Consider the following 242695-nt stretch of genomic DNA (forward strand, 5'->3'; position numbering starts at 1 on the left):
TCTCTCTCTCTCTCTCTCTCTCTCTCTCTCTCTCTTTCTCTCTCACTCTCTCTCTCTCTCTCTCTCTCTCTCTCTCACACACACACAGACACACGTGCAGTAGTTCAGTTTTTTGGTTGTGTCATCTGCATGCATTATTAACTATAAAACTCTTACACTGCGCTGCAGTGAGAGCACATATTTACAGCACATATTTGCTTGCAGAACTTGTTCATGGCTTTTGAAGAAATTAGTAAATACTAATTTGCCATTCCCATGCTTCTTTATAATTCATTTCTCTACAGTCAGACTAGTTGCATCATCTTTGTATTTTCTTTCATTTCCCCCTATAAAATTAATAGTAAAAAAAGGTAGTCAGGTGATGTTTTAGCAAAGGAGTGCAGTTTAAATATGTAATGCCAGATGTGTGACTAACCACTATGACTATTTGACTATGACAAAATCTCTGGATGTGTAGCTTCAACTCACAGCTTATTATAAAATACGTTTGTGATGCTTTAATTGCCCTGCGCCCTGTGAAGGGCTTTAATATAATATATCCCGTGGCTTCATTATAGTAAGTTGTGGCCTGGCCTCAATATATTATCTCATGGCCTCATTTTATTACCTTGTGGCCACAATATATTATCTCATTGTCTCGTTATTTTATCTTGTGGCCTCAATTTTGTATCTTATGGCTTCCTTATATTACCTTGTGGCCTCAATTTATCATTTTGTGGCCTTATTATATCATCTAGAGGTCTCAAAATATTATCTTGTGGCCTCAATTTATCATTTTATGGCCTCATTATATCATCTAGAGGTCTCAAAATATTATCTTGTGGCCTCATTATATCATCTTGTTATGTTTTATCTCATGGCTTAATTGTGTAATGTTTTATCTTGTGGCCTCAATATATTACTTTGTGACCTTATTCTAGTTCCCTTGTGACCTTAATTTATTAGTTCATGCCCTCAAAATAATTGTATTGTTTTAAATATATTTCCCTGTGGCCACGCCTCAATAACACTAATTACCATGCCACCTTCATACATACAGCCTGTACAGCCAGTTAATGTGGCAGACAGTTTATTTAATGCTACCGCAAAATCCTTAAAATATATCTTTGGATGTGCATATTTACTACTTTTTACTGTGTAAAAGGCTATTTCATATATATTTTGTATTCATATTGTAGTTTCACTATAAATTCACTCGAAGTATCGAAGTAGAAAAATAATATACAGAGATTTAAATCGTTCCCGATTTTTAAAAGCTGTTCTCTCAATTTAATAGATCGATTTGAACTAATCTGATTGTTAAATAATAACAATAACTAAAAATAACAAAACACTTATGGCCCATCCCTGCTGACCTGCGCGCTGGAGCACAGGCACGCTACTGCGCATGTGCACGTTTTTAATCAGCGCACGCGGGCAGCGCCGGGGACGAGGAGGTTACCAACGGCTTGCAGAGACGGAGAGCATCAGGACATGTGTTCAGCAACGCCTCCCTGCGCTTACTGACAGCTCTCTTTATTCTCCAGCTGAACACACACACACACACACACACACACACACACACTGTCTCTCACTCATTCACACATGCTCGAGCGAGAGCTCGTCTGCTACGAAACTCCACTTGTTCGCTGGAGGGGGTTAGAAATCTCTCTCTCTCTCTCTCTCTCTCTCTCTCTCTCTCTCTCTCTCTCTCTCTCTCTCGCGCTTTCTGGGAAAACAATGAGCACAGCAGACATCCAGGAGAAGTGATCTCCCCGCACTGCTGCTAGCCTACCTGCCGTCCCCTGTCTTGACCGGGCTGAGCGATGATAACGGAGTTGGTGTGCAGTGCGGTGGCTCTGGTCCTCTACGTGAACACGCTGGACGCGGATTTCTGCTACGATGACAGGTAGGTTAACACGATAGCTAGCTGACCTACATCCTCCATCACTTCACTTGTCGGCGTGGTAAATACTTCAGAGTCTGTGTCTCTGAAACAGTGGGGGCAGCGTGGACCCGGCGGGTGTAGCTGTGAAAGTACCGCTGGCTTGTTTACTTGGCTTTGTGGCCACTGGCGGCTGTAACGGTCGCTCCGGTTAGCTCCGCAGCTAAGAGTGTTTTGGGGTACGGGGCAGCTTGTTAACCAACAAGTGTGTGTGTGTGTGTGTGTGTGTGTGTGTGTGTGTGTGCGTGCTTAGATTTGTTTTAGATAGAAGTTTACAAAAACACTCAGAAAAACTATATAGTGACAACATTTCTAGCAGCACACGGCAGAAACCCTCCCTCCGCCTCAGTGAGACGGTGTCGGTGTTGGTGTCGGTGTCGGTGTCGGTGTCGGTGTTGGTGTCGGTGTCGGTGTTGGTGTCGGTGTCGGTGTTGGTGTCGGTGTCGGTGTCGGTGTTGGTGTCGGTGTCGGTGTCGGTGTTGTTGTTGGTGTTGTTGTCGGTGTTGTTGTCGGTGTTGTTGTCGGTGTTGTTGTCGGTGTTGTTGTTGTTGGTGTTGTTGTCTGTGTTGTTGTTGGTGTTGTTGTTGGTGTTGTTGTCGGTGTTGTTGTCGGTGTTGTTGTTGGTGTTGTTGTCTGTGTTGTTGTTGGTGTTGTTGTCTGTGTTGTTGTTGGTGTTGTTGTTGGTGTTGTTGTTGGTGTTGTTGTTGTTGGTGTTGTTGTCTGTGTTGTTGTTGGTGTTGTTGTTGTTGGTGTTGTTGTCTGTGTTGTTGTTGGTGTTGTTGTCTGTGTTGTTGTTGGTGTTGTTGTCTGTGTTGTTGTTGGTGTTGTTGTCTGTGTTGTTGTTGGTGTTGTTGTTGGTGTTGTTGTTGGTGTTGGTGTTGTTGTTGGTGTTGTTGTCGGTGGTGTCGGTGTTGTTGTTGTCGGTGGTGTCGGTGTTGTTGTTGTCGGTGGTGTCGGTGTTGTTGTCGGTGTTGTTGTCTGTGTTGTTGTTGGTGTTGTTGTTGGTGTTGTTGTTGGTGTTGTTGTTGGTGTTGTTGTCGGTGGTGTTGGTGTTGTTGTCGGTGTTGGTGTTGTTGTCGGTGTCGGTGTTGTCGGTGTCGGTGGTGTCGGTGTTGTTGTCGGTGTTGGTGTTGTTGTCGGTGTTGTTGTCGGTGTTGTTGTTGTTGTTGTCGGTGTTGGTGTTGTTGTCGGTGTTGTTGTCGGTGTTGTTGTTGGTGTTGTTGTTGGTGTTGTTGTCTGTGTTGTTGTTGGTGTTGTTGTCGGTGTTGTTGTTGTTGGTGTTGTTGTCTGTGTTGTTGTTGGTGTTGTTGTTGGTGTTGTTGTTGGTGTTGTTGTTGTTGGTGTTGTTGTCTGTGTTGTTGTTGGTGTTGTTGTTGTTGGTGTTGTTGTCTGTGTTGTTGTTGGTGTTGTTGTCTGTGTTGTTGTTGGTGTTGTTGTCTGTGTTGTTGTTGGTGTTGTTGTTGGTGTTGGTGTTGGTGTTGTTGTTGGTGTTGTTGTCGGTGGTGTCGGTGTTGTTGTTGTCGGTGGTGTCGGTGTTGTTGTTGTCGGTGTTGTTGTCGGTGTTGTTGTCGGTGTTGTTGTTGTCGGTGGTGTTGGTGTTGTTGTCGGTGTTGGTGTTGTTGTCGGTGTCGGTGTTGTCGGTGTCGGTGGTGTCGGTGTTGTTGTCGGTGTTGGTGTTGTTGTCGGTGTTGTTGTCGGTGTTGTTGTTGTTGTTGTCGGTGTTGGTGTTGTTGTCGGTGTTGTTGTCGGTGTTGGTGTTGGGGTCGGTGTTGATGTCGGTGTTGGTGTTGGTGTTGGGGTTGATGTTGGTGTTGGTGTTGGGGTCGGTGTTGGTGTCGGTGTTGGTGTTGGTGTTGTTGTTATGGTCGGTTTCAGTTGTCAGAGGAACCGGTCAGCTCCTCTTCGACTCACCGACTCGTTTCTCACGGTTTGGCAGTTTCGTGTATATGAGCTACTTCGTGTCTGTGGTATTTCTTATGGAAGTCATTAAAAATAATGTGTGTTTGGAGGAGGTGGCCTGGCTCTACTACACCCCCCGGGGTGTCTGTTTTGAGGTTCGTTGGGAAGAAACGAACCGCGAAACGGCGAGGCTCGCCTACTCACCGGTCAGGAAACTGACCAGTCTTGGGGAAGACCTGGTCCAGCTGTTGTAAATTCCGTTTGAAGATTTATCTGCAGGCTCTGAGCTGAAGCCCAGTGCATCAGTGATGCTGAATAGAAAAGGCATTAAGTTTGCTAGTAACTATTAAACCCAGTTTGCTTCACTATCAGTGTTTAACTAGAAGGTAGTGTAGAAGATGTGCCTCTTTCTTTAATTATTTCTTTATTTGTTTAGATGTGGTAGTGCTATACTTTAGGAAAATGCTCTCTAGAGCCATAAGGTCAGTTATCTTTATTTAATGTTTCACACACTGGACTAATCAAGCTCTCTTACTTTTCATGATAACATCAGAATATCATCATACCGCCTGCGCACAGGCCAGCTTTAGACAGCCCTTCTAGCTATAGAGTAGAGCTGGGCAATGTGGCCATATATTATTATAGTATTTTTCAAGTCCTGGCGGTTTCACAATATCTCACAGTATTTTTACAGTGTACTGGCACTTACACACAGTATCTGTATCAGCAATGGAGAGCACCAATACCCCATATATTTAAATATATATATTTGTTTCACTTAAAAGTTATGGTTAAAAGTTAAGTCACATAAAGTTATGGCCATTATACAGATATGGTATATTTACAGCACTTTTTACTTCTATGTAGTGTTTTTTTTTTGCTTGTTTAAAGGCCAGACCTTCAAGTTTATGTTTTTACACATAGATGGGTACCTGAATGTGAATTTTAAGCAAAAATGCAAATTTAATTTGGGATAAAATATAAAAAAGTGTAATGGTATGAATATCAGGATTTATAGCCATCTATCGAGTATTTAAGTCAGAGTTGGTATTGGTATCAGTACTTGATATCAGCAGAAAATCTGCTATTGGTATCTGAAAGGAAAAAAGTGGTATTGGTGCATCCCTAATGTATACAATATAGGCTTTGAGTACTAACGGGTTTGCTTGGCAGAATTCTATTCTATCAAATCTATGAAGGAATCAGTTTGTATGACACATGAACATATGTAACATCTGAACATATATAAGTATGAACTTCTATTTTTCAAGGGTAAAAGTAACTTTTTACTACAAATACACATGTTTAGCTGTAAAAGTTCTATCAAAAAGTTTAGTCTTTACAAAATGTCTTTTGGTGAATGAAAACTGAACTATACAAATAATGTGTTTAAGTGCAGTTCTACCCCAGAAAGATCTTTATCATCAGCATGGTAAAACATACAGGTGTGTGCCTTCTCGTGAGTGTATGTGGAGAGAGGGAGAGAGTTGTTAGAATAGCTCTGTTTTTGTTCAGTGTGGCTGGATACAGCTCTCTTCACTGTCCCTGAGAGCCGCTGGTTAGTGACCTCTCCTCTGCCAGTAGCAGTGGGCTTTATTTTAAATCAGCCAGTCCAGTGGCTGTTTTAGGGTTAATTCTGATTTGTATTAGCCCACAATATGGTGTTGTTATGCTATTTACATCTCTAACCAAGATATGGATGCCAGTTAATTAGGTAAGGCATCTTGGTGGCCACCAAGTGCCTATTTTTTTTACGACTTTAAATGATGTTAAACTTCAACTTAAATTTTCTGTGAATTTATTCTCTAAACTGTCTATATTTAGTGCATGAACATCAACATACCCTCTTAAATATAAAGGTGCATCAAATGGATTTTTGATCTTTAAACATTTGTGTGAGTGCGAACCTTTATATTTACTCTTCTATTGCAAACATGGTTCTTTTTGGAGAAAAAAAAGCTGTTCTTCTGTGGCATCCCTCAAAGGACCTTTGGAAACCCCTCTGTTTTTTTTAAGTGTAATGTTTTCAAGGTGGTTAGAGTGTCCCGTATTCTCTGTCCTCTGGTGTTAAATTAGAGCGAATGACCTTTGAATCAGAGTGCTGATTTGTCTATGAGGCTGTGTGTGTGTGTGTGTGTGCGCACTGATGTGCAGCAAGTGCACTTGCCTGACCACAGCACACCCTATCAGCCTATCAGCACCTCAGAGTCATTTATCAAATCAGTCTTTTTTTCAAAGGTCAGCGGTCGCCTGCCCTCTGCCTTGTCCCCAGGGTAGTGTGTGTACGACTGTGTAGCACGGGTTGCAGGCACGATGATGAGAGAGCATATTGAATAGTATCCAGTGGTTAAAAGCCGTCCTCTTGGGTCTGTTTTTTTGCCCATGCTTGTGGTCGTGCACCGGCCGTCTCTGGAGCGCGTGGTTCAGTTAAAAGCTGTTGAAGTCCATGGGCTCCATTTCGTTGGGATCCAACAGCATGTCTGTTTTCATAATCACGTCAAGTGTTTTTCCTGGGAATGGTATGAGAGTTCATGTGTACACCATTAGCCAATCGTAATATCAATAAAAAGTAGAAAGGCATTAATGCTGCATGCCATGAGTGTGCATAATCGCTGCTTTAATGAGTCCAGCTCTTAGCCGCTAAAGGAGTGCACAATGGCCATGTCTTGCTCAGGCTTTTAACTTGACTTGCAGTTGACTCGCAGTTTTTTTGTGATAAAGACTAGTTGTCAGAACAGACATATGGCCTCAAATCAGTAGGCCACACCAGATGCAGACACCCACCATTTGCGGTCGGTTTTTATGGGGAAACAGTTCAGTCACTGGACTGGTGGAGCTATGATGGCTCATGCTTGGTGTCTCTGACGGATTAACCGCTGTGGTGTAGTTCTGGACGCTGTGTGACGCCACCCGGGACAGTTTGGTTCATAAGCCTGAGCAGAAACAGACACCACGAGGTGAACTTTCATAAGACAGCAATACTATAAGGACACGCTCTCCCTCTTTGGTACATTGGTGTCAGATGTCACAGAGCATGTGTCACCCATCATGACATGCCCTCAAAACATGTGACCCCAGCATTATGGAGCTCGGGGGGCAGGGAGATTCCTCTTTTTTGTGGAAAAATATGACAGACACAAGGCACCGCTTGGCTCAGATGCAAATAGCAGAGGTTTGTGTTTCTAACAGAATGGCTCCCATTTTTCCTGCACGGTCTGTTGTAGTTTGATGTAGCTTCAGTCTCTTTTCTTGGCTCTCAGTCATTTTTGTTGTATGGTTTCATAATATTATGCACGTTGTGGATTTCGCACTATCAAAAAAAAAAAGGCCAATGTTCATTTTGCTTTAATTACTTAATTAAATTTCTTGGTAAGAGTTCAATTACTAAAACAGGACTGGACTGCCTGGTATAACGCTGCTGTGCAAAAAATTGGATTTGCTGCGATTTTGTTAACATTTCATGATGAATGGACCAGTAGAAGAACTCCAAATTACCCATGAATGGAAAACTTACCTTGCCTTAGGTACATAAAGAAAATTTGGTACATGGAAGTGACTTCGCAAAATTCCAAAATCCCAAAACTGTTACATAACAGTCTTGACTCATTTTATTTACTGCACCCAGCTCACTGGAGAAAGAGTTTTGAAAAGTAAAGCTGGGATGCAGTAAAATGGAACGACCACCTGGGGAGAATTTGGTTAGTTTTCTAAGACAAGCCTGAACATTACTGCCAGACTCTGCTAGTTAAAAGAAAATTAGTTACGACTGTGGCTTCTCACATGTCATTGTTTTCAGAAGGGTCATTCAAGCTAAAGATGGGAAGAGAGTGAATACCTGTGCTTGGTTAAAAGCTAACACTAGCCGACAGACTATAATCTTTTCAGCTAGCTAACCACAAAACGTGCTGAAAGGACACAACACTATCCGCTAAGACGTGTGGCTCCTGTGAGCTGTTGCAGTGCCTTAAGCCAACCAGTAAGCCCACCATAAAAGGAACATTAGTGTGTTTCATTCTGAGACAAAATAACAGGGTTGTAATTAGGCCTGTAACATCTATAGGACCTCTCCTTAACTTCTCCTTTAAGTTATAATTTTAGCGATATATGTCCCACAATGTCACATGACAATGTCCCATAATGTCCCACAATGCCTGTATTAAAAATAATGTATACATATAAAAAGACCCTCTTTAAAACACATGACTTGTCCATGGTAAGAACTGTGTGTGTATGTGTGTATGTGTGTATGTGTGTGTGTGTGTGTGTGTGTGTGTGTGTGTGTGTGTGTGTATGTGTTGGTTAGTGGGTGTGGAACTTATTGCTTGATTGATGGGCAGTGTCAGGGAGCACGCTCCTGTGGGCTGCACATGCTGTTACCTCTCTGCGCCGCGGCTGTCTAACTGTGTGACTGTGACTGGTAACACAGATTAACATGCTGATTGATTTGGAGAAAAATGTATCCAGGAAAAATGAATAGGGTGATAAATTGTCTTGTGGTATCTTATATCATATGTAGAGTAAACAAACCAAGTGTAATACATTTTAATTGGATATTTAAAAGAAAATGCTGACCGGATAATACGCTTTAAACAAACACAGAGACAGACACTAATGGGAAGGGCACTATTTGCTCTTTGCTTTTGTGTAGAACTGTGTAAGATCATGTTATTGATCAGTAGGAAGCTACTTGCACTTGTTTTTACCCACTCCTTACCAAAGAGAACCTTCAGAGTTACTATAAAGTAACTATACTGGCAGAGCTGACTAGCTTAAAGATGGGTTTCAAATCAGGCAAAATGTTGAAAAGCATGTTCCAGTAAGTATTTGGACGCAGACAGCCATGTGCTCTAGTAGCTGTTTGCCCTGATAAACACTTCCTTTCTGAGCTCCAAATAAAACTATATTTTTATACAGACTGACCTAAATACACAAACTAATATGATGTTCATTTCATTCATATATTTACTGGCTGAAATATGATTTCAGATTAACATTTACTTTGAACATTTACATTTACATCAGCATGGGATGGCATATCTTTGCATATCGTTCTCCAATCAGTCAGTCAATCAATCAAGCAATTATTAATATGTAATAACTTAAATATGCCTCCTTTTTGGTCGTTCTTCATTGATTTTAAACCATATAAGCTTATTAAAATGCCCCCTAATGAGTGTATTAAATGTGTCCATTGTGAACAGCTTTCAGTTAGTTGAATTCATATTTTAATATTTAATATTTTATATCAACCTGCTTAAGTAGTGTAAGTCATGTAATCCATGTCGTTTTGGATTATTTATATTAGTCGATTCATTGTGAAATGTGAAGCACAGGCAAAAATGAGCATACAAGGTAATGCAGAGGGGCAGTGAAGGCTACATACTACACTGTTAACATGTCCTCAAAACAAATGCATCAGAGAGAGAGAGAGAAGAGAGAGAGCGAGAACAGGAAAGCAAGTAATATAACCAGGATCAGGTGAATGACTTTTTTTAACCAATGCAAATGTTCAATACCTTACACGCATCTTCAGTGATGCCTGCCACTTTAGTTTGTGGGCGTTTGGTTAATTATCACACAGCAGAGAGGACAAAAGACTGAAATGGCCACTCTCCTGATGTCTTGCTTACTTGCAGATTTGCTTTAATGAGCTTTCTATTGCAGTCTTTTCTGAAACGCTGTTAGCACCTCAGCAGACATTTTAAAGACTAAGACTTGTGAGGCTGGAGAATTCATGTTCGCTTTCACTTTTGCTTTTGCACTAGTCCCTCAGTAAAAACCCCAGGAGCATAAGGAGGGACGGTAATCAAGGTATGAAAGAGGAGGTCATGCTCTCCTTAAGCTGAGGTGGAATTGCTGTATAAGATATGATGGAGCGTAGAGGTATGCTTCTTGTCAAAGTTCACCTGACTGAATGAATCTGCTGTATGCATGGACACATGGAGGAAAAGGTCTTGGAAAAGGGCACAGGCTTCTGTGAAATATAACGGGAGCTGACAGAACCACATTTCATGTCTGTGACATCTGGGGTTATTCTGGTTTGCCAGGAGCTTTAGCTTCAGTGTTCACTTCGTTGTCTCTATATATTCGGATCTTGCCTTTGATGTGTCCTTATATGTAGTACTATACAGAAATACAGGCAGCTGTGCTGCAGTTGACCTGTGAATCAACACTGACCCTTCGAAATAATAGCCATCACCAGTAATGGCAGACGTATGATGTGCTTCAATATTATTTCTTTTTTACTGATGGCTTATTGATACAGTCAATACCAAGTTTGTGTGGATAAGCAGAGAAAATTGTGCTGAGATGCAATTTCTTGTTTGATCCTGTTTCATCCTTAATGCCTTTCATCTTCATGATTTAATATTTCTTTAATTTGAACTATTATTATTATTATTATTATTATTATTTATAGAAGAAATTATTTTTATAGTCAATTTTTATTTCTAGTTTTATTAAAATAGTGTTTCCTTTCTTGTTAAGTCTATAATAGTTTGATACTAATAACAATTATTAATCTAATAATAATATTTTATACACTACTAACGTTTGGAATCAGTTTTCACAATAGTCCACACTATAACTAAGTCATGTTTAAAATTATTCTAATAAATAATCCCAGAATGTGCTGTGGGTGGTTTTAAAATGACTGAGAAAGCTATAGAATCTTAAAAAATAAGTTATAATAACCTGACAAAACCTGACAAAAATAAAGTAAACAAATTATGATACTATTTAACTTCATGTAAAAAATAAACAATGTTTGAAGTATCAAATAAAAAACACACTTTAGAAAATCATTCCAAGGTTATTATTGTAAACTGACTGATGGCACTTTTCTCTTCTAATACTGATACTTCTGAAAGATTTACCCCCACATGTATTACATCATAGACAGTATTTTTCACTGCACATATATTATTTATTATTATTATTATTATTATTATTATTATTATTACCAATAAATAATTATAAGAATAATAATAAGAAAATAATAACAAGCATAATAATCATAATAATAATAATAAAGCACTTCACACTTAACAACTCATCTCTGCATTGCACATCACTTCATTTGTATATTGTGTAACGTTAGTGTATATACTGCAGATATATATTAAAATATAATCCTATGTAATATTATAGAATATATAATATAATAAAAAAATACGTTATTGACATTTGACTTTATCCACAATTTTTTTTTCTCACGTGAGCTGGCCGTTGTATGTATGTATGTATACTTTCTGTTTGCCTCTCTGCCTTTTGCCTTTTGAGCTGCAAAGTATTTTATTATTATCATTATAACTCCTTTACGTTTATGGAAAGGAGCTGGATGTTTATGCTTATAATTGTCCACACAAAATGTATGTCAGAAGTATATGCAATCCACTGCATAACTCACTGTCTAATTACATATGTAACTACAGAAATTTGCAAAATAGCTGGGAGTAGCTGGATTAGGCTTTGACCTGGCTCCTCTACAGCACCATTTTAATCAGCAGAGCCCATCTCTCAGTATCCAAACACAGATGGGTGAGTAAGTGTGGGCAGTTTATTTTTAGGGCTTCCTATTTCACCCATAATAACCCACTGGTGTGTGTGTGTGTGCTGGGTGGAGAGGGGGCTGGGTGTTAGATCTAAGTAAGGCCAGGATAACCTTTGGCTGGCCTTCACTTTGCCAATCTTTAGTGGCATAAGCACAGTCGAACAGCTCTGTCACACCGGCTGTGAGCTAACTATTGGCAAGTAGAAACTCCCTTTGACAAAGCGACCTGGAATCATATTCTCCCCTACGTCAGTCATTCTGTCAAAGGCCTGGGTCAGGAGATACTGTTGAAAGGTGGTGGAGTTTCAGATTTAGTCTCAAGCTGAAAACCTGTAGCTTGACGTCAGTCAGAGTTGATAAAATCTCAGTCTTAAATGACGAGTAAAATGGATCATTGGAAACACTTGCTGATGTTGGCGAGCTGTGCTTTTCAAAGTCACTCCTCCACTCCTCCATGTGTCAGCACGACTTGGCTACTGCAGTCTGGTGTTATTGTAAGAGTACAGCAATACCCCCCTGATCGACACTGCCGGTGCCGTTTGCTGCTGTAGTTCTGCAGTGTTGCCTTTGCAGATTGTATTTCCACTACACTGCATTTAAACATGAGCATAATGATCTGCTCATAAGATCCGCCGTCCACTTGCTCTTGCTAGCATAGAGAGGGTTTAAAACATGCCCCAGAAGGGGGAAACCTGAACCTTGCAGGCCTGAGATTACATACACTTACACAGCCGTTTTCCTCCCTTAGGAGTCAATGCGTATTGTGTATCATCTTTCAGAACTTTTCTTTGTTCTTTCTCTTGCTCTCTCTCTCACTCTCACTGTCTCTCCCCTCTTTTTCTCACTGTCTGGGGTGCAGGGGCCCAAAAAGTCAGACCTGTACTTTTCTCTTCAGTCTTTCTGGCAGAAAAAATACCTCTGATTACCGAGTGCTGTGTGCAGGGCAGAGAGTTGCCTGTGTGCTCCCGGTGAATGACAGTGATGAAAAGCCCCTTCTGAGTCAGGCTGAGTCACAATGTGGCCCTGTCTTAGTGGCATTCATGCTGCACTCAATGCACGTTTGAGGCTGACTGAGTAATAATGTGTAATCAGGGACCCCGGTGGTCTTGTGCTCCTGATCATCTGTTAGATGCAAAATAGATGTTTGCCAGATAGGGATGAACTGTGGTAGACGGTGGCATGCTCTGTCTCATTATGTTGTTTCCCCATACTTGTTTTAAAGCGTTGATATGTTGTGGGTTCAATATTAGCACTTTCTCACTTTCTTACAAGTAGAGGAACTTTGCACATTTGTGCTCATAAGTAGATGTTTCAGTGGCAATGTGGCAAGTAGCCACAAGTATTTTTCCCTGGCCCAGGAAAAATTATGAAGGAGGCCTGTAACCACAAATCAGAACCCCTATTTTACTGCAAAACACTGCAAGGGACCTTCAGGTGATGCACTGTTCTACCATGTAGCCAGACATCTGCACAGATATGATCTTCATGGAAGAGTCATCAGAATAAAACCTTTCCTGCATCCTCATCACAAAACGCAGCATTTACCATGTGCGGACCACGCCTTGGAAGGCTGACACAGGACAGCATTTTGGGCTAGTGTTCGGGGCAGCTTGTTGTTGGAGCGTAAAGCTGAAAGCCCAGTGTTACATGAAATTGGAGCCATGGAAGAAGAAGGGAGGAGACAGAAGTGGAGTTATCACAGTGGAAATGAATATTACTGGTAGAGGGAAGCATGGATTCTATGAAATACTAGCAAATTCTGGAGCCAGCCATTACACTGTCTGAATTAGAGAGGATGGTTTCTACAGCAGGATAATGATCCTAAACACACCTTCAAATCCACTATGGACTACTTCAAGAGACACAGTCTTGATCAGTCGTTGTCAGCAAATGTTTACTGTGTATGAAGAAAGGATTTTATCAGTCAGCTTCCACTGACAACTGTATTCTTAGGACAGCTGTATCTGACATGTGCACTGTATAATGCAGTATTGCATATTAGAGTCCAGTTTAGGATCAGTTATGCTACTCTTGGCTTGAACTCATATTTAGTGCATGGATATTTCCAGTGGTGCCCACAGTGTAATGAAAGCTCTTATTTTTGCCTTTATGGTAAGATTTAAAAAAATGCCTTTAAATGTCAGAAGTTGAAGCCCAGTTGCTTTATGATTCCTGTGGAGATTCATTAAGCTTCTGCCCATTCATCGAACCAGAACAGAGTATGGCTTTGGCAATGTCCAATGCAGTTATCTGCGCAGCCAAAGTCTCTAAACTCTCAAAATACCCAGATGTAAATGTAGTAATTTCTGGTTGAGTGAAGAAGGTACTGCCTGGTATGTGTGTGGGGGTCACTTTGCATCCTTCCTTATAACTTTACAGAAAGCTGGGAATATTGCACTCAAAAAGTGTGAGGGAATGTTGAGGTTGCTCTGCAGAAACACTCACTCAATCCTGAAGGCATTAGGTCTGTATTTCTTGGTGTATATGCCAACTTTCTATGTGACCGCAGGGATGTGTGATATGATGACCAATTAACAGTGAGGTACATATGGACATGAACACTCAGACATTTTAAGGTGCATATACACCACACCTACTTACTCTGCAAGTCACAGTAAATGGGTCTACGATATACACCGCCGTAACTGTCAAGAGGTGGGTATATTAGTCAGCAAGTGAACAGTTAGGTCTTGAAGGTGATGTGTTGGAAGCAGGAAAAATGGTCAAGCATAAGGATCTGAGCCTTTTTGACAAGGGCCAAATTGTGATGGTTAGACAACAGAGTCAAAGCATCTCCAAAATATCAGGCAGGTCCTGTTGGGTTTTTCTGGCATGTAGTGGTCAATACCTACCAAAAGTGGTTTAAGAAAGAGCCACTGGTGAACCAATGACCAGGTCATGGGCACCTAGTTGATTGCGGTTGATGAGATCCATGGAAGTCTCACCTCACAACTTATAGGACTTGCTGCTTATGTCTTGGCGCCAGATTCCAGAGAATGCCTTTAGATGTCTTGTGGAGTCCATGCTTTAAATGGTCAGATCTGTTGTGGTGACACAAGGGGGGCCTACTCAATATTATGCTAATGTTATGGTTAATCGGTGTACAGCAGAATGACACTGCAGACTCTATAAATGCTCCCTCCCCCTTTTTGATATTGAATCAGGCATGAGTCTAGGCTCTCAAATAGGGCTGGGGCGACACGTTGACATATTCAACGTATTCAATTAGGAAATTACATTGATTTGCATAACGTGCGTTGATGTGTCGGAAAGATGGCCGCGCCTACTGAAAGTATGAATTTATATGGAGCATAAGCTGCAGCTCACACAGAAAGTCGTATTGCTCAGGTTTCTTCATTGTCCAGTGTAGATACCTAAGACTTTTCTCGATACCGTGGAAGCTTTAAAACACACATAGATGGTTCTCAAATGGCTCTCTACATCTACTCTCGCCAACATATAAAGTCCACAAAAGTTAGATTTCTTGTTCGTGAGGTGTGTCATTTGTGCCTCTAAAACTTTAGTCAGAGCGATTATAGTTGTAGTTTATAGTGTGTGTATGTGTGTGTGTGTATATATATATATATATATATATATATATATATATATATTGTTAGATAAATCTATATAAGAATTGTTAGATAAATCTATTTAAAAAATAATCAATAGGTTCAGCCCTACTCTCAACTGAGTCTAGGCTCCAATCTATGACTCATATGGAAACACCTTTCACATACGTGCTTCTAAGACCTTTGGCTACAGCAAGTCATTATTTTAGCCTCATGTGTTTAGGAGAACTATGGATGCTTTGTATTTCTGGCCTGTTCTGTCAATAGGGATTTACAATCATTAGAGCTTTTATCTGGGTCATATTTCTTTTCTGAAATATGAAAGAAACTGTGCTGGAGCAAGGTAAAAAGATATGATACGTGATACACAAACCTTTAGGCTAACATATTTCTATAGACTTCTAAAATCCTGGCATGTGTTGTACTCCGCTGAGCTTAAATTAAGTCATTTACTCTGCACAGTCTGCAAAATAGTTCATTATGGGCCAGCTATAAAGGATGTATGCAGAAGGTGGGATGGATTGATTTGATTCATTTAAGAGGGGGAGTTGAAACATCTTCGAGATAATGTGGAGGAAGTGTTTTGTCTACACAGCAGTCGTTTGTTACGGAGAATGAAGCAGAGAAAATGGGCTGCGTTGTTCAGTGGGACTGTTGACACATGATCGTGATGATAATCTTTTCAAACATTCATTCTCTTCAGGTTTGCGAAAACCTTTAGCTGAGCTATCTTCAGGTATAATGTGATGTTTCTAATGGAGCTACAGTGCAATCTATAAGTATTTAAACAGTAACACATTTTTATTTCAATAGGTACTATAATATTTTATCAACCATTTAGAAATTACAGCCGTCTTTTACATAGTGTCTCTGTTTTCATAGGCTCAAAAATAATGGGACAGACTAAAATAATTAATTCATAAAAATATAATAAGTACTAATACTTTGATGCAAATCTAGTCCTGAAGTCTGGCCTGAAGTTTCTTCCTTTAAAGTGTCATGCCAACCCTTTCCTGCAGTCTTCAAGTTGCTGTTTGTTTGAGTTTTGTCTTCAGTAAGTAAAAAGCATGCTCAGTTGATGTAAGGCAATTTAAGATCATTCCATTTGTTTGCCTCTTGAGTTGCTTTTATGGTATGTTTTGGGTGTTTGACCAGCATTTGACTGAATCTGAGTAGAACGTATAGGTTTTTACATTCAGAATTCATCCTGCTACCTCTATAAGCAGCCATTTCATCACTAAACACCAGTAACCTAGTTTTCAGTTTGGTAGCCATACATGCCCATACCATAACAGAGCCTTCACCGTGTTTGACAGATAATATGTTATGCTTCAGCTCACAAACCCTTCTTTTCCTTCTTCATACTCAATATAATATTGGTTTCTTCTGCCTACCAGATCCTGTATCTTTATTATTTATTTAGTTTGTCATGAAATAATATGGGAACAAGCCAAATCTGGCCGTGACCCTGCTTATTAGTCAACTGTCTATTACTTTTGAGCCTATGAACATGGAGGAATTGTGTAAGAAATGGCTGTAATTCTTAAACTTATTTTGAAAACAAGGCAAAAATGACAAACATTATGTCCAAAATACTTATGGACTTGTATCCCTCAGTCAATTGATGTTTGCTATAGAAATTTGTATTCCCTGCTGAGTGCTACTGACCCTACTAAAAGTCCTTGTTTTAAATAAAAAATATCTTTTCAGGGCAGTGTGTGCAACCCACATTCCTGATAGCACAATAGTACATATGTCACAATGTCACAAGAAAAATTATTCTTTTCTAAAACTGATCTTGAAATCCTGATACCGATCCTGATACCAATACAACTTAAGCTAAATGAGCCTAGTCAAACACTACAACCCCTCTAGAGGCAACAACAGAGTCCTAGACATATTAGCAGGTATTAGCATTCTAACAGGTACTTGTTCAAGGTTTATCTTTACTGTCTAGAAAAGTATTGCTCATAAATTGCGCCACGGATACACAAATGAAGCTACTGTTCAGTGTTATTAAAAAGGATTACTGAAAGGATTAGATTAATTGTATGTGGTTTTCATATTCAGAGAGCCTGAAGAAAAGAAACACTCATGTCCCCATTCACTATATTAATTGGCTCACTCTAAAAACACAGCCTAAAAGCGTAATATTTGATCGAATGGAAATTTCCACTCTTCTCCATGCAGTGCTAATACAAAGAGGCCGATGACTTGAAGCACTCCTGTGCATATCACATTTTAGAGCCTGTCGACCACGAATTAATGGATTGACTTAATCATTTTCAGTCATTTATTCAGGCGCAGGCTTTGAGCTTCTACTGATATATGTGTGCCTGATAGAAAGGCTGTAGATTACTTTTCTGCACTGGTAAATGAAACCTTGAACCTGCTCTGACTGCATCAGTCCTCCATCTCCCTCGCGCCTGTTCTTTCTTTTACTTTAGTTTTCTCTCCCAATATATCTCTCACCCTTTCTCTGATTTCATCCGCCCTCCAAATCCACCCATCGCGCTCTAAATGCAGCTCCCTGTTCAATCTCCGACGGACCACGACATTTCATTTGGATGTTTCAATCTACCGTCTACAATCTCCTACAGCCCTGTTTTTTTTCAGAGCTCCTTTTTTTGCCTTGGCAAGCACTTATCGACTGTGGTATCAGTGTGCAGAAAGGCAGCTGTGACTGACATCTCTATTGAGAGAGTGGAGGAGCTTTGTGATTGGGTTGTAGTAAAATTACCTGTCTCTCTTTCTTTCTCTCTCTCTCTTCCCCTTTCTCTCTCCCTTTCTCTTTGTCTCTTCGCCCCCTTTGTTCAGAGGCTTCACTGCTCTCCAAGTCGATATCTCAGAGCAGAAAGCGGATTGGGACCATGTTGTTAGCAAAGAAGTGCAGAGCACTGGTTTCGAAATCCTGATATAAAGAGGAAGCCATTGACAGGCAATCTGTGTAATAACCTCATGCAGTGTTTTACATAATATCCTGGACACTTACTCTCACCCTAATTTTTTTTTGGCCGTAAAATTAAGTGGACCTGATGTGGACCATTTGTAGCTTTATTACAGTGTCAAATTTCTCCTCCAGTCCATTTATCACCTGTCACATGAAGCTCAGGATGGTCATAGACTAGAAAAGGCAGGAGAGACAAGGGATAGTGCCGTAAAGTACTGTTAGGAATCTTACACGCTGGTGCGGACCTTTTAGGCCGGTTCATTTACTGAACGATTCTGTGACCCCAAGTGCGATCAGGTAATTGTGCTGAGAAAACCGCTCTCAGCCTATTTTGTAATTGTTCCATTAGATTTAGATTTGGCATGTTAGATTTACACATTCTTCAGTAGGACTATAATTGAAGGACTATAATTGAATGCAAGGGAACTTCTGTAATACTGCCAGCTGTGGTTGATCATATACCGGTAAATAAGCACAAACACACAAAGAAATAGAGAGAGAAAGAGACCATTATCCATAACAGTAATAATTACTTGTTTTCACTTTTTTGACAGACAAATTTATGCTTGCTTAGCTGTATCCAGACATGGAACACATTCTGTTGACACTTGTGTAAAATGTGGTTGCGATGCATTTCTGAGTGATCCAATCCTGATCTGATCACAATAAGTCCTGTGTGTGACCTTTTTTATGTGGTCAAGTGAATCTGAATGTGATCCAGTCACTAAAATGCATGTTTTGTGTGTGAAGGGTAAACAGCCTCAACGGGATAAAGAGAGGTCAGAAAATAACATATATGTATATGTTATTATAGTCTGTGGGCCTTTTTTTGTCGTATTTCGACCTTAAAGCTGACTGTGTCTTCTCTCCTTTGCCACACTGTATAAGGATCCTTCGTCATACACTTGATGTGGTGTGACTGGATGTGATATTTCATACTGGAACAAATGGCAGATGAGTGCTACATTACATGACTGCTAATTCAGACCGTTTCGGATCTGGACCTCTGACAAGCCTTAGGAGTGCTGGCCTTTGTGTGTATGCTCGTTTATGCATGTGGTGAGGGTGGAGATACTGTTTTGAGAAAGAAAGAGCTTGGCAGGGGACAGTGGACACAGCTGGCCATGTGCAATAACTGCCAAATGGTGATTCTGCTAAAAGCATTCACTGAAAGAAGGCTTGGGAGGATGAAGGATGAAAAAAGAGAAAAAAGCAGACCTGTCATGAAGGATTTCTAAAATATGATGAATAGGCGGTCTCCCTTTTTCTCCCGTCGCTTTTTCTTTACCTCTAGATTTCCCTCTTTGCTCTCACTGATTTTCTTTCACTCTCTGATACTTTTTCCCATCTTTGAGGTTTTTATTCTGCTCTTTTCTGAGGCTGGTTTTTAGTGTCGATGCCGGGCTGGACAGGTCAGACAGTGAGGGAGTAACAGTTCGAATGTGCTGTTCCTCATTAGGAGATTTGCACAGAGCTAAGGGCAGGTCAGTCTTTGTATTCTGAGCCAAAGAGCTGTATTTCTTCTCAGGCCAAGCCTGCCACAGTCTACCTCTCTCATCTTCTACAGCAGGTGGACATTTTTGTAGGTCTCTGAGCCACCAGCTGCCCCCATCCAGCTGTGAAGAGCCAGGTGAAGAATCTGTGGGAGAGCGATAGGTAGAAATGTGGACTGAAAAACAAGATGCAAAGCAACAGAAAAGCATAATGGAAAAAAATGTGGCACTATAGGGTTAATAAACTATGCTTGAGACTAAATAATTCGAATAAAGCAGAAATTAAATTAAATAGTGATGTAATCTTCTTCTTTCTATTATTATTATTATTAGTGATGTTATTTTCTTGACACATTTTGTCATTGTTGATGTAAATCCTTAGATCCTCAAAAGCCATTCTGGGTTTATTCAGCTTGCTTCGTACTTAAGCTTAAGGTGACCACAATTCTTACTTCAGTAAGTGTTGGGCAGCATTCCCATCTTTTCATACTATCAGACCATCTCAAAATATTACCGTGATAGATGGTATTAACAGGGACAGAGAGTAGCCTAAGTAGTGCTGGTAGCGCAGAAGGTTTATGTTTAGGTGGCTTCCATAGTATCCTTTATTTCCTGTATTCTGTAATTATTCTGTAATAATTCAATAAATGTTAAACCGTCTGTCTGACAAAAACTGCAAATGTTAAACTGCTCTGAACCAGGAGAGAGAAGCTGATTATCATTTGCTTAATAAGCAGGATAACAATCTGCTCCCCACAGGACAAATTTAAGTCTGACTGACTGAACGCCCTCTTCTAAATGTTTAGATGATAATGACACAAATCAAGCGACTGCTATTGAAAGGACAGATATTTGCATATAGTTTTTTGAGTCTCTTGATTTCGTACCTGTAGCCCACTCACTAAGCTAGTCTTTGCTTAGCCAGCTCAGCTACAGATCTGCAGAGCCATTCCAGTCCAAATCCATTTTACACAGTTTGCAATATCTGTTTTTATATTTATCAGTTTTTGCACCATCTGAAATTAATGTCTTTTATGTTGTGTAAGCAAGTCATGATGAAGGGATTTTACTTGAAGATACAGGGTTTTGCTATAACAGCAACAATATACAGTATAATAAGTAGGGATGCACTGATACCACTTTTTCCCTTCCAATTAGAAACCAGGTTATTATCTGCTGAGACAGAGTACCGAAACTGATCCCAACTCTGAATTAAATACTTGACTTATACTTGGCTATATATCTATAGCGATATCGATATTTATTTATAGTGTTTATACTTATACTTATAATATCTTATCCTGAATAAGGTATAATAAGCTTAAAAGAACCATATTTGTTGGTTAGAGCAATTTCTCATACAGGTACACTTTTTTGTGTAAAAGGTTGCTTAAACTGAAAAAAAAAAAATGATGACTGGCTTTTACGGCTTATTTAAACGTTTGGTTTAAATACTATGTGTAAGTGCCAGTATCAATGCCGATTGATAGTGTATGACGAGGGATGCCGTCACAACACTAAGAATAAGATATATGAGCTATTTTCTTATGGAGACGCTAACTATGCTCATCTGCACAGAAAAAAAGTGCTGTGTCAGATATAAAGAAAGTCAACCTCAATTTATCACTAATGAGTCAAAGAGAGAGGACCTGTGTGTTAATTAACTGTGCTCTCCAGGAATAGTAATTACCCAGCCAGACAATAGAATACCTCAGAATACCTAAATGGATCAATACTATTGAATGTGTCTGCAGTGATTCTTCAGTATAATGTACAGTTTTAGCTTTAATTTGGCCGAGGATCCAGCAGCGAAGTCCAGGCACAGATGCCAGGTGCCCCATTGGGTGGCCATATAAATCCTATTTAACAAGCTTTTTATAGAAGCCTAATATTTCATAAAAACTAGCAATGCTAAATACCAGACCCAGGGATTGCCTGCTAAGTATATTTCTGCTCAGTGCTGCGCGTGTTTAAAAGGTTAGCCCTACTGTAAAGCATATCTGCATACATTTCATATTAAGAACACCTCTGGGGAGAGCAGAGAAACACTTATGGCTTTTGCTTTTCCAGATGTTGCAGGCGCTAGAGTCCGGCTGGCTAGCTCCGTCAAGCTTTTTTTGGAGGGGGGGGGGGGGGTGTGTGAATGTGAGTTGTCTGTTTTTTTAAAATCCTTCACTACACTTCACTGCTTAATCTGAGAAAGGATTTTCATGGTCCCTGTCAGGTATGGAATATTGCTATGCTAAATTGCTGCTTAAAATATTCTTATCTCCTTCACTGCTCTTCATAGGTAAGCGCACAGCTGTGTCCCCAGTCAACGCCTGCAAAATGATGTATGTGTTGCTCAGGCCTGCAAACTACATATTACACTTACTGTATGTGATGATGAATGACCATGAAGCAGCTACTTATTACAGTGGTGTGTGCAATGCGATTTTGTCCTGGTCTTTTATACTCCTTTAATTAATCTTGCAATATTTTATAGTGGGCTTGATGATCAGTGTATCATTTGTTCTTTTCATATTCAATCAATGCTCCAATCAAAAATAGGATTTTTTTTTTAAAAGGAAATATTTTTAATTTAGAAGATTGTGTTGAAAACGACCTTAAGGTAAAAAGGCATGTATCAGACACAGAATTGGAGTGTGCCGTGCTTGGATCAATATATGAGATAAGGTTTAAGGCTTTCTCATTTTATTTTCTTTATCTTTCAAAGTTAGTAAATGGTTCAATTTTTTTTCCACCTGAAATTGGAATTCATGGTATGGCTGATGAATATCTCTTAGGATTTGTCCAACTCGACATTCTCCTGCACGCACTCCCATTGATGACAGATAGCCGGTCATGAACTTGTGGACATAAGATGGGCCTGTCTGTTAAGTAAAAAATAACCATTCACTGGAGTTTGAAAGATGGTCAGGACATAAAAAGTCTTAAAGAAACCTTACCTTATATATTGACCCAAGTACGACCTGCTCCAATTCTGTGATACATGCCTTTTTACCCTAAGGTCGTTTGAACACATAAAGTTAAAAATCTAAATCAAGTAAATCATGTTTGTTTTTTTCATGTCATATTTTTGATTGCACAAAACCTAATGCTGTTATATCCATAAACAAAAAACAAAATAATGCTTTTGCTAAACTGCAAAATGCAAAATTCTGCTTTTGTTGACTGGTTTATGGCACCACAGCGGATCACCATCGCCATGTAGCATAGCATAGCCTAGTACAGATTATAAGAACAAATGATTTTTTTGTAATTTTCCCAGAGCTTTACGGAGTAGTGCTGCTGTCCTCTTGATGTCTTCAGTGTCTTTCTGGCATGGTGTGTGCTGAGCTTGCTGAAGAAAGTGAGGCCGGTTGGCTAGGTTAGCTTTTAACCTAGCACCCGCTGGCTTCACTGGCTTCCCTGCAGCTCACAGTTGGCCTGGTGTTAGCTTTTTGGCCTTTTAGACTTTTTATCTGCTCCCCCCGGCTTACTGGCGATTCCCAGTGATATCAGATTACCCACGGACATACCTGCAGTCAACCAGTCTCTGGTTGCTTCCATTTTCTCCTGAATTAGCCGTTGCATGTAACCTTTTGGCTTCTGCTTGTTGACTGGTTGTGTGTAAATATGTTATGTAACTGTTTGGGCTGTTAATGAAGGGATATTTGAGGTTTACGGAATGTCACTTCTATGTACTGAACTCTCATTATTCAACCATGTCAAGGAAAATGCCATTTTTCATTCTAGGGTAGCTTTAAGTCCTAATGCCAGCAATGCTATGACCAGCCTTCCAGTCTAAATACAACCAAACTGATCCTGAGTGTAATCCCCATTCTTGGTTCCCTTATTAATTCAATTTGTCTTAAATATTTTAACCAATAGTCACCAGGCTTACTGCTTTTTTATTCTACTGTGGTGATTTCTTTGACTGATGGAAGCCCATTCATTTGATAAGCCATTGATTTCCTTTACCTCCTGTTTTTTCTGTGGCCAACCTTGCCACTGGCCCTGTTATTGATGTCATCCATCATGGGTCGATGGTCCTGCTTTGTGCTGAGGCTGTACCTATTCCCGTAGTGTCCCATCTCTTGGGCCTTGGTGCAGATGGCTGTAACTCATGATCGATTATAGATGAGCGAGTTCTCTGATCCATCGTCATCAATGAGGAGGAATACTCCATCAGAGATCATTAGTATCTCTCGATCCCTTCGAGTCGATTTAAATTAAAGGCCTTTTCTGTGTGTATTTTTATGGCAGTGTTTGTCTATATATTCCCAGTGGGCTTTTGGCTCATAATAAAGCTGATATTAATTCAAAATACAGCTCAAAATGCAACATAAATAAAAAAAGAGAGAGAAAAATAGCATATGAATATATTTCCATATTTTTAAGAATGCAGACTCTGAGCTGGAAGGTTTGATTAAATACTAACTAGAAGTGACCTTTCAGAATTCATAGTTTGTCTCTAAATAATGTGTGTGTTCATCCTGCATTTATGAGTGTGTGTGTGTGTGTGTGTGTGTCTCACGCCTGTGTTGCTTGAGCTAATCAGGAAGTGTGCTTTATAAGTAGATAAAAGACCTCCTGCCTGACAATGGGAGACAGCCATTTCCCCGCACAGGGCCAGACTGCCAGCTCCTTTGAAGAAAAAATAAAACACACACACACACACACACACACATGAAAAAAGCCACCGGAAGAAATCTGTCTGCTCTGATTGGCTGTTAAGGTAGAGAGGGGAAGAGGCCAGTCTCCGCACTCATGAATGAACTAGAGTGAGTCATGCAGTGTAAATCAGGAACCCGCTGTAGTTCCACTCTAGTGCCAGCAGTAGCTCCAGCATCTGGACAGCTGTGCTTGGTGGCTTTGATCATTGGGGCCTCGTGAGTTCGGGTTGGCCTTTATTAAATGCACGACCCTTGCAGATGCAGTGAATATGCTCAGTACAGCTAAACATTGCTATTAGGCCATTTCAGAGTTTCTGATCTGTATTACGTGCTAAGGTCATTCAAACACACATGATGTAGATCAGTAAAATGCCTTAGGCCATAGTTTGCTAATATCCAGACAATTCTTGGAGAATCAACATCAAAGTGAGGGGCTGCAGGTTTTTCATTGTTGTAGCAAGACATAATGAGCCGTTTGTAATCTGTGTGCCATGTGACAGTGGTTGCCAAGCGCTTTGCACTCCCCCTTAACTTTCTGCTGCATACCCACTCTCACACAAACACGTATTGCCAGGATGCATGAATGTATATAAGAACCTCCCAGTCCCTCTAGATACATCAACCTATGAAGTGATAGCAAGACATGTTTGTTAATGTTTGTTGCTTAAAATAAATAAATACTGCGGCGCCCCGGGAGCAGAGAGGGCGAAGGGCCCTGCTCAAGGACCCAACAGTGGCAGCTTGCCGAGCCCGGTGTTGAACCCGTATCCCTGTCATCAACAGCCCGGAGCTGTATCCGCTGAGCCATGCTTCAATATTACTGAGCAAGATAATTGACTGCTTCCCACCATTCATGTCATTCCAAAAACATTTCTTGATGTTAATGTCTGGAGAGGTGAGTCTGTTGTTTTGAGAGCAGCAGCAGCTTTAGCAGTTTTACAAGTGAAATAGTGTCATTTTATTACAGGAAGTCTGTAAAACCTGATGGATTTGCATTGGATTATAAATCTCTGCATAAATGACTGAGGTGCAGTGGTGGCTCAGTGGTAAGAGCGCCGGGCTATCGATAACAAGGTTGTGGCCCACCACTCTGGGGGTGTGTGTGCTCACTACCCCTAGTTCACTAGTGTGTGTGTGTGTGTGTGTGTTCACTACCACAGATGGGTTAAATGCGGAGGACACATTTCGCTGTACAGTGACAAATACGTGCACCTTTTCCTTTAAGGTGGGAGTGGCTACTTGATTTAGGCACAGCACCCTGTGACCACTGATAAAGTATTACAGGATGGTAGCCAATCTTATAACCCACCTATAGTAATCATGAAAATTTAGTTTTTTAAATAAGTGTATTCACAACACGTATGTAGGCTATAGGCTATGCTACAGAATGACTAAAGCTGCCAGAAGTGTCTCACCTTTGAGGAGTCTTTTGGCTCGTCTTCTAGATTTGAGTGTTGTAATTAATTTTTGCCACAGACTTGAAGGACCAATCGGTGCCAATGCCTCCCCAGGGAACTTAATAATTGAAACAATGCGAAAACATGTTGATTTGCATGGAATTAATATATCCTGAGGTTATTTTTATGGCTCGGGTTGCAGAAGGTTAAAGACCCTGGCATCTTTACTGATGCGGGAGTGTTCAGTCCGTAAAAATGACTGACATGGCTCATTCATACGGAACTGTGGGTGACGTGAAATATTACATGATACGTGATACGTGAAATAACTGGCAAAACTCTGGTAATAATTACACCTCCCCAAGTAAACAAATCCTGTTTCCTTTACACAGTCAGAACTTTGTGATCAGCTCCCACAGTGTTTAGATGTCTTTTCATGGCTGGACAGAAAAACCTTTGATGTTTTTAAAAATCTAAAGCAAGAGTGGGTCTCAGTATTCTTAGTCTCAAAAATATGAAAGCTTTAAGTGCTGTCTGTTAGTTAGAGCTGTTTTGGTGCTCTGCCGGGCCTTGAATGGTTGTTATGCCATTTTTCAATCATTTCTTAATTTTACACTTATTGTCCTTTGAATCTCCCTTCCTTGTACACATGGATTATATCACGTCTGATCTCCTGAGCTTTATATTATTGCTGTTCCCACTTCTCCTTGTGAAGTGCACAGGAACTTTACAGTTTTGTGTTTTCAGGGTTGAGTCAATATAGAAAAAAACCCAAACCAGTGTTTCTCAATCATGGATTCCTCTTGAACTTATTAAAACTAAGTATCAACTAGTGAAGTACCCACTCATGGGCTGAGTTGGATGTAGACTACACAGTGTGCTGAAACAGAAACTGTAGTGCAGGGAATGCTTAGTGACATGACCTACCTGAGCTTTAGTCACGTTTGCAACCAACCTCTGAAGAGCCAGAGACACAATCAGAGACATTTGGCTCCAGTTTGACCCTGCTGATCTTTCTGTTTATGTCAAGTGTGTAATTTCTAGCTTGATGGGAAATCCACCTCCATAAACACTTACAGACATTGTGTGTAAATATTTCAGCTGTGGAGAGAGGCTCTCAGATGCCTGATTGCCTAATGTGCTCTCACAGAGGGAGAGAGTCTCCAAATTAAATGGCGCTTTGAAAAAGGCACTGATTCATTTTTTACAAACTAACTAGTTGAAACAGAATAAAAGCATCCTTCAGTTCAGTTCAGATTTATTTGTATAGTGCTTTATGCAGTGGGTGTTGTCAGGGAAGTGCCAGTAATGTTTAAGTTTGATTAAAGCGCATAAGCTAAAAAGCATGCCTGGGCTAATCTAATTAATGTAGTATGGAAATGTTGTATTTATCACAGCAGAGTCAGTGTTTGACATTGGCAGTGAAAATGCAGTACAATGGGAGTGTGCTTGTGAGTGAGAAAGAGAGAAACCGTATGAGAGAGCTGCGATCCAATAAACATACAAGTAATTGCCTTTCATAGGCCAGTGTTATAGTTCTTTTAGATTCTTACTTTGCAGTCAGTGTTCATCATGAAGAACCATGAAGAGCTGGACCTAACAATCACCCACAGTGGCAGAGGTGGTGCTCTGAAAGAAGTAAGGCTGCCTTTCAGGATTTCCCCAGTCACTGCGTTCTTTGGCTGGGCATGTACTGTGTTAAACATGCCCATTAATCTTTTGTTTGATGGCGAAATTATCTTTTTATCACTCCACACGCATACACTGGGTAAACAAACCCAAATGCTGCAGCCAAGAGAAAGAATGAGCCCGCAATCTGACATCATACTTTACATAAACTAGGAAGTATGACTGAGAAAAATCAAACATAAATCTCTCCCAGCAGCCCTGGTTTCGTGAGCCTGGTGAGTGGTAGTAGTATTTATGATTGTGGTATTAAATAAGAGTGCCAGCCCCAAGATATTGGATTGCCAGCACTGTCTCAACAGCGTTTCCTACTGCGTGTGTGTGTGTGTGTGTGCAACATAGTGTTGACTTATGAAACAGGATTGCTGCAAATGAAATGGAAAATTGCGCTTGGCATAAGTGGGTCTGTGTGTTTTTGTGGTGAATGTGAAAGTTGGTTTGTTTAAATTTCATCATAGCGAAAGATCTGTCCAACATGATGAATGACCATGCAGTTCAAATGAATCTTCAGTTTGAATACTGCACATATAAAACACGTCTAGAAACACAGACTGGTATGCACCTAGTTTATAACACTGATACTTTTTAGTCTGTAATTTGTAATTTTGCCACTGTTTCATTAAAGATCGTGTCTCTTGAATTTGTTGATTTTTTTACTGAGGTTGGGTGGTTTTATGTTCTCGGATTGGCTGCCTGTATTGTTCCTCATTCAAAAAGCAGCTTTTCACAAATTCCTATGAAGCACTCCTTCTAAAATTCAGAGTGAATAAGCAGGATTAAACTGCTGTTGAATAGACTGATAAATGTAAATTCACGACATCACAAAAACAAGGAACAGACTGTCTTGTACCTTAGTTTCCAAATATAAACTGTATGGACTAAGCAGTGAATGGTACAGTTGGACACTTTCGAGGTATACTGAATTCTTTCGTTGTAAGACAAAGAGTTAAAGTAATTGGTTAACCACAGAGGAAGGAAAAACAGCCAAAAAAGCCACCCACAATTAATGTGGGACTCTGTTGAGTTCTGTAGGTTCCTCAATGGAAGAGATTGGAGGAGCTAACACTACTAATCGGTGCAATGTTGGAAGCTGATGAGAACGTCTTCTGGGTATTTTCTCAACGGTGGACAATATTCCATCATGGTAGTTAACTGATCATATCTGTTTTCAGTGTTTCTAAACTGGGCTAACATTAGCTAAAGTAGAGAATAGCTAATAAATCTCAGCTAGAGTAGTTAAAGCGTGCGTGGTCCTGTACGCAACAGTGTGTCCTTGGCAATGTGTCTAATGCTAAGGCACTCAGGTTTTGGAGTAAAGTGTGAAATAATGTACATATAATTACAAATACAAGCAAAACCATCACATTTTACATTTCTGTTTAAACATGAAAACAACATTTCCCTGTAAACAAACAGTGAACACTCAAATAGTGATTTTAGTATTGGAAAAGTGGAACAAATTCAAACATGTACTTGCTGTCACACAAAAACCTTGTATCTCAAAAATGGCTTCACAGGAAAGGGAAAATACCTCCGCAACTTTCAGTGGATGTCAATGTAAAAATATTTTATTCCAAGTAATTTTTGAACATTTCATCATTCATTATTAATTGATTCAAATGATGAAAAAAATGGAAAATCAAGGTTTTTGTGTAACAGTGACAATCTGTGCAAAAATTGATATATATGTAATAATTATTAAGATAATTTGTGTTATTAAACATTCTCATGTTCGCCCAATGCACTAATATCATTTGCGGTTCACTCTCACTCCTTTCACTCGTCAGTGTATTCAGGTGGATTTAAAGAGATTGAACCTTTGTCCTCCAGCGGTGCCCCTAAAACACAGCGGCTCAGTGATCTCCCTCTAATCCTGTTAGCATTGGATTAACACTTCAGTTATGCTCCCGTGTGCACAATAAATCTCTCCACCTAGAACGTGCATGACATGAACTGCATTCATTCAACCTGGAGTCTATCATTTCAAGCCTCACCACTAACAGAGTAAAGTGTGATAATTGTACAGCCACTGGACATATAATAGGACAGGACTCTCCTGTATATAAATGTTTAAAGATTCCCTACCACCAGCTCAGTAAAGCACTGCAGTGAATTCCAGCTGCAAATATTACACCCTATATTAGTTTACACTAAGTGGAGAGCCTTATGTACACTTCTCCTTATGAGGGATAATGGCCTGGCTGACCAGCATGGGTCAGACTGACCTGGCAGCTCCTCCTGTGTTAACTTTCTGAACCCATTCCAAATGCAAAACAGAGATCATCTCACAGCTTCTCTAAGAATGGAAGGTCCTTGCGTTAAGCTGAAATTTGCACTGTTATGAAAATATTGTATATAGTATAAAGTGAAAGTGAAGAGGACTGATCTTACTGTAAAGTTATTCTGTGTAGCAAAAGTAAGATATTATTTGTTGGTTCAAAATAATCCCACCCTGTTGTTTACATAAAGGGAGACAGTATAAAGGCTGAAAAGTCAGGGATGTAATGACAAACAAGATATACACTAATGGTTTATAGGCCATGAAGTATTTCGCCCTTGATGCCACTTTAAACCACAGCAGTAACTCAGTCTGCTTATTCTAGGAGATGACATTCGTTTACTCTGACAGAGTTTATCCCTGTGTACGGGATGAAATGGTAAGCAGAGGCGCACACGCTTGCGATGAAGCTGAAATGTTTTGAAAAGACTCAAGTGTTGGGTGTCACAACAGGATATTGACTAATACCTCAGCTTTCAAAACTCTTCTAATGGGTTACTTGATAAGGCTATACAGCTTCTAATCCTATACACAATATATATACAGAGGAGAACATGCAGCATTGAGGGGGTGTTGACTGGGTGTTGTCAAACAAGCCACCTTATAGATGTGTTTTGAACAAGCAGCTTTTTTTTTCTAAAGATTTCTTAAGAGCTGCTCAACTTGCATTAGGGCTGAGCGATATGGTGAACATATTAGATCTCGACTAGAGTCTGACTGGTCCAGTGGACTAAGGCGCTGCCACTATGATCTGAGGGTAACTGGTTTGAATCCTAGGTCGGAGTCAGAGGGAGCACAAATGGCCTTGCTCTCTAAGGGTTGGGTTGATGGCACTTGCTCCACATGGCACTCCTAGTGTCGTATTGGAGCTGGGGAGCTGTGCACTGGCTGTCTAGCAAAAAAAGCGGAGGCTGTCTTCACATGTGTCGGAGGAGACATGTTCTAGTCTACCCTCCTAGTGTTAAGGGCATTGCTAGTAAGTGGCCTTCCAAATTAGGCAGAAAATGGGTTAAAAATAAAATATTTAAAATGAGAGGAAATAAAATGCATAATTAGAATACTATCCCATTCTTAGTACAGTGATTTTTAGTAAAAAATCTGCAGCACTAAATCCATTTAAAGAGGATTAATTACATTTTATGAATTGGAAAATACAGTTTCTCAGTGTTCTTTAAGCACTGATGAAATCCATGTTATGCTCAGAAAAGTATATTATGTATCTATATTGTGTATCACAATCATAAAATATATCAAAATATGCTAATATTTTGTCACGTCGTCCAGCCCTAACTTACATGAAACTAAACTTCACTTCAGTACTGTAAAACGTTGTCTAACTCTTAACTTGAGTGTGGGAGTATTTAGTGGTACATAATATCACAAAGATATTCTATAACAATATCTCAGATATTTTTATGATACATGATATGTACTACATTCATTTGACATTTGACAAAAAACAAAATACTGCAGCAGTACTGCCAGAATTTTAAACCTGCTGTCCAATAATCACTTTTGAAGATCTCGGACGGACTATAAATGGATGGATTTTAAAACTGAAAAAATGATGAAACACCATCGGCACTTGCTCATGTCGGCCGTGCTCCCTTATGCAGACGGACTAGCATTAGGCTTTAGCCTTTTCAATCTCCCTTCCATACCCTTTTGAGTTTGAAGCTATTGTATTTAGCCTCAAGACTTTCACTAGTGGGTGTGTGTCAGTTTTGGGGGTATAAAATGAGAGAAGTTATGTATGTAACAGTTTGGGGGTTTTGGAAATGGCTCGTTTACAGCTTTTCTTTTTAAAAACATTATGTCACTTACAAGTACTGAACTGCCATTATTCAACTATGCCAAGATACATACAGCTTCTTCCACCAGGTTATGTTTAACATTGATGGAAAAGAGAGTCTGCTGAACCCAACATTGGTTACTAACACACAAATGTAGTGTCTGTCAGTCAGAGTGAAACGGCAGCTGCCACAACACAGGATTTTTTTTTTCTAGGTCTTTCTAAAACTCCCAGTCACATCTTTGCTGTGAATGTAATTGTTGTAGGTTAGTGCTGCTGTGATCATCACTAATGCCGGAGATTAACTCTGTAGAACAATGCTGATTTTCTCATGGTTCCATCTAAACCTCTGCACAGTAACCTAATCTGTAAGCTAATTAGCAGTAAGATTACTTCATGAAGAAACATAAACCCAACCACAAACTGCAACTGCCCCAGGCATCAGGCATTTACACAGTAACCAGTGCTCTGCTATTGTTTTGTTTGTGTGTTTATGTTGAGATCACATTGCAAATATTGAAAAATGTATAAGATCAAGTGTGGTGCTTCAGGTCCTGTGAGGAGCCGTGAAACTATGTGTGAACCCTGTGAACTGTGTGTGTGTGTGTCTGTGTGTAAGTGAATGATTATTTCTGCGCTCCGTAGCTGGCGGTGACCGGTCAGTGCCCTGGACAGTGTCCTCAGGGCTGGGGCCATAGCGTGAGGGTAGACACAGGCTTCTAGCTTTCCCAGTATTGTGTTTCCTGCCTGTTGAAAACAAAGCGCTGAGTTCTCAGGCACAGTCTGCCTTGCTGAGTGGTGTGTGTGCGTCAGGGGAAACTCTGCTTCTGTGACATTCCTCTAAAGCTGGACTATTGACCGCATTGCATAATTACATACACAGTGGTTGGGCATTTATATAGGTAGCATTATATTACTTGCACTGTTGTTTTATATTCATAGTAGTGATGGACGGTATGACGGTATTTACTGTATGTCACTGTATGTTTATTTATTTATTTCTATTTTACACAACTGGGACTTTATGCTGCTTTGTGTCTTATTCCATTGCCAAGAGTACAATCATCTCTGGACAAAAAAAGTTTAAAGTGTTTAAATGGCTGTTGATTCCCTTGGTTCCTATAGTAGTGGGTGGTATAGGCAAAAATGTAAATCACAGTATTAATAAAATTGACTTTGCCTAACTAATAACTGGTGAACAGATTGTTATCCTACTATCTAAGTTAATGCATGACTCCCCTCCCCCGATAATACCATATACTCCAGTAATATTTAGAGACGGTATAACAAAAGTGGATAATTCAGTCATTCCTGTGTCCCACACTGCTGCCGTTCTGAGCCGTTCTGATAGATTTTGCTCTGTTCTGAGCTTATCTCCCTGTACAGTATGTTGGGATATTTGCCTGCAGTCCTATGAGCCCTTAACTTTCACAGCATTTATCTTTCTTGATACTGAGTTATTAAGAGAAAATGCCAGTGTTCATACCCCTTTGTGGTCAGGAGGTGGGTCTCTTTCCTCCTCCTTCCCGCACGGGGAAAGTCATTTCAATTTAAATATGCAAATCAGCCGCCCTGCCACACCATCGCCGATCAAGAAATGAAAAGAATACATTAAACTGATGAATACATTAACGGAGCGCATGCATTATTCTGTTGTCTGCGCTGTGACAGTAGCTCATTGATGAGTTTACTTAACTCTCAGTGGGGTGGAGAGAGAAGGACGGCAACGTCAGAGTGCAGCGAGACAGGACTGCTACATTAGTGCGCCTGCAGCAGAACGCAGCAGAGCGAGGCTACACTTACAGCCCAGGCAATTAAAGGAGTAGTTCAGAGAAGAATGAAATCTACAGTTTTTTCCTCACTTCGAATGTCGCCAGCTCACACAAAAGTATGCCTAGCTTGAAACAGTCATTTTTTTTCTGTTCATACCACCTCCTTGTTTCTACACTTATAGTGCATTATATCATCTCCACTTACCACATAAGAGCACTTTTGTAGTTTCATAATTACAGACTGTAGTTTATCTGCTTCTCTACATATTTTATAATGACTAAAAATGTGTTGCACTGCACTGTAGGCTTCTGGTCCAGTCTCAATCACGCCCGTATCAGTGTTACCTGGCTTAACAACTCATTGTAAAGCTTGCAAATGGTTCTTTAAACAGCTCTTCTCTATAATTGTCAGTGTCGAACAAAACAATTATCTATATATAAGTATATCCAAAATGACATTAACTTTCAATGAAAGTCTGAATATTTTATCCCATGTCATGTTGGAGCAGTTTTATTGGTCCAATCATCATGACATTGTAACAAAACAACAGCTGGATTCAGATTATATCCAGAAAAACCCCCAAAACTACAAAAATAGAGATCCAAATGTTTTGTCCAACAGTGACAATATGGCTTTTTAAAGAACCCTAAATTCCCAAACCCATGTAATTCTATACACACGTTACGCACACACAATTACTAGGTCCATAATTGTGTCTGTTTGTGGGTGTTTTCATGGCTGAACATGTCCTTTAAGCAGTAATAGCCTGTCTAGACTGTCAAGGACACTTTTTTAATGGATTCTTCAGCTGTGATGAGCTTTGACATTATCCATTATCATTCTTGATAGAGTCCTCAAAAGACCCCTGGCATAAGCTGTAGGCCACATGCCTATCCTCCTTCTCATCCTGTTTCAGCTCCTGCTGCTTAAGCATGGAGAGATAAAAAGTAATTTATTCAGGTAAATAATTCCTCCCACAGAATTACAGTAGAGTACAGTATCGTATCTGTATTTTACTAGCAATGTAATCATCTCTCTGACGTTACCTGCTCAGAGTGCAGTGTATATATATAGATGCCAGACATTTTACAGACTAAAGATGTTGAACAGGGGAGTGTTTAGCATCTATGTGAGGTAGATGTGTTTCCCAACCAGATGGATGGAGTGATGTGTGTTTATTGAGGTTTGGGTTATAAAGTTGTTGGCGGTGTGCTGCTCTCAGCTGGAGCGGATCATGCAGACCTTGGAGTGCTGTCCCAGTCTTAAGTGCATATTGGGTCTTTTCTGTACAGTATGCGACTATGTGTTAATGATGTGACATGGGAACTCTTATCCATTTGGTGTATGCTCTGTGTGAGTGTGTGTGTGTTTGGAGAGAGTCAGAGAATATAAGTAGAAAAACAGACCTGAGCCCTGTTCGAATTGGATTAGTTTGTCAGAGAAATGTCTGTAATAAAAACTGTACACGGTTCCTCAGTGATGAAGCTCTCGCATCCAGACGGCAATAAAATCACCACAGGACGTGTGAGTTTCTAGCCCAAATATTTGCATCACGTTGTCACATGATCACATGATCACAACAGTTCCATCTCAATGGTCGAAGAGACACTGGCTCTCTTTTCAGTTCGTGGTGAGGCAAAGTTCCAACCATTTTCATTTGGAAAGTGTTTAATATTTACCAGAGGATTTTGCATATGTGCGCTGGGAGAAAACATACAGCGTGTAACAGCAGCCAAAACATTTTTTCCAGTTCGAGGCGACATCTGCCTGTAAATTCATGGACATGTGTATTCGGATGGGACTAAAATCAGATGATTCAGCCTGTATTTTTCTCAGAGGATGAGGGAGGACAACACAGACATGGCTGATCTGGATGGAAAGAAAGTCCCAGATAAGCTCCTGTTAAAGAGAATTACCCCAGGACTGTATGTACATTTAATCCCATCCAAACATGACTAAAGTCTCTGTGAGTCTGTGTTGTTTTTTTCTGCCTCTAAAAGTCTTTTGATGCTCAGCTCTGTTACCATGTGCCAGAGGCAGGGAAATTTTATATTGACCAGTTTTGGGATTGGTTTTCTGCATGCGAATTAAACCTAATCTGGGACATTTTTTTATTTCAATGGAGAGTCATCAATTAGAATGCTATGTAGTTCAAGGACTAGATTTAATCCAGTCCAGAAATCCAACCATCATCTATTATTGCGCAAAAATACCAGCAGAGCAAGAAAGACAACCCAGCATTGCTTTCAGTTAAAAAAACATCTTAAGGACTGCCACTCAAAAAAAGACGTTTCTCAGTAACTAAATACAGAGCATTTACTTAACTTAGTTTATTAAAACATTTTAGTCTTGTATCTTGGTTTGATAAATAAATATAGATCAAAAATCTTAAATGTGTCCCTCCCCTCTCAATTTGTTCGCTAATAAAATTACCATTTGTAGTACAGATGTACGTAGCTCTAGTAGGCAATACGACAATATTTTATTATATACCATTATAAATGTTCCTATTGTGATCGACAGTGTGCTTTTCTAAGCATATGAAGGATAATGTTAGTGCTTAATAAACACTGATCAACTGCAGCTTTCGTTACAAACGGTGTGATTAGACTGGTTTAATTAGATGAAGTTCAGCAGATGTAGAAAACAACTGTATTCAGTATGAGAGAGTCTGAGAGTGTTTAAATAGTAGTTTATAAGAATCTATTGCTCTTGATGTAATAAGTCTGTGATTACATGTATTGTGATAAATATTGTGTATTGTGAAAATTTATGTGATATAGTATTTTAGTACTATATCGCCCAGCCTTAGTAGTATCACCCAGCCCTAATTTGTAGGTTATGATTCTCCCTATTGCATGGGGTGTTGATGGGATATGAACTTATGACCTCCTCATATTTGATGAGCAGGCAGTTAGACTGTTGTGCCTCCTTATAGCTAAAGTTACACTATATAAAAAGAGTAAATTTAGCCTTGCATTCATTCTTAGCCATATATAAAATTATTTTTTTCGCAGCTCTAGAAAGCTACAAATTAAGGGGGAGGACACAGACTAAAAATCTGGCAAGCTGTTTATTCAATTACAGTTGCAGCACATTTACATTACAGAGATGTTATAATCCACACCTTGTGGTTATTATTGGATAAAGTAAATGTGCAACACATCCCTAATAACCTTTCTGTTTTCTCTCTTTTAGCCGAGCAATTAAAACCAACCCGGACCTCCTGCCCGAGACACCTTGGACCAACATCCTGTACGATGATTTCTGGGGCACCCTTCTGACCCACAGTGGCAGTCATAAGTCCTTCCGGCCCCTTTGCACGCTTTCTTTCCGCCTCAACTACGCTCTGGGTGGCCTGGAACCTTGGGGCTATCACCTGGTCAACGTGGCGCTGCACTGCTGTGTCACAGCACTATTCACGATGTTCTGTTGCCCCTTGCTGGGTGGAGGCCGCTGGAGCTTGTTGGCGGGACTGCTGTTCGCCTCACACCCCATACACACGGAGGCAGTGGCGGGGCTGGTGGGCCGTGCAGACGTAGGGGCGGCCCTATGCTTTCTGCTCTCTTTGCTTTGCTATGCCCGCCACTGCAAGCTCCGGCCAGGGCGTTCCCAGGTGGTCAGGTGGAGGGCTTGGGTGTGGCTGGCCGCAAGCTTAGTGACTGCAGCGGCAGCCATGTTGTGGAAGGAGCAGGGAGTGACTGTTCTGGCCGTGTCTGCTGTCTACGATGTTTGCGTGGTTCATCGCATGCGTGTGCGCCAGGTGCTGCTGCTGTTCCTTAAGGTGAGTAAAGTGGAGCATACAGTCCGGTGCAAAGTTTTGGGCACCCCTGGTGAAGTTTAAATAAGTGTTTTTATTATAAAATATTAAATTAATTAAATACAGTTTAATTAAAAACAGTTTGTGTGTGCAATAGATTAGGACTCTCCAGAGCAGATAAACATGAACCTGTTGGCGCCATTCCTAATACCAGGTGTGGACTAGAGGGGTATAAAGCTATTTTATAATTAGGGGTATCAATATATTTTAATATATTAGGCTGTGGAGCAGTGGAACTGTGTACTGTGAGTGATTGTGCTCCATGTGATGGTCCAACGTCCTGACCTCACTAACACTCTTATTGCTGAATGCAATCAAATCCTGACTGTAGTGCTCCAAAATCTAGTATCTCAGATCTTCTGCTATATTACATTGGCCTGTTTATTACATCAATTTAAGAACCCTCATTCAGTTTATCAGGGCTTCTGGAGCATCTTCCATGAAAAAATCAGATGGATCTGATTAGAGCTGCAGTAAAACAGCAGATCTAATAAAGAATCAGTAGCTGAACACTTTTGCTTCAGCTGTGTAATAACATCTGTTCATTCTATGTTGATAAAGAAAAAAAACTCGGTCCTGCAGATTCCTCCTGTACAACATCCGGAGAATTCGACCCTTCCTCTCTAGAGAGGCCACCCAGGTCCTTGTTCAGTCTCTCGTCACTTCCAGACTTGACTACTGCAACTCTCTTCTGGCTGGTCTCCCTCTGCGCACCATCAGGCCCCTGCAACTCATCCAGAATGCAGCGGCACGGGTCGTCTTCAATGTCCCAAAATTTACCCATGTCACTCCACTGCTGCGTTCTCTCCACTGGCTTCCTGTAGCTGCCCGCATCAGATTTAAAACCCTGACGCTGGCCTACAAAGCCAAGAACGGACCAGCCCCTCCGTATCTGATGGCAATGGTCAAAAGCCGATCCGCACCAAGAGCCCTTCGAGCTTCAAGTACGGCTCGGCTTGACCCGCCATCCCTCAAAATCCGCGGAAGACAAGTGTCCAGGCTTTTTTCTGTCCTGGCACCAAAGTGGTGGAACGAGCTGCCCCTGGGTGTCTGAACGGCTGAGTCGCTCGCTGTCTTCAAACGCAGACTGAAGACCCACCTCTTCAGAGAGTACTTGGACGAATAGTTCTATGGTCGCCTTATTGTATTGTGTTTAGTAATGTCTAAGCTTGGAGGTATCTTTTGAATTATTAGCCTATTCTAACTAGCGAAGGTTTTCTTGGGTAAATAGCAAAGCACTTTGTAAGTCGCTCTGGATAAGAGCGTCTGCTAAATGCCGTAAATGTAAATGTAAATGTAAATGTAAAGATATTACTGTTACTTAACGTAGAATGTTCTGGTTTATCTTTAGAAAGATAGTGTTGCTTCCAATCTCTGTACTGTTTGTAATGTATGGCTTTTCAAATGGGAACAGGAATATCCCATCATGTACATTTAGTGTCAGAAGTGTAAGAAAAGCTGCCTGAGATCTAGAATATAAGGTTACCATGTTCTGCTTTATAAACAGGATTAGCAATGACCTGCAGGACCTCTATAGTTGTGTTTGAAGTACAGAGGCCGTGGTATGTGTGTTGCATTAGGTTCAGCTTGTGGCGCAAATGTTTTTGCCAGTTACATCTACTGGGACTTTAAACCAACAAGCAGCAGGAAGGTCTTCCGCTCAACTGAAGTAAACCAGTTTGCCATGCGCTCTCTCTCCAAACCAGTGTATGTGACCCCCCCCCCCCCCCCCCCCCCCTCATATTTTTGTGTTTCATTTCCTCTTCCCTTCCCCTGAGCATCACTTGGCCAACACTGACTAGATGCACTTCCTTTAATATCTGCTTTGGTTTGTGTTGAAGGAAGTATGTGTGTGTGTGTGTGAGTGTTTGTTTGTTTTTCATTAAGGGTGCAATTTGAATAACGTTTAGTGTGTATTCACAACTGGGTAATCAGAAAATGAGCTGTGGTTTTTCCTAATTTCCAAAACGGTAAGCAAACACACAGATGTGGCATGCAGACAAGTGTACACAGTGCCATAGTGTTTGCATGAGACATTGACCTTCATACCATAAACAGGTACCCATTGCATTTTATCTGATTACTGACTGATTACGACATCATCCAGAGAAAAGGCTTTTAAAAGGTTTGACTTAACTTTAACTTCTCTCTCTCTCGTCTGTTTGTGAATGGCAGCTCTGTGTCTCTATGCTAATTAGTGATCTCTGATTATAAGAAATTTATGCTTTCACAGATATTGTAACGGCACGGTAGAGCTTTCTTCATGATAAAAGTCTTTGAGCTTATACTCGTCATTGAGTAGAGTGTATAATGCTGATTATGTCCATTGAGAGGATATCATTGTGTGGAAGCAGAGGGCAAAAATGTACAAAAATGTACTAAGTTAGCATAAACACTGCACAAAATCATATGGTCAGTTTAATTGTGAATTGTATGTGTTTTTCCTTCAGATAGGGAACTCCATTTCCTCTTTAAATAATAAAATATGAGCTAGTACCCATTATTTTTGCCATAGACATGATAGTTGAGTCTCTTTGAAGGCATAATATATAATTGAAGGGATGGGATATATTTATCCATATTTTGTTGTGCACACTACATCTAATTATATTCTAGTTCTTTTGCATTACAGTAAATGTTGCTAAGGGAAGATCCAGGAACATTTATTTAGTGATTTCACCAACAGATTTTTTAGTGTGACTGTTGAAAGAATTAAGCAGGGTTGTTAAAAGGGTCACAGTCCAGCAGCATTTGGGGATTTCCCGGCATTAAGGTTTTCCACAAGCTTTAGTAATTAACTGTTTATTGGTTTATTGTTGGTTTATTGAGAGCAACTAGATGCATTTGATGCAACTCTGTGTTTTCTATAAACATGGAAACATGCTTACATACAGCACAGAATGTTGCATGACTTTCATCACTTACATTGGACTAAACTTATCTAATCCAAATAGCTTATTTGTTGATTTGTTGGTTCTTTACATTTACCTGTTTAAACATGTATGGATTAGCCTCCCCTTCTTAGTTTTGAACACACTGCTCAGTACTGGTTTAAAACCTGAGAAAGACGTGGTAAAAGCATCTCCACGATAGTTTAGTTTCTAACCAGCCATAAGTCAAGTGTAAAGACATGCCAGTAGTGCATTTCCCCACTGGTCTTGGGCAGCATTGCCAAGAAAGTAAATAGACAAATGTCTGGAGGATAAGCAGCTCACATGCAGTTGAAAGCACTAGAACCACATATATTACATTATTTTTTCATGTTCCCCTGATAAATAGTTCCAAACTGCAGTCTTTAAACTGCTCTGTTGTCTTCTGAGCGCTGATTCAACTACTGCAGGCTGTAAAGGATGTCTATTAAAGGTGCCTGGAGGATGCCAGAGGCTGACTGAGAGGTAGAAAGTTGTGAGACTGAGAAAAGGTTTTCTTTTTGTAATTTTGTATACTAGTTGGCTGAAACACCTGAGCTATTATCAAGAGTCTATATACTTTTGGTCATTTAGTATGCATTCAGTTTACCCAAAGCAAAGTCATATTCACTTTTGATATAACCCAGTAACGTAGTAGTGAGAGAGTAGAGCCCACGATGGGAAGACCGGGTACTCCTGGATATGTCTTTAACCCTCACACTGCTCCAGGCAGTGTTGCTCTGCTGGTGACTATTAGACTAGACATAGCTAAACAGCAAATATGTGTAAGTGAATTAATAAAGTATAACTTATTGTCGTCTGATATTCTTTGCTTCTACTTGTCGGATAGCTGAAGGAGTTTTGCATGCTCTCCCAGGGTTTATCTATTGCATTTAAAGCTGATATTTTAGTAGTGGCTCCCACCCTTTTTCACACAATGGACATGGGGCAATCTCACCAGGCCAGGCTCCACACACACATGCCAACTCTGCCACTTCGGCTTACACTTCTAGACTCTTTATCGTGCCCGTTGCACGTATCTCTCTGATTTCGCGTGCATGTAAACTTAAGGTTTGCGCTGTGACTGATTATCCAGGCTCTCACGTCTGAGATTATAGCTCTCCACACAGTCAGGAGAGTATGGGAACGCAAACAGAAGGAGACAGACAGCGGCAGCACTGAGGAAACTAGCGGGGGAGGAAAATATGCCCTAACTTCCTCTCTTATCTCTTTTGGTTCTGTGTCCATCATTCACTGCTTGCCCAGTTGCTCAGATTCTCATTTGAAGTTTTCTAAAAAAAACAAAAAAACAATCAAAGCTATGAAGTCCCGTAGGATTATCGGTAATGGCTTTCTCAGCACTGAGTAGCACTGTGTTTGAATTTTGCATGCCGTATTTCTCTATCATCACATTCACATGCATGCTGATTGGAGAAATGAAAGAAGAAAAAAAGATTGAGGAAAAGATTGAATTGCCTCATTGATATTCCCCACGCTTGTGAAAGCTCTCAGTATTAGGCCAGCTTTCAGTCGACCACACTGCAGTCAGAATCTAAAGCAATGCACAAATGTAGATTAGTCTGATTGTTAGAGCATATGGTGCGGATAGAGGACCATTTTTCATCCCATTAGCTGTCTGATAGGACTGCAGTGAGCTAAAGTCTGGGCTGATTGGACGAATTGCATTCTGATCTTTTCTGATCTGTCAGCAATATGCGGTGCAGTCAGGTAAATTTTCATTTCTGCAGCCATACCTGTCACTCACTCCAAAAGTAGCTAATGAGCTGATAAATGGGAAGGAGTGTAAGATGTGGGAGAAGATTTGAAGGTCAGCAGCACATACAAAGACATGTATGCTCTGTTCTTTCTATATAAAAAAATTATTTTTTCCAGGGATGATTAATCTCTCTAAAGCATAACCATTCTTACAGAGAGGACACTCTTCTCACTCTCACTCTGTTTTATTAAAAGGTGACAGAAATATGATGCTATCTCATTTGTCTCAGTGAGGTTTTGATGAGGAGATTAGAGGTAGTAGACAGCTTGATTAATAATGTGCCTGTTATCCCACAATGGGCCGCTCAGCTGTAAAATTATGCTGAGGTTTCTTTACACCACTCAAATGATGAAGTTGGGCGTAACAGATAATACTGCAAGTTTAATTTAAAAAGTTTAATTATGGAAAGCAGAAATTTCTTTCTGCTTGTTTTACTTCTTTTCTTCTCCTGATTTTGAATCTTAACTTAAAATACTACAGACATTAAAACTTGGACGAAACATAATTCCTTCCTAAAGACTAGATCTGATAACGTCTTGGTGATACATACCACAGGACACCTTCAGAGATCTTGTAGAGTCCATGCCTCGATGAGTCAGAGCTGTGTTGGCAGCACAAGGGGGGCCTACACAATTTTAGGCAGATGATTTTAATGTTATGGCTGATTGGTGCAGAAGTAAGTTGTGTATGGGTGCGTTTGTGTATGCATCTATATGCAGTGGTCAGATTCTGTATAAGTACTGTGTAATTACTGTCTGCTTGTGTGTAATGTGTACTGATGTGTGTTTGTGTATGCACTGAGGCGTCTTGATTAGCTCATATTCCCAAATCAAGTCAAGGCAAGAGGCTTTTATTACCATTTCAGCTCAGTACACAGTGAAATGAAATTAATATTTTTTTTTCCAGAAGGGTGCAACATGAAACAAAACGAAAAAAACGAACAAAAACAAAAAAAAAACTTCACAAATATTTTTGTAAAAAGCCACTGTTCAATATTCATAATTTATTGAGGTTAATAATTAATAATTTATTGAAGATTGATTTTTATTTTTTATTAAGGCCTCTTTATGACAATCATGTTAATGTTCAACTCAAGACAACTAAATGACTTTGCTCATTCAGAAGTTATATTTCATTTGTCACATATTTTGGTCATCTTTGTTATAACTATTGCATATTATACAAACTTCAAAAGGTCAGTGTTTATGAGTTTTAGTTTGTATGGTGACATTTGCTAAACAAGTATGTCGAATTGAGGCCTTTATTCACTCATTTAATCACTCATTTAAAAAAGAACTACATTAATCTTAAAGCTGTGGAGAGACACTGCTGAAGAAAGAAGGTGCTGATCGTCATGACCTCAGCAGATTCCCAAGATTAATCAAATTAAATGTTTAAATACTTTTTCTCATCTAAATGAATGAGGAATGTGTAGTATGAATAGGATATAGTTTTTTTTATCTTCAAGTTAACTTCCTGGATTGGGAAAACTTTTCATGTAGTGTTAAACACAAAGCACTGATCAATTAAAGAGCTCTTCACCTGGGTTGGGAACGAGTATTCTCTTTAATGGATTTTAGTCTTTTTAGCAAGAAACTGAAGAAGCACTATCAGATACAATCGATCTGTTTAATGCCCTGACTTATTTGTCAATGTCGGCAGGATAACCGCACAGACAGTTGGATGGAAGTAGTAAGTCGGAGCGTATTGTGTATTCTTGGAAAAGATCAATGCCTATGGCATTTCGTTTCTGCAATGTTTTAGATTGCTTCACCAATCTTCACTATTACCAATTTTCACTCCAGAAGCTTCATAGCTTAGTCACAGAGGAAGAGAACAGAAACTTATTGCTTGTAATTGAACGTCCAAACATTTTACTCATAAAGAACACACACGTCCTCTGTAGCCATTCTAAAACATACTGGGAACATACTGATCATTGAGGAGTTTCTCAAAAATGATCAATCAGAACAATTGATTTCCACTCCCCCATTTCTCTGTATTTATGTCTATAGAAGAAGTGGCTCCCCTGACCCACTCCATCTGGTTTTGTGGCCTCTGGCTATGGGCAGAATTGCAGTCAAAGCCCACCTCAAGAACTACTTCATTTATAATTCATAGGTTGGGTCACTCGTTAATGTTTGTAAAGAGTTGACATTAGGACTGCACAATATATTGATTCAGCATCATCAGCACAATGTGCACATGTGCAAATGACATTTTGTAAAAACATTTTTGCTACTTGATACAAGAAGAAAATTTGCATTGTTCTCATTTTCCATCACATGTGTACCAGAGGCACATTATATCTACCAAATGTCATTTATTTTACTCTAATCTTGAATACGCTATTACATTATTATTAATCATGCTAGATCACTGACATCTGGAGAAATCTGTAAATAACTGTATTTCTTTATATCACAATATATAAATCTATGCAAAAAAATATTGCAATGTCATTTCTTTCCAATATTGTGCGGTCCTAGTTGACATAGTACTTTAAGCAAAACACGGAGGAATTAGTAACCATTCTTAATGAAGTACCCAACATTACAAAGCTTTTAGGAAACTCCCCACAGATTGAGAATGGTACCTCAGAACGGCTGCAGCAGTGTAGTCACTTACGCCAGTAGTCATTGAACTTGGGAACTTGATTGAGCACTGTGTAATAAGTGTAAATAGGAAAGGAGTTGAGGGAGCTGATTGCAGCAGGAGATGAGATGCACATCCTATCCACACACTCCCTCATTGCTGAATTGGTGAAGAGCTTAACTGCTTCATGTCTTATTATATGTCTTCTCTCTTTAAATGGAAGCGCAACATAACCCCAGCTTTTCAGTGCAGTCCCCTGCAAAAATTTACGATTAAACTGCACTGGACATGTTTATACATGTTGTGGATGATATGTGAACTTTAGCTTAGTGTATTTAGTCCAGTGGATAGGTTGTGGATAAGTAATGTGTTTTACAAGTTTTGAATGAAAACAGAGAAGCGCTTGCTGGTAGTGTAAGCTTCAGGAAACAGAGAGTACTTGTCAAAAACACAGAATGACCCTACTAAGACCTAAAGCACTATTTTAAGGGTAAATAATATAGACTAAGAACCCTTTTAAATTAGATTCCAATATTATAAAAATGCTCTGTGTGATGGCTGAGAAAGTGGAAATATGACACTGAGAAACTTGTTCTAAGAGGAACTGTAATCCATGGTGCTGTTACAGAATTGCTAGACAAGTCTGACACGTTTACTTTTACCATGTTTTCCAGAGGAGGAACATAAGCTTGCTAGTAAGCCTGGCTTGGCTGGCCGGATGGGGAATAGGACTGTTGGCAGCTCGGCTGTACTGGATGGGAAACAAGCCTCCAAACTTCTCCAACTCTGACAACCCAGCAGCTGATTCACCTCATCTCCTCACCAGAACACTCACCTTCTTCTACCTTCCAGCTGCAAATGCCTGGCTCCTTCTCTGTCCTAATACCCTCAGCTTTGATTGGTCCATGGACGCCATACCCCTACTCAGGACAATAACCGATTGGAGGAATTTCTGCTCAGTTGCATTTTACTCAGGCTTTATCTTCCTTGCTTGGTCTGGCTTGAAAAACAAGGATTCCTCCACCTCCCACCAATGGAAGCCCAATGGAAAATCCCATGTCACTAATGGAAAGTCCATGACCAACGGCCACATAGACAGCGATCACCACCATAACAACAATTACCATCACAATGGCTTTACCACATTAGATCGTCCTGAAAACGCCCAGAATGGATGTGCCAAACCCACTCATTCGTCCACTCATACCTCCCTGCCATCCAGAGAGAACATGGTGGTTTTCTCCCTTAGTCTGCTGGCTTTGCCTTTCCTCCCTGCCACCAACTTGTTCTTCTACGTGGGCTTTGTCATGGCTGAGAGGGTGCTGTACATCCCCAGCATGGGCTTCTGTCTTCTTGTGACGCTGGGGCTGAGGTCCTTGTATGTGTCTGTGAGACATAAGAGCTTGAGAGTGGTGCTGTTTAGCTGTGCTGCCAGCTTACTTATATTCTACAGCCTCAGAACAGTGAACAGGAACCGGGACTGGCAGAGTGAGGAGACACTCTACAAGTCTGGCATCACTGTCAATCCTGCTAAAGGTATCATAGCTTTCATTTGTCTTGCTTTAATATCAACATGTCATGTCAATGAAGAACCAGTTCTGTCTGCCAATTTGAGCTAAAAATGAGGTAATAGACACCTGTATTTCTGTCTCTCAGCTTGGGGTAACCTTGGCAATGTCTTGAAGAACCAGGGAAAGATGTCAGAGGCAGAGGAAGCGTACAGAAATGCCCTATTCTACCGTGGTAACATGGCTGACATGCTTTACAACCTGTGAGTCCTCAAACACCGAACAACATTGACATTGTTATATGATCATTGGAGATATATCTATACAAAATTCCATCACTCTAGGTATGCTCTCCCCTTGTCCTAAACTCGCCAATTGTCTCTTGTCCTCTCTATCAGAGGTCTACTGCTGCAGGAGGGTGAGCGCTTCTCTGAGGCCTTGCAGTACTACAAACTGGCCATTGGGAGCAGGCCTACCTTGGCCTGTAAGCTCTTCAAATAACCCCTTAATCTCACAAATAGAGTCAGTCATTAAACTCTCATCGCTATAGGGCTGAAGTACTTCTTATTTAAGCTCATTACATCGAGCTCATTACTCTTCTGCCCCATGTGTCTGTTTGCACCAAGCTCAGCACTGTTCTTTGTATGTCGCCTGTCTCTTTAACAGCTGCATATTTGAACACTGGCATTATCCTGGTGTCTCAAGGAAATGTGGATGAGGCCAAGCGCACATTTCAGACCTGTGCAAGCATTCCAGATGAAAACCTGAAGGACCCTCATGCTCACAAAAGCTCAGTCACTAGCTGCCTGTACAATCAGGGCAAGCTGCTGCATGAGCAGGGACAGCAGGAGGTACTGTACTACTTGGCAATCAGAGCACACCTCTAATAAAATGAATTATATTCTATGAATTATTTTGCTTTCAGAACTTGGTGGTAGTAATTGTTTAATTTAGTGTCTACTACAACTCAGGGCTTGTAAGTCATTCCATTTGTAAGTTCTGCCTGACAGAGAGAACAAAGTTTGCAAAGTGAGCTGGGACATTATATAGTTCTAGTGAAAAACTAGAAACTAGCCATAGGTATCAGTGCTTAGATTTTCTTCTTGAGACCCTGCCTTGTTATAAATGAAATAAAACATTTGTATTGTTTTCTCATTTGCTTTAAATTGCACAGGAGGCACTGTCCGTGTATAAAGAAGCTGTGAAGGTGATGCCTCGCCAATTTGCCCCTCAGAGCCTTTACAACATGATTGGTGAGTTGCGAATCCTTCTGCTTTTTTCTCTACTTTATGCTTGCCTGCTACTCTACCAGTAGAAGGTGTGAAAGAGTAGTGTTCTCCGCTGTCCTTCAAAAACCATGACTGGACAAGCATTCCACTGTATACCATGTTTAGAAAAATCTGTGGGTTGCTGATAATTTAAACATCATTTAACAACTCTTTCCAATTTGAAATGCTTATTGTAAGCCTTGCTTTTGAGTCTAACCACAGCATTTCTAACATGGATCTTAAAGAATTTAGTGTTAAATTAATTATTCTTAGTATTACAGCCAGACTGCTGTTGGAGACTTTTTTAATTAAATTTGTATTAAGATATCAGAGACCAGAATAAAAGAACATTTGCATATTCTTTATATCAGTTAGGAGCTCTACAGTTAACCTGGACTTTTGGTGTATCATCTCTTCAGGTGAGGCCTATATGAGGCTGAATAAAGTCGAGGAGGCAGGGCATTGGTACAGAGAATCACTAAAGGCTAAACCAGATCACGTCCCTGCCCACTTGACCTACGGAAAGCTACTGTCAATTATGGTGAGTATAATAGTATAAAGTATTAGTCTTCTTTTACTGCTTCTTATCTCTAAGCTATTTGCGAGTGAACCCCTGTTTTGAATGAACCAGACTAAAGATGAGTTGACTAGACGTGAGGCCTCATGGAAAAATATGATCATATCCTGTTATTAATCTGTTGTGTCTGCGGCTAATCACCACTGATCAAGAGCACAAGCACCGCCACATACACTTACACCATTGCTACTTTGAGCCCCTGCCAGCCCAGCAATTACCTGGTTTAACAAAGGATAGAAATCTGCAACCGCTTGCAATTCCTTACTTCTTTAACTGAATTTTGCTAATCCGACATTTTGGATATTTGGTGAGCAAGTCAAGCATCAGCAATCAAAATGTTTTGTGTTTGAGAGACTAAGATAAAGTTATGTGTTTCATTATCATTGCATCACCTCACCTGCTGTGTAAGACCAGATTTAGTGGTATTCTCTACTGCAGGGATAGTAAATATGTAATTATATGAATGTTGCTGTTTGCTACTCAGCACACATTCACAATGCTGTAGATAGCAAACATAGCCACACATGAATTTGGGGAGGATTCATTAGTAATGGTTGAAGTAATGGTATGGTTGAAGAAATTGATAAACATGTGCTCTTCCCTCCATACTGAACATCTTATATGAATATAGTGAAAACTTGTCAGAGGTGAGCCTGGATGAAGCTCCTATGATGCTGTATGATCCCCACCTCATGATTAGACAATCTGTAGTTATGGGTGGGATTTATTAAAAAGATGTGGGCTTTCATATTATTTTAGAAAATGAAGATTTCTCCAACTCCAGAGTAATGTGTAAAAACATTCAACATTGATGCATAAATGAGAGAAATTAAAAAGTATTTTATTTTTGTTGGACATATTTTGTTGACTACAAAGTCTTAAATAATAGAAGTAGTATAGGTACAGATACTTGAAAAACATATTTTTACTTTACCCTGTGCACCACTGTGTTGGAAGGCTGAGTCCTCAGTTCACAAGAGCAGATCATTGTACTGAACCAAACGTATAGCTCATATTACACTATAGGGACAAAAATATTAGGACACCTGCTTTTATGGTTTCTTCTTAAATCAAGGGTATTATAAAAGAGTTCATCCTGCATTTGTTGACATAACTGTCTTTACTGGCCAGGCAAGGATTTCTGCTGGATTTCGGAGCATTGTCATGAGGATTTTATTGCATTCAGCGACAACATTAGTGAGGTCAGGATGCTGTATGATCTCCACTCCACCCCATAAGTATAGGATGGAGCACTATCATTCCAGAGAACACAGTTCCACTGCTCCACAGCTCAATGCTGGAGGCATTTAACCCCCTCTAGCTCACACTTAGCATTAGGCATGGTGCCATGTTCATGTTTATCTGTTACAGAGAGTCCTATTCTATGGGAAATGCTTCTCTGCATGGACTAGACAAGCTCTATGTGTGCATTTGCACATCTGTGACAGCAATGGGTGCAACTTAAAGTAGCTACATGCATTTATTAGAAGGGCTGTCCACAAACATTTGGACATGTAGTGATGCTTTAAGTGTTTCAAGTGCATATTGTCACTATCTCTCAAAAACCTCAGAAATGTGAACTATACAGGAGAAGGAAAAACGTTCTTAATTTTTGGAAATTAAGTGAAAAAAGGCAAAAATGGAAATATAAAGTCTTTGTGTCACATTGACAATATATATGAATATTAACATCATTGGCATTTTATTAAGTTTACAGTTTTAAAACGTTTTCTCCCCAATTTTAGTAGAAATGTCCTTAATGAAGCAAACTTATTAAAGCAATCAATGCGCAACTATAAAAAAGAAAGGTGCACACCAAGGCATAGACACACACCCGTACACACATTTCTCTTTCACACTCATTTAGCATTATAGCTGCCATCGGCTTTATTGGGTATTTTTGAGGGTCAGATTTCCTGCTAAATAAAGGCTCTTGGCTACCAAGCATCAACCAAAGCGTGAGATCTCCTAACACTAATGAAAAGCAGGTGGTGAATAAACTCTACATCTCTACATGGGCACCCCTCCGTAGTCAGCCAGCTAGAGTGAAAAGGCTGACCCATCTGTGCTAATGATATTTACTGGCCCTTTCACAAGTCATATATCTTACCCGAAAGGAGATTTAGTAGGTGTTCCTGGCTGGGGTTCATTCCTTTTGAATGCAGGACTGAGCTGAAGGATGATAAAGTGGATCTGATATGGAGAACCGTGAGCCTGGCTTGGTGTTGAGGTTTTCAGCTGTTAATGCAGGTTCTGATGTGAGGTGGTCTCTTCAACAGGGTCAGACAGCAGAGGCAGAGCATTATTTACTGAAGGCCATAGAGCTGGAACCCACCAAGGGAAACTGTTACATGCACTACGGTAGGAGAGCATAAACATGCTTATCTCTGCTGGTCAAAAGTTTTAGAACACTCTCCATTTTTCCATTTTTTGTGAATTAAGCAGTTCAAGCTCAGTAAATAACCTGAAATGGTACAAAGTCCAGTGACCTCAAATGGTACAGTGGTAAGCAGTGAACTGCCAGGGCTTTTGAGTAGAAAAATGAAATAAAAACTGAAAATTAATGTGAATGTTTAGGGAACAAGTCTTTGGTTAACAACTTACAGCTGGTAGTTTTTTTTTTGTTTAAAAAAATTGATGCAAACAATTTACAAATTCCTTGTCTTTATAAAATCAGTGTTGGAACAGGCCGTGTTGTTGCACTCTACTGCAGTATTTAGACAGCACTGCTCATATGGATTGCTGTCACAATGACTAGAATGAGACAATTAAGAAAGGAAGACTGATACTGAAGACTGAAAAAATCTTAAAAGTGGAGCTTTTTGCTTTAGAAACATTACAAATAAAGCCAGAGTGTGGGGAGTACAGTTTAACTCACCATCAAAAGTTTCTGAGAGTTAGCAGCTGTCTGATGGGTGACGCACATGACCAAGTGTTTACTTCAGCTGAAGAGAAGACTTGGAGCTGCAGGTTTGACAGGTGGAATAGCAGTAAGAAAGCCATTGCTCTGATGGCTAAATAAATAAAAAATAGGCTTGCCTGAGCCAGTGCTCTGCTGAAAAATAAAGGATGTTCTAAAACTTTTGACCAGTAGTGTACACTCCTCTTTTATTTAGCAGTCTTAACATTTTCTGTCTGCAAAGGCACGTGCTTACAAACTATGCAATGTTGAAAGTAGTCTACCACTACTGTTTAGTTAAAAATAAGGTGGGAAATACACCGTACTCGCACAGTGCTTCCTCTGACTACGTTCAGCTAAAGTTACGGTTTCCTTTGGCTTGTTTTTCTGTCTCAGGTCAGTTTCTACTGGAACAGTCTCGTTTAACAGAAGCTGCTGTGATGGCGGAGAAAGCTGCTGAACTGGACAGCACGGAGTTTGACGTAGTTTTCAGCGCCGCCCATATGCTCAGGTATGTGTGTGTATGTGAGATATATGGTCTTTTGTGGAACTGCAACCTGAGTGATACAAAAGCGCAGAGATTTCTCAGATGGATGCTCATCAGCAGGGAGTCCCAGATGAAAAGATCTTGCTTCCTCTTGTGTCTGACTGATCTTCAGGAAACCCAAGCAAAACAATGATCACAGGTCTTAAATGCACAGGTCAAGGAGACAGACCACTGTGTACTGTTATCTCTGATTGGTCTTGGTTTTCTGAATTCTCTCTTCCCTGTAACAGCGCAGCGAATCCACAAATACAGCCATAGTCATTTTAGTAGATTCATCAGCTGTAAACTGCTGAAAGTTATTTGCTCTTTATTCATGTTTGATTGTATATTTAACTGCTGTCTTCTGTATCTGGTCTCTAGGCAGGCCAGTCTGAATGAGGCAGCTGAAAGATATTATAGGAAGGCAGCAGACCTAAGGCCTGATGTAAGTATCCTTGTAAAGAAATCCTGTATCCGTTTTATGTTGTAAAAGTCATTAATTGTAGTACTTGGGTTGAACTGCATAAATTCCATTCAAATTCTTTGAAATACAAATTAAAGTATATATACTATGAGGATGTATATATATATATATATATATATATATATATATATATATATATAAATAATTTTATTTTAAAATTATATATATAAACATATTTGTAGTATTTAGAATAAAAAATGTAAACAATTTTTAATAATCACAAATTGATGCAATTTAAATAATCATGCTTAGATCATGCATCGGTTCTTACAGAAGGAGATATTACAGTAACATAAGCAACAGAAGAGCAGAATTCTCTTCTTAAGTGTAAGACTCCATGCAGGGGTCAGTGTGAGCATTAGTGTAAGGAGGTTCATTTTAAACTGAAGAATATTAAACAAGAAGACATCAATATTATACAAGATTACAAAGATTATGAAGACAACAGTACTATACAGGATGGTGAAAAGTTTAAGAAATCAAGATATAATTTTTTAAATACCTAAAAAAAAAATACATTGAAATATAAATAAAAACTAAATATGAATAACATATAGAATTAATTCTGTGTTGTATGTGGTTCAATGTTTTCACATAATCTCCATCATTTCCAAACTTCCACAATTATACATTATGCATGTTTTATATCTACCTGTCTGTCTGTCTATCTATCTATCTATCTATCTATCTGTCTGTTTGTCTGTATATGTATATATATATATATATATATATATATATATATATATATATATTTGTTATATTTGCCATATTCCTCATAGATACACTGTATGTCCAAATGTTTGTGGACAGTCTGTCTAATGAACACATTCAGCTACTCTAAGTTGCACTCATAGCTGACACAGATGTGCAAATGCTCACACACAGCCTGTCTAGTACCTGTGGTTACCTCAACAAAAGCTAGATAATTTAATACCCTTGATTTTAGAAGAAACCTTGAATAAGGTGTCCCAATAATTTTGTCTGTGTAGTACATATTTATATTTCTTTTCACATTTATTGCATATTTTGCCATGCTGTCTGTTTTTTTTTTGTTTTTTGTTTGTTTTTCACAATGCTGCTAGATGCAGTTGTGTGTGTGTAAAGCCCAGGACAGGCGCTACAACCAGCATGCAGAGACAAATATCATGCCAGGTTTATAGTCTGTGATGCCCTATTTAACTGTAGTTCATTCTTGTTATGATGTTAATGAACTGGCAACTTGGTATAAAATGGGAAAGAATCATTCTTAAAAAATATCATATCATAATGCTGCAGTGCATCTGCACTGTGGCCTAGCATTCAGTCCTCAGGCGTAAGGCCCCAGAACAAAAAAATGAATAGCATTTATAAAAAATAAAGCATTTATATAGGTGAGTAAGTGGATATTTGTGATGGATTAAATGAGTGTCTAATTGGGAATAACAGACCAAATCCAGGGAATTAACAGGACATTTTATTGACTTTGATTCCAATTAACAGGCAGATGTTTAGAATTAAATAATATTAATAATTATAACAATAGCACAATAATATACTTAAAAATAGTAGACAATTATAAAATAATGCTAAAATATTATACACAGTTGTGGTCTTACTTTTACATGCACTCATTATTGATAAAAAGTACATGGCTTTGCAAACTGTGAGTGTCAGTATTCAGGGGTCTCTTATTTTTTTTCTCTCTCTCTTTCTCTCTCAGTATGCTGCTGCTCTGATGAACCTGGGGGCCATCCTCCACCTCAACGGGAAGCTAAAAGAGGCAGAGGCCAACTACCTCCGTGCCCTGCAACTCAAACCAGACGATCTGATCACGCAGTCCAACCTGCGCAAGCTCTGGAACGTCATGCACAAACAGGACTTAAGAAGCACAGGATCCTGACCCTGCTTTAGATGACGACCCCTACAGACGCAGGCAGTTTGTGGTGCGAATGCAAGGCTTGTGCTCCTCTGGTGTGGACAGGACTGGTGATGATGTGGGAGCATAATCTGCAGCACAGGCTTTAGAGCAGAAGCAGCTGCAGGAGCGTGTGAGTGTGACAGATAGAGGACTGTGGTTGAGAATACTGGGTGTAAACTGATCCTCTGTGATTGAAGGACATCCACATTACACCCTTCTGACCGACAGAGGAGCAGTAGAAGTGTTAGTACTTTAAAGGCGGTACTTCACTTTACAAGGAAAATCCACTGTGGATGACAGTGGGAAACGTGGTTTTTGAGGCCATAAATGTGATCATTCAAACTGGTCAGTAGTCTCAAAGAAGGCTCCAGAGACCATTAATCACATGAACATTGGTCACCTTAAAACCGTATGTAATATAATGTGATGTAAACTGAAATGTGTGTTTTTGAACATGATCTTCAGTGAAAGGACTGCAGTGAACCCATTTCAGAAAAGGTTTATGATTGTATGTTTATCACGGTGTTGTCATACATGAACTGCTTATTTATTTTTATTTTGGAATTTTGAAATGTATACACACTCATCTTGAACATGAATGTCATGGCAATATTGGGCCTATTGGGTGTTTTATTTGAACTGTTCATTTTTTATTGGGAGTTTTCTGAAACAACATCATGTAGTATACCAGGTCCACCAGCAGCAAAACAGTCCAGAGTATGATGCTACCCCCACCATGCTTAACAGTTGGTATGCCTCACCCTTACTCTTCCAAACATATGTCTGGCCACTGTTGTTAATCCACTTAATCTCATCTGGCCATAAAACCTTACTCTGGAAGGTGTTTTCTTTGTCCAGGTGGTTCAGTTGCAAGGTTTAATCAAGCCTCAAGGTGTCAGTTTGGGAGCTGGGGCTTCTATCTTGGACGGCAGCCTCTTAGCATCCACAATCATCCTTCAAAATATGGACCTTGGACTTTTTTATTGTATTGAGTGTTTGTCAGTCCAGTGAGAGCTGTCATACAAACCCTTTGAATATGAGCACAGATGAGCTAGCAGCTGTAGTTAATTATGTTCACTAACAGGAAGTTAAGAGGCCTTGGTAAGTTAAAAGACATTTTGGCAGTTTTCAGTAACACCAAATTAATAATCTAAGTGGGTGTATGTGTAATTTTGACACTGTATGTATCATTTGTTTCAATTTTGCCCCCCCTCCCTCTCCTCCCTCTCCTCCCTCTCCTCTCTCTCCTCCCTCTCAACTAAGACTTGTGGACCAAATTCTTATACATTGTAACTCATTCTGCCCCAGAAATTTTCTGTTATTATTTTAAGTCATTATTATTAATGAGTCCTAAACATTGGCCTCATTAAATGTAAATAGGAATCGAAGTAAATAAAATGTTGTCATGTTGATTCCATATCATTTGGTATGTTATTCCCAATTAGACACTTATATTTAGTCCATCACAAATATCCACCTACTGACATTTATAGATGCCTTATTTTAATAGTGCTGGGGCCTTACATCTGAGCAGTGAATCCTAGGCCACAATGCAGACGCACTGCATCATTATGATGATGGCATAAAATATTAAATGCTGTCAGTAGTACCAAGTATCCAGTTTATTAACACCATAACAAGCACAAACTAGTGCTCTACTGAGTTAGAAAGGGCATCAGTGACTATAAACCTGGCGGGATATTTGTCTCTGTATGCTGGTTCTACCATCACCAGAACCTCTGTCCTGGGCTTTACACACACAGCTACATCAAGCTGTCATTAAGAATAGAGTGAAAAGTGAAAAAACTACCAGTAACTGGCAACCTGGTGGACAGAAACAGCATGTAGATCAGAAAGGTCAAAGGTCAAAGTTGTGCAAACAGACACAGATCACATCCAGACACATCACATCTGAGCTCAACACTGCAGTGCAGACAGACACAAGCAGCAGGTTCATAGCACTGACTGTATCTATATGATTACATGTGGTCAGCGGTGCTTAGAGCCACCTGCAGTCATTCCCACACTACTGATCCAACATCATGTAGAATCCATTCTAAGACCAATTCATTATGTCCTGAAAGCCACAGGAAGAGGAATGTGCTCCAATACAGCTCTGTATATCTGAGAGATCACAGGAGAGATGTTGGAAGACCATCAGTAACCTCAGCAGGTCAGTAAAGAGACAGAGGGGCTTCACAGGCCTGAATATAGACATTAGAAATGCTCTGCTGCCATCTAGTGGAGAATAAAGAGAACTGCAGCAACTGATGCATAATGCTTCTGTACAGCAGAAATAAAGACTGAGAAAATATTACAGTGTTACAGAATATTATCATTAAAACAAGATTATTATTATTATTATTATGCTTATTTAATTAAATTATTAGTGTTATTTGTTGTATTCCTTTATTAATCATGGGTTTCTTACACAGAGCTCTGCATAACAATCTAATGAAGAAAATCTCACCTGCCTCGATTCAGCAGAATCAAACTAACTATATTAGACTCAGTTTAATTTGCTGTGAAGTTTAAAGAGTGATAAACAGTATTTCTGTTCACATCCATCCTAACAGTGTGTGTGTGTGTGTGTGTGTGTGTGTGTGAGTGAGAGAGAGAGAGTGCTGGGAGGGGCTTTATCAGTGTATGGATCAGCTCTTTGCAGGTGCAGCATTAAAGCTGGAGTGTTTCCTCTCTCTGAAGTCAGTCTCCTGTATGTTGGTGGGTTTCCTCTCCTCACACACACACACACACTCCTCTAGAGAGGGAGGTGGAGTTGTGTTGATCAGCGCTGACGCTCTTTTGATAAATATGGAAAGAAAAAAATGCCTCCTCTGATTTGTCACTGAAAATGTTTGATGGTTTCCTCTCCTCTTTCTAATAAGGTCATAGTGAGTGTGATTGGCGGCTGTGGGGTCTCTCTCTCTCTCTCTCTCTCTCTCTCTCTCTCTCTCTCTCTCTCTTTCTCCCTCCCTCTCTCTCTCTCTCAGTGTCTTCAGTCTCTCTGGGGGAGTGGAGGTGAAGCTTGTTCTGCTGCTGAGTTGAACGGAGTGTGTGCAGGTCAGAGGAAGATGGACAGCTGTGTGCTTCTCATTCTTCTGTCCTCCACGATCACACTCTCCACAGCTGGTAAGTGAACTCTCACCATTAAATAATCAAAAAGATCTGCTGCCAAATATTTCTCTCTCCTATTTCTATTTAATTTAGTTGCATTCAGGTTCAGGTTTTTGTAGTTTTTAATAAATACATTAAAACATGTGCTATAAAAATAAGCTAATAGAAGATGAGAAATTGCAGTACTTGGGATGATAATGTGATGTGAGATCTATGAACACAAAGAAAAGAAGTCCTTTCCCTCTCTTTCTCTTGGAGTTTATTGGTGTACATTTCTATGTGCCACAAAATGTCACACATTGCAGCGTATCAGCAGCTCCTCCTTTCTCTACAGCTCAGACATTTGTTGACATTAAAGATTAAAGTCAATATTATTCAGTTATATTACAGTTTTTATCAAGAGATACATTTTCTGAGACATGGTTAAAATGTTCATCTTAACAAGGTCAGAGTTCACTCAACATGTTTCATTTCTGCTTTAAATTAAAATAAATGCATCAGTGAAAACAGTGAACATCATCAACATGAAATTCATCTTAAATAAAGACTCTATTATTATTATACCCAAGAATGTAGTCTGTCTCACAGTGTCCTGAAAGTGTTCCTTTACCTCATTTATCATTTAGTTTTTACATAGTCTGATTTTCCCTTTACCCAACCTCTTACAGTCGAGTCTCTGTCCAATTTCATCTAATCAGATTTACATTTAAATGTTTACATCATTTTTACATTAATAAAACATTAAAGATGCATCGCTACAAGAACTGTGGGACGATGCTTATATTTGTTCCTAAACATCACACACACACACACACACACACACACACACACACACACACACACACACACACACACACACACACACTCCTCTAGAGAGGGAGGTGGGGTTGTGTTGATCAGCGCTGACGCTCTTTTGATAAATATGGAGAAAGAAAAAAATGCCTCCTCTGATTTGTCACTGAAAACGTTTGATGGTTTCCTCTCCTCTTTCTAATAAGGTCATAGTGAGTGTGATTGGCGGCTGTGGGGTCTCTCTCTCTCTCTCTCTCTCTCTCTCTCTCTCTCTATCTATCTATCTATCTATCTCTCTCTCTCTCAGTGTCTTCAGTCTCTCTGGGGGAGTGGAAGTGAAGCTTGTTCTGCTGCTGATTGTAACTTTACTCCGTAGATCAGTGACCTTAAAAAGACAATAAGCTCAATATTATATTATTTAAAATTTGAGTTTTATTATTTTAAATTCAAGTTTGTACAGTGAAAGCTGATGTTGCTCTAAACTACTTATAAACTACTCCATTATTTAGTGTCACTTCTGTCCAGTCTCTGATATTCCCAGGACCAGGATGTGTGACTGCATGTGTGACTGGCTGATCTACAAAAGTCTGAGAGAAAATGAACCTGCTGGTGTTTCATTTGTTGATCAAATAATTTGTTGGTGAATCAAACACATTTTTCCACACTGTACTGAATGTAATCTCTCTCGCTCTCTTTCTCTCTCACACAGACAGTGTGAGGTTGGAGAATGGTGTCAGTCGCTGTGCTGGAAGAGTGGAAGTGTTTCATGATAATCAGTGGGGAACAGTGTGTGATGATGAGTGGGATAAGAGTGATGCTGCAGTGGTGTGTAGAGAGCTGGGCTGTGGAGAGGCTGTAAATTCACTGGGTAATGCTCACTTTGGACCAGGATCAGGACCAATCTGGATGGATAATGTGGACTGTAGAGGATCAGAGTCTACACTAAAGAACTGTAGATCACGAGGATGGGGAGTATCAAACTGTAATCATGGTGAAGATGCTGGAGTCATCTGTTCAGGTAAAATGCACACAGTCGTCACATCCTGAAAAACAGTTTGTCTAAATATCACCAGGAGATTCACACTAGATTCATTTTAATGAACAGGTTCGAGTGTAAATTAGAACTGAATAACTTGAATCTGTTACACCAGCGGATCTGAAACACAAGTTCATGACAGAATGTCTGTACAGTATTACAGTGAAGCTAATAATAATCCTCCCCTGAGAAAAGCTTATAGAGCTTATTAAGAAAAGGTGTTGATCAGCTACTTCACCTGCATGCATCCATTTTCTTTGTTGCAATTGTTCTGCTAATATATGAATCCCCACAAGACTTCTAAGCTTTTTACCTGTGAGGTTGCACACCTGTGCACATGTATCCACTACAGCCTTGAGGAAATACAGTAAATAGTGATAAAACAAGAGAATAAAAGTCTTTTACCTTTAGAAATACATCTCTTTTATCTCCAAATGAAATCTTTCTAAAACAGGTTTACCAGATAAATTCTATGGAGTCGTTAAATGATACTTTGTTCTCCTTTTTATTATTTTCCAGTTTTCCCATTGAATGTTCTTAGATATAGAGGACCAAAAAGCTTGCAGCACAAAATGTCACCAAGAACATTCCTAATACATGTATTACACGATTAATTAATATAATATAATCAATATAAACACGATTAATGATTCATTTTCCAATATTAATATTCCCAACAAAGACTTTACCACAAATATCAAACAAGCATTACTAAAAAACATGAACACACATTTGGGAATGTATTTGAAGGATCCTGCAAACAGAACAGCCTGTAGTGTCTGAAACTGCAGAGACTGAGAATTTCAGTCTTCCCCGGCTGCAGGCTAGACTGTGGCTGCAGCTGTTGTTCAGAGCTTGTGGTATGAAGTAAAAGAGTAAATATGCCAAAAAAATAAATATACCAAAGCTAACTCTGCCAGAGTTACAGACTTGGTGTCTGAGAGCATCTCGAGAATCTGTGTAAATATGGAATCACTCTTTACTTTTAACTCTGTGAAGGAAATCACCTCACTCAGAGAAGTGTGGTCACTGTGTGAGGAAATGTCTTTAACATGCTGCTGCTGTTTAGGTCTGCATTCATTAATAATAATAATAATAATAATAATAATAATAATAATAATAATGCTGTTATTGTATATTAGATTATTATTAAAAAAATAATTATAGTGTGAAGTGTTATGTTCATGTTTTCTTGTAGAAAAAATATTTTGTTTCTGCAACAAAAAAAGAGAATGTAATTCAAATACACACACAGGTCACAGGAAGTCCAGACTTACTGGTGGTCCTCATCTGTGCTCTGGGAGAGTAGAGGTGCTTACTGTGAAGACCTGGGTCACAGTGTGTGATGCTGACTTTGACCAGCAGGATGCAGAGGTTGTGTGTCGAGAGCTGGGCTGTGGGCTTCCTGTGGAGGTGCTGGGAGCAGCTGCTTTTGGCAAAGGGGAGGGTGAGGTGTGGTCAGAGGAGCTTCAGTGTAGAGGGGAGGAATCTGACATTACTCTCTGTCCAATATCATCTTCACACAAAAACTCATATTGCTCCCAAAACAGCAGTGTGGCGCTCATTTGTTCCGGTCAGTGTGAATATGTGATTTTCATTAAAATAAATATTGTACTGTGTTTGGTCTGTACTATAGTGTCTATAATTTACAGGTGAATGAGAAGTTAGTTGTTTTTGACCTTTATTTTACATGTGATCTGTTCTGTGCTTTTTCACTAAGCTTTTGAGCAATTTGTTGACACACAGGCGCACAACTGGTGAACGGCTCAGACTCCTGTTCTGGTCGAGTGGAGCTCCAGTACGTCAGTGATTGGGGCACAGTGTGTGATGTAAGTTGGGATATGAGAGCTGCCAGTGTCCTCTGTGGTCAGCTTAAGTGTGGGAGTGCAGTGGCTGTGTTGGGGTCAGACTGGTTTGGGGAGGGGAGTGGCCGGATCTGGGCTGATGTGTTTGATTGTCAGGGGAACGAAACACACCTCTCAAAATGTCCCATTTCATCATGGAGTCGAACTGCATGCTCTCATAAACAGGATGTTGGAGTCATCTGCAATGGTGAGATCTGAAATTGCAGTAATATGAGTAACTAAAAGTTAATGATCCCTCAATTTTAACCAACTGATGGTTTTCTTTTCAGGTTCTTTTCTGGCTTCTCATGAGGGGCAAGTGCGGTTGTCTGGAGGGATGGAGTGTGAGGGGGAGGTGGAGGTGTACTTCAGGCAGGACTGGGGGAGAGTTCTGCTTGACTCCTGGAGTGAGTCTGAGGCCTCTGTGGTCTGCAGACAGCTGGGCTGTGGTTTTCTACACAGCATCTCCAGCTCCTCTTCATCCAGTTCTGAACACAGCTACATGTGTGTGAAGGGTTTTAACTGCTCTGGGAGTGAAGCTCATCTGGGGAACTGCAGCAGTGCACCAGCAGTCACTTGCAGCTCCAGAGAACAGCTGTACATCACCTGCTCTGGTGAGTGTTAACACACATAAAGGCTGAAAACTAATGTGACATCTGATCTAATTAAATATAATCTAAAAATAATTAATTAATGTAATTCTTATAATCAGAAGAGAATCTAAGACAATCATGTTTCAGAATTATATTTTGTGCTAAAACTACCTCTGCTTGTGTGTATGTATAAATGCATGTATTTGTGGGTGTCGGCCTAAATGCAGCCATCAGGCTGGTTGGTTCTGGGGGAGACTGTGCAGGAAGGCTGGAGGTTTTCTACAGCGGCTCATGGGGGACAGTGAGTGATGACTTGTGGGATATTAAGGATGCGCAGGTGGTCTGCAGACAGCTGCAGTGTGGAGTGGCCCTCAGTGCTGTGGTACCAGCCCGGTTTGGAACTGGAACTGGACCCATATGGCTAAATGAGGTGGAGTGTAAGGGGAATGAGACGTCTCTGTGGAACTGCAGATATCATCTGTGTGGAGAGGGTGAATGTGGACACAAGGACGACATAGGAGTCTTGTGCTCAGGTAAAAATTGACAGTCAGTGCTAATGTAGCATATTTCAGTTATTTGTACAAAAATGTACAGTATACATTAAATGAAAAATGAGGACACTAAGATGGTTACAAATCATTTGTATTTGAATTACTATTCTACAGTCCAGTGGATATGATGAAAGATAATATCTAATTAATATTTTATGGAAAAAGGACCACATTCATGTCATATAAGTTTAAAATCTCAAGACATGTCCAAAGTAAAGTCTTCCTTCTCCCACCAGAGTTTAAAGAGATCAGACTCACTGAGGGCTGTAAGGGGAATCTGGAGGTGTTCTACAATGGAACCTGGGGGAATGTGTGTGTAAATGGGATGGATGAAGAAACAGTAAGTTTGATCTGTCAGGAGCTGAACTGTGGAAAAACTGTCAGTGAGTCCTCAACCAAAGCAAGAGTGGAATCAGCTCCTAACTGGCTGGATGATGTGAGATGTAGGAAACATGACTCCACTCTCTGGCAGTGTCCATCCTCGCCCTGGGGACAGAACACATGTAATAATAACAATGAAGTGGCTCAGATTACCTGCTCAGGTAGATTATTCCGTTCCACAGTTTTTGATCTTTTTTGCCATTGCAGGAAATATTCTATAACATGTGCATTTAATTTACTGACATAGATCTGTAGGTCAATTTGTTCTGTGACTACTGTATTTTCTTTCTACAGAAGATGGAAATCCACAACATTCTCATCGAGCATGCTTTCTATCCCCAGAACAGAAAAAGTGCTCAAGTAAACCAATCATTTTTACACTTCTAAAGGAATGACATAAAATGCAGTGTCACAGTGAAAAGCATCCCTTTATAATTCTAAACTTTTAAGCCAAACACAATTATCAAAATTACACATGTACTGGAAAATGAATGTATGTGGCTATATATGTATGAAAAAGAACATGAAAATGGCAGCTTCACTTTAGTCATGGTCAAATGGTCAAGAACAGTCAAGGGTGCTTTTGTTCACTATGGCAGGATGTAAAAGTGTGTAATGTCAATGATAAGCAGTAAAGATAAATGCACTGCTATTGCAGACCCTTTGTTGTGCATCTCACCCTGAGCCCACCAACAAACATAGAAAATTGTCTATGTAGAATTTAATTGCTGTAGATTGCTGTGGGTTTAGTATCCAGACTGGTTAGTCAGTGTTTGTGTCTTTTCATGTGTGGTGTTCATGATGTAGATCACCAGCACCTCAGACTGAGCGGAGGAAAGGGAAGCTGCTCTGGGATGCTAGAGGTGTTTCATAATGCTGAATGGGGGTCTATCTGTGCTGATTGGTGGGACATGGAGGATGCTCAGGTGGTCTGCAGGCAGCTGGGCTGTGGTCCTGCGCTGAGTGCAGATCAGCAGACTGGTGGAGGGACTATCTGGATGAACAAAGTGAAGTGTAAAGGGAATGAGATTCACCTGTGGGACTGTGGGACACCTCATTCCCTGAAGAACCACACTGACTGCTCCTACAGGGCTGGAGTCACCTGTGCAGGTCAGAGGGCCGTCTGACTCCAATATAAACACTTTTACTAAATCATATTAAAATCAACAGATTATAATTATTCTGTTTTTACAGACAGATCTGTGCCTACGACTACAACAACCACCACCTCCACCACCACCGGTACCCTTTTCACCTCTTAGGTCATTTTTCTAAATGTTTGTGGATAGATTGTTCAGATCTACACAGTTTCAGTTCTGTGTTTTTATTTCCAATTTGTCTCACAGTAAGGAGAACAAACCCTACTCCACAAACTCTTCTACCAGCAGTTCCCTACATCTATCCAGTGTCTCTCCTGGTTCTGGGAACGGTGCTCTTCCTGGCCTTAGTGCTTCTGGTTGTGCTGTTTAACCAGAACAGAGTGTTCAGGAGAGGTAGGGAGATTCAGAGATCATCTACAATCCACTTTCTGTACATTCTCTAAACATCATCAGTCCTTCAGTCTGTCATCAGTCTTCTCTTCTACTGAACTGACTCCATGTCCTCTCTGTCTCTCTCACAGTGCTCTCTAAGAGGAGGCAGAAGACTCTGCCTGAGGACATCTATGAGGAGATCGACCCCAGATACATCACCAACAGAAATTACTCGACTCAGCGGAGTGAGTGTTCTGTGTGCACACATCACATTTGTACAGCTATTACCAGTTTAACCTGAATACCAAATTCTAACCGCAGGTGTGTGTGTGTTTGTTCATGCTTGCTTGTGTATATGATGGGATGTATCAAAGGGAAACTGGTGTAAGCAGGGGGTGGGATGTTTGTGAGGAAATGAATGTGTGATGGTTAGAATTAGAAAGAGTGAGTGTGTGTGTGTTCATAAACTTAACAAGCTAGTCCAAGCTAGAACCACTACTGCTAGTCAGTGAGTGAGTGAGTGAGTAACTAGTGAGTCAGTAAGTGAGTCAGTTACTGAGTCATTTAGTGAGTGAGTGAGTCAGTTAGTGAGTCAGTTAGTGAGTCAGTTAGTGAGTGAGTGAATAACCTCAGAGGAATCGAGAAGTGACTGGCAGTCAGTGAGGGTTAAAGCTTGTGTCTGTTGAGTTCATCTACTGACTGAAGTCCAGTATTCAGCTCAGTTCACACTGATCTCAGCACTCAGAGGCTTGTGGGAGGATCTGCTTCCTGATCAGGTTTCATGACTGTTCTGATCTCCTCCAACAGGACGGATCCTCTCTGAAGAACAACATTCAGGATATGAGGACGTGGATGAGGAGTTTATATCAGGTAAGGGGATCTATCTGTGTGTGTGTGTGTGTGTGTGTGTGTGTGTGTGTTTGTGTGTGTGTGTGTGTGTGTGTGTTTGTGTTTGTGTTTGTTTGTGTTATGTTGAACAATAAGAAATTAGATTATTAAATAATTACTACAATTAATATTATTGATTAAATCTACAGTTAAACACAATCAAATTGGACAATTAAGGGAAAATTGTGATGAATTGTTCATTATTATTTATTTTTATTAAAATTGGACAGTGTAATTACAATGCACAATGTCAAGAACAGCTGACAGATCGTGTTAAAAATGAGGAAATTGAGATACACGGTTTGGAACTGAGGCGCGAGGCTGATTTACACAGAAACCAACCTGCCTCGCGCTAAAAGTCTCATCATCCATTGCAGCACTTCTTTAACATTACAGTCTCATCACACTAAAGAGCGCACGTGTCAGTAAGGAAGGGGAAACGCTCCTGCGTTACGTTCACGGGGACAGAGAGCACACTGTTCCTCCTATTGTTTTACGCAGTTTTTATGTGTCTGAGTTTACCTGTAAAATACATAAATGCACGAGTTTCACTGTGATGAATTGAAATGTGTCGATTTTTGGAACATTTTTATTTATTATATTAATGTTTAATTCATAATCAAAATCAAGTTGCCTTACATGTACATTCATCTAAATGTAGTTTAAGAATGCAGAAACGTACTGAATAAATAATATAGTCTCTTAATATCATTTGTAATTATTGGCATAATACTTAAATAAACAGAACAGGGACAGGCATGACAATACAGTTCTGTTTACAATAAAATAAGAACAATTATTTTCTTCTTTTCCATAAAATTAAGATATTTTATAGTGTGACACAATTTATAGTTTTTCCACTGAAATTAAAACAGAATATTTCATTTTATGTTTTTGTCCGTTTTTGTTTGGCAGCGTTTCCTTACAGACATTTTAAATTACAAATAATATAAATATTAGTATGGACATAAACCTTCATATAATTAGCTGCATGTTTAATTACAGGTGATTATTGTTATTTTAAAATTTAAATTGAATTAAAGTAAACGTATATAAATAAGTTTTGAGAAAGCAGAAAAGTTTTGAAAGTAAAAGAATAAATATAATTTTTAATTATTGCCATGATTCTTTAAATATCAGTTGTTTGTTAATTTACAGATAATGTACATTTACCCGGTTCTGTTAACAATAACACAATTCTACTGCTTTATTATTTTTCTACAAAATAAGAATTTCTTCTTGTTAAAAGCGAAGAAATTAAGATACAAGGTTTTGAATTGAAGCGCGGAGCAGATCTACACAGAAACCAGAGCAGCTCTAACCGACCTGCCGCTGAAAGTCTCATCACTCATTTGTAGCTTTTTAACATTACAGTCTCAACACACTCTCTAAACACTCACACACACCAAACACTCACACACACCAAACACTCACACACACTAAACACTCACACACACTAAACACTCACACACACACCAAACACTCACACACACTAAACACTCACACACACACTAAACACTCACACACACACAAAACACTCACACACACTGAACACTCACACACACTGAACACTCACACACACTAAACACTCACACACACTAAACACTCACACACACACTGAACACTCACACACACACTAAACACTCACACGCACTGAACACTCACACAAACTAAACACTCACACACACTAAACACTCACACACACTAAACACACACACTAAACACTCACACACACTAAACACTCACACACACACTAAACACTCACACACACCAAACACTCACACACACTAAACACTCACACACACACTAAACACACACACACACCAAACACTCACACACACTAAACACTCACACACACACTAAACACACACACACACTAAACACTCACACACACACTAAACACTCACACACACTAAACACTCACAGGCACTAAAAACTCATACACACTAAACACTCACACACACTAATCACTCACACACACACTAAACACTCACACACACCAAACACTCACACACACTAAACACTCACACACACACTAAACACACACACACACTAAACACTCACACACACACTAAACACTCACACACTAAACACTCACACACACTAATCACTCACACACACACTATACACTCACACACTAAACACTCACACACACTAAGGAGCGCACTGTCAGTAAGGTAGGGGATCTTGTGTGATCTACAGGAGTGTGTTTTTATTTAGTTTAAAATGTAGATGAAGATCCTAAATAAAACTAACAGCGGTGTTACTGCACTCTTCTCATGTGCACCAAAAGACTCCCGCTACGCTGAACTGTGCAAGAGGACAGGGACCCCACTGCCCACCCTTGTGTTTTACGCAGTTTGTGCGCTTTTACGCATCCCTGTGTTTTAACCACTCTGTGTGTTTATGTATCCATGTTTACCAGTAAAATCCATAAATAGATGAGGTTTGCGGTGGTGAAGGGAACTGTGCCGATTTTTGGAACATTTTTATTGATTATATTAATGTTGAATTCAAACACCTACATCTTACATCTACATTAATCTAAAAGTAATTTACTAAAGCAGAAACGTCCTGAATAAATAATATAGTCTCCCTCCTTTAATAATAATCATCATAAAAATAATAAATGAATATAATGTGTAATTATTGTGATAATACTTTCAAACAGCAGTTGGGTTGTTCATTTAAAGATAGTGTCTGTACATGTACCCGGTTCTGTTTACAATATAATAAGAAAATTACTTTTCCCATAAAATGAGGATTTTTTACAGTGTGACCCAGTGTAAAGAAAAACTGCCAGATCATGTGAAAGTGAAAACATTGAGATACAAGATTTTGAATTGAAGCGCGGAGCAGATCTACACAGAAACCGACCTGCCTCGCGCTAAAAGTCTCATCACCAGGGTCTAGATTTATTAATCAGATCTAAATATTGTACTTAATCAGATCTGAGTTGTGGAGCCGTGGTTGCTTTTCTCTACAGCTGTTGTATTTCAGTCTGTGCGCTCTCTGGTGCATTTACACACAGGGTGGGGGTTTAGGTTTGTGCTGCGGGTTTATGAGTTTTGGGAGGTTTTTACGCACCGGGAGCAAAACAAGGAAAAAGGTGAAGTTCACTCAACGATAAATGTCCTTTTTACATGTTGATACATTTGTAGACACATGCTGCACCACCTGCAGCGCTTCACCACCTGCAGCGCTACTAATCTGGCCAGTACTACCTTTACCCAAGGTTCCCCATCATATTTAAATTACTCGAGATTTCTATATTATGTTTATTTAAACTTATCTGTCAAAATTGAGCACATCTGTTTAGATCTATCCAGCTTTAGCTATACTTTAGGAACAGAGGACAATTAGTCTTGAACAAAGTGGCAGCTCCCATCTATTTTCTATTGGTCGACAAAGGAACAATACCTGCCTCATATTGTGACAGATAGAATATGTATCATAAACATTATGATCTCTCTCTAATATCTCATGATATTGTTTATGCTAGTTGAAGTACCAACTGCTTTAAGATGTGCTGGTTGATGTAACGTGTGCCAGCTGTCTGAGGATATGTCGGTTGATGTGCCAGTGGCTTTATCATGTGTCTTTTGATCTGCTGGCTACTTTACTTAGAATGCTGCTCAAGATCTTCAGGATAAGATGATAAGATACGCCCATGTTTCACAGAGACACAGTGCATTAGAGCAGCTAGCAGTGATGATTTCATTGACAGTTGCTGCTTTAGATCCATGAGGTCGTATGTTTAACAGCCCTAGTTTTATACAGGAGCTGCTGATGCTCTGAAAACCTGATGATTCAGTGCTGATCTTAATGAGGAAATACATGACTGCTCTGATCTCCTCTAACAGGAAGTATCCACTCTGAAGAACAGCGTTCAGGATATGATGATGTGGATGAGGAGCATCTCTCAGGTCAGAGGTCTTATGATCCAGGTTGAGTTTCTGTGCTTTTCTAGTAACATGTGCTGCTCTTTGTCTTTAACAGTGAGTCTAGTTTGTTTCACTGTTTAAAGATTTGACTGATCTTTAGATCTGAAGATGTTTGAAGTGTCTTAATCTCTTAAACTTGGTTCCAGGCTCCCATTCTTCATTCCTCTAATTCAATAATAACTCAGTTTCCACTGTTTTCTGCGATTTAATGAGTTTTGTTTTTTGTTTATTTTAAATATTTTATATTAATTTCTAAATGTAATTAAAACTTATAAACTTTCTTCTTTTTTTCAGAAAAGTCTCAGACTGGAGTAAAGACAGAATATTATGATGATGTCATCACCAGTGGTCTGATAAGTGAGTTCCTTTATTAATGAATCTCCTGATTTGATTTTACATTAAACTACAGTGTAAAAATCTGATGCCCTGGTTATAAAGACAGTCTGCTTTTCTTTGATTTAGGTGATGCAGAAAAAGAGGACCTAGGAGAGAGCTATGATGATGTCATCACTGCTGGACAGATCCCTGATACTGAAGCAGGTGTGTTTCAGCAGTTTGGGGTTTAAGTTCAGACAGAAGCAGAAATTAAGCAGAGATTAAAATCTGATAAAATGATAAGAATTAAATACATTTCTAAATGTAATAGATCATTTGACGTGACTTCATCAGTTAGTGCTCAAGTAAAGACTTTTAATGGTGGGACAGATTCAGGACAGCTTCCCAATCAAGCCGAGGTTCAGATTGCTTCAGCATTTGCAAAATGTTCAGTTAAGAAGCTTAACAGCCTGACCGGCTCTTCACCACTCACTAAGCCCCACTACTAGACAACTGTTTCAATTGAAGAAGCTTCTGAGCACAATGCGTCAAATATGAGGTTTTAATGGAAAAGGTGCAGAAATACCCAGTTCAATTCTAATGGTTTTCTAGTGTGCAGTTGAAGACGTATTTGAAGGCACATCATGCTCTCTCAGTCTCTCAGCAGTCTAAACAGCTCTAAAAGACGTTAGGTTTATTTTCAGAGACCCCTGATCATTTACACTATGGAGATTTTTCAGGGGGTCCTAATGGTTAATTAGTGGGTTATACGTTGCCTTGTTCAGCGGTTATATCTGAAACACTTGGGAAACACAGTGTCCTAAAAACCTGGTTTAGATGTTTTAAATATCTCTGTTTTATTTTAGAGAACATTAATGAGAGTTATGATGATGTCATCAGTGGTGATCAGAGGTCAGCTGATGTAACAGGTATGACTAATGTAACAGTACTGTAATCTCCAGCATGAACACAGTCACTGATGATACTGATGCTGATTTAATGAGCTTTCTCTCTACATTCTGACAGAAGACGTGTCAGATAACTATGATGATGCTGTTCCCACTGAACCAAACTCCACCATTAAGACCAGTAAGATTTTATTCATGTAGAGAAACCATTACAAACTTCTACAATCTGAATCTTTCTTATTCTTATAACTGATCTTCTCATGTTGCTGCAGTGGACACAGCAGTGGACACACTAGAGGACACACTAGAGGACACACCAGTGGACAAACCAGCGGACACACTAGAGGACACACTAGAGGACACACCAGTGGACTATGATGATGTCATCATTGCTGAACAGGATGTAGGAGTGAAAGGTGAGCGACTGATCATGTGTTCGCTGCTACATTACAGATGTGTGGAGGGTGGATTAAGTGATAGGAATAAAAGGTGGATTAAGGGATTTAAATGAAGAGCAGCACAGTGTGGAGAAGAAGAGCAAAATGTTTGAACAATCAAACCTTGGGTTGAACTGGGTTTTCTAAATCCTCTCCCACATCATTCTATTATAGTGATGTTTTGATGAACAGTGAGAAAAACCTCTGATCATAAAGTGTTGTTGTGAGACGCTGCTCTCCACTCATTAAAAATGACTCTTTCCTTTTACAGATTATGAGGATGTGAAGGAGGAGCCTCAGACTGAGCTGAATCATGTGACTGAGAGACCACAGCCGCTGTCCTTCTTCAGAAAATTACACACAAACCTCTTCAGACGCAACAAATAATTTAATTATAGATTCAATTATAGATCATTTCATTATAGATTCAATTATAGATCATTTTATTATAGATTAAATTATAGATCATTTCATTATAGATTCAATTATAGATCATTTCATTATAGATCACAGTTCATTCATTCAAACTGTTTTACACTTTAGTTTACTTTACTTTTTATCTTTATGAAAACATTTCATATCTTATGTGAGTTAATTAGTTTAAGTGTAATTAGTTAATTATTCATTATTTAAAGTCTCATTAGAAGAGTTTAGATAATTATTCATTTGCTACCATAAAAGCTGCAGATTAGTCTAGATGAGGACTGTGACTGTTTTCCAGTAAAGGGCTGTTCGTCATTTCTGAGGGTAAAGTAGTGAAATATGTTCTGGTGAGAAATAATTGGTTAAAGCTGCTCCTCAGTTCAACCCCTGATGATCAGAGAGACAGCTTTCTATTTTCAGTGCTGCAGTGCTGAAATCAGGCAGCTTTTTATTCTTATTAATAAAACATTTATAGAAGAGAAATGAATGATCTGTTATTGTGTTAAACTGATGAAAAGAGCACTTCTACAATGATCTGGTGATGATATTCTTATAATTATTACATCATATCCAAACAATCACAATAAGTTAATTAAATAATAAATAAATATAAGGCTCGCGGTCGCAATGCATCTTTAAAAAACAGCAACTGTAAAAGAATATAGTAAAGTTTTGTAAATGTACTGGTGTACATTTTTACAGAGTAAATTATTTTTACAATGTTTTTTCTGACTATTTTAACCATCATTAAACTATTCTTATAAAACTGAAGAATTTGTCCTTGAATAAATTTGACTCTTTATTACAAAATTATGTTTGCATTTGTTTGATTTCCAGCCTTTTTCCTCGCGCTACACGCAGGGTTTGTGTTTTCCACTCGTTTTTAAACCCACCCCTTTAAGCCCCCTTCTGTCGGTCGTGTTCATGAAGCTGCAGATCCTCCGAGTCGCGACGCGGCGGCCTGGGTTCAATTCCCGCGAGACTTTCTTCAGTCTTCAGCTTCACTCTGAGATCAGCTGATCTGCACTGGGGCCGATGGTCACGTGGTTGTGGAAGCTCGAACCCCGCTCTAGGTGATCACCCCATTTATTATTATTATTATTATTATTATTATTATTAATATTATTATTATTATTTTAGTATTTACATGTTTTATTACAGATAAATATTACAGATTTACTTCATTTAGGAAAGTCATGCTGGCTAGGCGAGACAAGGGAACACTCGCAGGGACAGAGCAATGCAAGAATATAGTCTTTAATAATAAAACCAAACAAACAACAAAACGAGGCAGCAAAGTACAGGGTCCAATAAACAGAAACAGAAACAAACAGGTGAAAACAGAACTGGGGCTAAACCTGGAAGACCACCTGAGTCTGGAGCGCAGCCCGGGAGCAAAGCGAGAATGGACAAATCAAACAGAGGGAGGAAGACTAGAACTCAAAGAAACCAATGAAACTATCTAGCAAACAAAACCTCAGCCCAAAACCGCGCTCGTCAGGCGCTGAGAAACTTACTGGACTAGAGTGCCCAGAGAACCGGACACCAAAACCCAGTGGAGACCAGCCGGTGACCCGGACAGCGACCTCCTTCTGACCGTGAAACCGCTCCGATAGAGCATCCACGACCGAAACCTGTAGACTCTCCTAGAAGCCTCCTGACCGTGAAGACAACCTCACAGCTGGGCATCGCAAGAGTAATTCTGGGCGCCGAGGCCTCTGCGTTTGCTCCTTCTGTGCTCCCTGTGCTCTCAGGTGAAACGAATCAGAGCTAAACAGAAAACATGGCGTCTTACTGCGACCGCTGTCAACATAAAAGTCCTTAGTGAGAAAAACAACGGAGGAACAGAAAGTACATGAACACTGAAACCAACCCAACATCGACTGAAAAGTCCCAAGGAGCCTGTGGACCTTGAATTGGTGAATTGGTCTTAGATGGGCTGACAGAAAGCTGAAAAATACTGGCGTAAAACTTAAAATAACAGCTGGTTTCTTCATTTAAAGAGAAAAATTGTGTATAGAATTATTTTAAAAAAAAATACTAATTTTTTAAATTTTTTATAAAACTAGGGAAGGAGGGTAGATTAGTCCACTGAAAAACCTCATGCAGCTGCTTGAACAGTGCGGGACAGCCCATGTAGCAACAGTCACAGCTTTGCTAAATGACATTTTCACCCTGATCTCAGAAATAGATGGAAACGATGCTCACACTGAGGAAGCTGAGCTCAGATATCAGTATCAATACTGAACAGATCCTGAGATGAGTTTAAAAACTTACAGTACAAATAAATAAACAAACAATTAAATTACAGTACAAATAAATAAACAAACTAATAAATTACAGTACAAATAAATAAACAAACAAATAAATGACAGTACAAATAAATAAACAAACAAATAAATTACAGTACAAATAAATAAACAAACAAATAAATTACAGTACAAATAACTAAATAAACAAATAAATTACAGTACAAATAAACAAATACATTACAGTACAAATAAACAAATAAATTACAGTACAAATAAGCAAATACATTACAGTACAAATAAACAAATAAATTACAGTACAAATAATCAAATAAATTACAGTACAAATAAATAAACAAACAAATAAATTACAGTATAAATAAATAAACAAACAAATAAATTACAGTACAAATAACTAAATAAACAAATAAATTACAGTACAAATAAACAAATACATTACAGTACAAATAAACAAATAAATTACAGTACAAATAAGCAAATACATTACAGTACAAATAAACAAATACATTACAGTACAAATAAACAAATAAATTACAGTACAAATAATCAAATAAATTACAGTACAAATAAATACACAAACAAATAAATTACAGTACAAATAAATAAACAAACATAGCTCATATTATGAATTAAAAATATTCTGCTTTGTGGATTAATAATGAACATGAGTTCTTTCAGTAATGAGGATTAGAAAAGTTGAAGGAAAATAACTGAACTAATGTAGTGATGAGATATAGTTAATAATAACCAGATATCATTCAGAGTTTTTAGACACAGAGTGAACACAGCGTCAGAGACTGAGACTAGGGCTGTGTCCCAAACCACACAGCACCATAGTAAACAGGGTAAACAGTATATAAAAATACACCACCATTACAGTGGGGCAAAAAAGTATTTAGTCAAGTGTGTCCAAGTTCTCTTACTTAGAAAGATGAGAGAGGTCTGTAATTTTTATCATAGGTACACTTCAACTATGAGAGACAAAATGAGTAAAAAATACAGGCAATCACAAGCTGAGTTGCATCCCAAGAACACCATACCTACTGTGAAGCATGTAAGAAGCATTTCAAGGTCCCGGAGTGGCCTAGCCAGTCTCCAGACCTCAACCCCATAGAAAATGTGTGGAGGGAGTTGAAAGTCTGTTTTGCTCGCCGACAGCCCCAAAACATCACTGCTCTAGAGGAGATCTGCATGCAGGAATGGGCCAAAATACCAACTACAGTGTATTTCAGTCAATAACTGTGTATGTAAAATAAAGGGCGCTAAAATGATTCCTACATATGTCGCCCAACTCAGAGTGTGTGTGTTGCTTTTGACGTCGCTGTAAGAAAAGAACATAGGAAATCATTTTTACTAATAAGAGAAACAAATGATCAGTGAAATAATTGTGTTAAAAGCAGTGTTTTATATAAATGACACTGTGTGTACTTCTTAAACACACTCTGAGCCACACTGATCTACAGTACAACAGAAATAGTCCTGAAATATGTCACTTCACATGTAATAAATATCAAATAAATTATAAATAAATGATTATTAAATAATTAAATATTATATATTTATGAAGCACAATTATTTACAAATAAAAGGCAATTTATTTATTTATTCTAATTATAAATGAAAATAATTTTTTCACAAAACTGTTTGAGATGCACTCAGGTCCACATAAATGAGTTTGAACAATTTTATTATGAGCTCCCCCTACAGTCAGGAAGTGTAACTACAAATGAATTCACCCCCCAAAAAGGCTGAAGGCCCAGTGTTGCCATGACACTTGTGTCCATGATGAGTGTGTGTGAACTTCAAACCACAACTGTGTATAGATGTTTTACATTTCATAACTGTCCCGTTATTATTATTACAATTATTATTGTTATTATTATTATTACTATAATAATCATTATTATTATTAGTAGTAGTAGTAGTATTTGTCTCATCAAATTGAGACCTTCGAGTTTGGTCCACTATTTCCAATATGACTCATATTTAATTAATAAATGTACAATTTTAATGTGTCCATCACAAATTTCCACTTACTCACATTTATAGATGCTTTATAAGTCCTGAGGCCTTTCACCTGAGGAGTGACTTCTAGGCCACAGTGCAGAAGCACTGCTGCATTATAATGACTACATGAGTTATTAAATGTTTTGAGTAATTTCAAACCAAGCATCCAGTTTATTGACAGTTTATTAATACCATAACAAGCACAAGTTCATTCTCAGTTGAGTTAGAATGGACAAAAATGTGTCAGATCAGTGACTATAAACCTGGTGTGATATTTGTCTCTGCATGCTGGTTCTAGCATCTCCAGAACCTCTGTCCTGGGCTTTACACACACAGCTACATCAAGCTGTCATTAAGAATAGAGTGAAAAGTGAAAAAACTGCCAGTAACTGGCAACCTGGTGGACAGAAACAGCATGTAGATCAGAAAGGTCAAAGGTCAAAGTTGTGCAAACGGACACAGATCACATCCAGACACATCACATCTGAGCTCAACACTGCAGTGCAGAAAGACACAAGCAGCAGGTTCATAGCACTGACTGTATCTATATGATTACATGTGGTCAGCGGTGCTTAGAGCCACCTGCAGTCATTCCCACACTACAGATCCAACATCATGTAGAATCCATTCTAAGACCAATTCATTATGTCCTGAAAGCCACAGGAGGAGGAATGTGCTACAGTACAGCTCTGTATATCTGAGAGATCACAGGAGAGATGTTGGAAGACCATCAGTAACCTCAGCAGGTCAGTAAAGAGACAGAGGGGCTTCACAGGCCTGAATATAGACATTAGAAATGCTCTGCTGCCATCTAGTGGAGAATAAAGAGAACTGCAGCAACTGATGCATAATGCTTCTGCACAGCAGAAATAAAGACTAAAAAATATTACAGTGTTACAGAATATTATCATTAAAACAAGATTATTATTATTATTATTATTATTTATAATAATATTATACTTATTTAATTAAATGATTGTGTTATTTGTCCTAACATTGTGCGTGTGTGAGAGAGAGAGAAAGTGTGCTGGGAGGGGCTTTATCAGTGTATGGATCAGCTCTCTGCAGGTGCAGCATTAAAGCTGTAATACACTGGAGTGTTTCCTCTCTCTGAAGTCAGTCTCCTGTATGTTGGTGGGTTTCCTCTCCTCACACACACACACACACACTCCTCTAGAGAGGGAGGTGGGGTTGTGTTGATCAGCGCTGACGCTCTTTTGATAAATATGGAGAAAGAAAAAAATGCCTCCTCTGATTTGTCACTGAAAATGTTTGATGGTTTCCTCTCCTCTTTCTAATAAGGTCATAGTGAGTGTGATTGGCGGCTGTGGGGTCTCTCTCTCTCTCTCTCTCTCTCTCTCTCTCTCTCTCTCAGTGTCTTCAGTCTCTCTGGGGGAGTGGAGGTGAAGCTTGTTCTGCTGCTGAGTTGAACGGAGTGTGTGCAGGTCAGAGAGAGATGGACAGCTGTGTGCTTCTCATTCTTCTGTCCTCCACGATCACACTCTCCACAGCTGGTAAGTGAACTCCCACCATCAAAAAATCAAAAAGATGAAAAAAGTACTTTTTTTGTGTGTTTTATTGTAATTTTTAGTAAATATAATATTAAAATATATCTCTAAAAATAAAATACAAAAAGATGAAATATAGATAATTTGATAATTTCTCACTCTGGTGCTTACTGTTTTACTGTGTCAATAAATGTCAGTCGCACATTGCGCTGTATCAGAAGCTCTCCCTTTCTTTACAGCTCAGTAAAGTTAGTTTACATCAGTTTTTTCTCAAGCGACGATTAAATTCCATTTTTAATATTTAAAGTTAAAGTCCGGTTTATACTGACCAGAACAGCTGAATATTTCATCTTCACAAGATCAGACCTAACCTAAGATGTTTTTTTTTGTTTTTTTTTATCAAATTGAAATAAGTCCATTAGTAAACACAGTGAACTTCATCAGCATGAAATTCTTATTAAATTAAGACTCGAAATTCTGTAGAATAACTTCAGTCTGACAGACCCTCCTGAAAATGTTCCTCATTTATCTTTACAGTAAAGAAGACTACAGTCGTGTCTCTCTCTAGTACTTACTCATACCTCCCTATTAAATGTATACACACATCATCCTGCTAAAAGACATGAACTGAAAGACAGAGATTGTGTTAAAGTAAACGAAGCTCTGCTTAGTGTCGTAACTTTCCAGTGACCTAAAAAAGACAATAAGCTCAATACTACAATATTAAAATTAGTAACTAATGTGGGGAAAAAGATCTTCCAACTGCTCACTGCTCTGATCTCTCCTGTCTGATCAGATACTAATACTGATACAATGTCTTGTTCTAAAAGTGGGAGAATATATTTGAACACCCCCCCCACCCCCCTTCATGTTTCTGATGTGATGTCATCCAGTAAAGCATCCAGTGAAGACACACTATCCAGTAATCTTCTCCTTTTCTAATCTATCAGCTGACCAAGGAACAGGTCATACAGTGAAATCTGACATTCCTCTAAACTACTCCATCATTTTGGTGTCATTTCTGTCCAGTCTCCACACAATCCAGACAATCTCAGGACCCAGAATCACTCACTGGAGGTTTGGCTGTGTGTGACTGGTTGCTGTAACACTTGAGAGGATGAAAGTTGTTGGTGTTTTATCTGTTGATCAAATGCTGTTTCTACACTATACTGAATTTACTGCATCCTCACCTCTCTGTTGTTTAGGCAGTGTGAGGTTGGAGAATGGTGGCAGTCGCTGTGCTGGGAGAGTGGAGGTGTTTCATGATGATCAGTGGGGAACAGTGTGTAGAGATAGATGGGATAAGAGTGATGCTGGAGTGGTGTGTAGAGAGCTGGGCTGTGGGAAGGCTGTAGAGGCAGTTACAAATGTTCAGTTTGGACCAGGATCAGGACCAATCTGGATGGATGATGTGCGCTGTAGTGGATCAGAATCTACACTGAAGAACTGTAGATCAAATGGATGGGGTGAACATAACTGTGGTCATGGTGAAGATGCTGGAGTCATCTGTTCAGGTAAAGTGCACTCAGTCATCACATCCTGAATAACTGTTTACATTTTTCCAGGATCTTCACACCAGATTCATTTAAATTAATGGTTTGAGTGTAAATTAGTGCTGAATATGTTTCTACTTTGAGCCAATAATATATAAACACCACTAGTTTTCAATTAAGCAGCAGACTGACTAACACTCCTCACAACACAGTGCAGTTCCCTCACTGCTCAACACAGGATCCTCTCCTGAATCTGAGGATGAACATTAGTCAGAAAGAGTGAAAGAAGAGGTAGTTCAGTTACTTCCCCTGCATGTGTCCATGTTCCATATTTAAAAACATAATTTATTGTAAAAATATTAATCCTCACAATACTTCCAACTTTTAACCAGTAAAAAAAGTTACACATGTATCCATAACACTGTTCAGAAAAATCAAATACAGTAGAAACAATAGATACTGTAAAAACAGTAAATCCAGCAATAAAACATTAATAATGATCTCAAACCAAAAACAAACTTAAGTCTTAAAGTCTAATATTGATAAACCCTCCAATACATGCTTTAGCAGAGGAGTTCTATGTAGTATTGTCCTGCGGGTTAGGCCAGACACAGAGGGATGAACACGGGCAGAGATGGGTCCAATGCAGGTCATTTATTAACACTCAAACACACAAAGAGCCAAAACAAAGCAAATGAAGCCGCAGCTACCGGCACAACCCTGAACACAACACAAACGAGACAAACCAAAGGGCGAAATCAAACAGACCTGAGACCGGGGGGTTACTTGGGGGACCAGCTACTTGGCAAGAGTCTAGAGGGGGTCTATCTTGGTAGAGAGCGCGAGCGCTCGGTCAGGTGGTCTGCTCGCGAACGTGGACGAAGAGCCGAAGCTGTCCTAAACGCACCGCGAGCCGAATCAGGAGCCGAATCAGGAACCTCTCGCTACCTCAAGATCCCAAACTTGCAATTCTCGGCAAGAAGCTCAGCGTCGAAGCTCCTTAAGTACCCCAGCCTCAGGTGAACCGCATGAACACGAAACGAGTCACTGAAGCAAAACAACGAACCAAACAGGAACCAAGCGAGGAGGAAGTCCTTATATGGGCCTGTGGGCGGGGGCTCGGAATCGCCCCGGGAGAGGGCGCTATACAGAGGAGCTGACAAGTATCTATGCAGAATTATACTTCTTTTTATATTATTATATACAATGTTATAGTATTATATAATTTTATATTATTAATATATTTTTTGTTTAGTTTTTACATTGAATATTCTCCAATATATAAACCAAAAAGTTTGCAGATAGAAATGCCCCACTGCAAGGAACGTTCCTAATTAATTAATTACCCTTAATTATTTACCATATTAATATTTACAATATAGATCTTGCTATAATTATCAAACACGTTTAGACAAACATTCCTAAAAAGCTGCAAAACACATTAAGGAATCTATTGAAAGGATCTAGCAAGTCTTTAGTGGCATAACAGCTCAGAATTTCACCCTTTCTCATCCACTGTGGGCTAGACTGTGGGGCGTTGTTTAAACCTTATGGTATAAAATAAAAGTCTAAATTTGTCATTAAACCAAAGCTAATTCTAGTCTGTAAGAGTGAAAGCACTGGGATCTGAGTTTCACTGCAAAGCAAATCACTTCAGTCATAGAGGTGTGGTCACTGTAAGGTCGAGTCGTTAACATTCTGCTGCTGTTCAGGTCACTTCAGTCACTTCAGGAGTAGATCAGCTGCTTATCTCGATCAGTTTTCTCCAAGCCTGACTGTCATACATACACAGGGTTCAGCTCTGTGATCAGTTCAACAGCTCAGGACTGCTTTCTGAATAAAACAGCAGCAGCAGCAGCAGCTCCAAACATGCAGAGCTGAAGGAGATTCTGAGTCTCTGTGAAACACAGTTTCTTACGCTCTGATGGAATCGTGTGAGCAACCATGTGGGATATCAAAGTAAAGACATAGTAGAAGCCTAGCAGCCATGTGTGACACCACAGCAATCCCTTGGCAACCAATGTAAATGGCATATCAACCACCTAGCAACTGCCTAGCAATTGTTAGACATGGCATACCAACTAGTCAGCAGTACCATACCAACCAAATAACAACCATCTAGAAACATCCAAGCAACCATCTGAGACAGCAATCACAACTGCATTGCACTCATCTGGGACACCACAATACTTGCTTAACAACAACATTGTAATCACTTAGCATGACATAGAAACCACATAGACCATAGACACTGCTCAGCAAAAGCAGAGTAATTACTTGGAACAGCATGGTAACTACATAGCGACCACCCAGGCAGCATATCAACCTCCTAGCAACAGAAGAGCAACCATCTTGCACACAGTGGCAGCTGCTTAGTAACAGCATAACAACCGCCTGGGATACCATAGCAACTGCTTAGTAATGGCATAGCAACCGCCTGGGATACCATAGCAACCACTCAGAACAGCATAGGAACTAAAACGCCACACCATCGTCCTCGTGCCGAAGAAGTCCACGGTGTCCTGCCTCAATGAATACCGTTCCATTGCTCTCACGTCATTATGAAGGGCTTCGAGAGGCTAGTCATGAGGAAGACCCCACTGCCCTCTTCATTGGACCCCCTGCCATTTGCATATCGTCCAAACCGCTCCACGGACAGTGCCATCACCACCACCCTTCATCTCTCCCTTACCCACCTGGAGAAGAAGGACACCTATGTCAGAATGCTGTTCATAGACTTCAGTTCAGCATTCAACACCATCATCCCACAGAATCTCACCAGGAAGTTAAGCTTGCTGGGCCTCAACACCCCCCTCTGCAACTGGATCCTGGACTTCCTGACGGGGAGGTCCCAGTTAGTCCAGTTCGGGGACAGCACCTCCAGCACCATCACAATGAACACTGGGGCACCCCAGGGCAGTGTACTGAGTCCTCTGCTGTTCACCCTGCTGACTCATGACTGGGTTGTGAAACACAGTTCTAACAGCATCATAAAGTTTGCAGATGACACAACTGTGCTGGGTCTCATCATACAGTCAGCATACAGAGCGGAGGTGCAGCAGCTGACAGACTGGTGTACAGTTAACAACCTTCACTGGAATGTGGACAAGACCAAGGAAATGGTTGTTGACTTCAGGAAAACAAGACACGGCCACTCTCCGCTCAACATCACCGGCTCCTCTGAGGAGATCGTTAAGAGCATCAAGTTCCTTGGTGTCCACTTAGCGGAGAACCTCACCTGGTCCCTGAACACCAGCTCTACAGGCAAGAAAGCCCAGCAGCGTCTCTACTTCCTCCGGAAGCTGAGAAAGGCCCGTTTCCCTCCACCCATCCCTCACCCTCTTCTATAGCGGGACCATAGAGAGCATCCTGAGCAGCTGCATCACTGCCTGGTTTGGGACCTGCACAGCCTCTGACCGCAAGACCCTCCAACATATTGTGAGGACAGCTGAGAGGATCATCGGAGTCTCTCTCCCCTCTGTCATGGACATTTACACTGCCCGCTGCATCCGCAAAGCAACCAGCATTGTGGATGATTCCACCCACCCTTCACACAGGCTGTTCTCCCTCCTGCCATCAGGAAGAAGGTCCTGCAGCATCCGGTCCAACACGACCAGACTCTGCAATAGCTTTTTCCCCCAAGCCATCAGACTTCTCAACTCAACTCAACTTCTGAACTGATGTCTTTTCTGTTACATGCTCTCTCTCTCTCTCTCTCTCTCTCTCTCTCTCTCTCTCTCTCTCTCTCTCTCTCTCTCTAACTTTTTACCCCAGATAAAATGGGAAGCTTTTTTTGCACAAAGCATTTGCACTAATAACTTTACTACCTCAGTGGACTCAATATATATTACACACTGCATATTATGGACACTGCTGCCAATTATTTATTATTCTCTGTCTGTACTGTGTTGTGTTGTCTGTCCACACTTGTTTGTGTTGCACTTGTGTTTTGTATGCACTGTCTATGTTGCACCATGGTCCTGGAGGAACATTGTTTCGTTTCACTGTGTACTCTGTATGTAGTTGAAATGACAATAAAACCCACTTGACTTGACTTGACTTGACTTGAGATCATATAGACCTCTTTTACATCAGCGGTTCTGAAACAGGAATTCATGACAGAATCTCTGTACAGTATTACAGTAAAAAGAAGTGAGCTGATAATAATCTTCCCCTGAGAAAAGCTTATTAAGCTTATTAAGAAAAGGTGTTGATCAGCTACTTCACCTGCATGCATCCACATTCTTTGTTGTAATTGTTCTGATAAAATATGAATTCCCACAATACTTCTAAGCTTTTTTACCTGTGAAGTTGCACATCTGTGCACATGTATCCACTACAGTCTTGAGGAAATACAGTAAATACAGTAAATAGTGATAAAACAAGAAAATAATAGTCTTTTACCTTTAGAAATACATCTCTTTTATCTCCAAATGAAATCCTTCTAAAATAGGTTTACCAGATAAATTCTATGGAGTCGTTAAATGATACTTTGTTTTCCTTTTTATTATTTTCCAGTTTTCCCATTGAATGTTAGATCTTAGATATAGAGGACCAAAAAGCTTGCAGCACAAAATGTCACCAAGAACATTCCTAATACATGTATTACACGATTAATTAATATAATATAATCAATGTAAACGCGATTAATGATTCATTTTCCAATATTAATATTCCCAACAAAGACTTTACCACAAATATCAAACAAGCATTACTAAAAAACATGAACACACATTTGTGTTGTGTTTGAAGTGAATGTATTTGAAGGATCCTGCAAACAGAACTGTGTCAAAAACTGCAGAGACTGAGAATTTCAGTCTTCCCCGGCTGCCGGCTAGACTGTGGCTGCAGCTGTTGTTCAGAGCTTGTGGTATGAAGTAAAAGAGTAAATATGCCAAATAAATAAATATACCAAAGCTAACTCTGCCAGAGTTAAAGACTTGGTGTCTGAGAGCATCTCGAGAATCTGTGTAAATATGGATTCACTATTCACTTTTAACTCTGTGAAGGAAATCACCTCACTCAGAGAACTGTGGTCACTGTGTGAGGAAATGTCTTTAACATGCTGCTGCTGTTTAGGTCTGCATTCATTAATAATAATCATTAATAATTAATAATAATAATGCTGTTATTGTATATTAGATTATTATTAAAAAAATAATTATAGTGTGAAGTGTTATGTTCATGTTTTCTTGTAGAAAAAATATTTTGTTTCTGCAACAAAAAAAGAGAATGTAATTCAAATACACACACAGGTCACAGGAAGTCCAGACTTACTGGTGGTCCTCATCTGTGCTCTGGGAGAGTAGAGATGCTTACTGTGAAGACCTGGGTCACAGTGTGTGATGCTGACTTTGACCATCAGGACGCAGAGGTTGTGTGTCGAGAGCTGGGCTGTGGGCTTCCTGTGGAGGTGCTGGGAGCAGCTGCTTTTGGCAGAGGGGAGAGTGAGGTGTGGTCAGAGGAGCTTCAGTGTAGAGGGGAGGAATCTGACATTACTCTCTGTCCAATATCATCTTCACACAAAAACTCAAATTGCTCCCAAAACAGCAGTGTGGCACTCATTTGTTCCGGTCAGTGTGAATATGTGATTTTCAATAAAATAAATATTGTACTGTGTTTGGTCTGTACTATAGTGTCTATAATTTACAGGTGAATGAGAAGTTAGTTGTTTTTGACCTTTATTTTACATGTGATCTGTTCTGTGCTTTTTCACTAAGCTTTTGAGCAATTTGTTGACACACAGGCGCACAACTGGTGAACGGCTTGGACTCCTGTTCTGGTCGAGTGGAGCTCCAGTACCTCAGTGAGTGGGGCACAGTGTGTGATGTAAGTTGGGATATGAGAGCTGCCAGTGTCCTCTGTGGTCAGCTGAAGTGTGGGAGTGCTGTGGCTGTGTTGGGGTCAGACTGGTTTGGGGAGGGGAGTGGCCGGATCTGGGCTGATGTGTTTGATTGTCAGGGGAACGAAACACACCTCTCAAAATGTCCCATTTCATCATGGAGTCGAACTGCATGCTCTCATAAACAGGATGTTGGAGTCATCTGCAATGGTGAGATCTAAAATTGCAGTAATATGAGTAACTAAAAGTTAATGATCCCTCAATTTTAACCAACTGATGTTTTTCTTTTCAGGTTCTTTTCTGGCGTTTCATGAGGGGCGAGTGCGGTTGTCTGGAGGGAAGGAGTGTGAGGGGGAGGTGGAGGTGTACTTCAGGCAGGACTGGGGGAGAGTTCTGCTTGACTCCTGGAGTGAGTCTGAGGCCTCTGTGGTCTGCAGACAGCTGGGCTGTGGTTTTCTACACAGCATCTCCAGCTCCTCTTCATCCAGTTCTGAACACAGCTACATGTGTGTGAAGGGTTTTAACTGCTCTGGGAGTGAAGCTCATCTGGGGAACTGCAGCAGTGCACCAGCAGTCACTTGCAGCTCCAGAGAACAGCTGTACATCACCTGCTCTGGTGAGTGTTAACACACATAAAGGCTGAAAACTAATGTGACATCTGATCTAATTAAATATAATCTAAAAATAATTAATTAATGTAATTCTTATAATCAGAAGAGAATCTAAGACAATCATGTTTCAGAATTATATTTTGTGCTAAAACTACCTCTGCTTGTGTGTATGTATAAATGCATGTATTTGTGGGTGTCGGCCTAAATGCAGCCATCAGGCTGGTTGGTTCTGGGGGAGACTGTGCAGGAAGGCTGGAGGTTTTCTACAGCGGCTCATGGGGGACAGTGAGTGATGACTTGTGGGATATTAAGGATGCGCAGGTGGTCTGCAGACAGCTACAGTGTGGAGTGGCCCTCAGTGCTGTGGTACCAGCCCGGTTTAGAACTGGAACTGGACCCATATGGCTAAATGAGGTGGAGTGTAAGGGGAATGAGACGTCTCTGTGGAACTGCAGATATCATCTGTGTGGAGAGGGTGAATGTGGACACAAGGACGACATAGGAGTCTTGTGCTCAGGTAAAAATTGACAGTCAGTGCTAATGTAGCATATTTCAGTTATTTGTACAAAAATGTACAGTATACATTAAATGAAAAATGAGGACACTAAGATGGTTACAAATCATTTGTATTTGAATTGCTATTCTACAGTCCAGTGGATATGATGAAAGATAATATATAATTAATATTTTATGGAAAAAGGAGCACATTCATGTCATATAAGTTTAAAATCTCAAGACATGTCCAAAGTAAAGTCTTCTTTCTCCCACCAGAGTTTAAAGAGATCAGACTCACTGAGGGCTGTAAGGGGAATCTGGAGGTGTTCTACAATGGAACCTGGGGGAATGTGTGTGTAAATGGGATGGATGAAGAAACAGTAAGTTTGATCTGTCAGTAGCTGAACTGTGGAAGAACTGGCAGTGACTCCTCGACCAAAGCAAGAGTGGAATCAGCTCCTAACTGGCTGGATGATGTGAAATGTAGGAAACATGACTCCACTCTCTGGCAGTGTCCATCCTCGCCCTGGGGACAGAACACATGTAATAATAACAATGAAGTGGCTCAGATTACCTGCTCAGGTAGATTATTCCGTTCCACAGTTTTTGATCTTTTTTGCCATTGCAGGAAATATTCTATAACATGTGCATTTAATTTACTGACATAGATCTGTAGGTCAATTTGTTCTGTGACTACTGTATTTTCTTTCTACAGAAGATGGAAATCCACAACATTCTCATCGAGCATGCTTTCTATCCCCAGAACAGAAAAAGTGCTCAAGTAAACCAATCATTTTTACACTTCTAAAGGAATGACATAAAATGCAGTGTCACAGTGAAAAGCATCCCTTTATAATTCTAAACTTTTAAGCCAAACACAATTATCAAAATTCCACATGTACTGGAAAATGAATGTATGTGGCTATATATGTATGAAAAAGAACATGAAAATGGCAGCTTCACTTTAGTCATGGTCAAATGGTCAAGAACAGTCAAGGGTGCTTTTGTTCACTATGGCAGGATGTAAAAGTGTGTAATGTCGATGATAAGCAGTAAAGATAAATGCACTGCTGTTGCAGACCCTTTGTTGTGCATCTCACCCTGAGCCCACCAACAAACATAGAAAATTGTCTATGTAGAATTTAATTGCTGTAGATTGCTGTGGGTTTAGTATCCAGACTGGTTAGTCAGTGTTTGTGTCTTTTCATGTGTGGTGTTCATGATGTAGATCACCAGCACCTCAGACTGAGCGGAGGAAAGGGAAGCTGCTCTGGGATGCTAGAGGTGTTTCATAATGCTGAATGGGGGTCTATCTGTGCTGATTGGTGGGACATGGAGGATGCTCAGGTGGTCTGCAGGCAGCTGGGCTGTGGTCCTGCGCTGAGTGCAGATCAGCAGACTGGTGGAGGGACTATCTGGATGAACAAAGTGAAGTGTAAAGGGAATGAGATTCACCTGTGGGACTGTGGGACACCTCATTCCCTGAAGAACCACACTGACTGCTCCTACAGGGCTGGAGTCACCTGTGCAGGTCAGAGGAGCCGTCTGACTCCAATATAAACACTTTTACTAAATCATATTAAAATCAACAGATTATAATTATTCTGTTTTTACAGACAGATCTGTGCCTACGACTATAACAACCACCATCTCCACCACCACCGGTACCCTTTTCACCTCTTAAGTCATTTTTCTAAATGTTTGTGAATAGATTGTTCAGATCTACACAGTTCTGTGTTTTTATTTCCAATTTGTCTCACAGTAAGGAGAACAACCCCTCCTCCACAAACTCTTCTACCAGCAGTTCCCTACATCTATCCAGTGTCTCTCCTGGTGCTGGGAACGGTGCTCTTCCTGGCCTTAGTGCTTCTGGTTGTGCTGTTTAACCAGAACAGAGTGTTCAGGAGAGGTAGGGAGATTCAGAGATCATCTACAATCCACTTTCTGTACATTCTCTAAACACCATCAGTCCTTCAGTCTGTCATCAGTCTTCTCTTCTACTGAACTGACTCCATGTTTCTCTCTGTCTCTCTCACAGTGCTCTCTAAGAGGAGGCAGAAGACTCTGCCTGAGGACATCTATGAGGAGATCGACCCCAGATACATCACCAACAGAAATTACTCGACTCAGCGGAGTGAGTGTTCTGTGTGCACACATCACATTTGTACAGCTATTACCAGTTTAACCTGAATACCAAATTCTAACCGCAGGTGTGTGTGTGTTTGTTCATGCTTGCTTGTGTATATGATGGGATGTATCAAAGGGAAACTGGTGTAAGCAGGGGGAGGGATGTTTGTGAGGGAATGAATGTGTGATGGTTAGAATTAGAAAGAGTGAGTGTGTGTGTGTTCATAAACTTAACAAGCTAGTCCAAGCTAGAACCACTACTGCTAGTCAGTGAGTGAGTGAGTGAGTAACTAGTGAGTCAGTAAGTGAGTCAGTTACTGAGTCATTTAGTGAGTGAGTGAGTCAGTTAGTGAGTCAGTTAGTGAGTCAGTTAGTGAGTGAGTGAATAACCTCAGAGGAATCGAGAAGTGACTGGCAGTCAGTGAGGGTTAAAGCTTGTGTCTGTTGAGTTCATCTACTGACTGAAGTCCAGTATTCAGCTCAGTTCACACTGATCTCAGCACTCAGAGGCTTGTGGGAGGATCTGCTTTCTGATCAGGTTTCATGACTGTTCTGATCTCCTCCAACAGGACGGATCCTCTCTGAAGAACAACATTCAGGATATGAGGACGTGGATGAGGAGTTTATATCAGGTAAGGGGATCTATCTGTGTGTGTGTGTGTGTGTGTTTGTGTGTGTGTGTGTGTGTGTGTGTGTGTGTGTTTGTGTTTGTGTTTGTTTGTGTTATGTTGAACAATAAGAAATTAGATTATTAAATAATTACTACAATTAATATAATTGATTAAATCTACAGTTAAACACAGTCAAATTGGGCAATTAAGGGAAAAATTGTGATGAATTGTTCATTATTATTTATTTTTATTATAATTGGACAGTGTAATTACAATGTACAATGTAAAGAACAGCTGACAGATCGTGTTAAAAGTGAGGAAATTGAGATACACGGTTTGGAACTGAGGCGCGGGGCTGATTTACACAGAAACCAACCTGCCTCGCGCTAAAAGTCTCATCATCCATTGCAGCACTTCTTTAACATTACAGTCTCATCACACTAAAGAGCGCACGTGTCAGTAAGGAAGGGGAAACGCTCCTGCGTTACGTTCACGGGGACAGAGAGCACACTGTTCCTCCTATTGTTTTACGCAGTTTTTATGTGTCTGAGTTTACCTGTAAAATACATAAATGCACGAGTTTCACTGTGATGAATTGAAATGTGTCGATTTTTGGAACATTTTTATTTATTATATTAATGTTTAATTCATAATCAAAATCAAGTTGCCTTACATGTACATTCATCTAAATGTAGTTTAAGAATGCAGAAATGTACTGAATAAATAATATAGTCTCTTTTAAAAAGAACAAATTAATATCATTTGTAATTATTGGCATAATACTTAAATAAACAGAACAGGGGCAGGCATGACAATACAGTTCTGTTTACAATAAAATAAGAACAATTATTTTCTTCTTTTCCATAAAATTAAGATATTTTACAGTGTGACACAATTTATAGTTTTTCCACTGAAATTAAAACAGAATATTTCATTTTATGTTTTTGTCCGTTTTTGTTTGGCAGCGTTTCCTTACAGACATTTTAAATTACAAATAATATAAATATTAGTATGGACATAAACCTTTATATAATTAGCTGCATGTTTAATTACAGGTGATTATTTTAATTGTGAAATTTAAATTGTGAATGAAAGTATTGTATCTGTTCTTTAAAATAATAAATAAATGTAATTTGTAATTATTGTCATAATTCTCTAAATATCAGTTGTTTGTTAATTTACAGATAATGTACATTTACCTGGTTCTGTTAACAATAACACAATTCTACTGCTTTATTAATTTTTCTACAAAATAAGAATTTCTTCTTGTTAAAAGTGAAGAAATTAAGATACAAGGTTTTGAATTGAAGCGCGGAGCAGATCTACACAGAAACCAGAGCAGCTCTAACCGACCTGCCTCGCGCTGAAAGTCTCATCACTCATTTGTAGCTTTTTAACATTACAGTCTCAACACACCAAACACTCACACACACACACACACTAAACACTCACACACACTGAACACTCACACACACACTAAACACTCACACACACTAAACACTCACACACACTGAACACTCACACACACTAAACACTCACACACACTGAACACTCACACACACACTAAACACTCACACACACTAAACACTCACACACACTAAACACACACACTAAACACTCACACACACTGAACACTCACACATACACTAAACACTCACACACACTAAACACTCACACACACTGAACACTCACACACACTAAACACTCACACACACTGAACACTCACACACACACTAAACACTCACACACACTAAACACTCACACACACTAAACACACACACACACTAAACACTCACAGACACTAAAAACGCATACACACTAAACACTCACAGACACTAAAAACTCATACACACTAAACACTCACACACACTAAACACTCACACACACACTAAACACACACACACACTAAACACTCACAGACACTAAAAACGCATACACACTAAACACTCACAGACACTAAAAACTCATACACACTAAACACTCACACACACTAAACACTCACACACACACTAAACACACACACACACTAAACACTCACACACACTAAACACTCACACACACTAAACACTCACAGACACTAAAAACTCATACACACTAAACACTCACACACACTAAACACTCACACACACTAAACACACACACACACACTAAACACTCACACACACTAAACACTCACAGACACTAAAAACTCATATACACTAAACACTCACACACACTAAACACTCACACACACACTAAACACTCACACACTAAACACTCACACTAAACACTCACACACACTAAACACTCACACACACACTGAACACTCACACTCACTAAAGAGCGCACTGTCAGTAAGGTAGGGGATCTTGTGTGATCTACAGGAGTGTGTTTTTATTTAGTTTAAAATGTAGATGAAGATCCTAAATAAAACTAACAGCGGTGTTACTGCACTCTTCTCATGTGCACCAAAAGACTCCCGCTACGCTGAACTGTGTAAGAGGACAGGGACCCCACTGCCCACCCTTGTGTTTTACGCAGTTTGTGCGCTTTTACGCATCCCTGTGTTTTAACCACTCTGTGTGTTTATGTATCCGTGTTTACCAGTAAAATCCATAAATAGATGAGGTTTGCGGTGGTGAAGGGAACTGTGCCGATTTTTGGAACATTTTTATTGATTATATTAATGTTGAATTCAAACACCTACATCTTACATCTACATTAATCTAAAAGTAATTTACTAAAGCAGAAACGTCCTGAATAAATAATATAGTCTCCCTCCTTTAATAATAATCATCATAAAAATAATAAATGAATATAATGTGTAATTATTGTGATAATACTTTCAAATAGCAGTTGGGTTGTTAATTTAAAGATAGTGTCTGTACATGTACCCAGTTCTGTTTACAATATAATAAGAAAATTACTTTTCCCCATAAAATGAGGATTTTTTACAGTGTGACCCAGTGTAAAGAAAAACTGCCAGATCATGTGAAAGTGAAAACATTGAGATACAATTAATCAGATCTGAGTTGTGGAGCCGTGGTTGCTTTTCTCTACAGCTGTTGTATTTCAGTCTGTGCGCTCTCTGGTGCATTTACACACAGGGTGGGGGTTTAGGTTTGTGCTGCGGGTTTATGAGTTTTGGGAGGTTTTTACGCACCGGGAGCAAAACAAGGAAAAAGGTGAAGTTCACTCAACGATAAATGTCCTTTTTACATGTTGATACATTTGTAGACACATGCTGCACCACCTGCAGCGCTTCACCACCTGCAGCGCTTCACCACCTGCAGCGCTACTAATCTGGCCAGTACTACCTTTACCCAAGGTTCCCCATCATATTTAAATTACTCGAGATTTCTATATTATGTTTATTTAAACTTATCTGTCAAAATTGAGCACATCTGTTTAGGTCTATTCAGCTTTAGCTATCCTTTAGGAACAGAGGACAATTAGTCTAGAACAAAGTGGCAGCTCCCATCTATTTTCTATTGGTCGACAAAGGAACAATACCTGCCTCATATTGTGACAGATAGAATATGTATCATAAACATTATGATCTCTCTCTAATATCTCATGATATTGTTTATGCTAGTTGAAGTACCAACTGCTTTAAGATGTGCTGGTTGATGTAACGTGTGCCAGCTGTCTGAGGATATGTCGGTTGATGTTCCAGTGGCTTTATCATGTGTCTTTTGATCTGCTGGCTACTTTACTTAGAATGCTGCTCAAGATCTTCAGGATAAGATGATAAGATACGCCCATGTTTCACAGAGACACAGCGCATTAGAGCAGCTAGCAGTGATGATTTCATTGACAGTTGCTGCTTTAGATCCATGAGGTCGTATGTTTAACAGCCCTAGTTTTATACAGGAGCTGCTGATGCTCTGAAAACCTGATGATTCAGTGCTGATCTTAATGAGGAAATACATGACTGCTCTGATCTCCTCTAACAGGAAGTATCCTCTCTGAAGAACAGCGTTCAGGATATGATGATGTGGATGAGGAGCATCTCTCAGGTCAGAGGTCTTATGATCCAGGTTGAGTTTCTGTGCTTTTCTAGTAACATGTGCTGCTCTTTGTCTTTAACAGTGAGTCTAGTTTGTTTCACTGTTTAAAGATTTGACTGATCTTTAGATCTGAAGATGTTTGAAGTGTCTTAATCTCTTAAACTTGGTTCCAGGCTTCCATTCTTCATTCCTCTAATTCAATAATAACTCAGTTTCCACTGTTTTCTGCGATCTAATGAGTTTTGTTTTTTGTTTATTTTAAATATTTTATAATAATTTCTAAATGTAATTAAAACTTATAAACTTTCTTCTTTTTTTCAGAAAAGTCTCAGACTGGAGTAAAGACTGAATATTATGATGATGTCATCACCAGTGATCTGATAAGTGAGTTCCTTTATTAATGAATCTCCTGATTTGATTTTACATTAAACTACAGTGTAAAAATCTGATGCCCTGGTTATAAAGACAGTCTGCTTTTCTTTGATTTAGGTGATGCAGAAAAAGAGGACCTAGGAGAGAACTATGATGATGTCATCACTGCTGGACAGATCACTGATACTGAAGCAGGTGTGTTTCTGTTTTGGGGTTTAAGTTCAGACAGAAGCAGAAATTAAGCAGAGATTAAAATATGATAAAATTATAAGAATTAAATACATTTCTAAATGTAATAGATCGTTTGACGTGACTTCTTCAGTTAGTGCTCAAGTAAAGACTTTTAATGGTGGGACAGATTTAGGACAGCTTCCCAATCAAGCCGAGGTTCAGATTGCTTCAGCATTTGCGAAATGTTCAGTTAAGAAGCTTAACAGCCTGACCGGCTCTTCACCACTCACTAAGCCCCACTACTAGACAACTGTTTCAATTGAAGAAGCTTCTGAGCACAATGCGTCAAATATGAGGTTTTAATGGAAAAGGTGCAGAAATACCCAGTTCAATTCTAATGGTTTTCTAGTGTGCAGTTGAAGACGTATTTGAAGGCACATCATGCTCTCTCAGTCTCTCAGCAGTCTAAACAGCTCTAAAAGACGTTAGGTTTATTTTCAGAGACCCCTGATCATTTACACTATGGAGATTTTTCAGGGGGTCCTAATGGTTAATTAGTGGGTTATACGTTGCCTTGTTCAGCGGTTATATCTGAAACACCTGGGAAACACAGTGTCCTAAAAACCTGGTTTAGATGTTTTAAATATCTCTGTTTTATTTTAGAGAACATTGATGAGAGTTATGATGATGTCATCAGTGGTGATCAGAGGTCAGCTGATGTAACAGGTATGACTGTAATGTAACAGTACTGTAATCTCCAGCATGAACACAGTCACTGATGATACTGATGCTGATTTAATGAGCTTTCTCTCTACATTCTGACAGAAGACGTGTCAGATAACTATGATGATGCAGTTCCCACTGAACCAAACTCCACCATTAAAACCAGTAAGATTTTATTAATGTAGAGAAACCATTACAAACTTCTACAATCTGAATCTTTCTTATTCTTATATCTGATCTTCTCATGTTGCTGCAGTGGACACACCAGTGGACACACTAGAGGACACACCAGAGGACACACTAGAGGACACACCAGCGGACACACCAGTGGACTATGATGATGTCATCATTGCTGAACAGGATGTAGGAGTGAAAGGTGAGAGACTGATCATGTGTTCGCTGCTACATTACAGATGTGTGGAGGGTGGATTAAGTGATAGGAATAAAAGGTGGATTAAGGGATTTAAATGAAGAGCAGCACAGTGTGGAGAAGAAGAGCAAAATGTTTGAACAAGCAAACCTTGGGTTGAACTGGGTTTTCTAAATCCTCTCCCACATCATTCTATTCTAGTGATGTTTTGATGAACAGTGAGAAAAACCTCTGATAATAAAGTGTTGTTGTGAGACGCTGCTCTCCACTCATTAAAAATGACTCTTTCCTTTTACAGATTATGAGGATGTGAAGGAGGAGCCTCAGACTGAGCTGAATCATGTGACTGAGAGACCACAGCCGCTGTCCTTCTTCAGAAAATTACATACAAACCTCTTCAGACGCAACAAATAATTTCATTATAGATTAAATTATAATCATTTCATTATAGATTAAATTATAGATCATTTCATTATAGATTAAATTATAGATCATTTCATTATAGATCACAGTTCATTCATTCAAACTGTTTTACACTTTAGTTTACTTTACTTTTTATCTTTATGAAAACATTTCATATCTTATGTGAGTTAATTAGTTTAAGTGTAATTAGTTAATTATTCTTTATTTAAAGTCTCATTAGAAGAGTTTAGATAATTATCCATTTGCTACCATAAAAGCTGCAGATTAGTCTAGATGAGGGCTGTGACTGTTTTCCAGTAAAGGGCTGTTCGTCATTTCTGAGGGTAAAGTAGTGAAATATGTTCTGGTGAGAAATAATTGGTTAAAGCTGCTCCTCAGTTCAACCCCTGATGATCAGAGAGACAGCTTTCTATTTTCAGTGCTGCAGTGCTGAAATCAGGCAGCTTTTTATTCTTATTAATAAAACATTTATAGAAGAGAAGTGAATGATCTGTTATTGTGTTAAACTGATGAAAAGAGCACTTCTACAATGATCTGGTGATGATATTCTTATAATTATTAGATCATATCCAAATAATCACAATAATAAGTTAATTAAATAATAAATAAATATAAGGCTCGCGGTCGCAATGCATCTTTAAAAAACAGCAACTGTAAAAGAATATAGTAAAGTTTTGTAAATGTACTGGTGTACATTTTTACAGAGTAAATTATTTTTACAATGTTTTTTCTGACTATTTTAACCATCATTAAACTATTCTTATAAAACTGAAGAATTTGTCCTTGAATAAATTTGACTCTTTATTACAAAATTATGTTTGCATTTGTTTGATTTCCAGCCTTTTTCCTCGCGCTACACGCAGGGTTTGTGTTTTCCACTCGTTTTTAAACCCACCCCTTTAAGCCCCCTTCTGTCGGTCGTGTTCATGAAGCTGCAGATCCTCCGAGTCGCGACGCGGCGGCCTGGGTTCAATTCCCGCGAGACTTTCTTCAGTCTTCAGCTTCACTCTGAGATCAGCTGATCTGCACTGGGGCCGATGGTCACGTGGTTGTGGAAGCTCGAACCCCGCTCTAGGTGATCACCCCATATATTATTATTATTATTATTAATAATATTATTTTAGTATTTACATGTTTTATTACAGATAAATATTGCAGATTTACTTCATTTAGGAAAGTCATGCTGGCTAGGCGAGACAAGGGAACACTCGCAGGGACAGAGCAATGCAAGAATATAGTCTTTAATAATAAAACCAAACAAACAACAAAACGAGCAGCAAAGTACAGGGTCCAATAAACAGAAACAGAAACAAACAGGTGAAAACTGAACTGGGGCTAAACCTGGAAGACCACCTGAGTCTGGAGCGCAGCCCGGGAGCAAAGCGAGAATGGACAAATCAAACAGAGGGAGGAAGACTAGAACTCAAAGAAACCAATGAAACTATCTAGCAAACAAAACCTCAGCCCAAAACCGCGCTCGTCAGGCGCTGAGAAACTTACTGGACTAGAGTGCCCAGAGAACCGGACACCAAAACTCAGTGGAGACCAGCCGGTGACCCGGACAGCGACCTCCTTCTGACCGTGAAACCGCTCCGATAGAGCATCCACGACCGAAACCTGTAGACTCTCCTAGAAGCCTCCTGACCGTGAAGACAACCTCACAGCTGGGCATCGCAAGAGTAATTCTGGGCGCCGAGGCCTCTGCGTTTGCTCCTTCTGTGCTCCCTGTGCTCTCAGGTGAAACGAATCAGAGCTAAACAGAAAACATGGCGTCTTACTGCGACCGCTGTCAACATAAAAGTCCTTAGTGAGAAAAACAACGGAGGAACAGAAAGTACATGAACACTGAAACCAACCCAACATCGACTGAAAAGTCCCAAGGAGCCTGTGGACCTTGAATTGGTGAATTGGTCTTAGATGGGCTGACAGAAAGCTGAAAAATACTGGCGTAAAACTTAAAATAACAGCTGGTTTCTTCATTTAAAGAGAAAAATTGTGTATAGAATTATTTAAAAAAGAAAACTACTAATTTTAAATTCTAAAAAAGGAGGGGTAGATTAGTCCACTGAAAAACCTCATGCAGCTGCTTGAACAGTGCGGGACAGCCCATGTAGCAACAGTCACAGCTTTGCTAAATGACATTTTCACCCTGATCTCAGAAATAGATGGAAACGATGCTCACACTGAGGGAGCTGAGCTCAGATATCAGTATCAATACTGAACAGATCCTGAGATGAGTTTGAAAACTTACAGTACAAATAAATAAACAAACAAATAAATTACAGTACAAATAAATAAACAAATAAATTACAGTATAAATAAACAAACAAACAAATAAATTACAGTACAAATAAATAAATAAACAAATAAATTACAGTACAAATAAATAAACAAATAAATTACAGTACAAATAAATAAACAAACTAATAAATTACAGTACAAATAAATAAATAAACAAATAAATTACAGTACAAATAAATAAACAAATAAATTACAGTATAAATAAATAAACAAACTAATAAATTACAGTACAAATAAATAAATAAACAAATAAATTACAGTACAAATAAATAAACAAATAAATTACAGTACAAATAAATAAATAAACAAATTAATTACAGTTCAAATAAATAAACAAACAAATTACAGTACAAATAAATAAACAAACAAATAAATTACAGTACAAATAAATAAACAAATAAATTACAGTACAAATAAATAAACAAACTAATAAATTACAGTACAAATAAATAAATAAACAAATAAATTACAGTACAAATAAATAAACAAATAAATTACAGTATAAATAAATAAACAAACAAATAAATTACAGTACAAATAACTAAATAAACAAATAAATTACAGTCCAAATAAACAAATACATTACAGTCCAAATAATCAAATAAATTACAGTACAAATAAATAAACAAACAAATAAATTACAGTACAAATAAACAAATAAATTACAGTACAAATAAATATATAAACAAATAAATTACAGTACAAATAAATAAACAAACAAATAAATTACAGTACAAATAAACAAATAAATTACAGTACAAATAAATAAATATAGCTCATATTATGAATTAAAAATATTCTGCTTTGTCGTTTAATAATGAACATGAGTTCTTTCAGTAATGAGGATTAGAAAAGTTGAAGGAAAATAACTGAACTAATGTAGTGATGAGATATAGTTAATAATAACCAGATATCATTCAAAGTTTTTAGACACAGAGTGAACACTGCGTCAGAGACTGAGACTAGGGCTGTGTCCCAAACCACACAGCACCATAGTAAACAGGGTAAACAGTATATAAAAATACACCACCATTACAGTGGGGCAAAAAAGTATTTAGTCAAGTGTGTCCAAGTTCTCCTACTTAGAAAGATGAGAGAGGTCTGTAATTTTATCATAGGTACACTTCAACTATGAGAGACAAAATGAGTAAAAAATACAGGCAATCACAAGCTGAGTTGCATCCCAAGAACACCATACCTACTGTGAAGCATGTAAGAAGCATTTCAAGGTCCCGGAGTGGCCTAGCCAGTCTCCAGACCTCAACCCCATAGAAAATGTGTGGAGGGAGTTGAAAGTCTGTTTTGCTCGCCGCCAGCCCCAAAACATCACTGCTCTAGAGGAGATCTGCATGCAGGAATGGGCCAAAATACCAACTACAGTGTATTTCAGTCAATAACTGTGTATGAAAAATAAAGGGCACTAAAATGATCCCTACATATGTCGCCCAACTCAGAGTGTGTGTGTTGCTTTTGACGTCGCTGTAAGAAAAGAACATAGGAAATCATTTTTACTAATAAGAGAAACAAATGATCAGTGAAATAATTGTGTTAAAAGCAGTGTTTTATATAAATGACACTGTGTGTACTTCTTAAATACACTCTGAGCCACACTGATCTACAGTACAACAGAAATAGTCCTGAAATATGTCACTTTACATGTAATAAATATCAAATACATTATAAATAAATGATTATTAAATAATTAAATATTATGTATTTATAAAATACAATTATTTACAAATAAAAGGCAATTTATTTATTTATTCTAATTATAAATGAAAATTTTTTTTTCACAAAACTGTTTGAGATGCACTCAGGTCCACATAAATGAGTTTGAACAATTTTATTCTGAGCTCCCCCTACAGTCAGGAAGTGTAACTACAAATGAATTCACCCCCCAAAAAGGCTGAAGGCCCAGTGTTGCCATGACACTTGTGTCCATGATGAGTGTGTGTGAACTTCAAACCACAACTGTGTGTAGATGTTTTACATTTCATAACTGTCCTGTTATTATTATTACAATTATTATTATTATTATTATTATTATTACTATATGATGATGATGATGATGATGATGAATATTATTATTATTAGTAGTAGTAGTAGTAGCAGTAGTAGTTTGGTACACTATTTCCAATATGACTCATATTTAATTAATAAATGTACAATTCTAATGTATCCATCACAAATATCCACTTACTCACATTTATAGATGCTTTAATAGTCCTGGGGCCTTTCACCTGAGGAGTGACTTCTAGGCCACAGTGCAGAAGCACTGCTGCATTATAATGATGACATGAGTTATTAAATGTTTTGAGTAATTTCAAACCAAGCATCCAGTTTATTGACAGCTTATTAACACCATAACAAGCACAAGTTCATTCTCAGTTGAGTTAGAATGGACAAAAATGTGTCAGATCAGTGACTATAAACCTGGTGTGATATTTGTCTCTGCATGCTGGTTCTAGATCTCCAGAACCTCTGTCCTGGGCTTTACACACACAGCCACATCAAGCTGTCATTAAGAATAGAGTGAAAAGTGAAAAAACTACCAGTAACTGGCAACCTGGTGGACAGAAACAGCGTGTAGATCAGAAAGGTCAAAGGTCAAAGTTGTGCAAACAGACACAGATCACCTCCAGACACATCACATCTGAGCTCAACACTGCAGTGCAGAAAGACACAAGCAGCAGGTTCATAGCACTGACTGTATCTATATGATTACATGTGGTCAGCGGTGCTTAGAGCCACCTGCAGTCATTCCCACACTACAGATCCAACATCATGTAGAATCCATTCTAAGACCAATTCATTATGTCCTGAAAGCCACAGGAGGAGGAATGTGCTCCAATACAGCTCTGTATATTTGAGAGATCACAGGAGAGATGTTGGAAGACCATCAGTAACCTCAGCAGGTCAGTAAAGAGACAGAGGGGCTTCACAGGCCTGAATATAGACATTAGAAATGTTCTGCTTCCATCTAGTGGAGAATAAAGAGAACTGCAGCAACTGATGCATAATGCTTCTGTACAGCAGAAATAAAGACTAAAAAATATTACAGTGTTACAGAATATTATCATTAAAATATGATTATTATTATTATACTTATTTAATTAAATTATTAATGTGTTATTTGTTGTATTCCTTTATTAATCATGGGTTTCTTACACAGAGCTCTGCATAACAATCTAATGAAGAAAATCTCACCTGCCTCGATTCAGCCGAATCAAACTAACTATATTAGACTCAGTTTAATTTGCTGTGAAGTTTAAAGAGTGATAAACAAGTATTTCTGTTCACATCTATCCTAACAGTGTGTGTGTGTGTGTGTGTGAGAGAGAGAGAGAGAGTGCTGGGAGGGGCTTTATCAGTGTATGGATCAGCTCTCTGCAGGTGCAGCATTAAAGTTGTATTACACTGGAGTGTTTCCTCTCTCTGAAGTCAGTCTCCTGTATGTCGGTGGGTTTCCTTTTCTCTCTCTCTCTCTCTCTCACACACACACACACACCTCTAGAGAGGGAGGTGGAGTTGTGTTGATCAGCGCTGACGCTCTTTTGATAAATATGGAGAAAGAAAAAAATGCCTCCTCTGATTTGTCACTGAAAATGTTTGATGGTTTCCTCTCCTCTTTCTAATAAGGTCATAGTGAGTGTGATTGGCGGCTGTGGGGTCTCCCTCTCTCTCTCTCTCTCCCTCCCGCTCTCTCTCTCTCAGTGTCTTCAGTCTCTCTGGGGGAGTGGAGGTGAAGCTTGTTCTGCTGCTGAGTTGAACGGAGTGTGTGCAGGTCAGAGGGAGATGGACAGCTGTGTGCTCCTCATTCTTTTGTCCTCCACGATCACACTCTCCACAGCTGGTAAGTGAACTCCCACCATCAAATAATCAAAAAGATTTAAAAAGTATAGATTTCTTTTAGTGTTTTATTGTAGTTTTTAGTAAATATAATACAATATATCTCTAAAAATAAGATACAAAAAGATGGTGTTTACTGGTGTGTGTTTCACTGTGTCAGTGAATGTCAGTCACACATTGCGCTGTATCAGCAGCTCTCCCTTTCTTTACAGCTCAGTAAAGTTAGTAAAGTTTACATCAGTTTTTTCTCAAGCGATGATTAAATTCCATTTTTAATGTTTAAAGTCCGGTTTATACTGACCAGAACAGCTGAATATTTCATCTCCACAAGATCAGACCTAACCTAAGATGTTTCTTTTTTTTTTTTTAAATCAAATTGAAATAAATCCATTAGTAAACACAGTGAAATTCATCAGCATGAAATTCTTATTAAATTAAGATTTGAAATTCTATAGAATAACTTCAGTCTGACAGACCCTCCTGAAAATGTTCCTCATTTATCTTTGCAGTAAAGTCAGACTACAGTCGTGTCTCTCTCCAGTACTTACTCATACCTCCCTATTAAATGTATATATATATATATATATATATATATATATATATATTACATCAACACTATATACACACACACACACACATCATCCTGCTAAATGAACTGAAAGACAGAGATTGTGTTAAATAAAGTAAACAAAGCTCTGCTTAGTGTTGTAACTTTTCAGTGACCTAAAAAAGACAATAAGCTCAACACTATACTACAACATTTAAATTACAATACTGCAACATTTAAATTAGTAACTAATGTGGGGAAAAAGATCTTCCAACTGCTCACTGCTCTGATCCCTCCTGTCTGTCTGATCAGATACTAATACTGATACACTGTCTTGTTCTAAAAGTGGGAGAACATAATTGAACACAACCCCCCTTCATGTTTCTGCTGTGATGTCATCCAGTAAAGCATCCAGTGAAGACACACTATCCAGTAATCTTCTCCTTTTCTAATCTATCGGCTGACCGAGGAACAGGTCAGACAGTGAAATCTGACATTACTCTAATCTACTCCATCATTTTGGTGTCATTTCTGTCCAGTCTCCACACAATCCAGACAATCTCAGGACCCAGAATCACTCACTGGAGGTTTGGCTGTGTGTGACTGGTTGCTGTAACACTTGAGAGGATGAAAGTTGTTGGTGTTTTATCTGTTGATCAAATGCTGTTTCTACACTATACTGAATTTACTGCATCCTCATCTCTCTGTTGTTTAGGCAGTGTGAGGTTGGAGAATGGTGGCAGTCGCTGTGCTGGAAGAGTGGAGGTGTTTCATGATGATCAGTGGGGAACAGTGTGTATAGTTAGCTGGGATATGAGTGATGCTGGAGTGGTGTGTAGAGAGCTGGGCTGTGGGGAGGCTGTAGAGGCAGTGACAAATGTTCAGTTTGGACCAGGATCAGGACCAATCTGGATGAATAATGTGGACTGTAGTGGATCAGAGTCTACACTGAAGAACTGTGGATCAGATGGATGGGGTAAACATTACTGTAATCATGATTACGATGCTGGAGTCATCTGTTCAGGTAAAGTGCACTCAGTCATCATATCCTGAATAACTGTTTACATTTTTCCAGGATCTTCACACCAGATTCATTTTAATTAATCGTTTGAGTGTAAATTAGTGCTGAATATGTTTCTACTTTGAGCCAATAATATATAAACACCACTAGTTTTCAATTAAGCAGCAGACTGACTAACACTCCTCACAACACAGTGCAGTTCCCTCACTGCTCAACACAGGATCCTCTCCTGAATCTGAGGATGAACATTAGTCAGAAAGAGTGAAAGAAGAGGTAGTTCAGTTACTTCCCCTGCATGTGTCCATGTTCCATATTTAAAAACAGAATTTATTGTAAAAATATTAATCCTCACAATACTTCCAACTTTTAACCAGTAAAAAGTTACACATGTATCCATAACACTGTTCAGAAAATAAATCAAATACAGTAGAAACAATAGATACTGTAAAAACAGTAAATCCAGCAATAAAACATTAATAATGATCTCAAACCAAAACAAACCCAAGTCTTAAAGTCTAATATTGATAAACCCTCCAACACATGCTTTAGCAGAGGAGTTCTATGTAGTATTGTCCTGCGGGTTAGGCCAGACACAGAGGGATGAACACGGGCAGAGATGGGTCCAATGCAGGTCATTTATTAACACTCAAACACACAAAGAGCCAAAACAAAGCAAATGAAGCCGCAGCTACCGGCACAACCCTGAACACAACACAAACGAGACAAACCAAAGGGCGAAATCAAACAGACCTGAGACCGGGGGGTTACTTGGGGGACCAGCTACTTGGCAAGAGTCTAGAGGGGGTCTATCTTGGTAGAGAGCGCGAGCGCTCGGCCAGGTGGTCTGCTCGCGAACGTGGACGAAGAGCCGAAGCTGTCCTAAACGCACCGCGAGCCGAATCAGGAGCCGAATCAGGAGCCTCTCGCTACCTCAAGATCCCAAACTTGCAATTCTCGGCAAGGAGCTCAGCGTCGAAGCTCCTTAAGTACCCCAGCCTCAGGTGAACCGCATGAACACGAAACGAGTCACTGAAGCAATACAACGAACCAAACAGGAACCAAGCGAGGAGGAAGTCCTAATATGGGCCTGTGGGCGGGGGCTCGGAATCGCCCCGGGAGAGGGCGCTATACAGAGGAGCTGACAAGTATCTATGTAGAATTATACTTATTTTTATATTATTATATACAATGTTATAGTATTATATCATTTTACATTATTAATATATTTTTTGTTTAGTTTTTATATTGAATATTCTCCAATATATAAACCAAAAAGTTTGCAGATAGAAATGCCAAACTGCAAGGAACGTTCCTAATGAATTAATTACCCTTAATTATTTACCATATTAATATTTACAATATAGATCTTGCTATAATTACCAAACACGTTTAGACAAACATTCCTAAAAAGCTGAAAAACACATTAAGGAATGTATTGAAAGGATCTAGCAAGTCTTTAGTGGCATAACAGCTCAGAATTTCACCCTTTCTCTTCCACTGTGGGCTAGACTGTGGGGCGCTGTTTAAACACATGGTATAAAATAAAAGTCTAAATTTGTCATTAAACCAAAGCTAATTCTAGTCTGTAAGAGTGAAAGCACTGGCATCTGAGTTTCACTGCAAAGCAAATCACTTCAGTCATAGAGGTGTGGTCACTGTAAGGTCGAGTCGTTAACATTCTGCTGCTGTTCAGGTCACTTCAGTCACTTCAGGAGTAGATCAGCTGCTTATCTCGATCAGTTTTCTCCATGCCTGACTGTCATACATACACAGGGTTCAGCTCTGTGATCAGTTCTACAGCTCAGGACTGCTTTCTGAATAAAAACAACTGGGGCTTTTTGTGACCCTTTTCTAACGGTGCACCCCAACTGCTTCCTAATCACTGATACTAAATAGTTTTTAAGAGTAAAGTATGTTTTATTAAATTGTCAATAATATCAAGTATACTAAAAATCCAAGATATATACTCGGTTGGGTGTGTGGTTACGATGGACACTATTATGCTACAGTAAATAGAGGAGCTACTCACGTCTGGACCAATTATTTTAAAAAACAGCAGAAAGCGACGTAAGCATCACTTCATTAGGAAATGTGTTAGTATGGTAATATTTAAAAAAAAAAATGTGTATCAACTTGTCAAACCTGCTCTATTAGGGCTCATGTATATAGTGTATACCTTATAGTATGTGAGTGTAGTACACAATTGGGGCACAGCCTAATAGTTTATTATGGTCAGTGTTGGCGATAACGTGGTACAAAGTAATGCATTATAACGTTACAGTGAAATGATTACTTTTCTAAAAAGAAATAATATAATACATCACAGTTAAATAGTTTGTAATCACAATACAGTTACCAGCTTAATGTTACATGTGTTATTACGTTTTTTAAAATAATAAAAATTGCATAAAATATTTCCTCATTTGTTTTCTGCGTAATTTCTGCACACACTAACACCTTGCCTCCCTTCAACTGCTACACACTTAACAAGCAGTTTGTCCAAGCACTTAATCAGGGTGCCTGCTAAAATAAAACACTCCTGTACTAAATGACATGTTCTCGCCTACTGCCCTCATTCTGTGGCAGAACTAAAATTAATGTTGCATGTTCATCACCACAGCCTTCCACTCTGTCAAAGAACAGGTGAATGTTCTGAAACATGGCACCTGAGGAGCGTGCTGGAGTAATTCACTGAGTAGCAAACGATGTGGATGAGAATGGCGATGAACGACGGGGGTCAAGCTAAACGCGCTCTGACGATTCATGGTCATCTGCGCTTCAAGTCAGAGACTCTGAGATAAAGAGGGAGTGTGTTAATAAAGCACCACTCTGGTGTCTGTGTGCTTAAAAAACGATATAAAAACGATATAAAAATCATGTGGACTAGACAGCGCGGATTGATACAGTACAGAGATTACAGAACTGAGGCACATATTTCAGATGAAACAGCTTTGTACTGGAAACCAGTGGAATACAAGGTAAAACCCCTGGAGGTTGAACCGAGATGTGTGCGTTTTCGAGTGTGTGTGTGTGTGTGTGTTACACGCTTTTTTTAAAAAAAACTGGGTTTAATAATGTAATAAAAGAGAATAAATTTAATAATAAAAAAAGAAATTATGAGCGCAGTTTTGGGATGCTGTCATTAGTTTCACAAAAGTTTATGGTCTATCGTGTGCATTTCCCTCCCACTTAAAATTAGCTTTGTTTTTTAATCAGATACTCCTCAAATAATTTTTCACGCAGGTTTCACAAAGGATTTTAATTAGCTCAGTTAAAAAAATAAATAAAATAACAGAAATAATAATAATGGATAACAGAATATTACTTCTCTATTTATTTCTACTTCTCTAATTATAAAAAACAAAGCGATGACCCAAAAACAAGTGAATAATACATTCAAAAAAACTAATACCTCATTTAATTGACAAAAAAATCGTCAATTCACGTGTTTCTGTAAAGCTACTATGTATTCTATGCTGTGCAAAGTGTAAATGTCATTCAAATACACACAGGTCGCCCGTCCAGACTTACTGATGGTCCTCATCTGTGCTCTGGGAGAGTAGAAGTGCTTCATGGAGAGACCTGGGGCACAGTGTGTGATGCTGGCTTTGACCAGCAGGATGCAGAGGTTGTTTGTCGAGAGCTGGGCTGTGGGCTTCCTGTGGAGGTGCTGGGAGCAGCTGCTTTTGGCAGAGGGGAGGGTCAGGTGTGGTCAGAGGAGCTTCAGTGTAGAGGCAACGAATCTGAGATTTACTTCTGCCCAAAACACCCAACCTCACTCACACACAAGTGCTCTCATGACAATGATGTGGGACTGGTGTGTGCTGGTACAGTATGAATATTTAAACTCTCCTTTAAAAGTGATTTAAAACTTTGGCAAACTGAAAATGTTCTCTCAATCCGTGTTAAATTCTGTAATATGATGTTCATTTAGGTCACACTCAGGCTCGGTTGATGAACGGCTTAGACTCCTGTTCTGGTCGAGTGGAGCTCCAGTACCTCAGTGAGTGGGGCACAGTGTGTGATGTAAGCTGGGATATGAGAGCTGCCAGTGTCCTCTGTGGTCAGCTGAAGTGTGGGAGTGCTGTGGCAGTGTTGGGGTCAGACTGGTTTGGGGAGGGGAGTGACCGGATCTGGGCTGATGTGTTTGATTGTCAGGGGAACGAAACACACATGTCAAAATGTCCCATTTCATCTTGGAGTCTGAAAACTGCATGCTCTCATAAACAGGATGTTGGAGTCATCTGCAATGGTGCGTCATCATGTTAGTAAATGACTGTGTACACACATGGACAAAATTGTTGGTACCCCTTGGTTAATGAAAGAAAAACCTGCAATGGTCACAGAAATAACTTGAATCTGACAAAAGTAATAATAAATACAAATGTTATGAAAATGAACAAATGAAAATCCGACATTGATTTTCAACCATGCTTCAACAGAATTATTAAAAAAAAGAAACTTATGAAACAGGCCTGGACAGAAATTATGGTACCTTTAACTTAATATTTTGTTGCACAACCTTTCGAGGCAATCACTGCAATCAAATGAGTCCTGTAACTATCAATGAGATTTCTGCACCTCTCAGCAAGTATTTTGGCCCACTTTTCATGAGCAAACTGCTCCAGTTGTTTCAGGGTTGATGGGTGTCTTTTCCAGACGGCATGTTTCAGCTCCTTCAAAAGATGCTCAATAAGATTTAGGTCAGGGCTCATAGAAGGCCACTTCAGAATACTCTATCCTACTTTATCCTCTTAGCCATTCTTGGGTATTTTTAGCTGTGTGTTATGGGTCATTATCCTGTTGCAAGACCCATGACCTGCGACTGAGACCAAGCTTTCTGACACTGGGCAGCACATTTCTCTCTAGAATTCCTTGATAGTCTTGATATTTTGTTGTACCCTGCACAGATTCAAGACACCCTGTTTCAGATGCAGCAAAGCAGCCCCAGAACATAACAGAGCCTCCTCCATGTTTCACAGTAGGGACATTGTGCTTTTCTTGATATGCTTCATTTTTCCCTCTGTGAACATAGAGCTCATATACCTTGGCAAAAAGTTATATTTGGCTCATCTGTCCATAGGACATTCTCCCAGAAGCTTTGGGGCTTGTCAACATGTAGTTTGGCAAATTTCAGTCTGGCTTTTTTATGATTTGTTTTCAACAATGGTGTCCTCCTTGGTCATCCCCCATGAAGTCCACTTTGGACTGAGATGGTCTTATAACCTTTACATTTAACATGCTTGTCTATAATTTTCTTTCTAATCTCCTGAGACAACTCTTTCCTTCGCTTCCTCTGGTCCATGTTGAGTGTGGTACACACCATGTCACCAAACAGCACAGTTACTACCTGTAGCCCTATATATAGGCCCACTCACTGATTACAAGATTGTAGACACCTGTGATGCTAATTAGTAGACTCACCTTGATTTAACATGTCCCTTTGGTCACATTATTTTCAGGGATTGTTGTTAATTTTCATAGAATTTTTTATTTATTAATACTTTTGTCAGATTCAAGTTATTTCTGTGACCATTGTGGGTTTTCCTTTCATTAACCAAGGGGTACCAACAATTTTGTCCACATGTGTTGTTCTGTGCCACAACAAAACAAAAAATTGTTAGGTTATTTTCCATTTTAGGTTCCTCTCTAGAGTTTTATGATGGGCAAGTGCGGTTCTCTGGAGGGATGGAGTGTGAGGGGGAGGTGGAGGTGTACTTCAGGCAGGACTGGAGGAGAGTTCTGCTGGACTCCTGGAGTGAGTCTGTGGCCTCTGTGGTCTGCAGACAGCTGAGCTGTGGCACTGTACTCAACATCTCCAGCTCCTCTCCATCCAGTTCTAAAAACAGCTACATGTGTGTGACGGGTTTTAACTGCTCTGGGAGTGAAGCTCATCTGGGGAACTGCAGCAGTGCACAAGAAGTCAACTGCAGCTCCAAAGAACAGCTGTACATCTCCTGCTTGGGTAAGATTTACATATTCAAGTATTAAAAGTATTATTCTGAATTAAAACATACTGGTACTGTTATTGTCAATCTCTCAGTCAGAGGATTAAAGATATTTGGACAATTCTTTGCTGTGTAAAGAATTTAGGGTGTCTGAACTAATTTATGTGTGTAGGTAAGTTTAACCGAGTGCACAGCTCCATCAGGCTGGTTGGCTCTGGAGGAGACTGTGCAGGAAGGCTGGAGGTTTTCCACAGCGGCTCATGGGGGACCGTAAGTGATGACTTGTGGGATATTGAGGATGCAAAGGTGGTCTGCAGACAGCTACAGTGTGGAGTGGCCCTCAGTGCTCCAGTACCAGCCCGGTTTAGAACTGGAACTGGATCCATATGGTTGAATGAGGTGGAGTGTGAGGGGAACGAGACGTCTCTGTGGAACTGTAGATATCAGCTGTGTGGAGAAAATGAATGTGAACACAAGGATGATGTAGGAGTCGTGTGCTCAGGTGAAACATGCGGACTGCTGTTATTCTTTAAATATTGCGTTACAGTTTATGCTGATGATTGAGAATTAAGTGTTTTAAAATTAAAAACACAATATTTTTAACTTGTTTACCATGAGTGTTTATTCTGTGGTCATTCTGAGCTTTTACAGTAACATATTTTAACAATATACTAAAAAAATCCTATGTAGCACTTTATTAATTCAATAAAATGTAATCTTTCTCCCATCAGAGTTTAAAGAGATCAGACTCACTGAGGGCTGTGAGGGGAATCTGGAGGTGTTCTACAATGGAACCTGGGGGAATGTGTGCAACAATGGGATGACTGATGAAACAGTAAGTTTAATTTGTCGAGAGCTGAACTGTGGAAGAACTGGCAGTGAGTCCTGGGCCAAAGCAAGAATGGAATCAGCTCCTAACTGGCTGGATGGTGTGAAATGTAGGAAACATGACTCCACTCTGTGGAACTGTCCTTCTTCTCTCTGGGGACAGAACATATGTGACAAAAACAGTGAAGTGGCAAAGATTACCTGCTCAGGTAGGCAGAAACTCTCTATAGATTATAGACAGTGGTTTACTGCATGAGTGAATCATTTTTCCAAATAGTCAGCCTGCCTTTAGAAGGAGGGATTAAAGAGTTTATACATTTTTATGGTCACAGCAACCCAAAGCCAGTCACAGACCAAAAGGATATGCTCCTCATCTCGCTACCAGAAGTGGTGCTCAAGTAAGACTCCTCATTTCATTCATCTACTAAAGAGAAAATTTCTGAAATGCTTGTAGTTGAATCAGTATTAATATAAAATGAGGGGTATAATTAATTATCATATCTAAAGAAATGTCATGGTTTGAACCATGAATCAAATTTGTAAAAAAAAAAAAAAAAAAAAAAACCCAGCCAACCCAGTCCACAACATTCATGGGATGATGTCCCACTCCTCCGTCCTTACAGATTTAGCCTCTTCATGAAACTTGAAGAGTCAACACTAAATGAGTTACTTAGTCATTTATTTCCATTTCAATTGTATTCAAAATATTGAGAGTGTATTGATCAGTGCACCCAGTATCATGAATCAAACTGAATCAGGGGCAGCTGGTCTGGCTCTATTATCACAAGATAACTGATTTGATCTCTGATAATGTGTCATTGTAACTTGACGGAAGCACATGTTGGCCTTCATCCTCCCAGCAGCATGGTGTTATCCTAGCAACAGGGTGGAAACTAGAAATGTGGGGGAAAATCCAAAGAAGAAATGAATCTGTTGTAACATTCCTCTTTAACACTGTCACACTGTTCAGTATTTGAAAGCAGGCAGCGTGTACCATCAGCCACCAGCAGTTGGTTTGGCCAGTAGGAAAAGTAGTTCGAGCCCCACCACGGCCAGAGTCTCTCACCAAGCAGCAATCTTGTCTTGACTTAAAATAGTCACCCTCTGTTATGCTCATATAATATAATACCCCCAAAAAGTAATTTCATTATATAAACTAATTTATGAATAAATGAACTGCACTTGAGTCCAAACCCAACACCACACTGTAACAGTAACAGTATTAGTATTAGTTATGTTACAAATATCAGTCTGACATCGTAAATTATGTATATTGCTTATATATGTTAAAGGTTATTAGAGTTATGACAGACTGTACTAGAAATATAATCTAATATGTTTCAGTTTAATGTGCAATTGCAATTGTTCATGTGTGATGTAGAGCACCTGCCTCTCAGGCTGAGAAGAGGAGAGGGAAGCTGCTCTGGGACACTAGAGGTGTTTCATAATGCTCAATGGGGGTCTGTCTGTGGTGATTGGTGGGACATGAAGGACGCTCGGGTGGTCTGCAGGCAGCTGGGCTGTGGGCTGGCACTGAGTGCTAATGGGAGTGTTGCCATTGGTGCTGATAAAGGGCCTATCTGGCTAAACAGAGTGAAGTGTAAAGGGAATGAGATTCACCTGTGGGACTGTCCTCATTCCCTGAAGACACAAACTGACTGCTCCTACAAGGCTGGAATCACCTGTGCAGGTCAGAGAAGCTGCCTGACTCCAGTATAAACTAAAAGTGTTCAGAATCTGCAAGAATTGAATAGTAAATAGATCATAATTATTCTGTATTTACAGACATATCCATGCCTATGACTACAACAACCATTGCAACAACCACCATCTCCACCACCACCGGTACTCTTTTCATCTCTTAGGTCATTTTTCTAAATGTTTGTGAATAGATTGTTCAGATCTACACAGTTTCAGTTCTGTGTTTTTATTTCCAATTTGCCTGACAGTAAGAAGAGCAAACTCTTCTCCGTCAACTGTTCCGTACATCTATCCAGTGTTTCTCCTGGTGCTGGGAACGATGCTCTTCCTGGCCTTAGTGTTTCTGGTTGTTCTGTTTAACCAGAACAGAGTGTTCAGGAGAGGTAGGGAGATTCAGAGATCATCTACAATCCACTTTCTGTACTTTCTTTAAACATCATCAGTCCTTCAGTCTGTCATCAGTCTTCTCTTCTACTGAACTGACTCCATGTTTCTCTCTGTCTCTCTCACAGTGCTCTCTAAGAGGAGGCAGAAGACTCTGCCTGAGGACATCTATGAGGAGATCGACCCCAGATACATCACCAAAAGAAATTACTCAACTCAGCGGAGTGAGTGATCTATGTGCAGTGTTTTACATGAGGCTCATTGTGGTAAATTAGGATATTCTTATTTATAATTTAATTTGCCTAGCATTTAAGCAATTTGTTCTCAGTTAATACTAAATTAGGAATACTATTTAATTTCTTCATTGTATTACTCAGTGCATTTTCTCATTATTGTAAATAATAAGAGGGAATCAGTTAAATGAGTGGTTAATGTGTATTAGATAAGTGTGCAGTTAGAGGAGCTCTACTTGTACTATAGTTAATGAGCATTTATTAGCAGCTGCAGCGAAACTGTATTGTTACTATACAACCTCCGGTTTTGGACACAATGAGAAAACCACATACCTGTAGGTGTATGGGTGTTAGTGTGTGTGTGTTCATGCTTGCTTGTAAGAGTGAGAAAGTGCAGCAAATGGAACATTGAAAGAGCAAGGGGGGTTGGATGTGTACAAGTATATGAATGTGACAGTTAGGTGGAGGAAAAAGAGAGAGAGAGAGAGAGAGAGAGAGAGAGAGTGTGTGTGTGTGTGTGTGTGTGTGTGTGTGTGTGTGTGTGTATGTGTGCGTGCTTATGTGCCTGTATGTGTGTGCAGATGTGTGGGCGTGTGTGTGTGTGTGACATTGAAGGAGTCATTAAGTGAGTGCACCCCGAGTGAGTGACTGAGTCACAGTGTAAGTGAATTAGTGAGTAACTGAATGAGTGAATGGGAAGTGACCAGGTTATCAAGTGAGTTTCTGAGTGAGTGAGTAAATAAGTGGATAGTTTAGTGTAGTGATTAACAAAAACCAAAGCGAGTCAGAGGAAAATTAAGTCACATGGCGGCTCTGGAAAAAAACAAAAAAAAAAAACCTTTTCATCAATAGACAGCTTACATGCTTATTCTTCCGACAGGCAGTTCTAAACCAGTATGTCTCATATTTTCCATGGCGATTATTAAAACCAGTAAAAAAGTTTTTTTCTAAAAAAACAATTTTATTTTTAAAGAACATTTATTTAGATTATTTATCATTTAAAATCAACAAAAAAATACCGAATGAATTGTCATTGTACTTGAGTTGTAAGCTGTTTTGACATATGATGCACCGGACCTTGGCTTGCGAAATGTTTCTCTAACTGGACCTTACTGAACTTTGCTGTAAAACCCCTGCTGCTGTGTGTGAAGCAGCCCTACATATTAAATTCACCACCTCCACCCTCATAGATATTTACTAGGGGTGTAATTGATGGTACACAAAAGTTACGATTAGGTTCACACTGCCGCTTGGACCTCTCGGTTCGGTACGGGTTCAGTACAACCCCACACAATCATAAGACCACTGTCACTTCTTCTGACAGCAAGAGGGAGCCACTGACAGAGACTGTGTGTAAGCAGCACAGATAGAAGTTATAAGATAGACTGAGTGAGAGAGTGATTGAGTGAGTGGACTACTGTCTGAATCAGTGAGTGCTGAGGGTTGTTTGAGTGGCTGAACTGATATTATTTCCTGTAATCAGTTCAGTTCACACTGAATCTCTGATCTCTGAACAGGTTTCATGACTGCTCTGATCTCTTCCAACAGGAAGTATCTTCTCTGAAGAACAACAATCAGGATATGAGGATGTGGATGATGGGCTTTTCTCAGGTAAGAGAATCACAGTGTGTGTGAGCACTGACAAAATCTATTCAACTCAGAAATAAAATAATACAAAACAATGATCAGACATTATTAATCATAATTCATTTATAATAAAAAATAAGTTTTTTTATCTATTATATTATCATCAGTTAACATGATTTTTTTTTACAATATTTATTGATATTATGCATTTATTTACTTTTACAACACAGTAAACCCATACATTGTATATATCATTGAGGTGCGTCTTCTGCATAACATTAAAGAACTCAGTCTGCAGAGTGTCAGCAGATGTATCCTATTATTTTTTTGATGGAAATTCACACATAATTTCCTTTATTAATGTTTTATCAGCTCTCAGGTCATGTCTGAGGTTGTTTATTTCAGGACCTTAGCATTAAGAGATGCTGAATATGTCATGTGCTTTTTCCAGTCTGCTTCTGTTTTGGTTAATTTTTTTTTTGTTCTAAACATAAACCAGTTCTTGACTTGGCTTATGCACAGCCCCATACTGCACTAAACACACATATGTTCTCTATGGAGACACTGTATGGAGATCTGTGCACACATTCACATTTCTCACTTGCATGGTATGCCTTGCAGGGACTGAAATAAATAATACACAGTTTATAAACCAGCTCAGAGATTTCTTTATTTCAGATCAGAAACATTTTCAAATGAAAGTGGTGTGGTGACTTCTGGCACACTGTCAGGCCTCATCTGAGCCTGTGTTTCAGTGTTGTGTTTAAGGATTGTGTTTGAGGGCCATTTAGTGGCTGAACTGAGATTATTTCCTGTAATCAGTCCAGTTTACACTGATCTCAACAGCAAGAGGCTTGAGGGAGGTTTTTTATTCTGAACAGATTTCATGACTGTTCTGATCTCCTCTAACAGGAAGTCTCCTCTCTGAGGAACAGCATTCAGGGTATGATGATGTGGATGAGGAGCTTCTCTCAGGTAAGACGATCCGAGTGTGTGTGTGTCAAACTTATTCCACTGAGAAATATCACAATTTTACAATTATTTACCATTCTTTGTTCCCATACCTTAATAATAACACAACCAGTTTTCATCGTTTATTAATGTTATTTACTGAATTGATGAATTTCTGATGATCCTACAGAAGGTTTAAGAGGGAAAATGAGTTGCACACTGCAACTTCCAAAGATTTATGACTCTGACATTACTACATTTAAAGCCTCTCTAAGTTTCTATATTCAAATGTAATTAAAGTAATAAAATGTGTTCTTTATTTCCAGAAAAGTCTCAGGCTGGAGTAAAGACTGAGTATTATGATGATGTCATCACCAATGGTCTGATAAGTGAGTTCCTTTATTAATGAATCTCCTGATTTGATTTTACATTAAACTACAGTGTAAATATCTGATGCCCTGGTTATAAAGACAGTCTGCTTTTCTTTGATTTAGGTGATGCAGAAAAAGAGGACCTAGGAGAGAACTATGATGATGTCATCACTGCTGGACAGATTCCTGAAGCTGGTGTGAATCTGCAAATTCAGTAGAGATTAAAATGTCATAAAATGATAAGAAAATATATTTGATTGTAAAGGAATAGATAAATAAATGTGACTCTCAGATCAAGACTATTAGAGGCGAGTAGGAGTCAATAATGAGTCCTGGAGTGGATAAGACATTTTTTAAGCTTAGAGAGACAGGATTAAACTTTACACTTCACTGATCTTGAGTAAATGTGTAACTGATCCTTTCCTCAAGAGAGTTAAAATAATGCCAAGACTATTCTGAAGAACAAGAGCAGATTTGAGCAGTGTGTGAAATACCAAACAGCAATGGAAATTCACTTGTTCCAGTGTTGACTGGCTGCCAACTCACTTCTGAGTAATTTTGGAGAAGAAAATAGATAAAAGGTTTTCTAGTGAGCATTTGAAGTCTAAATAGCAATAATATGATAAAGGTATTGTATTTTCAGGGACCCCCAGAATGTAGATTTTGAGGCCTTCAGGGGTTCCTAAAGGTTAATTAGTGGGTTATAAATGTACATATTAAGTGGTTATGTCAAAACAGAATCAGAAATACAGTTTTCTACAATGTGATTTTAGATGGTTTAAATATCTCTGTTTTATTTTAGAGAACATTGATGAGAGTTATGATGATGTCATCAGTGGTGATCAGAGGTCAGCTGATGAAACAGGTATGACTGTAATGTAACAGTACTGTAATCTCCAGCATGAACACAGTCACTGATGATACTGATGCTGATTTAATGAGCTTTCTCTCTACATTCTGACAGAAGACGTGTCAGATAACTATGATGATGCTGTTCCCACTGAACCAAACTCCACCATTAAGACCAGTACGATTTTATTCATGTAGAGAAACCATTACAAACTTCTACAATCTGAATCTTTCTTATTCTTTTAACTGATCTTCTCATGTTGCTGCAGTGGACACACCAGAGGACACACCAGTGGACACCCCAGCGAAAACACCAGCGGACACCCCAGTGGACTATGATGATGTCATCATTGCTGAACAGGATGTAGGAGTGAAAGGTGAGAGACTGATCATGTGTTCGCTGCTACATTACAGATGTGTGGAGGGTGGATTAAGTGATAGGAATAAAAGGTGGATTAAGGGATTTAAATGAAGAGCAGCACAGTGTGGAGAAGAAGAGCAAAATGTTTGAACAATCAAACCTTGGGTTGAACTGGGTTTTCTAAATCCTCTCCCACATCATTCTATTCTAGTGATGTTTTGATGAACAGTGAGAAAAACCTCTGATAATAAAGTGTTGTTGTGAGACGCTGCTCTCCACTCATTAAAAATGACTCTTTCCTTTTACAGATTATGAGGATGTGAAGGAGGAGCCTCAGACTGAGCTGAATCATGTGACTGAGAGACCACAGCCGCTGTCCTTCTTCAGAAAATTACATACAAACCTCTTCAGACGCAACAAATAATTTCATTATAGATTAAATTATAGATCATTTCATTATAGATTCAATTATAGATCATTTCATTATAGATCATTTCATTATAGATTCAATTATAGATCATTTCATTATAGATTAAATTATAGATCATTTTATTATAGATTAAATTATAGATCATTTCATTATAGATCACAGTTCATTCATTCAAACTGTTTTATACTTTAGTTTACTTTACTTTTTATCTTTATGAAAACATTTCATATCTTATGTGAGTTAATTAGTTTAAGTGTAATTAGTTAATTATTCATTATTTAAAGTCTCATTAGAAGGATTTAGATAATTATTCATTTGCTGCCATAAAAGCTGCAGATTAGTCTAGATGAGAGCTGTGACTGTTTTCCTTTAAAGGGCTGTTCGTCATTTCTGAGGGTAAAGTAGTGAAATATGTTCTGGTGAGAAATAATTGGTTAAAGCTGCTCCTCAGTTCAACCCCTGATGATCAGAGAGACAGCTTTCTATTTTCAGTGCTGCAGTGCTGAAATCAGGCAGCTTTTTATTCTTATTAATAAAACATTTATAGAAGAGAAATGAATGATCTGTTATTGTGTTAAACTGATGAAAAGAGCACTTCTACAATGATCTGGTGATGATATTCTTATAATTATTAGATCATATCCAAACAATCACAATAAGTTAATTAAATAATAAATAAATATAAGGCTCGCGGTCGCAATGCATCTTTAAAAAACAGCAACTGTAAAAGAATATAGTAAAGTTTTGTAAATGTACTGGTGTACATTTTTACAGAGTAAATTATTTTTACAATGTTTTTTTCTGACTATTTTAACCATCATTAAACTTCTTATAAAACTGAAGAATTTGTCCTTGAATAAATTTGACTCTTTATTACAAAATTATGTTTGCATTTGTTTGATTTCCAGCCTTTTTCCTCGCGCTACACGCAGGGTTTGTGTTTTCCACTCGTTTTTAAACCCACCCCTTTAAGCCCCCTTCTGTCGGTCGTGTTCATGAAGCTGCAGATCCTCCGAGTCGCGACGCGGCGGCCTGGGTTCAATTCCCGCGAGACTTTCTTCAGTCTTCAGCTTCACTCTGAGATCAGCTGATCTGCACTGGGGCCGATGGTCACGTGGTTGTGGAAGCGCAAACCCCGCTCTAGGTGATCACCCCATATATTATTATTATTATTATTATTATTATTATTAATATTATTTTAGTATTTACATGTTTTATTACAGATAAATATTACAGATTTACTTCATTTAGGAAAGTCATGCTGGCTAGGCGAGACAAGGGAACACTCGCAGGGACAGAGCAATGCAAGAATATAGTCTTTAATAATAAAACCAAACAAACAACAAAACGAGGCAGCAAAGTACAGGGTCCAATAAACAGAAACAGAAACAAACAGGTGAAAACAGAACTGGGGCTAAACCTGGAAGACCACCTGAGTCTGGAGCGCAGCCCGGGAGCAAAGCGAGAATGGACAAATCAAACAGAGGGAGGAAGACTAGAACTCAAAGAAACCAATGAAACTATCTAGCAAACAAAACCTCAGCCCAAAACCGCGCTCGTCAGGCGCTGAGAAACTTACTGGACTAGAGTGCCCAGAGAACCGGACACCAAAACCCAGTGGAGACCAGCCGGTGACCCGGACAGCGACCTCCTTCTGAACGTGAAACCGCTCCGATAGAGCATCCACGACCGAAACCTGTAGACTCTCCTAGAAGCCTCCTGACCGTGAAGACAACCTCACAGCTGGGCATCGCAAGAGTAATTCTGGGCGCCGAGGCCTCTGCGTTTGCTCCTTCTGTGCTCCCTGTGCTCTCAGGTGAAACGAATCAGAGCTAAACAGAAAACATGGCGTCTTACTGCGACCGCTGTCAACATAAAAGTCCTTAGTGAGAAAAACAACGGAGGAACAGAAAGTACATGAACACTGAAACCAACCCAACATCGACTGAAAAGTCCCAAGGAGCCTGTGGACCTTGAATTGGTGAATTGGTCTTAGATGGGCTGACAGAAAGCTGAAAAATACTGGCGTAAAACTTAAAATAACAGCTGGTTTCTTCATTTAAAGAGAAAAATTGTGTATAGAATTATTTAAAAAAAAAAAAACAGAATATTAATTTTTAATTTTTTTATATATATAACTAGGGAAGGAGGGGTAGATTAGTCCACTGAAAAACCTCATGCAGCTGCTTGAACAGTGCGGGACAGCCCATGTAGCAACAGTCACAGCTTTGCTAAATGACATTTTCACCCTGATCTCAGAAATAGATGGAAACGATGCTCACACTGAGGAAGCTGAGCTGAGATATCAATATCAATACTGAACAGATCCTGAGATGAGTTTGAAAACTTACAGTACAAATAAATAAACAAACAAATAAATTACAGTACAAATAAATAAACAAATAAATTACAGTACAAATAAATAAACAAACAAATAAATTACAGTACAAATAAATAAACAAATAAATTACAGTACAAATAAATAAACAAATAAATTACAGTGCAAATAAATAAACAAACAAATAAATTACAGTACAAATAAATAAACAAATAAATTACAGTACAAATAAATAAACAAACATAGCTCATATTATGAATTAAAAATATTCTGCTTTGTGGATTAATAATGAACATGAGTTCTTTCAGTAATGAGGATTAGAAAAGTTGAAGGAAAATAACTGAACTAATGTAGTGATGAGATATAGTTAATAATAACCAGATATCATTCAAAGTTTTTAGACACAGAGTGAACACAGCGTCAGAGACTGAGACTAGGGCTGTGTCCCAAACCACACAGCACCATAGTAAACAGGGTAAACAGTATATAAAAATACACCACCATTACAGTGGGGCAAAAAAGTATTTAGTCAAGTGTGTCCAAGTTCTCCTACTTAGAAAGATGAGAGAGGTCTGTAATTTTATCATAGGTACACTTCAACTATGAGAGACAAAATGAGTAAAAAATACAGGCAATCACAAGCTGAGTTGCATCCCAAGAACACCATACCTACTGTGAAGCATGTAAGAAGCATTTCAAGGTCCCGGAGTGGCCTAGCCAGTCTCCAGACCTCAACCCCATAGAAAATGTGTGGAGGGAGTTGAAAGTCTGTTTTGCTCGCCGACAGCCCCAAAACATCACTGCTCTAGAGGAGATCTGCATGCAGGAATGGGCCAAAATACCAACTACAGTGTGTTTCAGTCAATAACTGTGTATGAAAAATAAAGGGCGCTAAAATAATCCCTACATATGTCACCCAACTCTGAGTGTGTGTGTTGCTTTTGGCTTCGCTGTAAGAAAAGAACATAGGAAATCATTTTTACTAATAAGAGAAACAAATGATCAGTGAAATAATTGTGTTAAAAGCAGTGTTTTATATAAATGACACTGTGTGTACTTCTTAAACACACTCTGAGCCACACTGATCTACAGTACAACAGAAATAGTCCTGAAATATGTCACTTTACATGTAATGAATATCAAATAAATTATAAATAAATGATTATTAAATAATTAAATATTATGTATTTATGAAGCACAATTATTTACAAATAAAAGGCAATTTATTTATTTATTCTAATTATAAATGAAAATAATTTTTTCACAAAACTGTTTGAGATGCACTCAGGTCCACATAAATGAGTTTGAACAATTTTATTCTGAGCTCCCCCTACAGTCAGGAAGTGTAACTACAAATGAATTCACCCCCCAAAAAGGCTGAAGGCCCAGTGTTGCCATGACACTTGTGTCCATGATGAGTGTGTGTGAACTTCAAACCACAACTGTGTATAGATGTTTTACATTTCATAACTGTCCCGTTATTATTATTACAATTATTATTGTTATTATTATTATTATTATTATTATTATTATTAGTAGTAGTAGTAGTAGTAGTAGTTTGGTCCACTATTTCCAATATGACTCATATTTAATTAATAAATGTACAATTCTAATGTATCCATCACAAATTTCCACTTACTCACATTTATAGATGCTTTATTAGTCCTAAGGCCTTTCACCTGAGGAGTGACGTCTAGGCCACAGTACAGATGCACTGCTGCATTATAATGACTACATGAGTTATTAAATGTTTTGAGTAATTTCAAACCAAGCATCCAGTTTATTGACAGTTTATTAATACCATAACAAGCACAAGTTCATTCTCAGTTGAGTTAGAATGGACAAAAATGTGTCAGATCAGTGACTATAAACCTGGTGTGATATTTGTCTCTGCATGCTGGTTCTAGCATCTCCAGAACCTCTGTCCTGGGCTTTACACACACAGCTACATCAATCTGTCATTAAGAATAGAGTGAAAAGTGAAAAAACTACCAGTAACTGGCAACCTGGTGGACAGAAACAGCATGTAGATCAGAAAGGTCAAAGGTCAAAGTTGTGCAAACAGACACAGATCACATCCAGACACATCACATCTGAGCTCAACACTGCAGTGCAGACAGACACAAGCAGCAGGTTCATAGCACTTACTGTATCTATATGATTACATGTGGTCAGCGGTGCTTAGAGCCACCTGCAGTCATTCCCACACTACTGATCCAACATCATGTAGAATCCATTCTAAGACCAATTCATTATGTCCTGAAAGCCACAGGAGGAGGAATGTGCTCCAATACAGCTCTGTATATCTGAGAGATCACAGGAGAGATGTTGGAAGACCATCAGTAACTTCAGCAGGTCAGTAAAGAGACAGAGGGGCTTCACAGGCCTGAATATAGACATTAGAAATGCTCTGCTGCCATCTAGTGGAGAATAAAGAGAACTGCAGCAACTGATGCATAATGCTTCTGTACAGCAGAAATAAAGACTAAAAAATATTAGCATAATAATATTATCATTAAAATATAATGATTATTATTATTATTATTATTATTGTTATACTTATTTAATTAAATTATTAGTGTTATTTGTTGTATTCCTTTATTAATCATGGGTTTCTTACACAGAGCTCTGCATAACAATCTAATGAAGAAAATCTCACCTGCCTCGATTCAGCCGAATCAAACAAACTGTATTAGACTCAGTTTAATTTGCTGTGAAGTTTAAAGAGTGATAAACAAGTATTTCTGTTCACATTTGTCCTAACAGTGTGTTTGTGTGTGTGTGTGTGTGAGAGAGAGAGTGCTGGGAGGGGCTTTATCAGTGTATGGATCAGCTCTCTGCAGGTGCAGCATTAAAGCTGTATTACACTGGAGTGTTTCCTCTCTCTGAAGTCAGTCTCCTGTATGTTGGTGGGTTTCCTCTTCTCTCTCTCTCTCACACACACACACACACACACTCCTCTAGAGAGGGAGGTGGAGTTGTGTTGATCAGCGCTGACGCTCTTTTGATAAAGATGGAGAAAGAAAAAAATGCCTCCTCTGATTTGTCACTGAAAATGTTTGATGGTTTCCTCTCCTCTTTCTAATAAGGTCATAGTGAGTGTGATTGGCGGCTGTGGGGTCTCTCTCTCACTCGCTCTCTCTCTCTCTCGCTCTCTCTTCAGTCTCTCTGGGGGAGTGGAGGTGAAGCTTGTTCTGCTGCTGAGTTGAACGGAGTGTGTGCAGGTCAGAGGGAGATGGACAGCTGTGTGCTCCTCATTCTTTTGTCCTCCACGATCACACTCTCCACAGCTGGTAAGTGAACTCTCACCATCAAATAATCAAAAAGATTTAAAAAGTATAGATTTTTAGTGTTTTATTGTAGTTTTTAGTAAATATAATAAAATATATCTCTAAAAATAAAATACAAAAAGATGGTGTTTACTGGTGTGTGTTTCACTGTGTCAGTGAATGTCAGTCGCACATTGCGCTGTATCAGCAGCTCTCCCTTTCTTTACAGCTCAGTAAAGTTAGTATCAGTTTTTTCTCAAGCGACGATTAAATTCCAATTTTAATGTTTAAAGTCCGGTTTATACTGACCAGAACAGCTGAATATTTCATCTTCACAAGATCACACCTAACCTAAGATGTTTGTTTTTTTAAATCAAATTGAAATAAATCCATTAGTAAACACAGTGAACGTCATCAGCAGGAAATTCTTATTAAATCAAGACTCGAAATTCTGTAGAATAACTTCAGTCTGACAGACCCTCCTGAAAATGTTCCTCATTTATCTTTACAGTAAAGTCATACTACAGTCGTGTCTCTCTCCAGTACTTACTCATACCTCCCTATTAAATATATATATATATATATATATATATATATATATATATATATATAATTACATCAACACTATACACACATCATCCTGCTAAATGAACTGAAAGACAGAGATTGTGTTAAAGTAAACGAAGCTCTGCTTAGTGTCGTAACTTTCCAGTGACCTAAAAAAGACAATAAGCTCAATACTACAATATTAAAATTAGTAACTAATGTGGGGAAAAAGATCTTCCAACTGCTCACTGCTCTGATCCCTCCTGTCTGTCTGATCAGATACTAATACTGATACACTGTCTTGTTCTAAAAGTGGGAGAATATAATTGAACACCCCCCCGCACATACACACTTCATGTTTCTGCTGTGATGTCATCCAGTAAAGCATCCAGTAAAGACACACTGTCCAGTAATCTTCTCCTTTTCTAATCTATCGGCTGACCGAGGAACAGGTCATACAGTGAAATCTGACATTCCTCTAATCTACTCCATCATTTTGGTGTCATTTCTGTCCAGTCTCCACACAATCCAGACAATCTCAGGACCCAGAATCACTCACTGGAGGTTTGGCTGTGTGTGACTGGTTGCTGTAACACTTGAGAGGATGAAAGTTGTTGGTGTTTTATCTGTTGATCAAATGCTGTTTCTACACTATACTGAATTTACTGCATCCTCACCTCTCTGTTGTTTAGGCAGTGTGAGGTTGGTGAATGGTGGCAGTCGCTGTGCTGGAAGAGTGGAGGTGTTTCATGATGATCAGTGGGGAACAGTGTGTGGTTATAATTGGGATATGAGTGATGCTGGAGTGGTGTGTAGAGAGCTGGGCTGTGGGGAGGCTGTAGATGCCCCACAGTATGGTCACTTTGGACCAGGATCAGGACAAATCTGGATGAATAATGTGCGCTGTAGAGGATCAGAATCTACACTGAAGAACTGTGGATCAGATGGATGGGGTGAACATTACTGTGATCATGATGACGATGCTGGAGTCATCTGTTCAGGTAAAGTGCACTCAGTCATACCATCCTGAATAACTGTGTTTACATTTTACCAGGATCTTCACACCAGATTCATTTAAATTAATGGTTTGAGTGTAAATTAGTGCTGAATATGTTTCTACTTTGAGCCAATAATATATAAACACCACTAGTTTTCAATTAAGCAGCAGACTGACTAACACTCCTCACAACACAGTGCAGTTCCCTCACTGCTCAACACAGGATCCTCTCCTGAATCTGAGGATGAACATTAGTCAGAAAGAGTGAAAGAAGAGGTAGTTCAGTTACTTCCCCTGCATGTGTCCATGTTCCATATTTAAACACAGAATTTATTGTAAAAATATTAATCCTCACAATACTTCCAACTTTTAACCAGTAAAAAGTTACACATGTATCCATAACACTGTTCAGAAAATACATCAAATACAGTAGAAACAATAGATACTGTAAAAACAGTAAATCCAGCAATAAAACATTAATAATGATCTCGAACCAAAAACAAACTTAAGTCTTAAAGTCTAATATTGATAAACCCTCCAACACATGCTTTAGCAGAGGAGTTCTATGTAGTATTGTCCTGCGGGTTAGGCCAGACACAGAGGGATGAACACGGGCAGAGATGGGTCCAATGCAGGTCATTTATTAACACTCAAACACACAAAGAGCCAAAACAAAGCAAATGAAGCCGCAGCTACCGGCACAACCCTGAACACAACACAAACGAGACAAACCAAAGGGCGAAATCAAACAGACCTGAGACCGGGGGGTTACTTGGGGGACCAGCTACTTGGCAAGAGTCTAGAGGGGGTCTATCTTGGTAGAGAGCGCGAGCGCTCGGCCAGGTGGTCTGCTCGCGAACGTGGACGAAGAGCCGAAGCTGTCCTAAACGCACCGCGAGCCGAATCAGGAGCCGAATCAGGAACCTCTCGCTACCTCAAGATCCCAAACTTGCAATTCTCGGCAAGGAGCTCAGCGTCGAAGCTCCTTAAGTACCCCAGCCTCAGGTGAACCGCATGAACACGAAACGAGTCACTGAAGCAATACAACGAACCAAACAGGAACCAAGCGAGGAGGAAGTCCTTATATGGGCCTGTGGGCGGGGGCTCGGAATCGCCCCGGGAGAGGGCGCTATACAGAGGAGCTGACAAGTATCTATGTAGAATTATACTTCTTTTTATATTATTATATACAATGTTATAGTATTATATAATTTTACATTATGAATATATTTTTTGTTTAGTTTTTACATTGAATATTCTCCAATATATAAACCAAAAAGTTTGCAGATAGAAATGCCAAACTGCAAGGAACGTTCCTAATGAATTAATTACCCTTAATTATTTACCATATTAATATTTACAATATAGATCTTGCTATAATTATCAAACACGTTTAGACAAACATTCCTAAAAAGCTGCAAAACACATTAAGGAATGTATTGAAAGGATCTAGCAAGTCTTTAGTGGCATAACAGCTCAGAATTTCACCCTTTCTCATCCACTGTGGGCTAGACTGTGGGGCGTTGTTTAAACATCATGGTATAAAATAAAAGTCTAAATTTGTCATTAAACCAAAGCTAATTCTAGTCTGTAAGAGTGAAAGCACTGGCATCTGAGTTTCACTGCAAAGCAAATCACTTCAGTCATAGAGGTGTGGTCACTGTAAGGTCGAGTCGTTAACATTCTGCTGCTGTTCAGGTCACTTCAGTCACTTCAGGAGTAGATCAGCTGCTTATCTCGATCAGTTTTCTCCAAGCCTGACTGTCATACATACACAGGGTTCAGCTCTGTGATCAGTTCTACAGCTCAGGACTGCTTTCTGAATAAAACAGCAGCAGCAGCAGCTCCAAACATGCAGAGCTGAAGGAGATTCTGAGTCTCTGTGAAACACAGTTTCTTACGCTCTGATGGAATCGTGTGAGCAACCATGTGGGATATCAAAGTAAAGACCTAGTAGAAGCCTAGCAGCCATGTGTGACACCACAGCAATCCCTTGGCAACCAATGTGAATGGCATATCAACCACCTAGCAACTATTATGAAGTGCTTCGAGAGGCTAGTCATGAGGAAGACCCCACTGCCCTCTTCATTGGACCCCCTGCAATTTGCATATCGTCCAAACCGCTCCACGGACAATGCCATCACCACCACCCTTCATCTCTCCCTTACCCACCTGGAGAAGAAGGACACATATGTCAGAATGCTGTTCATAGACTTCAGTTCAGCATTCAACACCATCATCCCACAGAATCTCACCAGGAAGTTAAGCTTGCTGGGCCTCAACACCCCCCTCTGCAACTGGATCCTGGACTTCCTGACGTGGAGGCCCCAGTTAGTCCAGTTCGGGGACAGCACCTCCAGCACCATCACAATGAACACTGGGGCACCCCAGGGCAGTGTACTGAGTCCTCTGCTGTTCACCCTGCTGACTCATGACTGTGTTGTGAAACACAGTTCTAACAGCATCATAAAGTTTGCAGATGACACAACTGTGCTGGGTCTCATCATACAGTCAGCATACAGAGCGGAGGTGCAGCAGCTGACAGACTGGTGTACAGTCAACAACCTTCACTGGAATGTGGACAAGACCAAGGAAATGGTTGTTGACTTCAGGAAAACAAGACACGGCCACTCTCCGCTCAACATCAACGGCTCCTCTGAGGAGATCGTTAAGAGCACCAAGTTCCTTGGTGTCTACTTAGCGGAGAACCTCACCTGGTCCCTGAACACCAGCTCTACAGGCAAGAAAGCCCAGCAGCGTCTCTACTTCCTCCGGAAGCTGAGAAAGGCCCGTTTCCCTCCACCCATCCTCACCCTCTTCTATAGCGGGACCATAGAGAGCATCCTGAGCAGCTGCATCACTGCCTGGTTTGGGACCTGCACAGCCTCTGACCGCAAGACCCTCCAACGTATTGTGAGGACAGCTGAGAGGATCATCGGAGTCTCTCTCCCCTCTGTCATGGACATTTACACTGCCCGCTGCATCCACAAAGCAACCAGCATTGTGGATGACTCCACCCACCCTTCACACAGACTGTTCTCCCTCCTGCCATCAGGAAGAAGGTACCGCAGCATCCGGTCCAACACGACCAGACTCTGCAATAGCTTTTTCCTCCAAGCCATCAGACTTCTCAACTCAACTCAACTTCTGAACTGATGTCTTTTCTGTTACATGCACTCTCTCTCTCTCTCTCTCTCTCTCTCTCTCTCTCTCTCTCTCTCTCTCTCTAACTTTTTACCCCAGATAAAATGGGAAGCTTTTTTTGCACAAAGCATTTGCACTAATAACTTTACTACCTCAGTGGACTCAATATTTATTACACACTGCATATTATGGACACTGCCGCCAATTATTTATTATTCTCTGTCTGTACTGTGTTGTGTTGTCTGTCCGCACTTGTTTGTGTTGCACTTGTGTTCTGTATGCACTGTCTATGTTGCACCATGGTCCTGGAGGAACATTGTTTCGTTTCACTGTGTACTCTGTATGTAGTTGAAATGACAATAAAACCCACTTGACTTGACTTGACTTGACTTGAGATCATATAGACCTCTTTTACATCAGCGGTTCTGAAACAGGAATTCATGACAGAATCTCTGTACAGTATTACAGTAAAAAGAAGTGAGCTGATAATAATCTTCCCCTGAGAAAAGCTTATTAAGCTTATTAAGAAAAGGTGTTGATCAGCTACTTCACCTGCATGCATCCACATTCTTTGTTGTAATCGTTCTGATAAAATATGAATTCCCACAATACTTCTAAGCTTTTTTACCTGTGAAGTTGCACATCTGTGCACATGTATCCACTACAGTCTTGAGGAAATACAGTAAATACAGTAAATAGTGATAAAACAAGAAAATAATAGTCTTTTACCTTTAGAAATACATCTCTTTTATCTCCAAATGAAATCTTTCTAAAAGAGGTTTACCAGATAAATTCTATGGAGTCGTTAAATGATACTTTGTTTTCCTTTTTATTATTTTCCAGTTTTCCCATTGAATGTTCTTAGATATAGAGGACCAAAAAGCTTGCAGCACAAAATGTCACCAAGAACATTCCTAATACATGTATTACATGATTAATTAATATAATATAATCAATGTAAACGCGATTAATGATTCATTTTCCAATATTAATATTCCCAACAAAGACTTTACCACAAATATCAAACAAGCATTACTAAAAAAACATGAACACACATTTGGGAATGTATTTGAAGGATCCTGCAAACAGAACAGCCTGTAGTGTCAAAAACTGCAGAGACTGAGAATTTCAGTCTTCCCCGGCTGCAGGCTAGACTGTGGCTGCAGCTGTTGTTCAGAGCTTGTGGTATGAAGTAAAAGAGTAAATATGCCAAATAATCAAATATACCAAAGCTAACTCTGCCAGAGTTACAGACTTGGTGTCTGAGAGCATCTCGAGAATCTGTGTAAATATGGAATCACTCTTTACTTTTAACTCTGTGAAGGAAATCACCTCACTCAGAGAACTGTGGTCACTGTGTGAGGAAATGTCTTTAACATGCTGCTGCTGTTTAGGTCTGCATTCACTTCAGGAGTCAGGATCAGGAGCATATCTAGATTAGATAATATTCAGGACTGCTTATTTAGTTAGAGTAACCACCTACTGACCACAAGGCGACCATCTTACACACAGCTTCATAATATTCATATTGTTGAAAATACATTTTGTTTCTGCAACAAAAAAAGAGGATGTGATTTAACTACACACAGGTCACAGGAAGTCCAGACTTACCGATGGTCCTCATCTGTGCTCTGGGAGAGTAGAGGTGTATGTGAAGACCTGGGGAACGGTGTGTAATGTTGGCTTTGACCAGCAGGATGCAGAGGTTGTGTGTCGAGAGCTGGGCTGTGGGCTTCCTGTGGAGATGCTGGGAGCAGCTGCTTTTGGCAGAGGGGAGGGTCAGGTGTGGTCAGAGGAGCTTCAGTGTAGAGGGGAGGAATCTGACATTACTCTCTGTCCAACATCATCTTCACTCAAACACAGCTGCTCTCATGACAGTGATGTGGGACTGGTGTGTGCTGGTACAGTATGAATATTTAAAACTTTGGTGAACGTTGCCACATTTTATTACCACAATCACCCAGTCTCTGCTCATTCCTGTTATTTGATGTTCAATCAGGTCACACTCAGGCTCGCTTGATGGATGGCTCAGACTCCTGTTCTGGTCGAGTGGAGCTCCAGTACGTCAGTGAGTGGGGTACAGTGTGTGATGTAAGCTGGGATATGAGAGCTGCCAGTGTCCTCTGTGGTCAGCTGAAGTGTGGGAATGCTGTGGCTGTGTTGGGGTCAGACTGGTTTGGGGAGGGGAGTGGCCGGATCTGGGCTGATGTGTTTGATTGTCAGGGGAACGAAACACACCTGTCAAAATGTCCCATTTCATCATGGAGTCGAACTGCATGCTCTCATAAACAGGATGTTGGAGTCATCTGCAATGGTGAGATCTGAAATGGTTCACTGTGTCTTGGAGTAAAACTCTGTGTTAATGAACACTGTTCTACTGTGAGACAATGATCACCTCAAACAAGCAGAAAAGCTTTAAGATAAGTGATGATTTTCCTCTTCAGGTTCTTCTCTGGCATTGCATGAGGGGCAAGTGCGGTTGTCTGGAGGAATGGAGTGTGAGGGGGAGGTGGAGGTGTACTTCAGGCAGGCCTGGAGGAGAGTTCTGATGGACTCCCGGAGTGAGTCTGAGGCATCTGTGGTCTGCAGACAGCTGGGCTGTGGTTCTGTACTCAGCATCTCCAGCTCCTCTCCATCCAATTCTGAACACAGCTACATGTGTGTGACGGGTTTCAACTGTTCTGGGAGTGAAGCTCATCTGGGGAACTGCAGCAGTGCACAAGAAGTCAACTGCAGCTCCAGAAAACAGCTGTACATCACCTGCTATGGTGAGAGTTACCCAAGTATTAAAAGTATTTTAACATTCTCAGGGGACTGATGTCATTTGGACAAATTATGATTTTAGCATCGATAAAACAATTATTTTGCTGTGTGAAGACGATGTGTGTGTGTGTGTGCGCACATGTTTAGGTAGGTTTAGTCGTGTCCACAGCTCCATCAGACTGGTTGGTTCTGGGGGAGACTGTGCAGGAAGGCTGGAGGTTTTCCACAATGGCTCATGGGGGACAGTGAGTCATGACTTGTGGGATATTAAGGATGCACAGGTGGTCTGCAGACAGCTACAGTGTGGTGTGGCTCTCAGTACTCTGGTACCAGCCCGGTTTGGAGCTGCAACTGGACTCATTTGGCTAAATGAGGTGGAGTGTGAGGGGAATGAGACGTCTCTGTGGAACTGCACATATGAGCTGTGTGGAGAGGGAGAATGTGGACACAAGGATGATGTAGGAGTCGTGTGCTCAGGTGAAACCTGCTGACTGCTGTTATTCTTTAAACATTGTGTTACAGTTGATGCTGATAGTGATTAACACCGAAACAAAAGTACAGCATATTTCAACCTGATGATCCAAGTATTTCCAAAAGAATTCACAACAGGCTTTCTTCTCCCACCAGAGTTTAAAGAGATCAGACTCACTGAGGGCTGTGAGGGGAATCTGGAGGTGTTCTACAATGGAACCTGGGGGAATGTGTGTATAAATGGGATGGATAAAGAAACAGTAAATTTGATCTGTCAGGAGCTGAACTGTGGAAGAACTGGCAGTGACTCCTTGACCAAAGCAAGAGTGGAATCAGCTCCTAACTGGCTGGATGATGTGAAATGTAGGAAACCTGACTCCACTCTGTGGCACTGTCCATCTTCCCCCTGGGGACAGAACACATGTGATAAAACCAATGAGGTGGCTCAGATTACCTGCGCAAGTAAGCAGTTCCTCTCTATATGTTCTTTATTGTATATATGGTTTAATGTATCAACACAAGTAAAACGTTTTCAATCAGCACAGAATAATCAGTCTGATTTTAGACAGTGATTAAAGAGTTTGGATTTTGCATTCACAGCATCCCAAAGCCAGTCACAGACTCAGCAGACATGCTCTTCATCTCGGTACCAGAAACCATGCTCAAGTAAGACTCCTCATTTCATTCATCTCTTTAAGAGAAAACAATATCTGCAGATTCGTGATTTCACACTTTCCCCCCTCACAGCTTTAGCATCAGTACTAGATTATGCAACAACATGAAGACACTGCTCTCATTTCTCTTGATTCGAATTATGTTCAAAGTTTTCATGAGTGTACTGAATTGTGCACCCAGTACCGTGAGTCAAACTGAATCATGGGCAGCAGTCTAAGTGTTGGGTCTATCATCAGGACATTGCTGCTTCGACCCCTGGTGATGCTATAACCATCCTCTCTCTGTTGGCTGATGTAAGAGAACTGGCCATTAGTGCTTCCCTTCAAGAAGGTTCCTCTCTCCAGTGTTGTGTTAGTGTGTCAGTTCAGAAATTATGCAATGAAGGTTTATGTGAACATGCTGGCCTTCACCCTTCCAGCACTTGTAGCATCGTGTGATGGGTGTGTTCTAATTACTGGCTGGTGACTGGAAATGACTAAACTGGGGAGAAAATTGGAGTAAAATCCACAAAAGAAGTATCAGAGTTCAGTGTTCAGTATCAGAGTATTAGTTATGTTACAAATATCAGCCTGACTTCCTCAATAATTTATAATATTTATGTAAGAATATTGAAGGGTAGTTATTAGAGGTAGGACAGACTGTACTGGAAATATAATCTAATGTATTTCAGTTCAGTTGTTAAGAATTCTGATCCTTATGTGTGATGTAGAGCACCTGCCTATCAAGCTTACAGGAGGAGAGGGAAGCTGCTCTGGGATGCTACAGGTGTTTCATAATGCTGAATGGGGGTCTGTCTGTGGTACTTGTTGGGACATGAAGGACGCTCAGGTGGTCTGCAGGCAGCTAGGCTGTGGTCCTGCGCTGAGTGCAGATCAGCATCCTGGTGGAAAGACTATCTGGATGAGCAGAGTGAAGTGTAAAGGGAATGAGATTCACCTGTGGGACTGTTCTCATTCCCTGAAGGAAGACACTGACTGCTCCCACAATGCTGGAGTCACCTGTGCAGGTCAGAGGAGCCGTCTGACTCCAATATAAACACTTTTACTAAATCATATTAAAATCAACAGATCATAATTATTCTGTTTTTACAGACAGATCTGTGCCTACGACTACAACAACCACCACCTCCACCACCACCGGTACCCTTTTCACCTCTTAGGTCATTTTTCTAAATGTTTGTGAAAAGATTGTTCAGATCTACACAGTTTCAGTTCTGTGTTTTTATTTCCAATTTGTCTCACAGTAAGGAGAACAACCCCTACTCCACAAACTCCTCCACCAGCAGTTCCCTACATCTATCCAGTGTCTCTCCTGGTTCTGGGAACGGTGCTCTTCCTGGCCTTAGTGCTTCTGGTTGTGCTGTTTAACCAGAACAGAGTATTCAGGAGAGGTAGGGAGATTCAGAGATCATCTACAATCCACTTTCTGTACATTCTCTAAACATCATCAGTCCTTCAGTCTGTCATCAGTCTTCTCTTCTACTGAACTGACTCCATGTTTCTCTCTGTCTCTCTCACAGTGCTCTCTAAGAGGAGGCAGAAGACTCTGTCTGAGGACATCTATGAGGAGATCGACCCCAGATACATCACCAACAGAAATTACTCGACTCAGCGGAGTGAGTGTTCTGTGTGCACACATCACATTTGTTCAGCTATTACCAGTTTAACCTGAATACCAAATTCTAACCGCAGGTGTGTGTGTGTTTGTTCATGCTTGCTTGTGTATATGATGGGATGTATCAAAGGGTAACTGGTGTAAGCAGGGGGTGGGATGTTTGTGAGGGAATGAATGTGTGATGGTTAGAATTAGAAAAAGTGAGTGTGTGTGTGTGTTCATAAACTTAACAAGCTAGTCCAAGCTAGAACCACTACTGCTAGTCAGTGAGTGAGTGAGTGAGTGACTAGTGAGTCAGTAAGTGAGTCAGTTACTGAGTCATTTAGTGAGTAAGTGAGTCAGTTAGTGAGTCAGTTAGTGAGTCAGTTAGTGAGTGAGTGAATAACCTCAGAGCAATCGAGAAGTGACTGACAGTCAGTGAGGCTTAAAGCTTGTGTCTGTTGAGTTCATCTACGGACTGAAGTCCAGTATTCAGCTCAGTTCACACTGATCTCAGCACTCAGAGGCTTGTGGGAGGATCTGCTTCCTGATCAGGTTTCATGACTGTTCTGATCTTCTCCAACAGGACGGATCCTCTCTGAAGAACAACATTCAGGATATGAGGACGTGGATGAGGAGTTTATATCAGGTAAGGGGATCTATCTCTGTGTGTGTGTGTGTGTGTGTGTGTGTGTGTTTGTTTGTTTGTGTTATGTTGACCAATAAGAAATTAGATTATTAAATAATTACTACAATTAATATTATTGATTAAATCTACAGTTAAACGCAGTCAAATTGGGCAATTAAGGGACAAATTGTGATGAATTGTTCATTATTATTTATTTTTATTATAATTGGACAGTGTAATTACAATGTACAATGTAAAGAACAGCTGACAGATCGTGTTAAAAGTGAGGAAATTGAGATACACGGTTTGGAACTGAGGCGCGGGGCTGATTTACACAGAAACCAACCTGCCTCGCGCTAAAAGTCTCATCATCCATTGCAGCACTTCTTTAACATTACAGTCTCATCACACTAAAGAGCGCACGTGTCAGTAAGGAAGGGGAAACGCTCCTGCGTTACGTTCACGGGGACAGAGAGCACACTGTTCCTCCTATTGTTTTACGCAGTTTTTATGTGTCTGAGTTTACCTGTAAAATACATAAATGCACGAGTTTCACTGTGGTGAATTGAAATGTGTCGATTTTTGGAACATTTTTATTTATTATATTAATGTTTAAATCAAAATCAAAATCAAGTTGCCTTACATGTACATTCATCTAAATGTAGTTTAAGAATGCAGAAATGTACTGAATAAATAATATAGTCTCTTTTAAAAAGAACAAATTAATATCATTTGTAATTATTGGCATAATACTTAAATAAACAGAACAGGGGCAGGCATGACAATACAGTTCTGTTTACAATAAAATAAGAACAATTATTTTCTTCTTTTCCATAAAATTAAGATATTTTACAGTGTGACACAATTTATAGTTTTTCCACTGAAATTAAAACAGAATATTTCATTTTATGTTTTTGTCCGTTTTTGTTTGGCAGCGTTTCCTTACAGACATTTTAAATTACAAATAATATAAATATTAGTATGGACATAAACCTTTATATAATTAGCTGCATGTTTAATTACAGGTGATTATTTTAATTGTGAAATTTAAATTGTGAATGAAAGTATTGTATCTGTTCTTTAAAATAATAAATAAATGTAATTTGTAATTATTGTCATAATTCTCTAAATATCAGTTGTTTGTTAATTTACAGATAATGTACATTTACCCGGTTCTGTTTACAATAACACAATTCTAATGCTTTATTAATTTTTCTACAAAATAAGAATTTCTTCTTGTTAAAAGTGAAGAAATTAAGATACAAGGTTTTGAATTGAAGCGCGGAGCAGATCTACACAGAAACCAGAGCAGCTCTAACCGACCTGCCTCGCGCTGAAAGTCTCATCACTCATTTGTAGCTTTTTAACATTACAGTCTCAACACACCAAACACTCACACACACTCACACACACACACTAAACACTCACACACACTGAACACTCACACACACACTAAACACTCACAGACACTCACACACACACACTAAACACTCACACACACTGAACACTCACACACACACTAAACACTCACACACACTAAACACTCACACACACTGAACACTCACACACACTAAACACTCACACACACTGAACACTCACACACACACTAAACACTCACACACACTAAACACTCACACACACTAAACACACACACTAAACACTCACACACACTGAACACTCACACTAAACACTCACACACACTAAACACTCACACACACTGAACACTCACACACACTAAACACTCACACACACTGAACACTCACACACACACTAAACACTCACACACACTAAACACTCACACACACTAAACACACACACACACTAAACACTCACAGACACTAAAAACGCATACACACTAAACACTCACAGACACTAAAAACTCATACACACTAAACACTCACACACACTAAACACTCACACACACACTAAACACACACACACACTAAACACTCACACACACTAAACACTCACAGACACTAAAAACTCATACACACTAAACACTCACACACACTAAACACTCACACACACTAAACACACACACACACTAAACACTCACACACACACTAAACACTCACACACACTAAACACTCACAGACACTAAAAACTCATATACACTAAACACTCACACACACTAAACACTCACACACACACTAAACACTCACACACTAAACACTCACACTAAACACTCACACACACTAAACACTCACACACACACTGAACACTCACACACACTAAAGAGCGCACTGTCAGTAAGGTAGGGGATCTTGTGTGATCTACAGGAGTGTGTTTTTATTTAGTTTAAAATGTAGATGAAGATCCTAAATAAAACTAACAGCGGTGTTACTGCACTCTTCTCATGTGCACCAAAAGACTCCCGCTACGCTGAACTGTGTAAGAGGACAGGGACCCCACTGCCCACCCTTGTGTTTTACGCAGTTTGTGCGCTTTTACGCATCCCTGTGTTTTAACCACTCTGTGTGTTTATGTATCGGTGTTTACCAGTAAAATCCATAAATAGATGAGGTTCGCAGTGGTGAAGGGAACTGTGCCGATTTTTGGAACATTTTTATTGATTATATTAATGTTGAATTCAAACACCTACATCTTACATCTACATTAATCTAAAAGTAATTTACTAAAGCAGAAACGTCCTGAATAAATAATATAGTCTCCCTCCTTTAATAATAATCATCATAAAAATACTAAATGAATATAATGTGTAATTATTGTGATAATACTTTCAAATAGCAGTTGGGTTGTTAATTTAAAGATAGTGTCTGTACATGTACCCGGTTCTGTTTACAATATAATAAGAAAATTACTTTTCCCCATAAAATGAGGATTTTTTACAGTGTGACCCAGTGTAAAGAAAAACTGCCAGATCATGTGAAAGTGAAAACATTGAGATACAATTAATCAGATCTGAGTTGTGGAGCCGTGGTTGCTTTTCTCTACAGCTGTTGTATTTCAGTCTGTGCGCTCTCTGGTGCATTTACACACAGGGTGGGGGTTTAGGTTTGTGCTGCGGGTTTATGAGTTTTGGGAGGTTTTTACGCACCGGGAGCAAAACAAGGAAAAAGGTGAAGTTCACTCAACGATAAATGTCCTTTTTACATGTTGATACATTTGTAGACACATGCTGCACCACCTGCAGCGCTTCACCACCTGCAGCGCTTCACCACCTGCAGCGCTACTAATCTGACCAGTACTACCTTTACCCAAGGTTCCCCATCATATTTAAATTACTCGAGATTTCTATATTATGTTTATTTAAACTTATCTGTCAAAATTGAGCACATCTGTTTAGGTCTATTCAGCTTTAGCTATCCTTTAGGAACAGAGGACAATTAGTCTAGAACAAAGTGGCAGCTCCCATCTATTTTCTATTGGTCGACAAAGGAACAATACCTGCCTCATATTGTGACAGATAGAATATGTATCATAAACATTATGATCTCTCTCTAATATCTCATGATATTGTTTATGCTAGTTGAAGTACCAACTGCTTTAAGATGTGCTGGTTGATGTAACGTGTGCCAGCTGTCTGAGGATATGTCGGTTGATGTTCCAGTGGCTTTATCATGTGTCTTTTGATCTGCTGGCTACTTTACTTAGAATGCTGCTCAAGATCTTCAGGATAAGATGATAAGATTCGCCCATGTTTCACAGAGACACAGCGCATTAGAGCAGCTATCAGTGATGATTTCATTGACAGTTGCTGCTTTAGATCCATGAGGTCGTATGTTTAACAGCCCTAGTTTTATACAGGAGCTGCTGATGCTCTGAAAACCTGATGATTCAGTGCTGATCTTAATGAGGAAATACATGACTGCTCTGATCTCCTCTAACAGGAAGTATCCTCTCTGAAGAACAGCGTTCAGGATATGATGATGTGGATGAGGAGCATCTCTCAGGTCAGAGGTCTTATGATCCAGGTTGAGTTTCTGTGCTTTTCTAGTAACATGTGCTGCTCTTTGTCTTTAACAGTGAGTCTAGTTTGTTTCACTGTTTAAAGATTTGACTGATCTTTAGATCTGAAGATGTTTGAAGTGTCTTAATCTTTTAAACTTGGTTCCAGGCTCCCATTCTTCATTCCTCTAATTCAATAATAACTCAGTTTCCACTGTTTTCTGCGATTTAATGAGTTTAGTTTTTTGTTTGTTTTAAATATTTTATATTAATTTCTAAATGTAATTAAAACTTATAAACTTTCTTCTTTTTTTCAGAAAAGTCTCAGACTGGAGTAAAGACTGAATATTATGATGATGTCATCACCAGTGGTCTGATAAGTGAGTTATGTTATTAATGAATCTCCTGATTTGATTTTACATTAAACTACAGTGTAAAAATCTGACGCCCTGGTTATAAAGACAGTCTGCTTTTCTTTGATTTAGGTGATGCAGAAAAAGAGGACCTAGCAGAGAGCTATGATGATGTCATCACTGCTGGACAGATCCCTGATACTGAAGCAGGTGTGTTTCTGTTTTGGGGTTTAAGTTCAGACAGAAGCAGAAATTAAGCAGAGATTAAAATCTGATAAAATGATAAGAATTAAATACATTTCTAAATGTAATAGATCATTTGACGTGACTTCATCAGTTAGTGTTCAAGTAAAGACTTTTAATGGTGGGACAGATTCAGGACAGCTTCCCAATCAAGCCGAGGCTCAGATTACTTCAGCATTTGCAAAATGTTCAGTTAAGAAGCTTAACAGCCTGACCGGCTCTTCACCACTCACTAAGCCCCACTACTAGACAACTGTTTCAATTGAAGAAGCTTCTGAGCACAATGCGTCAAATATGAGGTTTTAATGGAAAAGGTGCAGAAATACCCAGTTCAATTCTAATGGTTTTCTAGTGTGCAGTTGAAGATGTATTTGAAGGCACATCATGCTCTCTCAGTCTCTCAGCAGTCTAAACAGCTCTAAAAGACGTTAGGTTTATTTTCAGAGACCCCTGATCATTTACACTATGGAGATTTTTCAGGGGGTCCTAATGGTTAATTAGTGGGTTATACGTTGCCTTGTTCAGCGGTTATATCTGAAACACCTGGGAAACACAGTGTCCTAAAAACCTGGTTTAGATGTTTTAAATATCTCTGTTTTATTTTAGAGAACATTGATGAGAGTTATGATGATGTCATCAGTGGTGATCAGAGGTCAGCTGATGTAACAGGTATGACTGTAATGTAACAGTACTGTAATCTCCAGCATGAACACAGTCACTGATGATACTGATGCTGATTTAATGAGCTTTCTCTCTACATTCTGACAGAAGACGTGTCAGATAACTATGATGATGCAGTTCCCACTGAACCAAACTCCACCATTAAAACCAGTAAGATTTTATTCATGTAGAGAAACCATTACAAACTTCTACAATCTGAATCTTTCTTATTCTTATATCTGATCTTCTCATGTTGCTGCAGTGGACACACCAGTGGACACACTAGAGGACACACCAGAGGACACACTAGAGGACACACCAGCGGACACACCAGTGGACTATGATGATGTCATCATTGCTGAACAGGATGTAGGAGTGAAAGGTGAGAGACTGATCATGTGTTCGCTGCTACATTACAGATGTGTGGAGGGTGGATTAAGTGATAGGAATAAAAGGTGGATTAAGGGATTTAAATGAAGAGCAGCACAGTGTGGAGAAGAAGAGCAAAATGTTTGAACAAGCAAACCTTGGGTTGAACTGGGTTTTCTAAATCCTCTCCCACATCATTCTATTCTAGTGATGTTTTGATGAACAGTGAGAAAAACCTCTGATAATAAAGTGTTGTTGTGAGACGCTGCTCTCCACTCATTAAAAATGACTCTTTCCTTTTACAGATTATGAGGATGTGAAGGAGGAGCCTCAGACTGAGCTGAATCATGTGACTGAGAGACCACAGCCGCTGTCCTTCTTCAGAAAATTACATACAAACCTCTTCAGACGCAACAAATAATTTCATTATAGATTAAATTATAATCATTTCATTATAGATTAAATTATAGATCATTTCATTATAGATTAAATTATAGATCATTTCATTATAGATTAAATTATAGATCATTTCATTATGGATCACAGTTCATTCATTCAAACTGTTTTACACTTTAGTTTACTTTACTTTTTATCTTTATGAAAACATTTCATATCTTATGTGAGTTAATTAGTTTAAGTGTAATTAGTTAATTATTCATTATTTAAAGTCTCATTTGAAGAGTTTAGATAATTATCCATTTGCTACCATAAAAGCTGCAGATTAGTCTGGATGAGGGCTGTGACTGTTTTCCAGTAAAGGGCTGTTCGTCATTTCTGAGGGTAAAGTAGTGAAATATGTTCTGGTGAGAAATAATTGGTTAAAGCTGCTCCTCAGTTCAACCCCTGATGATCAGAGAGACAGCTTTCTATTTTCAGTGCTGCAGTGCTGAAATCAGGCAACTTTTTATTCTTATTAATAAAACATTTATAGAAGAGAAATGAATGATCTGTTATTGTGTTAAACTGATGAAAAGAGCACTTCTACAATGATTTGGTGATGATATTCTCATAATTATTAGATCATATCCAAATAATCACAATAATAAGTTAATTAAATAATAAATAAATAAGGCTCGCGGTCGCAATGCATCTTTAAAAAACAGCAACTGTAAAAGAATATAGTAAAGTTTTGTAAATGTACTGGTGTACATTTTTACAGAGTAAATTATTTTTACAATGTTTTTTCTGACTATTTTAACCATCATTAAACTATTCTTATAAAACTGAAGAATTTGTCCTTGAATAAATTTGACTCTTTATTACAAAATTATGTTTGCATTTGTTTGATTTCCAGCCTTTTTCCTCGCGCTACACGCAGGGTTTGTGTTTTCCACTCGTTTTTAAACCCACCCCTTTAAGCCCCCTTCTGTCGGTCGTGTTCATGAAGCTGCAGATCCTCCGAGTCGCGACGCGGCGGCCTGGGTTCAATTCCCGCGAGACTTTCTTCAGTCTTCAGCTTCACTCTGAGATCAGCTGATCTGCACTGGGGCCGATGGTCACGTGGTTGTGGAAGCTCAAACCCCGCTCTAGATGATCACCCCATATATTATTATTATTATTATTATTATTATTATTAATATTTTTAGTATTTACATGTTTTATTACAGATAAATATTACAGATTTACTTCATTTAGGAAAGTCATGCTGGCTAGGCGAGACAAGGGAACACTCGCAGGGACAGAGCAATGCAAGAATATAGTCTTTAATAATAAAACCAAACAAACAACAAAACGAGCAGCAAAGTACAGGGTCCAATAAACAGAAACAGAAACAAACAGGTGAAAACAGAACTGGGGCTAAACCTGGAAGACCACCTGAATCTGGAGCGCAGCCCGGGAGCAAAGCGAGAATGGACAAATCAAACAGAGGGAGGAAGACTAGAACTCAAAGAAACCAATGAAACTATCTAGCAAACAAAACCTCAGCCCAAAACCGCGCTCGTCAGGCGCTGAGAAACTTACTGGACTAGAGTGCCCAGAGAACCGGACACCAAAACCCAGTGGAGACCAGCCGGTGACCCGGACAGCGACCTCCTTCTGAACGTGAAACCGCTCCGATAGAGCATCCACGACCGAAACCTGTAGACTCTCCTAGAAGCCTCCTGACCGTGAAGACAACCTCACAGCTGGGCATCGCAAGAGTAATTCTGGGCGCCGAGGCCTCTGCGTTTGCTCCTTCTGTGCTCCCTGTGCTCTCAGGTGAAACGAATCAGAGCTAAACAGAAAACATGGCGTCTTACTGCGACCGCTGTCAACATAAAAGTCCTTAGTGAGAAAAACAACGGAGGAACAGAAAGTACATGAACACTGAAACCAACCCAACATCGACTGAAAAGTCCCAAGGAGCCTGTGGACCTTGAATTGGTGAATTGGTCTTAGATGGGCTGACAGAAAGCTGAAAAATACTGGCGTAAAACTTAAAATAACAGCTGGTTTCTTCATTTAAAGAGAAAAATTGTGTATAGAATTATTTAAAAAAAAAAAAACAGAATATTAATTTTTAATTTTTTTATATATATAACTAGGGAAGGAGGGGTAGATTAGTCCACTGAAAAACCTCATGCAGCTGCTTGAACAGTGCGGGACAGCCCATGTAGCAACAGTCACAGCTTTGCTAAATGACATTTTCACCCTGATCTCAGAAATAGATGGAAACGATGCTCACACTGAGGGAGCTGAGCTCAGATATCAGTATCAATACTGAACAGATCCTGAGATGAGTTAAAAAACTTACAGTACAAATCAATAAACAAACAAATAAATTACAGTACAAATAAATAAACAAATAAATTACAGTACAAATAAATAAACAAACAAATAAATTACAGTACAAATAAATAAACAAATAAATTACAGTACAAATAAATAAACAAATAAATTACAGTGCAAATAAATAAACAAACAAATAAATTACAGTACAAATAAATAAACAAATAAATTACAGTACAAATAAATAAACAAACATAGCTCATATTATGAATTAAAAATATTCTGCTTTGTGGATTAATAATGAACATGAGTTCTTTCAGTAATGAGGATTAGAAAAGTTGAAGGAAAATAACTGAACTAATGTAGTGATGAGATATAGTTAATAATAACCAGATATCATTCAAAGTTTTTAGACACAGAGTGAACACAGCGTCAGAGACTGAGACTAGGGCTGTGTCCCAAACCACACAGCACCATAGTAAACAGGGTAAACAGTATATAAAAATACACCACCATTACAGTGGGGCAAAAAAGTATTTAGTCAAGTGTGTCCAAGTTCTCCTACTTAGAAAGATGAGAGAGGTCTGTAATTTTATCATATGTACACTTCAACTATGAGAGACAAAATGAGTAAAAAATACAGGCAATCACAAGCTGAGTTGCATCCCAAGAACACCATACCTACTGTGAAGCATGTAAGAAGCATTTCAAGGTCCCGGAGTGGCCTAGCCAGTCTCCAGACCTCAACCCCATAGAAAATGTGTGGAGGGAGTTGAAAGTCTGTTTTGCTCGCCGACAGCCCCAAAACATCACTGCTCTAGAGGAGATCTGCATGCAGGAATGGGCCAAAATACCAACTACAGTGTGTTTCAGTCAATAACTGTGTATGAAAAATAAAGGGCGCTAAAATAATCCCTACATATGTCACCCAACTCTGAGTGTGTGTGTTCCTTTTGACGTCGCTGTAAGAAAAGAACATAGGAAATCATTTTTACTAATAAGAGAAACAAATGATCAGTGAAATAATTGTGTTAAAAGCAGTGTTTTATATAAATGACACTGTGTGTACTTCTTAAACACACTCTGAGCCACACTGATCTACAGTACAACAGAAATAGTCCTGAAATATGTCACTTTACATGTAATGAATATCAAATAAATTATAAATAAATGATTATTAAATAATTAAATATTATGTATTTATGAAGCACAATTATTTACAAATAAAAGGCAATTTATTTATTTATTCTAATTATAAATGAAAATAATTTTTTCACAAAACTGTTTGAGATGCACTCAGGTCCACATAAATGAGTTTGAACAATTTTATTCTGAGCTCCCCCTACAGTCAGGAAGTGTAACTACAAATGAATTCACCCCCCAAAAAGGCTGAAGGCCCAGTGTTGCCATGACACTTGTGTCCATGATGAGTGTGTGTGAACTTCAAACCACAACTGTGTATAGATGTTTTACATTTCATAACTGTCCCGTTATTATTATTACAATTATTATTGTTATTATTATTATTATTATTATTATTATTATTATTAGTAGTAGTAGTAGTAGTTTGGTCCACTATTTCCAATATGACTCATATTTAATTAATAAATGTACAATTCTAATGTATCCATCACAAATTTCCACTTACTCACATTTATAGATGCTTTATTAGTCCTAAGGCCTTTCACCTGAGGAGTGACGTCTAGGCCACAGTACAGATGCACTGCTGCATTATAATGACTACATGAGTTATTAAATGTTTTGAGTAATTTCAAACCAAGCATCCAGTTTATTGACAGTTTATTAATAATCATATAGTTATTACCATAACAAGCACAAGTTCATTCTCAGTTGAGTTAGAATGGACAAAAATGTGTCAGATCAGTGACTATAAACCTGGTGTGATATTTGTCTCTGCATGCTGGTTCTAGCATCTCCAGAACCTCTGTCCTGGGCTTTACACACACAGCTACATCAATCTGTCATTAAGAATAGAGTGAAAAGTGAAAAAACTACCAGTAACTGGCAACCTGGTGGACAGAAACAGCATGTAGATCAGAAAGGTCAAAGGTCAAAGTTGTGCAAACAGACACAGATCACATCCAGACACATCACATCTGAGCTCAACACTGCAGTGCAGACAGACACAAGCAGCAGGTTCATAGCACTTACTGTATCTATATGATTACATGTGGTCAGCGGTGCTTAGAGCCACCTGCAGTCATTCCCACACTACTGATCCAACATCATGTAGAATCCATTCTAAGACCAATTCATTATGTCCTGAAAGCCACAGGAGGAGGAATGTGCTCCAATACAGCTCTGTATATCTGAGAGATCACAGGAGAGATGTTGGAAGACCATCAGTAACTTCAGCAGGTCAGTAAAGAGACAGAGGGGCTTCACAGGCCTGAATATAGACATTAGAAATGCTCTGCTGCCATCTAGTGGAGAATAAAGAGAACTGCAGCAACTGATGCATAATGCTTCTGTACAGCAGAAATAAAGACTAAAAAATATTAGCATAATAATATTATCATTAAAATATAATGATTATTATTATTATTATTATTATTGTTATACTTATTTAATTAAATTATTAGTGTTATTTGTTGTATTCCTTTATTAATCATGGGTTTCTTACACAGAGCTCTGCATAACAATCTAATGAAGAAAATCTCACCTGCCTCGATTCAGCCGAATCAAACAAACTGTATTAGACTCAGTTTAATTTGCTGTGAAGTTTAAAGAGTGATAAACAAGTATTTCTGTTCACATTTGTCCTAACAGTGTGTTTGTGTGTGTGTGTGTGTGAGAGAGAGAGTGCTGGGAGGGGCTTTATCAGTGTATGGATCAGCTCTCTGCAGGTGCAGCATTAAAGCTGTATTACACTGGAGTGTTTCCTCTCTCTGAAGTCAGTCTCCTGTATGTTGGTGGGTTTCCTCTTCTCTCTCTCTCTCACACACACACACACACACTCCTCTAGAGAGGGAGGTGGAGTTGTGTTGATCAGCGCTGACGCTCTTTTGATAAAGATGGAGAAAGAAAAAAATGCCTCCTCTGATTTGTCACTGAAAATGTTTGATGGTTTCCTCTCCTCTTTCTAATAAGGTCATAGTGAGTGTGATTGGCGGCTGTGGGGTCTCTCTCTCACTCGCTCTCTCTCTCTCTCGCTCTCTCTTCAGTCTCTCTGGGGGAGTGGAGGTGAAGCTTGTTCTGCTGCTGAGTTGAACGGAGTGTGTGCAGGTCAGAGGGAGATGGACAGCTGTGTGCTCCTCATTCTTTTGTCCTCCACGATCACACTCTCCACAGCTGGTAAGTGAACTCTCACCATCAAATAATCAAAAAGATTTAAAAAGTATAGATTTTTAGTGTTTTATTGTAGTTTTTAGTAAATATAATAAAATATATCTCTAAAAATAAAATACAAAAAGATGGTGTTTACTGGTGTGTGTTTCACTGTGTCAGTGAATGTCAGTCGCACATTGCGCTGTATCAGCAGCTCTCCCTTTCTTTACAGCTCAGTAAAGTTAGTAAAGTTTACATCAGTTTTTTCTCAAGCGACGATTAAATTCCAATTTTAATGTTTAAAGTCCGGTTTATACTGACCAGAACAGCTGAATATTTCATCTTCACAAGATCAGACCTAACCTAAGATGTTTGTTTTTTTAAATCAAATTGAAATAAGTCCATTAGTAAACACAGTGAACGTCATCAGCAGGAAATTCTTATTAAATCAAGACTCGAAATTCTGTAGAATAACTTCAGTCTGACAGACCCTCCTGAAAATGTTCCTCATTTATCTTTACAGTAAAGTCAGACTACAGTCGTGTCTCTCTCCAGTACTTACTCATACCTCCCTATTAAATATATATATATATATATATATATATATATATATATATATATATATATATATATATATATATATATATATATATATATAATTACATCAACACTATACACACATCATCCTGCTAAATGAACTGAAAGACAGAGATTGTGTTAAAGTAAACGAAGCTCTGCTTAGTGTCGTAACTTTCCAGTGACCTAAAAAAAGACAATAAGCTCAATACTACAATATTAAAATTAGTAACTAATGTGGGGAAAAAGATCTTCCAACTGCTCACTGCTCTGATCCCTCCTGTCTGTCTGATCAGATACTAATACTGATACACTGTCTTGTTCTAAAAGTGGGAGAATATAATTGAACACCCCCCCGCACATACACACTTCATGTTTCTGCTGTGATGTCATCCAGTAAAGCATCCAGTAAAGACACACTGTCCAGTAATCTTCTCCTTTTCTAATCTATCGGCTGACCGAGGAACAGGTCATACAGTGAAATCTGACATTCCTCTAATCTACTCCATCATTTTGGTGTCATTTCTGTCCAGTCTCCACACAATCCAGACAATCTCAGGACCCAGAATCACTCACTGGAGGTTTGGCTGTGTGTGACTGGTTGCTGTAACACTTGAGAGGATGAAAGTTGTTGGTGTTTTATCTGTTGATCAAATGCTGTTTCTACACTATACTGAATTTACTGCATCCTCACCTCTCTGTTGTTTAGGCAGTGTGAGGTTGGTGAATGGTGGCAGTCGCTGTGCTGGAAGAGTGGAGGTGTTTCATGATGATCAGTGGGGAACAGTGTGTGGTTATAATTGGGATATGAGTGATGCTGGAGTGGTGTGTAGAGAGCTGGGCTGTGGGGAGGCTGTAGATGCCCCACAGTATGGTCACTTTGGACCAGGATCAGGACAAATCTGGATGAATAATGTGCGCTGTAGAGGATCAGAATCTACACTGAAGAACTGTGGATCAGATGGATGGGGTGAACATTACTGTGATCATGATGACGATGCTGGAGTCATCTGTTCAGGTAAAGTGCACTCAGTCATACCATCCTGAATAACTGTGTTTACATTTTACCAGGATCTTCACACCAGATTCATTTAAATTAATGGTTTGAGTGTAAATTAGTGCTGAATATGTTTCTACTTTGAGCCAATAATATATAAACACCACTAGTTTTCAATTAAGCAGCAGACTGACTAACACTCCTCACAACACAGTGCAGTTCCCTCACTGCTCAACACAGGATCCTCTCCTGAATCTGAGGATGAACATTAGTCAGAAAGAGTGAAAGAAGAGGTAGTTCAGTTACTTCCCCTGCATGTGTCCATGTTCCATATTTAAACACATAATTTATTGTAAAAATATTAATCCTCACAATACTTCCAACTTTTAACCAGTAAAAAGTTACACATGTATCCATAACACTGTTCAGAAAATACATCAAATACAGTAGAAACAATAGATACTGTAAAAACAGTAAATCCAGCAATAAAACATTAATAATGATCTCAAACCAAAACAAACCCAAGTCTTAAAGTCTAATATTGATAAACCCTCCAACACATGCTTTAGCAGAGGAGTTCTATGTAGTATTGTCCTGCGGGTTAGGCCAGACACAGAGGGATGAACACGGGCAGAGATGGGTCCAATGCAGGTCATTTATTAACACTCAAACACACAAAGAGCCAAAACAAAGCAAATGAAGCCGCAGCTACCGGCACAACCCTGAACACAACACAAACGAGACAAACCAAAGGGCGAAATCAAACAGACCTGAGACCGGGGGGTTACTTGGGGGACCAGCTACTTGGCAAGAGTCTAGAGGGGGTCTATCTTGGTAGAGAGCGCGAGCGCTCGGCCAGGTGGTCTGCTCGCGAACGTGGACGAAGAGCCGAAGCTGTCCTAAACGCACCGCGAGCCGAATCAGGAGCCGAATCAGGAACCTCTCGCTACCTCAAGATCCCAAACTTGCAATTCTCGGCAAGGAGCTCAGCGTCGAAGCTCCTGAAGTACCCCAGCCTCAGGTGAACCGCATGAACACGAAACGAGTCACTGAAGCAATACAACGAACCAAACAGGAACCAAGCGAGGAGGAAGTCCTTATATGGGCCTGTGGGCGGGGGCTCGGAATCGCCCCGGGAGAGGGCGCTATACAGAGGAGCTGACAAGTATCTATGTAGAATTATACTTCTTTTTATATTATTATATACAATGTTATAGTATTATATAATTTTACATTATGAATATATTTTTTGTTTAGTTTTTACATTGAATATTCTCCAATATATAAACCAAAAAGTTTGCAGATAGAAATGCCAAACTGCAAGGAACGTTCCTAATGAATTAATTACCCTTAATTATTTACCATATTAATATTTACAATATAGATCTTGCTATAATTATCAAACACGTTTAGACAAACATTCCTAAAAAGCTGCAAAACACATTAAGGAATGTATTGAAAGGATCTAGCAAGTCTTTAGTGGCATAACAGCTCAGAATTTCACCCTTTCTCATCCACTGTGGGCTAGACTGTGGGGCGTTGTTTAAACATCATGGTATAAAATAAAAGTCTAAATTTGTCATTAAACCAAAGCTAATTCTAGTCTGTAAGAGTGAAAGCACTGGCATCTGAGTTTCACTGCAAAGCAAATCACTTCAGTCATAGAGGTGTGGTCACTGTAAGGTCGAGTCGTTAACATTCTGCTGCTGTTCAGGTCACTTCAGTCACTTCAGGAGTAGATCAGCTGCTTATCTCGATCAGTTTTCTCCAAGCCTGACTGTCATACATACACAGGGTTCAGCTCTGTGATCAGTTCTACAGCTCAGGACTGCTTTCTGAATAAAACAGCAGCAGCAGCAGCTCCAAACATGCAGAGCTGAAGGAGATTCTGAGTCTCTGTGAAACACAGTTTCTTACGCTCTGATGGAATCGTGTGAGCAACCATGTGGGATATCAAAGTAAAGACCTAGTAGAAGCCTAGCAGCCATGTGTGACACCACAGCAATCCCTTGGCAACCAATGTGAATGGCATATCAACCACCTAGCAACTATTATGAAGTGCTTCGAGAGGCTAGTCATGAGGAAGACCCCACTGCCCTCTTCATTGGACCCCCTGCAATTTGCATATCGTCCAAACCGCTCCACGGACAATGCCATCACCACCACCCTTCATCTCTCCCTTACCCACCTGGAGAAGAAGGACACATATGTCAGAATGCTGTTCATAGACTTCAGTTCAGCATTCAACACCATCATCCCACAGAATCTCACCAGGAAGTTAAGCTTGCTGGGCCTCAACACCCCCCTCTGCAACTGGATCCTGGACTTCCTGACGTGGAGGCCCCAGTTAGTCCAGTTCGGGGACAGCACCTCCAGCACCATCACAATGAACACTGGGGCACCCCAGGGCAGTGTACTGAGTCCTCTGCTGTTCACCCTGCTGACTCATGACTGTGTTGTGAAACACAGTTCTAACAGCATCATAAAGTTTGCAGATGACACAACTGTGCTGGGTCTCATCATACAGTCAGCATACAGAGCGGAGGTGCAGCAGCTGACAGACTGGTGTACAGTCAACAACCTTCACTAAAATGTGGACAAGACCAAGGAAATGGTTGTTGACTTCAGGAAAACAAGACACGGCCACTCTCCGCTCAACATCAACGGCTCCTCTGAGGAGATCGTTAAGAGCACCAAGTTCCTTGGTGTCTACTTAGCGGAGAACCTCACCTGGTCCCTGAACACCAGCTCTACAGGCAAGAAAGCCCAGCAGCGTCTCTACTTCCTCCGGAAGCTGAGAAAGGCCCGTTTCCCTCCACCCATCCTCACCCTCTTCTATAGCGGGACCATAGAGAGCATCCTGAGCAGCTGCATCACTGCCTGGTTTGGGACCTGCAAGACCCTCCAACGTATTGTGAGGACAGCTGAGAGGATCATCGGAGTCTCTCTCCCCTCTGTCATGGACATTTACACTGCCCGCTGCATCCGCAAAGCAACCAGCATTGTGGATGATTCCACCCACCCTTCACACAGACTGTTCTCCCTCCTGCCATCAGGAAGAAGGTACTGCAGCATCCGGTCCAACACGACCAGACTCTGCAATAGCTTTTTCCTCCAAGCCATCAGACTTCTCAACTCAACTCAACTTCTGAACTGATGTCTTTTCTGTTACATGCTCTCTCTCTCTCTCTCTCTCTCTCTCTCTCTCTCTCTCTCTCTCTCTCTCTAACTTTTTACCCCAGATAAAATGGGAAGCTTTTTTTGCACAAAGCATTTGCACTAATAACTTTACTACCTCAGTGGACTCAATATATATTACACACTGCATATTATGGACACTGCTGCCAATTATTTATTATTCTCTGTCTGTACTGTGTTGTGTTGTCTGTCCGCACTTGTTTGTGTTGCACTTGTGTTCTGTATGCACTGTCTATGTTGCACCATGGTCCTGGAGGAACATTGTTTCGTTTCACTGTGTACTCTGTATGTAGTTGAAATGACAATAAAACCCACTTGACTTGACTTGACTTGACTTGAGATCATATAGACCTCTTTTACATCAGCGGTTCTGAAACAGGAATTCATGACAGAATCTCTGTACAGTATTACAGTAAAAAGAAGTGAGCTGATAATAATCTTCCCCTGAGAAAAGCTTATTAAGCTTATTAAGAAAAGGTGTTGATCAGCTACTTCACCTGCATGCATCCACATTCTTTGTTGTAATTGTTCTGATAAAATATGAATTCCCACAATACTTCTAAGCTTTTTTACCTGTGAAGTTGCACATCTGTGCACATGTATCCACTACAGTCTTGAGGAAATACAGTAAATACAGTAAATAGTGATAAAACAAGAAAATAATAGTCTTTTACCTTTAGAAATACATCTCTTTTATCTCCAAATGAAATCCTTCTAAAATAGGTTTACCAGATAAATTCTATGGAGTCGTTAAATGATACTTTGTTTTCCTTTTTATTATTTTCCAGTTTTCCCATTGAATGTTAGATCTTAGATATAGAGGACCAAAAAGCTTGCAGCACAAAATGTCACCAAGAACATTCCTAATACATGTATTACACGATTAATTAATATAATATAATCAATATAAACACGATTAATGATTCATTTTCCAATATTAATATTCCCAACAAAGACTTTACCACAAATATCAAACAAGCATTACTAAAAAACATGAACACACATTTGTGTTGTGTTTGAAGTGAATGTATTTGAAGGATCCTGCAAACAGAACTGTGTCAAAAACTGCAGAGACTGAGAATTTCAGTCTTCCCCGGCTGCCGGCTAGACTGTGGCTGCAGCTGTTGTTCAGAGCTTGTGGTATGAAGTAAAAGAGTAAATATGCCAAATAAATAAATATACCAAAGCTAACTCTGCCAGAGTTAAAGACTTGGTGTCTGAGAGCATCTCGAGAATCTGTGTAAATATGGATTCACTATTCACTTTTAACTCTGTGAAGGAAATCACCTCACTCAGAGAAGTGTGGTCACTGTGTGAGGAAATGTCTTTAACATGCTGCTGCTGTTTAGGTCTGCATTCATTAATAATAATCATTAATAATTAATAATAATAATGCTGTTATTGTATATTAGATTATTATTAAAAAAATAATTATAGTGTGAAGTGTTATGTTCATGTTTTCTTGTAGAAAAAATATTTTGTTTCTGCAACAAAAAAAGAGAATGTAATTCAAATACACACACAGGTCACAGGAAGTCCAGACTTACTGGTGGTCCTCATCTGTGCTCTGGGAGAGTAGAGGTGCTTACTGTGAAGACCTGGGTCACAGTGTGTGATGCTGACTTTGACCATCAGGACGCAGAGGTTGTGTGTCGAGAGCTGGGCTGTGGGCTTCCTGTGGAGGTGCTGGGAGCAGCTGCTTTTGGCAGAGGGGAGAGTGAGGTGTGGTCAGAGGAGCTTCAGTGTAGAGGGGAGGAATCTGACATTACTCTCTGTCCAATATCATCTTCACACAAAAACTCAAATTGCTCCCAAAACAGCAGTGTGGCACTCATTTGTTCCGGTCAGTGTGAATATGTGATTTTCAATAAAATAAATATTGTACTGTGTTTGGTCTGTACTATAGTGTCTATAATTTACAGGTGAATGAGAAGTTAGTTGTTTTTGACCTTTATTTTACATGTGATCTGTTCTGTGCTTTTTCACTAAGCTTTTGAGCAATTTGTTGACACACAGGCGCACAACTGGTGAACGGCTTGGACTCCTGTTCTGGTCGAGTGGAGCTCCAGTACCTCAGTGAGTGGGGCACAGTGTGTGATGTAAGTTGGGATATGAGAGCTGCCAGTGTCCTCTGTGGTCAGCTGAAGTGTGGGAGTGCTGTGGCTGTGTTGGGGTCAGACTGGTTTGGGGAGGGGAGTGGCCGGATCTGGGCTGATGTGTTTGATTGTCAGGGGAACGAAACACACCTCTCAAAATGTCCCATTTCATCATGGAGTCGAACTGCATGCTCTCATAAACAGGATGTTGGAGTCATCTGCAATGGTGAGATCTAAAATTGCAGTAATATGAGTAACTAAAAGTTAATGATCCCTCAATTTTAACCAACTGATGTTTTTCTTTTCAGGTTCTTTTCTGGCGTTTCATGAGGGGCGAGTACGGTTGTCTGGAGGGAAGGAGTGTGAGGGGGAGGTGGAGGTGTACTTCAGGCAGGACTGGGGGAGAGTTCTGCTTGACTCCTGGAGTGAGTCTGAGGCCTCTGTGGTCTGCAGACAGCTGGGCTGTGGTTTTCTACACAGCATCTCCAGCTCCTCTTCATCCAGTTCTGAACACAGCTACATGTGTGTGAAGGGTTTTAACTGCTCTGGGAGTGAAGCTCATCTGGGGAACTGCAGCAGTGCACCAGCAGTCACTTGCAGCTCCAGAGAACAGCTGTACATCACCTGCTCTGGTGAGTGTTAACACACATAAAGGCTGAAAACTAATGTGACATCTGATCTAATTAAATATAATCTAAAAATAATTAATTAATGTAATTCTTATAATCAGAAGAGAATCTAAGACAATCATGTTTCAGAATTATATTTTGTGCTAAAACTACCTCTGCTTGTGTGTATGTATAAATGCATGTATTTGTGGGTGTCGGCCTAAATGCAGCCATCAGGCTGGTTGGTTCTGGGGGAGACTGTGCAGGAAGGCTGGAGGTTTTCTACAGCGGCTCATGGGGGACAGTGAGTGATGACTTGTGGGATATTAAGGATGCGCAGGTGGTCTGCAGACAGCTGCAGTGTGGAGTGGCCCTCAGTGCTGTGGTACCAGCCCGGTTTGGAACTGGAACTGGACCCATATGGCTAAATGAGGTGGAGTGTAAGGGGAATGAGACGTCTCTGTGGAACTGCAGATATCATCTGTGTGGAGAGGGTGAATGTGGACACAAGGACGACATAGGAGTCTTGTGCTCAGGTAAAAATTGACAGTCAGTGCTAATGTAGCATATTTCAGTTATTTGTACAAAAATGTACAGTATACATTAAATGAAAAATGAGGACACTAAGATGGTTACAAATCATTTGTATTTGAATTACTATTCTACAGTCCAGTGGATATGATGAAAGATAATATCTAATTAATATTTTATGGAAAAAGGAGCACATTCATGTCATATAAGTTTAAAATCTCAAGACATGTCCAAAGTAAAGTCTTCCTTCTCCCACCAGAGTTTAAAGAGATCAGACTCACTGAGGGCTGTAAGGGGAATCTGGAGGTGTTCTACAATGGAACCTGGGGGAATGTGTGTGTAAATGGGATGGATGAAGAAACAGTAAGTTTGATCTGTCAGGAGCTGAACTGTGGAAGAACTGGCAGTGACTCCTCGACCAAAGCAAGAGTGGAATCAGCTCCTAACTGGCTGGATGATGTGAAATGTAGGAAACATGACTCCACTCTCTGGCAGTGTCCATCCTCGCCCTGGGGACAGAACACATGTAATAATAACAATGAAGTGGCTCAGATTACCTGCTCAGGTAGATTATTCCGTTCCACAGTTTTTGATCTTTTTTGCCATTGCAGGAAATATTCTATAACATGTGCATTTAATTTACTGACATAGATCTGTAGGTCAATTTGTTCTGTGACTACTGTATTTTCTTTCTACAGAAGATGGAAATCCACAACATTCTCATCGAGCATGCTTTCTATCCCCAGAACAGAAAAAGTGCTCAAGTAAACCAATCATTTTTACACTTCTAAAGGAATGACATAAAATGCAGTGTCACAGTGAAAAGCATCCCTTTATAATTCTAAACTTTTAAGCCAAACACAATTATCAAAATTCCACATGTACTGGAAAATGAATGTATGTGGCTATATATGTATGAAAAAGAACATGAAAATGGCAGCTTCACTTTAGTCATGGTCAAATGGTCAAGAACAGTCAAGGGTGCTTTTGTTCACTATGGCAGGATGTAAAAGTGTGTAATGTCGATGATAAGCAGTAAAGATAAATGCACTGCTATTGCAGACCCTTTGTTGTGCATCTCACCCTGAGCCCACCAACAAACATAGAAAATTGTCTATGTAGAATTTAATTGCTGTAGATTGCTGTGGGTTTAGTATCCAGACTGGTTAGTCAGTGTTTGTGTCTTTTCATGTGTGGTGTTCATGATGTAGATCACCAGCACCTCAGACTGAGCGGAGGAAAGGGAAGCTGCTCTGGGATGCTAGAGGTGTTTCATAATGCTGAATGGGGGTCTATCTGTGCTGATTGGTGGGACATGGAGGATGCTCAGGTGGTCTGCAGGCAGCTGGGCTGTGGTCCTGCGCTGAGTGCAGATCAGCAGACTGGTGGAGGGACTATCTGGATGAACAAAGTGAAGTGTAAAGGGAATGAGATTCACCTGTGGGACTGTGGGACACCTCATTCCCTGAAGAACCACACTGACTGCTCCTACAGGGCTGGAGTCACCTGTGCAGGTCAGAGGAGCTGTCTGACTCCAATATAAACACTTTTACTAAATCATATTAAAATCAACAGATTATAATTATTCTGTTTTTACAGACAGATCTGTGCCTACGACTATAACAACCACCATCTCCACCACCACCGGTACCCTTTTCACCTCTTAAGTCATTTTTCTAAATGTTTGTGAATAGATTGTTCAGATCTACACAGTTCTGTGTTTTTATTTCCAATTTGTCTCACAGTAAGGAGAACAACCCCTCCTCCACAAACTCTTCTACCAGCAGTTCCCTACATCTATCCAGTGTCTCTCCTGGTGCTGGGAACGGTGCTCTTCCTGGCCTTAGTGCTTCTGGTTGTGCTGTTTAACCAGAACAGAGTGTTCAGGAGAGGTAGGGAGATTCGGAGATCATCTACAATCCACTTTCTGTACATTCTCTAAACACCATCAGTCCTTCAGTCTGTCATCAGTCTTCTCTTCTACTGAACTGACTCCATGTTTCTCTCTGTCTCTCTCACAGTGCTCTCTAAGAGGAGGCAGAAGACTCTGCCTGAGGACATCTATGAGGAGATCGACCCCAGATACATCACCAACAGAAATTACTCGACTCAGCGGAGTGAGTGTTCTGTGTGCACACATCACATTTGTACAGCTATTACCAGTTTAACCTGAATACCAAATTCTAACCGCAGGTGTGTGTGTGTTTGTTCATGCTTGCTTGTGTATATGATGGGATGTATCAAAGGGAAACTGGTGTAAGCAGGGGGAGGGATGTTTGTGAGGGAATGAATGTGTGATGGTTAGAATTAGAAAGAGTGAGTGTGTGTGTGTGTTCATAAACTTAACAAGCTAGTCCAAGCTAGAACCACTACTGCTAGTCAGTGAGTGAGTGAGTGAGTAACTAGTGAGTCAGTAAGTGAGTCAGTTACTGAGTCATTTAGTGAGTGAGTGAGTCAGTTAGTGAGTCAGTTAGTGAATCAGTTAGTGAGTGAGTGAATAACCTCAGAGGAATCGAGAAGTGACTGGCAGTCAGTGAGGGTTAAAGCTTGTGTCTGTTGAGTTCATCTACTGACTGAAGTCCAGTATTCAGCTCAGTTCACACTGATCTCAGCACTCAGAGGCTTGTGGGAGGATCTGCTTCCTGATCAGGTTTCATGACTGTTCTGATCTCCTCCAACAGGACGGATCCTCTCTGAAGAACAACATTCAGGATATGAGGACGTGGATGAGGAGTTTATATCAGGTAAGGGGATCTATCTGTGTGTGTGTGTGTGTGTGTGTGTGTGTTTGTGTGTGTGTGTGTGTGTGTGTGTGTTTGTGTTTGTGTTTGTTTGTGTTATGTTGAACAATAAGAAATTAGATTATTAAATAATTACTACAATTAATATAATTGATTAAATCTACAGTTAAACACAGTCAAATTGGGCAATTAAGGGAAAAATTGTGATGAATTGTTCATTATTATTTATTTTTATTATAATTGGACAGTGTAATTACAATGTACAATGTAAAGAACAGCTGACAGATCGTGTTAAAAATGAGGAAATTGAGATACACGGTTTGGAACTGAGGCGCGGGGCTGATTTACACAGAAACCAACCTGCCTCGCGCTTAAAGTCTCATCATCCATTGCAGCACTTCTTTAACATTACAGTCTCATCACACTAAAGAGCGCACGTGTCAGTAAGGAAGGGGAAACGCTCCTGCGTTACGTTCACGGGGACAGAGAGCACACTGTTCCTCCTATTGTTTTACGCAGTTTTTATGTGTCTGAGTTTACCTGTAAAATACATAAATGCACGAGTTTCACTGTGATGAATTGAAATGTGTCGATTTTTGGAACATTTTTATTTATTATATTAATGTTTAATTCATAATCAAAATCAAGTTGCCTTACATGTACATTCATCTAAATGTAGTTTAAGAATGCAGAAATGTACTGAATGAATAATAGAGTCTCTTTTAAAAAGAACAAATTAATATCATTTGTAATTATTGGCATAATACTTAAATAAACAGAACAGGGGCAGGCATGACAATACAGTTCTGTTTACAATAAAATAAGAACAATTATTTTCTTCTTTTCCATAAAATTAAGATATTTTACAGTGTGACACAATTTATAGTTTTTCCACTGAAATTAAAACAGAATATTTCATTTTATGTTTTTGTCCGTTTTTGTTTGGCAGCGTTTCCTTACAGACATTTTAAATTACAAATAATATAAATATTAGTATGGACATAAACCTTTATATAATTAGCTGCATGTTTAATTACAGGTGATTATTTTAATTGTGAAATTTAAATTGTGAATGAAAGTATTGTATCTGTTCTTTAAAATAATAAATAAATGTAATTTGTAATTATTGTCATAATTCTCTAAATATCAGTTGTTTGTTAATTTACAGATAATGTACATTTACCCGGTTCTGTTATAACACAATTCTACTGCTTTATAAATTTTTCTACAAAATAAGAATTTCTTCTTGTTAAAAGTGAAGAAATTAAGATACAAGGTTTTGAATTGAAGCGCGGAGCAGATCTACACAGAAACCAGAGCAGCTCTAACCGACCTGCCTCGCGCTGAAAGTCTCATCACTCATTTGTAGCTTTTTAACATTACAGTCTCAACACACCAAACACTCACACACACTCACACACACACACTAAACACTCACACACACTGAACACTCACACACACACTAAACACTCACACACACTAAACACTCACAGACACTCACACACACACTAAACACTCAAACACACTGAACACTCACACACACACTAAACACTCACACACACTAAACACTCACACACACTGAACACTCACACACACTAAACACTCACACACACTGAACACTCACACACACACTAAACACTCACACACACTAAACACTCACACACACTAAACACACACACTAAACACTCACACACACTGAACACTCACACACACACTAAACACTCACACACACTAAACACTCACACACACTGAACACTCACACACACTAAACACTCACACACACTGAACACTCACACACACACTAAACACTCACACACACTAAACACTCACACACACTAAACACACACACACACTAAACACTCACAGACACTAAAAACGCATACACACTAAACACTCACAGACACTAAAAACACATACACACTAAACACTCACACACACTAAACACTCACACACACACTAAACACACACACACTAAACACTCACACACACTAAACACTCACACACACTAAACACTCACAGACACTAAAAACTCATACACACTAAACACTCACACACACTAAACACTCACACACACACTAAACACACACACACTAAACACTCACACACACTAAACACTCACACACACTAAACACTCACAGACACTAAAAACTCATACACACTAAACACTCACACACACTAAACACTCACACACACTAAACACACACACACTAAACACTCACACACACACTAAACACTCACACACACTAAACACTCACAGACACTAAAAACTCATATACACTAAACACTCACACACACTAAACACTCACACACACACTAAACACTCACACACTAAACACTCACACTAAACACTCACACACACTAAACACTCACACACACACTGAACACTCACACACACTAAAGAGCGCACTGTCAGTAAGGTAGGGGATCTTGTGTGATCTACAGGAGTGTGTTTTTATTTAGTTTAAAATGTAGATGAAGATCCTAAATAAAACTAACAGCGGTGTTACTGCACTCTTCTCATGTGCACCAAAAGACTCCCGCTACGCTGAACTGTGTAAGAGGACAGGGACCCCACTGCCCACCCTTGTGTTTTACGCAGTTTGTGCGCTTTTACGCATCCCTGTGTTTTAACCACTCTGTGTGTTTATGTATCCGTGTTTACCAGTAAAATCCATAAATAGATGAGGTTTGCGGTGGTGAAGGGAACTGTGCCGATTTTTGGAACATTTTTATTGATTATATTAATGTTGAATTCAAACACCTACATCTTACATCTACATTAATCTAAAAGTAATTTACTAAAGCAGAAACGTCCTGAATAAATAATATAGTCTCCCTCCTTTAATAATAATCATCATAAAAATAATAAATGAATATAATGTGTAATTATTGTGATAATACTTTCAAATAGCAGTTGGGTTGTTAATTTAAAGATAGTGTCTGTACATGTACCCAGTTCTGTTTACAATATAATAAGAATTACTTTTCCCCATAAAATGAGGATTTTTTACAGTGTGACCCAGTGTAAAGAAAAACTGCCAGATCATGTGAAAGTGAAAACATTGAGATACAATTAATCAGATCTGAGTTGTGGAGCCGTGGTTGCTTTTCTCTACAGCTGTTGTATTTCAGTCTGTGCGCTCTCTGGTGCATTTACACACAGGGTGGGGGTTTAGGTTTGTGCTGCGGGTTTATGAGTTTTGGGAGGTTTTTACGCACCGGGAGCAAAACAAGGAAAAAGGTGAAGTTCACTCAACGATAAATGTCCTTTTTACATGTTGATACATTTGTAGACACATGCTGCACCACCTGCAGCGCTTCACCACCTGCAGCGCTTCACCACCTGCAGCGCTACTAATCTGACCAGTACTACCTTTACCCAAGGTTCCCCATCATATTTAAATTACTCGAGATTTCTATATTATGTTTATTTAAACTTATCTGTCAAAATTGAGCACATCTGTTTAGGTCTATTCAGCTTTAGCTATCCTTTAGGAACAGAGGACAATTAGTCTAGAACAAAGTGGCAGCTCCCATCTATTTTCTATTGGTCGACAAAGGAACAATACCTGCCTCATATTGTGACAGATAGAATATGTATCATAAACATTATGATCTCTCTCTAATATCTCATGATATTGTTTATGCTAGTTGAAGTACCAACTGCTTTAAGATGTGCTGGTTGATGTAACGTGTGCCAGCTGTCTGAGGATATGTCGGCTGATGTTCCAGTGGCTTTATCATGTGTCTTTTGATCTGCTGGCTACTTTACTTAGAATGCTGCTCAAGATCTTCAGGATAAGATGATAAGATACGCCCATGTTTCACAGAGACACAGCGCGTTAGAGCAGCTAGCAGTGATGATTTCATTGACAGTTGCTGCTTTAGATCCATGAGGTTGTATGTTTAACAGCCCTAGTTTTATACAGGAGCTGCTGATGCTCTGAAAACCTGATGATTCAGTGCTGATCTTAATGAGGAAATACATGACTGCTCTGATCTCCTCTAACAGGAAGTATCCCCTCTGAAGAACAGCGTTCAGGATATGATGATGTGGATGAGGAGCATCTCTCAGGTCAGAGGTCTTATGATCCAGGTTGAGTTTCTGTGCTTTTCTAGTAACATGTGCTGCTCTTTGTCTTTAACAGTGAGTCTAGTTTGTTTCACTGTTTAAAGATTTGACTGATCTTTAGATCTGAAGATGTTTGAAGTGTCTTAATCTTTTAAACTTGGTTCCAGGCTCCCATTCTTCATTCCTCTAATTCAATAATAACTCAGTTTCCACTGTTTTCTGCGATTTAATGAGTTTAGTTTTTTGTTTGTTTTAAATATTTTATATTAATTTCTAAATGTAATTAAAACTTATAAACTTTCTTCTTTTTTTCAGAAAAGTCTCAGACTGGAGTAAAGACAGAATATTATGATGATGTCATCACCAGTGGTCTGATAAGTGAGTTATGTTATTAATGAATCTCCTGATTTGATTTTACATTAAACTACAGTGTAAAAATCTGATGCCCTGGTTATAAAGACAGTCTGCTTTTCTTTGATTTAGGTGATGCAGAAAAAGAGGACCTAGCAGAGAGCTATGATGATGTCATCACTGCTGGACAGATCCCTGATACTGAAGCAGGTGTGTTTCTGTTTTGGGGTTTAAGTTCAGACAGAAGCAGAAATTAAGCAGAGATTAAAATATGATAAAATGATAAGAATTAAATACATTTCTAAATGTAATAGATCATTTGACGTGACTTCATCAGTTAGTGCTCAAGTAAAGACTTTTAATGGTGGGACAGATTCAGGACAGCTTCCCAATCAAGCCGAGGTTCAGATTGCTTCAGCATTTGCAAAATGTTTAGTTAAGAAGCTTAACAGCCTGACCGGCTCTTCACCACTCACTAAGCCCCACTACTAGACAACTGTTTCCAATTGAAGAAGCTTCTGAGCACAATGCGTCAAATATGAGGTTTTAATGGAAAAGGTGCAGAAATACCCAGTTCAATTCTAATGGTTTTCTAGTGTGCAGTTGAAGACGTATTTGAAGACACATCATGCTCTCTCAGTCTCTCAGCAGTCTAAACAGCTCTAAAAGACGTTAGGTTTATTTTCAGAGACCCCTGATCATTTACACTATGGAGATTTTACAGGGGGTCCTAATGGTTAATTAGTGGGTTATACGTTGCCTTGTTCAGCGGTTATATCTGAAACACCTGGGAAACACAGTGTCCTAAAAACCTGGTTTAGATGGTTTAAATATCTCTGTTTTATTTTAGAGAACATTGATGAGAGTTATGATGATGTCATCAGTGGTGATCAGAGGTCAGCTGATGTAACAGGTATGACTGTAATGTAACAGTACTGTAATCTCCATCGTGAACACAGTCACTGATGATACTGATGCTGATTTAATGAGCTTTCTCTCTACATTCTGACAGAAGACGTGTCAGATAACTATGATGATGCTGTTCCCACTGAACCAAACTCCACCATTAAGACCAGTAAGATTTTATTCATGTAGAGAAACCATTACAAACTTCTACAATCTGAATCTTTCTTATTCTTATAACTGATCTTCTCATGTTGCTGCAGTGGACACAGCAGTGGACACACCAGAGGACACACAAGAGGACTCACCAGTGGACACACCAGCGGACACACCAGTGGACTATGATGATGTCATCATTGCTGAACAGGATGTAGGAGTAAAAGGTGAGCGACTGATCATGTGTTCGCTGCTACATTACAGATGTGTGGAGGGTGGATTAAGTGATAGGAATAAAAGGTGGATTAAGGGATTTAAATGAAGAGCAGCACAGTGTGGAGAAGAAGAGCAAAATGTTTGAACAATCAAACCTTGGATTGAACTGGGTTTTCTAAATCCTCTCCCACATCATTCTATTCTAGTGATGTTTTGATGAACAGTGAGAGAAAAACCTCTGATAATAAAGTGTTGTTGTGAGACGCTGCTCTCCACTCATTAAAAATGACTCTTTCCTTTTACAGATTATGAGGATGTGAAGGAGGAGCCTCAGACTGAGCTGAATCATGTGACTGAGAGACCACAGCCGCTGTCCTTCTTCAGAAAATTACATACAAACCTCTTCAGACGCAACAAATAATTTCATTATAGATTAAATTATAGATCATTTCATTATAGATTAAATTATAATCATTTCATTATAGATTAAATTATAATCATTTCATTATAGATCACAGTTCATTCATTCAAACTGTTTCACACTTTAGTTTACTTTACTTTTTATCTTTATGAAAACATTTCATATCTTATGTGAGTTAATTAGTTTAAGTGTAATTAGTTAATTATTCATTATTTAAAGTCTCATTAGAAGAGTTTAGATAATTATTCATTTGCTACCATAAAAGCTGCAGATTAGTCTAGATGAGGGCTGTGACTGTTTTCCAGTAAAGGGCTGTTCGTCATTTCTGAGGGTAAAGTAGTGAAATATGTTCTGGTGAGAAATAATTGGTTAAAGCTGCTCCTCAGTTCAACCCCTGATGATCAGAGAGACAGCTTTCTATTTTTAGTGCTGCAGTGCTGAAATCAGGCAGCTTTTTATTCTTATTAATAAAACATTTATAGAAGAGAAATGAATGATCTGTTATTGTGTTAAACTGATGAAAAGAGCACTTCTACAATGATCTGGTGATGATATTCTTATAATTATTACATCATATCCAAACAATCACAATAATAAGTTAATTAAATAATAAATAAATATAAGGCTCGCGGTCGAAATGCATCTTTAAAAAACAGCAACTGTAAAAGAATATAGTAAAGTTTTGTAAATGTACTGGTGTACATTTTTACAGAGTAAATTATTTTTACAATGTTTTTTCTGACTATTTTAACCATCATTAAACTTCTTATAAAACTGAAGAATTTGTCCTTGAATAAATTTGACTCTTTATTACAAAATTATGTTTGCATTTGTTTGATTTCCAGCTTTTTTCCTCGCGCTACACGCAAGGTTTGTGTTTTCCACTCGTTTTTAAACCCACCCCTTTAAGCCCCCTTCTGTCGGTCGTGTTCATGAAGCTGCAGATCCTCCGAGTCGCGACGCGGCGGCCTGGGTTCAATTCCCGCGAGACTTTCTTCAGTCTTCAGCTTCACTCTGAGATCAGCTGATCTGCACTGGGGCCGATGGTCACGTGGTTGTGGAAGCTCAAACCCCGCTCTAGGTGATCACCCCATATATTATTATTATTATTATTATTATTATTAGTAGTAGTAGTAGTAGTAGTAGTAGTATTATTATTAGTATTAGTATTATTTTAGTAGTAGTAGTAGTAGTATTTACATGTTTAATTACAGTTAAATATTGAAGATTTACATACATTTGATTATTTTAAGAAAGCTGAAAAATACTGACGTAAAACTTAACAGTTAATAACAGTTAGTTTCTTCATTTATAGAGTGTATAAAATTATATAAAAAAAATGTAATTTTCTTTGTAAAAGTAGGGAAGGAGGGGTAATGTTTAAAGTTCTCCGGTTTATACTGACCAGAACAGCTGAATATTTCATCTTCACAAGATCAGACCTAACCCAAGATATTTTTATTTTTATTTTTTTTATCAAATTGAAATAAATCCATTAGTAAACACAGTGAACTTCATTCACAGCATGAAATTCCTATTAAATTAAGACTCGAAATTCTGTAGAATAACTTCAGTCTGACAGACCCTCCTGAAAATGTTCCTCATTTATCTTTACAGTAAAGAAGACTACAGTCGTGTCTCTCTCTAGTACTTACTCATACCTCCCTATTAAATGTATATTACATCAACACTACACACACACACACAATCATCCTGCTAAAAGACATAAACTGAAAGACAGAGATTGTGTTAAAGGAAACAAAGCTCTGCTTAGTGTCGTAACTTTTCAGTGACATAAAAAAAGACAATAAGCTCAATACTACAATATTAAAATTAGTAACTAATGTGAAGAAAAAGATCTTCCAACTGCTCACTGCTCTGATCCCTCCTGTCTGTCTGATCAGATACTAATACTATGTCTTGTTCTAAAAGTGGGAGAATATAATTGAACACAACCCCCCCCCCCCGCCCCCCTTCATGTTTCTGATGTAATGTCATCCAGTGAAGACACACTATCCAGTAATCTTCTCCTTTTCTAATCTATCGGCTGACCGAGGAACAGGTCAGACAGTGAAATCTGACATTACTCTAATCTACTCCATCATTTTGGTGTGATTTCTGTCCAGTCTCCACACAATCCAGACAATCTCAGGACCCAGAATCACTCACTGGAGGTTTGGCTGTGTGTGACTGGTTGCTGTAACACTTGAGAGGATGAAAGTTGTTGGTGTTTTATCTGTTGATCAAATGCTGTTTCTACACTATACTGAATTTACTGCATCCTCACCTCTCTGTTGTTTAGGCAGTGTGAGGTTGGAGAATGGTGGCAGTCGCTGTGCTGGAAGAGTGGAGGTGTTTCATGATGATCAGTGGGGAACAGTGTGTGATGATGAATGGGATATGAGTGATGCTGGAGTGGTGTGTAGAGAGCTGGGCTGTGGGAAGGCTGTAGAGGCAGTTACAAATGTTCAGTTTGGGCCAGGATCAGGACCAATCTGGATGGATGATGTGGACTGTAGTGGATCAGAATCTACACTGAAGAACTGTGGATCAAATGGATGGGGTAAACATAACTGTGGTCATGGTGAAGATGCTGGAGTCATCTGTTCAGGTAAAGTACACTCAGTCATCACATCCTGAATAACTGTTTACATTTTTCCAGGATCTTCACACCAGATTCATTTAAATTAATCGTTTGAGTGTAAATTAGTGCTGAATATGTTTCTACTTTGAGCCAATAATATATAAACAAACAATAGATACTGTAAAAACAGTAAATACAGCAATAAAACATTAATAATGATCTCGAACCAAAACAAACTTAAGTCTTAAAGTCTAATATTGATAAACCCTCCAACACATGCTTTAGCAGAGGAGTTCTATGTAGTATTGTCCTGCGGGTTAGGCCAGACACAGAGGGATGAACACGGGCAGAGATGGGTCCAATGCAGGTCATTTATTAACACTCAAACACACAAAGAGCCAAAACAAAGCAAATGAAGCCGCAGCTACCGGCACAACCCTGAACACAACACAAACGAGACAAACCAAAGGGCGAAATCAAACAGACCTGAGACCGGGGGGTTACTTGGGGGACCAGCTACTTGGCAAGAGTCTAGAGGGGGTCTATCTTGGTAGAGAGCGCGAGCGCTCGGCCAGGTGGTCTGCTCGCGAACGTGGACGAAGAGCCGAAGCTGTCCTAAACGCACCGCGAGCCGAATCAGGAGCCGAATCAGGAACCTCTCGCTACCTCAAGATCCCAAACTTGCAATTCTCGGCAAGGAGCTCAGCGTCGAAGCTCCTTAAGTACCCCAGCCTCAGGTGAACCGCATGAACACGAAACGAGTCACTGAAGCAATACAACGAACCAAACAGGAACCAAGCGAGGAGGAAGTCCTTATATGGGCCTGTGGGCGGGGGCTCGGAATCGCCCCGGGAGAGGGCGCTATACAGAGGAGCTGACAAGTATCTATGTAGAATTATACTTCTATTTATATTATTATATACAATGTTATAGTATTATATCATTTTAGATTATTAATATATTTTTTGTTTGCTTTTTACATTGAATATTCTCCAATATATAAACCAAAAAGTTTGCAGATAGAAATGCCAAACTGCAAGGAACGTTAATAATGAATTAATTACCCTTAATTATTTACCATATTAATATTTACAATATAGATCTTGCTATAATTATCAAACACGTTTAGACAAACATTCCTAAAAAGCTGCAAAACACATTAAGGAATGTATTGAAAGGATCTAGCAAGTCTTTAGTGGCATAACAGCTCAGAATTTCACCCTTTCTCATCCACTGTGGGCTAGACTGTGGGGCGTTGTTTAAACCTCATGGTATAAAATAAAAGTCTAAATTTGTCATTAAACCAAAGCTAATTCTAGTCTGTAAGAGTGAAAGCACTGGCATCTGAGTTTCACTGCAAAGCAAATCACTTCAGTCATAGAGGTGTGGTCACTGTAAGGTCGAGTCGTTAACATTCTGCTGCTGTTCAGGTCACTTCAGTCACTTCAGGAGTAGATCAGCTGCTTATCTCGATCAGTTTTCTCCAAGCCTGACTGTCATACATACACAGGGTTCAGCTCTGTGATCAGTTCAACAGCTCAGGACTGCTTTCTGAATAAAACAGCAGCAGCAGCAGCAGCTCCAAACATGCAGAGCTGAAGGAGATTCTGAGTCTCTGTGAAACACAGTTTCTTCTGCTCTGATGGAATCGTGTGAGCATGTGGGATATCAAAGTAAAGACCTAGTAGAAGCCTAGCGGCCACCTGTGACACCACGGCAATCACTTGGCAAACAATATGAATGGCATATCAACCACCTAGTAACTACCTAGCAACCGTTAGACATAGCATACCAACTAGTCAGCAGTACCATACCAACCAATTAACAATCAACTAGGAACATCCAAGCAACCATCTGGGATAGCAGTCACTTAGCAACTGCATAGCACTCATCTGGGACACCATAATAACTGCTTAACAACAACATTGTAATCACTTAGCATGACATAGAAACTACAAAGTGACTGCACAGCAACCGCCTGGTATACTGAAGCAACTGTCTAGAAACTGCATAGCATCCATTTGGGACGCCATAGACACTGCTCAGCAAAAGCAGAGTAATTACTTGGAACAGCATGATAACTGCATAGTGACCACCCAGGCAGCATATCAACCACCTAGCAACTGAAGAGCAAACATCTTGGACACAGTGGCAACTGCTTAGTGACAGCATAGCAACCACCTGGGATTCCATGGCAACAACTCAGAACAGCATAGGAACTGATAAGCCACACCATAGCAACCACATGGAACAGCGTACCAACTACCTAACAACCACATAGCATCAACCAGAGATGCCAAAAAAAGCTGCATAGCAATAACCTAGCAACCACATGTAAAAGCTTATCAACCAAACTGCAACCACATACCAACTACATTGGACACCATTTCAACTGCTTAGTAACAGCATAGCAACCACTTGGAATAGCATAGCAACTGCCTGGGACATCAAAGAAATATCACAGCAAACTTCCCACAGTAAACCTTTGAATAGCATTGCAACAGTCTGGGGTACCACAACAACTGCTGAGAAACAACAAACAACAACAACAGCAAACACATAGAAAAGTACAAAGCATAGTAATTGCCCAGCAATTTCATAGCAACCCATACCATAGTATGAGATACAATAGCAATCACTTACCAACAGCATCACAACTTCTTGTAAGAGCATAGCAACTTCCTAGAAATCACCTAGAAAAAGTTACTGTTCAAACACTGAAGAAAAGCACTTTTCTGGTTATTTATTACCTTTTACTGAAAATACGTGTTTCTCAGAAAGAGATAGAGCCTAGTCTAAGACTACATTTTCCTTTTAAGCTCCAGTCATAATTCAGTTAAGACTAAACTTAATACCTTTCTAGTCAAGTGTCTCAGTGTGTTTCTGTAAATCTACTATATTTTTCTATGCTGTGCAAAGTCTTAATGTAATTCAAATACACACACAGGTCACAGGAAGTCCAGACTTACTAATGGTCCTCATCTGTGCTCTGGGAGAGTAGAAGTGTTTCATGGAAAGACTTGGGGAACAGTGTGTGATGCAGACTTTGACCAGCAGGATGCAGAGGTTGTGTGTCGAGAGCTGGGCTGTGGGCTTCCTGTGGAGGTGCTGGGAGCAGCTGCTTTTGGCAGAGGGGAGGGTCAGGTGTGGTCAGAGGAGCTTCAGTGTAGAGGGGAGGAATCTCAGATTTACTTCTGTCCAACATCATCTTCACTCAAACACCACTGCTCCCATGACAGTGATGTGGGACTGGTGTGTGCTGGTACAGTATGAATATTTAAAACTTTGGTAAACGTTGCCACATTTTATTACCACAATCACCCAGTCTCTGCTCATTCCTGTTATTTGATGTTCAATCAGGACACACAAAGGCTCGCTTGATGGACGGCTCAGACTCCTGTTCTGGTCGAGTGGAGCTCCAGTACGTCAGTGATTGGGGCACAGTGTGTGATGTAAGCTGGGATATGAGAGCTGCCAGTGTCCTCTGTGGTCAGCTGAAGTGTGGGAGTGCTGTGGCTGTGGTGGGGTCAGACTGGTTTGGGGAGGGGAGTGGCCCGATCTGGGCTGATGTGTTTAATTGTCAGGGGAATGAAACACACCTGTCAAAATGTCCCATTTCATCATGGAGTTGAACTGCATGCTCTCATAAACAGGATGTTGGAGTCATCTGCAATGGTGAGATCTGAAATGGTTCACTGTGTCTTGGAGTAAAACTCTGTGTTAATGAACACTGTTCTACTGTGAGACAATGATCACCTCAAACAAGCAGAAAAGCTTTAAGATAAGTGATGATTTTCCTCTTCAGGTTCTTCTCTGTCATTGCATGAGGGGCAAGTGCGGTTGTCTGGAGGAATGGAGTGTGAGGGGGAGGTGGAGGTGTACTTCAGGCAGGCCTGGAGGAGAGTTCTGATGGACTCCTGGAGTGAGTATGAGGCATCTGTGGTCTGCAGACAGCTGGGCTGTGGTTCTGTACTCAGCATCTCCAGCTCCTCTCCATCCAGTTCTGAACACAGCTACATGTGTGTGACGGGTTTCAACTGTTCTGGGAGTGAAGCTCATCTGGGGAACTGCAGCAGTGCACAAGAAGTCAACTGCAGCTCCAGAAACAGCTGTACATCACCTGCTATGGTGAGAGTTACCCAAGTATTAAAAGTATTTTAACATTCTCAGGGGACTGATGTCATTTGGACAAATTATGATTTTAGCATCGATAAAACAATTATTTTGCTGTGTGAAGACGATGTGTGTGTGTGTGTGTGTGTGCGCACATGTTTAGGTAGGTTTAGTCGTGTCCACAGCTCCATCAGACTGGTTGGTTCTGGGGGAGACTGTGCAGGAAGGCTGGAGGTTTTCCACAATGGCTCATGGGGGACAGTGAGTCATGACTTGTGGGATATTAAGGATGCACAGGTGGTCTGCAGACAGCTACAGTGTGGTGTGGCTCTCAGTACTCTGGTACCAGCCCGGTTTGGAGCTGCAACTGGACTCATTTGGCTAAATGAGGTGGAGTGTGAGGGGAATGAGACGTCTCTGTGGAACTGCACATATGAGCTGTGTGGAGAGGGAGAATGTGGACACAAGGATGATGTAGGAGTCGTGTGCTCAGGTGAAACCTGCTGACTGCTGTTATTCTTTAAACATTGTGTTACAGTTGATGCTGATAGTGATTAACACTGAAACAAAAGTACAGCATATTTCAACCTGATGATCCAAGTATTTCCAAAAGAATTCACAACAGGCTTTCTTCTCCCACCAGAGTTTAAAGAGATCAGAGTCACTGAGGGCTGTGAGGGGAATCTGGAGGTGTTCTACAATGGAACCTGGGGGAATGTGTGTGTAAATGGGATGGATGAAGAAACAGTAAATTTGATCTGTCAGGAGCTAAACTGTGGAAGAACTGGCAGTGACTCCTCGACCAAAGCAAGAGTGGAATCAGCTCCTAACTGGCTGGATAATGTGAGATGTAGGAAACATGACTCCACTCTGTGGCACTGTCCTTCTTCCCCCTGGGGACAGAACACATGTGATAAAACCAATGAGGTGGCTCAGATTACCTGCGCAAGTAAGCAGTTCCTCTCTATATGTTCTTTATTGTATGTATGGTTTAATGTATCACCTCAAGTAAAACGTTTTTACAGACAGATCTGTGCCTACAACTACAACAACCACCATCTCCACCACCACCGGTACCCTTTTCACCTCTTAGGTCATTTTTCTAAATGTTTGTGAATAGATTGTTCAGATCTACACAGTTTCAGTTCTGTGTTTTTATTTCCAATTTGTCTCACAGTAAGGAGAACAAACCCTACAACACAAACTCCTCCACCAGCAGTTCCCTACATCTATCCAGTGTCTCTCCTGGTTCTGGGAACGATGCTCTTCCTGGCCTTAGTGCTTCTGGTTGTGCTGTTTAACCAGAACAGAGTGTTCAGGAGAGGTAGGGAGATTCAGAGATCATCTACAATCCACTTTCTGTACATTCTCTAAACACCATCAGTCCTTCAGTCTGTCATCAGTCTTATCTTCTACTGAACTGACTCCATGTTTCTCTCTGTCTCTCTCACAGTGCTCTCTAAGAGGAGGCAGAAGACTCTGCCTGAGGACATCTATGAGGAGATTGACCCCAGATACATCACCAACAGAAATTACTCGACTCAGCGGAGTGAGTGATCTGTGTGCACACATCACATTTGTACAGCTACCAACAGTGTAACCTGAATACTAAATTCTAAATGTAAAATAATTTTTGTTTCACCGCAGGTGTGTGTGTGTGTGTGTGTGTGTGTTTGTTCATGTTTGCTTGTGTATATGCTGGGATGTCTCAAAGGGAAACTGGTGCAAGCAGGGGGTGGGATGTTTGTCAGGGAATGAATGTGTGATGGTTAGAATTAGAAAGAGTGAGTGTGTGTGTGTGTTCATAAACTTAACAAGCTAGTCCAAGCTAGAACCTCCACTGTTAGTCAGTGAGTGAGTGAGTGAGTGAGTGAGTGAGTGAGTTAGTTAGTGAGTGAATGAGTCAGTTAGTGAGTCAGATAGTGAGTCAGTTTGTGAGTCAGTTAGTGAGTGAGTGAATAACTTCAGAGGAATCGAGAAGTAACTGACAGTCAGTGAGGGTCTGTTGAGTTCATCTACTGACTGAAGTCCAGTATTCAGCTCAGTTCACACTGTACTCAGCACTCAGAGGCTTGTGAGAGGATTTGCTTTCTGATCAGGTTTCATGTTCTGATCTCCTCCAACAGGCTGATCCTCTCTGAAGAACAACATTCAGGATATGAGGACGTGGATGAGGAGTTTATATCAGGTAAGGGGATCTCTCTCTGTGTGTGTGTGTGTGTGTGTTTGTGTGTGTGTGTGTGTGTTTGTGTGTGTGTTTGTTTGTGTTATATTGACCAATAAGAAATTATATTATTAAATAATTACTACAATTAATATTATTGATTAAATCTACAGTTAAAAACAATCAAATTGGACAATTAAGGGAAAAATTGTGATGAATTGTTCATTATTATTTATTTTTATTATATTTGGACAGGAAATCTGTTTTATTACTGAGAATCTGCTGCTTTAAAAAGAACTGCAATTAAGTCAGAAAGAATTTATGGCATTTCAAAATTTTGACAGACTTACAGAAACAATGCAACGGTTCTGCAGCTGTACGCAAGCTAGTAAGGCACACCATCCAGCACATCTCAACATTAGGCACGTCATCCGACACATCTAAAGCATTTGGCAAACAAACCAGCACAGCCTAAATCATTTTGCACACCATCGGGCACATCTTAAGCATTTTTAGCAGCATCCAGCACAACCTAAATCATTTTGCACACCATCCAGCACATTATTAGCGCCATCCAACACAACCTAAATCCTTTGACACAACATCCAGCACATCCTGAAGAATATGGCACACCATACGGCACTTCCTAAAGCATGTGGCACAATTTCCAGCATATCCTAAAGCATTTGGCAAACCATCCGGCACTGCCTAAACCATTTAGCACGCCATCTGGCACAACTTCAAACATTTGGCACACCATCCGACACATTCTAAATCATATGGCACACCACCCGGCACATCCTCATGCATTTGGCACACAATCTGGACCATCCTAAATCATTTGGCATCAGTGGAGGACTGGGGGTGGTTTATGGGGCTCAAGCCCTGGCTGATTGCTCATAATGCAGTCGGCACACCATCCAGCATGCCCTCAGTCATATCAAAAAGCACACCATCCGGCACATCATAGTAATCTTGTCACTGTATTTGGCACATTTTTATGCATCTGACACATCCTAATGTAGTAGACGTCGCTAAAAGTTGGTGGCACTTAAACAGGCACATTTTTAAACAACCAGCAAACCATCAGTTACATCTTATAGAACTTGCCACACCATCTAGGACACCCTAATGAAGTTGACACACCATTCAGCACATCTTAAAACTGCTGCCACAACAACAAGCACATCTTACAGCATCTGGCACAGTATCTGACCTTTAATTTACTGACACAACAAGTGCCACATCCTAAAGCAGCCAGCACACAAACCAGTCGTACAGCACATTAAAACAATCAGCAGAACATCTAGCACATATTAATGCAGTCAGCACAACAACCAGCACAATGTAAAGTAGATGGTAAAATCCTAACTCATTCTGCACACAGCCAACTGGTACTCCATCCAGCATTCATGAGTTTTATTATAATTAATACTAGAATAAAACTTAGTATGGCCATAAATATGTATGTAATTAAGCTCATATTTCATTACTGATACATATTTTAATTTTCTAATGTAATTTAAGCAAGATAGATTAAGGAGATTTGTAGTCTGAGCCTATTGGGGCTTTTACACTCAGTGCACAATGTAAAGAACAGCTGACAGATCGTGTTAAAAGTGAGGAAATTGAGATACACGGTTTGGAACTGAGGCGCGAGGCTGATTTACACAGAAACCAACCTGCCTCGCGCTAAAAGTCATCATCCATTGCAGCACTTCTTTAACATTACAGTCTCATCACACTAAAGAGCGCACGTGTCAGTAAGGAAGGGGAAACGCTCCTGCGTTACGTTCACGGGGACAGAGAGCACACTGTTCCTCCTATTGTTTTACGCAGTTTTTATGTGTCTGAGTTTACCTGTAAAATACATAAATGCACGAGTTTCACTGTGATGAATTGAAATGTGTCGATTTTTGGAACATTTTTATTTATTATATTAATGTTTAATTCATAATCAAAATCAAGTTGCCTTACATGTACATTCATCTAAATGTAGTTTAAGAATGCAGAAACGTACTGAATGAATAATACAGTCTCTTAATATAATTTGTAATTATTGGCATAATACTTAAATAAATTAAATTGAAATACTTAAAAATAGCAGTTGTTTGTTAATTTAAAGATAATGTCTGTACATGTACCTGTCACGGTTTGTCACGCTTGGAGACAGATGTACTCGCAGGATCTCTTTTAATAAAGAATAAAGAATGTTTAATACAGGGCGTGGTTAGAAAGGAGACACTGGTGGAAACACTAATGGACAGACAAGATGCAAACAGAGCTTGTTTGGGAAACAGTGCTTTGGAGCACATGGGAACATAAAGCAGAGGCAGGCATGACAGAACAGGGACAGGCATGACAATACAGTTCTGTTTACAATAAATTAAGAAAATTACTTTTCTTCTTTTCCATAAAATTAAGATATTTTACATTGTGACACAATTTATAGTTTTTCCACTGAAATTAAAACAGAATATTTCATTTTATGTTTTTGTCCGTTTTTGTTTGGCAGCGTTTCCTTACAGACATTTTAAATTACAAATAATAAAAATATTAGTATGGACATAAACCTTTATATAATTAGCTGCAAGTTTAATTACAGATAATTATTGTAATTGTGAAATTTAAATTTAATTAAAGTAACGTAATTAAAATAAGTTTTAATTTAATTTGAGAAAGCAGAAAAGGTCTGTATAATTAATATTGTATCTGTTCTTTAATAAAATAATAAATAAATGTAATGTGTAATTATTGCCATAATTCTCTAAAATATCAGTTGTTTGTTAATTTACAGATAATGTACATTTACCCGGTTCTGTTTACAATAACACAATTCTACTGCTTTATTAATTTTTCCTACAAAATAAGAATTTCTGTTTTACAGTGTGACCCAGTGTAAAGAAAAACTGCCAGATCATGTGAAAGTGAAAACATTGAGATACAAGGTTTTGAATTGAAGCGTGGAGCAGATCTACACAGAAACCAGAGCAGCTCTAACCGACCTGCCTCGCGCTAAAAGTCTCATCACCAGGGTCTAGATTTATTAATCAGATCTAAATATTGTAATTAATCAGATCTGAGTTGTGGAGCCGTGGTTGCTTTTCTCTACAGCTGTTGTATTTCAGTCTGTGCGCTCTCTGGTGCATTTACACACAGGGTGGGGGTTTAGGTTTGTGCTGCGGGTTTATGAGTTTTGGGAGGTTTTTACGCACCGGGAGCAAAACAAGGAAAAAGGTGAAGTTCACTCAACGATAAATGTCCTTTTTACATGTTGATACATTTGTAGACACATGCTGCACCACCTGCAGCGCTTCACCACCTGCAGCGCTACTAATCTGGCCAGTACTACCTTTACCCAAGGTTCCCCATCATATTTAAATTACTCGAGATTTCTATATTATGTTTATTTAGACTTATCTGTCAATATTGAACACATCTATTCAGCTTTAGCTATACTTTAGGAACAGAGGACAATTAGTCTTGAACAAAGTGGCAGCTCCTATCTATTTTCTATTGGTCGACAAAGGAACAATACCTGCCTCATATTGTGACAGATAGAATATGTATCATAAACATTATGATCTCTCTCTAATATCTCATGATATTGTTTATGCTAGTTGAAGAACCAACTGCTTTAAGATGAGCTGGTTGATGTAACGTGTGCCAGCTGTCTGAGGATATGTCGGTTGATGTGCCAGTGGCTTTATCATGTGTCTTTTGATCTGCTGGCTACTTTACTTAGAATGCTGCTCAAGATCTTCAGGATAAGATGATAAGATTCGCCCATGTTTCACAGAGACACAGCGCATTAGAGCAGCTAGCAGTGATGATTTCATTGACAGTTGCTGCTTTAGATCCATGAGGTCGTATGTTTAACAGCCCTAGTTTTATACAGGAGCTGCTGATGCTCTGAAAACCTGATGATTCAGTGCTGATCTTAATGAGGAAATACATGACTGCTCTGATCTCCTCTAACAGGAAGTATCCTCTCTGAAGAACAGCGTTCAGGATATGATGATGTGGATGAGGAGCATCTCTCAGGTCAGAGGTCTTATGATCCAGGTTGAGTTTCTGTGCTTTTCTAGTAACATGTGCTGCTCTTTGTCTTTAACAGTGAGTCTAGTTTGTTTCACTGTTTAAAGATTTGACTGATCTTTTAGATCTGAAGATGTTTGAAGTGTCTTAATCTCTTGAACTTGGTTCCAGGCTCCCATTCTTCATTCCTCTAATTCAATAATAACTCAGTTTCCACTGTTTTCTGCGATTTAATGAGTTTTGTTTTTTGTTTATTTTAAATATTTTATATTAATTTCTAAATGTAATTAAAACTTATAAACTTTCTTCTTTTTTTCAGAAAAGTCTCAGACTGGAGTAAAGACTGAATATTATGATGATGTCATCACCAGTGGTCTGATAAGTGAGTTATGTTATTAATGAATCTCCTGATTTGATTTTACATTAAACTACAGTGTAAAAATCTGATGCCCTGGTTATAAAGACAGTCTGCTTTTCTTTGATTTAGGTGATGCAGAAAAAGAGGACCTAGCAGAGAGCTATGATGATGTCATCACTGCTGGACAGATCCCTGATACTGAAACAGGTGTGTTTCTGTTTTGGGGTTTAAGTTTAGACAGAAGCAGAAATTAAGCAGAGATTAAAATCTGATAAAATGATAAGAATTAAATACATTTCTAAATGTAATAGATCATTTGACGTGACTTCATCAGTTAGTGTTCAAGTAAAGACTTTTAATGGTGGGACAGATTCAGGACAGCTTCCCAATCAAGCCGAGGTTCAGATTACTTCAGCATTTGCAAAATGTTCAGTTAAGAAGCTTAACAGCCTGACCGGCTCTTCACCACTCACTAAGCCCCACTACTAGACAACTGTTTCAATTGAAGAAGCTTCTGAGCACAATGCGTCAAATATGAGGTTTTAATGGAAAAGGTGCAGAAATACCCAGTTCAATTCTAATGGTTTTCTAGTGTGCAGTTGAAGACGTATTTGAAGGCACGTCATGCTCTCTCAGTCTCTCAGCAGTCTAAACAGCTCTAAAAGACGTTAGGTTTATTTTCAGAGACCCCTGATCATTTACACTATGGAGATTTTTCAGGGGGTCCTAATGGTTAATTAGTGGGTTATACGTTTCCTTGTTCAGCGGTTATATCTGAAACACCTGGGAAACACAGTGTCCTAAAAACCTGGTTTAGATGTTTTAAATATCTCTGTTTTATTTTAGAGAACATTGATGAGAGTTATGATGATGTCATCAGTGGTGATCACAGGTCAGCTGATGTAACAGGTATGACTGTAATGTAACAGTACTGTAATCTCCAGCATGAACACAGTCACTGATGATACTGATGCTGATTTAATGAGCTTTCTCTCTACATTCTGACAGAAGACGTGTCAGATAACTATGATGATGCTGTTCCCACTGAACCAAACTCCACCATTCAGACCAGTAAGATTTTATTCATGTAGAGAAACCATTACAAACTTCTACAATCTGAATCTTTCTTATTCTTATAACTGATCTTCTCATGTTGCTGCAGTGGACACAGCAGAGGACACACCAGTGGACACACCAGAGGACACACAAGAGGACTCACCAGTGGACACACCAGCGGACACACCAGTGGACTATGATGATGTCATCATTGCTGAACAGGATGTAGGAGTAAAAGGTGAGCGACTGATCATGTGTTCGCTGCTACATTACAGATGTGTGGAGGGTGGATTAAGTGATAGGAATAAAAGGTGGATTAAGGGATTTAAATGAAGAGCAGCACAGTGTGGAGAAGAAGAGCAAAATGTTTGAACAATCAAACCTTGGGTTGAACTGGGTTTTCTAAATCCTCTCCCACATCATTCTATTCTAGTGATGTTTTGATGAACAGTGAGAAAAACCTCTGATAATAAAGTGTTGCTGTGAGACGCTGCTCTCCACTCATTAAAAATGACTCTTTCCTTTTACAGATTATGAGGATGTGAAGGAGGAGCCTCAGACTGAGCTGAATCATGTGACTGAGAGACCACAGCCGCTGTCCTTCTTCAGAAAATTACATACAAACCTCTTCAGACGCAACAAATAATTTCATTATAGATTAAATTATAGATCATTTCATTATAGATTAAATTATAATCATTTCATTATAGATTCAATTATAGATCATTTCATTATAGATCACAGTTCATTCATTCAACTGTTTTACACTTTAGTTTACTTTACTTTTTATCTTTATGAAAACATTTCATATCTTATGTGAGTTAATTAGTTTAAGTGTAATTAGTTAATTATTCATTATTTAAAGTCTCATTAGAAGAGTTTAGATAATTATTCATTTGCTACCATAAAAGCTGCAGATTAGTCTAGATGAGGGCTGTGACTGTTTTCCAGTAAAGGGCTGTTCGTCATTTCTGAGGGTAAAGTAGTGAAATATGTTCTGGTGAGAAATAATTGGTTAAAGCTGCTCCTCAGTTCAACCCCTGATGATCAGAGAGACAGCTTTCTATTTTCAGTGCTGCAGTGCTGAAATCAGGCAGCTTTTTATTCTTATTAATAAAACTATTATAGAAGATAAATAAAGGATCTGTTATTGTGTTAAACTGATGAAAAGAGCACTTCTACAATGATTTGGTGATGATATTCTTATAATTATTACATCATATCCAAACAATTACAATAATTAGTGATTTTAATAAGTTTCATATGAGTTTTGTTCACCAAGGTACAAACGATATAAATGTACCCTCAGAGGTGTTCAGTACGTTCTGGGGGAAATGTGCAGATATTATTTTTTTTATTAATTGAATTTATTTAAAATAATAAATAATGTAATAATAATCAATTATTATTTGAGTGTAAATTACTGTTTAATTATTCATATTTCTTCCTAATGTCTATTTTAACCATCATTAAACTATTCTTATAAAACTGAAGAATTTGTTGTTAAATAAATTTGACCCTTTATTACAAAATAACTTTTGCAACAACATAACCATATTTACTTCTGAAATGGTCTGTACTGATGATATAGCTGAAATTATATCACTCAGTTCTGAGTAAAATGTGCATAATTGGAATTTTACAAGATTAGGCTACTGGCAACATCACAGTCACAATGTCGACATCAACATCACAATGAATTATTACAATCCCCTTTTAAAAAGGGTCAGTGCTGGAAGTCCTGCAACAAAACCAACCACCTGTCAAACAGCCAGTACAGAGTCACACTCACCAACACAAACACTGCAAACTTCCTCCTACAGCTGCAGCACTGAGGTCTGACACTCAACCATTACATAAAGTGTATAAGTGCCTAAGAGGAGCTGGTCCTGAGGAGAGGACATCACATTGATGGTGAGTGTCAGTGACTGGAGGACACACCCTGTGTGTAAATAGATGGTGACAGGAGTCAATGGGAAAGTACTAATTCAGGAAGAAACAGTAAAGAGTTTCTCTGCAGAAACTTTAATAAAAATCCTGTAAATTTATTGTTTTTCCACTGAAATTCAATGAAGATTTATGACTTTAATGTTGAGCTTTTTGTTTGGCTGTTACTGCTGCCAGTAATATGACAGTTTTTTACAGTGTACACATTAATATTAAACTAATGAAATTTACCCTAAATTACAAAGAAAAGTTTAATTGTAAGTATGGATATAAGTCTATGTTGTAAGGGGTAGCTTTAGGTCGAAGCCTCCTCCCGCCACCAGGGGGAGGCCTAGAGTCACCCCGGCCACTAATTAAGCCCAGCACAACACCTGGGTGAAGGGTTCTATAACCCCCAGATTCAGTCTGTCACTGCTGGATCTCCTGACTGGTCACGTGGTTGTGGAAGCTCACCCAGTAGCTGTCGGGATCTTATTAGTAGTAGTAGTAGTAGCAGTAGTAGTAGTAGTAGTAGTATTTGCATGTTTAATTACAGATAAATATTGCAGATTTACATACATTTGATTAATTTAAGAAAGGAGTAAAATACTGGCAAGACTAAAATAACAATAACAGCTTAAAATAACTTCTGCAATTTTACAAGATTGTGTATAAAATTATTTAAAAAAAAGAAAACTACTTATTTTTAATTTTCCTAAAATTAGGATTAGTTTTTAGTGTGGACTTTGCACCCAGATTTAGCAAGTCTGTCCAAAGAAGACTAGATTTAGACGGAACTAATATTGCTTACTCTACCCCCCCCCCTTCATATTTGATATTTGACACTGCTGTCTGTCTGTCTGTCTGTCTGTCTGATGGTGCTGGCACTTGCTGGCTGGTGTGGTGTCTACACTACTCAAATCATTGAGTCACACCAACTCCAAATCTGTGAAAGTGATACTAACGGTATCACTAATTACAATTTTATTAAAAGCTTGATTAGTACATTTAACTATTATTATTGTTATTGATAATAATAATAAGTATTATTAAATTAAATCATTATTATATTAGTAATAATACAATTGTATTGTTTATTGTTGTAATTACTGGTTTAATTATTTTATTTTTTGTTGCTTGTACATTTTAAAATGAATTATTTTTTTTTCTTATTATATTAAAATGATTGTATTATTTATTTTTGTAATAAATGATGTGAATATTTTTAACGTATCTTTTTAAGTAAGCAAGTCTTGCTGGTGTTGAGTCTGCGTGGTCAAAGTCGAGCTGCAGTCCTGTTCACTGCGTCCAGAATCATCAGAGCAGTGAATCAGTCAGTCTGGTGTTTTAGTGTCATAGAGAGGAATTCAGGAAATGCAGGTAAATACTAAATGCATTAGTAGAAGTAGAAGTAGAAGTAATAATAGTAATAATTTGTGTTATCAAATATAAATTAGAATCAAAGTCAATAAAGTTTAGACTCCGGAATTTGGTCTACTGTTTCCATAATGGCTCATAGGTAATTAATAAATGTACAATTTTAATGTGTCCATCACAAATACCCACTTACTCACCTTTATAGATGCTTTATTAGTCCTGAGGCCTTTCACCTCAGCAGTGAATGCTAGGCCACAGTACGGATGCACTGCTTCATTATAATGATGGCATGAGTTATTAAATGTTTTGAGTAATTTTATACCTAGTATCCAGTTATATACACCATAACAAGCATACATTCATTCTCAGTTGAGTTAGAATGGACAAAAATGTGTCAGATCAGTGACTATAAACCTGCCGTGATATTTGTATCTGCATGCTGGTTCTAGATCTCCAGAACCTCTGTCCTGGGCTTTATACACACAATTATGTCAAGCTGTCATTAAGAATAGAGTGAAAAGTGAAAAAACTACCAGTAACTGGCAACCTGGTGGACAGAAACAGCTTGTAGATCAGAAAGGTCAAAGGTCAAAGTTGTGCATATGGACACCAATCACATCCAGACACACTGCAGTGCAGAAATACACAAGCAGCAGGTTCATAGTACTGACTGTATCTATATGATTACATGTGGTCAGCGGTGCTTAGAGCCACCTGCAGTCATTCCCACACTGCTGATCCAACATCATGTAGAATCCATTCTAAGACCAATTCATTATGTCCTGAAAGCCACAGGAGGAGGAATGTGCTACAATACAGCTCTGTATATCTGAGAGATCACAGGAGAGATGTTGGAGGACCATCAGTAACCTCAGCAGGTCAGTAAAGAGACACAGGGGCTTTACAGGCCTAAATATAGACATTAGAAATGCTCTGCTGCTCTCTAGTGGAGAAAAAAGAGAACTGCAGCCAGTGATACACAATGCTTCTGTACAGCAGAATTAAAGACTGGGAAAATATGAGTGTTACAGTATATCATTATCATTAAAATATTATCATCATTATTATTATGCTAATTAAATTGTTAATTAATTAATTTGTTGTATTCCTTTATTAATCAGGGGTTTCTTACACAGAGCTCTGCATAACAATCTAATGAAGAAAATCTCACCTGCCTCGATTCAGCAGAATCAAACAAACTGTATTAGACTCAGTTTAATTTGCTGTGAAGTTTGAGTGATATTCTGTTCACATCTATCCTAACAGTGTGTGTGTGTGTGTGTGTGTGTGTGTGTGTGTGTGTGTGTGTGTTGGGAGGGGCTTTATCAGTGTATGGATCAGCTCTCTGCAGGTGCAGCATTAAAGCTGGAGTGTTTCCTCTCTCTGAAGTCAGTCTCCTGTATGTTGGTGGGTTTCCTCTCCTCACACACACACACACACACACACACACACACACACACACACACACACACACACACACACACACACACACTCCTCTAGAGAGGGAGGTGGGGTTGTGTTGATCAGCGCTGACGCTCTTTTGATAAATATGGAGAAAGAAAATAATGCCTCCTCTGATTTGTCACTGAAATGTTTGATGGTTTCCTCTCCTCTTTCTAATAAGGTCATAGTGAGTGTGATTGGCGGCTGTGGGGTCTCTCTCTCTCTCTCTCTCTCTTTCTCTCTCTCTCTCTCTCAGTGTATTCAGTCTCTCTGGGGGAGTGGAGGTGAAGCTTGTTCTGCTGCTGAGTTGAACGGAGTGTGTGCAGATCAGAGGGAGATGGACAGCTGCGTGCTCCTCATTCTTCTGTCCTCATTGATCACACCCTCCACAGCTGGTAAGTGAACTCCCACCATTAAATAATCAAAAAAGATCTGCTGTAAAATTTTTCTCTCTACTATTTAATTTTGTTGCATTCAGGTTTAGGTTTTATTGTAGTTTTTAATAAATACATTAAAACATGTGCTATAAAAATAAGCTAATAGAAGATGAGAAATAGCAGTACTTGGGACGATAATGTGATGTGAAGATCTATAAACACAAAGAAAAGAAGTGCTTTCCCTCTCTTTATGTTTGGAGTTTATTGTTGTACATTTTACTGTGCCACAAAATGTCACACATTGCGCCATATCAGCAGCTCCTCCTTTTTCTACAGCTCAGACAAGAGCTTTTTATTCAGAGCTTTCACACATTTTCTGAGACATGGTTCACTCATCATGTTTAATTTCTGCTTCAAATTAAAATAAATCCATCAGTGAAACAGTGAACATCATCAGCAAACTCCTCTGAAATCAAGACTCATCAAGACTACACAATAATGTCTGTCCTAAAAAGTGTTCCTTTACCTCATTTATCATTTCGTGTCTTCATATAGTCTGATGTTCTGTTTACCCAAACGCTTACAGCCGAGTCTCTGTCCAATTTCATCTCATCAGATTTACATTCAAATGTTCACAGAATTTTTACATGAATAAAATATTAGAGATGCACCAATACAAAAAGGGTGGGATGATACTGATATCTGATATTTGTCACAATGCATTTATTTCTACACAACTAAATATATTTACATATGTGGATTGTTGGAACCCCTCGGTTAATAAAAGAAAAAACAACAATGGTCACAGAAATAACTTGAATCTGACATAAGTATTAAAAAAAGTAATAAATAAAAATGATATGAATATTATAAAAATGAAAATCTGACATTGATGTTGAACCATGCTTCAACAGAATTATTTTAAGTAAGTAAACTCATTAAACAAAAATTATGGTACCCCTGAAAATAATGTGACCAAAGGGACATGTTAAATCAAGGTATGTCCACTAATTAGCATCACAGGTGTCTACAATCTTGTAATCAGTCAGTGAGCCTATATATAGGGCTACAGGCAGTCACTGTGCTGTTTGGTGACATGGTGTGTACCACACTCAACATGGACCAGAGGAAGCGAAGGAAAGAGTTGTCTCAGGAGATTAGAAAGAAAATGATAGGCAGACATGTTAAAGGTAAAGGTTATAAGACCATCTCCAAGCAGCTTGATGTTCCTGTGACTACAGTTGCACATATTATTCAGAAAGATAGGATCCATGGGACTGTAGCCAACCTCCCTGGACATTGGCTACAGAGACGGATAATACGAATGATAACAAAAGAGCCCAGAAAAACTTCTAAAGAGATTAAAGGTGAACTTCAAGCTCAAGGCACCATCCGTCGTCGTTTGAGCCAAAGTGGACTTCATGGAAGACGACCAAGGAGGACACTATTGTTGAAAACAAATCATAAAAAAGCCACACTGAAATTGCCAACATGTTGACAAGCCCCAAAGCTTCTGGGAGAATGTCCTATGGACAGATGAGACAAAAATTTAAGGCACATCAGCTCTATGTTCACAGATGGAAAAATGAAGCATATCAAGAAAAGAACACTGTCCCTACTGTGAAACATGGAGGAGGTTCTGTTATGTTCTGGGGCTGCTTTGCTGCAGCTGGCACAGGGTGTCTTGAATCTGTGCAGGGTACAATAAAATCTCAAGACTATCAAGGAATTCTAGAGAGAAATGTGCTGCCCAGTGTCAGAAAGCTTGGTCTCAGTTACAGGTCATGGGTCTTGCAACAGGATAATGACCCAAAACACACAGCTACACTCAAGAATGGCTAAGAAGAAAACATTGGACTATTCTAAAGTGGCCATCTATGAGCCCTGACTTAAATCCTATTGAGCATCTTTGGAAGGAGCTGAAACATGCCATCTGGAAAAGGCTCCCTTCAAACCTGAGACAACTGGAGCAGTTTCCTCATGAAAAGTGGGCCAAAATACCTGCTGAGAGGTGCAGAAGTCTCATTGAACGTTACAAGATTCGTTTGAATGTAGTGATTGCCTCAAAAGGTTCTGCAACAAAATATTAAGTTAAGTCATTTTTGTCAAGGCCTGTTTCATGAGTTTATTTTTTTAAATAAATCTGATAATAAGCATGGTTGAAAAGCAAATTTTGGATTTTTGTTTTCATTTTCATAGCATGTATTATTACTTTTGTCAGATTCAAGTTATTTCTGTGACCATTGTGGGATTTTTTTTCATAACTGAGGGGTACCAAAAATTTGGCCACATGTCTATGTCTGACATAATCTCCCCCTTAAATATCCCCTGAAATATATACATCAGCAATATTCCTGCCAAAAGATGTGACTGTTTGTTTTAGTGCCAGAATGTAACTTTACTCTGTAAACCAGTGACCTAAACAGACAATAAGCTCAATATTATTACATCAACTAATGTGAGAAAAGACCCTCCAGCTCCTCACTTCATGTTTCTGCTGTGACGTCATCACAAACAGCATCTACAACATCCAGTAAAGCCACACTGTCCTGAGTCCTGTAATCTTCTACTTTTCTAATCTATCAGCTGACTGAGGATCGGGCGGTAGGGTGGGAAGAAATCCTCACAGTCTGATGAAGTTTGTACAGTGAAGGATGACGTTGCTCTAAACTACTTATAAACTACTCCATTATTTACTGCTGGTGTTTTATTTGTTGATCCAATAATTTGTTGGTGAGTCAAACACGTTTTTCCACACTGTACTGAATGTAATCCCTTTCGCTCTCTTTTTCTCTGTTTTACAGTGTTCAGTGTGAGGTTGGTGGATGGTGGCAGTCCCTGTGCTGGGAGAGTGGAGGTATTTCATGATGATCAGTGGGGAACAGTGTGTGATGATGAGTGGGATATGAGTGATGCTGCAGTGGTGTGTAGAGAGCTGGGCTGTGGAGAGGCTGTAGATGCACTGAGTGAAGCTCACTTTGGATCAGGATCAGGAACAATCTGGATGGATGAGGTGGACTGTAGTGGATCAGAGTCTACACTGAAGAACTGTAGTTCAGCAGGATGGGGAGAATCAGACTGTGAGCCTAGTGAAGATGCTGGAGTCATCTGTTCAGGTAAAGTGCACTCAGTCATCACATCCTAACCAATAATATGTCTATATATTACAGAGCTTTACACCAGATTCATTTTAATATACATCAGCACTATTCCTGCCAAAAGATGTGACTGTTTGTTTTAGTGTCAGAATGTATCTTTACTCTGTAAACCAGTGACCTAAACAGACAAAATAGCTATTAATATTATTAAAAAATGAGCAACTAATGTGGGAAAAGACCCACCAGCTCCTCACTTCATGTTTCTGCTGTGACATCATCACAAACAGCATCTACAGCATCCAGTAAAGCCACACTGTCCTGAGTCCTGTAATCTTCCACTTTTCTAATCTATCAACTGACTGAGGAACAGGCGGTAGAGTGGGGAGAATTTCTCACAGTCTGATGAAGTTTGTAGTGCAAGAAGACTTAGAGCGGGGATTGAACCCAGGCCGCCCTTTTGACGGGCCGTCATGCGAGCTACCACAACCACTTGACTAACGGTCCCAAATGCAGTCGTGAAACGGACGACCTGCTGCTTTACTAAAGCTGCTTTCTCCTGTACTCAGAGTGTATGTGTGCAAACCCGCGCACACACACAAACTCGAGGGAAAGAGGGGGGAATAACACAGAAGAAACACATGAAGGAGAGTGAGACACACTCAACCTTCACTCGAGAGACTGGCTGTCACAAACGCTCAGCCAGAGACAAAAGATGCAGCAGTGAGCAACTGAATCTGGGAGTTTATATAGCCCTTTGCCCAGGTGTTGTGTGTTGGGCTTGTTTGCTGTCTGCCATGACTTGAGGCCTCCCTCTGGTTGTAGGAGGAGGCCTCGAACTAGACCTACCCCTTACAATCAAACATATTTTTATAAACTGTACTAAATATAATCTCTCTCTCTCTCAATCTCTCTCTCTCTCTCTCTCTCTCTCTCTCTCTCTCTCTCTTTCTCTGTCCCTCTCTTGTACAGTGTTTAGTGTGAGGTTGGTGGATGGTGGTAGTCGCTGTGCCGGGAGAGTGGAGGTGTTTCATGATGATCAGTGGGGAACAGTGTGTAGAAATAACTGGGATATGAGTGATGCTGCAGTGGTGTGTAGAGAAATGGGCTGTGGAGAGGCTGTAGATGCACTGAGTGAAGGTCACTTTGGACCAGGATCAGGACCAATCTGGATGGATGATGTGGACTGTAGTGGATCAGAGTCTACACTGAAGAACTGTAGTTCAGCAGGATGGGGAGTATCAGACTGTGGTCATAGTAAAGATGCTGGAGTCATCTGTTCAGGTAAAGCGCACTCATTTGTCACATCCTGAACAACAGTTTGTCTAAATATCACCAGGAGCTTCAAACCAGATTCATTTTAATAAACAGGTTCGAGTGTAAATTAGAACTGAATAACTTGAACTTTTTACACCAGCGGTTCTGAAACACAAGTTCGTGACAGAATGTCTGTACAGTATTACAGTAAAAAGAAGTGAGCTGATAATAATCATCCCCTGAGATATGCTTATAGAGCTTATTAAGAAAAGGTGTTGATCAGCTACTTCACCTGCATGCATTCATTTTCTTTGTTGTAATTGTTCTGCTAAAATCTGAATCCCCACAAGACTTCTAAGCTTTTTTTTACCTGTGTAGTTTTGCACATGTATCCACTACAATCTTGAGAATGTGATTAGAATATTATTAAGATGAGTTGTTTGAGCTGTTATATGTTAAATAGAACTGCCTTCTGAACTGAGTCTGAATTTAATTCTGAACCGGACTGCAAATCAAGCTTTATGGTGGAGTCTAAATTGAGACAATCAGTTAAGTAAATTCTACAGTCCTGGGTGAAAATCCCAGGAAATCACATTTATTCTGGTAATAATTTATTGAACTAGCAGTAATTTAGTAATAAATTAATAACTCTACCATTTAGCAGTTAATAAATAATAATTGGTTTTCTATAAAGCTCCCGTTTATTCTACATTGTCTCTCTGCATGCTGGTTCTATCACCTCCAGAACAGCTGTCCTGGGTTTCATACACCACTGCTTCAAGTGAAAATAGAGTGAAAAGTGAAGAACTACCAGCAACCCTGTGGGTAGAAAATGCTTGTAGATCAGAAAGGTCAATGGTTGTGCAATGGACACAATTCAAAACCAGTAACATCAGAACACTGCAGTGCAGAAGGACACAAACAGCAAGTTCATAGCACTGACATCTGCAATCATTTGAATTAGAACAGCATTTCTGCACCACGCATCCAGTGATCTAAAAAGATAATAAGCTCAGTATTATTATATTATTTAAAAATGAGCAACTAATGTGGGAAAAGACCCTCCAGCTCCTCACTTCATGTTTCTGCTGTGACGTCATCACAAACAGCATCTACAGCATCCAGTAAAGCCACGCTGTCCTGAGTCCTGTAATTTTCTACTTTTCAGCTGACTGAGGAACAGGTGGTAGGATGGGGAGAATTCCTCACAGTCTGATAAAGTTTGTACAGTGAAAGATGACGTTGCTCTAAACTACTCATAAACTGCTTATAAACTACTCCATTATTTAGTGTCATTTCTGTCCAGTCTCTGATATTCCCAGGACCAGGATGTGTGACAGCATGAGTGACTGGTTGATCTACAAGAGTCTGAGAGAATCTGTTTCATTTGTTGATCAAATAATTTGTTGGTGAATCAAACACAGTTTTCCACACTATACTGAATGTAATCCCCCCCCCCTCTCTCTCTCTGAGCAACTGAATCTGGGAGTTTATATAGCCCTTTGCCCAGGTGTTGTGCGTTGGGCTTGTTTGCTGTCAGGCGTGACTCGAGGCCCCCCCTGGTGGTAGGAGGAGGCCTCAACCTAGAGCTACCCCTTACAATCAAACATATTTTTATAAACTGTACTGAATGTAATCTCTCTCTCTCTCTCTCTCTCTCTCTCTCTCTCTCTCTCTCTCTTTCTCTGTCCCTCTCTTGTACAGTGTTTAGTGTGAGGTTGGTGGATGGTGGTAGTCGCTGTGCTGGGAGAGTGGAGGTTCTTCATAGAGGACAGTGGGGAACAGTGTGTAGAAATAACTGGGATATGAGTGATGGTGCAGTGGTGTGTAGAGAGCTGGGCTGTGGAGAGGCTGTAGATGCACTGAGTGAAGGTCACTTTGGATCAGGATCAGGACCAATCTGGATGGATGATGTGGACTGTAGTGGATCAGAGTCTACACTGAAGAACTGTAGTTCAGCAGGATGGGGAGTATCAAACTGTAATCATGGTGAAGATGCTGGAGTCATCTGTTCAGGTAAAGCGCACTCATTTGTCACATCCTGAACAACAGTTTGTCTAAATATCACCAGGAGCTTCAAACCAGATTCATTTTAATAAACAGGTTTGAGTGTAAATTAGAACTGAATAACTTGAATTTTTTACACCAGCGGTTCTGAAACACAAGTTCATGAAAGAATGTCTGTACAGTATTACAGTAAAAAGAAGTGAGCTGATAATAATCATCCCCTGAGATATGCTTATAGAGCTTATTAAGAAAAGGTGTTGATCAGCTACTTCACCTGCATGCATTCATTTGTTGTTCTTTGTTGTAATCATTCTGCTAAAATCTGAATCCCCACAATACTTCTAAGCTTTTTTTACCTGTGTAGTTTTGCACATGTATCCACTACAATCTTGAGAATGTGATTAGAATATTATTAAGATGAGTTGTTTGAGCTGTTATATGTTAAATAGAACTGCCTTCTGAACTGAGTCTGAATTTAATTCTGAACCGGACTGCAAATCAAGCTTTATGGTGGAGTCTAAATTGAGACAATCAGTTAAGAAAATTCTACAGTCCTGGGTGAAAATCCCAGGAAATCACATTTATTCTGGTAATAATTTATTGAACTAGCAGTAATTTAGTAATAAATTAATAACTCTACCATTTAGCAGTTAATAAATAATAATTGGTTTTCTATAATGCTCCCGTTTATTCTACATTGTCTCTCTGCATGCTGGTTCTATCACCTCCAGAACAGCTGTCCTGGGTTTCATACACCACTGCTTCAAGTGAAAATAGAGTGAAAAGTGAAGAACTACCAGCAACCCTGTGGGTAGAAAATGCTTGTAGATCAGAAAGGTCAATGGTTGTACAAAGGACACAATTCAAAACCAGTAACATCAGAACACTGCAGAGCAGGATGACACAAGCAGCAAGTTCATAGCACTGACACCTGCAATCATTTGAATTAGAACAGCATTTCTGCACCACGCATCCAGCTCAATATTATTATATTATTTAAAAATGAGCAACTAATGTGGGAAAAGACCCTCCAGTTTCTCACTTCATGTTTCTGCTGTGACGTCATCACAAACAGCATCTACAGCATCCAGTAAAGCCACACTGTCCTGAGTCCTGTAATTTTCCACATCCACTCTAATCTATCAGCTGACTGAGGAACAGGTGATAGGGTGGGGAGAATTCCTCATAGTCTGATGAAGTTTGTACAGTGAAAGCTGACATTGCTCTAAACTACTTATAAACTTCTTCATCATTTAGTGCCACTTCTGTCCAGTCCCTGATATTCCCAGGACCAGGATGTGTGACCACATGAGTGACTGATTGATCTACAAAAGTCTGAGAGAAAATGAACCTGCTGGTGTTTCATTAGTTGATCAAATAATTTGTTGGTGAATCAAACACATTTTTCCACACTGTACTGAATGTAATCTCTCTCACTCTCTCTCTCTCTCACACAGGCAGTGTGAGATTGGAGAATGGTGGAAGTCGCTGTGCTGGAAGAGTGGAGATGTTTCATGATAATCAGTGGGGAACAGTGTGTGATGATGAGTGGGATAAGAGTGATGCTGCAGTGGTGTGTAGAGAGCTGGGCTGTGGAGAGGCTGTAGATGCACTGGGTAATGCTCACTTTGGACCAGGATCAGGACCAATCTGGATGGATGTGGGCTGTACTGGATCCGAGTCTACACTAAAGAACTGTAGATCACGATGGGAGAGACCTAACTGTGGTCATGGTGAAGATGCTGGAGTCAGGTAAAATGCACTCAGTCGTCACATCCTGAACAACAGTTTGTCTAAATATCACCAGGAGATTCACACTAGATTCATTTTAATAAACAGGTTCGAGTGTAAATTAGAACTGAATAACTTGAATCTTTTACACCAGCGGTTCTGAAACACAAGTTCATGACAGAATGTCTGTACAGTATTACAGTGAAGCTAATAATAATCCTCCCCTTAGAAAAGCTTATAGAGCTTATTGAGAAAAGGTAGTGTTGATCAGCTACTTACCTGCATGCATCCACGTTCTTTGTTGTAATCATTCTGCTGATATATGAATCCCCACAACACAGCTTTTTTACCTGTGAGGTTGCACACCTGTGCACATGTATCCACTACAGTCTTGAGGAAATACAGTAAATAGTGATAAAACAAGAGAATAAAAGTCTTTTACCTTTAGAAATACATCTCTTTTATCTCCAAATGAAATCTTTCTAAAACAGGTTTACCAGATAAATTCGATGGAGTCGTTAAATGATACTTTGTTTTCCTTTTTATTATTTTCCACTTTTCCATTGAATGTTCTTAGATATAGAGGACCAAAAAGCTTGCAGCACAAAATGTCACCAAGAACATTCTTAATATATGTATTACATGATTCATTTATATAATATAATCAATATAAACACGATTAATGATTCATTTTCCAATATTAATATTCCCAACAAAGACTTTACCACAAATATCAAACAAGCATTACTAAAAAACATGAACACACATTTGGGAATGTATTTGAAGGATCCTGAGAACAGAACAGCCTGTAGTGTCTGAAACTGCAGAGACTGAGAATTTCAGTCTTCCCCGGCTGCAGGCTAGACTGTGGCTGCAGCTGTTGTTCAGAGCTTGTGGTATGAAGTAAAAGAGTAAATATGCCAAATAATCAAATATACCAAAGCTAACTCTGCCAGAGTTAAAGACTTGGTGTCTGAGAGCATCTCGAGAATCTGTGTAAATATGGATTCACTATTCACTTTTAACTCTGTGAAGGAAATCACCTCACTCAGAGAAGTGTGGTCACTGTGTGAGGAAATGTCTTTAACATGCTGCTGCTGTTTAGGTCTGCATTCACTTCAGGAGTCAGGATCAGGAGCATATCTAGATTAGATAATATTCAGGACTGCTTACTTAGTTAGAGTAACCACCTACTGACCACAAGGCGACCATCTTACACACAGCTTCATAATATTCATATTGTTGAAAATACATTTTGTTTCTGCAACAAAAAAAGAGGATGTGATTTAACTACACACAGGTCACAGGAAGTCCAGACTTACCGATGGTCCTCATCTGTGCTCTGGGAGAGTAGAGGTGTATGTGAAGACCTGGGGAACGGTGTGTAATGTTGGCTTTGACCAGCAGGATGCAGAGGTGTCGAGAGCTGGGCTGTGGGCTTCCTGTGGAGGTGCTGGGAGAAGCTGCTTTTGGCAGAGGGGAGGGTCAGGTGTGGTCAGAGGAGCTTCAGTGTAGAGGGGAGGAATCTGACATTACTCTCTGTCCAACATCATCTTCACTCAAACACAGCTGCTCTCATGACAGTGATGTGGGACTGGTGTGTTCTGGTACAGTATGAATATTTAAAACTTTGGTAAACGTTGCCACATTTTATTACCACAATCACCCAGTCTCTGCTCATTCCTGTTATATGATGTTCAATCAGGTCACACTCAGGCTCGCTTGATGGATGGCTCAGACTCCTGTTCTGGTCGAGTGGAGCTCCAGTACCTCAGTGAGTGGGGTACAGTGTGTGATGTAAGCTGGGATATGAGAGCTGCCAGTGTCCTCTGTGGTCAGCTGAAGTGTGGGAATGCTGTGGCTGTGTTGGGGTCAGACTGGTTTGGGGAGGGGAGTGGCCGGATCTGGGCTGATGTGTTTGATTGTCAGGGGAACGAAACACATCTGTCAAAATGTCCCATTTCATCATGGAGTCGAACTGCATGCTCTCATAAACAGGATGTTGGAGTCATCTGCAATGGTGAGATCTGAATGGGTTCACTGTGTCTTGGAGTAAAACTCTGTGTTAATGAACACTGTTCTACTGTGAGACAATGATCACCTCAAACAAGCAGAAAAGCTTTAAGATAAGTGATTATTTTCCTCTTCAGGTTCCTCTCTGGCATTGCATGAGGGGCAAGTGCGGTTGTCTGGAGGAATGGAGTGTGAGGGGGAGGTGGAGGTGTACTTCAGGCAGGCCTGGAGGAGAGTTCTGATGGACTCCTGGAGTGAGTCTGAGGCATCTGTGGTCTGCAGACAGCTGGGCTGTGGCTCTGTGCTCAGCATCTCCAGCTCCTCTCCATCCAATTCTGAACACAGCTACATGTGTGTGACGGGTTTCAACTGTTCTGGGAGTGAAGCTCATCTGGGGAACTGCAGCAGTGCACAAGAAGTCAACTGCAGCTCCAGAGAACAGCTGTACATCTCCTGCTCTGGTGAGAGTTACCCAAGTATTAAAAGTATTTTAACATTCTCAGGGGACTGATGTCATTTGGACAAATTATGATTTTAACATCGATAAAACAATTATTTTGCTGTGTGAAGACGATGTGTGTGTGTGTGTGTGTGCGCACATGTTTAGGTAGGTTTAGTCGTGTCCACAGCTCCATCAGACTGGTTGGTTCTGGGGGAGACTGTGCAGGAAGGCTGGAGGTTTTCCACAATGGTTCATGGGGGACAGTGAGTGATGACTTGTGGGATATTAAGGATGCACAGGTGGTCTGCAGACAGCTACAGTGTGGTGTGGCTCTCAGTACTCTGGTACCAGCCCAGTTTGGAGCTGCAACTGGACTCATTTGGCTAAATGAGGTGGAGTGTGAGGGGAATGAGACGTCTCTGTGGAACTGCACATATGAGCTGTGTGGAGAGGGTGAATGTGGACACAAGGATGATGTAGGAGTCGTGTGCTCAGGTGAAACCTGCTGACTGCTGTTATTCTTTAAACATTGTGTTACAGTTGATGCTGATAGTGATTAACACTGAAATAAAAGTACAGCATATTTCAACCTGATGATCCAAGTATTTCCAAAGGAATTCACTACAGGCTTTCTTCTCCCACCAGAGTTTAAAGAGTTCAGACTCACTGAGGGCTGTGAGGGGAATCTGGAGGTGTTCTACAATGGAACCTGGGGGAATGTGTGTATAAATGGGATGACTGAAGAAACAGTAAATTTGATCTGTCAGGAGCTGAACTGTGGAAAAACTGGCAGTGACTCCTCGACCAAAGCAAGAGTGGAATCAGCTCCTAACTGGCTGGATAATGTGAGATGTAGGAAAACTGACTCCACTCTGTGGCACTGTCCATCTTCCCCCTGGGGACAGAACACATGTGATAATACCAACGAGGTGGCTCAGATTACCTGCGCAAGTAAGCAGTTCCTCTCTATATGTTCTTTATTGTATGCATGGTTTAATGTATCAACACAAGTAAAACAATCAGCACAGAATAATCAGTCTGATTTTAGACAGTGATTAAAGAGTTTGGATTTTGCATTCACAGCTTCCCAAAGCCAGTCACAGACTCAGCAGACATGCTCTTCATCTCGGTACCAGAAACCATGCTCAAGTAAGACTCCTCATTTCATTCATCTCTTTAAGAGAAAACAATATCTGCAGATTCGTGATTTCACACTTTCCCCCCTCACAGCTTTAGCATCAGTACTAGATTATGCAACAACATGAAGACACTGCTCTCATTTCTCTTGATTCGAATTATGTTCAAAGTTTTCATGAGTGTACTGAATTGTGCACCCAGTACCGTGAGTCAAACTGAATCATGGGCAGCAGTCTAAGTGTTGGGTCTATCATCAGGACATTGCTGCTTCGACCCCTGGTGATGCTATAACCATCCTCTCTCTGTTGGCTGATGTAAGAGAACTGGCCATTAGTGCTTCCCTTCAAGAAGGTTAATCTCTCCAGTGTTGTGTTAGTGTGTCAGTTCAGAAATTATGCAATGAAGGTTCATGTGAACATGCTGGCCTTCACCCTTCCAGCACTTGTAGCATCGTGTGATGGGTGTGTTCTAACTACTGGCTGGTTCAGTATCAGAGTATTAGTTATGTTACAAATATCAGCCTGACTTCCTCAATAATTTATAATATTTATGTAAGAATATTGAAGGGTAGTTATTAGAGGTAGGATAGACTGTACTGGAAATATAATCTAATGTATTTCAGTTCAGTTGTTAAGAATTCTGATCCTTATGTGTGATGTAGAGCACCTGCCTATCAAGCTGACAGGAATAAAGGGAAGCTGCTCTGGGATGCTACAGGTGTTTCATAATGCTGAATGGGGGTCTGTCTGTGGTACTTGTTGGGACATAAAGGACGCTCAGGTGGTCTGCAGGCAGCTAGGCTGTGGTCCTGCGCTGAGTGCAGATCAGCATCCTGGTGGAAAGACTATCTGGATGAGCAGAGTGAAGTGTAAAGGGAATGAGATTCACCTGTGGGACTGTTCTCATTCCCTGAAGGAAGACACTGACTGCTCCCACAATGCTGGAGTCACCTGTGCAGGTCAGAGGAGCCGTCTGACTCCAATATAAACACTTTTACTAAATCATATTAAAATCAACAGATCATAATTATTCTGTTTTTACAGACAGATCTGTGCCTACGACTACAACAACCACCACCTCCACCACCACCGGTACCCTTTTCACCTCTTAGGTCATTTTTCTAAATGTTTGTGAATAGATTGTTCAGATCTACACAGTTTCAGTTCTGTGTTTTTATTTCCAATTTGTCTCACAGTAAGGAGAACAAACCCTACTCCACAAACTCCTCCATCAGCTGTTCCCTACATCTATCCAGTGTCTCTCCTGGTGCTGGGAACGGTGCTCTTCCTGGCCTTAGTGCTTCTGGTTGTGCTGTTTAACCAGAACAGAGTGTTCAGGAGAGGTAGGGAGATTCAGAGATCATCTACAATCCACTTTCTGTACATTCTCTAAACATCATCAGTCCTTCAGTCTGTCATCAGTCTTATCTTCTACTGAACTGACTCCATGTTTCTCTCTGTCTCTCTCACAGTGCTCTCTAAGAGGAGGCAGAAGACTCTGCCTGAGGACATCTATGAGGAGATCGACCCCAGATACATCACCAACAGAAATTACTCGACTCAGCGGAGTGAGTGTTCTGTGTGCACACATCACATTTGTACAGCTATTACCAGTTTAACCTGAATACCAAATTCTAACCGCAGGTGTGTGTGTGTTTGTTCATGCTTGCTTGTGTATATGATGGGATGTATCAAAGGGAAACTGGTGTAAGCAGGGGGAGGGATGTTTGTGAGGGAATGAATGTGTGATGGTTAGAATTAGAAAGAGTGAGTGTGTGTGTGTTCATAAACTTAACAAGCTAGTCCAAGCTAGAACCACTACTGCTAGTCAGTGAGTGAGTGAGTGAGTGACTAGTGAGTCAGTAAGTGAGTCAGTTACTGAGTCATTTAGTGAGTGAGTGAGTCAGTTAGTGAGTCAGTTAGTGAGTCAGTTAGTGAGTGAGTGAATAACCTCAGAGGAATCGAGAAGTGACTGACAGTCAGTGAGGGTTAAAGCTTGTGTCTGTTGAGTTCATCTACTGACTGAAGTCCAGTATTCAGCTCAGTTCACACTGATCTCAGCACTCAGAGGCTTGTGGGAGGATCTGCTTCCTGATCAGGTTTCATGACTGTTCTGATCTCCTCCAACAGGACGGATCCTCTCTGAAGAACAACATTCAGGATATGAGGACGTGGATGAGGAGTTTATATCAGGTAAGGGGATCTATCTGTGTGTGTGTGTGTGTGTGTGTGTGTGTGTGTGTGTTTGTTTGTTTGTGTTATGTTGACCAATAAGAAATTAGATTATTAAATAATTACTACAATTAATATTATTGATTAAATCTACAGTTAAACACAGTCAAATTGGGCAATTAAGGGAAAAATTGTGATGAATTGTTCATTATTATTTATTTTTATTAGAATTGGACAGTGTAATTACAATGTACAATGTAAAGAACAGCTGACAGATCGTGTTAAAAGTGAGGAAATTGAGATACACGGTTTGGAACTGAGGCGCGGGGCTGATTTACACAGAAACCAACCTGCCTCGCGCTAAAAGTCTCATCATCCATTGCAGCACTTCTTTAACATTACAGTCTCATCACACTAAAGAGCGCACGTGTCAGTAAGGAAGGGGAAACGCTCCTGCGTTACGTTCACGGGGACAGAGAGCACACTGTTCCTCCTATTGTTTTACGCAGTTTTTATGTGTCTGAGTTTACCTGTAAAATACATAAATGCACGAGTTTCACTGTGGTGAATTAAAATGTGTCGATTTTTGGAACATTTTTATTCATTATATTAATGTTTAATTCATAATCAAAATCAAACTGCCTTGCATGTACATTCATCTAAATGTAGTTTAATAATGCAGAAATGTACTGAATAAATAATATAGTCTCTTTTAAAAAGAACAAATTAATATCATTTGTAATTATTGGCATAATACTTAAATAAACAGAACAGGGGCAGGCATGACAATACAGTTCTGTTTACAATAAAATAAGAACAATTATTTTCTTCTTTTCCATAAAATTAAGATATTTTACAGTGTGACACAATTTATAGTTTTTCCACTGAAATTAAAACAGGATATTTCATTTTATGTTTTTGTCCGTTTTTGTTTGGCAGCGTTTCCTTACAGACATTTTAAATTACAAATAATATAAATATTAGTATGGACATAAACCTTCATATAATTAGCTGCATGTTTAATTACAGGTGATTATTTTAATTTGGAAATTTAAATTTAATTAAAGTAACGTAATTAAAATATGTTTTAATTTAATTTGAGAAAGCAGAAAAGGTCTGTATAATTAATATTGTATCTGTTCTTTAAAAAAACAATAAATAAATGTAATTTGTAATTATTGTCATAATTCTCTAAATATCAGTTGTTTGTTAATTTACAGATAATGTACATTTACCCGGTTCTGTTTACAATAACACAATTCTACTGCTTTATTAATTTTTCTACAAAATAAGAATTTCTTCTTGTTAAAAGTAAAGAAATTAAGATACAAGGTTTTGAATTGAAGCGCGGAGCAGATCTACACAGAAACCAGAGCAGCTCTAACCGACCTGCCTCGCGCTGAAAGTCTCATCACTCATTTGTAGCTTTTTAACATTACAGTCTCAACACACTCTCTAAACACTCACACACACTAAACACACACACACACTAAACACTCACACACACTAAACACTCACACACACACACTAAACACTCACACACACTGAACACTCACACACACACTAAACACTCACACACACACACTAAACACTCACACACACTAAACACTCACACACACACACTAAACACTCCCAGACACTAAAAACTCACACACACTAAACACACACACACACACTAAACACACACACACACACTAAACACTCACACACACTAAACACTCACACACACACACTAAACACTCCCAGACACTATAAAACTCACACACACTAAACACTCACACACACACTGAACACTCACACACTAAACACTCACACACACTAAACACACACACACACTAAACACTCACACACACTAAACACTCACACACACTAAACACTCACACACACTAAACACACACACACACTAAACACTCACACACACTAAACACTCACACACACTAACACTCACACACACACTAAACACTCACACACACTAAACACACACACACACTAAACACTCACACACACTAAACACACACACACCAAACACTCACACACACTAAACACTCACACACACACTAAACACTCACACACACTAAACACTCACAGACACTAAAAACTCACACACACTAAACACTCACACACACACTGAACACTCACACACACTAAACACTCACACACACTAAACACACACACACTAAACACTCACACACACTAAACACTCACACACACTAAACACACACACACACACTAAACACTCACACACACTAAACACTCACACACACTAACACTCACACACACACTAAACACTCACACACACTAAACACACACACACACTAAACACTCACACACACACTAAACACACACACACCAAACACTCACACACACTAAACACTCACACACACACTAAACACTCACACACACTAAACACTCACAGACACTAAAAACTCATACACACTAAATACTCACACACACTAAACACTCACACACACACTAAACACACACACACACACTAAACACTCACACACACACTAAACACACACACACACTAAACACTCACACACACACTAAACACACACACACTAAACACTCACACACACTAAACACTCACAGACACTAAACACTCATACACACTAATCACTCACACACACACTAAACACTCACACACACACTAAACACTCACACACACTAAGGAGCGCACTGTCAGTAAGGTAGGGGATCTTGTGTGATCTACAGGAGTGTGTTTTTATTTAGTTTAAAATGTAGATGAAGATCCTAAATAAAACTAACAGCGGTGTTACTGCACTCTTCTCATGTGCACCAAAAGACTCCCGCTACGCTGAACTGTGCAAGAGGACAGGGACCCCACTGCCCACCCTTGTGTTTTATGCAGTTTGTGCGCTTTTACGCATCCCTGTGTTTTAACCACTCTGTGTGTTTATGTATCCGTGTTTACCAGTAAAATCCATAAATAGATGAGGTTTGCGGTGGTGAAGGGAACTGTGCCGATTTTTGGAACATTTTTATTGATTATATTAATGTTGAATTCAAACACCTACATCTTACATCTACATTAATCTAAAAGTAATTTACTAAAGCAGAAACGTCCTGAATAAATAATATAGTCTCCCTCCTTAATAATAATAATCATCATAAAAATAATAAATGAATATAATGTGTAACTATTGTGATAATACTTTCAAATAGCAGTTGGGTTGTTAATTTAAAGATAGTGTCTGTACATGTACCCGGTTCTGTTTACAATATAATAAGAAAATTACTTTTCCCATAAAATGAGGATTTTTTACAGTGTGACCCAGTGTAAAGAAAAACTGCCAGATCATGTGAAAGTGAAAACATTGAGATACAAGGTTTTGAATTGAAGCGCGGAGCAGATCTACACAGAAACCAGAGCAGCTCTAACCGACCTGCCTCGCGCTAAAAGTCTCATCACCAGGGTCTAGATTTATTAATCAGATCTAAATATTGTAATTAATCAGATCTGAGTTGTGGAGCCGTGGTTGCTTTTCTCTACAGCTGTTGTATTTCAGTCTGTGCGCTCTCTGGTGCATTTACACACAGGGTGGGGGTTTAGGTTTGTGCTGCGGGTTTATGAGTTTTGGGAGGTTTTTACGCACCGGGAGCGAAACAAGGAAAAAGGTGAAGTTCACTCAACGATAAATGTCCTTTTTACATGTTGATACATTTGTAGACACATGCTGCACCACCTGCAGCGCTTCACCACCTGCAGCGCTTCACCACCTGCAGCGCTACTAATCTGGCCAGTACTACCTTTACCCAAGGTTCCCCATCATATTTAAATTACTCGAGATTTCTATATTATGTTTATTTAAACTTATCTGTCAAAATTGAGCACATCTGTTTAGGTCTATTCAGCTTTAGCTATCCTTTAGGAACAGAGGACAATTAGTCTTGAACAAAGTGGCAGCTCCCATCTATTTTCTATTGGTCGACAAAGGAACAATACCTGCCTCATATTTTGACAGATAGAATATGTATCATAAACATTATGATCTCTCTCTAATATCTCATGATATTGTTTATGCTAGTTGAAGTACCAACTGCTTTAAGATGTGCTGGTTGATGTAACGTGTGCCAGCTGTCTGAGGATATGTCGGTTGATGTGCCAGTGGCTTTATCATGTGTCTTTTGATCTGCTGGCTACTTTACTTAGAATGCTGCTCAAGATCTTCAGGATAAGATGATAAGATTCGCCCATGTTTCACAGAGACACAGCGCATTAGAGCAGCTATCAGTGATGATTTCATTGACAGTTGCTGCTTTAGATCCATGAGGTCGTATGATTAACAGCCCTAGTTTTATACAGGAGCTGCTGATGCTCTGAAAACCTGATGATTCAGTGCTGATCTTAATGAGGAAATACATGACTGCTCTGATCTCCTCTAACAGGAAGTATCCTCTCTGAAGAACAGCGTTCAGGATATGATGATGTGGATGAGGAGCATCTCTCAGGTCAGAGGTCTTATGATCCAGGTTGAGTTTCTGTGCTTTTCTAGTAACATGTGCTGCTCTTTGTCTTTAACAGTGAGTCTAGTTTGTTTCACTGTTTAAAGATTTGACTGATCTTTAGATCTGAAGATGTTTGAAGTGTCTTAATCTCTTAAACTTGGTTCCAGGCTCCCATTCTTCATTCCTCTAATCAATAATAACTCAGTTTCCACTGTTTTCTGCAATTAAATGAGTTTTGTTTTTTGTTTATTTTAAATATTTTATATTAATTTCTAAATGTAATTAAAACATAAACTTTCTTCTTTTTTTCAGAAAAGTCTCAGACTGGAGTAAAGACTGAATATTATGATGATGTCATCACCAGTGGTCTGATAAGTGAGTTCCTTTATTAATGAATCTCCTGATTTGATTTTACATTAAACTACAGTGTAAAAATCTGATGCCCTGGTTATAAAGACAGTCTGCTTTTCTTTGATTTAGGTGATGCAGAAAAAGAGGACCTAGGAGAGAGCTATGATGATGTCATCACTGCTGGACAGATCCCTGATACTGAAGCAGGTGTGTTTCTGTTTTGGGGTTTAAGTTCAGACAGAAGCAGAAATTGAGCAGAGATTAAAATCTGATAAAATGATAAGAATTAAATACATTTCTAAATGTAATAGATCATTTGACGTGACTTCATCAGTTAGTGTTCAAGTAAAGACTTTTAATGGTGGGACAGATTCAGGACAGCTTCCCAATCAAGCCGAGGTTCAGATTGCTTCAGCATTTGCGAAATGTTCAGTTAAGAAGCTTAACAGCCTGACCGGCTCTTCACCACTCACTAAGCCCCACTACTAGACAACTGTTTCAATTGAAGAAGCTTCTGAGCACAATGCGTCAAATATGAGGTTTTAATGGAAAAGGTGCAGAAATACCCAGTTCAGTTCTAATGGTTTTCTAGTGTGCAGTTGAAGACGTATTTGAAGGCACATCATGCTCTCTCAGTCTCTCAGCAGTCTAAACAGCTCTAAAAGACGTTAGGTTTATTTTTTAGAGACCCCTGATCATTTACACTATGGAGATTTTTCAGGGGGTCCTAATGGTTAATTAGTGGGTTATACGTTGCCTTGTTCAGCGGTTATATCTGAAACACCTGGGAAACACAGTGTCCTAAAAACCTGGTTTAGATGTTTTAAATATCTCTGTTTTATTTTAGAGAACATTGATGAGAGTTATGATGATGTCATCAGTGGTGATCAGAGGTCAGCTGATGTAACAGGTATGACTGTAATGTAACAGTACTGTAATCTCCAGCATGAACACAGTCACTGATGATACTGATGCTGATTTAATGAGCTTTCTCTCTACATTCTGACAGAAGACGTGTCAGATAACTATGATGATGCTGTTCCCACTGAACCAAACTCCACCATTAAGACCAGTAAGATTTTATTCATGTAGAGAAACCATTACAAACTTCTACAATCTGAATCTTTCTTATTCTTATAACTGATCTTCTCATGTTGCTGCAGTGGACACACCAGTGGACACACTAGAGGACACACTAGAGGACACACCAGTGGACAAACCAGCGGACACACTAGAGGACACACTAGAGGACACACCAGTGGACACACCAGTGGACTATGATGATGTCATCATTGCTGAACAGGATGTAGGAGTGAAAGGTGAGAGACTGATCATGTGTTCACTGCTACATTACAGATGTGTGGAGGGTGGATTAAGTGTTAGGAATAAAAGGTGGATTAAGGGATTTAAATGAAGAGCAGCACAGTGTGGAGAAGAAGAGCAAAATGTTTGAACAATCAAACCTTGGGTTGAACTGGGTTTTCTAAATCCTCTCCCACATCATTCTATTCTAGTGATGTTTTGATGAACAGTGAGAAAAACCTCTGATAATAAAGTGTTGCTGTGAGACGCTGCTCTCCACTCATTAAAAATGACTCTTTCCTTTTACAGATTATGAGGATGTGAAGGAGGAGCCTCAGACTGAGCTGAATCATGTGACTGAGAGACCACAGCCGCTGTCCTTCTTCAGAAAATTACATACAAACCTCTTCAGACGCAACAAATAATTTCATTATAGAATAAATTATAGATCATTTCATTATAGATTAAATTATAGATCATTTCATTATAGATTAAATTATAGATCATTTCATTATAGATCACAGTTCATTCATTCAAACTGTTTTACACTTTAGTTTACTTTACTTTTTATCTTTATGAAAACATTTCATATCTTATGTGAGTTAATTAGTTTAAGTGTAATTAGTTAATTATTCATTATTTAAAGTCTCATTAGAAGGATTTAGATAATTATCCATTTGCTACCATAAAAGCTGCAGATTAGTCTAGATGAGGGCTGTGACTGTTTTCCAGTAAAGGGCTGTTCATCATTTCTGAGGGTAAAGTAGTGAAATATGTTCTGGTGAGAAATAATTGGTTAAAGCTGCTCCTCAGTTCAACCCCTGATGATCAGAGAGACAGCTTTCTATTTTCAGTGCTGCAGTGCTGAAATCAGGCAGCTTTTTATTCTTATTAATAAAACATTTATAGAAGAGAAATGAATGATCTGTTATTGTGTTAAACTGATGAAAAGAGCACTTCTACAATGATCTGGTGATGATATTCTTATAATTATTACATCATATCCAAATAATCACAATAATAAGTTAATTAAATAATAAATAAATATAAGGCTCGCGGTCGCAATGCATCTTTAAAAAACAGCAACTGTAAAAGAATATAGTAAAGTTTTGTAAATGTACTGGTGTACATTTTTACAGAGTAAATTATTTTTACAATGTTTTTTCTGACTATTTTAACCATCATTAAACTATTCTTATAAAACTGAAGAATTTGTCCTTGAATAAATTTGACTCTTTATTACAAAATTATGTTTGCATTTGTTTGATTTCCCGCCTTTTTCCTCGCGCTACACGCAGGGTTTGTGTTTTCCACTCGTTTTTAAACCCACCCCTTTAAGCCCCCTTCTGTCGGTCGTGTTCATGAAGCTGCAGATCCTCCGAGTCGCGACGCGGCGGCCTGGGTTCAATTCCCGCGAGACTTTCTTCAGTCTTCAGCTTCACTCTGAGATCAGCTGATCTGCACTGGGGCCGATGGTCACGTGGTTGTGGAAGCGCAAACCCCGCTCTAGGTGATCACCCCATTTATTATTATTATTATTATTATTATTATTAATATTATTAATATTATTATAGTATTTACATGTTTTATTACAGATAAATATTACAGATTTACTTCATTTAGGAAAGTCATGCTGGCTAGGCGAGACAAGGGAACACTCGCAGGGACAGAGCAATGCAAGAATATAGTCTTTAATAATAAAACCAAACAAACAACAAAACGAGGCAGCAAAGTACAGGGTCCAATAAACAGAAACAGAAACAAACAGGTGAAAACAGAACTGGGGCTAAACCTGGAAGACCACCTGAGTCTGGAGCGCAGCCCGGGAGCAAAGCGAGAATGGACAAATCAAACAGAGGGAGGAAGACTAGAACTCAAAGAAACCAATGAAACTATCTAGCAAACAAAACCTCAGCCCAAAACCGCGCTCGTCAGGCGCTGAGAAACTTACTGGACTAGAGTGCCCAGAGAACCGGACACCAAAACCCAGTGGAGACCAGCCGGTGACCCGGACAGCGACCTCCTTCTGACCGTGAAACCGCTCCGATAGAGCATCCACGACCGAAACCTGTAGACTCTCCTAGAAGTCTCCTGACCGTGAAGACAACCTCACAGCTGGGCATCGCAAGAGTAATTCTGGGCGCCGAGGCCTCTGCGTTTGCTCCTTCTGTGCTCCCTGTGCTCTCAGGTGAAACGAATCAGAGCTAAACAGAAAACATGGCGTCTTACTGCGACCGCTGTCAACATAAAAGTCCTTAGTGAGAAAAACAACGGAGGAACAGAAAGTACATGAACACTGAAACCAACCCAACATCGACTGAAAAGTCCCGAGGAGCCTGTGGACCTTGAATTGGTGAATTGGTCTTAGATGGGCTGACAGAAAGCTGAAAAATACTGGCGTAAAACTTAAAATAACAGCTGGTTTCTTCATTTAAAGAGAAAAATTGTGTATAGAATTATTTAAAAAAAAAATACTAATTTTTTATTTTTTTTAATAAAACTAGGGAAGGAGGGTAGATTAGTCCACTGAAAAACCTCATGCAGCTGCTTGAACAGTGCGGGACAGCCCATGTAGCAACAGTCACAGCTTTGCTAAATGACATTTTCACCCTGATCTCAGAAATAGATGGAAACGATGCTCACACTGAGGAAGCTGAGCTCAGATATCAGTATCAATACTGAACAGATACTGAGATGAGTTTAAAAACTTACAGTACAAATAAATAAATAAACAAATAAATTACAGTACAAATAAATAAATAAACAAATTAATTACAGTTCAAATAAATAAACAAACAAATAAATTACAGTACAAATAACTAAATAAACAAACAAATTACAGTACAAATAAACAAATAAATTACAGTACAAATAAACAAATAAATTACAGTACAAATAAATAAACAAACAAATAAATTACAGTACAAATAAACAAATAAATTACAGTACAAATAAATACACAAACAAATAAATTACAGTACAAATAAACAAATAAATTACAGTACAAATAAATAAACAAACAAATAAATTACAGTACAAATAAATAAACAAACAAATAAATTACAGTACAAATAAACAAATAAATTACAGTACAAATAAATAAACAAACAAATAAATTACAGTACAAATAAACAAATAAATTACAGTACAAATAAATACACAAACAAATAAATTACAGTACAAATAAACAAATAAATTACAGTACAAATAAATAAACAAACAAATAAATTACAGCACAAATAAATAAACAAACAAATAAATTACAGTACAAATAAACAAATAAATTACAGTACAAATAAATAAACAAACAAATAAATTACAGTACAAATAAATAAACAAACAAATAAATTACAGTACAAATAAACAAATAAATTACAGTACAAATAAATAAACAAACAAATAAATTACAGCACAAATAAATAAACAAACAAATAAATTACAGTACAAATAAACAAATAAATTACAGTACAAATAAATACACAAACAAATAAATTACAGTACAAATAAATAAACAAACATAGCTCATATTATGAATTAAAAATATTCTGCTTTGTGGATTAATAATGAACATGAGTTCTTTCAGTAATGAGGATTAGAAAAGTTGAAGGAAAATAACTGAACTAATGTAGTGATGAGATATAGTTAATAATAACCAGATATCATTCAAAGTTTTCAGACACAGAGTGAACACAGCGTCAGAGACTGAGACTAGGGCTGTGTCCCAAACCACACAGCACCATAGTAAACAGGGTAAACAGTATATAAAAATACACCACCATTACAGTGGGGCAAAAAAGTATTTAGTCAAGTGTGTCCAAGTTCTCTTACTTAGAAAGATGAGAGAGGTCTGTAATTTTTATCATAGGTACACTTCAACTATGAGAGACAAAATGAGTAAAAAATACAGGCAATCACAAGCTGAGTTGCATCCCAAGAACACCATACCTACTGTGAAGCATGTAAGAAGCATTTCAAGGTCCTGGAGTGGCCTAGCCAGTCTCCAGACCTCAACCCCATAGAAAATGTGTGGAGGGAGTTGAAAGTCTGTTTTGCTCGCCGACAGCCCCAAAACATCACTGCTCTAGAGGAGATCTGCATGCAGGAATGGGCCAAAATACCAACTACAGTGTATTTCAGTCAATAACTGTGTATGTAAAATAAAGGGCGCTAAAATGATCCCTACATATGTCGCCCAACTCAGAGTGTGTGTGTTGCTTTTGACGTCGCTGTAAGAAAAGAACATAGGAAATCATTTTTACTAATAAGAGAAACAAATGATCAGTGAAATAATTGTGTTAAAAGCAGTGTTTTATATAAATGACACTGTGTGTACTTCTTAAACACACTCTGAGCCACACTGATCTACAGTACAACAGAAATAGTCCTGAAATATGTCACTTTACATGTAATATATATCAAATTAATTATAAATAAATTATTATTAAATAATTAAATATTATGTATTTATGAAGCACAATTATTTACAAATAAAAGGCAATTTATTTATTTATTCTAATTATAAATGAAAATAATTTTTTCACAAAACTGTTTGAGATGCACTCAGGTCCACATAAATGAGTTTGAACAATTTTATTCTGAGCTCCCCCTACAGTCAGGAAGTGTAACTACAAATGAATTCACCCCCCAAAAAGGCTGAAGGCCCAGTGTTGCCATGACACTTGTGTCCATGATGAGTGTGTGTGAACTTCAAACCACAACTGTGTATAGATGTTTTACATTTCATAACTGTCCCGTTATTATTATTACAATTATTATTGTTATTATTATTATTACTATAATAATCATTATTATTAGTAGTAGTAGTAGTATTTGTCTCATCAAATTGAGACCTTCGAGTTTGGTCCACTATTTCCAATATGACTCATATTTAATTAATAAATGTACAATTTTAATGTGTCCATCACAAATTTCCACTTACTCACATTTATAGATGCTTTATTAGTCCTGAGGCCTTTCACCTGAGGAGTGACTTCTAGGCCACAGTACAGAAGCACTGCTGCATTATAATGACTACATGAGTTTTTAAATGTTTTGAGTAATTTCAAACCAAGCATCCAGTTTATTGACAGTTTATTAATACCATAACAAGCACAAGTTCATTCTCAGTTGAGTTGGAATGGACAAAAATGTGTCAGATCAGTGACTATAAACCTGGTGTGATATTTGTCTCTGCATGCTGGTTCTAGCATCTCCAGAACCTCTGTCCTGGGCTTTACACACACAGCTACATCAAGCTGTCATTAAGAATAGAGTGAAAAGTGAAAAAACTGCCAGTAACTGGCAACCTGGTGGACAGAAACAGCATGTAGATCAGAAAGGTCAAAGGTCAAAGTTGTGCAAACAGACACAGATCACATCCAGACACATCACATCTGAGCTCAACACTGCAGTGCAGAAAGACACAAGCAGCAGGTTCATAGCACTGACTGTATCTATATGATTACATGTGGTCAGCGGTGCTTAGAGCCACCTGCAGTCATTCCCACACTACAGATCCAACATCATGTAGAATCCATTCTAAGACCAATTCATTATGTCCTGAAAGCCACAGGAGGAGGAATGTGCTACAGTACAGCTCTGTATATCTGAGAGATCACAGGAGAGATGTTGGAAGACCATCAGTAACCTCAGCAGGTCAGTAAAGAGACAGAGGGGCTTCACAGGCCTGAATATAGACATTAGAAATGCTCTGCTATTATTATTATTATTTATAATAATATTATACTTATTTAATTAAATGATTGTGTTATTTGTCCTAACAGTGTGCGTGTGTGAGAGAGAGAGAAAGTGTGCTGGGAGGGGCTTTATCAGTGTATGGATCAGCTCTCTGCAGGTGCAGCATTAAAGCTGTATTACACTGGAGTGTTTCCTCTCTCTGAAGTCAGTCTCCTGTATGTTGGTGGGTTTCCTCTCCTCACACACACACACACACACACACACACACACACACACACACACACACACACTCCTCTAGAGAGGGAGGTGGGGTTGTGTTGATCAGCGCTGACGCTCTTTTGATAAATATGGAGAAAGAAAAAAATGCCTCCTCTGATTTGTCACTGAAAATGTTTGATGGTTTCCTCTCCTCTTTCTAATAAGGTCATAGTGAGTGTGATTGGCGGCTGTGGGGTCTCTCTCTCTCTCTCTCTCTCTCAGTGTCTTCAGTCTCTCTGGGGGAGTGGAGGTGAAGCTTGTTCTGCTGCTGAGTTGAACGGAGTGTGTGCAGGTCAGAGAGAGATGGACAGCTGTGTGCTTCTCATTCTTCTGTCCTCCACGATCACACTCTCCACAGCTGGTAAGTGAACTCTCACCATCAAATAATCAAAAAGATTAAAAAAGTACTTTTTTTGTGTGTTTTATTGTAATTTTTAGTAAATATAATATTAAAATATATCTCTAAAAATAAAATACAAAAAGATGAAATATAGATAATTTGATAATTTCTCACTCTGGTGTTTACTGTTTTACTGTGTCAATAAATGTCAGTCGCACATTGCGCTGTATCAGAAGCTCTCCCTTTCTTTACAGCTCAGTAAAGTTAGTTTACATCAGTTTTTTCTCAAGCGACGATTAAATTCCATTTTTAATATTTAAAGTTAAAGTCCGGTTTATACTGACCAGAACAGCTGAATATTTCATCTTCACAAGATCAGACCTAACCTAAGATGTTTGTTTTTTTAATCAAATTGAAATAAATCCATTAGTAAACACAGTGAACGTCATCAGCAGGAAATTCTTATTAAATCAAGACTCGAAATTCTATAGAATAACTTCAGTCTGACAGACCCTCCTGAAAATGTTGCTCATTTATCTTTACAGTAAAGTCAGACTACAGTCGTGTCTCTCTCCAGTACTTACTCATACCTCCCTATTAAATATATTACATCAACACATTATCCTGCTAAATGAACTGACAGAGATTGTGTTAAATAAAGTAAACGAAGCTCTGCTTAGTGTCGTAACTTTCCAGTGACCTAAAAAAGACAATAAGCTCAATACTACAATATTAAAATTAGTAACTAATGTGGGAAAAAAGATCTTCCAACTGCTCACTGCTCTGATCTCTCCTGTCTGTCTGATCAGATACTAATACTGATACAATGTCTTGTTCTAAAAGTGGGAGAACATAATTGAACACAACCACACACACACACACACACACACACACACTTCTTGTTTCTGCTGTGATGTCATCCAGTAAAGCATCCAGTAAAGACACACTGTCCAGTAATCTTCTCCTTTTCTAATCTATCGGCTGACCGAGGAACAGGTCATACAGTGAAATCTGACATTCCTCTAATCTACTCCATCATTTTGGTGTCATTTCTGTCCAGTCTCCACACAATCCAGACAATCTCAGGACCCAGAATCACTCACTGGAGGTTTGGCTGTGTGTGACTGGTTGCTGTAACGCTTGAGAGGATGAAAGTTGTTGGTGTTTTATCTGTTGATCAAATGCTGTTTCTACACTATACTGAATTTACTGCATCCTCACCTCTCTGTTGTTTAGGCAGTGTGAGGTTGGAGAATGGTGGCAGTCGCTGTGCTGGAAGAGTGGAGGTGTTTCATGATGATCAGTGGGGAACAGTGTGTGATGACAGATGGGATATGAGTGATGCTGGAGTGGTGTGTAGAGAGCTGGGCTGTGGAGAGGCTGTAGAGGCAGTGATGGATGATGTGGACTGTAGAGGATCAGAATCTACACTGAAGAACTGTAGATCAAATGGATGGGGTAAACATAACTGTGATCATGATTACGATGCTGGAGTCATCTGTTCAGGTAAAGTACACTCAGTCATCACATCCTGAATAACTGTTTACATTTTTCCAGGATCTTCACACCAGATTTATTTAAATTAATCGTTTGAGTGTAAATTAGTGCTGAATATGTTTCTACTTTGAGCCAATAATATATAAACACCACTAGTTTTCAATTAAGCAGCAGACTGACTAACACTCCTCACAACACAGTGCAGTTCCCTCACTGCTCAACACAGGATCCTCTCCTGAATCTGAGGATGAACATTAGTCAGAAAGAGTGAAAGAAGAGGTAGTTCAGTTACTTCCCCTGCATGTGTCCATGTTCCAAATTTAAAAACAGAATTCATTGTAAAAATATTAATCCTCACAATACTTCCAACTTTTAACCAGTAAAAAGTTACACATGTATCCATAACACTGTTCAGAAAATAAATCAAATACAGTAGAAACAATAGATACTGTAAAAACAGTAAATCCAGCAATAAAACATTAATAATGATCTCAAACCAAAAACAAACTTAAGTCTTAAAGTCTAATATTGATAAACCCTCCAACACATGCTTTAGCAGAGGAGTTCTATGTAGTATTGTCCTGCGGGTTAGGCCAGACACAGAGGGATGAACACGGGCAGAGATGGGTCCAATGCAGGTCATTTATTAACACTCAAACACACAAAGAGCCAAAACAAAGCAAATGAAGCCGCAGCTACCGGCACAACCCTGAACACAACACAAACGAGACAAACCAAAGGGCGAAATCAAACAGACCTGAGACCGGGGGGTTACTTGGGGGACCAGCTACTTGGCAAGAGTCTAGAGGGGGTCTATTTTGGTAGAGCGCGCGAGCGCTCGGCCAGGTGGTCTGCTCGCGAACGTGGACGAAGAGCCGAAGCTGTCCTAAACGCACCGCGAGCCGAATCAGGAACCTCTCGCTACCTCAAGATCCCAAACTTGCAATTCTCGGCAAGGAGCTCAGCGTCGAAGCTCCTTAAGTACCCCAGCCTCAGGTGAACCGCATGAACACGAAACGAGTCACTGAAGCAAAACAACGAACCAAACAGGAACCAAGCGAGGAGGAAGTCCTTATATGGGCCTGTGGGCGGGGGCTCGGAATCGCCCCGGGAGAGGGCGCTATACAGAGGAGCTGACAAGTATCTATGTAGAATTATACTTCTTTTTATATTATTATATACAATGTTATAGTATTATATCATTTTATATTATTAATATATTTTTTGTTTAGTTTTTACATTGTATATTCTCCAATATATAAACCAAAAAGTTTGCAGATAGAAATGCCAAACTGCAAGGAACGTTCCTAATGAATTAATTACCCTTAATTATTTACCATATTAATATTTACAATATAGATCTTGCTATAATTATCAAACACGTTTAGACAAACATTCCTAAAAAGCTGCAAAACACATTAAGGAATCTATTGAAAGGATCTAGCAAGTCTTTAGTGTCATAACAGCTCAGAATTTCACCCTTTCTCATCCACTGTGGGCTAGACTGTGGGGCGTTGTTAAACCTCATGGTATAAAATAAAAGTCTAAATTTGTCATTAAACCAAAGCTAATTCTAGTCTGTAAGAGTGAAAGCACTGGGATGTGAGTTTCACTGCAAATCAAATCACTTCAGTCATAGAGGTGTGGTCACTGTAAGGTCGAGTCGTTAACATTCTGCTGCTGTTCAGGTCACTTCAGTCACTTCAGGAGTAGATCAGCTGCTTATCTCGATCAGTTTTCTCCAAGCCTGACTGTCATACATACACAGGGTTCAGCTCTGTGATCAGTTCTACAGCTCAGGACTGCTTTCTGAATAAAACAGCAGCAGCAGCAGCTCCAAACATGCAGAGCTGAAGGAGATTCTGAGTCTCTGTGAAACACAGTTTCTTACGCTCTGATGGAATCGTGTGAGCAACCATGTGGGATATCAAAGTAAAGACCTAGTAGAAGCCTAGCAGCCATGTGTGACACCACAGCAATCCCTTGGCAACCAATGTGAATGGCATATCAACCACCTAGCAACTATTATGAAGTGCTTCGAGAGGCTAGTCATGAGGAAGACCCCACTGCCCTCTTCATTGGACCCCCTGCAATTTGCATATCGTCCAAACCGCTCCACGGACAATGCCATCACCACCACCCTTCATCTCTCCCTTACCCACCTGGAGAAGAAGGACACATATGTCAGAATGCTGTTCATAGACTTCAGTTCAGCATTCAACACCATCATCCCACAGAACCTCACCAGGAAGTTAAGCTTGCTGGGCCTCAACACCCCCCTCTGCAACTGGATCCTGGACTTCCTGACGTGGAGGCCCCAGTTAGTCCAGTTCGGGGACAGCACCTCCAGCACCATCACAATGAACACTGGGGCACCCCAGGGCAGTGTACTGAGTCCTCTGCTGTTCACCCTGCTGACTCATGACTGGGTTGTGAAACACAGTTCTAACAGCATCATAAAGTTTGCAGATGACACAACTGTGCTGGGTCTCATCATACAGTCAGCATACAGAGCGGAGGTGCAGCAGCTGACAGACTGGTGTACAGTCAACAACCTTCACTGGAATGTGGACAAGACCAAGGAAATGGTTGTTGACTTCAGGAAAACAAGACACGGCCACTCTCCGCTCAACATCAACGGCTCCTCTGAGGAGATCGTTAAGAGCACCAAGTTCCTTGGTGTCCACTTAGCGGAGAACCTCACCTGGTCCCTGAACACCAGCTCTACAGGCAAGAAAGCCCAGCAGCGTCTCTACTTCCTCCGGAAGCTGAGAAAGGCCCGTTTCCCTCCACCCATCCTCACCCTCTTCTATAGCGGGACCATAGAGAGCATCCTGAGTAGCTGCATCACTGCCTGGTTTGGGACCTGCACAACCTCTGACCGCAAGACCCTCCAACGTATTGTGAGGACAGCTGAGAGGATCATCGGAGTCTCTCTCCCCTCTGTCATGGACATTTACACTGCCCGCTGCATCCGCAAAGCAACCAGCATTGTGGATGATTCCACCCACCCTTCACACAGACTGTTCTCCCTCCTGCCATCAGGAAGAAGGTACTGCAGCATCCGGTCCAACACGACCAGACTCTGCAATAGCTTTTTCCTCCAAGCCATCAGACTTCTCAACTCAACTCAACTTCTGAACTGATGTCTTTTCTGTTACATGCACTCTCTCTCTCTCTCTCTCTCTCTCTCTCTCTCTCTCTCTCTCTCTCTCTCTAACTTTTTACCCCAGATAAAATGGGAAGCTTTTTTTGCACAAAGCATTTGCACTAATAACTTTACTACCTCAGTGGACTCAATATTTATTACACACTGCATATTATGGACACTGCCGCCAATTATTTATTATTCTCTGTCTGTACTGTGTTGTGTTGTCTGTCCGCACTTGTTTGTGTTGCACTTGTGTTCTGTATGCACTGTCTATGTTGCACCATGGTCCTGGAGGAACATTGTTTCGTTTCACTGTGTACTCTGTATGTAGTTGAAATGACAATAAAACCCACTTGACTTGACTTGACTTGACTTGAGATCATATAGACCTCTTTTACATCAGCGGTTCTGAAACAGGAATTCATGACAGAATCTCTGTACAGTATTACAGTAAAAAGAAGTGAGCTGATAATAATCTTCCCCTGAGAAAAGCTTATTAAGCTTATTAAGAAAAGGTGTTGATCAGCTACTTCACCTGCATGCATCCACATTCTTTGTTGTAATCGTTCTGATAAAATATGAATTCCCACAATACTTCTAAGCTTTTTCTGTGCACATGTATCCACTACAGTCTTGAGGAAATACAGTAAATACAGTAAATAGTGATAAAACAAGAAAATAATAGTCTTTTACCTTTAGAAATACATCTCTTTTATCTCCAAATGAAATCTTTCTAAAAGAGGTTTACCAGATAAATTCTATGGAGTCGTTAAATGATACTTTGTTTTCCTTTTTATTATTTTCCAGTTTTCCCATTGAATGTTCTTAGATATAGAGGACCAAAAAGCTTGCAGCACAAAATGTCACCAAGAACATTCCTAATACATGTATTACATGATTAATTAATATAATATAATCAATGTAAACGCGATTAATGATTCATTTTCCAATATTAATATTCCCAACAAAGACTTTACCACAAATATCAAACAAGCATTACTAAAAAAACATGAACACACATTTGGGAATGTATTTGAAGGATCCTGCAAACAGAACAGCCTGTAGTGTCAAAAACTGCAGAGACTGAGAATTTCAGTCTTCCCCGGCTGCAGGCTAGACTGTGGCTGCAGCTGTTGTTCAGAGCTTGTGGTATGAAGTAAAAGAGTAAATATGCCAAATAATCAAATATACCAAAGCTAACTCTGCCAGAGTTACAGACTTGGTGTCTGAGAGCATCTCGAGAATCTGTGTAAATATGGAATCACTCTTTACTTTTAACTCTGTGAAGGAAATCACCTCACTCAGAGAAGTGTGGTCACTGTGTGAGGAAATGTCTTTAACATGCTGCTGCTGTTTAGGTCTGCATTCACTTCAGGAGTCAGGATCAGGAGCATATCTAGATTAGATAATATTCAGGACTGCTTACTTAGTTAGAGTAACCACCTACTGACCACAAGGCGACCATCTTACACACAGATTCATAATATTCATATTGTTGAAAATACATTTTGTTTCTGCAACAAAAAAAGAGGATGTGATTTAACTACACACAGGTCACAGGAAGTCCAGACTTACCGATGGTCCTCATCTGTGCTCTGGGAGAGTAGAGGTGTATGTGAAGACCTGGGGAACGGTGTGTAATGTTGGCTTTGACCAGCAGGATGCAGAGGTTGTGTGTCGAGAGCTGGGCTGTGGGCTTCCTGTGGAGATGCTGGGAGCAGCTGCTTTTGGCAGAGGGGAGGGTCAGGTGTGGTCAGAGGAGCTTCAGTGTAGAGGGGAGGAATCTGACATTACTCTCTGTCCAACATCATCTTCACTCAAACACAGCTGCTCTCATGACAGTGATGTGGGACTAGTGTGTGCTGGTACAGTATGAATTTTTAAAACTTTGGTGAACGTTGCCACATTTTATTACCACAATCACCCAGTCTCTGCTCATTCCTGTTATTTGATGTTCAATCAGGTCACACTCAGGCTCGCTTGATGGATGGCTCAGACTCCTGTTCTGGTCGAGTGGAGCTCCAGTACGTCAGTGAGTGGGGTACAGTGTGTGATGTAAGCTGGGATATGAGAGCTGCCAGTGTCCTCTGTGGTCAGCTGAAGTGTGGGAATGCTGTGGCTGTGTTGGGGTCAGACTGGTTTGGGGAGGGGAGTGGCCGGATCTGGGCTGATGTGTTTGATTGTCAGGGGAACGAAACACACCTGTCAAAATGTCCCATTTCATCATGGAGTCGAACTGCATGCTCTCATAAACAGGATGTTGGAGTCATCTGCAGTGGTGAGATCTGAAATGGTTCACTGTGTCTTGGAGTAAAACTCTGTGTTAATGAACACTGTTCTACTGTGAGACAATGATCACCTCAAACAAGCAGAAAAGCTTTAAGATAAGTGATGATTTTCCTCTTCAGGTTCTTCTCTGGCATTGCATGAGGGGCAAGTGCGGTTGTCTGGAGGAATGGAGTGTGAGGGGGAGGTGGAGGTGTACTTCAGGCAGGCCTGGAGGAGAGTTCTGATGGACTCCCGGAGTGAGTCTGAGGCATCTGTGGTCTGCAGACAGCTGGGCTGTGGTTCTGTACTCAGCATCTCCAGCTCCTCTCCATCCAATTCTGAACACAGCTACATGTGTGTGACGGGATTCAACTGTTCTGGGAGTGAAGCTCATCTGGGGAACTGCAGCAGTGCACAAGAAGTCAACTGCAGCTCCAGAAAACAGCTGTACATCACCTGCTATGGTGAGAGTTACCCAAGTATTAAAAGTATTTTAACATTCTCAGGGGACTGATGTCATTTGGACAAATTATGATTTTAGCATCGATAAAACAATTATTTTGCTGTGTGAAGACGATGTGTGTGTGTGTGTGTGTGTGCGCACATGTTTAGGTAGGTTTAGTCGTGTCCACAGCTCCATCAGACTGGTTGGTTCTGGGGGAGACTGTGCAGGAAGGCTGGAGGTTTTCCACAATGGCTCATGGGGGACAGTGAGTCATGACTTGTGGGATATTAAGGATGCACAGGTGGTCTGCAGACAGCTACAGTGTGGTGTGGCTCTCAGTACTCTGGTACCAGCCCGGTTTGGAGCTGCAACTGGACTCATTTGGCTAAATGAGGTGGAGTGTGAGGGGAATGAGACGTCTCTGTGGAACTGCACATATGAGCTGTGTGGAGAGGGAGAATGTGGACACAAGGATGATGTAGGAGTCGTGTGCTCAGGTGAAACCTGCTGACTGCTGTTATTCTTTAAACATTGTGTTACAGTTGATGGTGAAAGTGATTAACACTGAAATAAAAGTACAGCATATTTCAACCTGATGATCCAAGTATTTCCAAAAGAATTCACAACAGGCTTTCTTCTCCCACCAGAGTTTAAAGAGATCAGACTCACTAAGGGCTGTGAGGGGAATCTGGAGGTGTTCTACAATGGAACCTGGGGGAATGTGTGTGTAAATGGGATGACTGAAGAAACAGTAAGTTTGATCTGTAGAGAGCTAAACTGTGGAAGAACTGGCAGTGACTCCTCGACCAAAGCAAGAGTGGAATCAGCTCCTAACTGGCTGGATGATGTGAAATGTAGGAAACCTGACTCCACTCTGTGGAACTGTCCTTCTTCCCCCTGGGGAAAGAGCACATGTGATAATACCAATGAGGTGGCTCAGATTACCTGCGCAAGTAAGCAGTTCCTCTCTATATGTTCTTTATTGTATGTATGGTTTAATGTATCAACACAAGTAAAACGTAACAGTTCAGAAATTATGCAATGAAGGTTCATGTGAACATGCTGGCCTTCACCCTTCCAGCACTTGTAGCATCGTGTGATGGGTGTGTTCTAACTACTGGCTGGTTCAGTATCAGAGTATTAGTTATGTTACAAATATCAGCCTGACTTCCTCAATAATTTATAATATTTATGTAAGAATATTGAAGGGTAGTTATTAGAGGTAGGATAGACTGTACTGGAAATATAATCTAATGTATTTCAGTTCAGTTGTTAAGAATTCTGATCCTTATGTGTGATGTAGAGCACCTGCCTATCAAGCTGACAGGAGTAAAGGGAAGCTGCTCTGGGATGCTACAGGTGTTTCATAATGCTGAATGGGGGTCTGTCTGTGGTACTTGTTGGGACATCAAGGACGCTCAGGTGGTCTGCAGGCAGCTGGGCTGTGGTCCTGCGCTGAGTGCAGATCAGCATCCTGGTGGAAAGACTATCTGGATGAGCAGAGTGAAGTGTAAAGGGAATGAGATTCACCTGTGGGACTGTTCTCATTCCCTGAAGGAAGACACTGACTGCTCCCACAATGCTGGAGTCACCTGTGCAGGTCAGAGGAGCCGTCTGACTCCAATATAAACACTTTTACTAAATCATATTAAAATCAACAGATCATAATTATTCTGTTTTTACAGACAGATCTGTGCCTACGACTACAACAACCACCACCTCCACCACCACCGGTACCCTTTTCACCTCTTAGGTCATTTTTCTAAATGTTTGTGAATAGATTGTTCAGATCTACACAGTTTTAGTTCTGTGTTTTTATTTCCAATTTGTCTCACAGTAAGGAGAACAAACCCTACTCCACAAACTCCTCCATCAGCTGTTCCCTACATCTATCCAGTGTCTCTCCTGGTGCTGGGAACGGTGCTCTTCCTGGCCTTAGTGCTTCTGGTTGTGCTGTTTAACCAGAACAGAGTGTTCAGGAGAGGTAGGGAGATTCAGAGATCATCTACAATCCACTTTCTGTACATTCTCTAAACATCATCAGTCCTTCAGTCTGTCATCAGTCTTCTCTTCTACTGAACTGACTCCATGTTTCTCTCTGTCTCTCTCACAGTGCTCTCTAAGAGGAGGCAGAAGACTCTGCCTGAGGACATCTATGAGGAGATCGACCCCAGATACATCACCAACAGAAATTACTCGACTCAGCGGAGTGAGTGTTCTGTGTGCACACATCACATTTGTACAGCTATTACCAGTTTAACCTGAATACCAAATTCTAACCGCAGGTGTGTGTGTGTTTGTTCATGCTTGCTTGTGTATATGATGGGATGTATCAAAGGGAAACTGGTGTAAGCAGGGGGTGGGATGTTTGTGAGGGAATGAATGTGTGATGGTTAGAATTAGAAAGAGTGAGTGTGTGTGTGTGTTCATAAACTTAACAAGCTAGTCCAAGCTAGAACCACTACTGCTAGTCAGTGAGTGAGTGAGTGAGTAACTAGTGAGTCAGTAAGTGAGTCAGTTACTGAGTCATTTAGTGAGTGAGTGAGTCAGTTAGTGAGTCAGTTAGTGAGTCAGTTAGTGAGTGAGTGAATAACCTCAGAGGAATCGAGAAGTGACTGGCAGTCAGTGAGGGTTAAAGCTTGTGTCTGTTGAGTTCATCTACTGACTGAAGTCCAGTATTCAGCTCAGTTCACACTGATCTCAGCACTCAGAGGCTTGTGGGAGGATCTGCTTCCTGATCAGGTTTCATGACTGTTCTGATCTCCTCCAACAGGACGGATCCTCTCTGAAGAACAACATTCAGGATATGAGGACGTGGATGAGGAGTTTATATCAGGTAAGGGGATCTATCTGTGTGTGTGTGTGTGTGTGTGTGTGTTTGTTTGTTTGTGTTATGTTGACCAATAAGAAATTAGATTATTAAATAATTACTACAATTAATATTATTGATTAAATCTACAGTTAAACACAGTCAAATTGGGCAATTAAGGGAAAAATTGTGATGAATTGTTCATTATTATTTATTTTTATTAGAATTGGACAGTGTAATTACAATGTACAATGTAAAGAACAGCTGACAGATCGTGTTAAAAGTGAGGAAATTGAGATACACGGTTTGGAACTGAGGCGCGGGGCTGATTTACACAGAAACCAACCTGCCTCGCGCTAAAAGTCTCATCATCCATTGCAGCACTTCTTTAACATTACAGTCTCATCACACTAAAGAGCGCACGTGTCAGTAAGGAAGGGGAAACGCTCCTGCGTTACGTTCACGGGGACAGAGAGCACACTGTTCCTCCTATTGTTTTACGCAGTTTTTATGTGTCTGAGTTTACCTGTAAAATACATAAATGCACGAGTTTCACTGTGATGAATTAAAATGTGTCGATTTTTGGAACATTTTTATTCATTATATTAATGTTTAATTCATAATCAAAATCAAACTGCCTTGCATGTACATTCATCTAAATGTAGTTTAATAATGCAGAAATGTACTGAATAAATAATACAGTCTCTTTTAAAAAGAACAAATTAATATCATTTGTAATTATTGGCATAATACTTAAATAAACAGAACAGGGGCAGGCATGACAATACAGTTCTGTTTACAATAAAATAAGAACAATTATTTTCTTCTTTTCCATAAAATTAAGATATTTTACAGTGTGACACAATTTATAGTTTTTCCACTGAAATTAAAACAGGATATTTCATTTTATGTTTTTGTCCGTTTTTGTTTGGCAGCGTTTCCTTACAGACATTTTAAATTACAAATAATATAAATATTAGTATGGACATAAACCTTCATATAATTAGCTGCATGTTTAATTACAGGTGATTATTTTAATTTGGAAATTTAAATTTAATTAAAGTAACGTAATTAAAATATGTTTTAATTTAATTTGAGAAAGCAGAAAAGGTCTGTATAATTAATATTGTATCTGTTCTTTAAAAAAACAATAAATAAATGTAATTTGTAATTATTGTCATAATTCTCTAAATATCAGTTGTTTGTTAATTTACAGATAATGTACATTTACCCGGTTCTGTTTACAATAACACAATTCTACTGCTTTATTAATTTTTCTACAAAATAAGAATTTCTTCTTGTTAAAAGTAAAGAAATTAAGATACAAGGTTTTGAATTGAAGCGCGGAGCAGATCTACACAGAAACCAGAGCAGCTCTAACCGACCTGCCTCGCGCTGAAAGTCTCATCACTCATTTGTAGCTTTTTAACATTACAGTCTCAACACACTCTCTAAACACTCACACACACTCACACACACACACACTAAACACTCACACACACTAAACACTCACACACACACACTAAACACTCACACACACTAAACACTCACACACACACTAAACACTCACACACACTAAACACTCACAGACACTAAAAACTCACACACACTAAACACTCACACACACTAAACACTCACACACACACTAAACACTCACACACACTCAACACTCACACACACTAAACACTCACACACACTAAACACTCACACACACACTAAACACTCACACACACTAAACACTCCCAGACACTAAAAACTCACACACACTAAACACTCACACACACACTAAACACTCACACACACTAAACACTCACACACACACACTAAACACTCACACACACTGAACACTCACACACACACTAAACACTCACACACACACACTAAACACTCACACACACTAAACACTCACACACACACACTAAACACTCCCAGACACTAAAAACTCACACACACTAAACACACTCACACACACTCAACACTCACACACACTAAACACTCACACACACTAAACACTCACACACACACTAAACACTCACACACACTAAACACTCCCAGACACTAAAAACTCACACACACTAAACACTCACACACACACTAAACACTCACACACACTAAACACTCACACACACACTAAACACTCACACACACTAAACACACACACACACTAAACACTCACACACACACTAAACACACACACACCAAACACTCACACACACTAAACACTCACACACACACTAAACACTCACACACACTAAACACTCACAGACACTAAAAACTCATACACACTAAATACTCACACACACTAAACACTCACACACACATTAAACACACACACACACACTAAACACTCACACACACACTAAACACACACACACACTAAACACTCACACACACTAAACACACACACACTAAACACTCACACACACTAAACACTCACAGACACTAAACACTCATACACACTAATCACTCACACACACACTAAACACTCACACTCACACTAAACACTCACACACACTAAGGAGCGCACTGTCAGTAAGGTAGGGGATCTTGTGTGATCTACAGGAGTGTGTTTTTATTTAGTTTAAAATGTAGATGAAGATCCTAAATAAAACTAACAGCGGTGTTACTGCACTCTTCTCATGTGCACCAAAAGACTCCCGCTACGCTGAACTGTGCAAGAGGACAGGGACCCCACTGCCCACCCTTGTGTTTTATGCAGTTTGTGCGCTTTTACGCATCCCTGTGTTTTAACCACTCTGTGTGTTTATGTATCCGTGTTTACCAGTAAAATCCATAAATAGATGAGGTTTGCGGTGGTGAAGGGAACTGTGCCGATTTTTGGAACATTTTTATTGATTATATTAATGTTGAATTCAAACACCTACATCTTACATCTACATTAATCTAAAAGTAATTTACTAAAGCAGAAACGTCCTGAATAAATAATATAGTCTCCCTCCTTTAATAATAATCATCATAAAAATAATAAATGAATATAATGTGTAATTATTGTGATAATACTTTCAAATAGCAGTTGGGTTGTTCATTTAAAGATAGTGTCTGTACATGTACCCGGTTCTGTTTACAATATAATAAGAAAATTACTTTTCCCATAAAATGAGGATTTTTTACAGTGTGACCCAGTGTAAAGAAAAACTGCCAGATCATGTGAAAGTGAAAACATTGAGATACAAGGTTTTGAATTGAAGCGCGGAGCAGATCTACACAGAAACCAGAGCAGCTCTTACCGACCTGCCTCGCGCTAAAAGTCTCATCACCAGGGTCTAGATTTATTAATCAGATCTAAATATTGTAATTAATCAGATCTGAGTTGTGGAGCCGTGGTTGCTTTTCTCTACAGCTGTTGTATTTCAGTCTGTGCGCTCTCTGGTGCATTTACACACAGGGTTGGGGTTTAGGTTTGTGCTGCGGGTTTATGAGTTTTGGGAGGTTTTTACGCACCGGGAGCGAAACAAGGAAAAAGGTGAAGTTCACTCAATGATAAATGTCCTTTTTACATGTTGATACATTTGTAGACACATGCTGCACCACCTGCAGCGCTTCACCACCTGCAGCGCTTCACCACCTGCAGCGCTACTAATCTGGCCAGTACTACCTTTACCCAAGGTTCCCCATCATATTTAAATTACTCGAGATTTCTATATTATGTTTATTTAAACTTATCTGTCAAAATTGAGCACATCTGTTTAGGTCTATCCAGCTTTAGCTATCCTTTAGGAACAGAGGACAATTAGTCTTGAACAAAGTGGCAGCTCCCATCTATTTTCTATTGGTCGACAAAGGAACAATACCTGCCTCATATTGTGACAGATAGAATATGTATCATAAACATTATGATCTCTCTCTAATATCTCATGATATTGTTTATGCTAGTTGAAGTACCAACTGCTTTAAGATGTGCTGGTTGATGTAACGTGTGCCAGCTGTCTGAGGATATGTCGGTTGATGTGCCAGTGGCTTTATCATGTGTCTTTTGATCTGCTGGCTACTTTACTTAGAATGCTGCTCAAGATCTTCAGGATAAGATGATAAGATTCGCCCATGTTTCACAGAGACACAGCGCATTAGAGCAGCTAGCAGTGATGATTTCATTGACAGTTGCTGCTTTAGATCCATGAGGTCCTATGATTAACAGCCCTAGTTTTATACAGGAGCTGCTGATGCTCTGAAAACCTGATGATTCAGTGCTGATCTTAATGAGGAAATACATGACTGCTCTGATCTCCTCTAACAGGAAGTATCCTCTCTGAAGAACAGCGTTCAGGATATGATGATGTGGATGAGGAGCATCTCTCAGGTCAGAGGTCTTATGATCCAGGTTGAGTTTCTGTGCTTTTCTAGTAACATGTGCTGCTCTTTGTCTTTAACAGTGAGTCTAGTTTGTTTCACTGTTTAAAGATTTGACTGATCTTTAGATCTGAAGATGTTTGAAGTGTCTTAATCTCTTAAACTTGGTTCCAGGCTCCCATTCTTCATTCCTCTAATTCAATAATAACTCAGTTTCCACTGTTTTCTGCGATTTAATGAGTTTTGTTTTTTGTTTATTTTAAATATTTTATATTAATTTCTAAATGTAATTAAAACTTATAAACTTTCTTCTTTTTTTCAGAAAAGTCTCAGACTGGAGTAAAGACAGAATATTATGATGATGTCATCACCAGTGGTCTGATAAGTGAGTTCCTTTATTAATGAATCTCCTGATTTGATTTTACATTAAACTACAGTGTAAAAATCTGATGCCCTGGTTATAAAGACAGTCTGCTTTTCTTTGATTTAGGTGATGCAGAAAAAGAGGACCTAGGAGAGAACTATGATGATGTCATCACTGCTGGACAGATCCCTGATACTGAAGCAGGTGTGTTTCTGTTTTGGGGTTTAAGTTCAGACAGAAGCAGAAATTAAGCAGAGATTAAAATATGATAAAATGATAAGAATTAAATACATTTCTAAATGTAATAGATCATTTGACGTGACTTCATCAGTTAGTGTTCAAGTAAAGACTTTTAATGGTGGGACAGATTCAGGACAGCTTCCCAATCAAGCCGAGGTTCAGATTGCTTCAGCATTTGCAAAATGTTCAGTTAAGAAGCTTAACAGCCTGACCGGCTCTTCACCACTCACTAAGCCCCACTACTAGACAACTGTTTCAATTGAAGAAGCTTCTGAGCACAATGCGTCAAATATGAGGTTTTAATGGAAAAGGTGCAGAAATACCCAGTTCAATTCTAATGGTTTTCTAGTGTGCAGTTGAAGACGTATTTGAAGGCACGTCATGCTCTCTCAGTCTCTCAGCAGTCTAAACAGCTCTAAAAGACGTTAGGTTTATTTTCAGAGACCCCTGATCATTTACACTATGGAGATTTTTCAGGGGGTCCTAATGGTTAATTAGTTGGTTATACGTTGCCTTGTTCAGCGGTTATATCTGAAACACCTGAGAAACACAGTATCCTAAAAACCTGGTTTAGATGTTTTAAATATCTCTGTTTTATTTTAGAGAACATTGATGAGAGTTATGATGATGTCATCAGTGGTGATCAGAGGTCAGCTGATGTAACAGGTATGACTGTAATGTAACAGTACTGTAATCTCCAGCATGAACACAGTCACTGATGATACTGATGCTGATTTAATGAGCTTTCTCTCTACATTCTGACAGAAGACGTGTCAGATAACTATGATGATGCTGTTCCCACTGAACCAAACTCCACCATTAAGACCAGTAAGATTTTATTCATGTAGAGAAACCATTACAAACTTCTACAATCTGAATCTTTCTTATTCTTATAACTGATCTTCTCATGTTGCTGCAGTGGACACACCAGTGGACACACTAGAGGACACACTAGAGGACACACCAGCGGACACACCAGTGGACTATGATGATGTCATCATTGCTGAACAGGATGTAGGAGTGAAAGGTGAGCGACTGATCATGTGTTCGCTGCTACATTACAGATGTGTGGAGGGTGGATTAAGTGATAGGAATAAAAGGTGGATTAAGGGATTTAAATGAAGAGCAGCACAGTGTGGAGAAGAAGAGCAAAATGTTTGAACAATCAAACCTTGGGTTGAACTGGGTTTTCTAAATCCTCTCCCACATCATTCTATTCTAGTGATGTTTTGATGAACAGTGAGAAAAACCTCTGATAATAAAGTGTTGCTGTGAGACGCTGCTCTCCACTCATTAAAAATGACTCTTTCCTTTTACAGATTATGAGGATGTGAAGGAGGAGCCTCAGACTGAGCTGAATCATGTGACTGAGAGACCACAGCCGCTGTCCTTCTTCAGAAAATTACATACAAACCTCTTCAGACGCAACAAATAATTTCATTATAGATTAAATTATAGATCATTTCATTATAGATTCAATTATAGATCATTTCATTATAGATCATTTCATTATAGATTCAATTATAGATCATTTCATTATAGATTAAATTATAGATCATTTTATTATAGATTAAATTATAGATCATTTCATTACAGATCACAGTTCATTCATTCAAACTGTTTTATACTTTAGTTTACTTTACTTTTTATCTTTATGAAAACATTTCATATCTTATGTGAGTTAATTAGTTTAAGTGTAATTAGTTAATTATTCATTATTTAAAGTCTCATTAGAAGGATTTAGATAATTATTCATTTGCTAACATAAAAGCTGCAGATTAGTCTAGATGAGGGCTGTGACTGTTTTCCTTTAAAGGGCTGTTCGTCATTTCTGAGGGTAAAGTAGTGAAATATGTTCTGGTGAGAAATAATTGGTTAAAGCTGCTCCTCAGTTCAACCCCTGATGATCAGAGAGACAGCTTTCTATTTTCAGTGCTGCAGTGCTGAAATCAGGCAGCTTTTTATTCTTATTAATAAAACATTTATAGAAGAGAAATGAATGATCTGTTATTGTGTTAAACTGATGAAAAGAGCACTTCTACAATGATCTGGTGATGATATTCTTATAATTATTAGATCATATCCAAACAATCACAATAAGTTAATTAAATAATAAATAAATATAAGGCTCGCGGTCGCAATGCATCTTTAAAAAACAGCAACTGTAAAAGAATATAGTAAAGTTTTGTAAATGTACTGGTGTACATTTTTACAGAGTAAATTATTTTTACAATGTTTTTTTCTGACTATTTTAACCATCATTAAACTTCTTATAAAACTGAAGAATTTGTCCTTGAATAAATTTGACTCTTTATTACAAAATTATGTTTGCATTTGTTTGATTTCCCGCCTTTTTCCTCGCGCTACACGCAGGGTTTGTGTTTTCCACTCGTTTTTAAACCCACCCCTTTAAGCCCCCTTCTGTCGGTCGTGTTCATGAAGCTGCAGATCCTCCGAGTCGCGACGCGGCGGCCTGGGTTCAATTCCCGCGAGACTTTCTTCAGTCTTCAGCTTCACTCTGAGATCAGCTGATCTGCACTGGGGCCGATGGTCACGTGGTTGTGGAAGCTCGAACCCCGCTCTAGATGATCACCCCATATATTATTATTATTATTATTAATATTTTTAGTATTTACATGTTTTATTACAGATAAATATTACAGATTTACTTCATTTAGGAAAGTCATGCTGGCTAGGCGAGACAAGGGAACACTCGCAGGGACAGAGCAATGCAAGAATATAGTCTTTAATAATAAAACCAAACAAACAACAAAACGAGCAGCAAAGTACAGGGTCCAATAAACAGAAACAGAAACAGAAACAAACAGGTGAAAACAGAACTGGGGCTAAACCTGGAAGACCACCTGAGTCTGGAGCGCAGCCCGGGAGCAAAGCGAGAATGGACAAATCAAACAGAGGGAGGAAGACTAGAACTCAAAGAAACCAATGAAACTATCTAGCAAACAAAACCTCAGCCCAAAACCGCGCTCGTCAGGCGCTGAGAAACTTACTGGACTAGAGTGCCCAGAGAACCGGACACCAAAACCCAGTGGAGACCAGCCGGTGACCCGGACAGCGACCTCCTTCTGACCGTGAAACCGCTCCGATAGAGCATCCACGACCGAAACCTGTAGACTCTCCTAGAAGCCTCCTGACCGTGAAGACAACCTCACAGCTGGGCATCGCAAGAGTAATTCTGGGCGCCGAGGCCTCTGCGTTTGCTCCTTCTGTGCTCCCTGTGCTCTCAGGTGAAACGAATCAGAGCTAAACAGAAAACATGGCGTCTTACTGCGACCGCTGTCAACATAAAAGTCCTTAGTGAGAAAAACAACGGAGGAACAGAAAGTACATGAACACTGAAACCAACCCAACATCGACTGAAAAGTCCCAAGGAGCCTGTGGACCTTGAATTGGTGAATTGGTCTTAGATGGGCTGACAGAAAGCTGAAAAATACTGGCGTAAAACTTAAAATAACAGCTGGTTTCTTCATTTAAAGAGAGAAATTGTGTATAGAATTATTTAAAAAAAAAAAAACAGAATATTAATTTTTAAATTTTTTATAAAACTAGGGAAGGAGGGTAGATTAGTCCACTGAAAAACCTCATGCAGCTGCTTGGACAGTGCGGGACAGCCCATGTAGCAACAGTCACAGCTTTGCTAAATGACATTTTCACCCTGATCTCAGAAATAGATGGAAACGATGCTCACACTGAGGAAGCTGAGCTCAGATATCAGTATCAATACTGAACAGATCCTGAGATGAGTTTGAAAACTTACAGTACAAATAAATAAATAAACAAATAAATTACAGTACAAATAAATAAACAAACTAATAAATTACAGTACAAATAAACAAATAAATTACAGTACAAATAAATAAATAAACAAATAAATTACAGTACAAATAAATAAACAAACAAATAAATTACAGTACAAATAAATAAACAAACATAGCTCATATTATGAATTAAAAATATTCTGCTTTGTGGATTAATAATGAACATGAGTTCTTTCAGTAATGAGGATTAGAAAAGTTGAAGGAAAATAACTGAACTAATGTAGTGATGAGATATAGTTAATAATAACCAGATATCATTCAAAGTTTTTAGACACAGAGTGAACACAGCGTCAGAGACTGAGACTAGGGCTGTGTCCCAAACCACACAGCACCACAGTAAACAGGGTAAACAGTATATAAAAATACACCACCATTACAGTGGGGCAAAAAAGTATTTAGTCAAGTTTGTCCAAGTTCTCCTACTTAGAAAGATGAGAGAGGTCTGTAATTTGATCATATTTACACTTCAACTATGAGAGACAAAATGAGTAAAAAATCCAGGCAATCACAAGCTGAGTTGCATCCCAAGAACACCATACCTACTGTGAAGCATGTAAGAAGCATTTCAAGGTCCCGGAGTGGCCTAGCCAGTCTCCAGACCTCAACCCCATAGAAAATGTGTGGAGGGAGTTGAAAGTCTGTTTTGCTCGCCGACAGCCCCAAAACATCACTGCTCTAGAGGAGATCTGCATGCAGGAATGGGCCAAAATACCAACTACAGTGTGTTTCAGTCAATAACTGTGTCTGAAAAATAAAGGGCACTAAAATGATCCCTACATATGTCGCCCAACTCAGAGTGTGTGTGTTGCTTTTGACGTCGCTGTAAGAAAAGAACATAGGAAATCATTTTTACTAATAAGAGAAACAAATGATCAGTGAAATAATTGTGTTAAAAGCAGTGTTTTATATAAATGACACTGTGTGTACTTCTTAAACACACTCTGAGCCACACTGATCTACAGTACAACAGAAATAGTCCTGAAATATGTCACTTTACATGTAATATATATCAAATTAATTATAAATAAATGATTATTAAATAATTAAATATTATGTATTTATGAAGCACAATTATTTACAAATAAAAGGCAATTTATTTATTTATTCTAATTATAAATGAAAATAATTTTTTCACAAAACTGTTTGAGATGCACTCAGGTCCACATAAATGAGTTTGAACAATTTTATTCTGAGCTCCCCCTACAGTCAGGAAGTGTAACTACAAATGAATTCACCCCCCAAAAAGGCTGAAGGCCCAGTGTTGCCATGACACTTGTGTCCATGATGAGTGTGTGTGAACTTCAAACCACAACTGTGTGTAGATGTTTTACATTTCATAACTGTCCTGTTATTATTATTACAATTATTATTGTTATTATTATTATTACTATAATAATCATTATTATTAGTAGTAGTAGTAGTAGTATTTGTCTCATCAAATTGAGACCTTGGAGTTTGGTCCACTATTTCCAATATGACTCATATTTAATTAATAAATGTACAATTTTAATGTGTCCATCACAAATTTCCACTTACTCATATTTATAGATGCTTTATTAGTCCTGAGGCCTTTCACCTGAGGAGTGACTTCTAGGCCACAGTACAGATGCACTGCTGCATTATAATGACTACATGAGTTATTAAATGTTTTGAGTAATTTCAAACCAAGCATCCAGTTTATTGACAGTTTATTAACACCATAACAAGCACAAGTTCATTCTCAGTTGAGTTAGAATGGACAAAAATGGGTCAGATCAGTGACTATAAACCTGGTGTGATATTTGTCTCTGCATGCTGGTTCTAGCATCTCCAGAACCTCTGTCCTGGGCTTTACACACACAGCTACATCAAGCTGTCATTAAGAATAGAGTGAAAAGTGAAAAAACTGCCAGTAACTGGCAACCTGGTGGACAGAAACAGCATGTAGATCAGAAAGGTCAAAGGTCAAAGTTGTGCAAACGGACACAGATCACATCCAGACACATCACATCTGAGCTCAACACTGCAGTGCAGAAAGACACAAGCAGCAGGTTCATAGCACTGACTGTATCTATATGATTACATGTGGTCAGCGGTGCTTAGAGCCACCTGCAGTCATTCCCACACTACAGATCCAGCATCATATAGAATCCATTCTAAGACCAATTCATTATGTCCTGAAAGCCACAGGAGGAGGAATGTGCTCCAATACAGCTCTGTATATCTGAGAGATCACAGGAGAGATGTTGGAAGACCATCAGTAACCTCAGCAGGTCAGTAAAGAGACAGAGGGGCTTCACAGGCCTGAATATAGACATTAGAAATGCTCTGCTTCCATCTAGTGGAGAATAAAGAGAACTGCAGCAACTGATGCATAATGCTTCTGTACAGCAGAAATAAAGACTAAAAAATATTACAGTGTTACAGAATATTATCATTATTATTATTATTATTTATAATAATATTATACTTATTTAATTAAATGATTGTGTTATTTGTCCTAACAGTGTGCGTGTGTGAGAGAGAGAGAAAGTGTGCTGGGAGGGGCTTTATCAGTGTATGGATCAGCTCTCTGCAGGTGCAGCATTAAAGCTGTATTACACTGGAGTGTTTCCTCTCTCTGAAGTCAGTCTCCTGTATGTTGGTGGGTTTCCTCTCCTCACACACACACACACACACACACACACACACACACACTCCTCTAGAGAGGGAGGTGGGGTTGTGTTGATCAGCGCTGACGCTCTTTTGATAAATATGGAGAAAGAAAAAAAAGCCTCCTCTGATTTGTCACTGAAAATGTTTGATGGTTTCCTCTCCTCTTTCTAATAAGGTCATAGTGAGTGTGATTGGCGGCTGTGGGGTCTCTCTCTCTCTCTCTCTCTCTCTTTCTCCCTCCCTCCCTCTCTCTCTCTCTCTCTCTCTCTCTCTCTCAGTGTCTTCAGACTCTCTGGGGGAGTGGAGGTGAAGCTTGTTCTGCTGCTGAGTTGAACGGAGTGTGTGCAGGTCAGAGGGAGATGGACAGCTGTGTGCTTCTCATTCTTCTGTCCTCCACGATCACACTCTCCACAGCTGGTAAGTGAACTCCCACCATCAAAAAATCAAAAAGATGAAAAAAGTACTTTTTTTGTGTGTTTTATTGTAATGTTTAGTAAATATAATATTAAAATATATCTCTAAAAATAAAATACAAAAAGATGAAATATAGATAATTTGATAATTTCTCACTCTGGTGTTTACTGTTTTACTGTGTCAATAAATGTCAGTCGCACATTGCGCTGTATCAGAAGCTCTCCCTTTCTTTACAGCTCAATAAAGTTAGTAAAGTTTACATCAGTTTTTTCTCAAGCGACGATTAAATTCCATTTTTAATGTTTAAAGTTCTCCGGTTTATACTGACCAGAACAGCTGAATATTTCATCTTCACAAGATCAGACCTAACCTAAGATGTTTGTTTTTTTAATCAAATTGAAATAAATCCATTAGTAAACACAGTGAACTTCATCAGCATGAAATTCTTATTAAATCAAGACTCGAAATTCTATAGAATAACTTCAGTCTGACAGACCCTACTGAAAATGTTCCTCATTTATCTTTACAGTAAAGTCAGACAATAGTCGTGTCTCTCTCTAGTACTTACTCATACCTCCCTATTAAATGTATATTACATCAACACTATACACACACACACAATCCTGCTAAAAGACATGAACTGAAAGACAGAGATTGTGTTAAAGTAAATGAAGCTCTGCTTAGTGTCGTAACTTTCCAGTGACCTAAAAAAGACAATAAGCTCAATACTACAATATTAAAATTAGTAACTAATGTGGGGAAAAAGATCTTCCAACTACTCACTGCTCTGATCTCTCCTGTCTGTCTGATCAGATACTAATACTGATACAATGTCTTGTTCTAAAAGTGGGAGAATATAATTGAACACAACCCACAACCCCCCACTTCATGTTTCTGCTGTGATGTCATCCAGTAAAGCATCCAGTGAAGACACACTGTCCAGTAATCTTCTCCTTTTCTAATCTATCGGCTGACCGAGGAACAGGTCATACAGTGAAATCTGACATTACTCTAATCTACTCCATCATTTTGGTGTCATTTGTGTCCAGTCTCCACACAATCCAGACAATCTCAGGACCCAGAATCACTCACTGGAGGTTTGGCTGTGTGTGACTGGTTGCTGTAACACTTGAGAGGATGAAAGTTGTTGGTGTTTTATCTGTTGATCAAATGCTGTTTCTACACTATACTGAATTTACTGCATCCTCACCTCTCTGTTGTTTAGGCAGTGTGAGGTTGGAGAATGGTGGCAGTCGCTGTGCTGGAAGAGTGTTCAGGTAAAGTGCACTCAGTCATCACATCCTGAATAACTGTTTACATTTTTCCAGGATCTTCACACCAGATTCATTTTAATTAATCGTTTGAGTGTAAATTAGTGCTGAATATGTTTCTACTTTGAGCCAATAATATATAAACACCACTAGTTTTCAATTAAGCAGCAGACTGACTAACACTCCTCACAACACAGTGCAGTTCCCTCACTGCTCAACACAGGATCCTCTGCTGAATCTGAGGATGAACATTAGTCAGAAAGAGTGAAAGAAGAGGTAGTTCAGTTACTTCCCCTGCATGTGTCCATGTTCCATATTTAAACACATAATTTATTGTAAAAATATTAATCCTCACAATACTTCCAACTTTTAACCAGTAAAAAGTTACACATGTATCCATAACACTGTTCAGAAAATAAATCAAATACAGTAGAAACAATAGATACTGTAAAAACAGTAAATCCAGCAATAAAACATTAATAATGATCTCGAACCAAAACAAACTTAAGTCTTAAAGTCTAATATTGATAAACCCTCCAACACATGCTTTAGCAGAGGAGTTCTATGTAGTATTGTCCTGCGGGTTAGGCCAGACACAGAGGGATGAACACGGGCAGAGATGGGTCCAATGCAGGTCATTTATTAACACTCAAACACACAAAGAGCCAAAACAAAGCAAATGAAGCCGCAGCTACCGGCACAACCCTGAACACAACACAAACGAGACAAACCAAAGGGCGAAATCAAACAGACCTGAGACCGGGGGGTTACTTGGGGGACCAGCTACTTGGCAAGAGTCTAGAGGGGGTCTATCTTGGTAGAGAGCGCGAGCGCTCGGCCAGGTGGTCTGCTCGCGAACGTGGACGAAGAGCCGAAGCTGTCCTAAACGCACCGCGAGCCGAATCAGGAGCCGAATCAGGAGCCGAATCAGGAACCTCTCGCTACCTCAAGATCCCAAACTTGCAATTCTCGGCAAGGAGCTCAGCGTCGAAGCTCCTTAAGTACCCCAGCCTCAGGTGAACCGCATGAACACGAAACGAGTCACTGAAGCAATACAACGAACCAAACAGGAACCAAGCGAGGAGGAAGTCCTTATATGGGCCTGTGGGCGGTGGCTCGGAATCGCCCCGGGAGAGGGCGCTATACAGAGGAGCTGACAAGTATCTATGTAGAATTATACTTCTTTTTATATTATTATATACAATGTTATAGGATTATATAATTTTATATTATGAATATATTTTTGTTTGCTTTTTATATTGAATATTCTCCAATATATAAACCAAAAAGTTTGCAGATAGAAATGCCAAACTGCAAGGAACGTTCCTAATGAATTAATTACCCTTAATTATTTACCATATTAATATTTACAATATAGATCTTGCTATAATTATCAAACACGTTTAGACAAACATTCCTAAAAAGCTGCAAAACACATTAAGGAATGTATTGAAAGGATCTAGCAAGTCTTTAGTGGCATAACAGCTCAGAATTTCACCCTTTCTCATCCACTGTGGGCTAGACTGTGGGGCGTTGTTTAAACCTCATGGTATAAAATAAAAGTCTAAATTTGTCATTAAACCAAAGCTAATTCTAGTCTGTAAGAGTGAAAGCACTGGCATCTGAGTTTCACTGCAAAGCAAATCACTTCAGTCATAGAGGTGTGGTCACTGTAAGGTCGAGTCGTTAACATTCTGCTGCTGTTCAGGTCACTTCAGTCACTTCAGGAGTAGATCAGCTGCTTATCTCGATCAGTTTTCTCCATGCCTGACTGTCATACATACACAGGGTTCAGCTCTGTGATCAGTTCAACAGCTCAGGACTGCTTTCTGAATAAAAACAACTGGGGCTTTTTGTGACCCTTTTCTAACGGTGCACCCCAACTGCTTCCTAATCACTGATACTAAATAGTTTTTAAGAGTAAAGTATGTTTTATTAAATTGTCAATAATATCAAGTATACTAAAAATCCAAGATATATACTCGGTTGGGTGTGTGGTTACAATGGACACTATTATGCTACAGTAAATAGAGGAGCTACTCACGTCTGGACCAATTATTAAAAAAAACAGCGGAAAACGACGTAAGCATCACTTCATTAGGAAATGTGTTAGTATGGTAATTAAAAAAAAAAAGTGTATCAACTTGTCAAACCTGCTCTATTAGGGCTCATGTATATAGTGTATACCTTATAGTATGTGTGTGTAGTACACAATTGGGGCACAGCCTAATAGTTTATTATGGTCAGTGTTGGCGATAACGTGGTACAAAGTAATGCATTATAACGTTACAGTGAAATGATTACTTTTCTAAAAAGAAATAATATAATACATCACAGTTAAATAGTTTGTAATCACAATACAGTTACCAGCTTAATGTTACATGTGTTATTACGTTTTTTAAAATAATAAAAATTGCATAAAATATTTCCTCATTTGTTTTCTGCCTAATTTCTGCACACACTAACACCTTGCCTCCCTTCAACTGCTACACACTTAACAAGCAGTTTGTCCAAGCTCCTAATCAGGGTGCCTGCTAAAATAAAACACTCCTGTTCTAAATGACATGTTCTCACCTACTGCCCTCATTCTGTGGCAGAACTAAAATTAATGTTGCATGTTCATCACCACAGCCTTCCACTCTGTCAAAGAACAGGTAAATGTTCTGAAACATGGCACCTGAGGAGCGTGCTGGAGTAATTCACTGAGTAGCAAACGATGTGGATGAGAATGGTGATGAACGACGGGGGTCAAGCTAACCGCGCTCTGCGCTTCAAGTCAGAGACTCTGAGATAAAGAGGGAGTGTGTTAATAAAGCACCACTCTGGTGTCTGTGTGCTTAAAAAACGATATAAAAACGATATAAAAATCATGTGGACTAGACAGCGCGGATTGATACAGTACAGAGATTATAGAACTGAGGCACATATTTCAGATGAAACAGCTTTGTACTGGAAACCAGTGGAATACAAGGTAAAACCCCTGGACTTGAGGTTGAACCGAGATGTGTGCATTTTCGTGTGTGTGTGTGTGTGTGTTACACGCTTTTTTTTAAAAACTGGGTTTAATAATGTAATAAAAGAGAATAAATTTAATAATAAAAAAAGAAATTATGAGCGCAGTTTTGGGATGCTGTCATTAGTTTCACAAAAGTTTATGGTCTATCGTGTGCATTTCCCTCCCACTTAAAATTAGCTTTGTTTTTTAATCAGATACTCCTCAAATAATTTTTCACGCAGGTTTCACAAAGGATTTTAATTAGCTCAGTTAAAAAATTAAATAAAATAACAGAAATAATAATAATGGATAACAGAATATTACTTCTCTATTTATTTCTATTTCTCTAATTATAAAAAACATAGCGATGACCCAAAAACAAGTGAATAATACATTTAAAAAAAACTAATACCTCATTTAATTGACAAAAAAATCGTCAATTCACGTGTTTCTGTAAAGCTACTATGTATTCTATGCTGTGCAAAGTGTAAATGTCATTCAAATACACACAGGTCGCCTGTCCAGACTTACTGATGGTCCTCATCTGTGCTCTGGGAGAGTGGAGGTGCTTCATGGAGAGACCTGGGTCACAGTGTGTGATGCTGGCTTTGACCAGCAGGATGCAGAGGTTGTGTGTCGAGAGCTGGGCTGTGGGCTTCCTGTGGAGGTGCTGGGAGCAGCTGCTTTTGGCAGAGGGGCGGGTCAGGTGTGGTCAGAGGAGCTTCAGTGTAGAGGCAACGAATCTGAGATTTACTTCTGCCCAAAACACCCAACCTCACTCACACACAAGTGCTCTCATGACAATGATGTGGGACTGGTGTGTGCTGGTACAGTATGAATATTTAAACTCTCCTTTAAAAGTGATTTCAAACTTTGGCAAACTGAAAATGTTCTCTCAATCCGTGTTAAATTCTGTAATATGATGTTCATTCAGGTCACACTCAGGCTCGGTTGATGAACGGCTTAGACTCCTGTTCTGGTCGAGTGGAGCTCCAGTACCTCAGTGAGTGGGGCACAGTGTGTGATGTAAGCTGGGATATGAGAGCTGCCAGTGTCCTCTGTGGTCAGCTGAAGTGTGGGAGTGCTGTGGCAGTGTTGGGGTCAGACTGGTTTGGGAATGGGAGTGACCGGATCTGGGCTGATGTGTTTGATTGTCAGGGGAACGAAACACACATGTCAAAATGTCCCATTTCATCTTGGAGTCTGAAAACTGCATGCTCTCATAAACAGGATGTTGGAGTCATCTGCAATGGTGCGTCATCATGTTAGTAAATGACTGTGTACACACATGGACAAAATTGTTGGTACCCCTTGGTTAATGAAAGAAAAACCTGCAATGGTCACAGAAATAACTTGAATATGACAAAAGTAATAATAAATACAAATGTTATGAAAATGAACAAATGAAAATCCGACATTGATTTTCAACCATGCTTCAACAGAATTATTAAAAAAAAGAAACTTATGAAACAGGCCTGGACAGAAATTATGGTACCTTTAACTTAATATTTTGTTGCACAACCTTTCGAGGCAATCACTGCAATCAAATGAGTCCTGTAACTATCAATGAGATTTCTGCACCTCTCAGCAAGTATTTTGGCCCACTTTTCATGAGCAAACTGCTCCAGTTGTTTCAGGGTTGATGGGTGTCTTTTCCAGACGGCATGTTTCAGCTCCTTCAAAAGATGCTCAATAAGATTTAGGTCAGGGCTCATAGAAGGCCACTTCAGAATACTCTATCCTACTTTATCCTCTTAGCCATTCTTGGGTATTTTTAGCTGTGTGTTATGGGTCATTATCCTGTTGCAAGACCCATGACCTGCGACTGAGACCAAGCTTTCTGACACTGGGCAGCACATTTCTCTCTAGAATTCCTTGATAGTCTTGATATTTTGTTGTACCCTGCACAGATTCAAGACACCCTGTTTCAGATGCAGCAAAGCAGCCCCAGAACATAACAGAGCCTCCTCCATGTTTCACAGTAGGGACATTGTGCTTTTCTTGATATGCTTCATTTTTCCCTCTGTGAACATAGAGCTCATATACCTTGGCAAAAAGTTATATTTGGCTCATCTGTCCATAGGACATTCTCCCAGAAGCTTTGGGGCTTGTCAACATGTAGTTTGGCAAATTTCAGTCTGGCTTTTTTATGATTTGTTTTCAACAATGGTGTCCTCCTTGGTCATCCCCCATGAAGTCCACTTTGGACTGAGATGGTCTTATAACCTTTACATTTAACATGCTTGTCTATAATTTTCTTTCTAATCTCCTGAGACAACTCTTTCCTTCGCTTCCTCTGGTCCATGTTGAGTGTGGTACACACCATGTCACCAAACAGCACAGTTACTACCTGTAGCCCTATATATAGGCCCACTCACTGATTACAAGATTGTAGACACCTGTGATGCTAATTAGTAGACTCACCTTGATTTAACATGTCCCTTTGGTCACATTATTTTCAGGGATTGTTGTTAATTTTCATAGAATTTTTTATTTATTAATACTTTTGTCAGATTCAAGTTATTTCTGTGACCATTGTGGGTTTTCCTTTCATTAACCAAGGGGTACCAACAATTTTGTCCACATGTGTTGTTCTGTGCCACAACAAAACAAAAAATTGTTAGGTTATTTTCCATTTTAGGTTCCTCTCTAGAGTTTTATGATGGGCAAGTGCGGTTCTCTGGAGGGATGGAGTGTGAGGGGGAGGTGGAGGTGTACTTCAGGCAGGACTGGAGGAGAGTTCTGCTGGACTCCTGGAGTGAGTCTGTGGCCTCTGTGGTCTGCAGACAGCTGAGCTGTGGCACTGTACTCAACATCTCCAGCTCCTCTCCATCCAGTTCTAAAAACAGCTACATGTGTGTGACGGGTTTTAACTGCTCTGGGAGTGAAGCTCATCTGGGGAACTGCAGCAGTGCACAAGAAGTCAACTGCAGCTCCAAAGAACAGCTGTACATCTCCTGCTTGGGTAAGATTTACATATTCAAGTATTAAAAGTATTATTCTGAATTAAAACATACTGGTACTGTTATTGTCAATCTCTCAGTCAGAGGATTAAAGATATTTGGACAATTCTTTGCTGTGTAAAGAATTTAGGGTGTCTGAACTAATTTATGTGTGTAGGTAAGTTTAACCGAGTGCACAGCTCCATCAGGCTGGTTGGCTCTGGAGGAGACTGTGCAGGAAGGCTGGAGGTTTTCCACAGCGGCTCATGGGGGACCGTAAGTGATGACTTGTGGGATATTGAGGATGCAAAGGTGGTCTGCAGACAGCTACAGTGTGGAGTGGCCCTCAGTGCTCCAGTACCAGCCCGGTTTAGAACTGGAACTGGATCCATATGGTTGAATGAGGTGGAGTGTGAGGGGAACGAGACGTCTCTGTGGAACTGTAGATATCAGCTGTGTGGAGAAAATGAATGTGAACACAAGGATGATGTAGGAGTCGTGTGCTCAGGTGAAACATGCGGACTGCTGTTATTCTTTAAATATTGCGTTACAGTTTATGCTGATGATTGAGAATTAAGTGTTTTAAAATTAAAAACACAATATTTTTAACTTGTTTACCATGAGTGTTTATTCTGTGGTCATTCTGAGCTTTTACAGTAACATATTTTAACAATATACTAAAAAAATCCTATGTAGCACTTTATTAATTCAATAAAATGTAATCTTTCTCCCATCAGAGTTTAAAGAGATCAGACTCACTGAGGGCTGTGAGGGGAATCTGGAGGTGTTCTACAATGGAACCTGGGGGAATGTGTGCAACAATGGGATGACTGAAGAAACAGTAAGTTTAATTTGTCGAGAGCTGAACTGTGGAAGAACTGGCAGTGAGTCCTGGGCCAAAGCAAGAATGGAATCAGCTCCTAACTGGCTGGATGGTGTGAAATGTAGGAAACATGACTCCACTCTGTGGAACTGTCCTTCTTCTCTCTGGGGACAGAACATATGTGACAAAAACAGTGAAGTGGCAAAGATTACCTGCTCAGGTAGGCAGAAACTCTCTATAGATTATAGACAGTGGTTTACTGCATGAGTGAATCATTTTTCCAAATAGTCAGCCTGCCTTTAGAAGGAGGGATTAAAGAGTTTATACATTTTTATGGTCACAGCAACCCAAAGCCAGTCACAGACCAAAAGGATATGCTCCTCATCTCGCTACCAGAAGTGGTGCTCAAGTAAGACTCCTCATTTCATTCATCTACTAAAGAGAAAATTTCTGAAATGCTTGTAGTTGAATCAGTATTAATATAAAATGAGGGGTATAATTAATTATCATATCTAAAGAAATGTCATGGTTTGAACCATGAATCAAATTTGTAAAAAAAAAAAAAAAAAAAAAAACCCAGCCAACCCAGTCCACAACATTCATGGGATGATGTCCCACTCCTCCGTCCTTACAGATTTAGCCTCTTCATGAAACTTGAAGAGTCAACACTAAATGAGTTACTTAGTCATTTATTTCCATTTCAATTGTATTCAAAATATTGAGAGTGTATTGATCAGTGCACCCAGTATCATGAATCAAACTGAATCAGGGGCAGCTGGTCTGGCTCTATTATCACAAGATAACTGATTTGATCTCTGATAATGTGTCATTGTAACTTGACGGAAGCACATGTTGGCCTTCATCCTCCCAGCAGCATGGTGTTATCCTAGCAACAGGGTGGAAACTAGAAATGTGGGGGAAAATCCAAAGAAGAAATGAATCTGTTGTAACATTCCTCTTTAACACTGTCACACTGTTCAGTATTTGAAAGCAGGCAGCGTGTACCATCAGCCACCAGCAGTTGGTTTGGCCAGTAGGAAAAGTAGTTCGAGCCCCACCACGGCCAGAGTCTCTCACCAAGCAGCAATCTTGTCTTGACTTAAAATAGTCACCCTCTGTTATGCTCATATAATATAATACCCCCAAAAAGTAATTTCATTATATAAACTAATTTATGAATAAATGAACTGCACTTGAGTCCAAACCCAACACCACACTGTAACAGTAACAGTATTAGTATTAGTTATGTTACAAATATCAGTCTGACATCGTAAATTATGTATATTGCTTATATATGTTAAAGGTTATTAGAGTTATGACAGACTGTACTAGAAATATAATCTAATATGTTTCAGTTTAATGTGCAATTGCAATTGTTCATGTGTGATGTAGAGCACCTGCCTCTCAGGCTGAGAAGAGGAGAGGGAAGCTGCTCTGGGACACTAGAGGTGTTTCATAATGCTCAATGGGGGTCTGTCTGTGGTGATTGGTGGGACATGAAGGACGCTCGGGTGGTCTGCAGGCAGCTGGGCTGTGGGCTGGCACTGAGTGCTAATGGGAGTGTTGCCATTGGTGCTGATAAAGGGCCTATCTGGCTAAACAGAGTGAAGTGTAAAGGGAATGAGATTCACCTGTGGGACTGTCCTCATTCCCTGAAGACACAAACTGACTGCTCCTACAAGGCTGGAATCACCTGTGCAGGTCAGAGAAGCTGCCTGACTCCAGTATAAACTAAAAGTGTTCAGAATCTGCAAGAATTGAATAGTAAATAGATCATAATTATTCTGTATTTACAGACATATCCATGCCTATGACTACAACAACCATTGCAACAACCACCATCTCCACCACCACCGGTACTCTTTTCATCTCTTAGGTCATTTTTCTAAATGTTTGTGAATTGATTGTTCAGATCTACACAGTTTCAGTTCTGTGTTTTTATTTCCAATTTGCCTGACAGTAAGAAGAGCAAACTCTTCTCCGTCAACTGTTCCGTACATCTATCCAGTGTTTCTCCTGGTGCTGGGAACGATGCTCTTCCTGGCCTTAGTGTTTCTGGTTGTTCTGTTTAACCAGAACAGAGTGTTCAGGAGAGGTAGGGAGATTCAGAGATCATCTACAATCCACTTTCTGTACTTTCTTTAAACATCATCAGTCCTTCAGTCTGTCATCAGTCTTCTCTTCTACTGAACTGACTCCATGTTTCTCTCTGTCTCTCTCACAGTGCTCTCTAAGAGGAGGCAGAAGACTCTGCCTGAGGACATCTATGAGGAGATCGACCCCAGATACATCACCAAAAGAAATTACTCAACTCAGCGGAGTGAGTGATCTATGTGCAGTGTTTTACATGAGGCTCATTGTGGTAAATTAGGATATTCTTATTTATAATTTAATTTGCCTAGCATTTAAGCAATTTGTTCTCAGTTAATACTAAATTAGGAATACTATTTAATTTCTTCATTGTATTACTCAGTGCATTTTCTCATTATTGTAAATAATAAGAGGGAATCAGTTAAATGAGTGGTTAATGTGTATTAGATAAGTGTGCAGTTAGAGGAGCTCTACTTGTACTATAGTTAATGAGCATTTATTAGCAGCTGCAGCGAAACTGTATTGTTACTATACAACCTCCGGTTTTGGACACAATGAGAAAACCACATACCTGTAGGTGTATGGGTGTTAGTGTGTGTGTGTTCATGCTTGCTTGTAAGAGTGAGAAAGTGCAGCAAATGGAACATTGAAAGAGCAAGGGGGGTTGGATGTGTACAAGTATATGAATGTGACAGTTAGGTGGAGGAAAAAGAGAGAGAGAGAGAGAGAGAGAGAGAGAGAGAGAGAGTGTGTGTGTGTGTGTGTGTGTGTGTGTGTGTGTGTGTGTATGTGTGCGTGCTTATGTGCCTGTATGTGTGTGCAGATGTGTGGGCGTGTGTGTGTGTGTGACATTGAAGGAGTCATTAAGTGAGTGCACCCCGAGTGAGTGACTGAGTCACAGTGTAAGTGAATTAGTGAGTAAATGAATGAGTGAATGGGAAGTGACCAGGTTATCAAGTGAGTTTCTGAGTGAGTGAGTAAATAAGTGGATTGTTTAGTGTAGTGATTAACAAAAACCAAAGCGAGTCAGAGGAAAATTAAGTCACATGGCGGCTCTGGAAAAAAACAAAAAAAAAAAACCTTTTCATCAATAGACAGCTTACATGCTTATTCTTCCGACAGGCAGTTCTAAACCAGTATGTCTCATATTTTCCATGGCGATTATTAAAACCAGTAAAAAAGTTTTTTTCTAAAAAAACAATTTTATTTTTAAAGAACATTTATTTAGATTATTTATCATTTAAAATCAACAAAAAAATACCGAATGAATTGTCATTGTACTTGAGTTGTAAGCTGTTTTGACATATGATGCACCGGACCTTGGCTTGCGAAATGTTTCTCTAACTGGACCTTACTGAACTTTGCTGTAAAACCCCTGCTGCTGTGTGTGAAGCAGCCCTACATATTAAATTCACCACCTCCACCCTCATAGATATTTACTAGGGGTGTAATTGATGGTACACAAAAGTTACGATTAGGTTCACACTGCCGCTTGGACCTCTCGGTTCGGTACGGGTTCAGTACAACCCCACACAATCATAAGACCACTGTCACTTCTTCTGACAGCAAGAGGGAGCCACTGACAGAGACTGTGTGTAAGCAGCACAGATAGAAGTTATAAGATAGACTGAGTGAGAGAGTGATTGAGTGAGTGGACTACTGTCTGAATCAGTGAGTGCTGAGGGTTGTTTGAGTGGCTGAACTGATATTATTTCCTGTAATCAGTTCAGTTCACACTGAATCTCTGATCTCTGAACAGGTTTCATGACTGCTCTGATCTCTTCCAACAGGAAGTATCTTCTCTGAAGAACAACAATCAGGATATGAGGATGTGGATGATGGGCTTTTCTCAGGTAAGAGAATCACAGTGTGTGTGAGCACTGACAAAATCTATTCAACTCAGAAATAAAATAATACAAAACAATGATCAGACATTATTAATCATAATTCATTTATAATAAAAAATAAGTTTTTTTATCTATTATATTATCATCAGTTAACATGATTTTTTTTTACAATATTTATTGATATTATGCATTTATTTACTTTTACAACACAGTAAACCCATACATTGTATATATCATTGAGGTGCGTCTTCTGCATAACATTAAAGAACTCAGTCTGCAGAGTGTCAGCAGATGTATCCTATTATTTTTTTGATGGAAATTCACACATAATTTCCTTTATTAATGTTTTATCAGCTCTCAGGTCATGTCTGAGGTTGTTTATTTCAGGACCTTAGCATTAAGAGATGCTGAATATGTCATGTGCTTTTTCCAGTCTGCTTCTGTTTTGGTTAATTTTTTTTTTGTTCTAAACATAAACCAGTTCTTGACTTGGCTTATGCACAGCCCCATACTGCACTAAACACACATATGTTCTCTATGGAGACACTGTATGGAGATCTGTGCACACATTCACATTTCTCACTTGCATGGTATGTCTTGCAGGGACTGAAAAAATAATACACAGTTTATAAACCAGCTCAGAGATTTCTTTATTTCAGATCAGAAACATTTTCAAATGAAAGTGGTGTGGTGACTTCTGGCACACTGTCAGGCCTCATCTGAGCCTGTGTTTCAGTGTTGTGTTTAAGGATTGTGTTTGAGGGCCATTTAGTGGCTGAACTGAGATTATTTCCTGTAATCAGTCCAGTTTACACTGATCTCAACAGCAAGAGGCTTGAGGGAGGTTTTTTATTCTGAACAGATTTCATGACTGTTCTGATCTCCTCTAACAGGAAGTCTCCTCTCTGAGGAACAGCATTCAGGGTATGATGATGTGGATGAGGAGCTTCTCTCAGGTAAGACGATCCGAGTGTGTGTGTGTCAAACTTATTCCACTGAGAAATATCACAATTTTACAATTATTTACCATTCTTTGTTCCCATACCTTAATAATAACACAACCAGTTTTCATCGTTTATTAATGTTATTTACTGAATTGATGAATTTCTGATGATCCTACAGAAGGTTTAAGAGGGAAAATGAGTTGCACACTGCAACTTCCAAAGATTTATGACTCTGACATTACTACATTTAAAGCCTCTCTAAGTTTCTATATTCAAATGTAATTAAAGTAATAAAATGTGTTCTTTATTTCCAGAAAAGTCTCAGGCTGGAGTAAAGACTGAGTATTATGATGATGTCATCACCAATGGTCTGATAAGTGAGTTCCTTTATTAATGAATCTCCTGATTTGATTTTACATTAAACTACAGTGTAAATATCTGATGCCCTGGTTATAAAGACAGTCTGCTTTTCTTTGATTTAGGTGATGCAGAAAAAGAGGACCTAGGAGAGAACTATGATGATGTCATCACTGCTGGACAGATTCCTGAAGCTGGTGTGAATCTGCAAATTCAGTAGAGATTAAAATGTCATAAAATGATAAGAAAATATATTTGATTGTAAAGGAATAGATAAATAAATGTGACTCTCAGATCAAGACTATTAGAGGCGAGTAGGAGTCAATAATGAGTCCTGGAGTGGATAAGACATTTTTTAAGCTTAGAGAGGCAGGATTAAACTTTACACTTCACTGATCTTGAGTAAATGTGTAACTGATCCTTTCCTCAAGAGAGTTAAAATAATGCCAAGACTATTCTGAAGAACAAGAGCAGATTTGAGCAGTGTGTGAAATACCAAACAGCAATGGAAATTCACTTGTTCCAGTGTTGACTGGCTGCCAACTCACTTCTGAGTAATTTTGGAGAAGAAAATAGATAAAAGGTTTTCTAGTGAGCATTTGAAGTCTAAATAGCAATAATATGATAAAGGTATTGTATTTTCAGGGACCCCCAGAATGTAGATTTTGAGGCCTTCAGGGGTTCCTAAAGGTTAATTAGTGGGTTATAAATGTACATATTAAGTGGTTATGTCAAAACAGAATCAGAAATACAGTTTTCTACAATGTGATTTTAGATGGTTTAAATATCTCTGTTTTATTTTAGAGAACATTGATGAGAGTTATGATGATGTCATCAGTGGTGATCAGAGGTCAGCTGATGAAACAGGTATGACTGTAATGTAACAGTACTGTAATCTCCAGCATGAACACAGTCACTGATGATACTGATGCTGATTTAATGAGCTTTCTCTCTACATTCTGACAGAAGACGTGTCAGATAACTATGATGATGCTGTTCCCACTGAACCAAACTCCACCATTAAGACCAGTACGATTTTATTCATGTAGAGAAACCATTACAAACTTCTACAATCTGAATCTTTCTTATTCTTTTAACTGATCTTCTCATGTTGCTGCAGTGGACACACCAGAGGACACACCAGTGGACACCCCAGTGGACTATGATGATGTCATCATTGCTGAACAGGATGTAGGAGTGAAAGGTGAGAGACTGATCATGTGTTCGCTGCTACATTACAGATGTGTGGAGGGTGGATTAAGTGATAGGAATAAAAGGTGGATTAAGGGATTTAAATGAAGAGCAGCACAGTGTGGAGAAGAAGAGCAAAATGTTTGAACAATCAAACCTTGGGTTGAACTGGGTTTTCTAAATCCTCTCCCACATCATTCTATTCTAGTGATGTTTTGATGAACAGTGAGAAAAACCTCTGATAATAAAGTGTTGCTGTGAGACGCTGCTCTCCACTCATTAAAAATGACTCTTTCCTTTTACAGATTATGAGGATGTGAAGGAGGAGCCTCAGACTGAGCTGAATCATGTGACTGAGAGACCACAGCCGCTGTCCTTCTTCAGAAAATTACATACAAACCTCTTCAGACGCAACAAATAATTTCATTATAGATTAAATTATAGATCATTTCATTATAGATTCAATTATAGATCATTTCATTATAGATCATTTCATTATAGATTCAATTATAGATCATTTCATTATAGATTAAATTATAGATCATTTTATTATAGATTAAATTATAGATCATTTCATTACAGATCACAGTTCATTCATTCAAACTGTTTTATACTTTAGTTTACTTTACTTTTTATCTTTATGAAAACATTTCATATCTTATGTGAGTTAATTAGTTTAAGTGTAATTAGTTAATTATTCATTATTTAAAGTCTCATTAGAAGGATTTAGATAATTATTCATTTGCTAACATAAAAGCTGCAGATTAGTCTAGATGAGGGCTGTGACTGTTTTCCTTTAAAGGGCTGTTCGTCATTTCTGAGGGTAAAGTAGTGAAATATGTTCTGGTGAGAAATAATTGGTTAAAGCTGCTCCTCAGTTCAACCCCTGATGATCAGAGAGACAGCTTTCTATTTTCAGTGCTGCAGTGCTGAAATCAGGCAGCTTTTTATTCTTATTAATAAAACATTTATAGAAGAGAAATGAATGATCTGTTATTGTGTTAAACTGATGAAAAGAGCACTTCTACAATGATCTGGTGATGATATTCTTATAATTATTAGATCATATCCAAACAATCACAATAAGTTAATTAAATAATAAATAAATATAAGGCTCGCGGTCGCAATGCATCTTTAAAAAACAGCAACTGTAAAAGAATATAGTAAAGTTTTGTAAATGTACTGGTGTACATTTTTACAGAGTAAATTATTTTTACAATGTTTTTTTCTGACTATTTTAACCATCATTAAACTTCTTATAAAACTGAAGAATTTGTCCTTGAATAAATTTGACTCTTTATTACAAAATTATGTTTGCATTTGTTTGATTTCCCGCCTTTTTCCTCGCGCTACACGCAGGGTTTGTGTTTTCCACTCGTTTTTAAACCCACCCCTTTAAGCCCCCTTCTGTCGGTCGTGTTCATGAAGCTGCAGA

The 242695-nt window shown here is 39.3% G+C and overlaps 5 protein-coding genes, 1 long non-coding RNA gene and 1 pseudogene across 7 annotated transcripts; all 7 read left to right on the plus strand.

Annotated features, from left to right (window-relative positions):
- Window positions 1-1439: 1439 nt before the first annotated feature.
- tmtc2a (transmembrane O-mannosyltransferase targeting cadherins 2a) lies at window positions 1440-54617 on the plus strand. Of its 2 annotated transcripts, XM_072673070.1 has the most exons (12): window positions 1440-1888; window positions 36170-36755; window positions 44747-45608; window positions 45729-45843; window positions 45979-46064; window positions 46247-46431; window positions 46755-46833; window positions 47268-47389; window positions 49705-49786; window positions 50721-50835; window positions 51232-51295; window positions 53034-54617. In XM_072673070.1, exons 1-12 carry the CDS (start codon window positions 1806-1808, stop codon window positions 53211-53213), a joined length of 2559 nt encoding a protein of 852 aa, XP_072529171.1. In that variant the 5' UTR covers window positions 1440-1805; the 3' UTR covers window positions 53214-54617. The 2 variants fall into 2 exon arrangements, 1 of the variants encoding a protein (XP_072529171.1); XR_011978978.1 differs by lacking the exon at window positions 53034-54617 and having other exon boundaries at window positions 50726-50835.
- A 1685-nt stretch (window positions 54618-56302) lies between these two features.
- On the plus strand, window positions 56303-69954 carry LOC140549428 (scavenger receptor cysteine-rich type 1 protein M130-like; annotated as a pseudogene).
- Window positions 69955-75662: 5708 nt separating this feature from the next.
- On the plus strand, window positions 75663-167377 carry LOC140549708 (uncharacterized). Its single transcript, XM_072673457.1, is given in 50 exon segments — window positions 75663-75720; window positions 76920-77233; window positions 82474-82786; window positions 82936-83259; window positions 83342-83665; window positions 83872-84177; window positions 84432-84737; window positions 84871-84936; window positions 85384-85686; window positions 85867-86064; window positions 86194-86289; window positions 86852-86914; window positions 92251-92313; window positions 100354-100656; window positions 104172-104486; window positions 121148-121461; window positions 126197-126497; window positions 126596-126910; window positions 127041-127364; window positions 127507-127836; window positions 127987-128292; window positions 128431-128496; window positions 129215-129511; window positions 129597-129644; window positions 129731-129895; window positions 130025-130120; window positions 130685-130747; window positions 136000-136062; window positions 143543-143851; window positions 148554-148877; window positions 149027-149350; window positions 149433-149756; window positions 149963-150268; window positions 150523-150828; window positions 150962-151027; window positions 151475-151777; window positions 151863-151910; window positions 152009-152155; window positions 152285-152380; window positions 152945-153007; window positions 158440-158502; window positions 161426-161734; window positions 164655-164969; window positions 165068-165382; window positions 165513-165806; window positions 165809-165835; window positions 165984-166313; window positions 166464-166769; window positions 166998-167144; window positions 167274-167377. Coding segments are annotated over 50 exon segments (10866 nt in total).
- LOC140550217 (scavenger receptor cysteine-rich type 1 protein M130-like) lies at window positions 104614-114383 on the plus strand. Its single transcript, XM_072674053.1, has 16 exons — window positions 104614-104812; window positions 106301-106624; window positions 106780-107109; window positions 107339-107536; window positions 108817-109125; window positions 109221-109280; window positions 109385-109519; window positions 109649-109744; window positions 111302-111364; window positions 112253-112315; window positions 112618-112680; window positions 112786-112857; window positions 113465-113527; window positions 113627-113689; window positions 113781-113888; window positions 114181-114383. The coding sequence occupies exons 1-16, from the start codon at window positions 104614-104616 to the stop codon at window positions 114294-114296; spliced, it is 2262 nt and encodes a 753-aa protein (XP_072530154.1). The 3' UTR covers window positions 114297-114383.
- Window positions 167378-167951: 574 nt separating the features above from the next.
- LOC140549433 (uncharacterized) lies at window positions 167952-172614 on the plus strand. Its single transcript, XR_011978979.1, has 4 exons — window positions 167952-168008; window positions 171966-172028; window positions 172342-172404; window positions 172510-172614. It is a non-coding gene; the product is annotated as an uncharacterized lncRNA (long non-coding RNA).
- Window positions 172615-181464: 8850 nt separating this feature from the next.
- On the plus strand, window positions 181465-221392 carry LOC140549426 (scavenger receptor cysteine-rich type 1 protein M130-like). The gene is made up of 32 exons (XM_072673068.1): window positions 181465-181682; window positions 186380-186493; window positions 188066-188256; window positions 188355-188669; window positions 188800-189123; window positions 189270-189599; window positions 189750-190055; window positions 190188-190253; window positions 190903-191199; window positions 191285-191332; window positions 191419-191583; window positions 191713-191808; window positions 192371-192433; window positions 197378-197440; window positions 206067-206341; window positions 211043-211343; window positions 211442-211756; window positions 211887-212210; window positions 212359-212688; window positions 212839-213144; window positions 213495-213791; window positions 213877-213924; window positions 214029-214175; window positions 214305-214400; window positions 214965-215027; window positions 219256-219318; window positions 219631-219693; window positions 219799-219876; window positions 220516-220578; window positions 220678-220740; window positions 220880-220939; window positions 221232-221392. The coding sequence occupies exons 1-32, from the start codon at window positions 181465-181467 to the stop codon at window positions 221345-221347; spliced, it is 5604 nt and encodes a 1867-aa protein (XP_072529169.1). The 3' UTR covers window positions 221348-221392.
- Window positions 221393-230786: 9394 nt separating this feature from the next.
- On the plus strand, window positions 230787-241118 carry LOC140549709 (antigen WC1.1-like). Its single transcript, XM_072673458.1, has 17 exons — window positions 230787-230845; window positions 231552-231892; window positions 232000-232317; window positions 233707-234030; window positions 234186-234515; window positions 234745-235050; window positions 235174-235239; window positions 236223-236531; window positions 236627-236686; window positions 236791-236925; window positions 237055-237150; window positions 238712-238774; window positions 239662-239724; window positions 240027-240089; window positions 240195-240266; window positions 240874-240936; window positions 241036-241118. The coding sequence occupies exons 1-17, from the start codon at window positions 230787-230789 to the stop codon at window positions 241116-241118; spliced, it is 2751 nt and encodes a 916-aa protein (XP_072529559.1).
- The last annotated feature ends 1577 nt before the right edge of the window (window positions 241119-242695 follow it).

Source organism: Salminus brasiliensis, chromosome 2 (assembly GCF_030463535.1).
Source record: "Salminus brasiliensis chromosome 2, fSalBra1.hap2, whole genome shotgun sequence".
Classification (NCBI taxonomy): domain Eukaryota; kingdom Metazoa; phylum Chordata; class Actinopteri; order Characiformes; family Bryconidae; genus Salminus; species Salminus brasiliensis.

Coding starts and splice junctions, on each gene's coding strand:
- tmtc2a (XM_072673070.1), top strand. CDS start 1,806: ATGATAACGGAGTTGGTGTGCAGTGCGGTGGCTCTGGTCCTCTACGTG. Junction 46,065..46,246: donor GAGCAGGCCTACCTTGGCCT/GTAAGCTCTTCA, acceptor TCTCTTTAACAG/CTGCATATTTGAACACTGGC. Junction 46,432..46,754: donor ATGAGCAGGGACAGCAGGAG/GTACTGTACTAC, acceptor TAAATTGCACAG/GAGGCACTGTCCGTGTATAA.
- LOC140550217 (XM_072674053.1), top strand. CDS start 104,614: ATGAACGGCTTAGACTCCTGTTCTGGTCGAGTGGAGCTCCAGTACCTC. Junction 109,126..109,220: donor GGCTGGAATCACCTGTGCAG/GTCAGAGAAGCT, acceptor CTGTATTTACAG/ACATATCCATGCCTATGACT. Junction 109,281..109,384: donor CACCATCTCCACCACCACCG/GTACTCTTTTCA, acceptor TTTGCCTGACAG/TAAGAAGAGCAAACTCTTCT.
- LOC140549426 (XM_072673068.1), top strand. CDS start 181,465: ATGAGTGATGCTGCAGTGGTGTGTAGAGAGCTGGGCTGTGGAGAGGCT. Junction 186,494..188,065: donor AAGAGTGATGCTGCAGTGGT/GTGTAGAGAGCT, acceptor CAGGATGCAGAG/GTGTCGAGAGCTGGGCTGTG. Junction 220,579..220,677: donor GAGGTCAGCTGATGTAACAG/GTATGACTGTAA, acceptor ACATTCTGACAG/AAGACGTGTCAGATAACTAT.
- LOC140549709 (XM_072673458.1), top strand. CDS start 230,787: ATGTGGATGAGAATGGTGATGAACGACGGGGGTCAAGCTAACCGCGCT. Junction 235,051..235,173: donor GGCAAAGATTACCTGCTCAG/GTAGGCAGAAAC, acceptor TTATGGTCACAG/CAACCCAAAGCCAGTCACAG. Junction 236,687..236,790: donor CACCATCTCCACCACCACCG/GTACTCTTTTCA, acceptor TTTGCCTGACAG/TAAGAAGAGCAAACTCTTCT.